This window comes from Drosophila kikkawai, chromosome X (assembly GCF_030179895.1).
Source record: "Drosophila kikkawai strain 14028-0561.14 chromosome X, DkikHiC1v2, whole genome shotgun sequence".
NCBI lineage: Eukaryota > Metazoa > Arthropoda > Insecta > Diptera > Drosophilidae > Drosophila > Drosophila kikkawai.
In genome coordinates this window covers 12,025,852-12,305,079 of record NC_091733.1, presented here as the reverse complement: position 1 = coordinate 12,305,079, position 279,228 = coordinate 12,025,852, and the positions used below count along the sequence as shown (strand labels likewise).

The 279,228-nt window shown below is 40.0% G+C and overlaps 36 protein-coding genes across 54 annotated transcripts in view; 17 read left to right on the top strand and 19 right to left on the bottom strand.

Annotated features, from left to right (window-relative positions):
* The window catches only part of Vml (Vitelline membrane-like), a 1,696-nt gene extending 1,066 nt beyond the window's left edge, over positions 1-630 (top strand). The window contains exon 1 of the mRNA XM_017166187.3: positions 1-630. This exon is cut by the window's left edge and continues 1,066 nt beyond it. Within this exon, the coding sequence (XP_017021676.2) occupies positions 1-546 (546 nt within the window). The 3' untranslated portion in view covers positions 547-630.
* A 6,153-nt stretch (positions 631-6,783) lies between these two features.
* LOC108074249 (homeotic protein ocelliless) lies at positions 6,784-22,572 on the bottom strand. Its single transcript, XM_017166215.3, has 2 exons — positions 21,216-22,572; positions 6,784-8,209 (listed from the first exon to the last, which is right to left on the bottom strand). The coding sequence occupies exons 1-2, from the start codon at positions 21,575-21,577 to the stop codon at positions 7,150-7,152; spliced, it is 1,422 nt and encodes a 473-aa protein (XP_017021704.1). The 5' UTR covers positions 21,578-22,572; the 3' UTR covers positions 6,784-7,149.
* A 34,853-nt stretch (positions 22,573-57,425) lies between these two features.
* On the top strand, positions 57,426-59,240 carry LOC108071219 (T-cell activation inhibitor, mitochondrial). Its single transcript, XM_017161902.3, has one exon. It carries the CDS (start codon positions 57,530-57,532, stop codon positions 59,153-59,155), a length of 1,626 nt encoding a protein of 541 aa, XP_017017391.1. The 5' UTR covers positions 57,426-57,529; the 3' UTR covers positions 59,156-59,240.
* Positions 59,241-62,020: 2,780 nt separating this feature from the next.
* Positions 62,021-66,079, bottom strand: Ilp6 (Insulin-like peptide 6). The gene is made up of 3 exons (XM_017161928.3): positions 64,797-66,079; positions 62,951-63,173; positions 62,021-62,883 (listed from the first exon to the last, which is right to left on the bottom strand). Exons 2-3 carry the CDS (start codon positions 63,171-63,173, stop codon positions 62,777-62,779), a joined length of 330 nt encoding a protein of 109 aa, XP_017017417.1. The 5' UTR covers positions 64,797-66,079; the 3' UTR covers positions 62,021-62,776.
* Positions 66,080-75,281: 9,202 nt separating this feature from the next.
* Positions 75,282-91,811, top strand: fzr (fizzy and cell division cycle 20 related). Of its 3 annotated transcripts, none has more exons than XM_017161923.3 (5): positions 75,282-75,543; positions 78,385-78,770; positions 81,320-81,572; positions 90,028-90,261; positions 90,336-91,811. In XM_017161923.3, exons 2-5 carry the CDS (start codon positions 78,649-78,651, stop codon positions 91,161-91,163), a joined length of 1,437 nt encoding a protein of 478 aa, XP_017017412.1. In that variant the 5' UTR covers positions 75,282-75,543; positions 78,385-78,648; the 3' UTR covers positions 91,164-91,811. The 3 variants fall into 3 exon arrangements, with proteins under 3 accessions (XP_017017412.1, XP_017017413.1, XP_070144271.1); XM_017161924.3 differs by lacking the exon at positions 75,282-75,543 and adding an exon at positions 77,447-77,630; XM_070288170.1 differs by lacking the exons at positions 75,282-75,543; positions 78,385-78,770; positions 81,320-81,572 and adding an exon at positions 89,731-89,832.
* Positions 91,812-92,954: 1,143 nt separating this feature from the next.
* On the top strand, positions 92,955-102,525 carry LOC108071235 (acidic phospholipase A2 PA4). The gene is made up of 4 exons (XM_017161918.3): positions 92,955-93,369; positions 99,841-100,009; positions 100,087-100,539; positions 102,179-102,525. Exons 2-4 carry the CDS (start codon positions 99,849-99,851, stop codon positions 102,276-102,278), a joined length of 714 nt encoding a protein of 237 aa, XP_017017407.1. The 5' UTR covers positions 92,955-93,369; positions 99,841-99,848; the 3' UTR covers positions 102,279-102,525.
* A 75-nt stretch (positions 102,526-102,600) lies between these two features.
* Cbp80 (Nuclear cap-binding protein subunit 1) lies at positions 102,601-110,109 on the bottom strand. Its single transcript, XM_017161914.3, has 7 exons — positions 109,743-110,109; positions 108,334-109,672; positions 108,162-108,265; positions 103,417-103,905; positions 103,233-103,357; positions 102,980-103,168; positions 102,601-102,917 (listed from the first exon to the last, which is right to left on the bottom strand). Exons 1-7 carry the CDS (start codon positions 109,783-109,785, stop codon positions 102,804-102,806), a joined length of 2,403 nt encoding a protein of 800 aa, XP_017017403.1. The 5' UTR covers positions 109,786-110,109; the 3' UTR covers positions 102,601-102,803.
* Positions 105,483-108,151, top strand: LOC108071233 (uncharacterized). Its single transcript, XM_017161916.3, has 3 exons — positions 105,483-105,955; positions 106,020-106,258; positions 106,318-108,151. The coding sequence occupies exons 1-3, from the start codon at positions 105,902-105,904 to the stop codon at positions 108,059-108,061; spliced, it is 2,037 nt and encodes a 678-aa protein (XP_017017405.1). The 5' UTR covers positions 105,483-105,901; the 3' UTR covers positions 108,062-108,151.
* A 304-nt stretch (positions 110,110-110,413) lies between the features above and the next one.
* Positions 110,414-111,616, top strand: Torsin (torsin family member). The gene is made up of 2 exons (XM_017161917.3): positions 110,414-110,641; positions 110,709-111,616. Exons 1-2 carry the CDS (start codon positions 110,470-110,472, stop codon positions 111,536-111,538), a joined length of 1,002 nt encoding a protein of 333 aa, XP_017017406.1. The 5' UTR covers positions 110,414-110,469; the 3' UTR covers positions 111,539-111,616.
* mRpL30 (mitochondrial ribosomal protein L30) lies at positions 111,539-112,318 on the bottom strand. The gene is made up of 2 exons (XM_017161919.3): positions 112,102-112,318; positions 111,539-112,042 (listed from the first exon to the last, which is right to left on the bottom strand). The coding sequence occupies exons 1-2, from the start codon at positions 112,227-112,229 to the stop codon at positions 111,628-111,630; spliced, it is 543 nt and encodes a 180-aa protein (XP_017017408.1). The 5' UTR covers positions 112,230-112,318; the 3' UTR covers positions 111,539-111,627.
* A 361-nt stretch (positions 112,319-112,679) lies between these two features.
* On the top strand, positions 112,680-114,514 carry HLH4C (Helix loop helix protein 4C). The gene is made up of 2 exons (XM_017161909.3): positions 112,680-112,758; positions 113,931-114,514. Exon 2 carries the CDS (start codon positions 113,964-113,966, stop codon positions 114,468-114,470), a length of 507 nt encoding a protein of 168 aa, XP_017017398.1. The 5' UTR covers positions 112,680-112,758; positions 113,931-113,963; the 3' UTR covers positions 114,471-114,514.
* A 4,199-nt stretch (positions 114,515-118,713) lies between these two features.
* LOC108071229 (uncharacterized) lies at positions 118,714-120,891 on the top strand. The gene is made up of 2 exons (XM_017161913.2): positions 118,714-118,817; positions 119,012-120,891. The coding sequence occupies exon 2, from the start codon at positions 119,042-119,044 to the stop codon at positions 120,782-120,784; it is 1,743 nt and encodes a 580-aa protein (XP_017017402.1). The 5' UTR covers positions 118,714-118,817; positions 119,012-119,041; the 3' UTR covers positions 120,785-120,891.
* Positions 120,892-122,039: 1,148 nt separating this feature from the next.
* pon (partner of numb) lies at positions 122,040-124,792 on the bottom strand. The gene is made up of 2 exons (XM_017161929.2): positions 124,232-124,792; positions 122,040-124,161 (listed from the first exon to the last, which is right to left on the bottom strand). Exons 1-2 carry the CDS (start codon positions 124,685-124,687, stop codon positions 122,599-122,601), a joined length of 2,019 nt encoding a protein of 672 aa, XP_017017418.1. The 5' UTR covers positions 124,688-124,792; the 3' UTR covers positions 122,040-122,598.
* A 279-nt stretch (positions 124,793-125,071) lies between these two features.
* Positions 125,072-129,580, top strand: Alms1a (Alstrom syndrome 1a). The gene is made up of 4 exons (XM_017161925.3): positions 125,072-127,969; positions 128,041-128,686; positions 128,754-128,902; positions 129,003-129,580. Exons 1-4 carry the CDS (start codon positions 125,225-125,227, stop codon positions 129,063-129,065), a joined length of 3,603 nt encoding a protein of 1,200 aa, XP_017017414.1. The 5' UTR covers positions 125,072-125,224; the 3' UTR covers positions 129,066-129,580.
* Positions 129,581-134,674: 5,094 nt separating this feature from the next.
* On the top strand, positions 134,675-135,343 carry LOC108071228 (loricrin). Its single transcript, XM_017161912.2, has one exon. The coding sequence runs from the start codon at positions 134,701-134,703 to the stop codon at positions 135,250-135,252; it is 552 nt and encodes a 183-aa protein (XP_017017401.1). The 5' UTR covers positions 134,675-134,700; the 3' UTR covers positions 135,253-135,343.
* Positions 135,344-137,455: 2,112 nt separating this feature from the next.
* On the bottom strand, positions 137,456-138,286 carry LOC138929229 (uncharacterized). Its single transcript, XM_070288552.1, has one exon. The coding sequence runs from the start codon at positions 138,284-138,286 to the stop codon at positions 137,456-137,458; it is 831 nt and encodes a 276-aa protein (XP_070144653.1).
* A 708-nt stretch (positions 138,287-138,994) lies between these two features.
* LOC108071226 (uncharacterized) lies at positions 138,995-139,892 on the bottom strand. Its single transcript, XM_017161910.2, has 2 exons — positions 139,478-139,892; positions 138,995-139,395 (listed from the first exon to the last, which is right to left on the bottom strand). The coding sequence occupies exons 1-2, from the start codon at positions 139,809-139,811 to the stop codon at positions 139,166-139,168; spliced, it is 564 nt and encodes a 187-aa protein (XP_017017399.1). The 5' UTR covers positions 139,812-139,892; the 3' UTR covers positions 138,995-139,165.
* Positions 139,893-142,779: 2,887 nt separating this feature from the next.
* LOC108071223 (uncharacterized transmembrane protein DDB_G0289901) lies at positions 142,780-143,325 on the bottom strand. Its single transcript, XM_017161907.2, has one exon. The coding sequence runs from the start codon at positions 143,252-143,254 to the stop codon at positions 142,856-142,858; it is 399 nt and encodes a 132-aa protein (XP_017017396.1). The 5' UTR covers positions 143,255-143,325; the 3' UTR covers positions 142,780-142,855.
* A 2,451-nt stretch (positions 143,326-145,776) lies between these two features.
* LOC108071242 (vitellogenin-1) lies at positions 145,777-147,774 on the bottom strand. The gene is made up of 3 exons (XM_017161926.3): positions 147,470-147,774; positions 147,141-147,400; positions 145,777-146,752 (listed from the first exon to the last, which is right to left on the bottom strand). Exons 1-3 carry the CDS (start codon positions 147,738-147,740, stop codon positions 146,009-146,011), a joined length of 1,275 nt encoding a protein of 424 aa, XP_017017415.1. The 5' UTR covers positions 147,741-147,774; the 3' UTR covers positions 145,777-146,008.
* Positions 147,775-152,436: 4,662 nt separating this feature from the next.
* On the bottom strand, positions 152,437-154,002 carry LOC108071220 (phospholipase A1). The gene is made up of 2 exons (XM_017161903.2): positions 153,194-154,002; positions 152,437-153,143 (listed from the first exon to the last, which is right to left on the bottom strand). Exons 1-2 carry the CDS (start codon positions 153,998-154,000, stop codon positions 152,457-152,459), a joined length of 1,494 nt encoding a protein of 497 aa, XP_017017392.1. The 5' UTR covers positions 154,001-154,002; the 3' UTR covers positions 152,437-152,456.
* Positions 154,003-157,543: 3,541 nt separating this feature from the next.
* LOC108071218 (uncharacterized) lies at positions 157,544-158,119 on the top strand. The gene has a single exon (XM_017161901.1). The coding sequence runs from the start codon at positions 157,544-157,546 to the stop codon at positions 158,117-158,119; it is 576 nt and encodes a 191-aa protein (XP_017017390.1).
* A 554-nt stretch (positions 158,120-158,673) lies between these two features.
* LOC108071216 (uncharacterized) lies at positions 158,674-159,128 on the bottom strand. Its single transcript, XM_017161900.2, has 2 exons — positions 159,043-159,128; positions 158,674-158,948 (listed from the first exon to the last, which is right to left on the bottom strand). The coding sequence occupies exons 1-2, from the start codon at positions 159,068-159,070 to the stop codon at positions 158,674-158,676; spliced, it is 303 nt and encodes a 100-aa protein (XP_017017389.1). The 5' UTR covers positions 159,071-159,128.
* Positions 159,129-160,000: 872 nt separating this feature from the next.
* LOC108071221 (pro-resilin) lies at positions 160,001-161,392 on the bottom strand. Its single transcript, XM_017161905.3, has one exon. The coding sequence runs from the start codon at positions 161,333-161,335 to the stop codon at positions 160,190-160,192; it is 1,146 nt and encodes a 381-aa protein (XP_017017394.1). The 5' UTR covers positions 161,336-161,392; the 3' UTR covers positions 160,001-160,189.
* Positions 161,393-164,680: 3,288 nt separating this feature from the next.
* On the bottom strand, positions 164,681-165,455 carry LOC108071222 (keratin-associated protein 21-1). The gene has a single exon (XM_017161906.3). It carries the CDS (start codon positions 165,411-165,413, stop codon positions 164,796-164,798), a length of 618 nt encoding a protein of 205 aa, XP_017017395.1. The 5' UTR covers positions 165,414-165,455; the 3' UTR covers positions 164,681-164,795.
* A 511-nt stretch (positions 165,456-165,966) lies between these two features.
* Positions 165,967-168,448, top strand: TTLL1A (Tubulin tyrosine ligase-like 1A). The gene is made up of 4 exons (XM_017161922.3): positions 165,967-166,385; positions 166,444-167,026; positions 167,776-168,116; positions 168,173-168,448. Exons 1-4 carry the CDS (start codon positions 166,072-166,074, stop codon positions 168,369-168,371), a joined length of 1,437 nt encoding a protein of 478 aa, XP_017017411.1. The 5' UTR covers positions 165,967-166,071; the 3' UTR covers positions 168,372-168,448.
* Positions 168,416-215,238, bottom strand: baz (par-3 family cell polarity regulator). Of its 5 annotated transcripts, none has more exons than XM_041774895.2 (9): positions 193,492-193,621; positions 177,191-177,571; positions 173,497-175,191; positions 172,791-173,425; positions 172,431-172,730; positions 171,689-172,371; positions 171,102-171,627; positions 170,500-170,604; positions 168,416-170,361 (listed from the first exon to the last, which is right to left on the bottom strand). In XM_041774895.2, the coding sequence occupies exons 2-9, from the start codon at positions 177,371-177,373 to the stop codon at positions 169,875-169,877; spliced, it is 4,614 nt and encodes a 1,537-aa protein (XP_041630829.1). In that variant the 5' UTR covers positions 177,374-177,571; positions 193,492-193,621; the 3' UTR covers positions 168,416-169,874. The 5 variants fall into 5 exon arrangements, with proteins under 5 accessions (XP_041630829.1, XP_070144786.1, XP_041630830.1 ...); XM_070288685.1 differs by having other exon boundaries at positions 193,487-193,609; XM_041774896.2 differs by lacking the exons at positions 177,191-177,571; positions 193,492-193,621 and adding an exon at positions 213,985-215,238.
* A 432-nt stretch (positions 215,239-215,670) lies between these two features.
* LOC108083597 (CXXC-type zinc finger protein 1-like) lies at positions 215,671-218,305 on the top strand. The gene is made up of 4 exons (XM_070288687.1): positions 215,671-215,829; positions 215,885-216,018; positions 216,079-216,748; positions 216,809-218,305. Exons 1-4 carry the CDS (start codon positions 215,800-215,802, stop codon positions 218,207-218,209), a joined length of 2,235 nt encoding a protein of 744 aa, XP_070144788.1. The 5' UTR covers positions 215,671-215,799; the 3' UTR covers positions 218,210-218,305.
* Positions 218,306-219,119: 814 nt separating this feature from the next.
* Erk7 (Extracellularly regulated kinase 7) lies at positions 219,120-226,723 on the top strand. The gene is made up of 9 exons (XM_017179454.3): positions 219,120-219,632; positions 219,701-219,825; positions 221,834-222,349; positions 222,553-222,743; positions 222,815-223,021; positions 223,092-223,238; positions 223,299-223,395; positions 223,457-223,938; positions 224,792-226,723. Exons 3-9 carry the CDS (start codon positions 222,038-222,040, stop codon positions 226,638-226,640), a joined length of 3,285 nt encoding a protein of 1,094 aa, XP_017034943.1. The 5' UTR covers positions 219,120-219,632; positions 219,701-219,825; positions 221,834-222,037; the 3' UTR covers positions 226,641-226,723.
* Positions 226,724-228,235: 1,512 nt separating this feature from the next.
* Positions 228,236-230,379, bottom strand: ric8a (ric8 guanine nucleotide exchange factor A). The gene is made up of 2 exons (XM_017179429.3): positions 230,194-230,379; positions 228,236-230,132 (listed from the first exon to the last, which is right to left on the bottom strand). Exons 1-2 carry the CDS (start codon positions 230,272-230,274, stop codon positions 228,492-228,494), a joined length of 1,722 nt encoding a protein of 573 aa, XP_017034918.1. The 5' UTR covers positions 230,275-230,379; the 3' UTR covers positions 228,236-228,491.
* A 792-nt stretch (positions 230,380-231,171) lies between these two features.
* LOC108083521 (kelch-like protein 5) lies at positions 231,172-236,989 on the bottom strand. 4 transcript variants are annotated; one of them, XM_017179351.3, is made up of 7 exons: positions 236,858-236,989; positions 236,059-236,749; positions 233,727-234,770; positions 233,441-233,648; positions 233,218-233,340; positions 232,927-233,163; positions 231,172-231,536 (listed from the first exon to the last, which is right to left on the bottom strand). In XM_017179351.3, the coding sequence occupies exons 2-7, from the start codon at positions 236,316-236,318 to the stop codon at positions 231,444-231,446; spliced, it is 1,965 nt and encodes a 654-aa protein (XP_017034840.1). In that variant the 5' UTR covers positions 236,319-236,749; positions 236,858-236,989; the 3' UTR covers positions 231,172-231,443. The 4 variants fall into 4 exon arrangements, with proteins under 4 accessions (XP_017034840.1, XP_070144067.1, XP_070144066.1 ...); XM_070287966.1 differs by lacking the exons at positions 236,059-236,749; positions 236,858-236,989 and adding exons at positions 234,917-235,033; positions 235,125-235,439; XM_070287965.1 differs by lacking the exons at positions 236,059-236,749; positions 236,858-236,989 and adding an exon at positions 234,888-235,439.
* A 496-nt stretch (positions 236,990-237,485) lies between these two features.
* Dsor1 (mitogen-activated protein kinase kinase 1) lies at positions 237,486-240,160 on the bottom strand. 2 transcript variants are annotated; one of them, XM_017179273.2, is made up of 4 exons: positions 239,668-240,160; positions 238,496-239,135; positions 238,093-238,422; positions 237,486-237,968 (listed from the first exon to the last, which is right to left on the bottom strand). In XM_017179273.2, exons 1-4 carry the CDS (start codon positions 239,775-239,777, stop codon positions 237,855-237,857), a joined length of 1,194 nt encoding a protein of 397 aa, XP_017034762.1. In that variant the 5' UTR covers positions 239,778-240,160; the 3' UTR covers positions 237,486-237,854. The 2 variants fall into 2 exon arrangements, with proteins under 2 accessions (XP_017034762.1, XP_017034763.1); XM_017179274.2 differs by having other exon boundaries at positions 238,496-239,126.
* A 424-nt stretch (positions 240,161-240,584) lies between these two features.
* Gss2 (Glutathione synthetase 2) lies at positions 240,585-249,098 on the top strand. 5 transcript variants are annotated; one of them, XM_017179269.3, is made up of 8 exons: positions 240,585-240,892; positions 240,970-241,176; positions 241,427-241,639; positions 242,373-242,695; positions 247,193-247,235; positions 247,489-247,727; positions 247,836-248,220; positions 248,645-249,098. In XM_017179269.3, exons 2-8 carry the CDS (start codon positions 241,018-241,020, stop codon positions 248,939-248,941), a joined length of 1,659 nt encoding a protein of 552 aa, XP_017034758.1. In that variant the 5' UTR covers positions 240,585-240,892; positions 240,970-241,017; the 3' UTR covers positions 248,942-249,098. The 5 variants fall into 5 exon arrangements, with proteins under 5 accessions (XP_017034758.1, XP_017034759.1, XP_017034757.1 ...); XM_017179270.3 differs by lacking the exon at positions 242,373-242,695 and adding an exon at positions 246,523-246,656 and having other exon boundaries at positions 240,967-241,176; XM_017179268.3 differs by having other exon boundaries at positions 240,586-240,892; positions 240,967-241,176.
* Positions 249,091-249,970, bottom strand: LOC108083481 (mitochondrial fission process protein 1). The gene is made up of 3 exons (XM_017179275.3): positions 249,743-249,970; positions 249,452-249,677; positions 249,091-249,401 (listed from the first exon to the last, which is right to left on the bottom strand). Exons 1-3 carry the CDS (start codon positions 249,843-249,845, stop codon positions 249,239-249,241), a joined length of 492 nt encoding a protein of 163 aa, XP_017034764.1. The 5' UTR covers positions 249,846-249,970; the 3' UTR covers positions 249,091-249,238.
* A 385-nt stretch (positions 249,971-250,355) lies between these two features.
* On the top strand, positions 250,356-253,045 carry Vps4 (vacuolar protein sorting 4). 2 transcript variants are annotated; one of them, XM_017179455.3, is made up of 5 exons: positions 250,356-250,516; positions 251,000-251,139; positions 251,204-252,065; positions 252,154-252,382; positions 252,449-253,045. In XM_017179455.3, the coding sequence occupies exons 2-5, from the start codon at positions 251,004-251,006 to the stop codon at positions 252,548-252,550; spliced, it is 1,329 nt and encodes a 442-aa protein (XP_017034944.1). In that variant the 5' UTR covers positions 250,356-250,516; positions 251,000-251,003; the 3' UTR covers positions 252,551-253,045. The 2 variants fall into 2 exon arrangements, with proteins under 2 accessions (XP_017034944.1, XP_070144400.1); XM_070288299.1 differs by having other exon boundaries at positions 250,360-250,516; positions 251,004-251,139.
* A 978-nt stretch (positions 253,046-254,023) lies between these two features.
* Positions 254,024-268,991, top strand: LOC108083578 (uncharacterized). 4 transcript variants are annotated; one of them, XM_070288696.1, is made up of 6 exons: positions 254,024-254,307; positions 261,904-262,520; positions 265,543-266,132; positions 266,200-266,659; positions 266,731-267,130; positions 267,192-268,991. In XM_070288696.1, exons 2-6 carry the CDS (start codon positions 262,466-262,468, stop codon positions 268,660-268,662), a joined length of 2,976 nt encoding a protein of 991 aa, XP_070144797.1. In that variant the 5' UTR covers positions 254,024-254,307; positions 261,904-262,465; the 3' UTR covers positions 268,663-268,991. The 4 variants fall into 4 exon arrangements, with proteins under 4 accessions (XP_070144797.1, XP_017034927.1, XP_017034926.1 ...); XM_017179438.3 differs by having other exon boundaries at positions 254,024-254,335; XM_017179437.3 differs by lacking the exon at positions 254,024-254,307 and adding an exon at positions 254,346-254,451.
* Positions 268,992-269,381: 390 nt separating this feature from the next.
* LOC121502132 (potassium voltage-gated channel protein Shaker-like) lies at positions 269,382-278,954 on the bottom strand. Its single transcript, XM_041775038.2, has 3 exons — positions 275,847-278,954; positions 275,337-275,681; positions 269,382-275,038 (listed from the first exon to the last, which is right to left on the bottom strand). Exons 1-2 carry the CDS (start codon positions 276,052-276,054, stop codon positions 275,344-275,346), a joined length of 546 nt encoding a protein of 181 aa, XP_041630972.2. The 5' UTR covers positions 276,055-278,954; the 3' UTR covers positions 269,382-275,038; positions 275,337-275,343.
* Positions 278,955-279,228: the final 274 nt, after the last annotated feature.

Sequence of the window (279,228 nt, the reverse complement as noted above, 5' to 3'; positions counted from 1 at the left end):
GCATCACCATCCTATTCAGCACCCGCAGCTCCATCATATTCAGCACCTGCTGCTCCTAGCTATTCTGCACCCGCTGCTCCTAGCTATTCAGCACCCGCTGCTCCCTCGTATTCAGCACCCGCTGCTCCATCGTACTCCGCACCCGCTTCCTCTGGATACTCAGCATCGCGAGCATATTCAGCGCCAGCTGCGGCACCAGCATCCTCTGGATATTCAGCACCAAAGGCTTCTCCTGCTTCCGCCTCCGGATATTCTGCGCCGGCATCTTCTTCTGCTTCCAGCTATGCAGCACCTGCCAAGGAATCCAGCGGATACTCAGCGCCCGCTGCTGCTTCGAAATCCTCCGGCTATGCCCGCACGTACATGGATGAGCTCGTTGGAATGGCCAGGACGGCTGGCGGCTATGGACCACCGGCTCCGGCTCCAGCTCCTGCATCCTATGGCGGCGCCTCAATTCCCTCGCCGCCGTGCCCCAGAAATTATGTGTTCGGTTGCCAGAGTGTTTTTACGCCAGCTCCTTGCAGCCAAGGATATTCCGGCTACTGAACCCACCACTCTCACTCCCAGCTGTGACCCGATCTTCTGCTTAATAAAAGAAAAACTAAACATAAAAATTATTCCTGTACAAAATGGTGTTTTTAAATACATACACAGGGTTTTTGTAGCTTTCTTTCCTGGTTAAATATAATTTAGGAAAAGAAAAGCAGCTCCAGACGAGCCGATCTACTGTCTCTGCTAATTGTTACACAATAAATTTGTGACAAATATTACCTACAAGGGTTCCCCGACAAAATTATCCATTTAGGTAATATTTTAAAATTATTACATGTTTGAATTTGTCAATGTTTTTTTATTACAAAAATTTGGAAATATATAAAATTATAATAAATATTAAATGCACTCTTAAGAATATTTTTTTATATTTAAGAAAAATCGCCAAAACTAAGAAAATCATTCTAAATGTAAAACAAAAGTACCTATAATACAAAAAAAGTATAACTCAAATATTTTATAAAATATTAAAAAATTGCTAAAATCCTTTTTGATCATTTTTGGGAAAAACTCAAAATTTAAAAAATCTATACCTCCGCCGAAAATTCATTAAATTCAATTAAATTTAAAAAAAACCATGTTAAGCAAGTGAGAGACTCTCTGTAAGAGTGTCAGGGTCCAAGAGAAGAGCGGCCCACGATAAAAAATCCAACAGAAACCAAACCAAGAGCGAAAAGCTAGTCTTTAAGTCCACTCTTTTATGCTTGTATGACACTGGAATTTCAAATTGAAATAGTCTTTAAGTCCACTCTTTTATGCTTGTATGACACTGGAATTTCAAATTGATTTATTTACTATATAATTATTATAAATTGAATTATTATTAGTTAATGAATAACTCATTAATTATTATTTATTTTTGTAATTAGTTAATTTTGTTCGATTTGTGTTTAAATCTTTTTTTTTAATGCGCTTTTATGGGGTTCTATTTTTATACCCTTGCAGGGTATTATAATTTCAGTCAGAAGTTTGCAACGCAGTGAAGGAGACCTTTCCGACCCCATTAAGTATATATATTCTTGATCAGCATCAACAGCCGAGTCGATCTAACCATGTCCGTCTGTCCGTCCGTCTGTCCGTTTCTACGCAAACTAGTCCCTCAGTTTTAAAGCTATCTGAATGAAACTTTGCATAGAGTCTCTTATGTGCTCTCACTGCTATATATGTCGGAACGGGCCGGATCGGACGACTATATCATATAGCTGTCATACAAATGTTCGATAAATTTTTAGAAAACAAATTATAACTTTGCTGTTTTCCAACATTTTTGCACCATTTTTTAGATATGGTCATTTTATATTATTTCAGAATTTTGGTAAAAATTTTATGAAAATCGGACGACTATATGATATAGCTGCCATTGGAACGATCGGGAAATTATTAGGAAAAAATTATTGCTTCGTTGTTTTTCAACGTATTTATATCTACTTTGAGATATAAGTTTTTTTTTATTATTCTAGAATTTTGGTATAAATTTTATAAAAATCGGACAACTATATCATATAGCTGCCATAGAAGCGATCGGTAAATGTATAAAATATGTAAAGCTGGGAATGTAAAACTGTAACTGTCAACTGTAAGCATAATAAGTATAGGTAAAATGAAATGAAACTCTGTTTTGTGAGTGTTGTCAGTATTATAATCTATGTATAATATAAACATCAAAACCATTCTGCAACGGCATGCCAAAGTTAGCTTCCTTTCTTGTTAATTTTAAAATAATGAAGAAGTTTTTTAATATAAAAAATCCGATTTTATAATACAAAATAATATTTTTCTAAGTCAAGGAATCATTTCCGACTCCATAAACCATATATATTCTTGATCAGCATTAACATGCGAATCTTTCTAGACACGTCCGGAAGAAATCGATTTTTTGGCCATTTTTGCGAAATTTGATAAGGGGTAAGTAACATCATTAAAATTAGCAAAAATTTATATTTGGTATGCAGTTTTTTAAATTAATAAAAACTAACACAAAACTGCTTTCCGAATCGAAATTAATGCATTTTTGGCTTAGTTATGATATATTTTAATTGTTACCTGCAAGGGTATACAAACTTTGGCTGGCCAAAGTTAGCTTTATTTCTTGTTTAGGTTTGCTTTAAATATTTTAAAAAATTCTTTAAAAATTTTTTTATTTGTGTAATATTTTTGTTTGTTTGTTTATTTGATATTCTATATTTTCTTTATTGATTTGTATTGTTATTATTATTATTTTTTTTTTTCTAAAAATAAACTTATTTTGTTTTAAGGTTTTTTTTCGAATAAAGTCTCCTTTTGATAACTCCAAATTTAATTAGTTATTTTATTTATAAGTTATTCGTTAGTTATTTTATTTATTTTATTTATATTATTTATAAATTAATTATTATATGAAATGTATATATTTTATATATTATTATATTAAAATTTTTGATTTAATTAATTTAATTAACAGTCCACCACACCTTGATTTAAAAAATAAAACAATCTTCTGGTTTTCTTAGAATTTATTCGCAAATTGTTCTCTTATGTTTGCTTCGCTAATGAATTATCACACTAAAAGCAACTCATAATAAATATGTACGTAATATCTATGCTCTGTATATTTAGTTCATATGTCGTTTTGTTACTTGTTACTCGCTCACATCGTGGCCTGTTATTTTCTCTGCGTTGCGGTCTTTATATATTCCATTAAAAAGCACTTATGTATCCTTAACTTCTACCCTACATGTATATACTAAATATATATATATATATATATATTATATTGTATATATATCTCTATGAAGTGAAATCATTTTTGGAACATTGAAAACAAAAACAAAAGTGGAGGCATTGGAACTTCCAACTTTAGTAACTACAAATCAAGTTTTTATATAGTTATAAATATGTATATAGTATGTATATGTATGTATGTATGTATGTATGTGAGTGTATGTGCTAGAGAGACTGGTCCATAGATTAAGAGGTATTATTCAGTTGGCAAATCATAACCTAAACCATTCGCATGTTTTACATTCTGTTTCCCCATTTATATTTCAATTAAAATCGAGTAAAGAGTTAAGAGTTTTACATTTTATTTATTACTTTCAACATTATTTAAGAATATTTAAGGCCAGCCGACTGATCATTCTAAGCTTTAATATATGCTTTATCCATAAATCTAGAACATAGGAAGGAAATAATAATAATAATGGATATCAGCGCACATTAATTTCATAAATCCATTTTGGCCAAAAAACAAAAAAAAGAGAGCACTCCAAGGCCGCAACCGAAACAAAAACTTGACGATCGAATGGGTTCAAGCCGGAGTCGTTGAACGAGTGCGACATTGGCCAAAAAAAAGCCCAGACCCATCTATGAGACGGAGAGCGTATAGCTTCGCGTCGGTCCACAAATTTGGCATTCGAAGCGAGAAGCGAGCGGACCGGAATGCAGTCAACGGAACAGTTTCGAGTGTGAGTTGCTGATCGTTTTGTGCTTTCAATAAATTTGACCCCCAAAAGAAGCAGCGTATAAACAAAACAAAAGCCAGCGGGCCTAACCCTGGGCTAGGTCAACCCACAGACAAATTTTCGTGATGATGATGATCTCACAGAGCCATCAGAGTGTTGATTCAGCAATCGTTATCGATAACCGGGGAATGGGGTCTTGGAGAAAACTCAAGGCCAAGACAAGTGGCTTAAAATCAAAACCTAAAACCATTTCAAATATAAAATATAAAAATAAAAGAATGACAAAAAGTAAGAAATCAAATAGAAATCAAATAAATAGTAGGATCGATAAATAAATTATCGACTTACGATGGCCAGAAATTCAACTATAGAAATTAGAACAGAAATCCAACCTATAGCATAGGCGACACAAATCCATATTGACGATAGGAAATCACAAGTCAGAGACAACAATTTTCAAACTTAAGAACTGAAAAGAAAGCGATAACTAAATCCCAATTGATAGCAAGATAACAATTGAATATATCCATAAACCAAAGAAAGCTAAAAATCCTTAAACTTTAAAGATTAAGAACCCAAGAACTTGCATTAACTTTCCTAAATCGAAACCAAACAATAACCAATCGATAGCACATAGCAAATATATCGAAACATATTGGCGATGGGAAATCAAACTTGTTAAAAACTAAAACAAATAAAAAAAAACAAATAAATGTTGTACTTTTTTTTTTGTATAATTTATTGTTGCCTTTGTTGTATAGCTTTTTCTTTTTTTGTTGGTTTGAATGCTTAATAGTTTCGGTCTGCGGGGCAGATCACCATACATGTACATATATTGGTTTATCTATATAATATGCATGTAAATGTAGGAATATTAACTAAAATGGAAATACAATATGCGTGTAATGTTTCGCTAAAACTTGTAAATAATTCTTCTAGTTACAAAGAAAAAAAAACACATACATATATAATAATAACTACAAAGTACTCGATAATAATAGAAATAGAAACTTAGGTATATAATTAAACAAAATGTTTGTGTGTTAATTGGAAACAGTAAATGGTAGGTAGGTTTATCGATACAGAACACTCTCGCCGCTTTGCTTCGGGTCTTTGACCTACCCGCCCCAATTTTTTAATGCTCTTCTCGCCGCAATCTTTGAGGGAACAGAGTTTGGAACAAACGAGAAAACAATAGCGAGAAACGTGTAAAAACGTGAAACGAAAACGAAAGCTTAGGCGAGGCGAGGCAGCGCGCGACTTGTAGAAAATGCGCAAAAATACAATAACAAAAAATTGAAGAGAAACAAAAAAACATATTTTCATATCTGTTAAGACATATATATATATATATATATATATATATATATATATATATATATATATATATATATATGTGTGTGTCTGTGTATATAGTTGTATGCAAGTATATAAAATCAATGAAAGCCAAAAAGCGAGCGAAAGTTGCACGCACGCGCATTGGGGAGAAGATTCTCTCTCCCTCTTTCTTTCTCCCGAAGAAAGTGCAGCTCTCGCAGTGCGCTGGCTTCTTCTACACAATTAGTTTTTGTTTTCTTCTGTTTTGTTTTGTTTCTTTTCGCTTTGTTTGGTTGTTGTTGTTGGGTTTTCCCCTTATTAATACTAAAAAATGTTTGCTTTTTACACATACATTGATCATAATAATATCCACGAGTTCTTTTTTTTTTGTTTTTGCTTTCTAAATTGTAACTTTTTGTTGTTTCTTTTCATTTTTTTTGTGTTAATTTTTTTAGCCAAAAAAAATGTATTACTTAAACTTAAAATTCTATCACAGCCATAACTTTTTTTGTTTTTCGAAGAAAAAATGTTTGTTTTTTTGTGTGTGTTATTTTTGTTGGTTTTTGCTTAAATTGTTTCTTATTAATTAACTAATTATTACTTTTATTGTAATTGGTTAATTTTGCCCGATTTCTGTTTAAATCTTTTTTCAATGCACTTTTGTTGGTTTTTTTCTTTTTGAGGCTTGCTTTCAATATTTTAAAAAATTCTAATTGCACTTTTTTTGTATAATATTTTTTGTTTGTTTTGTTGCTATTTTTATTTTTTTAAATAAAATATAATTTGCTTGAAGGTATTTTTTTTCGTGTGTTTCTTGTGCTTGAGTTTTAAATATTGATTTTTAAAGGGGTTACGCAATAATTCAAAGGAACTTATTAAAAATATGTAAACCAATAAGGTATTATTTTTTAATATAAGGTAAGATTTGAATTTAAAATTTGTATATACTTGAGAACAATATCTTTTTCAAAGTTGAATATTGTTTTTAAACACAAAATTAGTTTAATAATTCTTTTATTTTTTATAGCGCAACCTCTCTTAGGTGAATTTTTTAAAAGCAAATTTTTAATAAATGAAACCTTGTATTAAAAAGTTGCATCTTTTGTCAGTTTTCGTTCTCTTTCGTTTGTAATTGTTTCTGTTGTTGTTTTGTTTTCAGTGTTGACTAGGAGAACTTCTTGGGATTTGGTCTAAAACATATATATATTTATTTGTATAATCTTTGTGTGAGATATATAAAGCAAAAAAGAATCTCAAATGAAAAACAATTATGGGAAATTCGTTTTGAATTTTTTTGATTTCAGACATTTTTTAGAGCGAGCGAGGCCTTTGGGTAGGACCCTGGAATGTGCTGCTTGGCCTAGATTTTTGTGTGGGTTTATTTTTTGGTTTTTGAAATCGAAATCGAAACCGAAACGGAAACCAACTAAAGTTTTTTTTCTTCTTTTGCCTGGATTTTGTGTATTATAATTACATTTAACTTATAGATTTTTCTCTTTCTTTTCTTATTTTTTTTTTGACTACAAATTCTTTGATTTTTGTTTTTTTTTTCTTTTTGTATTTTGTCTTGATTTGTTGTATCCGTTTTAAATACAAATATTTTGTTGTATTTTCTTGAACCTTAAAATGAGTAATGCTTTCGATCTTCTCCTTCGGGGGTTTCATTTCTCTTTTTTCTTTACTTTTGTGGACTTAAAAGTTAGCTTAAGGCTAAGGTTGTCATAGCCTAAGTTTTGTTTTGTTTTCTTCTTTTTTCCTTTTTCCTTTGTTTTTTGTTTTTTTTTTTTTTTTGTATTTTTACTTTATAATCTTTGTCTGCTCCTGCTCCTTACTGGTACTTTCATGTCTCCAGCGACGTGACCACCAGATTGTGGAAAACGCTGGCCGATTCGCTCATCATCGCCGCCTGGCCGCACGAATCGCTGCTGGCGCCGCTCGGCGGCGTCGGCGTTCCCAGACGCAAAGCATCCATAATGACCTCAAAGTCCTTTTGATTCTGGTTCATATCAAAGTCCACCAGCTCCAGGTGGTGGTGATGATGATGATGGTGGTGGTGCAGACTGTGGTGATGATGGTGGCCAAGATGATGATGATGGTCATTCAGCTTGCTCCGCTTGCTCATGCTCATGGTGGAACCCATCTCGGCGCCAGCGCCTGATCCTCCCCCGATTCCAATTCCAATTCCCATGGTCATGCCACCGCCGCCTCCCATACCAATGCCACTGCTGCCGCCCATTCCCAGACCGACCACATCCAGTGGACAATCCTCAATGGCGGAGATAAGTCGCTGCGGCGGTATATAGAACTGGGACAGGGCCTCGCGCACCAAACGATCGCTCTCGTCCTCGCTGCCGCTATTGCTCCGCAAACGCTTGCGGCTGGCCGAGAGCGCCGCCTTCTCCAGTTGCTCGGCACCCTGGGTTATCTCCGGATCGATTAGCAGCATCGGTGCATTGATGGCGCTTAGCTCTCGGTCGAGTATCTCCAGATCGTTCACCAGATTGCTGCTGGACAGGTGACGTTTCCGTCCGATGCTGGCCGAGGCCGAGGCAGAGCCGGAAACGGATAGCGGCGCTGAGTTAGCAGCCGCCGGTGCGCCGGATGCCCCAGCCGGTGTGGTCATCAGCTGTTGGCGCGACGAGGGCGGTTGATTTTCCAAAGAGACGCAGACATTGCCACGCCCACTGGAGGAGGACATATTCAAAGAGGAGGCAGTCGAGGAGGAGCAGGAGTTGGAGGACGATGTGGAGGAGGAGGAGGAGGAGGAGTTGTATGAAGACGAGTCGCCGTAGGACAAGGACTTGCTTTGGCCATTGCTCGCCGGCTTGGCATCATCCATGTTCGGCTGGAAGAGATTCTCACGCGCCAGTTCGGTGGTGGTGGTGGCGCTGCTGTCGGTTCTGCAAAAAAATAAAAAGAGAGAGAGAAAGTGAAGGGAAAGTTAGTCAGTGGCGGTCAATGGTAACAACAGAGAAACAGAGAGAAGCGGAAAAAAGTGCGGAGTAAAACGGGGCAACGAACAAAAATATTTAACAGCCTAAAAATGTTTAATTGCGAGATCATTTTGGATCATTTTTGATATCGATAAAACCGATAACGTAGAGATCTGAATTTATTTTTGATTATGATGATTTATTTGTTATTATATAAATAAAGTGATAACTAAACGACTGTTATAATCGAGTAAATTGGAATGAAAGTATTATTTTTGTTATCGATAAAAACCGATAACTAGCAGATTTTTATTTATTTTTTTTGTAGATGTTTATACATTTTTCTCGATTAAACACATATTAATATTTACTTATTCATATAAATTAATCGATAACTAATCGAATACAATCATTTATTAATTAATACAAACAAATCGATTGCAATAATTAATGGAATGCGAGTTGAAAATAATTTATTTGTCAACTTTATAATTCTTCTATAAAATAATTTATCAATCAATCATAATGTTCATCAGTATATCGATTAAAACGATAACTAGAATGAATTGCATTACAAAGCCATACATAGGGAATTACTTAGGCATTACCAAGCATTCCTAGTATCTTGATTGCTATCTATATACTTGTATGTTCACATACATGTCCCCCCCCCCCCAATCACAAGATCCATCCCGTGTACCGTGAACAAATCCCCAAACACATCATAAACCCCTATATATCCCTTCCTTCCTGGCTTTATTCCACCTTATCGACGTCACGGACCCCACAACAAAGCTGTCTCAAATCAGTTAACGGTGTAATCTCGCCATAAACATTTCAACTCCCATCGATAATATAGCCACCCCCCATTCTCCCTACCCCACCACCCCGGAAAGTTAACTCAGCTCTGACTGTGTCATGGAAGGAATATCGGTGTGTGGGAGTTTGGTACGATGTGGGGGGTTCGTTCTCCTTTGCCAAAGGGGGTTCGCTTTTAATTAACTGTGCCAACAACTGTGCCACCGGAGCGCGGCGCTCTCTTGGCGAAGTAAATTTCAGTTAATTTCTCTTTCAATAAAGGAGGTACTACCACCATCTCCACCTTTGTATTTCTTGGAGCTTTTACAGCCAATATGGCACAGCAAAAGAAAAGGCAAATGTAATATAAATAAATTTAATAAGATGAATGAATACAAATTAAAGGAATTCCCCTTTCCAATCTTGGGTTTATAGGTACCCTTAAAAAATATAATATAATATAAGTTTTGGAACCACGAATATCTATTTTTATACCCTTGCAGGGTATTATAATTTCAGTCAGAAGTTTGCAACGCAGTGAAGGAGACGTTTCCGACCCTATAAAGTATATATATTCTTGATCAGCATCAACAGCCGAGTCGATCTAGCCATGTCCGTCTGTCCGTCTGTCCATCTGTCCGTCTGTCCGTCTGTCCGTCTGTCCGTCTGTCTGTTTCTACGCAAACTAGTCCCTCAGTTTTAAAGCTATCTGAATGAAACTTTGCATATAGTCTTCTATATGCTCTCACTGCTATATATGTCGGAACGGGCCGGATCGGACGACTATATCATATAGCTGCCATACAAATGTTCGATAAATTTTTAGAAAAAAAAATTGTAACTTAGCTGTTTTTCAACATATGTGCACTATTTTTTACATATGACCATTTTATATTATTTTTGAATTTTGGTAAAAATTTTATGAAAATCGGACGACTATATCATATAGCTGCCATAGGAACGATCAGGAAATTAATAGAAAAAAAATTATAACTTCGTTGTTTTTCAAACTATTTTTATCTACTCTGAGATATACGCTTATTTTATAAGTTCAGAATTTTTGTATAAATTTTATGAAAATCGGACAACTATATCATATAGCTGCCATATAAACCGATCGGTAGGTATAGGGAAAATGTAAAACTGGGAATGTAAAACTGTAACTGTCAAACTCTCAACATAATAAGTATAGGTAAAATGCAATAAAATAATATCTGCAAGGGTATACAAACTTCGGCGTGCCGAAGTTAGCTTCCTTTCTTGTTTCTTATTTTATAGCTCAAGTCCCATTGAAATATTAACTATCTGGGTTATATTATTAATTTGAAATGTATTAGAAATCATTAGGAATTTTAGATTGTTGTTTTCCAAATTAGAAATGTTAATCAACTAAAATCTAGCATACTTTCAGGCAGCTTTTAAAATGATTTAAAATCTTTGTTGCTTTACAAAATAATGTTAATTCCATAACAATTTTGACCACTGAAAAGCTATACATTTTAGAATGTCAAGAATTATTTGAAAATTTAATAAAAAATATAAATAAATACAAACATAATTAAAAATAATATTAATACAAGATAAAACCCTCAAATAAAAGCGAAAGTATGCAGGAATCTGTACAATAACAAAAACAAGAAAACGAAACGAAACGAAACTCAAAGAAGAGAAGCAACTAAGAGAAACAAAAAACAAAAATACAAATAAATGCCAGAAAGTGCAAAAAGAGAAGAAGACGATGAAAAAGAAGACAAAGAGAGGTGGGCTGGGGGTTGGGCAAAAAAAAGTGTGTTAGTTTCGTTGTTGCTTTTAATGCCTGTGCTGGCTCTGTTCGTACGCGCAACCGTTAACTTGAAATGATGGACGGCCAAAAACGAAATGGGAGCAGCGCAAGCAAAAGCAACGAACGGTAGAAGCAAAGGAGGAGCCGTGGAGGAGAAGCGGAGAAAAAGAAGCAGAGGAGTAACAGAGACACACCAAATGAGGTGCCAAAAGCCAAAAGCAACAGCGTTGTTGCACAAGTGGCCCACAAAAGCAGAAAACCCGAAGACAGAGTTTTAAGTTAGAAAGGGCCCAAAGCAGAGGAGAAGGGGCCAAAAGTGTTGGCCAAAATCAGCTTAGGTTAAATGCATTTATCAGAGAAAAACAAAAAAAAAGAAGGAAAATTATAAGATAAAATAAAGGGAAGCAGACCTTAAAAGCTATGCCACAGAATCATTGCTGCTTCATGCTTTAAGAATCATTTTAAAGCATTTACAAATATTTAATGTTTAAAGTTTTTTAAATAAATAAAATATCTCAATTCCATTTAAAGCTTTTCCAGCATCAAGAGGTAAAATAATTTCTTATTCGTTTGCTTTTCTGACTAACAATAAGCAGGTATTTTTCCCAAGCAAAGGTGCTTTTCTTTGAAGCGGCCACGTCAGTTCCTGCTTTAGTACGAAAAATTAATAAAATGCTAAGGTGGTTCCAGTAGTTACCCAGGTTAGTAGTGGCTATATCTTGGGTTATTTCATTTGAAAACTATGCAAGCATTTAAAGCTACAGCCTGATGAAGCTTAGATATACACATAATAAGATATACCCATTAAACCATTTCCCAGAACCTAACTTAGTCATAGTTATACTATATATTTTTAACGATTAATGCAAAACACCAATGACATGACTCTGAGAGTACTCATATCCTCTAGGATTCAGCATTTCAGATCTTAAGCCGTATTAATCATGAACCTAATAAATTCAATGAGCAATCTCAACGCTCGGAGTGAAGTGATCTGTTCGTGACGTCATTTCAGTTTCGAGGGTGACGCTTTTTTATATTCTTTCGAAACAATAAGAAGAAATCGTCGCTCTGCTTTTCAACATTGAGCCATGTGTTTCAAGTGTATAAATAGCTATATATGCATATATATTTGTGTGACCAACGTAGCTTGGTATAAAATGTGTACACTTTTATGAAGTTCCTGAGATCTAGCTATATGGTATTGCTTTGATTTTTGGTATGCAGTTATTTAATATATATTAAAACCTATTCGCATCAAAAACTTAGTTGTACCTTTTGTAGATCCTAAGTTCTGACTAGCTAGCTTTATAAAACTTTCCCAAAAAATTAACCGATTTGGTTTGCGAATAGGGAATACCTTTATAAACTTATGACAATTGAGAATTATTCATAAGCCCTTGTTCTTGGGTAATATTTATTATGTATAGAGTTTGGGGGAAACCCCTTTAGTACACCCTTACACTTTATGTGAGAAGGGGGGTCGGTCGGGGTGGGCAAGCTGTCACTTGTAGTTTTTTTTTTTTTCTTTCTTTGTCCTTCGTCTGGCTGTCTTATCTGCGTTTTCGTTTTGCGCACGTTTTCGATGGCTGGTTGGGTGTCTTTTTTTTCGTATTTTGTTGTTGTTGTTATTTTTTTTTTTTTATGTGCGTGTGGCGAAATATGCCGTTTTGTTAACCACCCCCTTGTCGCATCAGAAAACCCCACGACCGACCCACGGCCGTTCCACATTAAATATATGGCGACTTCCTCGCTGAATTCAAGCAGAAATTGGGGCACACTTATTACGCGTTAATCTTTCTTCTACCCCCGCTGCTGTTCTTACCCAAAAAGTAAACTTGGTCAACCTTTGGTTTGTTGTTGTTTATTTGCTTCCCACAAAAAACCCCTGCCTACTTATTTTGTTGTTGTTTTCTTTTTTTAGGGGTTTCCAGTTCAAGGCTCTTTAAGCAATGAGTTTATACATATATATTTGTGTATAACTTTTCAGTTTGCGGCAAGAATTACAGTTCGAATCGAAATTAATAATATTAATATTTATAAAGGTAAAACTTCATTGTCTCCTTTATCAGGTAATACATCAACTCTTAGTAAAGTAAATAAAGTATTTATTAAATTGATTTTATAAGCAAATTAAAATCTTATTAAAAATATATATACAAAATCCTAGTTTTTATGCCATTTCCACTTATCTTTCGATTTAAACCAGTTGACCTGTATTTCATCTTTGGTTAATCGAATTGAAATTTGGCTCAAACAGCAGAGGCGAGGGTAAAGGATTTTCCAGCTGCACTTGACAGGGAAATTGTGGGGGGGGGGGGGGGGGGGGGAAGGCGGGCGGGGTTTACAAACCGGGGGGGAAAAGCGATGAAAACGCGCAGCGAAAGCGGCAAAGAAAGACGAAAACGTTGTCAAACGACAAGTGCACACAAAGCAAAGCAAGGGAAAAAATATACGGCGGAAAAAAAAGCAAAAAAAAGTGAGGAAGCAATGGCAGGGAAGGGGGTGGTAAAAAGAAAAAAAAAAAAATGAGAGGAGGCACACCAAAGGGTAGCAGGGTCTGGTGATAAAGAGTGGGGCACTTTTGAGGGTGTAGCGGCAGAGGCAGTCGCGAATGTAGGACGCTGTTGGGGGTCATTGAGCGCGCTTAAAAAAAATAAGGGGTGGGGAAAGGGAAGAAGAACGCGCACAGATGGTAGGGGGGCCGCCAAGAGGGGGCGTGGCAATGCCACATGGGGCGGCGGCAGTATCGTGTCAAAGACAACTTCATTTTGCAGTCTCCGTGGGAAATATATGATTAAAAAAAAACAACAAAAAAGGACCAAAAAACCCATATACCAAATCAGAAAAGACGAAAAGACTTTCCTTTCCCCCGACCCTTTTTTTTTAAACTTAAAGCCTAGTACTCTGACGAGAAAAACCCGCTGTCTAAATTAGACAGCGGAATCGCTGTTTATCTCGCTACCGAGGTAGTGTGACCAAAAAAAATTAAGGAAAATCCTGAAATGCCATGAAAATGTACTGTTTATGGTCACACTGGACAGCTGTTTGTAAACAAATATTCAAAAAAAATATTAAAAATATTAATAAATATTGCATTAAAATGTATTTTGTGGGTTAAATTCCATATTATGGGCTTCCCCTTGACAGCCCCTATCAATGCCACCTTTTTCCTTCAACTTTCCCTCCATTAGGGGTGTCTAAATAAATCAAATGAATTATTTAGACAGCGCGATATCAGCTGTTTACTATCTTGATCTGGCAACGCCATTCAATTTTCGCAGGCTTCATTTTCGTCGTCAGAGTACCGAAAAAAACGACGTGTCTAAAAGTTCTTCTTCTTTTTTTCGACACCGTTTTTTTTATATGGAGTTTGGCCGCTGTCTAAATTTATACAGCGGTTTTTTCTCGTCAGAGTACTAGGCTTAAAAATAAAGCTTAAAAAATAAGAAACGAAACACACAGCTCAGTTAACTTGAGAGTTCGGTGCGGTTCGTTGGATTGTTCAGCGTTCCGCTTCGATTTCCAGCGCTTTCCTCAGTGTTGTAAATTCAATTACCACAACAACAATACCAACAACAACAACAACACCAACAAGGTATCAACAAAACCTTGGCACCTAGATTCAACTTTATCATCCAATCCGCATCCAAGTATCTCTATCTATCTGCCTTATCAGCTCAACGGCGATAACTCTCTCGCAAATCGCGATTCGCAGAACCCCAACCGAAACATACGGCAAATAAAATAAAATCCAATCAAATAAGAAAGGGAAATAGCCAGAGAAAAAAGGGTGAAAAGCTAAAGAAAATCGCAGCAACTAAACAGAGAAATATGTAATTAAAAATAATATGTACAAGCGGGGTAAACAATAACAATAAGCGGTGGGCGCAGCTAGTAGTTGTAGTCACCCATTTTCCCCTCTCTGACAACATATTGTATAATCGAATTTTTCTAAATATTTCTCAAAAACAATAACAAAATTTGAAGTAAGATATAATTATCGATAAATCACATTTAAAGAAATTATCAATCTTTATCGATATACTGTAGAAAATATATAGGTGCCGTAGCTCTTTTTTCTTTCACAAACAAGCTGCTCATCAAAATTAATAAAATAGCGTGAAAAAAATTAAATTAATTAAGAAAAAAAAAACAAAAAGAAAATAGTTTAATGTGTAGGATGAGAGAGGCTTGCAGGGGAAATGCTAAATAAATTGTTGGTGATGGTGCAATGCGCGCGTTACCGAATAGATGATGAGATGAAAACACACGAATCGGAATCGGAATCACAACAATAAAGAGCACACAAGAGAGCAGAGGGGGTAGGGGGGAGGGGGCACAAGATAAGAGCCCAAAACGGAAAGAAGCAGAAACAGAAAGCCAAAAAGGGGAAAGGGAAGCGAGCGAACAAAAAACTATAAAAACGTCGTCGCAGTCGCGAAATTATTACGACGACGCCACAAAATGGGGCGGCCTGAGTATCAGTTGAGTTTAGTTTAGTCGAGTCGAGTCGAGTCGAGTCGAGTCGCGTCGAGTTGAGTCGAGTGGGTTACACAAAATGTGCATAGTTTGTGTGTGTGCGAGTGGAAGAGGAAGGGAAAAAAGAAGAGCTAGGGATGGACGGTGGCTGATGGGAGCCAGGGGGGGGGGGGGTCAAATGGATAGAGCGACGGCGAGATTTTCAAGTGGAGATTTGGTAAGCGATTGAATAAAAAGCGCTTTGTAGTTGTTGTTGGTAATTATGTTTTTGGTATTTTTGATACAGTATTTGTAGTTCAGTATTTTTTAGATTAGTATTTTTATTGATTGTATTTCAATGTGGAAAATTGCATACCCTAGCCATCCAAGTTTTTATGATACTGATATTTTATCATTGTTGATATTTTTCTATATATTAAATTGTCGTTGGTGATTTTTTTCTTGTTAATGTTGTTGAAATTGTTGATGTTATTCGAAATGTTGGTATTAATTGGTTTTTGTGTTGTTGTAATTTTGTATATTTCTCGCTTGTATTACTACTCCCTGTTTAAATTGTGGTATTTGTTGATGTTTTGCTGTTGGTGGATTTTTGTTTTGTTTTATTGTTATTGTTGAAGTCTTAGAATATTAAACGCTATGACAGCATAGTTAGTTTTTAATATTCTTGCTGTATTTGCTGCCTCTGTTGTTGGGTATTGTTATAACTGTTGCCTTGCTGTAAGTTGCTGCCAGTTGTTGCTATAAGTCGTTGCTGGTTGTTGTTTTTTTTTTTTTTTTTTTTTTTTTTTTTTTTTTTTTTTTACTAGACAATTGTAGTTGCTGGTGGCGATGTTGCTGTTGTAGTTTCTCCTGTTATTGTTGCTGTTGCTTTTGCTGATGGCAGTGTGCTGGTGCTGGTTCAGAGTGAGTGGCAGCGAGTGTAGCTTTTTCGTAATGTCGAGAGTGTTTAAAATGCATAAAAAAGCAGCAGCAGCAGCAATTTGTATGGATTTCATTTCAGCGAGCGGATGCATAAGCAATGAGCAGCAGCACAACATGGATATTGTGCAGATAGATAAACTTCCAAACTACCGACGCCGCCGCCAACTTATTCAGATTCAGATACAGATTGCCATAAAAGCAAATTGAAATTTAAACAAAATTGTTGTTGTTGCTGTTGTTTTGGTTTTTGACATTATTATTTCAAAGGCATTCGCTTATTCTTTGCTTGTATCTTATATGAATTAAAATTAAAATATGTGAGAGAATGTTAGGCAAGTTAATCGAGCAATTCAATGGTCACTACAATACCTCGATAAGCGAAAAGTTATCGCTATCTGTATGCTATCGCTATATCCATATCCCCCCTCACACTTATTTCAATTTCACCGTTTAACATATTTTCGTTGTAATTAAATTATCGATTGCAACTACAGGAAAAGCCTCCGAGTAATAATAAGCATAAAGCACACCACACATACATACATACATATAGTACACAATGTCTGTATATTCCAGAGAAAACGTGTCAGACCAAAGCAAACGCAATGGAAATGGCAAACGCAGCAAAAACAAAAGGCAAAAAGCAAAGGCAAAAAGCAAAGGCAAAAGCAAAAGCAACATTGACAAACACACAAAACGGAAACCCAGAGGTAACACACAACACAACTTGGCCAAAAGGAAAATCGGCGATGAATTAACTCTTTGCAATGAACGAACATGTACAACAAAGCAAAGCGAAGCATATAACGGTATGTCGAATTGTTCGTTGTTTGTTTTCTCCATCGAAAGCCGATGAAAGCAAAGCAAAGCAAAGCTAAGAAATAAAGCAAAAGAAAGCAAAGTAAGCCCGATAGACAGATAAATAGATTATTTCATATATATACATATGGCCAAGATAGCAAGGTGGGCAAAACAAAAAATATGGAAACTGTTAAGAAAATGCACATCATATCAAAGGGGGAAAAAAAATAAATACTAGCAAAATATACATCATTTAATCCTCTTTATTTCAGCCAATTAAACACATTTGCATAATACGATTCTTAAATAAAAGCAACACACTTTAAGCCCCTCTCCTATCCCTTGGAATATGTATCTTTTGTAGGCTTAAATTATTAAAGCACTTGATGCAGATACTTTTGTATCTTGTGGATACCTCTTGACTTGAATCACAAACTATTTCTGTACTTGAATCTATGTTCTTACTATCTTAATTATGTATTCAAAAAACAGTAATTAATTTAAGGTCACACTTTTCATGCTTCCTGTGTATCCCTATGATATTTTCTTTCCAGCTAAAACGTTTAATAAAAACTAGCTTGTTATACCCTTGCAGGGTATTATAATTTCAGTCAGAAGTTTGCAACGCAGTGAAGGAGACGTTTCCGACCCTATAAAGTATATATATTCTTGATCAGCATCAACAGCCGAGTCGATCTAGCCATGTCCGTCTGTCCGTCTGTCTGTCTGTCTGTCTGTCTGTCTGTCTGTCTGTCCGTCTGTCTGTTTCTACGCAAACTAGTCCCTCAGTTTTAAAGCTATCTGAATGAAACTTTGCATATAGTCTTCTATATGCTCTCACTGCTATATATGTCGGAACGGGCCGGATCGGACGACTATATCATATAGCTCCCATACAAATGATCGATAAATTTTTAGAAAAAAAATTATAACTTGGCTGTTTTTCAACATATGTGCACTATTTTTGACATATGATCATTTTATATTATTTCTGAATTTTGGTAAAAATTTTATGAAAATCGGACGACTATATCATATAGCTGCCATAGGAACGATCAGGAAATTAATAGAAAAAAAATTATAACTTCGTTGTTTTTCAAACTATTTTTTTCTACTCTGGGATATAAGCTTATTTTATTAGTTCAGAATTTTGGTATAAATTTTATGAAAATCGGACAACTATATCATATAGCTGCCATATAAACCGATCGGTAGGTGTAGGGAAAATGTAAAACTGGGAATGTAAAACTGTAACTGTCAAACTCTCAACATAATAAGTATAGGTAAAATGCAATGAAATAATATCTGCAAGGGTATACAAACTTCGGCGTGCCGAAGTTAGCTTCCTTTCTTGTTTTTCCATGATTTTCATGTTCTTAAATGTATAACAAATGTTTCTAGAAGTTATAATATGCATTTAAAAAAAAAAAAACAACTAGAAAATGGAGCAGCAAGTAAGAAGTTAAAAAAAAGCAGCAGACGCAGCGCGAACGTGTGGAAAAGGCAGAAAATAATGATACAACACACAGATACACTGTTCATGTGTGTGTATCTGAAGGTTTAGTGCACTGATGATGTTGTTGCTGTTCTTGTTGTTGTTGCCATGTGCCTAGCCGAGGTGCACACAAGCAGCAGCAGCAGCAACAACAACAACATTGGGCTCTTTGCCTATCATCGCTTGCCGTTTGTTGTTGCTTTTTTGTTGCAAGTGGAACGTGATTATTTCAACGAGCGCTATTTTTTCTTTTTTTTTTTTAGCGCACACATACAAAAAATTAAAAAAAAAAACTTACATAAAAAAAATCAGAGACAGGCCAAAAAAAGAGAGGCGCATTTGTCTGTTTGTATAAATAAATTAAAACAAAAAAAAAGAGCTCACATATATATATAAAATTCCTATTTGCTGGCTTTGATTTCCTTTTGTTGATTTTATTCCCCATTTCCATTCCGTTTTTTGTGATTTTTGTTTTTCCTGTTCGAAGGTTGTTGTTCTTGTTGTTATTATTGTTTGTAGTTGGTGTTATTGTTGTTGTTGTTGTTGTTGTTGGTGTTGTTGTTGTTGGTGGTGGTGGTGGTGTTGTTTGTGGTGTTGTTGGTGTTGTTGTTGTTATTGTTGTTAATGCGTGTGTGCATTTTATGTTCCTGTATTGTATTGGTGTTGTTGTTGACATTTTTTTTTTGTATTGATTAAGTGGAATGTTTGCTGTTATCTTTGGGTTATCAATTAGTTATCGACAAGCTATGTATATGATGAATATATCGTATATATTAGTCAAATCAATTGGTTGGATATTTGATCAAAAAGCTTGACGTTTTCGTTGACTAATTATTCAGAATTTCATTTTGTATGTATGTCTTTATTCAGTAATTTTCTGATTACTTCCACAGCATACATTCGTTTTATAATTCATCTTAACACAATATCATAAAACTAATCTACATTTTAGTGAGGTAATGGTGATATATTCCCCAACTATACTGTATCTAACGATGTATCTTTCCATTTTGTATCTCAATCTGTAGACAATCTTTAAATATTTGTAATTACATTTGAATGGCAATTAAACAAACGCTAATTACCCATTGGATTTTTCTTGGATTTTCTGGCCCTTTTCCCAATGGCTCTTGGAAAAATCCCAACAACTGTGTGGCGCAAGGCGCACAAGTTTTCCCCATTGTTGTTGTTGTTGTTGATGATGTACCTCTCCACGCTTCCCCCACCTCCCTAGCTCCCTTCCTACCGTTTTTTTTTTTTTTATTTAGTTTGGTTTCGTGTCGTTTTTATGTCTCTGCCTATCTGCGTTTAGCTATGCTTCGTTTTGCCTTGCTTCGCTTTGCTTTGGTTTTTGGTTCGTTTGCTTTGCTTTTGGCTTGCTTTTTCTTTTGGTTTTTGGCCTGAGCTTGGCCTGAATAATGTTTTTGTTGTTGCTGCCGCCGCCGCCGCCGCTGGCTATGAAATATGCCGCTTTCCTTGTATCCGTATCTGTGTCCGTTCGCTGCTTGTAACTGCATCTGTATCTGTGGCTGTGGCTGTAGCTGTATCTGTTGGGTTGTTGCTGCAACATCGCAAAGAGGAAAAGGCAAAAGATACGACGACGACGACGACAACGACGGTTGGCAAGTCCTTATGGAAGCCATAGAAAATGCTGGTTAGCATTTGGGGGCCCCCAAACACAACAATTGCATCATCGTTGGCACTTAAAACCAAACACTTTGGACTAGTTCAAAAGGAAAACAGCACAAACAGATAGCAGATACAAAGGTGGAAGTGATCCAAGGTGTTTTGTTAATAGTATACACAAATATATTCGAATATCTCGTTAAAATCAGTTAACGGCTTAAATCAAAGTTCAATATAGTTTTACTTATTTGCATTTTTACTTGTTATATTACAAATACTTTATACTTTTTACTCTCTCTTTATCCTTTAAGCTGTCGCTTCAATATCTTAATATCAGTTAACTTATCTATTCGAAGGGTTCTTTGTACCTGGTTGGCTGCATCTCACTTGTCGGATGACACCTTGCATTAATCTCACCCAGGTTAAGCTTACTACTGTTCGGTTTTCCGATGCTCCGACTCCGACTCTGATTCGGATTCGGAATTCGGTTTTTAGCCGCCGCAAATGCCACGCAACTGGGAAAAGAGCAGAGAGTGGTTGTGTTGAGTCGACAAAGTCGCCCACTTGGTGGCACTTGGCCTTTAAGGCCCCCCGGCAGTCAACCACAACGATATACACACATACATAGATGTGTGTATTTGTATCTGTGATGTACACGCACCACGCACTTTAAAGGGCAAAAACAAATCAAGCATCCGCCGCGTGGGCGTCGCCCCCAAGTTCACAGTTCACATGACACAAGCAGAAGCACCGCCATTGTTACAATTATTATTATCATCAACCTGCTGATACGGCCAAGGAGCTTGAAATAACACTGAGAAGGATATGACTTCATTTATTTGGCCAAAATCTACATATGAAATGGTTAAATGGTAAAAAGGATGCTTTGCTTTGCAGCAAATGAAATATGAATATCTGATCATAGAAATATCTTATTTAAGGATTTATGTAAATCTGTCTAAGAATTACTATCACAAGAGTTTAGAAAAGCCTACAAAACCCTTCCTAAAACTTCGTTTGCCGCACTTTGGTTTGAAAAAGAAAATGTAAATCAAAACACAACTCACCTGGGCAGATTCTGCAGGTAACGCATTTGTTTCTCGCGCCGCAGCTCATCGGTTAGACGACAGTAGGTGTTGTTAATGCACACGCTGCGCCGCAGATTCGCTTCAGAGTCCTTGATCCGCTCCAGCTTGTGGGCGCACAGCTGCAGGATGCGCTTGCGTTCTTCGCGCTGTCGCAGCTTCGGTGAGATCATCGGGACGCGGGAGCGATGGTGGTGGTAACCAATCGGTGGTGAGCAGCGGGGCGGTCCAAAAATGTCTGAATCTTCGTCACTGCTGCTGCTGTTGCAGTTACTGTTTTGAGTATTACTGTGATTGCTGCTGTTGCCGCCGCTGCTCGCATTTGTGTTTGTTGGCAAGGTCATTGTGCGCTTTTGGAGCGTATATATATTCGCTTTGCTCCTTTGATTTTGTTCCTTTTTCTTGCTTGTACGTGTGCTTATGGCTCAGTTCCAGGTCTTTTATAATATTTTTTTTTTACTAGCTTTCAAGAGTTTTTGTGACTTTTTTCTCAAAATAAGGAAGACACACACGCTCTCCTTTGATCCGCTCTTGTTTTACAGCTCTTTCTCTCTTGCACTTGCTGCTGCTGCTTCTTCCTCTACGTCTGTCTGCCTTTGCTTTTTCAATATGTGTTTGTGTTGTTGCTTTTTTGTTTTTTCCTTTTTTTTTGCGTGAGATTTCACTTTGCTGTTTACCGTTAGCTTGGTAAAGCTGCCGCTTTTGTCTTTGTTCAATTTAAGATGTATGAAAAAAATTCAAAATAATCCAGGACTTTTGAATTTTTTATCGCTTCTTTTTAGTTGCTGTTTTCTTTGCTGTTGCTGTTTCCTTTTCTGTTTATTTTGCACTTGCGTTTTGCATTTTCTTTAACAATAAAAAAATTCAACAAAAATTGCTAGTTGTTTTCTTATTTGTTATTAATTTGGTTTTGTTTAGGCACACAAAAATTGCAGAGTTGATGTTTGATTTTGGGGGGCGGGGGTAATTATTATTAACAAATGAGGTCTCACATTTAATTGTGTTTTGCGTTTTTTTTGTTTCTATTTCTCTTTTTGAGCCGCCTGTAGAGGGTGAGAGGGGGGATGGGGCGGCGAGCGTAAGTGGAAGCGCGTGTTGCAAGTTCACCGTTAGAATATAAAAACACACGAAAACACAATGTGAAGTTCTGCTGCAGCTTGTTTTAAAAACTTGGGTGAGTTTGTAGTTTTAACACCGAACTTGCAATTTGCCAAACAACAGTTTTAGCCGGCGTTAATTAATCTGTCACTGTCTTCTTATTTTCTGGGGGGAAATCCCGGTACTCAGTTTCCAGTTACGACTTTTCCGTTTTCCGCAGCGGAGCGGTACGCGCCATTGAAAAAATAATTGAAAAAAGTGCTTCCGAAAGAGCGCGTGCACTCGTATTTATAGCCCTCGCGATAGCCGAGCCGAGCCGAGGCCTGCCGAATGGCGCTCTCTTAAGACCCGAGAGAAACGAGAGTATTGACACACTCTCTTCGATATCGTTCTCCCGCTCTCATGCGCAAACATCTGGCCTACGTGCCGAGCTCTGCCTATGTGTGTGTGTTTGTGTTTGCTTGTAGCGAAAAGATTTTGGCATTGCGGAGAGCGCCCCTCTACGCTCTTACATTTGTAACGGAAGCAAAACGCTGGTCAGTGGGTGGTGTTTTTGTTGTTTTTCTGTGTCTGTCTTGTTGTTGTTGCCTTGGATTTGTGGGCGTGCGAGCATAATTTAAATAGTTTTTGCTGCTCCCTCTTTATTATCGTAAAAACAAAAAAAAAAAAAAAAAAGCGACGGCGAAGTGGCTTTGGGCGAGATTGAAAAATGCAAAAGAGAAACCAAAACACTTCCTAGGGCAAATATCATTCACACTTGCCGCGATTTTCACTGCCATTTTAGCTTGACTAGCGAATAATCCCAGGGATAAGGTGAGGAAATCATCTCAGTGAAATAGGCGTACGTTTATTTGTACAAATCATTAATTTTAAATAAAACAAGCCCGTGGAAAATTAAAACAAAATCAAAAGCAAAGCCAAAATCAGTGTCAAAGCCGCCGTCTCTCTTTAGCCCCAAGCCCCCGCCTCCTGCAACAAGTTCAACTCAATTTACAGTTTTAGAATGTTCCAACTGTGAGGTCAGTTTTGGCAGCTCAATATTCGTCATTGAACGTGTCAGTTAGTCAGTCTGTCTGTCTGTCTGCCTTAGTTAGTCAGTCTGTCTGTCTGCCTTTAGCTGAGTGTAAATCTGTGTGTTTGAGCACAAAGAGACAATGCAAATTTGGACGCAAACAAAGAGAGCCAAACAGGGAGAAAGAGAGTGGGAAAAGAGAGGGTTCGGTGGTAGGCAATGGGCGGCAAGTGGCAGATCATTGTTTATCATTGTTATACTATTATTAAGGTGATGATGAGGATGCTGTGGATTTCTGGTGTTGTTGATAATTACGACGACGCTTCGTCCGAAAAATGGTTTGTTTGTGCAAACTGTTTAACCGAAAAAATTAAATCATTTTTATTAATTCGAACATTTTTCCCTCGAGCCCCAAAAGTTCCCCGAAAGGGAAACACTGAATCATTCACAGCAATGCTGCTGGGGAAATACCTTCTTGGGGAACAAAATGAAACTTATTTACATAAATAAATAATCATCTGGCTAATAGTTTTCTAATTCTATCTATAATTCGGTTTTAGAAATTTAAAAGAGCCTAATATTAATTTATTTTGTTTACTTTTTATTCGATAACTTCCTCCTATTTCCGCTATTGCACTCTCATTTTCTTTGCACGCTTCACCTTTTTGGCGCGCTCTTTTTTATTTCCTTACGAGCCGCTAGCAGATAAATTCGAATTACGTAATTAAGTGGCGGCAGCAACAACAATGGGAAAAACAAGAGCGCGAGCAAGAATAGCAACAACTACAACAGCACAGAAGAAGCTAACAATTAAGTATTTATTGCTTTCAATTTGCTGTCCGATAACAGAAGAACCAAAACAGCGAGAAGAAGAAAGGGAAAAAGCAGAACAAAGTAAATAAAAACCGAAGCGGACTGAAACACACATGCATAAATGTGACGCACACGTTGCTACCTGCGGCAAGCAGCGACGCCAGCAGCGAAATCAGCGCCGCGCGTTCGAGATGTTTTTTTTACCCCGTTTCGGCATGGCTTTTAATTCTTTCGCCGCCCGCGATTAGCGAAGGCACGCGCTTTTGCTGCTTTTGGCTTTTATTTCACAGGTAAACGTAAATCGCACACTCCACAAACACACATTCGCCCCTAAACTAACAGAAGCAACAACAGCAACGAGGTATTGAGTGGCGGAATCTGCTTCAGAAGTGAAAATGAAACTTCTTTGAATGCAAATTGCATTGACAGAGCGAGATGGAGCAAGTAAGATGCCGCTTTAATTATCAATAACATATTTAAGTTCCCATTTCAATCTCTACAAGACTCTTCCCCCCTCCCCCTCATCATCCATTTTACAACACTCATCTAGTGGCGCTCTTTTCCGTTCTCTCTCTTCGTCGACGCCGCTCTTTGCATTGTGCCACTTGAAGCGGAGAGCACTGTGGGCTAAAATCTATGATTACAAGATTACATTTTTATTTAAACAAATTAAACAATGTAAATTTAAATTCAACTCAAGGGTTTTCGATAAAATAACTTCTTTGAACCTGAACCTTTAAAAGAGTATTTGAAGATTACTTTTAATGGAGTGGATTTTTAGGGATTATCCAACTTAAAGGCTTGTCCTCATAAATTGGTGTATTGTCTACCTGGCGAAAGTGTTAAGCCACATGTATATAAATGTACACATATTGTAAATGTAGGACGTCTTGGAAACTAGCAACATCAATCACATTGGCCCACTGTGCCGCGTGTGAATGAACGTATAAAAAGTGAGAGCGTCGCCTGCTCTGCGGGCTTCAGCTCATAAACGAAAATCAATGACTCCCAATACACCCACCACCCCCTCGCAGTGCCCCTGTGGGCTTCCCCCCTGCTTTTTTGGAGCGATAAATGCCGCCTTAGCGTCGTCAGCAGACTCAGCCTGCGCATGTTTGTAGGTATGTTTGAATGTATATATGTATGTATGTACAAGATAAGGTTTTTAATATACCGCGGCAAGGTAGTTGCCCGCGATATTCTCTCGCCTCGGAATCCGTAGAGTGATGCCGAATGCAGATCGGGACCGGGTGGTGGCCACGATCAGTGATTACGTCACTGTTGAGATAATGCGGCAAGGTAGTTGCCCGCAATGTCCACCGCCTGCACGCTTCCTGCAGGGGGTTGTCACCGTGGCACGTGGTGCTCACGTAGTTGTTGGTTCCGGGATAGGTGTTGCGGCTAGTTGCTGCCCACAACGACCAGTCACTTGGTGCTCGCCTCGGTTGCCGTTGAGTAGTGCCGAGTGCGGATCGAGACCGGGTGGTGGCCACGACTTGTGACGTATCCCAATTGGCTTCCTTTGTTTAATCAAGATATGGCCGATAGCAGGGTCTTAGCATCGGCTGTATTAAATGATGCTTGATTAGTGAAATATGCCTTTATTGTTCGGCTGCCAGTTCAGAACTAAATTTACAGAGAAAGCTTAATCATGACCCTAGCTCGCACAGATCACCGCCGTCCACCAGCTTCTACCGTAAGCCTTCGTGTGCCGTCGCCGCTGCTGTGCTTTTTTCGCCGTTAACCTTTGTGTTGTTAACTACTCCCCTTCTTTTCAAAAATGGGCGTCCTCGGCCATGTCAATGTTAGCAAGGACTTGTGTTACCGCAATCGAAGCTCTGCTTTTACATCTTTATTATTTCGCAGGACGTAAAGCAGATTGACGCTGGTGCAGATGGCCTCTGATTGCCAGCATTTGCAACTCCGTTATATGCTGCAGGCTTTCTTTATTTAAATGGTGAAGAAAGGGCAGGCCTGGAAGCGGGTGGTATCTGGATGCGTTTCGTTGCGGTGGTCATCATGCCTGGGGGATCGTTGAAATTGGCACTAAGTAGTTGGTGCTAGGTCGCTTGGCTGAGCCGACCTATAGTCTGCAGGTAATGTGTCCTCATCAAAGCGTGGTATCAGGCCGGTGTGTGCAAATTTGTCTATCTATCATATAAACTAAAGATTTAGTAAACAAAATTTAGTGATTTCTTACTAGCTAAGTAAACCCTCGTGAAACCTTTTTCAGAATCGCCTTTGGGTTATTGGTGTAAGCTTTAATGAATGCAAATAGTTTATTCTGGCAAGAGTGATGGCATCAACTTATTGTCAATTTAAATGTTAGCGAGTTTTAATCTTCTACTGATCATGGTTGTGTGAGCAGTCAAATGAGCCTGCATCTCGGAACTGACGGAAAGACGCTCCCTTTTCAAGTTGTCAATGTACGAAGAACCAACCAACGCCTAAATACAGTAAGCTTAGGAAACAGTTTTGTAGGTGGCCCTTATCGAATATTGTCTTTGTGGACCACCCTCCCCTTAATTAGGACCGTTGTCCCCAAGTCAGCATCGACCCTATTCTCAATATACAGAGGCGTGAGTTTATCCCCCAATCTCCTATTGGTTTTTACTAACACTTTCTCACCAACCTCAAATACCCTATTCTGCCGAGCCGGATTATTTCGGTCTAACTGATCCTGCTGTGCCTTCTTAAGGTTCATAATTATATCTGAGCCAAACTCAACGTTAGCATGGAGAATCTCAGCAGGCTTCCTATTTGTGACAGAGTGAAATGACCTATTATACTCTATGGTTGCCTGAAGGAATAATTCATTAATATCGTCAATTTTCCTCTCCAATTTAAGACACCTGGCAATCTCGATAAGAGTACTGTGGAACCTTTCCACCTGACCATTCGACGAGCTGTGTAAAGGTGGGGCATTTGCTACATCAATATCATACTGATTATTTAGCATAGATCGTATCGTTTCGGAATTAAACGATGGCTCGTTATCGCAATATATTGATTTTACATTAGGGAAGAGGTTCACCAGCTGAAGAATCGGGACCTTTACATCTAATATAGCACGCGATGCTACTGGCTGAATCACTGCAAACTTGCTAAATTTATCAACAGCCGTAAGGAAGTGCTTTCCCCCAGTTGAAAAGATGTCCATATGTATCATCTCTCCTACTCGCGTTGGTATTGGGGTACTTCCTAATTCCTGCTTTAATGGATGCCTATTATATTTCGCCTTTTGGCAAATCCTGCAATTTAGAACGACTTCGGCTGCGATTTTAGCCATTTTTGGGAAATAATAGTCTAGTAGCACTTGTTTAATGTTCTCCTGAGCAGCTCTATGAGCCCTGTTATGCTCTACAACTAGAATTTCTTTCTGTTCGTCCGGTTTTATAACGTCCGCCACCCAAGACTTGCAATGCCAGAATTTCGTAGAAGGGAAAAGTCGAACCAGGCTATCCTGAATCCGGGCCAAGACTGGAAGCTTACAGTGTATGGCATTCACTACGTTGGGAGTAACCACGTCTTTTACTAACTCCAGTAATGACTCCCAATCAGTGAAATCAATTTGATGGCGAGTCTTTGTACCAAAAACTATAAATAGCCTTTTACTCGGCGTAGACGCCTCTTCCAATACAATTTGATTCTGGAAACAGTTAAGTGGCTTTTCCGTGGCCTCAATGACAAGTGTTGACGATTCTTCACTATGAATAGTGGCTTGATCTGACGCTACTGAGCTCTGCAAGGCGTTAATACTTTGGCGCGACAAAGCATCCGCCACACAGTTTTCTTTCCCTGGCTTGTACATAACTTTGGCACCGCTCTCTTCAATGCGAGCTTTCCAACGCTTAAGTTTTGAATTCGGGTTTTTGTCAGAAACAGCAAAAATAAGTGGCTGATGGTCCGTAAATATATTTATGTCACTTTTGCCATAGAGGTAGTGACGGAGACTATCCAAGGCCCATACGATTGCTAGTAACTCCCTTTCATTCGTGGCATAATTTAATTCCATATCTTTCAGTGTTCTGGATATCATGGTTATTGGTCTGTTTCCCTGAGATAAAACTGCACCTATGCCTGAGGATGATGCATCGGTTGTCAGATCAAATGGCCGCGTAAAATCCGGGTAATGAAGGATAACGTCCTCTGATGCAAGAATATTTCTAAGCTTCTCAAATGCGCTTAACTGAGGCTCATCAAAGCTTACCGAAATGCCTTTTGAACGGTGTTTGCTGACCCTGCCGCCTTCACCCTTTAGAATATTCGTCAAAGGTCTCGCTATAGATGCGAAATCTTTTACGAAACATCTATAGTAACTCGCTAAACCCAAGAACGATCTCAGCTCGAACAAATTGCTTGGCTGTTTAAATTCCTTGATGGCTTTAACCTTGTCCTGGCTTGTCCTAATACCGTCCCTTGCAACAACAAAACCAAGGAAGTTGACACTTTCCTTAAAAAATTGCGACTTTTGCCTAGACACACGCATGTTGGCATCATGAAGACTTTTTAAAACCTGCCCAATATGAACAATATGAGATTCTTCAGTCTCTGAGAAAACAATTACGTCATCCACATAGACGTAACAGATCCTTCCTATCTGATCCCGCAGAACGTCATCTATTGCCCTCTGGAAGATACTTGAGGCATTCTTCAAGCCGAATGGTAGGCGGCAGAACTCATATTTGCCTCCGTTGACCGAAAAAGAAGTTTTCTCTCGGTCCACTTCTGCAAGCTCAATCTGATGATAGCCAGACTTGAGATCGAGGGTACTGAAAAATTTGGCCCTCCCGAGATTGGCCAGTATCATACTTATACTTGGCATTGGGTATCTATCTGCAACAGTCTTCAAATTTAATTTTCTAAAATCGACTACCAAGCGTTTATTGGGCGATCCCGAATCGTCGATGCCTTTTTTACCTACAACCCATATAGGGTTGTTGTAGGGAGACCTAGATGGCCGAATAATTCCATTTTTGAGTAAGTCTTCGATCTCCCGATTGACGAAATCAGAAGCGCCCATAGGAAATGGGTAAAGCTTTGAATAAACTGGCTCATTATCCTCTGTCCGAATAGTCGCAACAACATTTGTGTTGAATGGTAACTTCTCATTGGGGTCAGCAAATGCTGCCGAGTTTTTATTCATCATCTGCTGGAAACCTTCTTTCACAGTTGGGGGAACGACAATATCCTCAATTTTTGTGAAGTTAACTTGAGCGCATTTTTCAAAGTGTAGATCCTCCTGTCCACCACTAAACCTAATAGAATGGCCCTTAAGATCAATTGTCGCGCCTACTTGCACCAACAAGTCAAGGCCGATTATGCCGTCAAACGTTTTGAGACCAGGAAGAATAAAAAAAAGGCTTTCTACACCAAAAAGATCAACCAAACATTTTCGTTCTATTGTTTCAAACCCATGAAGCGACTTGACAATAAAAGGTGAGTTGACGGGAACTGAAGTCGGCAATCCTATCTCTTTCTTGATGTAGCTTTTAGAGGCCCCCGTATCTACTAAAAACTTTCGTAGCTCCCCTGCTACTGTTCGTTGAACGAACGGAAGCAGGGATGAACCCCTAAAAAATGCACGGCATCGGTTTCATAGTCCGTTTCTTCTTCACCGTCTATATCAACTACCGCATCAGTAGCAATCTGATTATAACGCTCCTCAATTTGACCATCCTGATCTTCTTCAAATAGGTGGTTAACTCTTTGACGCCTAAAGTCCGACATTTTTTGAGAGTTAGTCGGTCTATATTGAGTACTCTGTTGCTGTGCATCAAGTGGCTGTTGCGTGGAAGAACCCTGAGGGCGCTGAAAGTTTGTCGCCTGGCGGAACTTTGACGATGTTGGATCTACGTCCATATTTTCGAACACTCTGCTGTCGACAACGGGTCGTTGCCCTTGATCCCTGGTAAAATACGGATTTTTCCACCCCTTTCTAAATGTCTGCTCATGGTTGGATTCGAATGTTTTTTGTAAATGACGACTCTGACCCTGCCTGAGGTATTTCTCTTCTATGGACTTGGCATACTGTGACGCAAAGGCATGCCTCTCGTGATTTGCCTCTATTTCCTGAGCCATTGCTAGGGCCGTAGGCAAGTCTCTAGGCTGAGCAGCAAAGAGCACATCAGTTAAGTTTCTTTTCAGTCCAGAAATAAACACACGCAGGGCATCAGCCCTATGCTTATCATTCATATACCGGGCATGGTCGGCCTCATATGTCATAGTTGTCTTATTCGTAAGGAGTGTAAGCTTCTTTTCAACCTCCTCATAAAACTGTGTAATAGACATCTGTCCCTGCCTGAGTGTTGTGAGCTCTTGCTCGAGCAAGTGTAATGGGCGCTTGTCGGAATACGTGAAATCAAGGCGGCTAATAATAGCGTCAAAATTAAGGACTGTATTAAATGACGCAAGAATAGAATCAGCGGAACCCCTTACTTTGTTCCGGATTATGAGAACTGCCTGATAATGTCTAGAGCTACCGTCATAGTTTCTGAACAATTGATATGCAGCTACCGCTGCCTGCCGCCAAGAGACATATTTTCCTTGTGACCCATCAAACTCTGGCAATGATTTTACCGCATCAAGACTTTCATCACACGTCACCTTGCCGGTTACAGCAACGGGCAAGTATATTGTAATCTCAGGAGCAGATTCTGTTGTAGCGGTAAGCTTGTCAGTGACTTCCTTTAACTTTGCCTCAAAGTCTTCTCTCTGCACCTTTAGTGCGGCCACTACAACTGCGTTTATGATTGACTGTAGTTGTTCCGGATCCATACTGTATTTTTCCTGTCTTTCAAGTTCGTCGTCCGTTAAAACGAGCTTACTCAGTTGATTAACTAAGTCTTCAGACCCTGACTCGCTCATACAACCACTTTCAAGGTATTGGGCAGTCCCGCACTGATAACGAAGCCCGAGTGCAAGCAAGCGCCGAATAAATAAGTCACAAAATATTGGATCGTCGCCAAGCTTGGCGCCGAGCGTTTATCTATTTACCGTATTCTTTCAGATTTTACTAATTATATGAACAAATCGGGGCTGAAAAATAAACATGCGATGCGGCGACTGTACTGCTTTTTATGCACAGTAAAAAAATTACTTGAACTTGAATTACTTTAAGTTAATGCCAACACGATTTCCCAAAATAAATGCTTAATGCAATATATTCTGTGTATTGCAGATTTTGATTTATATTTTCTTTTGGCGATTCATAAAAAAAATTCCACTTACATGAAGCTATGATCCGCCGGAATTCAGTTTTGTGGTCTTCTCTGCTATCCCGAACAGTCCGTTCTAGGATTCTAATTTTTGATTTATATTATTTTAACTCGAGCCTTCCAGATTCGGTTTCCTTGTCGGGGTCGTCGACTTGGTTGGGCGCCAGATAAGGTTTTTAATATACCGCGGCAAGGTAGTTGCCCGCGATATTCTCTCGCCTCGGAATCCGTAGAGTGATGCCGAATGCAGATCGGGACCGGGTGGTGGCCACGATCAGTGATTACGTCACTGTTGAGATAATGCGGCAAGGTAGTTGCCCGCAATGTCCACCGCCTGCACGCTTCCTGCAGGGGGTTGTCACCGTGGCACGTGGTGCTCACGTAGTTGTTGGTTCCGGGATAGGTGTTGCGGCTAGTTGCTGCCCACAACGACCAGTCACTTGGTGCTCGCCTCGGTTGCCGTTGAGTAGTGCCGAGTGCGGATCGAGACCGGGTGGTGGCCACGACTTGTGACGTATCCCAATTGGCTTCCTTTGTTTAATCAAGATATGGCCGATAGCAGGGTCTTAGCATCGGCTGTATTAAATGATGCTTGATTAGTGAAATATGCCTTTATTGTTCGGCTGCCAGTTCAGAACTAAATTTACAGAGAAAGCTTAATCATGACCCTAGCTCGCACAGATCACCGCCGTCCACCAGCTTCTACCGTAAGCCTTCGTGTGCCGTCGCCGCTGCTGTGCTTTTTTCGCCGTTAACCTTTGTGTTGTTAACTTACATAAATAAGTATGTTTGTGTGTATGTGTCGATTTGGCTGCATTTAAGAAATGACTTGTGCTTGGAGCATTGTTAGATTTCTTGTTCTTGCTTTCTTTTTGGACTCTACTTTCTATAGATTTTAGCATTAAAAAACGCATTATGTTTGTATGTGTGTACATACAGAATGTACATTCATATTCATCCAAACGATTGCCATTTTAGGTGGTTGTTGCGGTTCCTCTTAAATTATGACTTGTATGTACATATGTATGTACATACATACATATGTACAGTGGTGCTCATAGACTTAAGCCACAAGACTTCATCCAAGAATTTTAACGAAAATTAAGAAAAGTTTTTATTCCACAGCTCCAATTATTTGTGTCACATTAGTTCTATATATCAGTGTTCTAATAAAAGAATAACCAAGTTATAAAAATATATATTCAACGAAAAATTAAAAAAATCTGAGACCAACCCCAAAATGTCCTGCTCACATACTTAAGCCACCTGGAAGAAAATGATCCAAAAAGTTAAAATTTGCCCAATATTCCTTATAATTTTAATAAATTTAGTTTAATATTAAGTGGGATGACCTTTCTGATTAAGAACAGCGGAGCAACGCTTTGGCATTAAGCCCACAAGACGTGCGCACTGTTGAGGGGTGATTTTCTTCAACTCTTCCTGCAAAATATGCCAAAATCGTTTTTTTTTTTGCTGTTTTTTTTGGCCAACGACTTGTTTAAGAATACCCCACAAGTTCTCTATAGGGTTCAAGTCGGGGATCTGCGGTAGCCATTGCAAAACATTGATTGTCTCTTGGCTAAGCCACGACTTGACTATCTTGCTGGTGTGTTTCGGGTCGTTGTCCTGTTGAAATATCCAGGCAAGTGGCAAATTATCGGCATATTCTCCAGATAAATTGTTAATAAGGATGTCCCTGTACATTTCGCCGTTCATAATGCCTTCTATCTTCTTTTGGAGACCTACGCCCGATGCGGTGAAACAGCCCCAGACCATAATCGAAGCGCCACCATGTTTAACGGTCTTTCTCGTGTATTTGGGGTCCAATTGTTTGTTGGGAGGACGTTGTACATATGGTTTACCATCACTCCCAAAGACATTAAACTTGGATTCGTCGCTCCAAACAATCAAACATACACGAAAAAGATCGTTAAACATGGTGGCGCTTCGATTATGGTCTGGGGCTGTTTCACCGCATCGGGCGTAGGTCTCCAAAAGAAGATAGAAGGCATTATGAACGGCGAAATGTACAGGGACATCCTTATTAACAATTTATCTGGAGAATATGCCGATAATTTGCCACTTGCCTGGATATTTCAACAGGACAACGACCCGAAACACACCAGCAAGATAGTCAAGTCGTGGCTTAGCCAAGAGACAATCAATGTTTTGCAATGGCTACCGCAGATCCCCGACTTGAACCCTATAGAGAACTTGTGGGGTATTCTTAAACAAGTCGTTGGCCAAAAAAAACAGCAAAAAAAAAAACGATTTTGGCATATTTTGCAGGAAGAGTTGAAGAAAATCACCCCTCAACAGTGCGCACGTCTTGTGGGCTTAATGCCAAAGCGTTGCTCCGCTGTTCTTAATCAGAAAGGTCATCCCACTTAATATTAAACTAAATTTATTAAAATTATAAGGAATATTGGGCAAATTTTAACTTTTTGGATCATTTTCTTCCAGGTGGCTTAAGTATGTGAGCAGGACATTTTGGGGTTGGTCTCAGATTTTTTTAATTTTTCGTTGAATATATATTTTTATAACTTGGTTATTCTTTTATTAGAACACTGATATATAGAACTAATGTGACACAAATAATTGGAGCTGTGGAATAAAAACTTTTCTTAATTTTCGTTAAAATTCTTGGATGAAGTCTTGTGGCTTAAGTCTATGAGCACCACTGTACATATATTTTGTTGGTCAAACCAAAAAACAGAACAAAAACAAATTTAAGAAAGGGTAACGTCAGGCATTAACGTAAGGTCCAGGTCCTACTAACGTAACGGTAGGCATTTGCATTTCTCTCTTGTCTTCCTACTGCGCGAGACAGCAACAACACCAACAACAGCGCGGCAACAGTGACAGCGCGACTCTTTTGGGTCTCTTTGTGTTTTTATGCTTTCAACATTGATACGTGCCACTTTTCGCATACACAGACACAAAGGAGAAGCGTTGTTGGCGAGCGGGGGCAACGTGTGGGGACAGCTGGGTAAGTTTGTAATTAATTGCGGCCTTGCCTCCCCCTCTTGCCTCGCTTCGCTTCGTTACCTCTCTCGCTCTCGCTCACATAACTCGTTGCTGAAAAAGCAGCCGCCAACAGTTTGTTTTCTTTTTCTTCGTCCCCCCTATCCGTCTCTTCATGGGGATTTCCGTCACTTCGGGGTGGGGTGGTGCTGCAATGGGGAGAAGATGTTGTGGTAGAGGAGGAGGTGGGTGCACAACATTGCCTGGGCCATCGGCCTAGTCTTAGTCGAGTCGCTACCCAAAGCAATGCCTCCTCTTCTCGCGCACTCCATTCATGCCTCACACTTACTTGTACACCGTTCGCCATACAGTGCTCACTCAATACAGAGGAAAAAATGTATACGAGGACGAAAAATTTCTATTAACAATAAACGTAGATACATACATATATAAGTAAAATATATTTCCATAAAGTTGATATTTTCTTACGCTATACACTATTATATTAACTTATCCTATTATATTAATTTAATTTGACCTTCTTCCGTGTGATCACAGTGATTGTACTGTACTAGTAGTAAGTAACTCGCCCGAAAACGGACAGTGAACGAGCAGAGCAGAGCGGAGAAAGCGCGCTAGTTACAGTTACAGTTACGTTACAGAGGGCCGGCCAAAGACAATGCTAAGTTCGGTTAACGGTAATTACACTGAGCATGGCTCTGGCGCGGGCGGCAGATGAGGCAGGGGGGGGGGTCTAATTGAGTGGGATGAGCCGCATTCAAAGCGTATGTACGACGTACGACTCTGGCTAATTCCGATACCACTTGCAATATCCAATCATCCAAACGCTTTCCTTTCAATTGGCCGAACAGGCAAATGGTGGTGGTTGTAAAAAGGGAATCCGAATACTTATAGATATTTAACCCTTATCGTGGAATACAATATGTATATATACCTTTTTTTTTGTAAAACCATTGCTTTGACGTATAGGGTACAGATAATGATGTGTAATCCTTCTATAAAATGCTTGACATTTTCTTGGATGTATATAAATATGTATATGTACATTTGTATTTATATACACTAATACATTGGGTACAATTAAAAAATGTACATACATACATACTTCTATAAGATTCAAAGAGCTTTGATCCCTTAATTGTTTCAAAAACCACAAAATAACAGAAACCCTTTATTTAGATTATATTTTGTTTGAATTGCCCCTTTCGGGCATGGTTACAGTTTATTTTATAAGATACTTTTATACATACAGGCATACAATATGTAAAACATATGTATGTATGTACATATATATGTACATACGTTGCCTTAATTGTTTTTAAAGTACCGCAACTTGTTTGGAAACAAACAAGTAACCGCAAAATACATCCATATTTACCTAGTATGTATGTACGTATGTACATAAATATGTATCTATGTATGTACATTCATTTTGCGGTTAGTTTTTTGGTACATTACATATATACCAACCGTGTATCTGAACAATGAATGCATTGCAGCATTATTTAACCTCAAAAAGCCTTCAAATATTTAGCTACCAAAAAAAAAAAATAAAAAAGCAGCAGCAACTGCTGCCCCAAGGGCATTCTTCTGCCTCTTCTATGGCATCGTCTTCTTCTGTTGCTGCTGGTCGTTCGTCATCTCTTTTTGTTGTTGTTTTTGTGTGGCCTGTGATCGAGAAATACAAATACAACAACAACAAAGCTACAATCACTCGAAGTCGAAGCAAAAGAGTCGAAGTCGAACTCGAAGTTTCGTGCGCTCTCCCTCTTTTTTTTTGCTCGCTGCATCTGTCGCCCCTCTCGCTAGCACAACTTAACTTATCGCATATATAGTGTGCGTGTGTGTGTGTGTGTATATGTTGGCCCGCATTTACGTATGTAGTTTTTTTTTTGTTTTGCTCGTGTGAGTGAGTGCAGTAAATGCAATTTTCTTTGTTTTTGGGTTTGGCACGATTTGATTTTGATTTGTGTAACGTAAGGCATACTAACGTAAGGCCCTGCGGGCATATTATTTTATGGAAAATATAAGAAATATGCATTAATGAATTGTCAAAAGGTATAATAATAGTATAGCAATAGTAATACAAGAAAAAACAAATAGTACATACAAACTTGCATATGTATGTACATACATCAACTTTCACGTAAAAGAAATGTTGAGATTTTAGAACCTTCAATTAACATTATGGTCTGGAACCCGGTAAACTGTAATTATTCAATAAACTAATTTACAAACAAGGCCAAATATTTGTGTAGCGTTGCCGTTTTTTCGCCCATATTGCTTGTAAACCAAATATGGTTCAAGGCTTCGGTTTCTTTTCTTTGCCATATTTTTTTAGAAGCGCGTGGACTTTGTTTTCGCGCTGATTGTGGTTTGGTGGGGCTAATTATAGATTTAAGGGTGTACAAAATGTATTAGCAAGCGTGCTGGTTTCTTTTTTCTAGCTTTTCCTGATTTTTTTATGGTTCTAGCTCCGCCGTCGTTGTTATTGTTGTTTTCCGGAATGCTCCACTTGAGTGTCAAGTTTGTTTACGTTTGGCAATAAACGTATTAACGGAATCTACAAATCGGAATCGAAATCTTTTAGAGAGAGGGAGAGAGATACTCCACAGAGATTTCCATTTTTTCGCGTCGCTTCTATTATTTGTAGTTTTATTTTATTTTTTATTTGCTCCGCTTGCGTAGTTTAAACCTGTTGTTCGCTCGTCTCTCTCTCTCTCTTTTATTTATTTGACTTTGAAACGAAGAAAAAGCAGCTCAGCAACAACAACAAAGAGGAAGAAGCATACAAAATCACCAAAATAAAGGCGACATCTGCTTTGATTTTTCTGTTGTTCGATTTTGATATCCAGATAGCGTATAGAAACAGAACAGGCGCCAAATTGATAAGCCACTTGTGACGTCACAGCAGGTGACGTGCTTTGAAAACCAAAGACAAAGCAAAAAAAAAAAATAAAGAAGAAGAGAAGATAAGACGGGAAGCATGTTGTTCTGGCACTTTGAAGGGTTAAAGTTTAACCCTCAAAACAACTTTGCTTTCGCATTGGCTTAGCAAAAAATAGTATATACATACATACACACATACATATGTACATATGTACATACATATGTATGTATGAATGCATTTATTACGTAATTAAAATTAAAACGGCGCCCCTTAAAGCGCGCTGACCGATGGCGGCTGCTTATCTTCAGCATTTTCCATTTTCCCCCAAAGCATATTTCCCCGTCTTTCTTCTGTTCGCTTAATTGCCGACAGAAATGGAATTTCCGAAAATCATAAGCAATGGACGCTGACGCCGGCGTCGCTGTCGACGCTTACTGCGCTGCCACTGTCCGGAGCAAACGAGCGTCGACCTGTATTCGCGCGCGCTTTTTACGTTTGGTTTTTTCGTTACCTTTGCGCCCTCCGCTCGGCTTACATGTGCATGTGTTTGTGCATACCTGCGCCGATGCATGTGGCTGCGGTTTCAGGCTGGCATTCAAGCCGACGCCGACAGCGCAGCGTCTTGTAAGTGTGTAAGTCTGCGCATTTGTTGCCATTTAGACGCTACTGCTGGTGCTGCTTTTGGCCAACAACAGCTGGCGGCCAAAGCGGCTTTATGGCCATAAAAGCCATAAAAAAGCGTTGAAGATGCCAAGAAGTCAGTCACTCAAAGCCAAGCCGAGCCAAGAAAATTAAACGGCCACGAGAGCCGCGAAAAGAGCGAACGGGGAAACGCGCATAATCAGCCGAAGAGAGTGCTAAAGAGAGCAGCAGTGGCAGACAGAAAGAGAGTCTGAGCCCGAGAGCGTGTCGGCGGCTGACAATTTTATTTGATTTGCGAAGGGTTCTGCTTCTGTTCATGGGCGTACCGAGGGGATTTTTGTGTGTGTGCAATAATGACACAGAAACGCTTTCAAATTGGTTGCAAATCAATTAGGGATTATTTTTCCCGGATAATGAAACTATAGTTTTTTAGTCGCATTTTCTTAAGTTATTTTTAACATTTTCACGTCTGACTCATCTGTTTTATTTTATTAGGTACTCTAAATACGTTATATTCTTCTGAATTTAAGGTTGCTTTTTTTTTTTTTTTTTTTTTAAACTCCCCTAAGGAGTCCTTACCCAACGGCGCTCATGCAATTCAATGGAACACCAATGAAGAGAGGAGATCGGTGGGGTGAGGGCACAGGAGAGGCAAATGCCATGGAAGAGAGCGGGGCGCGGGAGTGGCTAAATTGGCATGTGGGAGTGGATTTTCGAGTAAAGTGTTGGAGCCCGAGTGACGCCGACAACGAAGTTGGCCGCGCGGCCTCTTAACGGACAAGGTTGTAAGCCGCATGTGGCGCCCGCTAACTCCACACCCCCCACATACATCACTCCCCACTTCCCCCCACCCACCGTACTTCGCCGTCACTCTCCATTTTTTCGTATTTTGTTTTATTGGCACTTGCGTGTGCTGCCATTTAGCGCATTTAATTTAATAATTAAGTTGCTGATGAAGACAACGCGAGGCGCGCTCTCTTTTGTCTGTCTGAACGAGCGAGTGTGTGTGGCTGGCCGGTGTGTGTGTGTGTTTGTTACAAAGCTGACAACAAAAATTGAACGGCAATACGTGACATTGAAAATGTATGCTACGCCGCACAAAACTGATATGTACATATGGTGCATAATTAAGAAAAAAAAAGAGAAAAAAGTGCATATAAAACAGGAACCTATTTACTTATTTACCAAATTTTTAAATCATTTTCTAATTTGACACAATTTCTTTTTTTATATATAAATCGAGGCTAAATCGATGGCACAGTATATCTACAAATACAAGCAAGTGATTGACGACCATTGTCGAACTTCTATTGCCTTGACCGTCGCTGTAGATACACAGCTACAGATACAGATACGCAGCCATGTATCCGTATCTCAGGCATTTACAGTGGCGGCAAAGACATTCATGAAATTGTTCGGTCCTCATGGAGAAGAGCACAAAGAGACGAAGAGGAAACCAAAAATCAAAAACTGAAATTGAAACTCAAACTGAGTGTTTTCCATTGTTTTTCCGTTGCATTGCCGGCGATCCGATCCGATCTGATTCAAACTGGAATACAAATTGATTGATGGTCACGTCACCATACATACATATGTACATATATCGTTCTTTTTTCTTTCGAATTCTACCGAAATCTTCCCGAGTCCAACTTAAACTTCTTGGGGTTTGAACTCAGGAGTATGTTCTTATGATAAAAAAAAAAGATTTATCAAGTGATGAGAGCATTTAATACCCTATTTCGCATAATAACATTTCTCTAGATTAAAGTCTTCAATGATTATAATGTAAAGATACAAATTCACAAGCAAACCATTTAGAAATACAGAAAACGCATCGAAGAAAGTGCCCGAATAGAGAAAGCGTCGAAAAGTTTTGGAAAAATCCATTAGTACACGAGTGTCTTCAACGAGTAGTGGTGACAAGGCTTCCGAAGCTTGTCAACATTTTGTGTCTTACGACTTAAAACGTGGCGAAATTATCTTGGAAAGATAGCGGGGAGGTCGGTCTACGATTGGGGTGGAATAGGGGGTTAAGGGGATTAACCCATCATCATGGTCGCGAGCGGACAATGCCCCAAATAATTTGCGGCCGAAATAAACACAACCTTGAATAATGCCAACCTTTAAAGCGCATATCAAACAAATATCTAGAGGCTAATGCCCCACAAAAAATATATTTATTGTTCGAGTGAACTGCGCGATGTTTGTGCGAGTTCGTGTTTCGGTTTCGGTTTCGGTTGTGCTCGCTGCTGTCTATCTCTGACATTGGGTTTAAAGTGCTGAGTCAAAATATTTTGGCCGGCGCACAGTAGCGCCTCTCGAACAAAAGCCGTTGCAAAAATCGAAAAAGTCATAATCGCAAAATCGATTTAAATCATAAGAAATCGACAGAGAATTTCCCAAGGATTCCGAATCTGTAACCAAAAAAATTTTCAGATTTTTTTTGAGGAAGATATGAGTATTCAAAGTCGAAATTGTTTTCCGTGTATGCGTCATACAACAAAAAATAGGTAAATTAGTCGACTTTCAGGTAATATTACACAAAAACTACATAACCAATGGTCTTGATTTTTTTTTAAATGACAGGTATATTCATTACCTCTTATTCAAATTAAAAGAAAGGGTAGTTTAGTGTGGGCTTGTACAGGTAAATCGCTACCTGCCAGGTGTCCATTTTTTTCACCTTTTTCTGGCTAAAGTAGTCTATAACTTCTGAAGCTGCCCAGAGCCGGCGACTACACTATGACTACGCACTGCGTGTATCTTTCCTGAATCAGAATCCGTTTAGAAAGTCTGCGTCCAGCTGCGACTCTGGCATTGCGAAGCAAAACACTGAAACAACTCAGGGTAAAATATACCAAAATACCGACACAATTTCATACAAACCAACAAAAAATACTAACTGTAGCGCTCACGGTTCTGTAGCGGTTAAACATAGAACAAAAAAAAAAATTTTTTTTCCCAGTTTTCAAATTATTTTTATTTAAGCAAATACATTAAAATAAAGATAAAAAATTAAATAAAAAATATTTTTAAAAAATTGTCTTCATTGAGAAAAAAATATTTCTTCACTTTGACACCCTTTAAAAAGGCGAATGAGTGGGCGTGGCAGATTTTCCAATACATATGTTAATTTTACAACAATTACCTATCAAATGACGTTTAAATTATTTAGTTATCTTGTTTTGTTCAAAAGTTATGATTTTTGCAACGTAAAATGAGAAAAGGCGCTACTGTGCGGCGGTTAATCGCACTGGGCACTCGCACTAACACTCACAGCGAGTCCGAACGGATCCCGGGTTTGAGTTCGAGTCCACAGGTGCGACGATGACGCTACTTTATTCGATATGAGCAACTAAAAAAGTGAGCAACTGAGGGAACAAGGAAGCAACTGGAACAACACAGTGAACAAATGAGCTTGATCACTCGGTACCCAACACTATACATTTCCAACAAGAAAGGGTTTAAAATAAAGAGATTTTAAATAAAGAAATTGATCGAAAAAGATTCACATTTTGTCAATTAAGATCTAATGGCTACCAATATCTTGATAATCTCTCTTTCCTGCTCTATTAAAACCTCTCTTTAGACGAATGCCCACTTCCACGCGGTTACATAATTACAGTTAGTTAGCTAAAGTTTAGAATGACTGCAAGTTCCTTCCACTTGCAGTTTTTCTGGTGAAATCTAATATCTGGGGTCTTTTCCAATTTCCAATTTCCAGCTTGGCCCTGTCTACAATGTGTGTCCGATAGGCGAAAGGGGGCCAAAATAAAGAGCGGGGGAGAAGCGGAGGCGCTACCGGAGAGAGGGAGAGACAGACAGAGGGCAACAATTATCTTGTCAACCATCTTATTTGGGTGGTTATTTTGCAAAGTAAATACACACGCACGCACTCGACACACACACAGATACAGACCGACTCGCACACCAGCATAACTCACTCAGCCGCCTGCCACTTCAACCCACCCTACCCCCACCCCTTACTATTTTACTCTTTTTACGGTTACACGTGCGCCGTCGTTGTTGCTTCTGCTGCTGCTGTCTTTGTTGCTTTTGCCATTTCGCCTCTGCCTCCCCCTCAGCCGGACCCACCAGGCGCTTGGCCGCATGGCGAGAGCTCGCTCTCTCCCACTCCCACTCCCCCTTTCGTCTTGCTGTGCGATGGCTTTCTGCCCTCGCTGTCGCTATCTCACTCCCGCGCACGCGACACAAGTTTGTCGGCTTCGATTTTGGGGTTCGGTGGCGGCGAGAGTTTCTCGTTTTCGCTTTACTCGCGTAACGAATGCCCTTGCCAAAGAGGATGTAGCGGACGACGAACGAAAACAGATGTTAAACTTTTATAATATCAAGATAGAAAACAAGAAATTTTAAATACGTTTAAATTAATTTTAAATTTACATTTTATGTTATTGTTCAATTAATAGCTGATCTCTTCTCCTATGTATGATGTAGAATCTGGTAAATAATATTTTGAGAGGGCATTCACTTTGAGGTTCGTTCTTTTGTTTATACAAATAAAATGCATGATTGGTTAACTTTAAGACTGTTGTTTGTTGAATAAAATTGGCTAAATACTTAAACCCGCAGAGCATTTGAGTTCTTGTTTAGTTTTTGCTTTTTTTTATTGCGGCTTTGCATTTAGAAATTGATGATGAGGGCGCTTGTGTGTGTGCGTGTGGGAAACGTTTTTCCTTTTAAATTGAAACTGTAACACGAAATGCTCAGTGTCCCCGCCCCCTTTCGCACGTTCACCCTCTCTCTCTCTCTCTCTCTCTCTCGCTCTCTCGCTGTGTTTTTAGTGCCGTGAAGAAAACATTTAATGGTCTTCTGTTTCAGCTTTTTGAGTGTCTTTAAATGCGTTATTCGACTGATTTTTATTGGTTTCCACAGCCATAGCTCCGCACCTCCTCCTCCTCCTGCTCCTCCTTACCCGTCTTCGCCCTTTTCGAGAGTTACTTCAACTCCTTCCTCCATTAGGAAAATTCTTGGCATATTTTCGTTTGATGATATCTCTGCTGGCCCAGAGTAATGAACAATTTACACAGCGAGACAACAATTTCAAATTCGAATTCCAAACCAGTTTCCGAAATTCTCCATTTAAAACACAATGCAGATTTAGATTTTTTAAGTATATATTTAATACTCAATATTTTGCAATTAAATGAATTAATTGAAGCCCAAGTTTGCACATTTCTTTGCGTGTACTCGTATGAGCAACTCTATGAGCCTTGTTTGATTAGTATTTGCCTCTAATTATGTTTCTCATTTTCCTTAATTTGCCCGACGCTTCCCCTCTCCCGCTGTGCCTCTCTGCCTTTGGTGAATTCCTAACAGGTTTTGCGCAAAACGCATTTCCAACTTTGTTGCAGTACGTGTCGTGTTAACAATAACAAAATAACAACAAACGTAGCAGCAGCAAAAGTAACAACAATTTCTGATGAGCAAGAAAATGCCGGAAGTTCAGCGAAGACAACGAAAGCGGCGTCGCTGCTGCTGCGCTGCCATAGAAGGGGCAGTGCTGCCAACTCTCGCCACAAAAAATTAAAACAAAATAAATGGCACACAATATAAAAAAAAATTAGTAAAATATATTAGTGCCTTACATCTTAAATAAAATTTGTAATTTAACTTAGTTTCAGGGTATATTTTTTATAGTTTTTGACTAAAATAAGCTAAGCTGACAGCACGGAACTGCTGATGAGCAAAGTTGTTTTATTTTCCCCTTTGTTGCTTTTGTCAATTCTGATTTCCATTTCGTTATTGCAAAAATACACAAAAACAACAACAAAATGTTGAATAAATTCCACTGTTTGTACATGTATGTACATATGTATGTATGCGTGCATTTTTGTATGTATGTACATATGTACATTGTATGTGTGTAATTGCGTTTAAACATAAACAAATTCAATTTTTCTCGCATTGAGCGAGTGTTTTTATTTTTGATTTTCTTTTTTCTTGTTTCTTTTTTTTTTTGTCTGGGATTTCTCAAGATCAGCTTAGTTAAGTTTTGGAGGTTGGAGTGAAAAAATAAAAACTGAGAAACGGGAACTGAAAATATCTTGATAATTTCAAAGGCAAACATAAATGGCATAACGCTCAATCTCACCGAAATCTTCGTTATGGGAAAGTATTATCTGCTCTTTCGCTTTCTATTGGGGGGGTTTCTTTTTCATTTAATTTTTTGTTTTGCATCTTTTGTGAGTGTTTAATAACGGTAAGCTTTCCTGTTCAAGGATCTTATTGTATTTTATTTTTCAATTTATTGCACTTGGTAATTTTCCTTTAAAAGCAAGTACGCCGAAAATTTATTGGTATATCCTATTTATGGATTATATTATCTCGTTTTGCACGTTTATTTTTTCGCATTTGGGTCAAAACCTGTTGACACACGCTTTTAAAATGGGTTAAATACAATTTCAATAAAAGCAAACAACGATAGAAAAAAAACGAAGCAAAACAAAACTAATAACATTAAGCGGCAGAAAAAAAAGCATAAAAACTATGACAACAACAACAAAGCTAACCGCTAAATTACAATAACACGGAACGTCAAAAGCAGGGGAAGTGGAAAGGAGGCAAGAGCCGAAGAAGCAGCGGTGGAAGCAGTCGAAGGGGGGGAGGAGGAGCGGGCAACTCATTCGTGTGACGATTATCTTGAAATGAGAACACACACCGGCACACAAAGTTAAACGGCCGCGCAACAATGACGACGCCGGCGTCGCAGCCAGCGTCGCTGCCCGTGTCCCACAAGTCGCACGCACAAGCATGGGGCGGAAGCCGGAGCGCCAAAGAGAGCGCGCGCCCCAAAAAGAGAGACGCGACGACGAGGTCAAACACACAGGCAAAATAAAACAAATGAGCGAACAGCATATTTTTTTTTACTCTTCCCCCCTGTTCGTGTGTGTGTATATATACATATACGTTTTTAGCTTCCCATTTGATTATTACTTTTTTGTTTGTTTATTTTGCTGGTCTGCACAAAAAATAAGTACATATAAGTATATAAAAAAATAAAACAAAAAGAGAGCGCAGCTCGCCCTTCACTCGACTCGCAATGTATTCAACTCGCCAACACCTGCGGTCAGCGTATTAATAATAATAATATAAATAAACATAATGATATTTAAACGAGGCGCCACCTAATACCATCGATTTATTTTGGGCTCAATTTCGGCGTTCTTTTGGTAGTTGTTAATTTTTGTTTTGATTAATTTGCATTGCATTTGAGCTAACTCTGCGACCTCTGTTGTGGCGTGTCGGTGTGAGCCCGACTTCTGTCCGGCGTGTGACTGTGTCTGACTGCCTATCTGTGTGTGTGTGTGGGGCCGACAATCAAAATCAAATGTTGCTTGAGCTCTCGGCGTCGTTTCTCTGACTTTTGTATTTTGCCTTTGCCTGCCTTACGTTTGTTTGTTGTCTTTGCATTGGCTTTGGTTTTTTTTATTTTTTTTTTTTTTATGTTTTCTAGCAAAGAGGAAGAGGAGAAGAAGAAGTGCAATGGGTGTTTCGCCTGCCGCCTGCCCCCCCTCAAAGAAAACGAACAAAAAACTGAAGTTGTACAACTTAAATGGATTTTGCACGCTTATTTCTTCGTTTTCTGTTTGCCGCTGCTTCCTTCTTGCATTTGTTTTTTTTTTTTTTTTTTTTTTTTTTTTTTTTTTTTCGGTGTTGGGTTACTTCTGCTAATCCAGCAGACTAAGAAATGGCCAAAACCCCCGTAAAACCCCTAAAAAAATAACTTAAAATCAAATAAAGAACTTCCTAGGGCTTCCACTTTTGAGCTTTAGTTGAAGATTTTCTTGTTTAAGGTATTTTTTAAAGAAGCACATGTTTTCTAACTGGCTAAATGGGTTAAATATATTAACTAGTTAATTAAACAAGATACTTATAAAAAATAGTGATTATAACTACAATAGTAGACATTTACCTAGTAAATATTATATTTTATTTAAATAAGACTGTAAATTATTTTACAATATAAACAATAATAGATATAAAACGATGCTCCTTGAGCTTTCAGTTAACGGATAAATGAGAAACAGCTTTAAAATAAATATATTTTGTTGTTCTTTTCCTGGGCCTCTAAAGCCTGAAAATAGTTAATAAATATTGTTGCACGGGCGGCAAAAGCGCTCTATAAACTATTGAATGGGTAATTGAAATCCATGAAGTTCAAGCCCCGAAGAACAAGATACAAACGGTGAACTACTTTTATGCGAATGCTTTTTTCCCTCCCTCCCATTTTTTCTGGGGTTGGCGGAATGGATAAATGGTGAACTAGCCCACAGTTATCGGCCTTAGCGTCTCATAATTAATAATCAACGTTTTCTGTATCTCTCGGTCGAGACAGCCGAGACTTGCCTGGCCTGGCCTGGCCTCTCTTTCGCGCGGCCCGTTCCCGTATCTTTCGGTGTCTCCATCTCTGTTTCGGCCTGTGGTGTGCGCGCGTGTGTATCTGTGTCTGTGCCCGTGTCCGTGCCTATGTAGCTGTATCTGTATCTGTATCCGTTTGGCAGCCACGACGAGAGGCAATAAAATAAAGGGCCAAAGGCTCACGGCTCACACAGGCAAACAAAACAAGCGACGACTACGACGACAGTGGCGGGGGTTGTAATGGGGAGGGAGGGAGGTGTGGGGGGTTTTGTACTAGCAGCGAATGCGTTCCCTGTGTTTGGTTTGTTGTTGCTTTTGGCAGGGTTGTCACTGGTTATGTTCCAAAAGCGGGCAGCAATTAAGCAGGGATTATATTATATGCCGAAGAGGGTTTGAGGAGGAAAAATTAAATAAATGTGGGGTTGTTCAGCAAGGAAGTGGCAAAATCGTTTAATAGCGATATGGTCGAATTTTTGGGTCTGTAAGTCAACAGGAAAGCGCCGCTTTTAATTTTTCTTATTTATTTCCCTTGTATACTCTCCGGATACAAGAACTGGAATTCATTACATACGTATATTTTTGGTATACAACTAGTTTACAATTTTAGCAATGGGTATACCAAAAGGTTCTGTTGTAGGTCTTGTGAAATTCGGGTTACGATAGTTTGTATTAAGTTAATCTTCTTCTTTTATATTTATAATATACATGGAGTCTCAAGGCCTCTTTGCTAAAACAGTAACATCTTTAAGATATTACCTATCTTAGACACATACATATGTCATAAGTGTGTGTGGGTAGCCCTAGTTTGTTGGGTGATTCATGATTTTTATCTTCATGTGGTTCTTGTTCTGGAAATCCAGTAAAAATAAATGTATTCTAATGGAAGTAGATAGCAAGCATTATAAAAATACATTTAAGAAATTAAATTATTAACATATATTAATGTAAAGCTATCAACAACGTAAGGGTTAATATAGGTTAGTTAATATCGATCAACGCTTTAGGTTAAGACGTGTGTTACGGTAAGGGTTAAAGATCACCAAACAAGGATCTTCTGGCATTGACCTCGCTCTCTATCTCTCCGCTGGTTCATTCGCCTGCTGTTCTTTTCCCTCTCCCTTCTTATCCTTGCTCTTCTCCTTGCATCTTACATGTGCAGCTGTTCCGTTCACATCAAGTCAATCACAATCACAATCACAGGTAGTCAGCCTCACACGCACACGCCCGTTTGTCAGCTGTTATCAATACAAGAACAAAAACGCTACATGACAAAGCGGGGGGCATAAAAACAAAAAAAGAAAAAAAAACACAAAGGAGGGGGGCTGAACAACTGTTCTTGTCGATCGGCTCCCCATTTATTGCCCTCTCCCGCTCACTCGGAAGTGCCAGGCGGATCGAAAAAGAGAGAACGGGAGCGAGCGGTGGAGAGTGAGAAGAAAAGAGCGAGCGCTAAGAGAGTTTAAAGAGGTTGTTTACTAACTGCATGTGTTGGTGTGTGCTCGACGTCATCATAAATTTTTATCCCATCAGCTGTTAAAAATTCATACAGCTGCTGCCGCAGCCTCTCTCCCCCACTAAAAGGAAAACAACGAAAAAAAAAAATGTCATTGGGGGTTGCTCTTCGTTGCTCCCTCCCTCCCATTGCGCTCTCCTCGAAAACCAATTAAAGTGGAAAACGCATTTTGATTCAACGCTTGCCTTATCGCCTTCTTTTTCTAGGTTTTTTTTTGATGAAATCATTTTCTCTGTGTGTGATTTGTTAATTGAAAATCACTTTCAATCGTCACAGAAACACTTCAAATGCCCAGCTCTGCCAGTTTTCTCACGAAAACAGTTCATTTTGGATTTTTAGATGAAAGCAATTACGAAATCCACTTTTTTTTTTCTCCAAGGACAACTTTAAATTTCCTGAGCGAGGGGCTTAGATGCAGGAAAAGTGAGGAAAAATTATAAATAATTAATATTAATTTTACATTTAGATGCATATATATATTTTTAATAGATCTTATAATTATTCAAAATTCTAAGATGTCAAGTCTTTGGAAAACTGCGTGTGGCTTTTTTTTTTGAGGGGGTGGTGGGGGGTATTTGACCAAGAAGTAATTACGTCGCAACTGGCGCCCAACGGAGTATGTGTTGATTCTTCGCACTCCAACGCATCATCAGGCCAAAATGAGGCGTAGCGAATCCACCACCACCCACTGGAGTATTCTCCCTTCTCCCCACCCTATCCCCTCGTCGCCTCACTCACATTCAGACTGGCAACAACTAAGGGGAAAAGTCCATGGCGTGGACATAAATCCACTTGGACGGCATACAAACCCCCCCTCTTTCTCTCTCTTTTTCGACGATTCGAATGCAAGCGACCCCCGCTGAGCGAGAACACGAGAAACGAGGAACGGAAAAGTGGAGAAAACACACAGGGGAAATTCCTATTCCCCATCGTGCAGAAAATTTGATACTCTTTTAGAAAAAAATTCAATAATTTGTATCTCAGAATGAAACTTTATGACTAAAAACTGACATACACTTTTAAATTCTGATCGTATAGAGCTTTTTTCAATACAAAATATAAATAAAATACAACTCTCTTTCGCTGCATCTTTTTCGCTTTGCTTGCAATGTACAAGGAAGGAAAAAACAACAGCTCATATGGGACTTTCAATGCTAAAGATATAAAATGTTTATCACGTTCACTCTCTCATTTTCGCTTTGCCTGCTATGTACAAGGAAAGCCATAAATAGCTCTGAGTCAGCATTAGATTTTTCTCTCAATTCAAAGTTGCACGGAATTACTTGAGATAGTATTTTTGCATTATATATGTATGTACATATGTAGATGGATCGATCCAAATATTTATGTTGTCTTATATAGAGTATTCATAACGTAGAGTCTAAAACCCGATGACGACGCTGTTCAATACGAATTGTGGCCTGCTTTCCATCCACTGATGGATTTCAATGCAGCAGCCCGCAAAATCGTTTACGGGCGACCCTTCTCCACCATTACACCCTGTACTATGCAGCTCTACGTCTAAACACGTACTCCCCTGTTGGTACTCCTCGAACTCGCTGGCCAAAGCATGCTTTTTTTTCGCTTTCTGGTTGCCTGGCAATCACGGGCTTAATTAGTTTAAGTGCGTCCCGTTGTACGGGTTCAATACTATATATATGTATATATATTGTACGTACATATGTACATATCCAGGGCTCATGCTCCGGCATGGGCGATTGTTTAAAAGCATTTTAATTGATCTAATAGAAGTGGTAACCAATATGTTTATGGATACTTTTTTTGTGGAAAATTGAATTTGGGTTGCCTGTGAGCGAGGGGCGGGTCAATACCTGTAATATATTTTCAAATAATAAGTCTTTATTTTAAATAAATTCAATTGGTCTCAAACGGTTCCTTTGCCAGAACCCATTGGGAATTATAGTGGCTTGACGTCCAATTAAAGCAAATAAACTTTTTCAAATAAAAAATATGTTAACTTAATATTCTTAAAATAATACTAATAAAAAATTAAATAATAAGTCTTTATTTTAAATAAATTCAATTGGTCTCAAACGGTTCCTTTGCCAGAACCCATTGGGAATTATAGTGGCTTAAAGTTGGATTAAAGCAAATAAACTTTTCCGAAATAACAAATTATGTATGTTAGTTAAATATTATTACAATAATAATATTCCGCAATTTTGAATTGTTTTCCGGTGGTCGAATGCTAGGTGAGAAAATTATGCATAATTAATTTTCAACCCCCCACGTTCTCTGCTTAGAGATTATTTTTACGGTTAAAGCGATTTATCCATTACGCCGGATGGCCTGTTGTTGTTGTTGGCGGGGGGTTGAAATATGTTAAACAATAATAATAATAATGAAGATTTAAGTCAACCTGAATAATTGTATTATTCAAGATATCACTTGCCTGCAGCAATGACTTTATATCGCATTGTTCTATAGCATATATGTACATATATATATATATATATATATATTTCAACAGATATATATTTAATGGGGGAATGTATAAAAATATAAAGTCTTTGTTTTACAAACGAATAATATTTCGGAACGTTTTCTTGATTAATTTGCGTCGGTTGCCAAAAGTAAACTTTAGACACGTGGCCATCTCAAGAAGTTACCCGGCGGTTTGTGATTGCTTTAGGTCTTATTTGGTAATCTCTAGAGGTCCAGGTGTTCAAATAGAGACGCGGAACAGCTTCTTTTCGCAATATATATGTGTGTGTATATATCATATCATATATACAACACACGTCGTATTCCCAGAGTTCTTCAAAATGTGTGTGTGTGTTTTATTTTTCAGGGTGATGACGATGATTGTGATGAGGTTGTTCCTTGACTGCAACAGAACAGAGCACTGAGAACGGAGGGAAACCTCCCTCTTTTTCCTGGATTTTGGATTTCCCTGCTTCTATTTTTTTTCTATTTGACTGACAGGCGGTGGCGGTGGACGTCATCGTCTCCCGTCGCTTCCATTTCCATTACCATTACCTTCGGGGGCATTGTCGTCAGCACGAGTAAGAGTCTGTTTGTGTGTGTGCGTGCGTTTGTGAGTGGGAAAAGTGGAGGAAAAACAGGAAAACTCCCTTTCGACTAGGTGCCTTTCGAGAGATGAGATGAGATGCGGTTGTCTATGTCTGCCTGAATACGGCATTGCGGGAATATATGGGTTATGTGGCAAATTGATTCGATTAGACGTCATTTGTGTCATCGATAAACGATTCCGAATCGATACCGGAAATGCGATTAGCACTCGGATTTCGAATAAGTGGGTACCAAATGAATGCAGTTTGTGTGAGCCGTGTCTTTGGAATGGGAGTTGTCTTAATCAGTTAATTACTGGGATGAGTCAGTAGAACTTATGTATCATTTATGATTAATCTGTAAAGAATGGTAAATTGATGAGAGCTTGGCATAGTTTTGATTTCGATTCCTTGGGTGACTATTTATAAATTTGAATAGATTGTGAGTTCTAATTGTTTAGATTTAGGTTAGGAATCTGGATTAGTTCTATATTATATAATGATATTAAGATTTATTTAATACAAACTGCTTAAGTACTTCTTATTCATCTATTCACTCATAATCTATCCTTATTTTTACATGATGCAAAAGTATCTGAAATACATTGTTAAATAATAAAACCTTAGATAAACCTTAAATTCCACTAACAATATTATTTTTTTCCATCCTTGAAACGATATGTAAACCAATTTTTAATAGGAACATATAAAAAAACATAATTTGTTCATAATATTGTTAAAATATGAAATTCGAATACCAATTCCGGACCCTTTTTTCACTTTCGTCTCCAGAGAGGCTTTGGGAACACCCTCGAGCCCTTCGAACAAATCCCAGGCATGCTGGGAAGAGGTATTCCTAGGAGGCAGAGCTGGGCTGGGTTGTAATGCAAACCAGTTCAGTGGTTGCTATTTTGTGGGATGTTTTTTTGTTGTATTTTTTCATTATTCACACTCCTTGTCCGGCTTTGTAACATATTAATATTTCGACTTGTGTATTTCAATGGGGTCTGTAAAAGACTGCGTTCAGTGAACTGTGCGTAAATTGAACAATTTATTTACAATACTTTTACACATTATCAAAGTAGTATTGTAAAGATAAATGTTTTTTGAAGGATCTACTAGAAACATTAAGTTTCTATAGTATTTCTTTTTCAAGTTAAACCAAGTAAAGATACTTTTTAACTCTTTAACATTTTAAGTATTAATGCAAAAATATATAAACTTAAATAGGATTTCCATGACTTGTACTTGGTTTTGTTTTGAATGTATAAATTCATTCCAAACTTTAATTTCCTTTACCTATTTGGGGGTTTTTAATACGAATATCTAGGATTCCAGGAATTAATTAAATCCATCCTAGATATGCATCTAGTTTAAATTTCAAATTTACAGAAACATCTTGGCATGGATCTTATGCAGATTTAATGATCCAGATTTCAGATTCCCAGATTTCGATTTATAGATGCATGTTTTCATTGTTTTATTTAGGAAGCAGGCGACAAATCCGTTTTAAATACATACATATTTATTCCATGGGCCTCTTTTTCCTTTCGTGCAGTTTACCATTCATTCGGTTCTCGCCCCATTTCTTTGCTTGTTCCGTTCGCTTCAGTTGTTGGCTTCCACCTCCTCTCCTTCTGCCGCTTTCTGTCCCCTCCTTTGTGGTGTGTTGTTGTTCTTCTCCTCTGTTTTTTTTTTTGTTGCCCTGGGGGGTCGTCTTCTCTTCTCTTCTCGCGCTCTCCAAACCGCGCTTGTTGCTGTTGTTGTTTTTGTTGTTGGTCGAGTGGCTCGATTTGTTTTGAAATTGAAATGGTAAAAAGATTGATGTAATTATTGCCACCCTTAAACTCTGATGGTAGCGACAAATTCGATAAGTTCAGGCTTCTCATTCGTTGTGTGTGTGTTTGTTTTACAGAATTTACAGCATTATGTAGGTTTTTCTCCACACTCTTTCTACACTTCTTTTTGGCTTGCGTGTACACAATTCGAGTTTATTTCCATTCCTGTGCCACCTCCTACTCCTTCTTGCATGGCTAGCCTGTGCTCCTCTTCCTTCCCTTTTGCCAGCATGCTCGTCTTTTTATCTTTTGTAAAACGAGTTCTTTAAACCTAAAACAGAATTCAAGACACGTCAAATTAATTTTCATCTATTTTATATACAACAACAAGAAACAAGGAGTAGAACCGAGGCCTTGGAGGAGGAGGAAAAGAGCCGAAAAGAAGGAAAGTAAAGCGAATTACGTGAAGAAGAAGAGCAGCAGCAGGAGAAATGTCAGGCAGCCTGTCTTTGCCAGCGTGTGTGTGTGTGTGTGTGCACTCCTTGTGCATCCCCTTTTATCCCGATTTGCCATCCCTATAGTGTGTGCGAGTGTGTGTCTTATATCAGTTCGTTTTGTGCCTAGTTTGCATACTACATACTGTCCACTCCCCCATTTTCCATATTCGTGGAATCAATCAGCTCCATAAAGGGGGGAGGTTAGTTCCGTTATCTTTGTGAAAACTAAAAGATTATTGGGATTAGCCTAGTCGCATATACATATGTATGTGTGTGTATGTGAGAGTTCTGCTTCTCCTTCACTTGTTTTCCTTTACTCCCGACTTGTTACCGTTTTATTTCTATTTTTTTGGCAGCTTGTTCTTTGCTTCCTTCTCCTTGCTCCTTTCTGCATTCTGCTGAACGTTTTCGCCTACAGTGGAGTCTACCCCAAAGAATCTAACCCTATATATTCCATAAAAGCCATAGAATAAGTTGTTTGATCCTCATAATTCTTATTCAAAATTAAAATTAAATTAAATTATTAAGCTGATATCTTTTAATCTGAGCCAGTTATTAATGTATTAAAAGTTATTATTTATTTTCCATAGGCGACAGTCTCCACTGTACTCCTTTTGCTGCCGCTTGGTGCCCCCCCATTACTGTTGTTTTTATAGCCATTTCTTTGGCTCCTTGTTGCGCTTCTCTGTTGCTCTGTTGTTGCTCTCGTTTTCCTCTCCTCTTTGTTGTTGTTGTTGTTTGGTTGCCGCTGTGAGTGCGAAGGAAAGATTTTTGGTGGCAACTCCCATGGCAACTTGTTGGCCTTTGTCTGCAAACATTACATTCGAATGGGCAGAAGGGAAGGGGAATGGGTGAGTAGGTTAGTAAGTGTGTGTGTGTGTGTGTATCCAATGCGAGGCTGGTGTTTTTTTGTTCTCATCTTTCAGCTGTTCAAAGATTGTTAAATATCAAAGCGAACCTCAACGGGGGAACTCTCTGTTTTCCTTGTTCTTATTGAAGATAAAGCTGAATTTGTTTACTTATCCGTCTGGCGGTCGGAGCAGCACATATCCCACATACCAAGTGATGTGCTGGAGCCGGAATTTGGTATTTGGGAAGTGTAAACAATTGGGGTTGTGGAGGTTACAATGGCAAAAGCCCTCTAATTATTTTCCTTTGCCTTTGGGGAGGTTACTCTCCATGGGGATCTTTCGTCTAATTCATGGGGAAATCCTTGAAAAAGCTCACGTAATTTAAATGTTGTCCACATGGTTTCAACCTGGTTTGATATCGGTAGGAAAAGACGCACTTAATATCATATTGAAAACATATCCCAAACTTTAATTTCTAGATTTTTTTTTAAATATCGAATATCAAAAAAAGCTAATACGTGATAAAACGAGTCATTTTCATTGCAAAATATAAGATATTTAAAAACAAAACCATAGGAATTTTATGATCATGAATTTATTGTTAATGGCTAATATTAAAAAAAAAATTCGACTTCCGGAAAACTGCGATAAAACGGAGCTCCCATCGTTTTCCTTTCCCACTTTTCACCATATGGCTGACCATAATGTTTCCTTTTTTTGTATTTTTGGTCCCTTCAGGCTCGGATTGCTTGTGTGTTTTCTTATCGTCATACAGGCATCATCATTCATCCGTTTGAAACCTCAACTTTTCCCCTGGGACTGTTAAAGGAACTGGGCTAGCGCCTTATCAGTGACACGCCCACTAGCCAGGACACAGGACATGGGACATGCGTGTGCCTGTATACTTACTTGCGAAAAGCAAACGGAAAGGAATATAGGATAAAAATTGAATTATTTTTTCTAGTTAAATCTTAAAGCCACAAAAAAGGTTGAAACTACAATAACAGCAATGGAAAACAAATGCAATACGTGTTGGTTAAATATCACTCACTGTAATGAACATGTTCATTTGTTCATTCTATTCAAAAAATTCAATTCATTCATACTGTTGCCTTGTTCATTGTTTACTGAAGTATTCACTTGTTTACTATTCTTATTCTTCTTCATTTAAAGTATTGATTATTTAAAAATTGCACTAACTTTAGTAAACAAAATTTAAGAAGTGAATTAAAAAGAACAAGGAACTTGTTCATTCGTTGGTAAGCAGCTCTTTTTTGTTTATTTAAAAAGTGACCTAACTTCAGTAGTTTCAACTTAAAATATAATAGATATGTGAGGAATCTTTCCCAATCTTAAGGTTTCAGTTAGTACCATTTTTTATGCATATGTTTTTCTCAGATCCTTTTATATTAAACTGTTTGAGAAAAAGAGGCAAAAGGTAAAGGGAAAAACTAAGGAAAAGCAATCACAGTAGAGACATACAAGAAGAGGCAGGTGTGCAACAGAGGTTCTATGCAGACTTGTCTCAATTTTCTTCTCGATTCTACTACTACTTTCCTCCTGTTTGTTTTCTCTTACTCTTAGCCATTTTTTGTGTTTGTTTTCTTGTTGTTGTGATTTAAGTATTTTCTCTGCCAAAGTTTGAAACTCGCACTTCCCTAAACTGAAATCTTTGAGTAACTTGAACATAATTGAGTGGCATTAGCGACCAAAGAAACTTCACACAAAATGTTATCCCCATAACGCGAACTTTGAACTTTCCTGACTGGAATTTTCTTTATAACTTTGGCGCCTTCAAGGGGGAGGAGCAGGAGGAAAACTTACTTGCACTGGGCACAAGGTAAATTTTTAATAGAAATTAATTGTTTTATGAGCACTGAACGGGAGATTGGATAGATAAATGAATTAGTAAATAACATAGAAGCTGTATTTAAATTATTAAAGTTTAAATATTGTAACTAAAACTTCAATTTTAAAGCTTACAAAATAAATAGTTCCAAGAATAATTGCTTCACGGGCGATAGAGCTTTGGTATTTAGTTGTGCAAGGACCTTTAATAGCACGTTAAAAGGACACCAAACGCATAACCCACACATAAATCGAATTGCTATAAAATATATAAGTATAGAGGGGGAATGCGGTGGTGGCAGATACAGATACGGAGATACAAAGATACGCAGATACGGATACGCACGCTTAGGGATGCGGGGCTTGTGGTTGAAGTACGTATACGTACGCTCTCGTGCACAGGGGCGCCCCTATACACACAGACACAGACGGTCGAGGGGCAGGTTCCCGAGCAGGACGAGATACACACAATCATATATACGTACAGACAAAGCCGGTCAGCCGGCACACTAAGAGATACAGATACAAAGATACAGAGCAACGAAGAGTTCGCGCTGCTCTTTCCCCTGGCATAAAGAGCGAAAAACGCAACATCTGCTCCTGTTCGGCGAAAAATGAGTAGCAAAAACTTTCCACAAAAAAAAAACAAAAAAAAACCGTAATCAACATTTAAGGAGCCTAAACTCACGCACTTTTCTCCCGGGGAAAAGCTGCGGCATGAGGACGCAGTTGACCCTGTGCACTGAACCCGCTTTGCCTTGACCTCGCTTGTACAGCTTGTCCCCAAAATAAAAAATATATATATATAAAGGGGCAACGATCTCGTTTCCGAGAGCAAACTCCTCGTCGGGGGCAAAAAACCCCAAGGAGGGGTTATAAGTGAACTAATTTATGGACACTAGATACCCCAGGGATTAAATATATAGGAGAAGCCTGAGATGAGACGAAAAACTTGGGGAAAACTCAATTATTATCGGAGTTTCTTGTTTTTGAAACAATCTACCTACCTATTATTCATTTGTAGAGTGTATTATAATTTCAGAAAACGCTTTATAGATATTCTTGATTAGCATCGACATGTACTTGTAGTACTCGTCGTCTTAGCTCGTTGTTTCGATATCATTCTTGTTGTTTTTAATAGTCGCTGCGGTCTTATTTTCGTTGCTTTTTTTCTCCCGTTTTTAATTGTAGATTTTTTGGTACTCTCATCGTCTTTAACCAGTTCTTTGTTCTCCTTTTATTAATTTCTGATCATTGTTTTTTCTCAATCGCCCTCAATCTCGTTGTTTTTACTCGTCAATTTGGTTTCATTCATTGTTATTTTTATTATTCACTTATTTACTCGCCTTTTCGGCAGTCTTTATTAGTCGTTTCATTCCCATTCTCGTTGTTTTTACTCGTCGTTTTACTTCAATCTGGTTGCTTTTACTCGACATTTCGCCCTCATTCTCGTTGTTTTTACTCGTCAATTTGCTTTCATACTCGTTATTTTTATTATTAGCTTCACTCTGATGCCTGCCTTTTTCACCTGTCGTTTCTCTATAATTTCCTTCGTTTTTACACGTTGTTTTGATCTTTGATTGCTCGTTCGTTTCTATTTTTTTTTTGTTCCTTTTGTATATTTTTGTGTCATTGACGCCTCAAAATTCATAGTATAATTTGTCAGCGCCTAATAAGACGCAAGCAAGCGAGCAAATTTTTGAAAATTTTCCAAAATTAAAACGATCTGGCAGCGCAGCCGATGATGGCCTCACTGAGCATCCTTATGCGACATCCTGGCCGCTTCCTCGTCGCCACCTGCTCCCGCTGCGTCCGAATGCTGAGCAGCGACCTGGTGGCCGCCCTGCGTCCCATCTATCTGGCCATTAGGCCGAATCCTCAACTGGCCGATCGGACGCCGCCGGAGGAGATGCGTGTGAACGAGAAGTCGTTGCGTCAGCTGAGTTCCCATTTGGAATCCCTGAGTGGACAGTCTGTCGATAGTTCCCTGCCAGCCGATGGAATGCTAAAGTTCTACATGTACTCCGTGCCGGACGAAGAGGGGTCAACGTTAGGTGGTGGTCACCTGGTTCGTGTGCAGGTGGACCGGAGTCTAATGGATCCCAAGGCCGTGATCAGGGGCATACTCCGGTCGTGCAAGCTGCTGCCCAAGGATCAGGAACAGGAGAGGCAGGAGAAGCAGGAGCAGGAGAGACAGCTGGAGAATGAGGAGCAAGAGTGGGAGCAAGAGCTAGCCAGAAAGCCGGTTATGAAGGATAAAAAGGCCGTGAAGGAGCTGGAGAAGGTCCTGCGGTGGCAGGAGCACATGAAGCCAGAAAGGGAACGTGTGCGACCTCCTCAACGGAAGGTTAGCCAAACGAATAACCTGGATAACACCTTGACGGAGCTTCTAAAGGATCCACCCAAAAAGGAGGACCACTCTTTGGATACCTGGATGCGTCAGGCCCTGGCCCGGGCCCAGGCCGCCGAGGCCACAGCCATTCGGGCCAAAATCGATGCCCTGGAACGCTCCCTGATCCAAAACCTTGGCATCCGCGGCACACGCTATGACTGCGGCTGCAATATGGAGCGATATCATGATTGTCTTCAGATTCTGAATGATCTGGTTACAAAGGACTCAGCGGTGGCATCGCAGCTACGTATCCTGGGCAATCGATTTGTGGTCTTTGCCCCCTACACGGGCATCAGTCTGGAGGGCGATGTGATGCTCTTCTCGGGCGATGCCCCCTCCAGTTGGTTGGGATTTCTCTTGAAGCAGATGCGTCTGCATGAGGAGCAACTGCGTCTGGTGCCGCTGTACGAGAAAGCCCTGTCCGCCGTCCTTTTGGGCATCCAAATAGAGCGTCGGCGAGCTGCTGAGCCGGGCTGTGAGGCTCGAGCCTATGCCGAGAGTCTGAGGCGTGTGATCCGTGCGGTTAGCGAGCATCTGAAGCTGGAGGAGAGTGTGCGAGAGTTGCCACCGACGCTGCAGGATCACCAGCTGGTGGTGATGCCCGATGACAGCGATGCACCGAAAGTTAGCCAGACGGGCTTGTTCCTGGCACCCGCCTCCTGTCCGGGCTCCGATCTTGTGGCGTTCATCTGCCGGAATTTGGATGTGGCCAGCGGTAGGGTCAGTCGCTATCGCCAGGATATCGAGGTGGAGCGTAAATTGTGGCAACAGTGCCAGGATGAGCTCGGCCTGCAGCGACTCAGCAAGGATGATTCGGTGACGCCGGACAAGATGGTCCTGGCCCTGCAGCATCTCCTTAAGAGTGGCGTCAAGTCCTGTCGTGGCCTCAGTCTCCATATCACCAACTATTGGTCAGTGCCCACCGATGGCATTGTGTGCATCCCCTGGAACTTTATGTCGCAGGAGCAAAAGTAGGTAGTAGTGTGGGGGGAGCAGTCCTTTTACCTAAAACAAAAAAAATTCTAAATAAATTCATGCGTTTTTTTCGGTCTTAAATTTATATTTTATTTATTTATTTTTTGTTTATATTTGTATTTGATGTCATATTAAGTTCTAATGGATTATTTTTTATTTTTTTATCCTGGGTCCTTGGCATCCTTGGCCAGCAAATAGGCGTTTCCTTGAGCCAAACTAAGGTCTGCGATGACTGGGATTTTCCTGTACTTTTCCGTTTTCGGGGTCTCCTTCGGGGGTTGAACCAAGTCCTTGTACGACTTCTGTGTTGAGACTACAACAGGCATTACACAGTGGAAAATTATAGTGATTTTGGTGCTTTAAGTAAATATTTATATTTTATTTACGAACAGATTCTACAAGATTAAATATGCGTAGTCATTAAAAAATATTCCGTTTAATATATCGAACCAATATAATCGAAAAAGGAAGAAGAATAAATTAAATACAATTTAGGGATTATTTATCGATAACATCTAAGTTTTGTTCAATATATAAAATGACTATATATTAAACTGGAAGGAATTAATAAATAATAATAATAAAATTATATATATATATATATTTAAAAAAAACCGATATTTTAAACCTAAATAAAATATTTATCGAAATCAAATATTACATTAAGGTATACGAAGTATACAATTTATTTATCAAACTTTTCCTTCCAATTTATGTACATTCCTAGGAATATATGTATATATTAATGTATTTAATTTATATTCAATGAATATATTTAATTTTATATACATATATATTAATAATATTTAACTGTGAGAATTCTGAAGATTTGTACATTTTAAAATGTTATTATGTGGCTTTAACCACCAAGGACTAATGTTTTTTGCCCCTCAAGGTCAAAAACTCCAGATTTTAAAGTGCATAAATTAAACCAGTTTATAAAATCAACCCAGATTCACTCAATAAATTTTTAAAATATTTATAATAATTGCTTGTAATGTTTTCGTCTCTGTAAGGACTGTTGCAACCCCATGAACTGGTGGATGGAGTGTCCTTGCGTTGATAGTAAGCTTCAACTTCCTCTATGTAGTGCGAAATTTTCTGTAAGATTTAGCTAATGTTCCATGGCTTCGCTCCATCAATGTCGTGGTGATGTGAAGGAGAGAGAGTGGGAGTGGGAATGGGGATGGGGATGGGGATGAGAAATGGCAACGGGGTGGAAGATGAGAATGTGGAATATGGTATGGTGAACCCGGAAACTCCAAACCCAAAGCTGTTGAAGTTTGTCTGGTGTCGTTTTTGTCCTTCCCTTCGTGTCCCTTTTCCGTTAGGGCCCAGACGTTGTCATCCACCTCCGCCTCCTTCGCCTCTTCCACACGTGTCCGTTGAGTGTCCATTCGGGGGGGCGGAGGACGATGAGGAGAAGGTGGAACAGTCGTCCTTTGCCAGTTGTCGCATATTGATCACTTGAAGTTTGCCAGCTTTCCAAGTATCCGTTGTAATTTCCAAGTATCAAATATCTGCCCCTATGTTAGTATACATCGATGGACAATGGCATTCTTTAAATATGGTTAGCTCTGAAATATTCAGACAGTTGTCTATAAAGCATATGATAAATAAATAATATTGGTAATAATAAGAAATAAATATAATAAGGTTTGATCGAAATCGTTTCAAGGCATGCATATGATATGATATATCGATAATGATATCGCGTTTAATATTTAATACATATATCGAAAATTTCGGTATTTGCTTTAATTTTATTTTGGTTAATAAAACATCTAACTGTATGGCATTTGAAAATAAAATATCGCTATTGGTCCGATATATAAAATAGAATATCGATTTATTGCACACATAAATATTTATCACACATTTATCGCACGTTTTGTATCGAAAATTGTTAAAACTTTTAGATAAAAATTTTGAATATGGCTATAATCGTATTTACTTTTAAAATATTGATTCATATTATCGAAAACAATTCGGAAAATGTTATTTTAATTATTTGCCTCTTTTACCGATTATATAATTTATATATATGTATATATCGATTTTATCACTATGGCATAGTTATAATTATGTGGAATTATCATATCAAGACCAGTTTAAGTAAGGGTAAACATTAGGGGAAATGAATGAACCTGATTAAAAGTGACCAATAGAGCCAGTTTTTCGATTTATCTCTTTTTTTTCGAAATTAAAATAAAGCAAAGTGCGTGTCTCATGGAGATTTGAAGCGTGTAAAGCGAAGGGTAAGTTGGTGGAAATGGGGTTAAGGGATACTCGAGGGATACTCCCATGTGTGGCTGATTTGCACCATCATTAAAATCATCATCGTCAGCGTTTGTAATCTAATTTGCAGTCATTTCGGCGTCATCGCTGACCCTCCCTCCAGCGTGTGTGTCCTTTTCAAAAACTTTTACGCCGGGCACTTCAATTTAAATGGGGTGGCTGCTCGGCCAGGAATGCCATGCATATTGTATGGAGAGTAACCCAAACCCTAACCCAAGTCCCTGTGACAATCTTCTTCTGTTGTGTTTGGTCATTCCGCATAGATTTCGCTTTGTGTACAATATATGTATGTATATAGTGGAGGGATCAGGGATAATGAAACGGGGTACAAGAAAACGAGAGGGTTTGTCTCGCCAGCGGAAATTGAAATGGGCTGAGCCCAGTGAAAGTTCAAGTTAATAAAATGTGAAAGCCACTGCTACAAGGCCTTATCCAATTGGGAACTCAAGTGGCCTTGCCTGATTCAACAGAATTGGGTTTCATTATTAAACTGAACACAAGGAATTAGCATTTTGCAATAGATATTTATCTAAGGGATGGCACAAAATAAGAGATATATCAAGAATGTACCGATATTTGAAGTTTAATAATTGATTATCGATATTTTAATGTTTAAAAAATCACATCAATAAAATATAATTGAGAAATCAAGTGACCTTGGTCCTCCTCCATAAATATTTTACAGATATATGGATAATGTAGCGCTATTTGCACAAAAATTAAACAATTAATTATCGATCATTTAATCGGAACAATATAATCGAAAATTGAGGCAAAAAAAAAAAAGTAGAAAACTTATTTTTCAAGTATCCAAAATATAAAAAAATAAAAGTTTACTATATGCTTATGGGTAAATCATATTTTTACTAGTACAAAAAATGATAAAACATTGAATTTTGATATTAAATTAAATTTGCTATTTTTTTTATATCAAAAATGTTGTTTATAATATTTTTGTGGGTTTATCATAACGTAGTACTCCTTCTTTTGAAATTTGTGCAACCCTAATTACAAATTTGGACTTACGTTTTAGGTATATGTACATCACTCATTTAAAATTTGTTTTTATTGTACAGAATTGAGTTAGTGCATAGTTTAAATTAGTAACATATAGTTAATATAACTCTAATGGGAGACTGCTGCTGCTGCTACGGCTTTCTGCTCTTGCTCTGGCTTTTTATATTTCTTTTTCTTAAAGGTTACGAATGATGACTGAGAGCTCGTGTGGAGTGGAATGGGTGCTGCGGAGGCTGGGGAGTTATATGAAGGCCCCATCTGAAGAATGTATGTGTATATATATATAGATCTGTATATATATATTTCCTATTGCGCACAAAATTGCAATATCTCTCTGTAATTGCAGGAACTCTTGCAGCACCGATCGGCGATTTCAAGCGATTCCCGCTTCCTGCGCTTCCCAAAACTATTGGCTGTTGGATATAAATACAGAAATAATATCAGTAATTAAGTTAAGACGAAAAAAACATCACCACTCACGATATAAATCTCTGTAGGAATTAGTTCTGCCCTCGCACATCTGCTGAATGAGGTCGCCCAAGTTGGTAGAGCATATGTGTCGTGCTTCCTGATCGTCAGCATCAGGACTGGTCACTGGAATGGCTCCCACTTGGGGTACCCAGCAGCTGCCCATCAGAGCTAAAACGGCAATGATGGTGGTCAGTAGGAGCAGGAGTCTGGACGTTGGCACCGCGGGAATCATCTAAAATTATTCAGAGAGATCAGAAAAGGATTAAACACGGATTTTATTCGAGGTATGTTTAATAATTTTTAGCTTTATAACTATTAAATTTTAACTAACATTTTAATTAATTTTTTTTTAGTTTTTTTTTCGTGAGCTTTAAGATAAAACAGCACTTCTGAGGCAAAAATATCAATATATCGATAGATATTGTATTGATAATTTATCGTTACGATAAATCTATCAACTAATGAAACAGATACACTTAAATTAAATGATATTTTCCAGTTATTTCTCGATGATATCAATTTTATAATTTATAATGCGATATTTTTAAAAATTCGATATATACAAGTTTACGATATTTTCGATATGAAATGAAGTGATATTTTTATGTATATATTACACCTACAATTAAAGATCTTACGATCGGAATTTAACTTATTTTAATTTATGTAAATGTCCCTTACAATGTTTTAAATCTCTTATAATCTTAAAACTTAATCTTAAACTTGAGTCTTAACCTTTAATCACAACCCCTGCAAAGCCTGTGACTTGTGTATATCTCACCTATGAGAATAACTTTTTAGTAAAAATTGTGTTTCTCGAAAACCTAGATGATAATAACTCCATCCCCTTTCAGTAAGACCTCTCTCTTCCGCCTTGCACACACACACTCGACTTTGTCTGGGGGGCTGTTATCAGCGTCAAATATTATTGTATTTTCCATTCCCAGATGCCATTCGATTCTGTTTTTGTTTGCGTCTGCGACTGGGCCCGGGGCTGGGCCAGGAAATATTTACATAAACTTCAGATGTGTTTAAAAATAAATCCGCTGCTTGCTGCTTGCTGCTCCGTTCTTATCATTTGGAACATGAGTTCTTTTTATACACACTCACAATCAGAAGTCGTCGGTGGAGGAGTGTGTGCCCCATGTGGCTTTGTTTTTGTTGTTATTGTTTGGCTTTATGAGTCGCCTCTTCTCGTTAGGAGACTCGGTTTCCAGCCACACTCTATATATAGTATGTGGTTCAATGTTTTTCCACTTTCGCTGACTGAGACGGGGTAAGTGTGTATATCGAATGGCTCTATTTATAGACTTTGAATACCACTGTCTATTGGAATTCAGTTAGTTTCTCTCTGGTGAATTTGATTAAAATCAAATTAAAGATCAAGCTAAGATCAAGTTAAGAGTTATAGAGTTACTTAACCCATTTTTCTGTGTCGTGAATCCTTGCATTTCGAAGGACTTTACTCTATTTACTCTTACTATAAAGATCAAATTAAAGATCGAGTCAAGACCGAGTTAAAAATATTCAAAATACTCATAAGAGGAACCTAACTCATATTCCTTACTCTTGAATCCTTGTGTTTTTTTGAGGGTTTGTTTATGCGGAAGACTTTCATAATGCGTATGGCTTTTGCTTTTATGTTTTTGTTAAATTGAAAAACAAACCTGATAAGGCATTGCTTACCATGAACTTATTTTTGAATCTTTGAGTATTTCTTGAGTTAATGTAATATTTTTGTGAGTATACTTTAAGGGGCTTTATATTAAACTTAGTTTTTCCTTTTAAAATGGAATATACGAAATACTAAATATAAGACTTAGTAAATTTAAGAATTCATAATTTAAGTACTTACATTGGCATACTGTTTTCTCTGTGCTTTTATAGAAGATAGAAGATATAGAAGTCCTCGAGGTGTGCGGGATCAAGGCTTTGATATACGTGGGTTATATAGCGTTTATAGTGCTTGTATATTTAGTTTTATGCAGTGTGTGTCTGTGTAGGATATATCTAGTTTTGTGCGCTCCTCTTTTCTAGTTTCCGTCTGTAGGGTTCTATCGGATTATCACTTGCTTAAGGAACTTTCTTTTTTAATAATTTGCAGATTTTCTTTTGCGATCACACAGTTTCAAAATCACAATCAATTGACGAAAAACAAAACAAAACGACTTAAAATACGCGGGTTTGTTTTTGGTTTAAATTATGTTTCTGTTTTTTTTTTTTTGTTTTTTGTTTTTTTTTTGTGAGTTAAGGGATAACTAGTTTCTCCTTTTTTTGTGAGTGGGATTTTCAGTTATTTATTTAAGGAAATTTAATTTTTTCGTGCACAAAAAAAAACGCAAGTCGCGATTACAGATCAATTAGAGTCCTTTCGCTATCGATAAACGATTGCTGGCGGCGAACGTCGGCTCCGTTTCCGGCTGCTGCTACTGCGTTTCCGGCTGCTGTGGCTGCTGCTGCGTTTTCTGCTGCTGCGGCCGTTGCTTGTTGGTGCATCGCGCGACGTGTTGTGGGCAGGAGCAGAGGAGTGGCCGCAGGAGGTGAGAGTCAGTGACTACGACGTGTTTCTTCTTAAATGGCGGTATTCCGCCGACGTTGCGACTGGCTTGGAATTGGAAACGCTTTTGGGCAGCTGGACGCTGGAAGCTGGAACGTAAAGCTGCCGCTTCTTTGCAGAGTCTCGATTATCTCTTGCCGAGATCTCACGCTCTCGCTGTCGCTCTCACTCTAGCTCCCCCACACACTCTCAACCCCACTCGTTTTTCTTTCACCGCTGCTGTGCTCTGCTCTCATTCCGCTGGCGCTAACGCTGCGCTTGCTCGGTTCGTCCTTGTTGTTGTTGCTGCCGCTGCGAGAGCAGATTTGCCGTTATTTGTAACGACTCTCTTCTTCAAGCCTCCCCCAACCCCACCGCGAGCCTGTGTTTGTGGGTGTGCTTATTTTTAGAAACCAGTGGGGTCTATAATTAGAAAAACGTCTGTTGCTCCCGCTGTTGCTGACGTTCTTGTTCTTGTTGTTGTTGTTGCTGTTATCTCCCCCTTTCTTGCTCTACACTTGGGGTATTAGCGAATTAAGCGATTCGCGATTTGTGAATTCTTTTTCTTCACTCGGCAGAACGTTCTTCGTTGCTTCACAGCCAAACGAAAAAAGAACCGTTGCCGCGACGCCAGCGCAACTTGAAGCCCCAAAGCGGCGCTTTAGTGTTAATGCGAGCGTGCGAGTGAGTCGGCGCCAATGCGCCCCCATGCGAGTGGAAGCGAGTGCACCAGTTCGCCTCACTGTGCCTGTGTGGGTGTATGCCACACTGCAGCTGAGTGGATGCGTGTGTGTGTGTGTGTGTGCGAGCGAGTGGCCAGCACGTGGACTGCAGGTAAAGCGAGAGCGAATGGGACGGGTACTGCCTGTGAGACAGCGGGCGAAGCAAAGTCCAGCCAGTGTCTTGCGAAAAAGGAAAACGTAAAAAACATAAACGCAAACGCAAACAAATGCTTAAAATTAAACAATTTGCCGGCCATGACACATTCAATCAACTTTGGGTCACTGTGGGGCCGAGTGTTTGCGGGTGTGTTAATACAGGCCAGCGCGTCTATAACGGCACCGTACCTCATCCTCTCTTTGCAATCATCTTTCTCACAATTCTACAACTTGAAGATCTTTAAGATCACAAAGTGATCCAAATTTAAAATCTAGATTGCATCTATCTCGTCTTGAGATATATATTTCTTAAAAGGCCACACAAAACTTAATATATTTTTAATCTTTTAGATCTATCTATCTATCTATCTATTACAATAAAAATCTATTACAAATCTATTACAATAAAATTCTTCACCAATAAAAAAAAATTTTACTTATTTTTCTATTTTTTTTTTTTTTTCGATTACAATGTTCTCAGTTAGGAAAGTCGAACTGTATAGTAAAAACCATACAATGGGAATAATCAGATTAATAAGATCGCCTTTGAGCAAAGGTACACACAAACAGCTGGTCACGTTCGTGTGTGTTAGCTGCGTGTCGCAGCACACACCAACGAAATCAATTACAATAATACCAACACCACAAACATCACCAACAACAACAACAACAACAACACTAATAATATTAATAATAATAATACTAGCAATAGCAACAAATACGAGCAGCAACTAGAGTAAATCCATCAGTGGCAAAGCGGGCATCCACGCTCTATATGCACTTGTTGATTTGTCATTTTCACATATTAACGGTAACGACAAAGTTCAGCTTTCGGATCGCTTCAAAACCCATATATGTATACTCCGTGGATTCTAGCACACATATATTTCCGTGGTCACTTGCCCTCAATTTAACAATTATAATTGATTATTGTTAAATTAATTGCAATTGTTTAATTGAAATAACCCGTTAGATCAATTTTTTTTTGTTAATTATTGGCAGACACGCAATGTGTTTCTAATGTATTGGTATTTGTTTGTTATAGTTTCATTATTATGAAAAGATATTTTTATGAATTTTTATTGTTGTCACCTATTTTTGTGCTACTACGATAATAGTAAGTTTTTACTGCGAAAATAGTAACTCTCCACCTTAATAGTAAAGCAAAAACCTGCAAGAGTATGAATGAAATACTGTACTGATTGTTGAACCACAAACACAATGATTTTAAAGTTTTTAAAAATGATGTAACAACAAAAATAAACTTATGGCTTATATGGCATTCAACTGAAATGAATAGTAAAATATTAGTATTAGTATATATAGTATATTAAGGAAATAAACTATTATAAATATGCTATCAAACTATCAGAAATTATATTACAGATGAGTATATAAATCAAGTACTTAAGCTAGCTTACTGTCACCAACAGTAAATTTCACCAACGATTAGTTGAATTTACGTGAAAATTTGTTTCTTTAAATCGATACTTCAATGAGTAATTTATTTTTGGGGTTGCATATAAATTTCGAAATGATTACTATAAGTAGGCAATGATATTTTAAGAATGAGTTAGAGATATGCCTCCTGATAAGAGGGTCTATGGAGATTTCGAATGAAGATTTCGAGGTGAGTTTTTGAAAACAAAACTGTAGCTATACATGTAGCTCATGAATTTATATGTGTATATACGCCCAGAGATATACCCTACATACGGACACGCTCCGGGGTCTTGGGCTTGGCTTACAGATAATGTCCGACGCGATAAGCTTGTTGATGTTTTTGTTGCTGCCAACGCTGGCGCTGCCGTGACTGCGACTGCGACGGCGACGACGACGGAGACGGAGACTGCAGCCGATGAAGAACGGAAGCCAATGGGACGACAGCCCAGCTGACACAGCTCCGGAGACGGGGGCGTTACGCTGTCCGTCTGTCCGTCTGTCCGTTTGTCCGTCAGTGAAAAAACCGTAAACAACGACAACGTGAATTCGACGTGATCTAGTTTCGATTCAAAATAAAAGATCCCTATTTTTAGCATTAATCTCTCTCTTTTTCTGAGGAAAACAACAGAGAGAGAGAGAGATGCAAATGTAGAGAAGGAGACAGAGATAGAGAGAGAGGGAGAGGGAGAGGCCGTGTGGGCTCTAAGTCATCGTTCGAGATAAGCCAAGGCTTGTACTGAGAATAATAATAAACAATAATAAGAGATATCTACCATAAACAAAATCTTGAATTTTGGCCTCAAGACCGACATACCCTTTAAATTTATGATATTATCCTAAATATCGATTAAGTCGATATCCATTAAATATGATAATACTTTAGAAGAACATTATAAATCTAGGCTTCAAGTTAAATTCAATATAAAATATATATTTAGAATCTAATTTTAAAGGCCTAATATTAAGCTTTTAATTTCCTTTGAATCTATGGCAAATATCGATTAAATAATACAGGATATCGATAAAATATATCCTTGATAACCACAGATACACTTATAACGAGATAAAACCCAGAAGAATCTTATATATAAAGACAAGTCTAAGGTTTAACATTATAAATCGAGGCTTAAAGTTAAATTCAATATATAATATATTCAAGAATCCGATTTTATAGCTTTTAATGGTGCAAAATAATGAATCTACTTTCTAGATGCTAGTTTTTCCCCTGTGTGCTTTTGACATCTGTTGTTTTGGGAGAGACCAAGAAGTCGAGAAGGCGAGCGCGCAGACAGGGGCAGATTGTTGTTGGTTGGATGGTTGGACAAAGTGCCTCTGGCGATAGGAGGTGATGTAGCGAAGGAAGCTCGGCGCCATGAGCAATACGCAATGCGGTCCAGAGTCCAAGGTGGGAAGTCCCACACGGGAGGCAAGCTACGTCAGGGTCAAAGAATCGAAACGAATCGAATGGGATCGATAACCGATGGATGAAGGAATCGATAGGTAAAGGCAGCTGGCAAATGTGTTATCTGATATAAACAAAAATGATATGTGATATTATAAAATTTTAAAGGAAGGTAAATATAATTAAATTTATCCATATTGAAAATAAAAAACCTACCCTTTTTTGATATATATCGATGACTAATCGATTTTTAAACAATGACAAGTCATCATCGCTTGGGAAAAACAAAAGCAGGCTCTTGGTTTTTTCCTCTAGCCAGAGCACCCAGATAAGCGGCCTGTGGGAGGCGCCACAAATCTGCCCACTTGTCGCCCCAATCCCCCCCCCCCCCACACACCCTCAAGGCGACGAGGGGGCGGCCCAGGAGCGATCGAGCGAATATTGTTTACTTGTGCTAAAATTGGATCTCCATTGATTGACATGCGCGGCAATCAACAGTCCATCTATATAGCTATATACATAGCTATGACTATAGCCCAGAACCCAGTACCCAGAACCGAACTCCACGTCGCAGCTCAGACGCAGATTATTGACCCAGAAGCTTGGAGGAGGTGCCTCTAGAGACTCGCTCTGGGTGTTTGTTGTTGATACCAAAAGCCTAGACGACAACAGTCTGCAATCGTAATTTACATGCAATAGCAAATAAAAACAACAACAACAATTCAACAATTGCCATTCTAGCGAAATTGAACTTTGCAATATGTACAATTGAAAGTTACTTGGAAGAAAAAATAATTAATAACTGTTGGTAAAATAAGAATACAACAATTTATTCAACAATTACCAGATGCTTAGAGTTATTGAAGAGATGGTAAAATTGTGTTAACTAAAAAAGCAATTATGGGAAAAGTACTTATGCAACCTTTTATAAAAAGAAGAAGGATTCCCTAAATTTTAAATTTACAACAATTCAACAACAATTCAACAACAGTTTAACAATTGCCATTTAGCGAAACTGAAATTTGCAATATGTACACTCGAAAGTTCCTTGGAAGTAACATACTTAGTAACTCTTGTTAAAATAATAATACAACAGTTTTTACATTTAATTTAATTTGCAATATCGAGTTTCAACAACAAATCACATGCGGTTTGCGACATTAGAAGCATACTAATGCAACTAAAGAAGAAATATTCCCTAAATTGTAAACATACATATATTAATAAACACTTGTATGTATATTATGTACAAAATACAAGCTTTAACACTTAAAGAAGAATAATATTTGTTTTCGTAGTAAAAGCTGATTGAAATCAGTGTTGATTCCAAGAAATTATATCAGCTAAATTCTTGTTATTCTTGGGCGAACAAAATATAAACAATAAAGTCAATTCCCATTTAAAAGTTGTGTATTTTTAAAGGGAAAAAATAATAAACATTAATGAGTGCCCATAATATTTTATTTTATTTTATTTTATTCTTTTTTTAATTAATAACAATAATGTTCTTCATTTATGGTGAAAAGATGTTAATGTAAAAATGTAATGTCTTTATTAAAGAAAAGAAACATAAAAAAGTAATATAAAAATATGTAAAAAATAGTAAAATAATAAAAAAGCAAGGTTTAATTTATAAATTTAAACAAAGCAAGTAGTAATAGCTAACTTAGTACTCCATTAAAAGAGGTTATTTCAAAATAATAAACAACTTAAGACATCAGGGGCAGGAATTAGCACCATTTTCTTCTCTAATTTAATAGAAACATTTAACTTTTAAATTATTCTATGAGCTTCCAAGTGATTTAGCAATTATTTCACTCAAGTATTCCCCCACACACTTTTTATTTTGATTTCTAATGGGATGTTGTCTCTATTTTTATGGGGAGCCCCACACCTTTGCATATTATACCCATTTCCACTCGATTTTAAATATTCAAGATTCTTTTGTATATTCCTGTTTCTTTTTTCCCATTTTTGTTGTGAAAAAAAAGAAAAAGAAAAAACAGCACATGAAATTATCGCTCGAAGTCAATAAACTGTCACCGAACGACCCCAAAAAATAAGAACAACACGTTGTTGCCGGGGGGTGTTGATTCTGGGGGTTGGGGGTGGATGTCGCTTGGGGGTGGTAGTGGTGCAAAAAAAGGCAAGAGCAAAGAGCAAGAATCGAGAGAAAAGGCAGCGGGCATAGACACATATTTTTTTCGGGGTCTCCATGCTCCTCCATGTGTGGCCTTCGGTGTTCGCTCTTCGGTGGGTGGTGGGCGGTGGACAGTCGGTGGTGCTGCCAATGAACTGCAATCGGTTAAGAGGGCCTCAAGGTCAACGTCTGGCACACAAAAAAACACCGGCGGTGCCGGTGCCAGTGCCTGAACTTGAATTGAACCTGAACCCGAATCTGAATTTGAACCTGAACCCATCTAAAAATGGACCTTGAACCAAGTTTAGTGACAGAGTGCAAGTTGATTCCTAACTAAGAATTACCCAATCAGCTAAGGGGCGAAATTCAAGCAAAAAATATATAAATACTTATTAAAGGCATTCAAATATATTGCCAGGTTGGCTATGGTTAAGGGGAATATTATATGTCATAGGGAAAATTCTGATATAATATATGAAAAATAATATTGATTTTTATATACTGAATTTCAAAATATTTGGATGTTCCAAATAAAATTTAAAAAAAAACTTGTAATATCGAAAAATATCGCATTTAATGTTGAAATATCGATATTACTTTGATAGTTTAAATATGAAGAATTATCGCATTTAATGGTAAGATATCGATATTTAATATCATATCGAAACTTTGATATACATAATTTGGAAAAATCAAAATAACTATTGTTTTTTACGTTTAAGAATCGATATTACTATATCGAATTTTAAATCCTAACCTAACCTAATGGTATTAATTTTATTGATCACTGTTTCGTTTTTTGTTAATTTTTTTTTTATCGTAATTTATTTCTATTGAATTTAAAATACATTTTTTTTTAAATTTATACATTTATATTTCCTATCATTTCTACTGCATTTCCTAAAATATTTTATACATTACTACTTTTACTATTTAATACTTAAGGTTTTTTTTAATTAATCTAATAAAATCTAATACATTCAAGTAAGTATAATAAATAAACAAGTATAAACACAACAAATTGTTGTTATTTAATCGTAATTACTTGTACTTAATAACTAAGTTTATTAATTACCATTTTTAATGGCATATATACCTATTTATTTATATATATATTTATTGTCCCAATTGATGTAACTCAAAATCCCATGATTAATACTTAGTAAAAAAAAACTATTTGTTTACGCCAACTATTTCAAGGTTCGATTGGTCAATGAAATGAGGAACCACTGACCCACAAAGCCCGGTTGCCAGTACCAAGTAAAGCCATCTCTAATCTCCCGGACCCGAACCCGTACCCCGCAGCCGCAGTCCTACCCCCTGGCCCCACCCGGACTCCTGCTCCTCCACTCCCCAGTCCGTGTGTTCGTTCGGAATCGGAATCGGAATCGTTGGTGGTCGGTGCTCGGGATTCATTATCGGGGAGTTGGGGATCCTGTCTGCACTCCGTCTGGCCGGCTGGCGACCTTGGGCAACCCCCGCTTGAGCCGGGTACATTGCACCCCCCTCCCGAAAACGTGTGAGAGAGTGTGTACCGATGACCTTTCACCCCGCGGCAAGTCGAGCTTTTCCATTTGCCATTTTCCACACTTCTCCCATGAAAACAGAGTCAGAAGCTGAAACAGAAGCCAGCAGCAGCAGTGGAATCACTTGAGCGGCGCGTGGGCCCACGACTTGTAAACAGAATCGTGTTTACTATATGCCACACTTCCACTACATATATGCAACAGCGGGGGGCAAGAAAATAGCACTGCCTTCTAAAGGCAGCTTTGTTAGAAGCAGTTGGGAATTTTATGGATGGATGGATGGATGGATAGATAGATAGATAGATAGATATTGATGATGCTATTGTTGTGACCCCAACTGTATACAAATAGGTACTAAGGGTGAGTACAACATATAGTATTTACGATTAGAATTGAGATTTCAAAATAAATCATTAACCGCATTTCAATCATTTTCATCAATTAAATCATTCACCAAAAATAAAACGAAACCGATAACGAAAATAAAACATGAGAGATTTGAATTTAAAAACAAACTAAAATAGTATAACAAAATCTAACGCTGCGATATATGTGCGATTTATCGATATCCCGTTTGATATATCGAACTAACATAATATTAAATAATAATATATAAATAAATCAATTAAAATGTTCCTATGCATGCATATTTTATATAATTAAACGCGGTGAATCTCGCTGTGATTGTAAACAATTGTACAAATAGTCGCAATAACAATTAAAATTGATTTCCTTGCGATTAGCGACCGCTCGGAGATTTCACAATTTCTGAGAGTCAATCGGTGATTGAGGAGTGGGCGGGCGGTGCGTGAGGAGCGAAGGAGCACAAGGGTATCGGTTCGGTAGATGTAGCTGCAGCTATAGCCAGAGCCGTAGGCTATATCTGATCTGGGTGACCCGCTTCCAATCCTGCAATCTGGCCGATTTCCCACGTGGCCATTATAATGCACTCTTAGAAATATTTGTTTATATTTCATTTTGGTTAATATTTCATAAAAAACTATGCCGAATTAGCTCTTAAAATCTCACGACAAATAAAAATTACACTATTGCACATATAATTCTCAACTGGTTCTAAAATATCCGGAAATAAAGGGACGGCTGCCGGTCATAGATACAAGCAGTGGTGTTTGTGTGTTTTTAAATATTGGTTATTACCATTACATATTTAAATACCCAAAAAGTAACTAAATTTGTCCTTAAATAAAGAAAAACGGCCCTTAAATTTAGAAAAAATTGTTTCATAGCTAAGAAAGTCGTTAATGTTAGGAAACGTTTGTCCCATATTTAGGACACAATTCTACATTCAAAAAAAATCTTCCTAGATTGGATATAGTTTTTTTTCAGAGGCTTTTTAAGGTAACAATTTTTATAAGTGTCTCTGCCGTGAGACCCCAAGACCCCATTTTAAATGCAAATTATATTGACAATTTTCGATTTGGCGATAGCAAAGGCCATCACAGCCGATCTGAAAGAAAATTACCCCTTTAAGAAAGCTACAAAGTGTCTAAAATGAATGTTTTTTTTTATGATTTATTTTCAAGGATTACAGTTAACATCACATTTGATATTATAAATATCCTACTTACTTAAGTATGTAAAGATGTTAAAACTGACACCTTCTTCATAGTTTTTTTTAACGATTTTAAGAAAAATATCAATTTTGTGTTTTTTTGTAATAATTTTTACTGTTAAATCATTTCTGTAATTCACTGCTGTTAATTTACAGCCTCTGTAAACTTCTGCTGCTAACTAAAAGTTGTTAGTGATAGCCGCCAGAGGGAGCTCGCTTTCAGGCAGCCAGCAGAGGGCGTCATGGTAAGAGGTTTGCGTCTGTGATAGGCCGAAACAATAACTATCGTTAGCAGTTGTTAAATTTTAAATTTTAAATGGATGAAATTATTACGCAAGGAGCAAAATTCTCGGTCATACTCTGAGTTTATTTTTAATTAAGCAACATAGATACGATTACAATCGATAGTTGAGTTTACAATATTATCGATAGTGCTATCGATACCATAGCAATCTCAGTTCATTTGTTTAAATTAACCAAATTGAAAATATAAATTGTATTTTTAACATTAAATAAACTTCTATTCAAGCAATGGAAAAAGCGAAATAAAAAAATTACACAAGGTAATCGGAATAAATTAATTTAATAAAATACACGTTGACATGGCTTTCATTAGAATATAATATATATAGAATATAGAATTGAATTGTATCTCAGAATGAAGTGAATTCATAACATTTCAATAATTCAATTCTAACGCCTTTTTTCGAAAACAATATCGATATCTTTCAGCTCGCTCTTTCTCTATCGATAGTGCCATCGATAGCAGCGAAGAGCAATCGACCATCAGCTGTTCGCGACGCGACGTCGGCAGAGAAAAACGCTTGAGAAAAAAAATCGGTGCCTTTTGTTGTAAACGACAGACTCGCGCAGTACCGCAGACGCCGAAACCGCCCGTCGAGCACCGCCGCCCACCAGCAGTCGTAGTAGCGTAACTCCAAACAACAACAGTAACCACCCCCGGAGCGGGAGTTGCCTGGTTTTCCGGAGTTTGGAGCGGCAAACCAAAGCGTCCGCGTCGCAACGCATCGTAGCATCTCGCGTCGCGTCTGTGGAATCAAAATTAACCGTTTTTCCAGTGTTTAGCGCGTAAAACTCTCCGAAGTAAGTGTGAATTGGAGAAGTATCTAAGAGTTAAAACATCTACCAAAGTGCAAGGCACCAACTAAGTGCCAGTGTATGCGTGTGTGTGTGCATGTGCGGTTTTAACAGTTACGTCTGGCACAGATAACCGTCTTGCGCTCTTCTTCTTTTTTTTTCCATTGCCACACGCTGCACTATTAGCTAGCTGTACATTGTGTGCGAGCGAGAGAGCGCGAGCATAGCGTAAGCGCGAGCGCACGGCATCGACGATCTCCCTCTCCCCTGCTCAATAGGAATAGTAAAAGCAATAACAATAAATAGTATTTGCTTTAACCGTGGCTATAATAGTGGCTGTGCCTGCAAATTGTTAAGTTAAATAAATTGAAGTCAGTGTATTTTAGCCGATTTGATGTCCTTGACATAATTTTCTTCGGCTCTAGCCATCGATTATTCTCCATGAGACACGAGCACACCCTCTCTCTCTCTCCATCCCCTCTCTCCGGCTCACAAGGGGGGTTGAAGGCTGAGACTGCTGCTGCTGCTTTTGTTGTTGTCTGTGGCCCGTTATCATGGCTCTGGCCGTGTGTGGTGTGATAAGAAGTGAAGAAAATAAAGCGAGGTAAAGAATCAACTTGCAGACCACATCCCCTTGCGGTCGGTTGACGCTTGCTTAATTTTATTTATAGCCACTGGAATTTTCTTCTCCCACAGAGCTGATTATCTTCTTGACCTTCGGCATGTGTGTTCATGGGAAATAAAAAATTCAAAGATTATCGACGAATCCCAAACTCTTGGAAGTCAGAGGCACCCTAAAAATAGTACAAGCATAACACGCAAGCACATAACTAAACAGGGTGTCGTAGATCAACGGCAGAGGGAAAGGGATGGCAGCAGGCCAAGTTCATTGTCCTTGATCAGTGCATAGAAAGGGATAGAGCGAGTGAGAGAGGGAGAGGGAGTATGTGGTAACGTGGGAGAGTTAGGCGGAGTGAGCGAGGGGACAATATGCGGGAAAGTGACTCTCCCCCGTTGACGTGTCACCGAAGGAGAGAGCAAAGTCATGAGCGTGTCAAAGGGGGTGGCACTGCACTGTTTGATCACCCTCCAAAAAAAATATACCATTTTGTTGGTATAATATAATATTTTTATTTTTTTATTGTAAAAAAGTAAAAAAAAATTGTTCTTTTTTTATACTTATATTTTTTTAAAGCTTTTTTTAAACCCTTTAATTTACTACAATGATTTCTGATTGTGTTCTTTAATTAACTACACATTTCCCGGATTCCCAGTGGAAATTCTACAATAAACAAACTGACCGCAAACACTGATCATTCATCGGTTGCCTACTCAATTTCTGCGAATGCAATTACCCTTCTGCAATTGAAAGACAAGACTGTTTATTGTAGAATATTTGAATTGAACTTGAAACCCCTGGGAGATTTATTTTTTTAACAACCGAATCGAACCCCAATCTGCGACTTTCACACGACCAAACGGGGGCTGTGATGCAACCCAACTCCAAGAACCCCTTGCCTCCCCAGAGACCCTCTGGATTATAGTATTATTTATACAACTAATATCTGAATACTCGCTCCATTTCGCGCTTATCAGCCGACTCCGACATGACCGAACAGGCTTTAATTATGTGGTGTCCCGGGGCTTGAGTCATGGATTATTCGTATGAGTTGGCTTGGGAAATGAATGTTTACTTTGTGAGCGCGGGTCTTATCAGGGTTCCCAGTACCTGCCAAACGAGGGCGGTACCTGCGAGTCAACACACACAGCTTTATCTACACCCCTACAGTAACTCCGTAAAGTCGGAAGGGAAGCCCCCGCCAACAGCCGACCGATAAGTGAATCTAGCTCTCCGGTTCAGATCAGTCCAGTAACCTGTCGTTTACCTGTTTACCGGGACTCATCATGTTCAGTCTAGTCTCGTTCTCCAAAACATTCAGACGTCAGTCATATTCACTATATATTAAATCTATATATATTTTCTATAAACAAAATCTGGCCATAGTCACGAATGAAAAATCAAGTAACCAACCAACATTGAGCGGCATTAGTAGCTTCTTCTGGCAGCCTCAATGCGGAAGTGTTTGGCCTGAGTAAGTTTTCTGGTTACGCTTTTGTGGTCAGCGGGGAAAAAACGAAATGAAAATAATGAGGAAAAGAAACACCTACCCAGAGAGAGAGAGAGAGAGAGGAAAAACAGAGAGATCTTGCACCCGCCGCAAACAAGCAACACTTAACGCCCATAAATTAATTACAGTCAGACACGAAGGGGCCATAAACTATATATTAATAGAAGTATGGAGAAATTTGGTAAAAGAATCTGCAATAGATCACTAATTAGCTGTATCTGCTGCTTTTACCAGGTTTATTTTCAACCAGAAAGTTCACAAAACTCCATACTATTGGGTTTAGCCTTGTTTTTCTATTAGATACAGTATCTTTAAGGGTATCTCTGGCTTCGATCCAGCCGTTTATTACATTCTTCCGTATGCACAGCGCAACTGAGAGAAGATACATCCAAAATACATGACAGGCAACAGTGGAGGCCCCCTAATTCTATTCTGTGATTGATACGCCCCCAAACGGAATGGGTGCGAAAAAGAGCCGAAAATAGAAAGGCAATTTCGGGGCTGATTAGCCGGGCCCAATGCCCAAAGCCCAATCCCACTACCAGACGTTGATTAATGGCCTTAAAGCCAAACTGTCGTCGTAGCAAAAAATAAAAAAAATTAAATAAGAAACACGAAAAACACCACAAATAAATTACAATTTTATTTAAATGCGAAAGGAACACCACACCATTCTAATTATTTATGTTGTATCTTCTCTCTTTTATTTTATTTGCAGCACTCGCATATATAACTATATATATATATATTTTCTACTCACATCGGAGACTTACTACGGCGCCTAAAGCAACTTGTTGGAGTTCGGACTTAAGACATTACTTAATTATTTTGTTTTTTTTTTTTTTTCGTTTTGTATTCTATATAAATTTAATTGTTTGGTGGTCTTGATACTGCCATATTTTTTTGTTTGGTTTTGTGTGTGTTATTTTTCTGAGTGTAATTAAAACACCAGACACGCGGCTAGCGTTACGCAGCCGGTAAAATGTTTAGTCCCGAATATGAGAAACGCATCCTGAAGCACTGCAGTCCCGTGGCCCGGAATCTGTTTGATAATTTAGAATCTTCCACCACGCCCACATCCCTGGATCGCTTTATACCTTGCAGGTGAGTTTTTTAAAGGATTTTTAAAGAAATTAAGGGATATTATGATTGTATTTAAATATGTCCAAGGCTTTATTTCTATAAAAAAAAGTTTATGTGATTTTTTATTATTATTTTTAAATTTAAAAATTAAATTATTATTAAATTATTTATTTAATCAGTTATTCAATTTAAAAATGTGTGTATTAAAGTTAATATATGACTTAAAACTATAATAATATATAACATAAATCGACTATAAATAATAATTTTTAAAAACTAATGAGCATTTGCTTTAGTAAATACTTTTGTAATAATATATAATTTTTTTTTTAAATATATTATATATAACGACTTTAAATAATATTGCTTAAATCTTAACAAGCATTTTATTCAGTAAATAATGTAACTGTACAAATTTCAACTAAATACTCAATTCAAAACCAAGTGTATCTCATGGATACTTTATCTATAATACCTTTATAATATTTTCGTAATTTCTTTAGAAAATTTTGGCCAAAGTTCATTAACCTTTGCCCGCAAGCTTTTTCATTCTGCTACGTCATCTTTTCCGTTTACAAGGCAAAAAGTACAACAAAGAATAAACAGCAGCGGATACAAAACAAAAAGAAAAAAATTATGAATTTCCCGCCTGGCTGGGCCTCGTTTAGCTAACGGTAATAGCAGTAAAAGACAATAAATAGCAACAAAAAGCCAACAAACATGAAACACAACATAATTTTAGACTTTTAGATTTTAGAAAGGAACTACTACACATATATTTTTTTTTTTTTTTTAATAAGTTTAAATGATAAAGACAGATTTTATAAAGTTATCTAAGTAATTTTTAAGTTTTTAAGATTGATTTATCGAAGCCTAAATGTTTAGGGAAAGAAACTAATATAATTTTTAAAGTTTAAATGTTATTTTTGAAAGGAGATTGTATATATTTTATAGCAAAGATAATATAAGTAACTCTGAACTCTATAAATATATATAAATTATATACTTTACCCCAAAATTATATCTCCTTGATTCGCTAATGAGTTCACAAGAAGACAAGCACAGAGACTTTGTGTTACTAACGACAACTTCATGGGAAAACCCGGAAATTTGAACTTTTGGGTCAACTCTTTGGGGTTCAAGAATGAGCCGAAAGACACACTCACGACAGGTTCAGTGGAAGTTAAAGAAGAGATAAATAACGAAACATTTTTTAATTTGCGTAGAAACGTAATTATACTTCCGGTTACACAGAGCGCAGTTTCCTGTCAACCTGAGCCTTCTTTTTAATTGAATTGTCGTACAAAATATGCTTTTATATTTGTATATATTTTTTGTTTCCGAGCCCCCCCCCCCAGAGGCCTCCAGCTTGTGAAATTTTGATTTATTCGAGGTGGAAGTGAGCACTTCAAATGCGTTTGTCAGATAATCAAAAAGGGGTGAGAGGTGGAGAGGGTTTACCGCAACGCTTATTGCATTCCTAAGCAGTTGCACTGCAGTGGGGTGGGGTGGGGAAGTTATAACCCAAAAAAAAACCTGACAAATGCCACACAAAAATTCTCTCACACTTGGACAAATTTCATGGCAAAATGATTATTATTTGTATGACTTTGTCACCTTTTGTTTTTTTGTGCAAATTTTGCACAATTCGACCGTCAATAATATATATATTTTTTTGCACGTTGCACACGTTTTTTATGTTTAATGGGGTAGAAATAATAACAATTGTATTGTATGAGGCTAAGGGGGGCTGCCAGCCAGCCAGCCAGCCAGACTATATGGCTAAATTGAATTTGAACGTTATTGCATAAATTTATTTAGTCTGCGCTTCTATCACGCTTCCACTGTGGATTGTCTTTCTTTTTATATATATTTATATAAATTATTAATGTAAGGCCAAAGCATTTTTTGATGTTCTTTAGTTTCTCAGTGCTGCAACAAGGCAAAGTCATGGGCATAGGCGTCGCTGAAAAGGGTTTAGTGAAAACGCTTTTTAATAAAAAAAAGTGATAACTATCGATAGAAAATAGAAATTATATCGAAAGTTTTATTAACTTTAATAAATTTGAAATTTTTTAAATAGAAAGTAAGCAGGATTAATATTAAATCGATTTTAATGTTTACGTATAAATATTATAAATAGTTAGATAAAAAAATATTATTGATTTTTTATATTTACCTTTTTTTTGATCCGATATATTAAGCTCCCGATAAAATATTAATTTATATATCGATTTTCTTTTAAAATATCGATAAAGTATCGATATATCAATATTTTCTGGTTTTTCTTTTACAAAAAAAAGAAAAAAACAAAAATTAAATTCTCTTTCTTTAAAAACTCTCACTTTTAGTATATAATATTCTTTCATTTCTAAAAAAAATATTTTTAAATAATAAAAACTCTCCAAGAAACCCCCCCCCCATTGGCTAAGCCCTTGTCTGGTAGCTAGAGTTTTCTCTGGTTCTGGCCATAATTAATGGCATTTTCATTTCGCATTTGCATTAACATTTTCGTGTTTTTCCTTTTCCTACTATAATATGTATAAATGCTATCTTTTATTTTACCGCAGAGCGAACAACAACTGGCAGACGAACTTCGCCTCGATCAACAAATCCAATGACAACTCACCGCAGACGAGCAAGAAGCAGCGGGACTGTGGGGAGACGGCACGCGATAGTCTTGCCTACTCCTGCCTTCTCAAGAACGAGCTCCTCGGAACGGCCATTGACGATGTGAAGACCGCCGGCGAGGAGCGCAATGAGAACGCCTACACACCGGCGGCCAAGCGGAGTCTCTTCAAGTATCAGTCACCCACCAAACAGGTGAGTTTGGTTTCCAGTTTCCTCAACTTCTTTTTTTTTTTTTTTTACTTCCACTCACTTGACTAAACTGAAACTGAACTAAGAAATATAGTAGAGGCTACGAGTGATACCAAGCTCCTAAAACTCAAAAAGACTCTTACAGGTCAAGTCAAGTCTACCTCAAGGAGAGAATTTCCGTTGCTTCGGTCTCTAAGTTCTCCTCTAAGGTCACCGCATTTGACTTTTGATTGAAGTTCCTTGGGTTCTCTCTATTGTGTGCTGCAGAATGCATTTAATTGAATTTGCAGTCGGTGCTAATTGAGGTTTTCTTGTACGTTTCTTGATTGCAAAAAAGATCACAACAGGCGGGGAGGTTGAATGAACCATTGGGATCGTGGGATATCTCTTTTGATTTCTTCCAAAGGCCAAATCTTTAAATTTGAAATGCTTTTGAAGATGTGGTGATTACACTAAAAAATACAAGTTACATAAAGGAAATATAACAATATAAAGGAATAAAATATATATTTAGATAAAGGATCTATGTTATAATAGATCTTTGATTCTTAGATCTTGATCTTAGATCTACAAATTCTTCTGTTAAGCTTGAACTCCAATCTAAAGGCATTTTTCCGGCTGGAAAAACTCTTTTCACCAGCATTCAGATCTCATCTTTTTCCACCTCTCCCCTCTCTCTCTCTCTCTCTCTCTCTCTCTCTCTCTCTGTGTCTCTGTCTCTCCAACCATCCATCTATTGATCTAACCAAGAAAGATAGAAGAAGTAAACCGGTTTGGTTTCTGTGAAAAACTCATTGCCTTTTTCGGCCTAGGCTAGAGAAAACTACTGGCGGAGGCCATGAGGTTAACACACTCTATTTTCGATTCCCAATGAGCGCGAGATGATGATGATCGCCAACGTGTTTCCAGATCTTTATATACAAAGTACATATATAAACAATGGATCACCAGCCTCAAATGGTCCAAATGTGCTATGTATATGGTTTGATTGTTCAAGTGTCGCTCCAAAAAAGATCTCGGGCAGCAATGAAATGTGAGGAAAGGTAACCATAAAGACAACTATTGCCACTTGTCATTAGATTTGTGGCTTCGCCGGTGATCTCTCCCATCAATGTTGCTGCTATACCCCCATCATCATCATCATCATAATTATTATTACTGCTGCTCACCTGACATATTTGCTTGCTTATCAGATTTATGTTGCCTCAATTGGCGGCTCAAAAATAAATTTTTTTTTAAAGAAATATAAGCAAGCATATATATTTGTGTAAACGTGTGGGTCACGTCCGTCCGTTCGTCTCTTGTGGCCCTTCTATTTTTTTTGCTTTGACTGATTTTTGACAGTTGACACGTTGCCAGCCAGCCAGCCAGCCGCAGAAGCCAAAGAAGCCAACAGCAAATCACAATAATAACAAAAATAACAATGCCAGAGTCAAATTCCGTCAGTTTTGGAAACAAATAAGTGAGCAATGCCGAAAGACACACACAACCAAGCAAACACACTTCAAATCGAGTCTTTTAATCATAAATCAGGCCAGGTGACAACGAAACATCCAATACTCTTTATATAACGAATAGATATGTATCTTGAAAAAGAAATAAAAATACAATTAATTGAATACCTCATTTATTTATTTACTGAAAACTGAATAGGGTTACAAACTTTTCCTGGAATTCTTTTTATACTTTAAAGCAAATATCTCCAAGCGTTTATTTTGTATTGAAGTTTCAACAAGAAGGGAATTTATATCAACATTAATTGTAAAAGACGTATAGATATTTAAGGTTCAAAAAAAAAAAATGGTAAAGCATCGATCTTTACCTATAAAATATTGTTTCTACTAATTTATTGTAATATCACGTTTACATTAAGAATGACAGAAAACATCCATAAATCGATTATTAATCGAAATCTCGATACATAAATCAAAAGGTCGATAACATAAAACGATATTTTAAAGCTGCTATATAAGTGCAATAGGTCTTTATTCTGTTTACTATATCAGAACAGTAAAAAATATATATATATTTAGAGAATATCGATAGTTGAACAACATTTTAAATTTCGATATATCAAAATAAACGATAATTTTCGATTAAATATTGAAAGCGTTATAAAATATCGAGCTTTTCCTCTCGAAATACATCCCTAATTCAAATGTAACACATCAATTTCCATATAACAATACTTTTCAAAAGAATTATTGCTTTTATTAATGCAAAAATGGTAATTTTTCATGCATAAGGTGTAAAAACCTGTGATCGCTGCCCATAAAAAAAAGGGTATAACATGATATAAATTATGGAAAGCAAGAAAAGCAACTTGAAGTGGTTAGACCGGACCGTACGTTCATCTTCAACTACTACTTCAGTGGTCTAAAACGACACTTGAGTCAATAGCTGGGATCTCTCTCTATCTCTAACCCAAAAGTTTATACATATATATATTCTCCGCTGCTCTGTGGTGATTAATTGCGATCGCAGCTTGGTCGACTTGGTTTTTGGGCCTAATGGTGGCTTGCCAATTGGCCAAGTGCTTCGATTTTGTGTCCCCCCGGCAATTACTCACCCACAAATCGGAGGTAATTCATCTACATCACGCCCACACAATTAACACGCAAACATATTGGGCCACTCCCCTCGACTCCCTGACTTTTTAGGTTTTTTTTTTTTTAATATTTTGTTTTTTTTGTGGTCACAACAAACAATATGTAATTCAATTATGTGCGGTCGCAAAGTTATTGTCATAAATTATGTGGATTGTGCTGTGCGGGGGCCCGAGCCCAACCCCCTATTATTTTCTTTCCAGTAGTTCAGGCGGAGGAAGTGGCCCAAAATATATGGTCTCAACACTTTTGTAGACGTTTTTGGGGATTGGTTTCTCGGTTTTTTCGAGTTTCGGTTTATTTGGGTTCATTGACGAGTCAACGCGAGTGTCTAAAAGAATTGTTTCTTTTCTTCAAGTTTTTCAATGAATAGCTGACCATTGTGTGCGGGGAATTTGTTGAAGAAGTTATACAAAAAATGTTTTTACTAAAAAAAAAAAAAAAATTAATAACGAGAACATTCCACTTATAACTGCACCCACAAATTAATTTTAATTTTATATTTTAAATAAAATTAAAGATAGAAATTAAAGAACTTGCTCAAATATTATTTATATAAATTAAAAAGCATTTTCTAACTTTAACTAACCCTTGGTTTTTATGTGTTCTTCGAGTTATAATAAAATCTATAAATTTAGCTTGAGAAAATGTTGCTAAGCAGTTAGATATCAAAAGTAAATAAAAAATTTACATAACAAGTATTGAAAATTATGACTTAAATTTATTTATTTAATTGTACAATGATTGGAACCTAACAATTACATCTTTAAAAAGTAAGAAAGTTAAAAAACTAAAAATGTTTTCAGGGACATGTTGCTAAGCAGTTATGTATATAAATATAAAAGTTACAAGTTCAGTTTTGTATTAAAAATAATTAATTTTGTGGGTTTTTTTAAGTTGTTAAATGATTAAGAATTAAAAAAGACACCTTACAACTAAGAAAGCTAAAAAATAAACTTAAATCAAACATGTTGCTAAGTAAATGTTTTTAGCAACATGTTGAGCATAGCCTATTATAGATTAGTTTTGCAAGAAAATAAATTTAAATAAAACATAGCTCTTTCTATTTGATATTTTCTAGTAATTTAATATAATAATTAATTGCTAGTTGCAAAATAAATGTATTTTCTTAGCTTATTTTCTGCTCGTTTCTTCTAGTTAAGATATTCGTGCTAGTTAATTTTTGGTTTTTAATTACAAAACTCTCAGGATTCACCTGCTTGATACCTGTGCCTGGCCATTTCGAATAGCCATTAAGTGGAATTATAGAAGACCACCGACTCTTTGCCCATTTGGTATGGTTCGTTTTATTGTTATTATAATTATTAATTTATGCAGCAGACATTTGCATTAGCATCACATTAGCAGCAGCGGAGTGGCGATGACTATTTTCGTGGCAGCAAAGTGATTAAGTTGGTCCCAACCGATCGCAGCGACAGGTTCATGGCTTAACCCTTTTCCTCACTCTCTTAGCATCGGGCTTTTTTATTTTGTTTTTTTGTTTTTCTCTGCCGTTCTCGCTGCTGGTTGGTTGTTTATTTGTTTAATTTATAAGCTTGCCTCCAAGCGCCGCCCACAAGCCACAAAAAAATAAAGCAAAAAAGAGAGTAAATATAAAAAAAATCTGAGATGAAAACAACAAATGCCGGCCGGCAAGTTTTATTTATACATATACATCTTATATATAAATATATATATATTTTTTTATTGTTGGCATTTTTAAGCTGCTCACATTTTTGTCTTTTGTTTGGTGTTTGCTGTTGGAAATGAATGAATGAGCCATACTGTTTTGCCTCATACTGTACTATAGTGTGCTGGCTTCTGGTTATTTAACAAGTCATTGTTAATTAAATAAATAAATAGGTTGACAGTAAACATAAAAAATTTCTATTATATCGAAATTGATTAATAGAGACAAAAAAAGGGAATAAATATTTTTATAAGTAACATATTTATTTATTAACCTTATAAATGAAATGAATATTTCTCTAAAAAATATGTATACATATATGATTACTTTGTTAAAATAATTAACAATTTTAAATGTATAAAAAATATTTAATTAAACATTATTTAAATATTTTTTGTTATCTTTGGACTTAAAATTAAAAGAAACAAGACTGAATAGTACGAAAAACTAAAATTTAACCTGACGAAAGGCATAAGAAAATGTTGCTAAAAAGCAACATATTTCCTGCAACATGTCACTAGCAACATGTTCTTAAGCCTATAATTTACACCTAAGTTGAGTAGCTTTTTAAAACAAGGCTTAAACTCTTTAAAAATTAAAAAAAAAACAGTTTTAAATGTAAAAAGCAAAATGTTAACCCAAAACAGGGCAATCTTTTTTTTTTTTTTTAATAAAAAAGTACCGCCCGTGTGCGATTTTAATCAGTTTACAAGCTGACGGATTTCCTCTTGTCATTTGTCAGCGTTTGTTGTTGGTTGTTTTAAGCGTTTTAACAATTGAATTTCTAATAGGCTTAAGCCTTAACTTTTTGTTCATTTTTTTCTTTTCTATTTTTTCCTTTGCATCGAAAAACATTTAAATTTAATGTCCAGACCACGCAGCTATTTTAACTGCCTTTTATAAGTGTTTCCATTCCCAGAAAAATGGAAGCAAAGACCCCGAGAGCCATTAAATTGTTGGCTTGTGATTTCTTTTATAATTTTATTTCCTTTGTCTTGGAGAAGGAGAGCCAAAAGTGTTAAGCGATCATTAAGGGCTCCACACACGCACACGCTTCTCTTTCGAGTCTTCTATTAAAATACGAAAAAGTAATACCCAAAAATCCCCATGCCGCCTCTCAGTTTGTAATTAAGTTCTGTTTGTGCCTTCTGTTAATTGAATTAAATTTTAATTTGCTAAACGAATTAAGAGGGGGCTGACGTCAAGTGCTTTTTCGAATGCAGGAATATGACCCCCCTTTTCAGGCGGGTCAAAGCACACCCTCGGTCCACTTCAGTGGGGGGGAAAAGCTGTATATACAAGCTATATATACGTAAATATATATATATAAAGTTAACTTTTAACCGAGAGAGATAGCTACGTGTACATATTCACCCCTTTTTATCTTTCAACGGCCTGTGTTTACCGGGATGTTTGCTTGCTTTATCGCAATTGATACCAACGAACCTGACCAACCCAGAATGACAAATGCTAATCCCAAAAATTTTCGACACTTTTGAGTTAAGTTTAGCTAATTTTAAAAAATAAAAGCTGAACACAGTTATTAGTTTTATATATTATAATATTAAAAATATTATTAGTTTTATATATTAAAATATTAAAAATATTAAAATTAAATATAAAAGTGAGTCTAAGCTTGATACAGGCATTAGTTTTATATATTAATTCTTGAACATTTAAAAAGAAATGGTTAAATATTCGAAAATTTTAAATCAATAGACTCATTGTTCTCTACATTCACTACAAAGGCTTCTTGATTATTATTATTATTAATTAAATGATTATTAAACAAGAAAGGAAGCTAACTTCGGCACGCCGAAGTTTGTATACCCTTGCAGATTGGTTTTGATGTTTATATTATAGATATAAATGTTGAAAACACTCACAAAACAGAGTTTCATTACAGTTTACCTATACTTATTATGTTTACAGTTTGACAGTTACAGTTTTACATTCCCAGCTTTACATATTTTATACATTTACCGATCGCTTCTATGGCAGCTATAAGATATAGTTGTCCGATTTTTATGAAATTTATACCAAAATTCTGGAATAATAAAAAAAGCTTATATCTCAGAGTAGATAAAAATACGTGGAAAAACTACGAAGCTATAACTTTATTCCTATTAATTTCCCGATCGTTCCTATGGCAGCTATATCATATAATCGTCTGATTTTCATAAAATTTTTACCAAAATTCAGAAATAATATAAAATGGGCATATCTAAAAAATGGTGCAAAAATATTGAAAAACAACAAAGTTATAATTTGTTTTCTAAAAATTTATCGAACATTTGTATGGCAGCTATATGATATAGTCGTCCGATCCGGCCCGTTCCGACATATATAGCAGTGAGAGTATATAGAAGACTATATGCAAAGTTTCATTCAGATAGCTTTAAAACTGAGGGACTAGTTTGCGTAGAAACGGACAGGTGGACAGACGGACATGGCTAGATCGACTCGGCTGTTGATGCTGATGAAGAATATATATACTTTATAGGGTCGGAAACGTCTCCTTCACTGCGTTGCAAACTTATGACTGAAATTATAATACCCTGCAAGGGTATAATAATATAATGATATAATAATGCTAAATACATTTAAATTTTAATATAATCCATAAATTAAAACCCGAAATAGAGCAACAAATTCGATTCAAGCAATAAGAGTTCACTTTTTGAATATATTTACATCGCTTGAATGCATTTAGAATGTTCTTATTTTCTTTGGCATTGTATTCCAGCGAAAGCTATTCTTCCGATTTTTGAGCACACTTCTCCAGCCATTTGATTTGCATTTTCCAACTCTTTCCCCAAATGGTTTCTCGGCAGCAACTTCCCAATTTCCACATTGCATTTCGTTGGCACGCACAATTTCGCTCGTTGGACTCACGCATTTTTAATGTAATTTCTTGCGTAAGAAAAAAATACAATAAAAAAAAACTAAAAAAAAAGGGGGGTGAAAAGGTGTGAAGCTGAATTTTTGTTGTTGCTAAATTACTGGACTGGCCTCTCATGGAATACTATAAGCATACGCTTAACACACTTCCCTGCCCGCATTTTCTATGGCAAACTAGAGGCCCAGAGCTACCAGTGAGGCGAAATGCGTGCCAAATGCGAATTACAAGGTCTACACTCGACGAAAAATGGGTGCCTGTCTTTACAGCATGCAAAATAAGCAATTCTAGGGCTTTGTTTGCCGCAGCCGTATGAATGCTTATAGGGTTTCTGTTGTGTTTTAAAAAATTTCCCATATAAAAATGATTTTTTCTATTATATTTAACGAATTTTTATTAAATTTAGGGTTAGGTTTTAGATTGGGTTATTACAAATATCTACAATCGCATATTTAATATATCTTAAATTTAAATATAGAAAAATATCACATTAAAATATTGATTTTATCGATAAATATCGAAAATATTATATTCTGTACAATTTTGATAAACTAAAATTTTTCAAAAAGAAAGTAGAAAAATTTCACATAAAAAATCAATAAAAAAAATTTTTTTTTTTTAGCAATATGAAATATAACATATTGTAAAAATGTATATTGAAATTTTATGTATAAAAAATATAGATTTTTAACATTAAATTAACAATATTATCCATTTTACTTTAATTTTTCTACCTTTTCCGATTATATGGTTTTAAACACTATATTTATATTTATTTGTCGCACATATATCCCAACGATAAAATATCGATATAAAATCGATAGATTTTCAACGATGAGGATTAACTTGAGATATCATTTATTTTGGTTTCTTAAGTAACTCGATTCTTCTTCATTCAGAAATTTAGGATTAAATACCAATACAAGCTTCCAATTTTTGTTGTCAGTGCCGAAAGAGAAGGGTTAGAGATTGGAGACGCATATGAAGACCCAGGGAACGGGGCGGACATGGGAGACTTTGACGCGGTCGCAGCGTTTTAGCACCGCGACGTTAATTGCCGAACGCCAAGTACGCGGCTCGCAAACAAAAAACAAACTCCCTTTACTTTTTTCCCATCGAGGGGGGAGGGAGGAGGAGGCGGAGCACTTGGCAATTTCTTGGTTGGCTGCAGCGACAACCGGAACGGCCAGCTAATTGAATCGAGCCAAAGTAATAACTTACCCCCAACTTATCTTATATTTTTGCCTCTCTCTCTTCCTGCAGGATTACAATGGCGAGTGCCCCTACTCACTGTCCCCAGTCAGCGCCAAGAGCCAGAAGCTGCTACGTTCGCCCCGCAAGGCCACCAGAAAGATCTCCCGAATACCCTTCAAGGTCCTCGATGCGCCCGAGCTGCAAGATGACTTCTATTTGAACCTGGTTGATTGGTCCTCGCAGAATGTATTGGCCGTGGGTCTGGGTAGCTGTGTCTACCTTTGGAGTGCCTGCACCAGCCAGGTTAGTGTCCCAGCTCTCTCTCTCTCTCTTTCTCTGCCACCATCATCCTAATGAATCCTTTTACTCTTTGATAGGTAACCCGCCTGTGTGATCTCAGTCCGGATGCAAACACGGTGACGTCGGTATCGTGGAACGAGCGCGGCAATACCGTGGCGGTGGGCACTCATCACGGCTACGTGACCGTCTGGGATGTGGCGGCCAACAAGCAGATCAATAAGCTAAATGGCCATTCGGCGCGTGTGGGTGCCCTGGCCTGGAATAGTGACATCCTGTCCAGTGGTTCGCGGGATCGTTGGATTATACAGCGGGATACAAGAACGCCGCAATTGCAATCGGAACGCCGCTTGGCTGGCCATCGTCAGGAGGTTTGCGGCCTGAAATGGTCGCCAGATAATCAATATTTGGCCAGCGGCGGCAACGACAATCGTTTGTACGTATGGAATCAGCATTCGGTGAATCCGGTGCAATCGTATACAGAACATATGGCGGCGGTGAAGGCTATTGCCTGGTCACCGCACCACCATGGACTGTTGGCCAGCGGCGGCGGTACAGCGGATCGATGCATCCGCTTCTGGAACACTCTAACCGGCCAGCCCATGCAGTGCGTGGACACTGGATCGCAGGTGTGCAATCTGGCCTGGTCTAAGCACTCATCGGAGCTGGTCTCCACGCACGGTTACTCGCAGAATCAGATTTTGGTATGGAAGTACCCATCGCTGACACAGGTGGCCAAGCTGACGGGCCATTCGTACAGGGTCCTCTATTTGGCTCTAAGTCCCGATGGCGAGGCCATTGTCACTGGCGCCGGGGATGAGACATTGCGCTTTTGGAATGTGTTTAGCAAGGCGCGTAGCCAGAAGGAGAACAAATCGGTGCTGAATCTGTTTGCCAACATCAGATAGAAGAAGGACAATATAATAGCAAGGACGCGAAGACTGAAGCGAGGCAAAAGGCAAAAAGGCCAAAGGCAACACACAACACAACCGCAACAGCAACCCAATACACACACATGCAAATCGAAGCAAGCAACTAAAACCAATCAGCAAACCAACTAATCCCAACTAATCAAGCTCTTTTATCTATGGTAAAACGATCATCCGCACGGCGCTCGTTTAGTACATTTTGCAGGCAGTCGCAGCAGCAATAGTTTAAACAAATTTAAGTTAAGTCTAGCAGGTTATGTAGTAACATTTTAAATAGGAAACCAGAGCAACAGCAGAACTGAAGGAATGAATCCGGAACTAAGTCTACATTAAGCCTAAATTCTAGCTTGTAATAACTTTACACACACACACACACACACTCACTTAGTAGTGTTCAACTAAATTGTATTGTTTTATATATACCTATATATATATATATATATATTATACATAAATTTTTTTTGGTACACCTAATTAGAGCTACTTTCACACAAATATCTCTATTTTTTTTGCTTAGGACATAGGAGAAATTTGAATTATTCACTCACTCACTCACATTCATTCATCCCAAAAGATACACAAAAAAATATGTATATTTAAATAAATTTATACAAGTTAAAAAAGGTGCCCACAAAAACGTTGTTTTAATTTTTTTTTTATTTAAAAATTAAGTCTAGCTTGGTTGTATTCACAACTAAGCGGAGACCTGAACCACCACAAACAAGGGGTTTCACAGCAGCGAGCTTTTGCCTGCCCTTAAGCTTTTGTCGATTTCCTTCTGCACTTTTTTTACTGCTGCGGACGCTGCGCTTCATCTGTGACTCCGCAGGGGCGTTGGCCAACCCCCTAAAATTTGGGGATAAAAAAAAGGATTTTATTGAGGTTTGAAATCGACCAAAATTTATCAAAAAATGCATTAAATTTCATCAGAAATGCATTTTTCTGTTTGTTTCTTTTAGGTTAACAAACCAACATATAGAGTTTAAAATTAAAAAAAATATATTTTAGAAAAAATTGTGATTAATGTTAAAATTCTAAAAAAAATTACCTTTGTTTTAATTTTTCAAATATATATTGTTTTTATTAATTTCAATTAAAATATATTGGACTTTTGTACATCATTCCCTTTTTGGCATTAATAAACCACCTAGAAAACGTAAAATATATAAAGTATCTTTGTTTTAATTTTAAAAAATAATTATTTGTAATTAATTAAGATTGAAATATATCAGACCTTAATAAACCACCAAGACGACGTAATTAATTAATTTTTTTTAAGTCTATATATATTATTTTTGAAAATCAAAGGCCTTAAATATAATAATTGGGTAAAAAAGTGTTAATTTAAATTTGTTAAGCTTTTCAGTGTTTGTTTTTATAAGCTTAATACTTTTAAATATCACATTTTAATTTATTAAAAATTAAAATTTTGGCTGTTGTAACCCCTTATACAAATTTGAAAAAAATTGTTTTCTTCCGGACTTGGCCAGATTAACTCGGCTGTTGATTTTGATTAAGAATATATTTAATTATATTTTAATTATTTATATTTACAGTTCATTTTATTCGTTTTATGTGATTCAAAAGTAATGGTTATGCTAAATAATATTCATCTGCTTTTCCTAAAGGACTCAAAAGCCCCCCTTGACTCCCTTTTGCACTAAGCCCCTGGACAGGGGGCTGCAGCTTCCGTTGACAGCGACGCTGGCTGAGCTTCAGCTTCTAGTCCGGCGGCCGCCGCCGCTTCGCCTGTGTTGTTGTAATTCGGTTTCTTGGCCTGGCCAGCAGCAGCAGCAGCAACAGCAGACTGAATTTTCAATTGTTGTTGGTTTTGGGTTTTGTGTCTTTTGCCTGCTTTTTTTTCTTTCGTTTCGTTTCTTTTTTTTTTTTTGTTTTTGTTTTTGGCCAAGTCCAAGTTTAACAGCGCTCGACGCGCCAGAATCAAGTTCAGTTGCGCCGCATACGCGTCGCGGAAATGTTTCGCTGCTGCCACCGTCCCAAAATTACAGATATCGTCAGAAATCGAGCATAAATAAAACCGACAAAATAATCGAACGCGCCGCTGCCGTCCTGCATCCGAATCCGTATCCAAATCCAGAGTCCTTGTGTTTTTAGCTCTCAAAATAACAAGTTAATAAATAAAGGAACCCATATCCGTTTGTTAATTGACCGTTACCTTTTCCAGGTAATTGCAGGATAAAAGTTCTACCTGTTTTTTGTCCTTTATTTTCATGTATTTTTTTTGTTGTTGTTAATGTGAAGTGCAGACACCTGTCCTTGCAGTTGTTGTTGTTATTTGTATATATATATTTTTTTGTTGCGGCTGCTGTGTTGCCTTTTGAAGGTCATTTCACGCACGAAGGCCGCGCCGAGGGTGTGTTCCCCCAAGTGGGCGGCGAGTGTCGGGTGTGGGCGGTGGTCCGCAGTGGGCCAAATGTCAAAAGGTGAAGGCAGCCAGGCGGCCTTGCGTTTAAAGCGCAGCCTTCCCTTCAAACATCCTTCATCCGCGCAGGATTCTCAAGTGCCAGAGAAGTGAAGGTTGCAACGAAATCGAAATCGATATTAAGGATATGTAAATCGATTAAGTAACGATCCCTGATTTAGGTACTATTTTGGGTTTAAAGACGCATAAATTCACGGCTTTAGAGTTCTTTAAATTAAATAAAGGCAATGTTCAAGAAAACATGAATTTTTTAGAGAATAATAAGTGAAAGTTTTACGATTTCAGGAATCTTAATGATACGAGGATAAGAAATCGATTATTTTGAAATATCTTTAGAATTCTTGAAAGGAGCATAAATTATTTATTTTGTAATAAAGTATCTAGGAAGTCGCTTTGTATATAACAAACAAAATTAAGAAATTATCAAAAAGTAAAGCCTAAAAATGTAGAAATTCTTAAGAAATACTAAGCATTGAAAATTACATTAAATATTATTTAGGGTTTCCTTTAAAACGTGCTAAATGTTGTTAGAATACGAATATATGTGAAATATATGTATGTGGAATAAATAAGGATTATATGTGGAATATCTAAAGGAAATATGAAGAAGATATAAGAAATATTTGAGGAATACATGAGGAATATATTACGAATATACAACATAAAATTGAAGGAAAATAAATATAAATATATATTCTTATTCATACTTAATTTTATAATGGAATAAGTAAGATATGAGATATAGCTCTGAAACATTTTTCAAAATTATTTAGCTCCCCAATAAGATCAAAGATCAATATTGAAAACCTCATAAGATCCTGTTTAATGTCACTCAAATATTGAAAATGTTCATATTTATTTAGCTCCTGGCAGAGATCAAAGATCAGTATTGAAAACCCGATGACATCCAAATATGTATATAGTAAATAGAGAACCCTGACAACATCGAATAGTAATAGTACTTAGACCCCACCCAATGGCCCACAAAGTGGTCTCTTGACCAGAACTTAGCCCCATGACATTTTGGTTAGCATTTGCATGTCCAAACACTGATCTCCTCGGACACTCACGCTGTGGACATATCCATCTAGCAACATGGCTAAGTACAATATTTGAGTGGTCGATAAGCAAGATTCCGTCGTCAGGCCGTCAGCACTTTTTCGCACATTCATCTGCGAGAAGACATTACCTCGACAAGCCGCGAAATTTGCTCAGCGATTAGCACACGTAGATCAACTGGGCAGGGTGTAACCCAAGGTCACGCCTCGTTTTGCTTGGTTGGTGCTTGGGTGTTTGGTGTTCGATTCTAGTAAATTGCGAAAGTCAACAATAGGTATGCCTATGTTCTTCACATGGCCAACTTCCGATCGGTTTTCCCCGAAGCCACAATCCTCGGGAGCTACAGAGAGTCGCTTCCTCTATATCGGGCAATTAACGCATTCGTTTTGGCTTTTTTTTTTGGTTTTGACTTTAGTTTCCGCTGATACTATACCCATATACTATGTGGATATTTTTGGTTTTCTTTGTTTTCTTTTTTCGGAGCCGGTACGACCTTGGTAGGGGCGTTCAATGACCGCCACTGTCCAGTTAGATTTATGTATATTGATCCGCCTTTCGATCGATTTGCGGCCAGAGACAATGACAGGCCTCTGTTTGTTATTCGATTGGCCCTAATTCGATCGTCTCCAGATGGCACCACTTTATGATCCCCGTTTTATTTGGGGAAACTGAAAGGGAGGTCTATAGCTTTCTAAAATATCTAAAGATATCCGTAATATCATTTGGGAGAACTGGGAACATATAACATCTTTGTCGCAACCTAAACTAAAGATATGAGCTTATGGTATTTCCAACTATATATTATAATTCTTAAGTTGAGATTCTTATATTAAGATTATCCTTGTCTTAAAAACGACAAGGGGAGTAGGTTTACAAAATATAGTAGAAATTGTACATAGATTCTAAAAGGCTATGATATAAGATTATATATTATGATATACTATTGTATTGTATTGTATTGTAGGATATACTTTGATATATTATGATATACTAAGTTATACCATGATTTACTATGATAAACTAGTGATATTATATGATATATCAAGATATACAATTATGTATATACTGAAGAGTAATGTGATAATTGTCTATTAACTATGATATATTATGATTATGGTTCTATTATTTCGAACAAACAACTTTATTTAATTCCTATTCCGATTTCAAAAACAAATAATATGAAGCAAATATAAGAAAATGTAGAAGGAAATTTATTAACTAAAAGAAATACAAGAGACTGAATGATTAGATATTCCCATGACTTATAATAACATTTTTCATTCCCTAAAATGCATACTATATAATTCCAAAGTACTGTATCATAATTACTTTTCTAAGGTCATGGTAACCTTATCAATCTCTATAGAATGCCGGGCTTTAAAAAGGCCACAATATGTTCCGTATTCCGTTTGCTCTTAAACTTGACCCCATTCAGCAAAGGGACAAGGACGGTGCTTCCTTTATGAACGGGGCACGTCGGAATCGGAAGGTCTGCGGCAATTATAGCGATTATCGGGCCGGCGGTACACTTGCACGGCGACAGTCCAGCAATTACCACGTCTCAAGTTAACCCCCCAAATGGCCGGGGATTGGGGGCTTGGGGGATTACAACTTGTTATTGCTGGGGGTCGCCTCTCAGAACCAGCATCTGCGTCTGGTCTGCAGCGTGACATTCAAAATGCAAACGAACTGCCAAACCAGTTTCGGATGCGTCCGGCCAAGTGAAGGGCCCCCCAACATATATATACATTCATATGTACATAAAAAAGACTGAAAAAAATCTACATAAACAGGAGATCGTTGATTGATGATCGGATCTTGGATCTGATGATCCAAGACACGCCTGTCCACGATTAAGATTTCTTTTTTTTTTTTAGTATACCGTTCAAAGTTCGGGCAGCAGCGACCAAGGTACAGAAACATTCCCCGGGGTTTAATGCCTTTGGTACAGTAAAACGTCCATAAACTGTCTAGGGGCGGGTCAATAGCATTGCCTAAATAAAAAAATTACATGCGTTTTAGTCATAAAAAGTGTTTATTGTCACAATTTTATAGAACCGAAAAAAAAGGGTTAAAGGTACTAAAACGCAATTCGGGCTTTAAGCTTGTTTCTATGCACTGAAATAAAATATTGCTCGTTAGGTGATACCTGAAAATTTGGGCAGTTAAAATGTTGGATTAAAAGTTACAACATTTTTGGCTTAGTTATGAAAAATGTCCTATTCCCATAATAAAAATATATTAAGTCTTGGTGGTATTGGTTTTAAGGCAAAAAATCATATTTATTTAGACTTGCTATTAATAACTTAATTAATAATATATTAAATATTGAAACAAAAAACTCTAACAAAAAATATATATAATTATGAACTTCTATATCTTCTATATTTTTAAATGTAATTAAGCAATTGCAAAGAGTTTTTTTTCAAAGAGTTAAGACTCCAAGTATGTTCATGTCGTGGAAGCTCGACTGTAATCTCATATGATTTGATCCGATGTTGTTGATCTCCTTCTGCTGAGTGACAGTTTAGAGCTAAAGTTATAATAGTCAAAAGATCTATAAACGGTTTAAGTATTTCTTGAATTATTTTTTATACAAATATAGTTGTTGGGGCTTTATTTTTTTTTTTGGGAGTTGGGTCATTGTACTTGAGGTGCACACACACAGCCGTAAACGAACTTTTGATTTTGACTTTGTTTTCGTTTTCTTTTGCACTGATCAAAAGGCAGAAAGAGGTAGAGAGGTGAGGGAGGAAGACTGGCTTAAAAAGCAAAAAAAAAAAAAACAAAAGCATTGACATTGAAAATTATGCGAACAAGACAGAGATCGCTAGATAATCCACAAGAAGAAGAAGAAGCAGCGCAGCAGATGCTTTGATTAAGCTATGCATATGTGTGTGTTTGTGTGTTACGTTCACCGCTAGAATAATGGCCCATAGGTAATTGATTATCAATTGTTGTCACTTGTCGTGTCGGTGCGAATTATTAATGCGAATTGGGATTGATCGGTCCGTTGTGCGGCCATAAATAAACCGCAATTGATCTGCGCAAAATGAAACAATATTCGCCGACTGAGTGACAGGCAAGTTCACTCGCTGACAGAAGAGCAAGGCTCTCTAGACAGGACAGGGGCGCAGGTGGGCATAAATCGGGATATTTTTAAGAGGGGTCTTATTCAAATCAATAATAATCTTAATACAAATAAAGGTATCCTTATTGTAACAAAAAACATTGATTTAACAAATTTAATACAAGTTCTAAATGTCTATGTAAATATTATTTATTTAAAATGGGACTCTGCAGACCCCTTTGCAATGCCCATGTCGCTGCGCTGGCTCCTTGCATCAGGTACTCTCACTCTCTGACAAATTGACTCCTCTAGCTCACTCGCACACTCACCTTGAACCAAGGTCTGGCGTTCTCACGCTCATCCCCTCCCACTCCCACTCCCACTCTTGTTGCCGCTCCAGTTACATGAAGAGTGACAGTTGGCGAGCTGCCCTGTCCCCCTCACACACTCCCGCACAAACAACGAACAATTGGGCAAACAACATAAATAATACTTATATTAAGCGGGTAATAGAGTGTCATCATTAATTATTTTTACGCTTTACAACCTGAGTGGAACGTGATGAGTAAAATTGTTCCTTGGCCTGACATTAAAAGTAACCAAATAATAACGTAAAGTAAACACACACACACATACAGGTGCACCTCTAGAGAAGAATCAAGCGAACGTCATCTCTTAAGTTTTTGACTAATTAACAGAGTTGGCTGAGCGGTGACCTTCACCTTTTGCGCGTTGGCCAAAAACAAGAAAAAGGCACAAAGATGAGAAGCCAAAGAATTGGTAACACGCCGACGCCTCCACCTTCAACTGACCCACAAAAAACGGCGCCGCTCTTCCTGACTCCGTTGTGTCTTTGTTTTGTTTTTGCTTGGGGTAGGTCGCTGGCGCGCTCTCCCTTTCTCACAGCCATGCCGCTGTCCCACTCCCACCTGAATACCGTTCATCAAAAGCCCTCGCCTTTTATTTTGCAAATTGTTTTCGCCTTTTTTTTTTTTTTTTGTTTTTTGTCCTCTTGTCTATCCGCGATCATTTGTTTTGTGCTGCCTTTTGTTTTGATCGTTGGCTTTACAGTGGGTCTTGCTCTGTACCCGCCAGCGAAAGAGAGAACTGAGAAAAATGATATTGGATTTTATTTTAAAACAAAATCATTTCAGAATTTTTGATAAAATACGAGTTTTATTTATTAAAATTTTTTTTATTAATATTTTTTAATTTTTTTTTCTATTCATAAAATTGGAAATTAGATTATTAAAACGATTTTAATAATATTTCCAATATATAGGATAAATTTTGCAATTCCAAATTGGATATTAAATATATATAATATAAAAAAAGTTTTAATATAAAAATGATTTAAGTGATAATAAATTGAATAAGTTTTTGTAAAATGATCTGCTATATAATATAATGATAATGACAAAATAATAAAATTAACATGATTTTGTTGATCTCAATAATACAATTTAAATACAATTTTAAATAAAATGAAATTAATTTAAGAGACCGTAAATAGTTATTTGATAATAATTGATAATATTTGTAAAGTTAGCCCCATAGGTTTTACACTAAAAATGAATATATATTAAATCAATACTTTCAATGGATATATAAATACGATCGTATTTAATTTCTTTCTCTGTATCTGTAGCATAACAAGATAGCCCAAAAGTGATAATTTACACATATTAAAATGATAATTTTCATAACAAAATGTCAAGTTTTTATGCTACTATATATGCGTAAATTGATATGAATTTGGATTAAAGAAGGGTCCTATGACTGAGATGGTTTCCGATGTGACAGTATTGACACGACGCCAGTGAATATGTTTTCGAAATTAATTATACGATGCGTTGACCACTGTGCACAGTTATGGATATTTGATTCTGTCTGTGGCCAGAGGTCACGGAGTGGTCCATAGAAATGCAAAATGCGAGTGGCTCTCGGGGGCTAATGATGGCCCACATATCATACCATATCGCATTGGCTCATTAACGCGCCGGCAGCTAATCGGAGCGGATCTCCTTCTCCTCTTCCTTCGTCACTATCTGATTCTCATACGTAATCGATCTTCTCCCTCCTAGTTGGAGCCATGAGGGAACCGCCCATGGCGGTGGTGCTGGTCCTGTGGCTCCTTGGCTCGGCAATGCCACCCGCCGCCTCCGGATCGGCGGTACTCATCTCGGACATGACCATGACCGTAATGGTGGAGCTGTCCTCGCGGCATCCCTTCTGCAAGATGCACACAGACCGGTGAGCAAAATAAAATAAATATGGGAAATTATAGTCTAGAGTAATGGTGATCTCTGATCTCTTTTAATCCCCGTCAGCGGCGATATTCAGCGCATGCTGCTGCAGTCGGATCCACGTCGCATCCGCCAGGTGCCGCGGGAATCCGTGATGGAGCTGGAGGAGGTGTGCCGCCGCCAGGGCTCCTATGGCCACGAGTTTCGCGGAGGCCTAGGGTTCATCTATCCGGGAACGAAATGGTGCGGCCCGGGTACGGCGGCCACCAGCTACGATGATCTGGGACCGCATGCCCGCGAGGATCGATGCTGTCGGGAGCACGACATGTGTCCGGATGTCCTCAATGTCGGCGAATGCCGGCGAGGGCTATGCAATCGCGGTACCTTCACGCGTAGCCACTGCGACTGCGATGCCCGATTCCGGCGATGTTTACAGGCGGCAAATACGGAGACGGCCAACACCCTCGGAGCGATCTTCTACAATGTTGTGCAGGTGACATGCTTCCAGGAGCGAAGTCCCTGCTCGGCACACCAGAGGTTCGAGGACTACTACTATCGCACCGATCACTGTCCGGCTGAGTACCGCCAGGCGGATCTCTATGTGCCGCCGCATGGCGACAATCTGATAGCCAAGATCCTGGCCCATCCGCAGGGACGCTCCTTGGCCGCCATTGCGCCTGCCAAGGTCACTGCTCGCCGTTGGGGCGTCAAATTGGCCAGCGTTGGCCTGGCGGCAGTCAATATATTACGCGAGGTGGTCCAGCGGCCGCGACTCCTTTGGGACAGCCTGCAGTCACCCGTCAGCAGGGAGCTCCCTCCGCAGTCATCGACGCGCCCAGGTGGAGCCGCAGCCGTTGGCTATCACTACGAGCGGCCGGGAGCGTCATCGTCCTACGGCTATGGCTATGGCAATCGTGGCTATGGATACGGAGCACCCGACTTTCGCTGGAGCTGAGAGCAGCGAGAGCCGAGAGACCCGGCAGACTATTGTTTACAGTTGATAGCGGAGGGGAAGTAATCTTTGGGGAATAATTTAGAGCGACTATTTGAGGATTTTTTTTAGCCAAACAAACGTCCTATCCATTCCATATTTAAAGCACAAACTTCATAAAATTATGAGCATTAGTCCGTTTATAAAAGAAGATAAACATCTCTGATTTAGATAGGAAACTAGATTTAGGAAATGGATTGTCTTCCATTTGTTCAAAGTATTAATATTTTGCTAAGTTTTTTGCATACTATCATCATGGATCTGTAAGTATAACCAGTGGACCGCAAAACTAAATTGAAATCAAACAGTTATAAATAAAAAAAAAAAACAGATTAATTAACGATAGTTGGAAAACGGATCGTTTGCGAGCCTTTGCTGATATCTTATATTAAGAATATAATTATCACAACATTAATATAGATGTTTACTAAACGTTTTTTTGTGAGTCCGCTAGAAAGACTTCAGTTTATTATATAGTCATTTTAAGTGCTTGTACAAACAGATATTTTAAACTGTCGTCTTTTGGTCCACTGGGTAATTATTATTGTTATAGTTTTGCTATGTTTCCCCTTAAAATATCTAGTCGCGTTGTTTTTATTTTTTTAATACTTAAAAAACAAAAAAAAAAAGAACTCGAAGAACTTAATTCTCGATGGCTTTTAGTCAGCTCAGTGAACGTGATGTTAATTTTAATGATCTTGACTTTATCCTGTTTCGTTATTTATTGCACAAAAGTTACTTAATATTCTGTAAAAGCCATATAGTTATCTTGGCTTAGTCATCTTGGCTTGAGAGCAGCAGAATGGAATTGTTAATGAACAATTAAATACTTTAAATGGTTTTTTTTTTAATTTTTTGTGCAGTAAGTGTTTTAATAAATTCCTGTTTTTACTTTGGGGAAATCTATAAATAAAACTATAAAGATTAAGAACTTTATTCCAAGATTGCTTGGAACCCCTTACCCAAAGATTACTTTCCGGAGCACTTGAACTAGAGATCGGGACACTACCTACCACTGTTTTCGTTTAGTATTAGTAGTCCATAGGTCCTACATTTACTTACCTGCATGTCCTGCATGTGTCCTTGCGTTGCGTAGCTTGTAGCCCCAAATGCCATTGAAAAATAAACACATTAAGAACCATGCATGCCGTTCCTCTTTCGAACCTCCCGGTTGGATTGTTTCAGGGCCGGATATAACCAAACGGAACAGGAGGCCATCTGCGCTCAGTGGCAATACCAGCCATCGGAGAAGTATGTGCCCAGTCAGCCGAGAACGTCCTCGTAAGGAGCGGAGTGGATCAGCCCAGATAAAGACAAAGACGACGACGACGATAACACTTCAACCTGATGACGAACCTGAGAACCTGAACATGAACCTGAAAGCCAATGATAAAACATAAAACAGAAGCTCAGAAACTAGCAAATGGAAAATATATACATCTATATTTTCATATATTGAACGCATACAAAACAGATCTATATATAATTATGAAAGTGCATACATATAAATAAATATATTTACCAAATCGAGAGCAATCCAAAATGTCTTCATTTCGGGAGAAACCCAAGTGCACCCCAAAACCATTAAACCAACTGTCAGCTTTGTACTTTCGTGTCCTTCTTGCTCTTCACTTTATTTGTGTTTTGTTTTTTGTATACAAAAAAAGTATCGCTAGGTGTGTTGTAGGGGACTCTACTTTACACATTCAAAAATCATTACGGTAAAAGAGGTACAAAAAAAGAAAGGGAAAAATGGAACAGACTAAAGAGAGGTGTTTTTTCTTTTTTCAGGTGAGCAGTGAGGGCTCCTTCAGGCACGCAGGGCCACAAACTGTTGGAAAACCTCCAATATATGCGTGTCCAGGTCGGATGTGAAGAGCAGAGTCTCCAGAGTGCTGCTGTATTTCTGAACTTGTTCATGATGCTGCCAAGAGAGAGAGACATAACAATTAAAGGTTCTTTCACAACAAAAAGATGACTTCTTACCATGAGGAAGACCTGTTGCAGTCGCCCGATTGTCCAGCGATACCAGTCTGTGTCCGGATCACGGCCATCTGTGTCAGAGCGCAGCAGATGCTCCGATAGGATCATTATGAAGCGCTGGAAGACGATGAGGAACAGGCGTTTCTGGTTGACATTCGCCGCCTCCAGCTTCTCCTCCATGCGCTCAACAACCTGGGAAAATCATGTAGCATTCAGTTAGTTTATAGTAAATAAAGGAAAAGTGTTGTACACTCACCTCCTCGGATGGCTTGTCGGCATGCGTGATGGGCTTCTTCCTTTTGTGCGAAGAATCCTCCTCTGAATCGCTGGACGAGGAGTCCGCCTTCGATAGCTTGTCCTTTGCCTCGCTCAGTTCAGTGTCTGCAAAATGGTTGGTTGGAGTTCAAATAAGAGTCCGTGAGGGTTTTCTTAGTACTCACTCAGTTTGATCACATGCTTGTTCATCTTCTTGATGGTCAAGTGAAGGATCTCCCACAGATACATCTTAGTGAATTCACCGGTCATCTCCTTGGAAAAGATCCATGTGGCCACCGCCGAACAGTCAACGATCTGCAGCTTAAGCAGTTTGTCAATCAGCACGACCATCATTTGGGGATGCGATGACCACAGCTCGTAGATGTTGTGCAGAATACAAATCTGGGCCTCCTCCGTTTCGGCCAGGGCACGGAATACCGTGTGGAATTTGGAAATTGCCGCAAAGCTGTGCGAAAACGATTTCGAGCCCAAATTCAGTAGTGTCTGTACGAAAACATCAATTTTCAAGGCATTAAAGCTGCCATCGGACATCTCCTCGCCGCTGTACCCGCTGCTGGGTATCTCCTTCAATATGTTGACCACCTCCTCGGGTGTGCACTTCTGGCGGATGGCCACCACCAGTTGATGGGCCACCGTTGTTCCCGGCAAATTGGCTGGCGGGAGAAACGAGGAGGAGAAACGATGTGGCATTCAGTGAGGTGTGTACTATGTATTTGGGGTTTAACTTTAAAAATCTATAGCTAAGCCAAAAATGCATTCATTTCCATGTAAATTTAATGTTTGCCTAAAACACCCACTTATTTTATGGTTTTTCTCAAATGAAAAGCAATGAGGAGCACTGCCTTGTGTGACACTTTCGTTGCAATTCGCATTTCATTGCTTGCTCTGGCATTTGCTTTTGGTTATGTGCGGTTCATGGCGTGGAACCAAGCGGCACCGCCAGGTAGCTTTGCGTGGCGCTGCTGCGTTACTAATGATGGGCTGTGCTTTAGCTCAGACCTTAACTCGGTTTCTGGCCAAAAGCCAACTCCTTTCGCCTGCCCCTCCAACCGCCAGTTACATTACATTACATGCAGTTTATTGGCACTTGCGTCAATTATGTCAATTGTGCGGATCGAAAAGGGTGGCTTTTGGAGGAGAGCTACTAATTATGCGGCCATTTGGCAAGCATTTTGCATTGCCAAATGCGGAATTGGGAATTCAGGTGCAAATTTAAAGATAATTAACAAGTTTGAAACTGTTTTAAGAGAGCTTAAGATGGAAAGAGTAGGGTTTTAGGATTAAAGTGAAGAGGTAGTCATATCTTTGAATTAATTAATCAGTAAATAAAGTACTAAAATAACAATAAATTATTTGAACACAGTTTTATACAGTTAACTTTGCCAAAGAATCCCTCAAACTCGATAACATTCTTTGGAAACAAAACCTTCTATATGATCATCAAGCATTAACCTTTAGGCAAATCTCAAAGAGACTCTACACTCTAGACAATGTCAATGGTTTGGGAGTTTTGTTATTCTTTTTTTTTTTTTGCATGTGTCAAGATCATCATAGCAGTCTTTTTTGTGTGGAAAAAAAGTTCGCACATAATATTTAATAACAGAGAGTGTGCATTGTCTCTTCCCTGCCACCGTCCATCGCCTCTTGAAATGGCTGGCAGTTAAAAGCCAGAATTAAAGATGTTTTCACGGGAGTCTGGTTTCTGGTTTCCCGCTCAAATTGAGCGTGTCCAGGGAGTAGGTACTCGGGGAAGTACTCGTACTACCCCACGCCATGTAGTTCAATGTTATCGAAAGCGCTGCCGTTCCGTTCCGTTCCGTTACGGGGGGGGTTATCTGCGATGGGTCATCTGCCAAGTCTGGAAGGGAGTGGGGGCAGAAAAGAACCTCGCCGACGGTAACCCCAACCAGAAGGGAACATGGCTTAAACGGAGGCGGGCGCCCTGAGAGGGAAACTCCAGCGAAGCGAGCCACGATAGAAATCTAAGGCAACGTTTGAAAATTTTTTTTTTTGGGCCTAAATGGAGGCTATATAGCCAAAACACAAATGAAATCAGATTCAAGAAGCGACCGCAGAGAGTTATGAGCCAGGGGAATATACCCTACAATGGTAATATAATAGATAAATATAAATAAAAAAATATTCATCTACATTAAAAATTCCCAAGTGGTTCTAACTACTTGCTACTTAAGTACTAATGACAAGTGACATGAACTATGTCTAGAAACAACAACCCAAAAAGAGTATTCAGCTGTGCTCCACATCCAACCTAGAGCGTTGCATAAATGACTCCGACTCCGACTTTGGGGGGCTATGCAAAAAGCCAAAGAAAATGAAAAGCACACACGTTGTGGACTGCAGATTGCGCAAAAGACCTCCGCCGCCGCTGGCGACGCATCGCTTGGCTGCCTCAACGAAAGCAGCGGGCCACAGAAGCAACAGAAGCCACACGGCTCCGGATGCCAGCCAGTGCGGATTATTAGCGAGCGCCAGTCGCGGGCGCGTCTCAGTCGTTGTTACAAGCGCGCGCAGCTCAAACGCTTCCCAACGCATCCAACTTGGTGGTGATTCCTCATTATTTATCGAATTTTTGTTGTTGTTGTTGTTTGTGGTGCCGATGAGTGAGTGAGTGAATCCAGAGACAAGACAATGAGGAAACGGAATCTGTGCCTTTGCAGGCTATTGCCTGTACTCATGGCAATCGTAAGTCGTGCTTCGGATATCTAACATCTTCCGTTATTTTTCATCTTCTTTAATCCCTCGCCAGTTGCCCTTGGGCGGGGCCATTGTGGGGGCTGGACGGGATCTGCTGCTGACGCCCAGGCGGGGCCATCAGCTGAATGGCAAACGCATTTTCTACGAGGAGGAAAAGGAGCAGGAGGACCTCTTGCGGCGGCGAAATCCCTCGGAGCTGCGCCAGCGACCCTGGGAGCGAACGCTAAAGCATGTGACCTATGTGACACTCTTTACGGATGCCGCTGTGAACGCAGCTTCGGGAAATGTAAGGTAGGTCATCTTCTAACCACCATTTTTATCCCTTGACTCAAAGCCAGATGCTCGGGCAGCCAGCTGCATGAGTATCACGATTTCTTGCAGACTCCCTACCTGCCGGCGAATCCTCAAAGCGACGCCCTGGCGGGTTCGCCGTCCTCGCGTTTCGGTGACATTATTACCCTGGCCAAGGGCTATCTGGAGCAGCTGGGAACGGGACAGAGCAATGCCACCACCTATCGGTTTGTGGAGGGCGGCACTTGCTTCCAGTTGAAGTGCCAGGCTACTTCCAACCAGCGGCGGCGGGCTCTGTGGCAGGTCCAGCGGATTCGGCATCGGGATGGTGACAGCGGCGGTCGTCCCTTTCACTACGAGATGAAGTTCAGTGTGACGCCGCTGGAGAGTCAGGCCTGGCAGCCGCACCAGCCGATGAGTTATATTCAAAAGGAATCCGACTATCCGGGCAGCTTTGGGCGATTCACCCGCGAGCCAAGTTTTGCCCAAAGGCGACAGGATCGCCCGGCGGCGGCGGCGGAGCAGTCGCAGGCCACCTTTGTCCATGGCATTTTCCAGCCTGCACCGTCGCTGCCTTTGCCGCCAGCAGTGCCGCCCAAGCTCAATATCGGTGAGTATCTCAAGGGCAGTCCCAAGATTGAGCTATTCCCGGGACTTTTTAATCTGGGGCTGCGTCCGAATTATGTGGCGCCCACCACCTATCGTCCCAATTATCCGGCGGTAGAGAGGTTTCCCCACAACAATGAGTTGTCTGGCGGCAATGATGCCACTCCGGGCGGCGTGACTCATCATTTCCATCACCATTTTTATGTGGCCCCCGGAACAGGGGATTCCGAGCTGACCTACCGCCTGCCCTCGTCACCTAGTTCCGATCCCAGCGATCTAACCACTCCGAAAAGTCATCCTTTAGCCGGCTTTTATCCGCCACACCAGACAGTGCAGTTTCCCAACTCGCATTCAGGTTCCTCGGAGTCTGTCGAGGATCAGCGGGAGCAGGATCACGATCAGGCTGTACACCTACGAACACCACAGATCTACGGCCAGGCCTCTAAGTATCAGACGGCCAAGCTGCCGCCGCTCTTGATCTATGCGGGGGCCAACGACGAGGACAAGTCCTTTGTGCAGAGCGAACCTCTCGAGGAGACGGTGTATCGTTACTCGGAACCGGATCCGCTCTATGTGCACCAGAATCCCATAGATGTGCTGCCAGATAAGCAGCAGGAGCAGCAGCCGGAAATTGAGTTAGTAATTGGAGAGCAGGAGAGGAAGGGTAGCAGCCTGGAGCAACCGGAGTTGGTTACCACAGCAGCGCCTTCTACTACCACAGAAGCTATTGAAGCCTCTTCCAGCTCAACAACAACAACATCAGCAATCACACCCCATGTCAACCCCACAACCAGCAGCACCAACTTTGTGTCCACCTCCACGCACTTTAGTCCGCTGCGCTCCCTTAGTCGCTATCGAACCACCCCGCGGATAACAGCTGGCAAGTCCACCACCACCACGACTTCCACGACCACAGAGCCGCCTATTAGTAAGTGGGCCAAGCGCCGCAAGGAGGAGGACAGCAAGGCCAAGAGCAGTCTGCGCCACGAGGCCTTTATAGCCGCCAGCAGCACAACGACAACGACAACGGAGGCGGCAGCCACTCCTCCGCCCAGGCCAGTAGTCGAGGTGCTCACCCAGAAGTCAGTCAGCCGATCGGTGAGCATCAAGGTGGGCGAGAATGGCGAGGAGATACCTATACTCGTGGACGACGAGGAGAACGAGGTGAAGCCAGTAGTGGTTACCCCCAAACTATGATATTTTCCCAACTACAATCATAATCCTAGCCAAGTAAGCTCTAGCCCCCCAAATACATACATATATAACCTTTAGCTTGTGTTATGAGCTAGCGACTCACCTGCCTCCTCGTTGGCATACTTGTAGTTGGGCACGGGCGTGGGCGGGATGAGCTTGGCGTATGTGGTGGGCATCATCTCGGTGATGCGCTGATGATACGAGAGCCTGTCGGAGAAGGAGGAAGATGTTAGGGTCAATAAAAAGGGCAGCAAAGTAAGTGGGATAACACCTACCTTAGGCACTTGTGCAGCACCTCTTGGATGAACTTGGGACGCGGATGCTCGGCATCCAGCAGCAGGCAGCTGTCCCACTCGTCCCAAGACCAAGTGAACTTGAAGTTGCTCAAATGGTACGAGAACCAGTTGACGAAGCGATCAAAACAGGAGGTGTTCATCGAGTCGATACGCATGAACAGGATCTCAGTGGCCTGAGCCAGCACCTGGGGCAGTGTGGCCGGCTGCAGCTTGCACAGCTCGATCAGGATGGAGCCATAGCAAATGTCCAGGTAGCGAGGAGTTGGCATGTGAAAAAGCTCGGCGAATATCACCTCCACGATGCAGTACTCCAGGGGTATCTTGTGCTTGAACGGAAAGCTAAGCAGCTGGGCGGCACAGTCCTTGCGCTCGTGGTGATACGTCTCGATGATGTGGTGCAGATGCTCCTCGATCAGGAAACGCTCAATCGAATGGGCACCGGGCAGATTGGGCCCATCGGGGCAGTCGGTGTAGTCAAACATGCGGTAGACAACCCAGGGCATGGGATACTCGAAGGCATCGTGGTGCGGCGGCGGCACAATTTGCGGCAGATTATGCTGCAGTGCCTCGCACAAAACCGTGTCAAAGGTTAGGTACGGTCGCGGTATGTGTTTCTCCGCCCAGTTGTCCTGGCGCAGCTTGCGTATCTGGGCCCACAGGCAATCCAGGTACTCCTCCTGCGGATGCGGTGCATCCGATGACCACACCCGCAATGCATTGTGGTGCTTCTTGGAGCGCTTGTTCAAATATACCTCGATGCGCAGGAGGAGCGACTCCAGCGCCGACTCCTTCTTCTCGTACAGATCACGGCCAACCCAGGGCAGCGTGGAGAGGACGGCAAAGACGAACCAATCGCGACGCACCTGCGGCACTGTATCTTCGTTGGACACATCGATCATTGTGTCCAGCAGCTGCAGCAGACTGGTGGCCGAGATCACGTGGCAGTTGACCAAATCGGCGAGAAAGCGCAGCGAGTAGCGGGCCGCGTCCCAGCGGCACATCTTCAGCGACTCCTTGAACGTTTTCACCATGTGATCGACGAACTCGCCGCCGAACTTGTAGTTCTTGGCGTTCAGCAGACCCACCAGCGTCGTGTACACTGTGCACTTCTCTGGCATGCGCACGGCACAGTCGGACAGAATGCGCAAAATCTTCAGGCGAAAGGTGCCCAGATCGGCCTCCAGCACGGACACAAGTCCCTCGAGATTCGACTCCACCGACGAGGTGCTGCGCTCTCCCACGCGCAGAATCAGCGACTCCAGGCGGTCCTCGATCTCCTGGTTCTCCGACACTCGGCGGCGCTTGTTGCGACGATGATCTGCATTTGGAAATTGGGAATCCTCCAGTTACCGACTTTCAGAGGCCAAGTTAGATTTCAACCCACTCACCATAGCTTTCGTCCTCCGTGTCGTGGGCCCGTCTGCGACTCATCTTTCCGCACTAATGGACCTCTTACTCTGGGACTTTCACTTCGCTGGCGCTTCCTTTGCTAAAATGCCAAAATGCGCTTGTTGCCTCGTTCCACCGGCACGCTTTGTTGGGTTACCTCCTGGCTGGGAGGCGGCGCCTGTCTTTGCTGCTGCTCCTGGCTAGGAGTTCGGGAGTTGCTGATGGTCAGCGTCAGCTACGTGTCGTCTCTGTTGGAGGCGAGCTCTCTTGACCCGTGTCAACTCTTGAATGGCTTTTTGGAACAATTTTCCAGCGGATGCGGCGCTTCGTTCTTTTTTTTGCCAGCGACTAGAGGTGCGCAGACCGCGATTACCGGCAGTATCGATAACGGCGGATGGCGGCGTGTCGGCTTCACGCATGCACGAGAAACTCACGAAAAGAACCGGCAAATGGACCATAACAATGCATGAAAATTTATTAAAAGTTTTGAATTGGGAACAAAACAAAAGAGAAACAAGAAAGAAAGCTGCATAACTGCATTGCACCGCAGTTTGTAGTCCCTTGCACTTGTCAAGGGTATGAAAAGGAAAATGGTATAACAGTTGCCTGCAAATCGAACATCGACTTGTTTCCAGCTCTAGCGATACAGGGTAATCGATCGATAACACCAATCGTGCTTCCAGTCATTAGCTTTTGTCGTCCCGGCCTGGTAATTTGTAGACCAAAATGAAGTTACTTCTGGCGCTATCCCTCAGCATCCTGCTGATTCTGCCGGCCGAGTCCTTTGAGCCCTTAACCATGACCGCCATAGGCGTCGGCCTCGCCGGCTCTGCTGCGTACCTCAGGTGCAAGTTTACCGAGTGCTGCGATGACCGCAACATACCCGGCAACATACATGGTGAGTGTTTTGTGCATCTTTGTTATCGTTTTTTTTTTTTTTTTAATTCAGAGGATTCCCCGCTTAGCACTCCAAAACTCGTTACAACAAACGCTCTTTGGGCAACACATTGTGATGCAGCACATTGTGCCCGCCCTGAAGGCTCACTTCAGCTCACACAGTACGTCGCGAAAGCCACTGGTGATCAGCTTTCACGGGCAGCCGGGAACGGGCAAGAACTTTGTGGCGGATCAGATTGCCGAGGCGCTGTACCTTAAGGGCTCCAAGTCCGGCTACGTATCCAAGTATCTGGGCCAAGCCGACTTTCCGAACGAGAATGACGTAGCAATTTACAAGGCGCGAATCAACCGGGAGGTACGAAGGCAGTTAAGCGACTGCCCGCGGTCGCTGTTTATCTTCGACGAGGTGGACAAGATGCCCAGCGGCGTCTTTGACACGCTCGCCTCGCTGGTCGACTATAACGCCTTCGCCGATGGCACGGACAACACGAAGGCGATCTTTATCTTTCTATCGAACACGGCCGGCAAGCACATAGCCGACCATCTGGGCGAACTGATGAACGCCGGAAAGATGCGCGAGGACACCCGGCTGAGCGACTTTGAAGGACTTTTGCAGAAGGCCGCCTACAACTTGGACGGTGGCCTGAAGAAGACCGCCCTGATAGAGGCGCACGTGATCGACCACTTTATACCCTTTCTGCCGATGGAGCAGAGTCATGTGGTCAAGTGCCTGGAGGCGGAGTTCTGGCGTTGGGATAGAAGGCCCAATCAGAAAGTAATCGAAGACATTCTCAAAACCTCGATCGTATATGATCGCACACACCTTAAGTTCGCCATCTCCGGGTGCAAGACCCTGGAGAAGAAGGTGGCCATGGCCATTGCACCAAACACTTATTAGTCCCGGTTCAACATTCGTTTGTTTTCTGCGTATTTTGCAAAACAATTTTTAAGGAATAAAGTTAACAGGTTATTATTACGTTTGCACGACTACCACGGATTCAGCCACTTGAGGCGGGCATCCTTGCGCAGCAGATCGGTGTCCAGTCGGCGAGGCTGCTGGTCGAATTGATCGCGTGCCTCCAGGCGGACCTCCACTGGTCCAAGATCCTTGGTAACCAGACACTCGCCATTCTCCTTGAGTATCGTGTGCCGCACATCCTGGGCCGTTGGTTCGCCGTAGGGAAACGTTATCGGGGTGACCTTCACCAGGTGCTTGATCTTCCACAGACGCGCATTGTTCTCTGGTATATTTTTAACCACCGTAAAGTCGCTCTGCTTGCCGTCCAGCCCCAGATCCTTGAGTATGCGCTTCTCCCAGTAGGGATTGCCCTTCACCGGCTTGATGCGCTGCACCCGGAACAGCTTGGCCGGCTCCACTGGTGGGTCCTGATGGTCTGCTGTCCTGCGAATACCGGAAAATGGTGTTAAAGTGCGGCACTTTTCACCGTGCAACCACTCCACCTGGGGTAGTATGTAATGCCCTCGAATTTCTGGCCATCCTTGTATAGGAACTTCTTGTTGTGTTTGCCGTAGGTGCGCACTGGGCATGTGCTGCTCCGCAGGGGTGCCAGTAGTCGCGACAGGTTCATTTTATTTGATTATTTTAGCGAAAAGCAATTGACAACAAGAATTTGTGTTATGAAATGCAATGTGTGCTACCGATATAATGACAATTTATCGATACTTAGAGGTGGAACCTAGTTTTGTTCGAAAATGTGCCAGCAGTGTTGGTAAATGAGCTGGCCTTAAAATCGATACTTGTAATCGATTATTGCATTCCCGCGCGTATTAAAATTTGAAATCTCACCCAGCATCCCAGCATAGAGGGTGGTTTTCCCTCAAAAAGGGGCGGTCCACCGCCATTTTGTTCTTCTTGAAGGGAGCGCTTTAATTGGCGCTAGATGATGAGGGTAGTAAACCTGCCATTGGCTGTTGTTTTTCTCACCCAAGGGTAGTTCCGGTTTTCGCAATAAAGGAAGCTGCAGCCTCGCGACCGGAAGTCAGTTCGACGCTTGTCTCCTTTAGGCGAGCACCAGCAGCAGAGCCCCAGTGGATTTTTAAAAACAGCTTCTACTAGGTAGAAAAAGGATCAAGGAATAATTTGCACCTGTGTCTTCTGTGAGTTTAGGCTTTGTAAAATTAAATGATTTAAAAGTGGGATAAAAGTGATTCAGGATTATGCAGCAAATTAAAAAAAAAAAACTAAAAACCGTTTTTAAATTAGTTTTCGGTCGAAAAAATGTTTTTTTTAATGTACAAATAAAAATGAGATAGTTGAAATAATTTTTTTGTGATGTAAAAAAGTGCTTGAATTATATAAACTTAATCAATAAGTTAGTAACAGTTTTAAGTTAAGTTACATATTTTTAATCCTTAAAAATGAAAATTTATTTATTTAAAAGAATTACGAATTTGATAAGCTTATATAATACAATTTCGAAATAATTAATAATACTTTAAAATTGAAAGCTTATTTTATTTATTTACATCATTTTAATCCTAAAAAAAATTAAGCCTTAAGGCTGTTTAAAAATATTCCGCAAATGTGGTTAATTTTTATTCATGGCAGATACCAAAATTGTCACAAATCTCTAGAGACTTGGGCCTCATCGAACTAGATCCTATTTCACTTAATCCCATTTGGCGGATACCCAAGAGGGCAACAATAGTCGCGACCACGTCCACGACCACGTCCACATCCATGTCCTTGTCCTGGTGCAATTTGTGTGTGACTTTTCAGAAAAGCCCATTAAATAAATGCGAATAAAATAATATGTAAACCACAAAAGGGTCTCGGTTTGCCTCGATCCAAAAGGGGTTGAGGTCTGAGGTCCTTTTCTTGAGATGGAACCCAACTCCCGCGGGCAAATAAACGTGCCGATTGTTCCGGCTATTTGTGTAGGTGTGAAAATATGTTGCGAATAAACAATAAACACAATAAGTACAATAAAAATAAATGAAAATAATAGAAAAGGCAAACACAACACAAAAAGGGGTGTAAAGGGTGTACAGGAGTGTGCTGCCGCACACACCCTCCACAACAAATGCACACAAATGAACCATAAATAATGCAAGTGTTTGATTTGTGGGGTTACGCTACCCGGGATTTAATGCGGAAGGATTAGACAGCAAGTGTCCTTCTTGGGCATTATTCTAGGCACACAATATAGACATACTTTAAGTCAGATAATAATTCTGAATAAGTTATTAATATATTTTAAATAAGACTTTAACTTTTCTATGCCACAATTACTCACTTTTCCGAATCATTTATAACTCCTTCCTCACAGCTGCAGGTCCAAGTTTAAGCTCCCGAGAAGAAGATGGTCTACGACATGACGCACATGGCGGCGGGTCCGCCGCAGAGCATCGCCCTGAGTCGCTACTACCTGCCCGAGGAGGATGAGATGGTCGTTGGAGCCAACAATCCGCATTTGGTTAGCGACGACTATGCAGCCAGCACCACGCTGGATATCGACAAGCGCTTCCAGGCGCGTATGGCCTGCGAGACGGCTGCCCAGCCGGCTCCGCCGCCGCCTCCCACACCGGCACCGCGTCGCCGGACCACTCCCATTGCCCACCTGGATCCTTCGGAGCTGGTGGGTTTGTCGCGCGAGGAGCGTCGTCGCCGACGCCGGGCCACGCTCAAGTATCGGACGGCACATGCCACGCGAGAACGCATCCGGGTGGAGGCCTTTAACGTGTCCTTCGCTGAGCTGCGCAAGCTGCTGCCCACTTTGCCGCCGGACAAGAAGCTGTCCAAGATCGAGATCCTCAAGCTGGCCATCTGCTATATTGCCTATCTAAATCATGTGCTGGAGACGCCCTGAGACAGCGCCGGCGCCTCCAGCTTCGCCACCAGCTGCCTCTTCAACGAGGCCAACTTCTTTGCCCCCCCGTAGGAGGTGGGGGGGCGGCAGCTGTGTCACCAGGATCCGTGGGCGTGGTCCGAATAGAGGGTCATTTCTGTTCTGGCGGAAGAGAAGGGAGGAAAGCCCGCGGAACCATCTGGTGCTCCATCGTTCACTTATATTTGTGGTAATATTTCTTAACCAGAGGTTACCCAGGCAAACGGCTTCTTGACAAACGGATAAGCTTGAGAAATTCTACAATTGTCTTCAGGGGTTTGCTGATTAAATATTTAACCGGAAGCCGTCTTGGACACGGATTTAAGTCTTACCTTATGGTTATAATATTTAACCAGAAGTTAACCTAACAAGTATTTCCGAGCCACCTGGATAGCTCTTTGCCCATCAATCCTGGTACAGCAACATGCAATTCTGTTTGAGGTTACCTATAATTATATTATTTAACCGGATGTTTGCCGTCTAGCTAAACTATGATTATAGTTAACTAGAAGTTTTCCACATATCTAGGTGATTTGACCATAAATATTACGGTTATTCAGATATATAGTAACTTTGACTATTAATTTATATTAATTATTTGAAATTGTTTTGAAGGAATTTCCCGTCTGTTTTTCTTAACCTTATGTTAAATTTATTAATCCCCAATGTCTCGCTTTCTTTCTCTGGTTATAGTGGTTAAAGCATTGAGAAAATGACTTAAAAATTTGTTTATATACTGTTTAACATATTTATTTTTGTTTTTGTTTAAATGAAAATTTGAGTTAATTTAACCCAAGGTTAAAATTCTAAAAATGATATTTTACAAAAGAGCGTTTATAATTTATATATTTTAAGCACTTAACCAGAGGTTAAACAGCGAGCAAAGATGTCATGTAAACAGTTAAGCTGTCCATTAGAGAGTTCATTTATTTAAAATTTATATAATATTTGCATTTAACCAGAGGTTAAAGCGCGAGTAAAAATGTAATGTAAACAGTTAAAGTGTCCAAGGATTAAATTTGAATATTTAATTTGTGTAACAATATTTATTTTAAATACTACTAAGTAATTTAATCTCCAAAAAAACCATAGATCATAGAAGAATCCTAGGCATAATCAATACATTTTTTTGTGTAGCTTGTAAGTTGTGATATTTCTTTATACTACAAATATGATGTGTATGCGTGTGTGTGAATAAAACAGTCAAACAATAAATATATTTAAATACAAGCATATTTTACAAAATTTCATGTGACGAGACCGGTTTTCCCGAGTGTTTCCCCAGCCTCCATTTTGGCTTTGCCACCTCCTCTCTTCGAGTCTCATCTGCTGTGGCTGTGTTTTTCATTTGTTTGGACAATTTCCCTGGGAAAGCCAGCTGCTAACCGACCCCGAGAAAACCCCATGCCGCCAACTTCCTTTTATTCCCACCGCCGCCCACTTGGAACAAAAAGGTAAACGCCCCTTTTCGAAAAACAGGGTCACTGGTGGGTAGTAAAAATGTATGCCCTAAAAAATGAATTACATTCAAAGTGAGATTTTATTTATTTTATTTAAATTGTATTTAATTTTAATCCATTTTTTTTATAATTTAAAGAAAAATGTTCATTTAAGTTTTGCTTTTTGAAGGAACTTCGACTTTGAAAATGAAAATTCGATGATGGCCCCTTTTGCATGAAACACCCTGTAACCGGGCGTGGGAGGCTGTCGGCCAGAAGAGAGTTTGTCAACTTTTTGAAATTTCTCTCTGCATTCTTTTAAAAACGGCCCAATTTCCGCCAGGGGAAGGAGGGGGCGTGGCAACCCAAGATACAGGTGTATGTATATCAATTTTGCAACAATAACAACGTGGCAATGGCAACCACTTGGACTCTCTGTCTCTTCACCTGTCTCCCTCTCGCTTCCCCGTAGGGGGCCTGCCTGCATTCCGACAGTCTGAAGCCTGTCTTGTCCTGAGAGTGCAAGGGAGAGGGAAGTATAAACATAAACAAACTGCAGGCGACAAAAATGTCATTTTTTTTTAGTAAACTTTACCTTGAAATTCGATTTAATGTTTAAGGGTTTATTAATTTTATTTTATTTTAGAAAGTATTCATTATTGTTTGTTGATTTAAATTTAATTCTTGGGAATATATAATTTGTATTTAAATATGATAATAATATAAATAATATTTTAATTTGTATTATTTGGAATTAATTTTTATGAATATAATATAATTTGATATATATTTTTAAGCGAAATAATTGTAACCTGTGCCAGACAGGCTTTTCTTTTCGAGTGACGTATATACGCATATCGTAAATGTATCCTTTACCGTTATGGCTACCACCTCCCACTACCCCCCCACCGCCTCCCTCGATTTGCACATTTGCAAATAGCGACAGTTAAGTTTATTTACTTGGTAACGGTAACTTTGGACCAGAATTGCCACGCAACTGGATTCGGAGCACTGGAGTTATTTATATTTCCGTATTCCATTCCCAATATACACACACAATCGGTTGGCTGAAGGAATTTCCGCGAGGGAAAATTGTGGATTTGATTGTTTTTTTTTCGAATCTGCCAGGATCTAGAATGGTTTTCCAATTGGCCAGGACGACGACAGCTACTGGTAAATTGATGAAAGGAGCAGAGCAAGTGCACAGCGGCAGAGCGTGAAATTAGCTTAAGTGTTTGTCGCCTCGACCAGGACAAAAGGAGGAGGAGAAGGAGCAGTAGCAGGAGGAGGAGGAGTAGTAGAAGGAGCAGGAGCAGCAGCAGCAGCAGCAGCAGGAGCAGTACCAGCCGTAAGTCCTTGGGCTACAAGTGCAAGGGCCACAACACCACATCCTTGCACGTGTGCCCAACTAGCTTTTTGACTGTCTCGGTCCCGTAATCCAACGGACGCGGATGCGGACTGCACCATGTGATAAATTGCACCCCAGAGGGTTGCCATAAAAATCATCGCTTCCAAGGGGTGACGGTGTGCTGTTGATGATAGTATATCCCTGCCCGAGGGTGGGCTGTATTTGTATCTATTCCGGAATAGAAGCACACAATGCCTGCGCCCATCCATCTGGGCCCATCCAAGTGTCGTAATCCGGATGGCATTGTGTAGTTTCGGTGTCCGCTTAAACGCCTCCACTTTTGTTGCTAATTGAGTTTAAAATCAATTTGTATTTTACGCCGGAATCTGTGGCAATAGCAGTGGGATGCCCACCCGGAAAATGATGTTGTGTAATTGCCGTGCAAATTTAATTACACTGCCAACACCATCTCCATCTCATCTCATCTCATCTCATCTCATCTCATGTCATCCATTGTGGTGACCAGACACGCGTTGCGAACGTGTGCCGAGTGCAACACGCCCACACCAGAGGCCTGGTAGCCAGGCCACCCACTCCCCCTGATCGATCAAGGTCTCAATCAAGTGCTGACATCCCGGCCAGCGTCGGAGGGTATCGAGTTACCCAAACGCTCTGCGTCTGCCCATTTGCATTTGTTGATTGAAATCCCGCGTCCGCGTGGGAACCCAAGAGTTCTGGGATTTTGTTTTTCGAAAGTTAAGTTAAGTTAAGAAAGACAGCCTCCTTTAGAAACTTTAAAATTTAAATTTAATAGTCGTTTTAAATTATTTAGAAATTTCTAAATATTCCCAACATTCATTCATAACGAGAGAAAATAATTTCCAACAATTGAAGACATATTGCTTGGCTACCTGCCCGCTCTGTGGGCTAAGTCCCCCTGATAAATGATAACCAGGGATTGTCCAGTTTTTTAACGCGCCTCCTCTGGCTTTGACTTTCGAAGGGCAAACACAGACTGAAGCACAAACAAGGCATTAAGTGGCATTAGACAAATGCGTTTCTACACATGTTCCGGCACAGAGATTACGCCGTGTAATTGGCTCCCTTACCGGGGTTGTTCCGTCCCAGGGTGGGCTTTTTTTTTATCAATTGGTTTGTTTGCCCGGGGACCATAAATAAGGGAATTACTCGAAAGGCGCCGGGGGGGAGGGAGGGTTTTCCTAACAGGTGTCTATCGAGTCTCCTGGCTAAGCTCTTAACCCGCGTTAACCCCTCGACTTTGTTGCAGTTTGAGGGCACCCCAAGCGATTGGCAGTTGCTCCCCACAAGAGCGTTCAAGGTCGTTTCCCAGCCAAGAATGGACACCTGCTGCCCCGAGTGCTTGTTGTTTCAAATTTATTTGGTTTTCTTTGGGTTTTCGGTTTAAATTTGAGATATTGTTAAATTATTCTTAAAAATAATATGTATTTTAATTCCTAGGGATGCCGGCCTGTGCTGGAACTATTAGCTAAATCTCGATCTCTGCAGAGACCCAGCATTGAGGTGAGTCAATGGTTTCAATTGTCAAATTTCATTAAGTCATCCCCTTAATCATGTTTCACCTAAACGCATATTATTCATTTATCTGTAAATAAAGTCAACTCATTCTCATCGGCATCTCCATTTCCATCTCCATTTCCATCTCCATCTCCATCTTGATCCCTGCTCCTTGCCTGCACCCTCCTGTTAATGTAAAGTGAAAGCCAACATCCCAAACCCATTGAACCATGTCGCAAGCAGCCATTCCGGACTTCACCTACACCCCAGGCGACCTGACGGAGCCCCAATTCCGGCTGCCCACGCACCAGCAGTTGCTGGACCTCAACCGGAATCCGCCGGAGCCAGTGCCCCTCAGTCGCCTCACCTTGGACACCAGGGAGACCCAGCCGATCAAGTACCGAGAGCAGCTTGGCTCGGCGGCAGGCCGCCAGTTTCCTGCCTTGGCAGCGGCCCAAAATCGCTACTCGGATCACCTGGAGCGGAGCAGTGAACTCAGCCTGACGGCCTTCGATCCCGGCAAGGATCTCATCTCTCTGCCTACGGTGGCTGCCACCCCCAGCGGCCGCAACTACGACCCGGATCCGGATCTTATCAAGAAGATGCCGTTGCACTCGATCACGGAGAAGCCCAACGAGCGCTGCCCATCGCCGGTGGTCCCGGCCTACGCCAACTTCGAGCTGGCCAAGCGGATGCATCAGGACAATTTGGACCACCAACCGCTGCCGGACTGCGTGGCCGATCTGGCCTTTCGGCGGGCGCAAATCTCCGGCGGCCATGCCGGCCTCTCGCTGGAAATTGATCCCATTGCCACGGGCGTGGGCGTAAAGACGCACAATGCCGGCCCGACGCACTGCACCAAGATGAAGGTGTTCCGCCCGAAGACCGGTGGCGGCATAGTTCCCAAGGCTCTGGGCGGCGGTGATCCGTTCCGGGGTGTTGGCTCGGCGCCGGCCAAAAAAATGGGTCCCATGGACCTGGCCATTTGCTGGGACTTTAAGCCGGCGAATCCGTCAGATGAACCGCGTCTGGCCCGGCACATTGATGGCTCCAATGACTCCGCCGGCCCCGCGGTCTTCACCTGTGTGAAGACACCGCGCGAGGAGCAGTCCGCGGATCTGGGCAGATCGGCCGGCGTCTTCACCAGCACGCTGGGCGAGGCGGACTTTTTCGACAAGGATATACTGCGGCGACGAACGGACTTCGGAGGAGCCCGGCTGGACCGGGAGGATCCCTGTGCCTGCGATTACTCGCCGCCCGCCCGCCAAAGGGCGCGCAGTGTGTCCCGGGACTCGAGTGCCTCGCAATGCCGCCGCCCAGGATTGGGTTCCGGCGGTGGCGGCGGCGGAGTGAGCTTTGGAAATCTGGCGGAGCTGCCCGGACGGGGCATGCCCGATCGCCTGGCCAAGCAGTATCAGTCGTCGCCTCTGCTGGGCGACAAGACTTACCAAGCGCTAAGGGAGAAGTACTTGGGTCCGGACTCGGCCCAGGAGTGCCAGCCGATGGACTGCAGGCCCTCGGGCGGACCGGCCTGCAAGCGTGACGTCCTGCTCCGACGTCCGGCCCGCCGTCTCTGCCACAAGGTAGGTCCCGCTCCGCGCTGCTGTCCCCCGGCCTTTGGCCACGGACACGGACACGGACATGGCCATGGACATGGACACTGCCTGACCAGCAAGGCAGCCTTTCGGGCCGGCGTGCCCAAGCACAATGCCTCTGGGGATTTTGTGGGTGTGGAGCCGCCCTGCGGCGGTGGCGGCGGGGGTGCTAGGGTCTTGGTGGTGCCACGCCCCCGACAGCCGTACTCCAAGAAGAACTATGACATTGATACACTGGTGCCGCCGTTCCAGAGCCAGGCCGGCGGAGCGGGTCAGGGCGGCTATCCGGAGCACTGGCGGCTGGCCAGTGTCTACCAACATGCCTACAAGCCGTTGGACCAGCGAAGGCGACCCCTCCTCCAAACTGTCTACAAGTAGTTTCCCCTGATACCAAATCCTTGCACCTTGCAGAAGGAACATCCAAGTTTTAGGGGGAAAAGCCAGTTAAGTTACAGTTGTCCGTGAATATTTAGCGACATTCTTGTTTGGTTTCTCTTTAAATTGGAATGTTTAGCTAATGGTTAGGCTGTCCGCTAAAAAAAAGCGATGTCCGTCCAAGAGAATTTTGCCTTAGCTGTAGACTAAAAAATGTTTTGTCCAAGGGAAACGATTGAAAATAAATGAAATAATATTAAAAACCAAATAAAATTAAAAAGAATAGAAATAAATAATACAAAAATTATATAAATACAAATAAAAATTTAAATAAAAATAAATAAATAAAAATAAAAAAGTAAATCAATTAAAAGTAAATAAAAATAAAATAAAAAGTAAATTAAGAAAAAAAAAATTAAATAAATTAATTTTAAAAAAATATAAATAAATTAAAAAAAATAATAAATGCAAATATAAAAATAAATAAATTAATATTAAATAAAGAAAAATACAAATTAATAAATAATGAAAAAAATTAATAAATAAATATTAAAAACCTAATAAATAAATATACAAATAATTATGACTTGTCCGTCAAAAAGATACCATTGTCCGCTATTTTAGCCTAGATTTCATTTAGGATTATCGGTTGGTGAAATAAATAAAGAAAAAATCAGCTATTCTTGAATATTGTTTAACTTTTTAATTTCTTGCATATTCTTAAAAAAATAATGTTTTTTTATGCGTTTAGTGGCTTTTTTTTGCATTCTAGAATTTGGTTTAAGTAAGAAAAGTCTTAAAAATGATCTGTAATACCCATAAGCTACACAATAAACGATCACCCAGCATAACGTGTTAAAAATATTACCAAAATGGTCCAACAATTAGATTTAAGAAATGCACTTAGTATTTGATGTTAAAAAACAAAAAGAATTTAGATTTGATAGGATTTTTAAATACGAAATTCAAGGGATACGCCCACAAATAATAATTCTTATTGAATTTCGTATTTAAAAATAATAAAAATTATAAATTAAAACTATACACATTCCCCCCTCCTCCCCTGGAGTACACACTCAAAATCCATATACAAATTGTATGTAAAAAAACAAATGTTATATTCAAAAGGACATAGACAAAACATATATAAAGATATATAGAAAAACATATATTTAAATATATATTAATAAACGTGCAAACATCAAGTTCTTAACATCATAAAACATTGTGTGTGATGTAAATGTGTAAAAAGTTCTTCTGAAAAAAAATCTCTTACAGCTAGATTTTTATCCATGGAATCCTTCGATGGCTTCCTTTCGTGCGCTGGTTTTTGTGTGACAATCTTTGGGTGAATTTTTTTTTTGTGGTGCTTGTTGTAAAACTTATCTAGGTGCTAAAATATGGGTTAAAAAGTAGCGAACAAAAAGTGGGAGTAGACTATGGTTTACTTCTTAATATGTAAGAGTTACCCTAGAAATCTCAATGATCTTTAGAGAGCCGCCTCATCGAGAGTGAGTTTACAAATCCAATTCATGGGTGCTTTTTTAGGAGAGAAACCCAGACTTTGTAGCTTAAAATTTGCTGCTCAACCCTGCTAATAGATCAACTTTAAGCCAGGGATATACCAAAGACATTAAAATTATTAAGATGAACTAAATTTAAGAAAGCCTGAAGCCAGTTCAAAAGCGTTACTCATCTTAGTAATTTTAATGTCTTTGGATATATGTGCCTACAGAGAGATTTCGGTGGCACTTCCACATAAGAAATCAAGTTAAAACGAAGTATAATGGACCATAGATTACTCCCCCCTTCAACCTTCACTTGGCGGTGGCATAGGCATCGTGACTCTTGTGGAACACATGACGCAGCACGTCGCGCGTGGACCGACGGATGCTGTTTCTCAGCGTGTGCTTCTTCTCGTTGGTCAGCTGATCGATGGTCATGTACTCCGTTTGGGCAACACTCGAGCGCAGCTTCATCGTACGCTCGCTGCTATCAATGATGGATATATCGGGCAGTCCGGGCTCCATCTCCGCCTCTGAGACTGTTGTTGTCTTTTGAGGTCTGCGGCGGAGGCTGTGCCTTATGCTGGTCAGTATATTGTGATGCTCTCGGATTTCCTCTGGCTTCTCGGGCGAGGTGTGTTGGGTGGGATGCATCAGTCGTCGTATGGACTTTCTTATCATGCCCTTCATGCCACCACCGGCGGAGGTCTTCACCTCACCGGACTTGCCAGACTTACTGGATCCGATGGAGTGGAGGGACTCCTTGCTGGCTGCAGCAGGTCTGTAGGCCCTAACGAAGCGTGCGGGTGCCTTGAAGTCCACGAGGTCATCGGGCTCTTCGTCGGACTCGGAGGCATAGGCAACATCGGCCTGACCTTTATCCTCTTCTTGCAGGAGGTTCTCCTCCTGCTCTAGGAGGTTTTCCCTCTCCTGGAGTTCTTCCTGCTGCTTCTCTCGCTCCATGAGCTTAACCCTCTCCTGGAGCTTCTCCCGGAGTTGTTCGTGCAGGTTCTCCCGGAGTTGTTCGTGCTGCTTCTCCTGCAGCTTTTCCCGGAGTTGTTCGTGCAGCTTCTCCCGGAGTTGTTCGTGCTGCTTCTCGCGCTCCAAATGCTTCTCCCTCTCCAATAGCGTCTCCCTCTCCAATAGCGTCTCCTTCTCCACCTGCCTCTCCCGCACCCGCTCTGTCTCTTCCTCCCGCAACATCCTCACCCGCTCCACATCCTTCTGCTCTTCGCCCTGCCCATGTTGATCCACCTCTGGCGCCTCGCTTATCTCGGTGAGAGTGCGTCGCCGAGTGCAGATCAGACGCCTCTCCGTGCCTAGCTGCTGCATCATTACATCCTGGGATTCTGTCTCCATCACCAGCGACACCTTGGGCGACGCCATGTTCTCCAGACTCTTCCTGGCCACCTCCCTCTCCAGCACCACACCGTTCTTCCGCAGCTTGGCTTCGTTGATGCTGTTCTCCAGCTCCAGCTGATAGCGATCCAGCTCCTTGCCAATGTCCATGGTGGACTCCTCGCTGATGGCACCCAGCGATCGCTTGGGCGCTGGAACTGGCGAGAAGACTAGCTTCTCGGCCAGCAGCTTGCTGGGCGTCAGCTGGGCCAGGGAGAGGCCATGGAAATCAATGCGACAGCCCACATTGGGAGCAAAGGGCAGGCCGATCTTCAAGCTGGTTGGCAGAGGCTCCTCCTCGGTATCCCGCTCGGCCAGAGCGGGATTGCTTACGCCTGCTGGATTGCAGGCGGCGGTCGAGGCCTCACTTGGCCGGTGAATCTCGAAGGGATTGAGCGAAGCCGGAGCATCGCTTCCGCGCAAATTCAAAGCCGGATTCACGAAGCCCTTGGAGGGCGTGGTGGCCAAACGGATGACCTGGAAAGCGTTGAAAATGGGTTAATTTACTTTTACATTATTCTTATTAATTAAAAAATTTATAAATTACCTCGTACGGATTAAACTGCTTTTCCGGCAGCTCCAAATTCAGGCCAGGATTCTCAAAGCAGGCTGGCTGCTGTTCGCGCTTCTTTTTCTTTGGAGGCTGACGCAGCACCTCAAAGGGATTTGTGGGCAGCTGTACCTGCTGCTGTTGCTGCTGCTGCTTGTCGGCCAGATCCGATATGGACTTGACCTCCAGGCCGGGAAAGGGATTGCTATTCTCCTTGGCCAGGCGTCGGCGGCCAATCAACTTTTTCGGCGTTGAACTGAAGGCGGCGTTGGTGAAGCAGGACTCTGACGCCGCAACAGCGGCAGCTGCATCCTGTCGCACCTGGACGCCCCTTTCCGGGGGTAGTTGTGGCGTCGGGGGCGGGGGAGCATGGCTATGAACGGCCGTTTCCCTTTTGCGCTTGCGCGGCGTCTCCGTGAACACTAATTCAGCTATGCTCTTGGTCTCCAACATGGTCAAAGCAGAGCTTTGTTTCTTTTTCGTAAAATTAATTAAACACTGGATTCAAACAACGCAGCAGGACACATAAATAAAAAAACGAAAAACTCGATTTGTTTGGCTGCGCGTCTATTTGAAAATTCAGCTTTAGCGGTTAACCAACACTGCAGGCGTACTAGTTGGGCCGATGGTTATCGATATCGATAGGTACGGCAATTTAATTATTCTGCTAAATAAATTAAGGACATTATTATGTTTATATATTTTACTTTAAATCATTTAATAAATTGAATTGTTTTTTGAGAACCGTATTAATTTTAAAGCACAACATATAACATATAACAGTTTTTGTTGAGTTGCTCTTTGGCCATCTCTAAGTCCAGCGCCTCCAGGCTGCATTTACCAACACTGACGCGACCGCTGCCTAAATTTCAACATTTGAAAAACACAGAAATAAAACGCAGCTGCTGCACGTAAAACTGAGCTAAAACCTCAATATAATTAGAAAATCCTCGGGAACTGTGAGTGGCGTAGCCTCCTAAATTCGACCAGATGTCCAGCTGCGGGTCCAGGCAACGAAAAACGGCGAAATCCTCGCGTATTCCTCCACAGGCCAGGGAATACATTTCGGAAATGGCCGAGGATCGGGAACTGGAGCGATTCATGGCCTTGTCATCGACTGCCAGCAGCGGAGCGAGTGGCAGCATCCACACCTGTGCCGTGCGTGTGAGCTTAGCAACGGAGACTGCTGCAATCTCCCGACCTGGAGCCCGCCGCCCCAGGAGCAAGGACTGCCAAACGGTGGCTAAACAGGCAGATGGAGCAGCTGAAGAGGCTCTCTTGCAGCTGCCAGCATCTCCCACGGACCAACAACAGCCGGCAAAGCCAGCAAAAAGCCAAGAGAGTTCACCCGCAGCAGATAGCTATCGCATCATTCCGATTGTAATGGTCGACGATCAGAGCAAGTCTCGTCCAGCTGCTGCCACCCAAACCATGTCCCTTTCCGTGGAGGACCTGCGCACACCCACCAAACAGCCCACGGAGATGCACACGAAGAAGACACAGACGCCGGAATCGGCACTCAAGTCGCACAAGCGTCTGGAATGGGATCCGGCCGCCGACGTTGGTTACTACAAGCGTGCAGTGTCCACGAGTAATATCAGCACGCTGGAGCGCTCCGTGCTGGAGGAGTGCGGTTGGCGCCAACCGATGCGGTCCGAGACAGACTTGGACAGATTGCAGCGTCGGGAGAGCGATGAAAAGGCAGGCACTCCCATAGAGGAGAAGACAACTGTACCGCTGGCATCCAGTACTATGGTAGGGCGCCAGGTGGCATCGGCAGGCGTCTCCCGAAAGGCGGATTCGTACAGTAGCTCCCGGGGCGAGGTATCTAATGGTAGCTCCAGAGGAGAGCCATTTAACAGCAGCTCCAAGGGAGAGATTCTCCCAAGCAGCTCTAAAGAAGGAGAAGTTCTTCCAAGCAGCTCCAGGCGGAAGGCTCCGCCCGGCAGCTACAAGAGCGTGGCTTCCAAGAACAGCTTCAATCGAAAGGACTCCCATAGCAGCTCTAGGAAGGAAACAACATCCCTGGGCAGCTCCTCCAAAAAGGAGACTCCCTGCAGCAACTCCAGCAAGAAGGAACTAAGGACTAGTTCCAGTCTAGAAGCTCTGCAGGCGCAGGTCAGCTCCCGAAGGGAATCGCTAGTTAGCAATCCCCAGGCAGCCTCAAGGCTCAGTTCCAGAGCAGAAAACTCGCAGAGCAGCTCCAGGCTAGGCTCTGAAATGAGTTCTAGGCGCGAGTCGCAGGGCACCTCGCTATATGGCAGTTCGGCGGCCAGTAGCTTCGATTACCACATCAACATGGAGCAGGAACAGGAGTGGCTCAAGTCATTGCAGAAGCAGCAGCAGGAGGAGCAGCAAAAGGAGCCGCACAAGGAGGCTAAAGGTGGTGAAAAGGATCAAAGGCAGGCGGAGCCCAAGAACAGAGATCAGAAGAAAGCGGAACAGCGGGAGAAGCAGCGCCAGCAGGAGCGCCAATTTACAGCCGCTCAATTCGAACGAATCCTAGGTAGTCGGCGGCTTGAAAACAAGGAGAACCATCGTCCAGAATCCACCTCCACGTCCGTGTCCTCACAGCACGCTGCCGCTGGTCATAAGAGAGATCTCGACCTGGGCATTGATCTGCTCTGCTCACTGGTGGAGGCGCGCAGCCTCAGTCAGGGGCAGAAGAAGTCACTGGTGCGGGACATAGCCAGGCGGATTGCCTGCCTCGACCTGGCGGAGTCCAGCAGCACGGCAAGCAGTCGCAGGGAGCGGGCTACAAAGCCTGTTACCGTGACTGCTTCTCTCCAGCGTCAGGATGTGGCCACGAATACATCGCTGGCGGGATCACTAAGCTCCTCCTCGCCCCAAGTGGTGACCCTGCCCGTTCCAGCTCCGCGAAAACGCAACGTCGATGGTACACCTTCACCGCTGCACAGCAGCTCCATGTCAGCCTCCACCAGTGCCTCCAACGAGGTCATAACCCAGAAAACAAACATACCCACACGTGATGCCGCCTCCACGGATGCGGATGTGGATGTGGATGCAGATGCGGCCATACGGGATGCCCTGACTCCGATGACGCAGAGCGAAATCGAGTACGAGGAGCGCATGAAAGCGGGCATGGACCCCGAGCGGAGGAGTCAGCTCAACTGGATCGAGGCGGAGATTGAGCGCTTGCAGTCGCTGAAGGTGTTTTTGGAGGAAGTCGAGGAAAATCAGCCCAAGGCAGCGGACGAGGAATTAATTGAGGCAGAGCCACAGGAACCGGAGGAAAAGGAGCAGGAGCAGGAGCGGGAGCCCAAGGAAGGAAGTGGGTGCAAGGCCAGGCAACTGGCTAAGGCTGTGCAAACGGAGGAGTTACAGGAAGATGCCACTCCCAAGCCCCCAGTGCGTCTTGAATCGGTGCGCGTGCCACCGAGGATAGCCGGTGACGTGCAGGCACCTCAGCCGCCGCCTCATCGCTATCCCCGCACCAAAATGGCCACGCCTGTCCTGGCCTCACACAGCTCCTCCAGCGGACGCAGCGAAAGCGTTAGCTCCTTTGTCCAGCAAAGACACCGACGCTTCCGCGAGCATTATCAGAACCAGCAGCAGCAGCAGTTGCTTCTACTCAAGCAGCAGCAAATGCAAAGCCTGCAGCAGCAGTACAAGCAGCAGCAGCAGCAGCAGCAGCAACTGTGCCAGCTTAAGCACCAACCTCGAGTGGTGATTGTCCACGAGGAGCAGCACATCGTTTGCGAGTCCCACCGGCCGGTAAGTTTAGCTTAGCTTCTGCTATACCCTTCTCTTTCGCCACTCTCAAGCCCTCTCTTTCATTTTCGCAGCAACGCCAACAGCAGGAATACATTCAGATGATGCAGTACGACCAGACGGTGGCTTCAGGCAGTGCCTATGCCACACCCCACTCGAGTGCCAGCGGTGCAGACAACGAGCGCGAGAGAGCCATCTACTACCAAGTGGTGAACTCACCGGGAGCCAGCGGCAGCTACGTCCAAGCAGAACCAGTGGCGGCCACCACCTCGTCGGGCTCCTCGATGATGTGCCTCAGCTCAGAGATGTCCATACCCATGGGCAGGGTTAATACCTGCGAGACGACCACGACGACCACCACCACGCATCAGTATGACGATGTGGCCTGTCAGCGGAGGAAGCGACGTGGCGGTGGTGAGGAGCGAATGCAGCGCCAGACTCTCCAAGTGCGTCCCAGCGGCATTGCCTATGTCATTCAGTTCAGCGCCTCGGACAGCGGTGGTGAAGTGATGCCGGAAACGCGCTCCCTGCAGGACCAACTGCAGCTGGCCCGTCCCGAGTTCTGTGCCAAGTCCAAGCAACGCAAGGCCATCCTGAATCAAATGCAAATGATGCGAAATTTGCGCAGGCGGGAAATGGACGAACTGGTGGCGGAGAATAACTTTAGTCTAGAGACGCTGGACAGGCGGCTGCGAATGCAGCTGCCGCCGCCGGCCACTTGTGAGTGTGTTTATCAGCTTCTGCCATAGGCAATCCCTAACAGATTTCTTCTCAAATAACTTTGCAGCGCGTCTGCGAGTCTTTACCACCAAGGAAATGAAGGCCATGACCAGCAGGAAGTGCCAAAGATTGCCAGAAGTATTGGATGCTGCAAATCGCGAGCTGGAGATGCGTAGGCGTCGCAACAACCGCCTGATGCGGGATATATTTAACAAGGTAAGACACCGTCTTTATGTCCTATAATTTAAGTCAGGGGTATACAAGTTGGTTTTCCTTTCCTAATTCCATGAAAATGTATTCTTATATATTCTTGCAGCGCATGCGAAATCGTGTGTCCAATGGACAAGTCTCGCTGAATCACAGCAGGACAATCATCTAGGCAGGATGCCATTACAGCACAAGGACACTCCCAGTACAAAGATTTAAGAAATTTCGAATTTAGAAATTAAGTTCCTGTTTTTTTTTACACTAAATGTTACCTGGAAATTGAAATGATCTGGCGGCAATGGCTTAAAGTTCAAACTGAAAGGTTTTAAGGGAACCATAGGATAGCTTATAAATCTATATTAATTTATGTTTTTTTTCTTTTTTAACAGGACTAAGTTAACATAAAGAAATATGTTTTCAAGTCTTACAAAAATAAATTTAAAAAATTAAATTAAGTAACGTTTTTATTGAAATAAGTTTGAACTGTAACGAGTGGAGATCATTATCTTTTAAATGTTAAATTGTTTATTGATATTCAAGTCTATTCTTGTTTAAAAATAACATCAATTTATATCAAGAGCTTACAGAACTGGCATTTAATTAGTGTTTTTATAATGTTTGTTATACAAAAAATTCAGCAAATGAACAACAACTTAGGGGGCTTATTATTAAAAACAAAAAATAATACAAATAAATATATTTAAAGGAAAATTATTATAATCAAATGTTTTGTAACATAATAAAATGTAATAAAATTTTAAAAATTAAATAAAATAAAATTTTTTTAAATTTAAAATTAAATTTAAAATAAACTTGAATAAATACAAATAATTTTTTTAAATTAATATTAGAATATTTAAACAAATTGCAGAGAGCTTTGTCAAAAACCAAGCTTTCACATTATCAGCGCCAGGTGTCGCCGTCGGCAAGTTCGTTGCCTAAGTCTTTCGTTTGGCGGAAACCTGTTTACAACTGTGCGAGGGAATTAATGAAGTTCAAGGTCATTGAAAGCGAAAGTTAAAGTGCATTTCTAGGGTAAACAAAAAGTGAGAGCAACAAGAATATATTCAGTGGGAATCGGGAGCTAAAGGAGGGCCAATCCGGGCTTGGCTACCGCCTTTCATTAAGGTGAAGTGTGTGTGTGTGTGTGTTGATGGGTTGTCATTGATTTGTATGAAAATTGGTTTCTTTGCTTTTTGTTCAGTTTTTGTTTTGTTTCGCCGATTGTCCATATATTGATTTTAGCTGGGCTTTGCTTTGCTTTGCTTTGCTTTGCCTGACTTCCGCCGATTTTCTTTGTCTCTGGCGCATTTCTCATTATGAAGTTGCGGCGACGACGAGTCTCGGCCGAGTCTCGACCGGAGCCGAGAGCCATGTGCGTTTGGGTTTTCGGTTACCAGGGTTTTTGCCTTGGGCCAACGGAATTACGATTCGCATGTTTGTTTATAAACAAATGGGGGGAAATATATATATGTTTTATTTACACAATTATCGTACGTGTGCTTTAACCTGTTTAAGTTTAAGTTTTATTTTGCATTTGTCCAAAACTCAAACTAGTTTTAAGCCGCATTTTGGTCTTAAGTCTTTACCAAACACTTGCAGGCACATCTCAGATCAGAGATTATCTCGCAGCGGAATGCCTTTGATTTGGAAATTTATTGGAAATTAATTTTGTCAATGAAGCATAGAGAGAGAGAAGCTTGCAGAAGGCGCTCAAAAATGATTGCAACACTTTTTATATTCTCTCAACACCTTGGACATGTTTTACGCCAAGCCGAGCACTAAAATGCTTTTTAATGGCACTTGGTAGAAGGTAGTGCATGCTAAGTACTTCCTCGAGTAGAATCAGGGACAAGAGTTATGGAATATATTGTGTGGGAAATCGAGTTTACATATATTAGGAAGTAAGCGTCACTTTAAAAGTCATTATAATGGTGATTAAACCATCAGGACTTACGGTCAGGCAACATTAAGAGATATTTATGATACTTTTCCATTTTTTATACAATTCTCCCGACAGATATTCCCATGGATGGGTTGGTACCGTTGGATCCTCACGATTACCAAGACGATTTCTGTGATTGATGGACGAATGCAATCGATTACCCTGCAATTAAGTATCGATGTTTTACGACTATCGGGCCGAGGCAGTGTAATTAGCTTATATTTATATGAGCCAGTCTGCCATCAATTAGCCTTTTGCATATGTACGAGCATCTAAGCTGTGTAAATCTTGGATATATACTATATATCCACTGCATGACACCCATAAAAAAAGGTGAATGGAGATTGCAGCCGCAAATCTTCTTGCTAATTCGCGGGGATTTGAATTAATGCCGGACCAGTGCGATATTAGTTATTAGCCAGAGCCATGCATATGGCCAACTAATTTATGAGTGTCATCAATTTCAGCCTTAATGCCCTCCCAGCTGGGATGACTCCACCCTTTCTGGGGGTTCTGGCCCCCAACCCTTGAATTATGCATTTCCCTTCACTTTTCAGCCGAGTTTCGGCTTCTATTTACTAACAACTCCGGCAATTGTGCTTACTTATTATTGCACTGGTAATTCCGTTTGGGTACATAGCTCGCAATTAAATATGTTAATTCTGTTGTTTTTTTAATGGAAGCCTTCAGCCGTCCGAAGGCGAGGCGATGGGAAATACTTGCAGTTTGGCGGCGCCCATTGTAAGTTGGATATATATTCTATATCTCTGCTTCTATTTAGGCATCAGGTGGGAGTTAGTTTTGACGATCTTCCGAAATCTGAAATCAGCCAGCCGACACTAAACGGAACTGACCTGGTCTCGGAGTGGGTTAACCAGCGAACCAGAAGTTTTCAGCTAAATTAATTCGGGCGCCTTAACAATGGGCAGCTAAATGAAGTTGGAATTCATTAATTAAGTAACTAAGAAGGGAAAATTTAAAATCATAACTAAACAAGTATCATTAATGAGGGTTGTCTTTATTGTTTGGTTATGGGTTTCGCCTGAAACTTGTAATACTTCCTTAGTTAACATCATTCAAAATTGAATAAGACAAAAAGTTATTACAAAAAAGTAAATAAAAAGCTTGTAAATCAATTATTATCATATAAAATTAATTCAATCAAACTGTGTAGAACATTTCAAGAAGCTTTCAATCGTAAATTAAATAATAAAAATAATATAAAAATGATGAACCCCTCTTGAAAGAGCTTTGATGGCCAAGATCTCACTTAACCTACCAAACAACCTTCCTTCAATTTTGATTTAAAACTGATAATTAGCAACGAGGAAATCAACTTGTGGCCAGAGTCTCAGTTTGGTCTTAGATCTCCGCTGCCTCGAGTGGCACTCATACAGCTTAAAGCTGTCTTTAGGACCCAGAAACGCACTGTATCCATTCTCAGTGTTGTTTTCCCAAGCCAATTGATAAATATCCACATCAACAACTGTCGATCGGTAGCTTACAGCTTGAAATACTGAACGAACCATAATCGAATAATGCGATTATGAATATTCATGGGCCGGGGAACGAGTATGTAAATGCCAAAAACTGAGAAGAGGCCGAGAAACAGTCTTCTTTTTTTTTGGTTTTTTCTGTCGCATAAATTCACCTCAAATGTCTCGGGCGTGTGTCGTCCAAGGAGCGAGTGCATTGAACCCATCGTTGGCGTTGGCGGAGTTTTGGTGGGAGAGTTAGTACCACGACTAGTAACTAAAGGCAAATTCCCAGGCAATCTACCATATCCGCCGTGGCAGACGGCTATGCAAATATATGCCAAACTGAAGCATAGAAATAGAATCACAGCCAGAGTTCCAACCAGTTTTCAGGTATTAATAAGCGATGATGTGGGATATTCCGCAGAGTATACACAGTGGATATGGAATAAACTATATTATCAAACAAAGTCTGATAAGTAACGTGTTTAAATAACGATTAACTCGTTACTTGTGAGAACTTTGTAAAGAACAGCAACATTTCCTAACTAAAGAATTTAAAAATCTCCTGTAAATACAGTAAATTATACTTAAATATAATATATTATAAACTTGAATCTATTACAAATAACTAACTAACTAACTAATATATATTATGATTAATATTTTCATAAACTAAACACTTTCGTTTGTTGTCAAAATTGTTTAATAAACTCTTCACTTTCAAGAGCTTCACTTTAAAAAGAAGAACATTTCCTATTGCCTCTGGGTTTTATTTAAACATTATTCACTGTATTTGAATAGGCTTGAGAGACACTTGTCAATGGTTCTTGACTCGACATCGGCATCTTCCTGCTTTAGTTCTCCCCGACCCTGGGCCTGTGGAGGCAAAGCTCACGACTCTTGAGCCTGGGGCCCATTAATCAGTTTGGCACTTTGGGCTGCTGCTGCTTCTGCTGCTGAATTTGGCTAAGAGCCTCCTGTCTCTGTCTCTACCTCTGTCTCTGTCTCTGCTGACCAACTGCCAAAACATTGATATAAATGTTGATTGCTGGGCCATTGTGGCCCGCCGCTAGCCGCGGTGATTAAATGCTGATAATTTGTTTGACTTTCGGCTATGCGCACAGTGGGCAAGCAGCTTGAAGCCTTTCAAATTTACAAACAAATCAATTAAAATTGATATAGAAATATATTTAAGTAAATTAAATTTAGATATCACCAAAATTGAAACATCTATTGTTTCTTTTAATATTGTAGAAAAATACAAGTCTTTTAGGGACATGTCATGACCTTTTGTTCTTAAGAAGTCTATATAAATTTATATTTTATAATATTTATTATCATTATTTAGAAATTAAAGCGTAATTTACTACAAAATATATTTGTGGACTATGTATTTTGGTACTTGAAATCCCTGTATCATTTTCATTCACCGGCACTATCGTTACTACATGTGTACATATTAGACATAAACATTACATGTATACATACATATATTACCCAATCCAATTTGCCTTGATATAATTTAGCACCTTAACCCATCCCACTGTGCGGACTTGAGAAGCCCCAAACATGAGGAGTCGACGACGAGCCGGGTTTTTGGAAGTAAGCCGCGCATGCGCACAGATTAGCATAGGCAAACAAAAGAACCGCCGCACCGGCGAGCATAACCGAATGTGGGTTATTATGAAATAGCAGACAGCTAGTACACTGTCAGCGAAAATAACTAGGGAATAGTATATTATTTCGAAAATAATTACAGAAATACCCAAGATCCTAGGCAAAATAACAAAGAAACCTTGAAAATATCAACAAAATCGATATGATATATCCAAAGAATATTTAAAAATATACATATACATATGTATATACGTAAAACATATTTATTGATCTAAAATATCATAACAAACCGAGCCTAAAACCCATCTTATCAACTTAGTTAGGTAAAAAAAAAAAAGGAAAATCGGAAATTTCGATAAAATCGATAAGTCAATAATGTAAATTAAAAAACAAGCTAAAATGAATAACAATAAATATTTACATTTAGTAAACTCTAAATAAACAAGATTGATATCTTAAAAATCGATACTTCTTCCATAAATCGTTTCTTATATATTGGTTCTGCCATTCCCATTTCGATTTTCATTCAAACTCTGCATTTTTTCCCAGTGTTTATGATATGAGCTGCTATGCTGCTTCATCTGCTATCAATGGCTTCTAATTGGGCAACGCGCTCGACCCAACATCAAACCGATCATCGCCCCATCTCGCTCCGCAGAGCCACCAATAATCGATCCATCGATTTCGGGGGTATAAAGGTGCGTGCTGCGGAACTGCTGGAATTAGTTTTGGTCAGCTGTTTGACACCGATCCACTTAGCACTCGAGATGAAGCCCTTTGCCTGCATTCTGGTGATCCTCGCCTCCGTTTTGGCCGTTGGCCACGCCTCCCTGGGCGGTCTCCTTGGCGGCGGCGGCGGTGGTGGTGGTGGTGGCTCCATTGGAGGAGGTGCCGGTGGCATTGGCCAGCTGCTGCAGAGCAAGCTGGGAAGTCTCGGCGGTCTTGGCGGTGGCCTGGGCGGTGGTCTAGGCGGCGGCTTGGGCGGCAAGCTCGGAGGCGGCGGCGGTGGAGGATACTCTGGTGGCCAGTCTGGAGGCTGGTCAAACGGTGGTGGATACTCCGGCGGCGGTGGATACTCCGGCGGCGGTGGATACTCCGGCGGCGGTGGATACTCCGGCGGCGGTGGATACTCTGCTCCTAGGCCCGTCGAGAAGGTGGTCATCGTGAAGGTCATCAGTGAGGGTCAGTCCGGCGGCTACTCCAACGGCGGTGGCTACTCCGGCGGCTACTCCGGCGCCCAGTCTGGTGGCTGGTCCTCTGGCGGCGGTGGTGGCTACTCCGGTGGCGCCCAGTCCGGAGGCTGGAACAAGGGCTGGTAAGCCAGACGCAGGTTTGGCCCGAAGACCAACCGCAAATAGAGTTCAAACTGCCAACCAAAAAGCTATGCCGAGAGGGAGGCCTCCAGAGATTAAAAGGGAGATGAGATCCTGCCTCCCGCTAGCTTTAAGTTTTAATATAAATTTTTTTTTTATTATTTTTTAGAGGTATTTTGTTTGTTTAGAATTTATGCAAAAATCACAAAAAAAAAAAGAGAAGAATTTCCATTTTTAATTTGAGTCTATTTTTGGTGCCAACTGGTTTTGCGGCAGTTTACGGATCGCTGCTTTCTGCTCTGACCCAATGGCCAAGTTGAGGTCATCACCTGCCACCTAATGCCACATAATGGGACAGGCAAATCGGTCTTGGAACTTGGTTTTTTGGTTTTTTGGATCTCAGATCTTGCGCAAGCAAAGTGCATTTTGCATTGTCTACCATCGATCTTGGGGTTTTTGAAGCCGCCCATGAATTAAAATGAGCTCGAAACGTGCCAAAGCCAAAAGGTTCAAGCGGTTCTAGAGCGAAACAATTACCAAAAATGCCAGTTGGAAATTTACAAAAATGTTGTATATATATAATATACGATATAGATATTCTATAGGCCCAAGAAGAGCTGCAACTCCAATTCTAAATGGTGTTAATGCATCTGCATTTTTGAGTCTCTTTTATTTCTTTTGTGGAGGCGACACCTTTGTGCTTCGATCCGTCGACTCATAAGCTGCTGCACCCGAACAATCGGTGCCTGATTGATTGATTGATCGCCGGGCGACCCGATTTCTTAGAGACAGCACGAATTATGTGCAACCGCACGGTAGCACTTTTGGCCAAGACAAACACGCAGCAGCAACAGCAGCTGCGAAATCTCCAATTCCAATTCGAGATCGAGATCGAGGCACAGTTCCTATTCCAACGCCAGCTATATCAGCTATATCAGCTGCCTGGCATTCTGAATAATGGGCAGACATAAAGAACCGATGGCTAAGACCGATCCCCTGGCGGGCTCTTAAGCCGCCGGCACTTGAACTCAATTAAGTAGTTTTGCGGTTGCTTCATAAAAAAAAATAATAATAAAAAATGGCTGGCTAATAAATCGATGATCATGAGACGGTATCAGCTCTGGGCTACACTAGTCAACAAAAACAAAATTGAATTAGAGATAACAGAAGAATTTAGAAAGTTTAGTAAACCTTATAAACCTTAAGGGGTTTCATTTAAGTTAATTAAAATAAATATTATTATTTGTTCTATTCTTTCGAGAATAATGTAAGTTTTTATTAATTTTCAAATTTAAATTATGTTCAAAGTTATAGAATTTTAAAGTAAACGCTTTTTTACTAAGGTACTCTGCCATTCTTCTTACTTTTTTATTTATTTCAAAAAATGTTTTAGAACTCACACTGTTTTTAAAATATATATGTATATTTTTTTTGAAATGTTTACCAACTCTTAAGCTAAAGTGTATGACTTAATGAGTATGTATATATATTTTAGAAGCTTTTAAAAATAAAGCTCATAAACCCCTAAGATTGATATGGAAAGTTGTGGGATAAGAAACCTTTTTATTGCCAGTTAAGTTTACCAAACTCTTTATATTTAATTAATTTTTATTTAGTAATTAAATTTATAAATATAAAATACCCAAAGCTAAATATTTAATACCCATTAAATTCTTGTTTAAAATGTCTCCTTGGCTTTAATTTTTTCTTCTCAAAATATTTGCATTTGAAAGTAAGTTACATACTATACCTTGCTTTATTCCAAAGGGCTTTCCCACTCACTGCTGTCCAGTGTCTTCCACTTATTAAGTGCCGACGCAGGTGCTCCACCTGGAGGCGTTCTCTGGGGCGGCCTACGTGGGGCCAAGCTGAGCGTAAGAAATCGAAAGTTGGCAGTGGCGCTGAAGCTAAAGCTGAGACTGAGACTGGGACGCTGGCATAATGAGGCCCATCAAGTGGCGTTGCTCCAACCGAGCAGATCCGAGCCAGCCGAAGCGCCTTGTGCCCGTCCCCTTCCGTTTCCAGCCCGCCCCGAGCTTCGTCGAGTGGAGCGTTGGCTATTGTAAGCGATCGCTGTGGCAGTTTTGGCAATTACATCTGATTATACGAGGCACCCGACTCAGACACAGACTCAGACTCTGCTTAGAGCTTAGAATCTTGGGATCTTCGGGGGTATAAATAGCCGAGAGTCGCTGCAGTGGGGAACTAGTTAGTGCACGGCAGCGGCGGAGATGCAATCCACAGCAACGACCACGATGACACGACGACTTGGCCGGCTTGGCTTGATGGTGCTACTGGGCCTGATAGCTGTCCAGGGGAAACCCCATGGCTGGAGCAGCGGCGGTGGCTCCGGCAGCGGTTGGTCCTCTGGAGGAGGAGGCGGTTGGTCAGGAGGCGGAGGCGGCGGCGGCAGCAAGGTTATCATCAGTGCCTGGCCTTCATCGGGCGGTGGTGGAGGCTGGAAGAGCGGCGGCGGCGGAGGAGGTGGCTGGTCCTCTGGAGGCGGCGGCTGGAAGAGCGGCGGCGGCAGCAGTGGCTGGTCCTCTGGAGGCATCTCCTCCGGCTGGCCCAGTTCCGGCGGCAGCTCAGGCTGGAAATCAAGCTCTGGCGGCGGCTCCGGCTGGTCCAGCGCCTTGTCTAGCCTCTCCGGCTGGAAATCGCAGGCCTTGTCCAGTTTGAGCGGCGGCGGCGGTGGCTGGTCCTCTGGAGGAGGAGGAGGCGGCTGGTCCTTGGGCGGCAGCGGCGGTGGCTGGAAGAGCGGCGGCGGTGGTGGTGGCGGCTGGAAGAGCGGCGGTGGCGGCGGAGGCGGAGGCTGGAAGAGTGGCGGCTCAGGATGGTCATCGGGCGGCAGCTCCTCCTCGGCCTGGCCCAGCAAGATCAGCAGTGGTTGGTCCTCCGGCGGCGGCGGTGGCGGCTGGAAGAGCGGCGGAGGAGGCAGTGGCTGGTCGTCCTGGTAGATACTGGACGCCACACCTGACCACATCTGGCAAACCGGCAACGAGGCGACACTAGATCCCACTGCACAGCTTGTACATAACATTTCTCTGCCCTAAGCTTAACCAATCCTCTATTTTTTTTCTTTGTTGTATGTCCAAAAAAAAAAAAACAAAAATATATGTGAATAAATATTACGAGAATGTAATTCTGATGGGTTTTTAGTGGCTTATAAGGAACAAGTGGAGGAAAGTGGAGGACAGTGAAGAGAAGTGAAGCAAAGTGCTTAATATGAACAGGAAATTCGGTGCTAAATGGGCCACTTTTCAAAAAATAAATGTGGCAAAAGGGCTAAAGTTAGCTTCGTAAATTAAATTCTATATAATACCACAACATTTGAACAATTTTTGATCAATTTTGTATTGCAAAACATTTAGAGGTATAGGAGTTATAGGAAATCTTTCGATTTGCCTCCGAAAAAAGTTGTTTTGTGGTGTGCTATCCACAGAATCATCCGATCTAAAAAAATTATAGCTCATTCGTTAAAGGATAAGTGTCCCGAGGTACTTACGTGGCGTTTCTATTTTTAAACATTTTCCCCGATTTTTTATAATAATTGGAAGTCAAAACACCGATTTTTGATTAAAAATGAACTTAATTTGTTAAATTTAAAATAAATAATTAAAAAAATAATTTTTGTGTTATAAAAGAGTCGTTTTGGTTTTTTATTTATATAAATAACCCCCCCCCCCTACAAGCTAATAACACTGCAACATTTTTAAAAAATTCATAAAAATTGTTTTATTAGTGCACAAAAAAAAGGGAGAAATAGCAGGAATAGAAGGTCATAAGCTTTGGATTTACAAAAAAAGAGGAAAGGGAGAATCCAGGTGTTGTCTCTATCTCTATGCTTGGGAACACATGTCAGCATCCGCCGGAGAATAAGCTGCTCTTATTGCGGATGGGCTTGGGGTCGAGAAGTTATTTACCAGCCGCCGCCGCCGTGGTGGCCACCACCTCCTCCGCTGCCGCCGCCGGGGCCATACTTGCCGCCGCCACCACCACCGCCGCCGCCGCCATGCTTGCCACCGCCGCTATTACCACCCTGCCAGGAAATGGAGCTGCCACGATTACCGGCCAGGGACTTGCTGCCACCTCCATGGCCACCTTGGCCGCCGCCATAGCCTCCCTGTCCACCACCGCCTCCATGGCCACCTAAGAAAATTATATGAAAAATTATGAATAAATTGTTAATAAATTATTAATAATTTAATAAAATTTCTGAGCTTCTGCATACCTTGGTTGCCGCCTCCGTATCCACCTTGCCCACCGCCTCCTCCGCCTCCATTCTTCTGCCAGCCTCCTTGGCCGCCGCCTCCTTGGCCACCACCTCCGTTTTGCCAGCCTCCTTGGCCGCCGCCGCCGCCGTTCTTCTTCTGTCCATGGCCACCGCCTCCGCCATAGCCACCACCATTACCACCTCCGCCGTTTTGCCAGCCTCCTTGGCCACCACCACCACCACCTCCGTAGCCACTACCGCCGCCACTGCCGCCGCCTCCGCCCAGCAATCCGGCCGAGGCAAAGGCGATCAGCAGACCGCACACAAACACAAGGATCAGAGCGTGACGCATCTTGGGCACTCAAAAAAAAAAAAATTGATATATATTAAATATTATTCGATTGGAAGCCGCTGTGCAACTGCTGTTGGAGAAGGCTCGATGCCACTGATGAGTTGGCCCAGAAGCAGGCCAGGCTTTTATAGCTCCCGCCGCGGAACTGATTGAACGCTTCGGCTGAGTCATCCGCCGCCTAAACATCCCTGGCTCCCAAAGGAAGGTTGAGAACTGCACTCCATGGCGAGACAATGCGCTCGATTCTCGATTCTCGAGTCTCAAGTATCAAGTACGATGGCGCACTCGGCGTATACGCAATGAGCCGGCGATGGGAATATCGCGTATACGCCACCGCGCCACTTGCAAACTGCTGAGCCATGGCTGCATCATTAATTGCTAGCCAACACATGGACTTGGCCACTTGGAACGCCTCTAGTAATTTGTCTTACATGCGAAATTCTGAACATATTTAATTTGCTTGTTTTTTTTTTTTGTTTTTTGAGTCTTCTATGGCAGCTCAATTTTGCTGTAGAATTTTGTAGAATTTTCTTAATTATTATTTTAAAGAATTTTAAAGTCTGGCTTTAGGGGTGGTAAATAAAGTAGGCAAAATTATGGTTTACACTGGGAAAAATTGTTATAATAAAAAATTCTATTACAAAATATTAAATAATAATAAACTTTAGTAAGAAATATGTTTAAAATATAAAGAATTTAATAGATTTTAAGTAGAAAATTTTAAAAAATAAAATAAAAAAGAGAAAGACCTTTTTTTTTAACTTAAGTAATCGTAACCATAATTCTAAAAATAATATAAATTTAAAAAATAATACAAAACACAAAACAGAGTATTCAAAATGAATATTCGACTTTTTTTCATTTAATAAACTATAGTTATTCATAAACAATGAATTAATTGGGGTTATAAGCCCCTTTTTAGTTAACTATAATAAAAAAAGAAGGCCTTTTAAATTAAAGGTCTTGCTATCTAATCTATTATTATATTTAATAAATTAAACAACATAAGATCTTTAATTTATTACCTATAAAAAATCGTAGAGTAGAGCATTCAAATTAGTTTTATTAACAAAATGATTTTCCAATCATTTTCATTTCATATTTTTATGCTCATTTTTCGGTTTCGTTTCTCGCTTTATTGCCATGCAATATTTGCGGCAATTAATCTTCATTTATACAGCAGCCGCCGAGCTGAAATTGAAAATTGGTAAATGCTTGAGACACGACTTGGCTGCACACACAGCACACACACACACCATACACACTCACTTACAGCCAGGCAAACACTAGTTCAATGTCAATTACCATGCAAACATGGCTATATTCATGCTCAAGTGCATTACTTACCATAAATTTCATCAATTCTGCTGCCACCAGCGATGGCGGGGTGTCTGATGTGTCTGCCAGTATACATATATGCAGACATATGTATATCTTTATATATGCATCTTCTTCAGAGCCAAGACCACAGGCTGACCTCTGCAAATAAACCAGAGGAAAACCAGGCGGAAAACAGTGGAAAAGCTGCACGTTTTTCAATGTTCAATTGAGGTTTTGAAAATGTGACTTTAGCTTAAAGAAAATATTAAAATATAAGGTAATTGTTAAGAATTTAATTTAAGGGGGTTTCCTGAATTAGGAGGCAAAAAAAATCGATTTTTTTTTTATTACTTAAATCGATAGATAAACTATCTAAGAATATACCACAAAAATTTCAGAAAATTTCAGCCAATTCGAAGTATTTTCGAAGATACAGAGATGAACCGCTTTTTATATTTTTTACAGCATGTTAAAGTCAATATTTTATCCCGAAAAATGCAATATTGACTTTAACATGCTGTAAAAAATATAAAAAGCGGTTTTCAACAACCGGTTCAAATAGAAGAGAATTTAATTCTAAACAGAATAAGCCTTTATTCGTTTCAATCGGTCAATAAGTTTTTTTGTTATCTTTCCCGCCAATTCGAAAGAATCGTAAAAATTAAAAGTGGAGAAAACGCGCTTCAAAGTTCGCCAAGCGCCTGCAAACCTGCTCGGCGCTCCTTTGCTTTCATCTCTGTATCTTCGAAAATACTTCGAATTGGCTTCTGAAATTTTTGTGGTATATTCTTACATAGTTTATCTATCGATTTAAACAATAAAAAAAAACCGATTTTTTTGGCCTCCTAATTCAGGAAACCCCGTTAAGAAATTTAAGATTTAAATTTGGAGAATATTAAAAAGTATTTAATATGTATATTATTTTTTAAAACATCTTAGTTTTTGGACTTTTCAAGCAGTAATTTTTGTTTTATATTTTTAATAAAGAAAAGTAGCTATATTTTATAGTTTAAGTTAAGAAAAACCTGGCTTAAAATTGAATTATATTCTTTTAAGCTATACAAATTCAGTTCCTGTTCAAGTTCAAACCTTTCTCCATATCTTTAAAGATTCGTCCACAGTGCCTCTGTTACACAGTCCATGATGATCTCTGTTGAACTCCAGCCGCTTTGGCACCTTGGCCACATCTTGATCATGATCATGATCATCATCATCAGCACGCTGTTCCACAATCATTTGCAAAATCCATAAAATAATAATAATTGCTCAGTGCTTAGAATGTTAATTGCTAACGATCTATAAATGCAAAAGATCATCCACACAAAAAGCTCAATTATGCGGCAGTCGGATCGTAATAAAATGGAAAATAAATGCAGGCCTAATTTATGCGTCCTAAAAATAAAATCTAAAAAAAATTTAATAAACAAACAAAGTTAACCAAGCCCAAATATTAACATAAAGCACTTCAATTTGTGCATTTTTTTTATTTTTTTTTTGTGTACAAAAAAATGAGTATTTTAACCAAAAAAAAAAAAAAGATATATATAAACTATATATTTTTAATATTTATATTACAAAATATATCGTGTGAACCAGAGGGGGAGTAAGGGATTAAGATGGGGACTGGGACTTGGACCGGGTTTTGGGGGGGGGGGGGGGGTCTTGGTTTCCAGAGATGGCCAGGATTCCAGGGATTGTTATTCCTTCCACAATGTCAGGCTCCTTTACCACCAGCCGCTGTTGGAGCCGGAACTGGCCCAGCCTGAGTTGCCACTGGTCCAGCCAGAGTTGCCACCTCCCCAGCCTGAGTTGCCACTGGTCCAACCCGAGTTGCCACCTCCCCAGCCTGAGTTGCCACTGGTCCAACCTGAGCTGCCACCTCCCCAGCCGGAGTTACCACCCCATCCCGAGTTGCCACCGCTCCATCCTCCACCTCCGCCGCCAATCTTGATGACCTTGATCACCTGCGGCTGCGAGGACCAGCCGCTGTTCCATCCTCCGCCGCTATTCCAGCCGCTGCTACTGCTCCCACCCCAAGGACTCGATCCCCAGCCAGAGGAGCTGCGGACGACGCCGGCCGAGACACAGGCCACCAGGGCGCAGAGTACCAGGAACACCTTCATCTTGCTGTAGCCTTTTGGTTGGATTTGAGTTGTGCGTCTCGAAGTGTGGCACTCGAATGCTGTCCACTGGATCGCCGCTCGCTATTTATGGCAAAAAATTGAAACTGAAACAGAAACAAACTAAACTGCGTGGCCCAGACGGATCTCGTCTCCGGGGCGAGGCAAGTCGAGAATCCACAAAATAAATCTCACCCCAGCGGCGGGTGGCTGGGCCAGGTAATTGCAGTTTATTAAACCACTTTGAGCGTCCGATTCTTGACCAGGGTCAACCGCTTTACAGGCCGCAAGATGCCAAGAAGCAGCAGAAGCCGCACTCCCAGTCAACTTGGTTAGCCGGCGCGAGTCAGCCAACCATGTGGCCAAGTTGCAAAATTCGTACATAACTCACACGCTTGATGGATCATTTCCTCGCCAGGCAGCTGCTGCGGAAACTGCAGCAGAAGTGCACTGGGAAAAAAAGGGGAAATCCAAGGAAATTGAAATAAATTAATTTTAGCTTAAGGTTCCTTAAGAACCATTTTTTTTAGAAACTATTAAAAATAAATTTCAAGCAAAAAACCATCATTTATATTTTATTTATTTAGTTATTTATAACTATGCTCTCTTTTTCTTCCAGTGCTGTTGTCACTAAGCCACAAATTTGCTGAAGCGACCTAGGCTGGGAATTATGGCCCGTGAGTCATTTGTCAAACTGGCAGCTTAAGCTGTAAACGGAGACACTTGCAGATGCAAAAGCCTATTGAGATGGAGGAGGAGGAGAAGATGCAGCTGGAGGTGTGGATGTGGATTTCAGGTGAAGGGGTCCATGAGCGGAGGCTGTGGCACAGTGGAGAGATCAGGTCCAAAAGGTAACTGGATCCCGACAATGGCATTTCCTGAACGTGTCAAGTCAAACTGAAAGGACAAGGCTAGACCCTGACAGTTCAGCTTGATGGCTGCATAATTAACACAATAATAAAAGCATTTATATATGAAATTATATACTTAAAATGTAATATTCCAACTGCTAAACTATTTTTACTTTCCCGGCAAATAGTAAACCCAATTCAATAAATGTCAGTTAACCTCCATAAATCACCCCATCATCCCATACCAATTAGCTTCGATATTGAAATCAACTTTCCAGCCATAAAGATGCAAGTCCACCTAGGACATCTGGTACATTAAAAGAGTGTAATCTATATGTTTATAGCTGATCTGATCCCATGAAATCATCATTCATTCTACCCTGACAACATTCTCCGCCTCGTGCGGCTGACCTTAGTCCCCGTGTAAAGCTCATCTGGATGAAAACCAGCTGACATCCAGTCCAATTTCAATTTCCAGTTGATACCCGGCACAGGTCCCACTGTACCTGGGCGCCAGTCAGATAATTGTCATAAGAAAAAATAAAAATAAAAATAAAAATAAATAAATAAAGCCACATCTCTGAGCTTGTTGTGGCGACATCGCGGCCTCTTTTCCACAGGTTATTTATCTTTCGTTGCGGGTCCAAGTGGTGGTATCCTATCTCTCTGGTGAGAAGGTAATCCCAGGGATTAGAATGCTTAGTTAGAGAGCGTAAATTAAAGGTAAATTAAAAACTATTAAATCTCTTAATAAAATATTATGAAAGAAGTCCTAATACAATAACTATGGAAACGAATTTCTCTTCCTTGAAAGTAATTAATTTGTTAATTTATTTACCCCTAAAATATCAATTTTAATCGATTTGAATACGTTTTTTTCAGGTAAGAATCTAGTAATAAATAAATCAAAAAACATAGAGAAACTCCTAGCAACTACCAGGCATTGAACCCTTTTCCGTAACAATCAGTCCATAAAGTGCTGTGTCCTTACAACTCAGGCCACTTCAGTTTCATGAAATCCTTAGGTTACGAGAGTGCTAAATACTCTAAGGGAAAATCATGGCTAGCTAGGATAGAAATATACTTACAAGTAGCTGAAATACAATTAAAATATAACCCAAAATACACCTTCCAGCCCAGACTTTGGATAATAACAGAGACAGAGAGAAACAGGCAATCGATTATTGCTATATTTTAGGATATACATACATATTTCCCAGAAATCAATAATAAAATCAACCAAAAATATTCAGTAACACTTAAGAGTTAAGAAGATGCCGCCAAGAGAAAGCCAGGCAAATACCTTGATCTTCAAGGACCTCGAAACACGGACAACTAAAGATCAGTTTAACCTTACCCAACCTAAGAACAAACCTCATAGACCATATAAAGAATATTTTGGGCAAGTAAATCGATCTAAAAAAAAAAAGAAAATTCGATCAAAATGCTGAAAGCGCCGTACGGGCACTGGAAACACCAGGTTCGGAACCATCCTAGAATGTTCGCTGGTGTTTACGCAGTACACATACACCTCAGACCACTCCAGCTACATGAAATCCTAGGGTAAAATGTTCAATTTAAGTTACAGAATTGCCATAAAGAAAAATCAAGGCCAACTGGGTGCTAAAAGTAGAGAGTTTTATGTTTACTGATAATAAGGAACCAAGGTTTGAATACAATTTAATTTATAAGTTTATTGTTATTTTCTTTGAAGTTAATAAGTAAATGTGTGTGTGCCAGCCTTTCCTAACTCTTTAAATCCCTCAGTATCACATTCTAGGGTCTCCCTTATCAGAGGCGTCTTCCTATCGCTGGAGCTAATGGAGAGCCTTAAACACGGATTTTAGGTATATAAATATATATAAATCGGGGGAAAGAAAAACAAATAATAAGAAACAGCCATACTCTAGCCAAGACCAAACAGGGACAATGACTTGCGCGTGGTCGAGGTGATCGGTTGGGCGGTGGTGCTGGAGCTGCCGGTGGTACAGGCGCCGCAGTCCTCCAGGCGGGACGAACGCACAATGGAGGCATGGATGCCAAAGGGCGAGGTGGCACTAACCTCCAGGAAAAAGTTGCCCTTGATGTTATTTGGCACGGCATAGCCCATGGGCACCTCATTGCCGGAACAGCGGAAGTCCCGCAGGCGGCTCAGAGAGCTGCAGCGGGTGGCCAGGAAATTGCGCTCATTGCCCGGATACACGGTCTCTGCGTAGTACTGCCAGGACCTGGCATGGGCACAGACCACCGATAAGCAGCCCGTTGGCAGTGGATCCAATCCGCCCGGATAGAAGTCCACATCGCCGAGGGGATCCCGCTTGCCCAGCACTCCGGGATTGCTGTGGATTACATCGATAAACTCGGCATCGCCGCGCAGCAATCCAGATAGGACTTCGCCTTCGTTGAAGCACGGCTTGGCGGGATCCAGGCCAGTGATTCGGGGTATCGTTTTGCCAGTGAGACGATGCAGATGTCGGCCGGCGGAGCCCACGATATGAGCGCCCAGACTATGGCCAATCAGATGGATATTTGACACGGGCACAAGGTCCAGCAGCTTCACCAGGCCCCGGGCTATGTTCTCGCCAATTTCCTCCGTGTTGAAGGCGGACCAGGTGTACAGGGTATCCACAAAGCGGGCAGCATCCACGGCCTGTAAGGGGAAAATATTTAAAACAAGAATGAAAGCTAGCTTTGACACGAAGTATGTATACCCTTCAAGGTGGCAATTGAAATCTATTAAAACTAAGCCGAAAAGCGGTTCTGTGTTAGTTTTTATTTATTTAAAAATTTCTTACCTAAATTTAAATTTTAAGAAATCAATATTAGTTGCAGTTTTTTGTTATTTCTTGAAGCCATGACTCTTACTTTTCGTTTCCTATTTCTAGTTAATTATAAACTTAAGCTGCTTAAGTTTTTTAAGCTACAAAAACCCCCTGATCTTTATAGATTATTTACTCTATCTACACCTTATATATTCACAAACCTTATTAGATCGGAATATATATTTCAAATAGCTTTGAATAAGCCTTATTACTCACCACAAAGTTGACATCGCCGCGACAGTTGTAGGCCTTTGAGAAGACATCGATGGTATCGGAGCCATTCACTGTGGTGGTCCAACCCGTGGCCAGGATGACCACCTTCTTCTTGGGATCAAACAGGGGACTCCTCCACATGGCCTCCGGATTGGTCAGAGGGAAATTGACTTTGGTGCAGGCCGTTTGCAGTTGGAAGTTCATCAGCTTGATGTCTGGGGTAAACTTCGATTTGATCTTGTTGGAGGCCAAGGCCTGAGAGCCTTAAGAATAAATTAGAAGAATTAATTACATTATTTTTATATAAACATAATTAAATATTCAACACTCACAAATCACACTCAGCGAACTGGAGACAAACTCAAAGGGATAGCCGGCAATGAGCTGCTTGGATCCATCCAGGAGTCCCTGGGGCGTGGGCAGCATACTGGGATCCACAATGGTGGCGCCCACATTGCCAATGGAATCAATCACATCCGGCAGTGTCCACTCAATGGCCTTCAGTGGCGAGAGGACCTGCAGCAGGAGGACCAAATGGAGCTGGATTGACAGCATTTTCTTCCCTCTGGAGTTACCACTACCACCACCACCACCACCATTCATTCTGGACAAGATCTCAACGCTAACTGAGTGCCGGAAGCCCGTTGACAAGGCTATTTATAGCCTCCAGAGGGAGGGGGACAGCAGCAAACGCCTTATATAAACTTACGATTCCGCTCGGCTGTGACCATATCGATTGCTTCCGATCAGATAAGGTGCACTTGTCACTTAATTAGTTTCTATACGGATTGCGGCGCCTCTCGTCTCTCTCGGAATGGGAATCAGATTCGGGCGTCAATGCGATGCTAGCTGAGATTCTAAATGGGATTCTAGGGGGGATTCTAGGGGGGATTTTAGGGGGGATTCTAGGTGGGATTCTGGTTGAGATTCTGGTTGAGATTTTAGCTGAGATTCCGCTTAAGATTCCGAGACCCCAGCAAAGTGCAGTCGCATGTCGCGGGCTCATCTGCATATATTTCAATTCTAATCGAAACGCATTAAATCTGAGGTCGTAAAAATCCATAATGCCCTGTTATATAGTCCATAGTGAGTCGAAGGGAATTATACTCTAATATTTATATTTATATTTATTTATCATAAGATATACCATCTAAGAAATCAAGGAACACTTCGATCTAGACATCAAAGAATCATCAAATATATATAAATCAATTTATGTGTATATTTATTTATATATTAAATCATATATATTTATTTATACATATTTATTATACATAGCTCTTACTGCCCAAAATAGACCCGTTTTAATCGCTCGCCAAACACGAGAAATCCCTGACATTGTGATCTTGGAATTCCCGCTGCTGGCTGGTTCTCCTAATCTCTCCAAGGGGTCGTCTCTAACTGATTATAGAACGCTGGACGACACATTTTATATATTATTTTATTTGGCTTTGTTTTGTTTAGGTTTGTAAACAAACTTCCTCAGTTTATCGGCAAGGCCCCTGGGTCGTCTCACCGGAGGTAGTGTATCATGGAAGTACACTGAAAAACTATACTAGATTTATTATTTTTAAGCTTTAAAAAATATTTTTTAATATGTATTTAAGACTGTGACTGTTGAAAAACATTTGTTTTATTAATAATTACGTCAGACATTAAACAAATTACATTATAAATTACAAAAAATAAACTAATTTAAGTTGTTATATAAAATAATTAGTACACTTTTATTTTTCAAACCTTTTTCTTTTAATTTGAAAATAATAATAATAATACTTTTTAAATAAAACTACTTAATGCTTAGCAAATTTTAAAATTTAATTAAGTGTTTATTTAGTTTTAGGGAATTTAAATCAAAAACAATAAAAAAGACAGCTCACATTCGCAAATATATTAAAACCATAACCTTTAAAAATAGTACAAGAAATTCTTTTCGTTTTTTAATATTTGATTTCTTGAAAAATTCAATTTTTGTTTACTTTTGGGTAATTAACATATATATAAACAAACAAAATATAGACAAAAAGTTTCCGTTTTTTATTAAATTTATATTTATTTATAAAACTAAATAATATATCATTTTTCTAGTTAATTTTTTCTCTCAGTGCTGGGCCAAATCGCACGTAAATAACATCAAATGGCTGCTGCTGGTTACGACAACCGAGCCATATTAATGCGGAATCACTACTCATTGCTCATTCTGTATTCCCCGATCCCGGCCAGAAATCTCCCATCTCCGATCTCGGATCTTCAAGCCATTGTCATTCCATCGACGTGCTCTGGACTATTTTTTTGTGCGCCCAAAGACGTCACAAAAGAGTTAACACTGGGTTCGTGATTTCTCACACAAATCACGATTTTTGGTCACCGGAAAATTGTTTACATTTTTTAAAAATATTTTTTTTAAGTTTTGTCATATTTTTTACATTTCAGCTGCTTGCTGAAGTTTTGGTGGGATATAAGTTTTTTATAAAAATTATCACAGCAAATTGTGAATAAATATTTATTATTACTTTTTTAAAACTTAAATTTTAGTAAATTCATAACTCTGCCAAAAAAGCAACAATTTTAATTTATTAAATTAAATGAAGGTTAAAAAAATATGCAGATTTGTTAACCTAACTCCGCTTTCCGAATGAAAATCTCAGGCCAAGTCCCAGCGATTTGGCCAGAGTTTTCCATGCAATGATTCTAGTACCCTTAAACCCTTGCAGGGTATTTTATTTCCAGTCCGAAGCTCATTACGCATTGAAGGAGTCATTTCCGACCCCATAAACCATATATATTCTTGATCAGCATTAACAGGCGCATCTTTCTGGCCATGTCCGGCAAAAAAAATTTGTTGATCAATTTTTTCAAAATTTCATTAAAATTCTCAAAATTTGATAAAATTTTAATTTTCTAACTAAGTATGCAGATTTGTTAACCTTATAAAAACTAACATAACACCGCTTTCCGAATGCAAATTAAGGCACTTTTGATAGAGTTATGTCTATTTTAGTTTTTAATTTTCTGTTTTACTCATTTCAATTACAGACTTTCCATCGTCATTGCCATCGCCATCGCTCCTAGTCATCAATATCAGTAGACCTGAATTTTTAAATTTTTTTTTCTAAATTTTTAAAATTTTTTTTCTCAATTAAAAAATTTTTTTTTCTGAACTTTTAACATTTTTTCAGGTTTTTTTTTTAATTTTTTTAGAATTTTTTACATTTTTTTTTAATATTTTAACTGCCAAATTTGAATTTGAATTTAACTGCCAAATTTGATTTTGAATTTAACGACGATCAGTTTCAGTGTGCCCAGGTACAGTTGTAAAATAACACCTAAATTTTGATTCAAAAGGTTTGAGTCTCCGCTTACTTGCGCCGGCTCCTAAATGGTTCGAAACTTTGACTTTTTATAACAGTTTATACCAGTTTTCAGTTGCTTGCTGCTGGTTTCTGTTCACCTGTTACCCCAATTTGGCAAACGGTCAATTTGCATGGAAATGTTTGGAAATTTAGATGGGCTGCTGTAGGGATGTTGTTGTAAAAAGGTTGTTGCTGCCATCAAGCTGTTGTTGTTGGCAACAAATAGGTATAAATGCTTAAAATGAAATATAACAGTTTATACCAATTATTATTTTTTGCCCAGAAGTTTTTATAACAGTTTATACCAGTTTTCAGTTGCTTGCTGCTGGTTTCTGTTCGCCTGTTACCCCAGTTTGTGAAACGGCCAAATTGAATGGAAATTTTTGCTCACTTACATCAGTGATGCTCATCTGCATCAGTGATACTCATCTGCATCAGTGATGCTCATCTGCATCAGTGATGCTCATCTAGCTATTTTTTTTTCAGTTTCAGTGTGCCCAGGTGCAGTTGTAAAATAACACCTAAATTTGGATTCAAAAGGTTTGAGTCTCCGCTAACTCGCGCCGGCTCCTAAATGGTTTGAAACTTGGACTTTTTATAACAGTTTCTACCAGTTTTCAAGTGCTTGCTGCTGATTTCTGTTCGCCTGTTACCCCAATTTGGGAAATGGGCAATTTGCATGGGTATGTTCGGAAATTTGGATTGTCTGCTGTGGGGATGTTGTTGTAAAAAGGTTGTTGTTGCCATCAAGCTGTTGTTGTCGGCAACAAATAGGAATGAATGCATAAAATGAAATATATCAGTTTATACCAATTATAATTTTTGGCCAAAAGTTTTTATAACAGTTTATACCAGTTTTCAGTTGCTTGCTGCTGGTTTCTGTTCGCCTGTTACCCCAGTTTGGAAAGCGGCCAAATTGAATGAAAAATTTTGCTAACTTCCATCAGTGATGCTCATCTGCATCAGTGATGCTCATCTACATCAGTGATGCTAATCTGGCTATATTTCAATATTGGGGGGCAATAAAATCGGGCTTAATGGCAGTGATGCTCATCTAGCTATTTATTTTGCATTATTGGTAGAAAATGGCATCTGACTAACTGCCAGTGATGCTCATTTGGCTAGGATGCTCCTACCTAAAATAAAAACCCCCATCCCCCTAAAAACTCAAAAATAAATAATTTTTTAAGGTTCTTTATTTAATTTCGGTTTAATAAATAAAAGAAAAACGGTGATGCGTGTGCCACAGGCGGAGGTCGTCTTCAACGGTTCCAGCCCGGTCTTGGTGACACCCTCGTTTTGCTGCCCCGGCTCCTAGTCCTGCTCCTGCTCCTCCTCGTCCTGATCTTCCTCGCCAACGCTTTGTGTATCTCCTTCAGTAACCGCTTCCAGTTCCTGGCTGTTCCTCTCAATGTGGAAGAACTAACATAACTAAGTCAATAGTTTATGACACTCAATTCGGAAAGCTGTTCTAAGCAAGAAACTAATTTTCAAAGGTCCATACCTCGGCCAAAAATGCATACAATTCAATTCGTTCAATTCAAGCTGTTCTGAGTTGCCTTTTCTAAGCCTAACAAAACTGCATAGTACGTTTAGGGTACTTTTCAATTTCATTTTTTCTAAATTTTTTAGAATTTTAATGATGGTACCCCTTACATATTTTTGCAAAAATTGAGCGATTTATTTTGGTAATTTTTGGGGAAAAAAAAAACAATTTTCAAAGGTTCATAACTCAGCCATTGCATGAAATTCAATTCTGAAAGTTGTTCTGAGTTCGTTTTTCTAAGCTGAACAAAACTGCTTACTCAGTTTTACTGAAATACTTTACGCCTTGACCTTGAAATTATCGGGGAAATACCCATCGAAATAGGATTTGTATAAAAAGCGAAGCATTTGTCATCAAAAGATACAATTTAATATTTTAAAATTAATTAATTATATATATACCTCGAGAAATTCGCCTTAATCACTCGCAGGTGCCGCATTCACTGGTAGATTGCGTATATGTCTCAGGGTTATAATTCTCACCGTACGGCTCCTGGCCTTTTGCCCCCACATAGTACAGACCCAGCTCTGTGGGCCTGGCGGCGTAGCCCATCACTGTCCTCGTGTCCTGGCAGTATCTACCAACGAGCAGGTCAGCATAACGATCACAGCGTCGGCCCAGGAAGTCCCACTCATTCGAGGGATACACACTCTCCGCATAATAGTCCACGGCTCGCTGGTGGGAGCACGCGATGGTCTCCAGCCCAGTGCAGCCATCCTTGAAGGGAATTCTTCCTTGGACAAAGAAATCCGCGTCGCCAGCTCGCTTCGGGGAGCCCAGCATGCCAGGATTGGAGTGGATAATGTCAACAAATCTGGCATCGCCACTTCTCAAGCCTTCGAGGTCATTGCCATCGTAGAAGCAGGGATTTGCTGGATCCAATCCGGTCAGGCGCTTTAGAATTCTTCCCTGCGACAACTGCCTGTAGTTCCTGCCCGTCGAGCCCGCAATCTGGGCGCCCAAACTATGGCCCACTATGTGCAGCTGCTGGGTCACATAGGTGGCATTCAGACGGAGCAGAGCCTTGGCCACATAAAGGCCAATGACCTCCGTGTTTAGGGCCGACCAGGAGTACAGAGTGTCCACGAAGTTGGCGGCATCCAGGACCTGTCAAGATCAATCAGTTAAGTCCAATCTTTGGCGCCATTAAGACTCACCAGAATATTGGTATCGTTGCGACAGGCATAGGCCTTGGCCACGGGTCCACTGTTGGAGCTGTTGATGCTCGTCCTCCAGCCGGTGATGAACAGCACTGTGGACAGATTCGCATTAAAGCCGGGTGTTTTAAACAAATCCTCAGCTCGATCCAGGCGAATACTGGTATTCCCGCAATCGTTTTCGGTGCGCAGGAGAAAGGACATCTGCGACATGTCCGGCACCAGTTTGGACCTCACCACACCGAGATCCACAATGGTGCTGCAGATGTAGTTGAGCGTGGAGAAGGCTATGTCCAGGGGCAAGCCAATGGCAAGCTGCCGGAGTTGATCCTGGAGGCGATCGGTGAGTTCCGATCGGATTTGCATATCATTAAGGATGGCGCTCTCCAGCGAGGTGGAGATTTCGCTTAGAAAAGGTTGGGATTTCAAATTTACAGAGGGTGTCCAACGAGTTGAGGGGCTTTTGCAATCACAGGATGTGTCAGAAGTGGCTTGGCTTGGCTTACATGGCGAGGAAGTGTTTCCAAGTTTAGGTTTTAAGTAGGTTTCCGAAAGAATCCCAGTCTCAGAATGTTTTTTATTGGAATTTGTGGTACCTTCCGTGTTTTGTTTACTCAAGTAACTTTCATTATTGGCACTTAAAATATTAAAAATTGATAAACTCAAGTCGTTTAGGTTTCTAGATTCAGGATCCCCTAGATGACCTAGATCCCCTAGAGTTTCAGTTCCATTTTGGTAGCCACATTCCACAATTACAGCCAGGAGTAGCACTGCCAGAAGCTCTTCTATGAGCCCCATTGAACCCATTATAATCCGCGTCTCACACTGAAAAAAAACCATCACCTTGGAGCTCTTTTATATGGGAAAGAATTCAGACAATTTCAATTTCGAAACAATATTTATGACCTCTTGAAAGATATAGACACCATTGTGTTCTAGGGCACGACGCCACGATATCTCCCGATTTCGTGATTTCCCGACCGGCACGAACTATAGTATATATCGCTTGCAAAATTCCAGGTAGCTTCAGCTATAGCTTCACCTGAAATCCAGCGATCCAGTAATCTGGACTGCGGTGGGCGGCAGACATTGGCAATCGCATAATTTCCAAGCGAAAATATTTTTGCGTTAGGAAATGCTGCTTTCTGCTACACTAAGAAAAATAAGTTAAAGGGAAGGATATTAAAATATTAAAAATAAATGAAATATTTAAATAATATATTTGATTTAATCATATACATTAAGGCATTAGTCACATTAAATTAGTGTTTAAATACAAAGATTGATTACCTAAAATATTGATATGTTTTTTTATATATCACAGAGTGGTTTAACTTATTTTTAAATATTTAATAAATGCTAGAACTTCAATGTATTAACGTTGATCAACGTTTATTATTCCCAATTATTTTTTTTAAGATTTATTAAATCTCCTGAATAATAAATTATTGATTTCCTTAGTTATTCTCTTTGATATTTTTAAATATATATTTTTTAACCAAAAAAATATATCGTTTTTTTGGAGAAGTGTTCTTTTTCGCTGTGTGTTTTAATCCCAAAAAACCCAAAAATGCCAAAATGCGAATCGCCTAATAACTACTTTGCTTCGCTTCCAATTACCCATTCTGCAACTCACCGCCCCCGCCATCAAGAAAGGCAAAAACTCAGCGGGAAATGAGTCCAACTTCAACAGTTGGACATATGTATACTCTTTCCTAACACTATCAGATGGATGAATATAATAAGAATGAAGAATATTCTAAATAAAAATAAAAATATTGAAAAGTTAGATGTAACATTTATGGTATAAGTTGATATATTTATTTAAATATTTTTTAATATATATTTGATATATTTATTTAAGCGTAAGTTACTTAATTTAAACCATATTTAATACATCTTCTGTGTTTATAGAAAGGGGAGTACCCCCTGGAAAGGGTATACAAGACACAAAACAAAACAATACAAAACAAACGACGCTATTACATTGGCAATTTGTGTGCCCCACTGCCCGGGCTGAATTGCTGCTGTTGTTGATCGCCGATGTTGCTGTGAATGATGGGTTGCGTGCCGACAACATGAAGAACTGGGCAACTGAGCAACTGAGCAACCAAACGGCAGCAATACCGGCAATTTACCTCAATTTACCTGGGCGAAAAGTGTAAGTGCGAGTGCCGGCAGTTGGGCTGGATTCGCAAATTAATAGCCAGCCACCTAATTATATCTACTTATCGTACAAGTTGCCCTCAAAAACAGGTGGGGGGTTTACTATGTGAAATAAGAGATTATAAGATATACAACTCACTTGCTGGCTCTTAAGTTTAATTTAATTTTCTAAAATTTAGAATTTTAGTTTAATGAAAGCACAAGGCAGGTGAGCCTTTGTTTTTAGAGACACACTGACTTTAAGCCATTCAAATGTTTAAACTATAAGAAATTCTTGGTAATTATAAAGCATTTACTAAGTTACCATTCAAATTTAACTACATAAAAGAGTTCAAATGAGTTTAAAATAAAAATAAATCTCTATTTTCTGACTATTTCTCAACTAACTAAGTTATAGTTAATGTTTTTACTATAAGAAATTCTTGGTAATTATAAAGCATTTACTTAGAGTGTGTTTTCAATAATAATAAAAAATAATATATTCCTTAACACATTCACAAATATTAAATTCTCTCTTTAACCATTTACATTGTTTAATATTTAAATATATAAAAGTGTTGAAATTAATTTATAATAATAATAAAAATCAATTTTGCAACTCTTTTTAATTTTCTAACACCTCCTATAGAGCATTTCGTATTCGCAATAACCCATTTTTATTTCCAATTTTTTTTTGGCAAATTATTTAAACATTTCACGCTATACTGATGGCGTACACTGTCGACAATCAGCAAGTGTTTATACGTACATGCTTGCACACAGCGTTTGCTGTTTTGTTTCGCTTTTCCAATCTCTCTGCCGTGCTCCATATTTCTGGACAGGAGTAGACACACGCGCAGCCTTTGCTTTGGAATGGAGAGTATACAGATAGAGTATATATACCACAATATATATTTACTGTAATATATACTCGGCTATATATGCCGGCGATCAAGCGCAGAGTCTTTGCGGACGGACTGTTCGCTCTGATGGCTTTTGAGCTTTTTAATTGCCGAGAGTCTCATGAAATCGAAAATCACTCAGATTGCTTTATATATTACAGAGATATACCCAGATAATGGGTCTTGTGTAATAAAGATAAAGTTTAGAGCAATTTGGGAATATATATTGATAGTTAAGGAATTGAAATATTAAGTTAACATCATATTCAGTTGAATTGGAATTTTATGGGGAAAATTACAAGATAAGAATTTCCTGTAATTCAAGAATTTAATAAAATATATATTCAAGTCATTTTAGGTTTATATTAATATTAAATTTATATTTTATTTAAAAAATTAAATAACTACTTACTAATTTACATATCAAGGCTTAGATAGAGCTACGATTTTTTGGGGAAAAGTAAAAGATAAGAATTTTCAGTAATTTAAGAATTAAAAAAAAAAATATATTATATATTTTTTTATTTTAAAAATATTTTTAATATATTTAACTTTAATATTTTATATATTTTATTTTAAAACTTCAATTGCTACTTATTTATTTAAAATATTAATGCTAGATTATGTGCCTCTCTATTGGCCTTATGACTTCTCCCCTGCATTTTTCAAACCTCTGTTTTCTTGTCACAATGAGCCTCCTCTCACTGCATTGTTTGGGCCAAGAGCAACTCGTATGTGCACAGGTGGGCTGTGTGGGTAGGTAAGTATATTTGCCATTCTATTTCCAATCTTTGCTGTTGATAAACCCAATTAGTTGGTCTGTGCCAAACGTGTTTTTGGCTTCCGCATGGGCTGCTCCCCCTTCACCTCCGGTGGGGTTAGGGCCCACAGGGTTGCCAAAAAAATGTAAAAAACAAAAATTACGCAATGGGTTAAACGGCCAGCGAGAACTGGCCAAAGAAATATCGCAAAATTGTCTGGGGAGAAGACGAAAATTATTACGTATACGCACCGTTGCCAAGACGTCGACGTAATGCGGAGTAAGTGCAGCAAATTATCAGCTGCAAGAGGGGGGCGGCAGATGTCCGTTGCAACATTTTCCTTTTCTATTTGTTGTTGTCTTTTTGGTTTTTGTTTTTTGCGAAAAGCACCAAAGTGTGGCTGGAAAATGCAGGAAAATGCAGCTGGAAATGAGCGAACGGGTAGCATATAAAACGAAACGGAGCTGGGAGAAGTAAATTAGTTGACTCGAAACATTTCGCCGCGACGGTCAGGAAGAAAGGAAAATTCCCCGTGAAAAACCATGTTCAATAGCCGCCACCTCAAAATGTTGATCCTGCTGAGCGCTGAGCTGCTGCTGCTACTGGGCGCAGGCATCCAGGGCTATCCCTTGGACGAGAAGGACCTCTCCTCGGGCATCGTTCACTCGGCCGGGTTGCTGGGCCACTATGCCGGCGGCCTGACCGGCGGCGAGGCCTTGTCCAAGCTGGACTTTAGCTCATCGTCCTCGCATGAGTTGGGTGGCGAGCAGGATCACCTGGGCTCGCTGGGCGACCACCTCAGCGAGGAGGGTTTCCCCTCGGACTTCGGCAGCAGCGATGCCGGCGAGGAGTATGCGGAGGCCAGCGAGCTGCACTCGCACTACGAGGATGCCGGCGACCATGACGAGCACAAGGCAGTGCCTGGCATTGATCACGGCAAGGGTGCCTTTAGCTACAGCACTCTGTATGAGTTCAAGGATCGCGATGAGCACGAGCTGCAGCACATCCAGCACCAGGCCCTGGAGCAGCAGGTGGAGCACCAGGTGGAGCATCAGATACTGGAGCATCAGCACCATGACCACCACCACGAGCTGAGCCAACTGGAGCACCTCTACTAAGACTGTGATTGTCGCCAAAACCTAGCAAAATGCTCAAAGATTATACTTAATGAGAGAGATTCTGTTTGTTTTTGTTTTTTTTTTGTAATTTGTTGTTACATAACGTTTATCTAAATAAATAACTAAGTTAAATCGAATTTAATCAAAAAGTTTGAGTAGGATGGGTGGAAGGGCAGGAGAGTTATGGTAAAATAAAGCTGAGGAGCCAATGCAACATGGCGGTGTTGCCAGGCTCTTGAGGGTGTTGCTAAACATGTTTCTGGCAACATTTTCCAAGCAACATGTTGCCTAAGCAATGTTATATTAAATTTAGGTTTTTATAAACAAAAACTCTCAGATTAAAGCTTAAAAATATTACTTGTACATTTATTTCTGTTTTTTATTTTTTGAATAGTAAGAAAAGGCTTTTTATTAAGCAAGTTAAATATAAAAACCCAAATTCAGGACAATAAAAATATAAAAAATACAAACATATATTTTAGATAATAAACAAAATATAAAACAGCTTAAAAACGGCTATAAAAACATATAATTTTATGAATATGATCCATGGCCTAGCGTCCATGGGAGTGAATCACCTTAGGCTGGGCCAATTTGGGCTGCGAAAAGTCCACATTATCGTTGACCGCGATGCGTGGTTCATGGATTGAGTCAGGTGTGATCGAGGAGTGCGGCAGGTGCGAAGCGGTCAAGGTGTCCACATAGAAATGCGGCCAGGGATTGCCCAACGAAGGGGACTGGACATGGGGCACCAACAGCAGTTGGGGCTGTTCGGAATCGGGAGCCAGTTGTAGAATTCCCGAGCTGATGTGTATGGCGGGGCCATAGGCTGAAATAGGAATTAAATATATTTAAATATATATTTATAATACATACTATATTGTATATATTTTGTGATAATAATAAATATTACTCATACGCACCGTGAGCAGGCAAGGCCGAGGGAATCATCTCCTGTTCCACTGCATGGCTACATACAAGAGCCACCAAAGCCACTGTTAGAGTAACTAACCTGAGTCCAAGCCACTGCATTTTGTCTTGGATAACTCCCCCAGGGCTGAGACTATATATAGTAACCTGCAACCGGAAGCTGCGGGTCTTGGATGAATGCCCAATGGTGACACTGGGACTGGGAACACTGTGACTGCCCCTCGGAACGCACACGCATTGCATGCGGCGATTGATTGAGATCAGAGGGTTTATATTTAATTGCAGAATAATAAATAATTTTAACATTTTTTTTTATAGATTTCAATTAAAGATAATATGAATATTCTGTAACCTTATATATTCTTATAAATTCTTGAGTTTATATTTAGTTTTTCTCTTTTAAAACAAATGCCTAAAAGAAGACACAAAATATCTTTAAAAGCATAAAGTAAGGCCATTAAAACACTGTATTCCGTATAATAAATTCTATATAAAAACTTTTAATTATTAATTATAGAATATATCCTTAAAAAAAAAACCCAAAGAACACATTTCATCTCTCTCTTTCTCTTTGTACCTTCATCCAAGTAACCTCTCAGGGCCAGCTTCTTCTCTTCTGAGCCGGAATCGGAATATATTGGAATTGCCACCGATTCGTTGGGAGTTAGCACACGGATGCTAATTTTTTATAGAATCAATAACACAATGAACCCCGGTAGAAAGCCATGAAAAAAAAACCCCGAAAACTGTGACAAACGAAGTCGTTTGAGGTTCTCAAGATTACATAAGGTGGCCACAATGTTTGTTGGATTTTTATCACCAAAAATATATTTAAGAGATTTATTATATATTATATTAATTAAATTGGTAAAATAGATTTTGTTATATTTTATATATATATATATATAAAATCTATTTTACCAATTTAATTAATCAGATAGCTCAGATATATAGTATATATGTAAGCTCAGTTTCGGTTATGTTGATTTATTTTTGTATATACACATTCGATCGTTTCGGTTTCTTTACACAACAAAAAAATACAATTATTCGATTTAGAACTAGAAAAAAAATTGCTGAGTACGGTTAGGTTTGGATTAGGTTAGGTTAGACTTCTGGTTGAGGGTTCATCACGAAGCCCTAGCAGCCCACCAGCTTCTCGAAGATGCCACCGCGCTTCCAGCCGGAGAAGCCACCATTAGAGCCGGCATTATAGCCGCCATTATAGCCACCATTGTAGCCTCCATTGTAGCCACCATTGTAGCCACCATTGTAGCCACCTTCGTATCCACCGCTGGAGGATGAGGCGGAGGCGGAGGAGGAGGCAGCGGCACTGGAGTAGCTTGAGCCCACAGCTGGAGGCCCATAAACCTGCGCGGGTGCATGGCTAGCCACATCCTCGTCCACGATCAGCTTGATGGTCTTCACCACCTGCTGGCTCTGCGGCTGCGGGGCATAGGAGATGGGTGCGGGGGCCACGGGGGCGTACGAAATGGGTGCAGGCGCCACGGGGGCAGGAGCCGCATAGCGGATCACCGGAGCGGGGGCAGGAGCAGTGTAGGTAACAGCCGGAGCAGCCTGAACACGCACCACCTGAGGCTGGGGAGCTGGCACCGAGTAGGTGACTGGAGCAGGAGCTGGTGCAGGAGCGGAGTAGGTCACAGCAGGAGCAGGAGCGGAGTAGGTAACAGCGGGAGCTGGAGCGGAGTAGGTAACAGCGGGAGCAGGAGCTGGGGCGGAGTATGTGACAGCAGGAGCAGGAGCTGGGGCGGAATAGCTCACAGCGGGAGCTGGGGCAGAGTAGCTGGAGGCACTGGCACTGGAGGAGGCACTCGAGGAGGAGTAACCACCGCCGTAGCTGCCGCCATAGTTGCCACCATAGCCGCCCGACGAGCGTCCATAGTTGTACGTGGGCTGCTCCACTACCTTGATGACCTTGATCACCTGCTCGCCGCCGCCATAGCCGCCGCCATAACCGCCGCTATAACCACCTCCATAACCCCCGCCATAGGACGATGCTGAAGATGCAGACGAGGCCGAGGAGCTGCCATAGCCGGAGCTGTAGACTGGACGGCTGGGCTGACTGTAATATCCTTGGTTATAGCCACCGGAGTAGCCTCCGCTACCGTAGCCACCGCCTCCATAACCACCACCGCCGGATGAGCCACCGCCCAGGCCGCCGCCACTGGTAATGGCCTTGAGCAGGGCCAACTTGGCGCCCAACAGGGCATTCGAGGGGGCCACGAGGGCCAGCAGGGCGATGACTACGCAGACGTACAGCCTCATGGTGGTGCCAAAGCTAATGATGATGATGCTGCTGCCGGGAATCCAAACGAAACTCAACTGATGGCCCAAATCGAGACGGGGCACTAATTTATAGTCGGCTCGCTCCCTAAGCGGCATCTCTGCCTCCCAAAATGGTACCTTACCTGTGGATGTACCTGTGCCCGCCTCTACCTGTGTGCCCGTGTATTCGTGTAGTTCTAATCTCATCCAGCGCCGAGCTGAGCTTCCCCCAAAAGCTGTTTGCTTAATTCATAAATAGTTACTTATGAGCCCAGCCACAAGATGAGCCACAAAATGGAACTACAGGGGAGACTCTGAAATATAGAGTTTTCTTGTAAGGGATTTTTATATTTTTTTTTACACCAGTATTGTATATTTTTAAAATATTTTTAAATGTTAAAAGAAAATATCATCTTTTATAGATAAATTAAAAATATTGTAAGCATTTTATTTATATTTAAATTATTTTTTTAAAATAAACTCAAGCATAAAACCTTGGTTTCTACCTATATTTGATATTTGTATAAAATCGAACCTAATTTATTAGTTTAAAATCCCTTTTTAATACTCAAAATCTTTAAATTAAATTGAATTAAAGTAAAGTATTTAATTTAAGCTAAAACTCCCTTCAAGTTCGCCTTGTCTAGGCTTCACTGTAACTTAAATCTAGGCGGGGCAGTGGCTGTCTGTCACCTCAACTACTTAACCATCAAGTGAGATATTTTCTCGCATCTCCCTCATCGAAAAATGAAAAAAAAAGCTAAAAAAAAACAAATAAATCTTTTTGAAAACTACATTTTGTTGGCGAACCAAGAGCGTTACGGATTCGCAAGAAGCACAGGTAATTCCCCAAAAATCACACAATTAGCACTGAGGGAAATGTTTGATTTAATATAGACTATAATTCTGTCCAAGGATGGCCCTGAAAAGCATTATAAAGAAGCGACTTTGTTTGCTTGTAAAAATAAATTAGTTATTATAAAAATTAAATAAAATATATATTTACAAATAAGAAATGTTTAAGAGGTATTTAACATTAAAGTTATTGAAAAATATTGTTAGTTGTTATAGAAAATATTGAATAAAATATATTAAACAAAGAAAACTGTTTAATTTAGCTTTTGTTTTAATTTAAAGGTTCTTGAAAGCCTTTCTAAAACAAACATAAATTTAATAAAGAAAATAAACAAGCATTTAGACTCGGTTTTTAAATTAGTTCTATATTTCTTTTTAGAACTTTTCTTGAAAAAAAGACAAATAAATAAATAAAAATAATAACATTTTTTCTTTCAGTGCACACTGGCCCATGTGCGTAGCCAGCTTATTGGCATTGTCACTCATTCCGCCACCGAAATCTTGTGCATGGCTTCACGTAGCCAAAAACCAAATATCCAAATGGCCAAATGGCTGAATGGCCAAGTATCCGAAGCACGCCCAGATCGTGGCTCATCTGGGATTTTAGATTTCGGTTGTTGTTTCGCCTCATCTGAATCGCTTCTCGAAAACTCGTCCCGAGAAGCCACGTTGCCCCGTTGTCTGACGCAGAGACCTCTCCTCCACCTCCTCCGCCAAATATTACATTTATGTAAATGCCAGTGCGGCTCTTTGTTTTCCTATTGATCTGGTCTACTATGCAAATTAGGTCAAAACAAAAAGACTAAACATATATGTATAGGCAGAACGCACAAAAGATTTTCCATCTGGCGAAATGTTGTATGACAACAGGTTTCTTAGCCACACGAGATTCTCGTAAAATCCCTTTTTTTGGAATACAAATTTGCAGCATAAATAATTTTAAAAGCCTATGTTAGGTGAACTTTTTTGTGATCTACCATAGACAGCGCATCACAAAACTATATGGCGTTAAAAATGGACTTAAACTTGAACTTAACACTATTATTGTTTATTAATATTTCGGTTATAAAAAAGAGAAGCTTACAAAGCTTCTTTTTATTACCAATTTTCTTTAGCTTTTATAGTTAAATTCTCCTTTAATTCCTTAAACTTTTGTGACGCACTGTATTCTCCATAATCTGTATTTTTGTTTTCTTCTATTATCTTTCTCCCTAAAACCCCTCCCTCTTTTATTGACTGAACATGGCAAATATTAAATCATAGCCAATTTACACATTCCCATTTACAGATTTTTGGTACTTATACCCAAGGAAGTATATATTTATTTTTAATATATAGTATGCAGATTTATTAACCTTAAAAAGACTAAAACAGACTTTAATTTAATTCATTTTTTGATAAAAAACAAAAAATTTGTAATAAGCCGAAATTCAGTATTGCATCTTTTGCTAAGCTATATATATTCTATATTTTGATTTTAAATTAAGAAAAATATTTTTAAAAAATCTCTTTCTTTTCTTACAGTACATTTCCAGTATAATGAAGAAGTATCTGTACATATCTGTAGTAGGATGTCTGGAGCTGGACCAGCTCTGGCAATTTGCACCCACTTGGACGCACAGCATTCTCGGGCGAACGTTTTGGGCTTGGCTCTTGTGACTTTGACTTTGGCTTTGCTTTTGGCTTTTGGCACTTGATTACCATTAACAGCATTGTTAGGGCCGGCTAGCTTGCCCCACGATCTGCAGTTGGGCTAACTGAATGCGTAAACAGGTGACTGCCGGAGCTACCAACTCTCGGTTGGTACTCTCGGTTTCATTCACGACCAATTCCAAGGCCGTCGCTCGGGTTGAATGGGCTGGGCATCTCTTCTTTTGTGGCGACTTTTTCAATTAGGTGCGAAATTTCATTTTGTAATTGTGAAGCGAGGAATTGCCACAGTCGCCACAGTATGTAACCTGTTCAATGGTTAGAAATTCGGACTTTAAAAATAAGATTTTTATATACCGATTTTATTGAGTGTGAAAAGAATTTTGTGTAGAGTCTTATTTGTGGCTAGCAGACTTTTGGGCTTGCATTCATTCATTGCTTCTTTAAATACAGTTTTAAAACTAAAATAAGAACAAAATATAAAAATTATAATTAATTTAAGTAATTAATTAATATTTAATTACTAAAAGTTTAGCTAAAAACTTTACATTCCAGATTTGCTTACCTTTTCCTCTTTTTAAATTTCAATTAAACACTTTTTAGTCTATATTTGTTGTTTGCAATTTTAATAAATAAATAATTTAAATAATAAATTAATATTTTATTACTTACCTTTTCCTTTTATATTTTGTAAAATTTATATACATATATATTTTTTATTATGACTATTACTATCATTTAAGTGAAAATAACATTAGGAAAAATTTTATTTACTCTTAAATTTAATTTAAATTTTAAATTGAATCTAACTTTTTATTTAATCAATTTAAAAACACCTTCTTTTTGTCGTTAATTTATTTTTTCAAGTCGTTTCTTTAAACATTTTATTAGTTTATTTTTTAAAACAAAATCGTTGTTTAAAATTATAAAAAAAAAATTATACAAATTTCGTTTTTCAACACAGTCCCGAAGCCAAGCCCAGGGGCGGCGGTGGTGCTCCAAATCCTAGGCCAAAGCCACCTCCAGCGCCATAGCCAGCTCCAAAGCCATACGAGGCGGGCAGGGCAGCTCCACCTCCAAAGCCACCGATTCCTCCCAGTCCTCCGCCGAGACCACCACCAAAACCACTCACATAGCCAGCCCCTCCAGCCAGGACAGGTGATGCCACCGGGGTAGACACCGAGGTAACCACTGGAGTGACCACAGCCGAGGTAGATATGGCCGGAGCAGCGCCCACAAAGCCGCCAGAGTAGCCGCCTCCATAGCCAGCTCCATAGCCTCCTCCATAGCCTGCTCCATAGCCTCCAGAGTAACCGCCGCCTCCTGGCACCACCGACACCTTGATCACCTTCACCACGTTCTCGGGAGCATATCCATAGCCACCGCCATAGCCATAGCCGGAGCCGTAGCCCTGACCATAGCCATAACCTTGGCCATAACCATAACCAGAGCCATAGCCAGAGGCAGCTCCTCCGCCGAGCAGCAGGTTCAGCTTGCCAAAGGTGGCCTCTCCAGGCTGAGCCAAAGCCAGCACCAAAATCCAGGCCGTTGCCAGTGCCATGTAGAACTTCATGATGATATTAAGAGCTTTTCCAAAGATGTCCCAGCAAATCCACTGCAAGTCGTCGACTGATGAACTCCGATGACCGCAGGTCCGACTTTATACCCCATCAACTGGCCAGGGGCGACAATACCCAGCGATTGTTCTGTCCCCAAAAAAGATGTGTGTGTGTGTGTCCCGATGTGTGAAATTACTCAAGGGGCTACGAGAGGGCTCCGTCACAAACTATTTCTGTGTCAAAGTCAATTCTTCACTTATTTTACCAACCGCAAAAGGTTCAAGTTTGCTTAGAACCCGAAAAACCCCAAGTGAAGGCATTAAAATGCGAGGAAAAACGGTTATAATTGTGTAAATATTGCAGCTTAAAGGGAATTAACACTTTCGTTTTCAGGCGGCGGATTATGCAAGCGGATCTGTGGGTTAGCTCACGGGGTATTAATCGGTTCTGGGTAACAGTGAGACGAGCTTATTGAGAGCAAAAAGAAGGTTAAGAGTACCACCCTCTCTCCTTCTGAAAAACTTACCTCTAGATGGATATGTCCCAAGGATCACAAGGTCAGCCAGGCAGCAGCTAGTTTGTCAAATCACATAAAATAGCCCAAAATTGGGGAGAAAAATTCAGAGTATTTGGAGCGTTTAGGTGTACCTTTGACCCCCCGGTTTTCCGGTCATGAAGAAGCAAACCCGCACGCTGAGGAATCTCCGCCAGAGGCAGGGCGGCAGCAGCAGCAGCGAGGATGACTCGGCCAACATCAAGCTATTAACCTCGCCCCTTATAAGGAGGCGCACCAAGACCGACAAAACGCCAAAGGGAATGTTCTACAGCACGGACTGGGCCAAGACGGCGCTGGTGACCAACTTCCACAAGCGGGGCTGGCAGGAGGTGCCGGCTTTTGGCGGCGACTGGAACTTTTACTGGGCCGGCACCCAGAACTGTCGCTATATCTTTGGCATCGATCATCCCTATCGCATGCGATCCGATCAGTGGGTAGCCCCAGATCCACCTCACTTCCAGGTCATCTTTCATCAATTTCACCCACAGAATCATCAACCACTTTCCCAACTCCATTGAGCTCTCACGCAAGGATCTGCTCATCAAGAACATCAAGCGCTATCGCAAGGATCTGGAGCGTAGAGGGGATCCCCTGGCACAGACTCTGTCGCCGGACACCAAGCTGGGCATTGGCGGCACACGGTATAAACATCTGGATATTATACCCATGACCTTTGTCCTGCCCGCCGACTATCAACTGTTTGTGGAGGAATTCCATCAGAGTCCAGCCAGCACGTGGATCGTCAAGCCCTGCAGCAAGTCACAGGGCGTGGGCATCTTTCTGGTGAACAAGCTCTCCAAGCTGAAGAAGTACGCCTGCGAGGCCCGCACCTTCTGTCCGCAAATGAGCCGCGGTACCTGCGTGGTGGTATCCAAATACATAAAGAATCCGTTGCTTATCGGCGGCAAAAAGTTCGACCTGCGGCTCTTTGTCCTGGTGACCGCATTCGCCCCGCTGAAGGCGTATCTCTACAAGGAGGGCTTCTGTCGCTTCTGCACCGAGAAGTACGACCAGGCCGAGATCGACAATGTCTTTATGCATCTCACCAATGTCAGCATACAGAAGACCAATGTGAGTTGCAGGCCCGTAAATATATGTATATTTATACCCTTGCAGGGTATTATAATTTCAGTCAGAAGTTTGCAACGCAGTGAAGGAGACGTTTCCGACCCTATAAAGTATATATATTCTTGATCAGCATCAACAGGGGAATCTTTCTAGATATGTCAGGAAGAAATCGGAAATTTGGATTTTGATAAAAAATTGAATTTTCAAAATTTTTAAATGAATTTAAAATTTAAATTTATTAACTGTAGAAAATCTTGCACAGAACAGTTTTCCGATTTAAAATTAATGCTCTTTTGGCCAAGTTATGATATTTTAAATTTAAAAAAAAATCAAGAAGATTTTTTAATATAAAAAATCCGATTTTATAATACAAAATAATATTTTTCTGAGTCAAGGAATCATTTCCGACCCCATAAACCATATATATTCTTGATCAGCATTAACATGCGAATCTTTCTAGACACGTCCGGAAGGAATCGATTTTTTGGCCATTTTTGCGAAATTTGATAAGGGGTTACATCATTAAAATTAGCAAAAATGGCCAAAAATTTTGATTTCTTAAAATTTTAAATTTGGTATGCAGTTTTTTTAAATTAATAAAAACTAACACAAAACTGCTTTCCGAATCGAAATTAATGCATTTTTGGCCTAGTTATGATATATTTTAATTGTTACCTGCAAGGGTATACAAACTTTGGCTGGCCAAAGTTAGCTTTCTTTCTTGTTTGTTATTCGTTTTATAATCTTTTTAGCAAGAGTACAACTCCATACATGGCGGCAAGTGGCCCCTGCAGAACCTCTGGCTCTATCTGGACAGCCTTCGCGGCGAGGGCATCTCCCACCTGCTGTGGCACCGCATCTCGGAGACCATCCGCCACTCCCTGGACGCCGTGGCCCCGGTAATGGCCAACGATAGGCACTGCTTTGAGGTTTATGGCTACGACATCATCATCGATGACAACCTAAAGCCTTGGCTGATCGAGATCAATACGTCGCCATCCATGCACTCGACCACCGCCAATGATCGCATGCTCAAGTCGCGGCTAATAGACAATGTCCTGGATGTGGTGGTGCCGCCCAATAGCATGCCAGAGTGAGTAACTAAGGGATTAGGTTGAACTAATCCTTATTTGTGCCTTGTGTAACCAGCGAGCATTGGGACAAGACGCCGCGTCCAGAGCTGCTAAAGAACTTTACCGTGCTAATGCCCATTCCGCTGGCCAAGAAGCTGCCGGCGGTGGTGGTCAGGTCACCGAAGAAGCGGCCAGCCCGCCGAAGGAGAGCCGGCTCCAGGGTCCAGCCGGCTCAGGAAGATTCCTCCTCGGCTGTGAGTCAAAGGAAGAAGTGAGGCTGTGTTTTTTTTGTGTTTATGGAAATGTTTAGCTTTTAATTCGCACAAATTACTCTTAAGGATTATACAAAATTATAGTATATCGTATATATATATATAGATATATATTCGCTATACATATAGGCTTAGGCGCTAGCTATGTGGGTAATCGAATGGTTCGTATAACTAAGTTAAGCCTGTCTTTTTAGGGACCTCCGGAAGCCTAGAGGTCGGCTGCACAAATTCACCAATCACTAAACTTGCTTTTCTATATTTATATATATATATATATTTATAGTTATGTATGGATAGAAAAAAAATAGATAATTCACTCTACATTCATATAGCCTACATGTATATGATGCGGGTGGCTCCAAGTTTTACTTTCCTCACTGTTTGCACACAAAATGGCGTCCGCCTTAAAGCTAACACAAAAAAAAAGAAGAAAAACAAACAAACAAGTTTCTATGTACAAATTAAAAGAGAAACATAAAAAAAATGAATACAGAATATATATCGAGGGAGAGAATCATTCTCAAATCATTCATTCTTTTGTGTATAATTTTGAATGTGGTTTCTGGCTTTTGCGTTACTTATTATGCTATTTACAAAGGCGGTTTGACTTAGACTTAGACTTTAAGATGATTAACGGATTGCATTTCCATTATGAACAATTAAATCTAAGCTAAGCAGACGGACACTGGATGGGTCGTCGCGCTTTACAAGGGAATACTATCAATGTTACTCGTTACTTGCTACTCGTTACTCGTTACTCTCTTGGCTTCGGCTTCGGGTGCTCCTTCGAAATTATTTACGTTGTGATTTATGGGTCGTCGCACTTTACAAGGGAATACTATCAATGTTACTTGCTACTCGTTACTCGTTACTCTCTTGGCTTCCTTCTACATTATATTTATCTTGTGATTTATGTTTAACTTAGCCTAGATGCGTCAGGGTGGATGTGAAATTGTTTTGAATTCGTGTTCAGATCTAAAAACAAATTACTCGCTGATTATTTACTCTCTTTCTGTCGATAATCAAGTGTATAAAGTATATATAATGTTTCGTGGCTTAGAAAAATATCACGAATTACATATAGTGATGGTTTATATTCCAGTAGATACAATTAAATATTTGCCATTTGGTTCTCGAGAGGTTCACAAAAATGTACATATATTGCACCTCGAAACTATCGACTTACAAAATGATATATCTAGGGATTTATAATCGACAATAAACCACAATTTCACATATATTATTCGGATTATTCTGATGATTTTAACCCACCCCTGGGGGTGTTTACAAATGTGTGTGTGTGTGTGTGTGTACAATAGTTTTTCTTAAATATATTTAGATGAAAGCTCAGCACTCGGTGGCGTAGTAGAAGACCTCCACCTCCTCGGTAACCTCGCTGAGAATGGCCCCTTGGTCACCAGATTCCGATCTCGATCCCGAGCCAGAACCTGGTCCGCTTTTAGCGAGCACATCGCGTGTGGCGCGCGCATGCGCCAGCACCTATAGTCACACCTTCGAGGCGTGCGGCTGAGAGCCAGCGGTGCTGCCGTACTGAGCCTGTCCGGACATCTTTTGCACGGTCTGGTAGGTGGGCTGCTGCTGTGACTGCTGCTGCTGCTGCTGCTGGAGAAGCAAGTGCGCCGGTATGCCGCTCTGCTCGCGTATAGTCACCTGGGTAACAAAGGGTCCCCGACTGCGGGCGCTGCTATTCAAGCTAGCCGGCGAGTAGCCATTCATGGCCGCCGCCTTCCAATGCGGCACATTGATGGGCGACGAGGACGAGGAGGCTGCACTGCTGCTGTGACTGTGCTTGATGCTACCCACCCGCTGCTGCTGCACTGTCTCGTACTCGTAGTAGCTGCTCATGGGACGCATGCCGTTGGCCTGCGACTGCGGCTGGGCGGAGGATGGCTGGGAGCCAGAGCTGGTCGAATGCATGCTAATGTCCTGGGAGCGGGCGCTGCGCTGCGAATGGTAATGCTGATGTCGGCGACTGTGAAGAGTAGAGGGAAACACATTTTAGTTGTTTTTATTTATTTTATTTTTTAGTTTAAAGTTTCTTTTCTTTTCCACAAAAAAAAAACCCAACAATTATTTATTAAGGAAGGTGTTTCCTGGCCAGGACTGTTACCTTTCTGCCTCCACCTTGATGCGCTGCCGGATCACCTGCTGTCGCATGCATTCGAGCGTTGACTCCGAAAGCGTTTCCGAAATGGATGTGATGGAATCGCCTCGACTGTCAGGTATTTTATATACATATTTTTTTTTTTACCAGTGTAGATGTTAGGGTAGTCGTATGTGTATGTGTGTGTGTGTGTGTGTGTGTGTGTGAGGGTGTGCGTGTGTGGTGAGTTACACAAAAACAACAACAACAAACATAGACAAAGAGCCACGGATTAGACAGAGAAAGAAAGAGAGAGATTCAACACAAACAATGTTAAGGTTAAATGGTATAAAAAATATATTAAAAAATATTTAAAAACACATTTATTAATTGTTAATTAAATATTAAGGTTGAATGGTTTTAAAAATGTTTAATAGCATGTTTTAAAAATGTTTAAAAATATGTTTAATATTTATTAGTTCGATTTTAAAGTAAAATGGTTTCAAAAATGTTGAAAAATATTTTTTAAAATGTTGAAAAACACATTTATTAATTGTTAATATATATAAGACATTCCCTCACCCTTAATAAAAAGCTTAAGAAATCGACAAAGAATAGAGATGGCTCACCTTATCTGATGAAGCTGCTGCTGCTGCTGCTCCTGGTGCTGCAGATCCTCGTAGTTGGCATAATGCTGATAGCGATGGTTGAAGATGTCGTTCTGGTGGATGCCACCATTTAGCTGCGATGAAGCACCGATCACCCCATTGGGAGCTGGTAGAGGTGGCGGCGGCTGATACGCCGGCGGCTTGCCATTACGCTCCAGAGCGGCCAAAGCAGCAGTGGGTACTTGCATCATTTTGGGCACATGTTGATGCTGCTGCTGCTGCTGCTGCGGGGAGGTGGCTGATGAAACCACCGAACTGGGCGGCGATATGGCCACCGAATAGGTATCCACTGGCACCACGCCATCCTTGCGATTCTTGCCAAAGCGGAACATGTGCCCAATGCCGCGCAATATGCTCGGCTTCTTGGCCCGCGACGATTTGCTGCCATGCTTGCCATCGTTCAGGGAACTCTGGAAGGGTCCATTGCGCTGCGAGGCAAAGCCACCTTCGTGGTCGCCCTCCTCCAGCAGCCAGGTCTTGCGGGGCTCTGCAAGATTTTCAATCAATTGAAAACCCATCGATTTATGGCTTCCATTTATAATACTCACTGTTGGCATCTGGCTCACTGACCACCGCCGCTCGCAGGCTATCCTCCCGCCCGCGACCACGCGGTGCCCGCAGAGCATGATGTCCCCGCGGCTCATCCGACATCTGCAGCTCCTGCACCATCGTCTGCAGCGACTCCAGCGACGAGGACTTCTTCATGCCAAGTGATGGACCCAAATCACCCAGCTGATCGCGGGCCTCCGCCTCCGCAGCAGCCAACTGCTGCTGCGACTCCCTTTGCTCAATGCTGGACGCAGTCTTGGCATGCTTATAGCCGGAATTAAACTGGGCATTCGCACTGGCAATACGAGCCGTTAGCGACTCAATGGAGCCGCCGTATACAGCCGACTTGGTCAGCTGAATGCGACGCTCGCGGTCCCGCTCCTCGCGCAACTTCTTGTTCCGCTGATACGTGCCCGTCTCCCGGGCATCCAGCGCTGCATGATGCTTCTCCGAGATGCTGCGGCGTCCCAGGGCATCGCGCGAGAAGTGCTCCACCCCCGAGTTGGTCTCCAAGCTGAGCTGCGACGAATAGGTGGCATCAAAGTTGCTGGACGATGAAGGAGTGCCCGGGACAATGGCCGACGGTCCACCTTGATTGCCGGCGGTGGTCGTCATCGGTTGCGATGAGTTGGCGCTGCTCGCGTTGCAGTGCTGTCCATCGTGCGAACGCGCCGGCAGGGTTCTAGGACATGGGAATTAATTATTACTGAATTCTCTGGGGGGAAAGTGACTTCAACTTACGGTGACATGGGCTCGGCATCGTCCTCGATGAGCAGCGCCGTATTGCCATGGCCCGTGAGCAGATGCAGCTGTGCCGGCGACCAGTTATCGTTGGTGGCCATGTAGTAGCTCTCGTTCCGCAGCGCTGCATTGTTGCTTAAGGGAGCCGGCGGCAGGCGACGCTGCTGATGCGAAGACTGTGCCTGCTGTTGCGAGGGATGGTGCGGCTGCTGCTGCTGCTGGAGCTTCTGCTGGGATGGCTGAGCTGAGTTGGAGGAGCAAATGCCACCGGTTAGACGATCCAAAACGGGATTGCTCCATCTGTTAAAGGGAAAACTTTTTAAAATATAGTTCAAGTCAAGGAAAGTAGCTCCTACTCACCTGTTCATCTCATTGCCAGCCCCGCCTCCACTTCCACCGCCATTGCAGCGCTGCTCCCGCTTCTCCGGACTCAAATAGATGACCGTGGCTCCTGAATTATCGCTGGCATTGGAGCTGCTATTATTGTTATTGCTATTTCCATTGGAGTTGGAATTACTGCCACCGCTACTGCTATTACTATGGCTGTGACTGTGACTGTGATCTAGTATGTCACTGGAGCTGGCCGAGCGCAGAATTTTGCGACCCACCAGCAGGGTAATGGTGCCCGGATGCTTGCCCGGCGTATTCACCATTGCCCGACGCAGCGTCTCCATGGCCTCGGCATTGTTCTGGCCACGCAGCGATACTCCATTCACGCTCAGCAGCTGATCGTTCATACGCAGGCGTCCATCCCGAGAGGCAGCACCGCCATGGATCACATTTTTTACGAATATGCCCAGGTCGCCGTCGTGCTTCATCAGCTGCTGGCCATTGCTGCCGCCGGAGGTGGCACTCGAGACGGAGGCATTCAAATTCGAGCAAGTCTTGCCCTTGACACTGACACCCAGGCCGGCCTTTTCCGTATCATGGACGGGAATGTGGAGGGTCAGCTCCTCGCGGGAGTTCCAGCTATTGCTGCTGGGCGGAAGGCTGTCCTGTGGGTGGGTAAAAGAGGAATCTTTAGGTTTGATCGGTTCTTAAAAGGGTTTTCGAGCTGTAAACTTACATTGGAAGCTGCTGACTCACTGCCCGCATCGATAAAGTGCTGAGATTCGTTGAGCAGCTGCTGCTGCTGCTGCTGCTGTTGGTGCTGGGTAAACAGGGACCTGGCACTGCTTGATTTCTGCACAGGAACAGGAGCAGGATTAACCTGTGCCGGCACAGAGGAGGTACTTTTCTCCGTGGATTGTTCACCACCCGCCGCTGGCTCGGCCAACTCCTGCTGCCGAGAGACCACAATTCGCACAGTGGCACCTGCTGGCATGCCCCTTAAAATAGCCACCACATCCGTTTGGGTCTTGCCCGTCATGGGAGTGCCATCCACTTCCAGCAGGCGATCTCCGGGCTTAAGACGTCCATCCTCAATGGCAGCGCCACGCGGCAGTATGTTCTTAATGTAGATGGGACAATGGCCACCGGCGGGATTGTCACGCGTTGTCACCGAGAAGCCCAGGCCATTGGGGCCCTTCTTGAGCAGAATCTCAATCTTGCGGCCCAGCTTACGGGTGTTGGCCACCTGCAGCGAGGTGCCCACGGGAGCGGCATGAGGCTTGCGGGTTGGAGATACCGTGGCCACCTCCACCATTTCGGCCACCTTGGAGTCGCGCTGCTGGCGACGATTGCCTCGGTCGCCTCGGAGCACCCTCACCCTTAGCTCGGAGCTCTCCAGGGCGCGTCGCAGTTGCTCCTGCACCTGAGATTCGGTGAGTCCAATCAGTTTGATCCCATTGATCTCCAGAATGCGATCATCGCGACGCAGCCGGCCTCGTTCCGCACGACTCCCGGGCTCTACATGCTGCACCAGCAGACCGCCGCCATGCTCCTTGTCCGGCAGAGCAGTGAGTCCCAGCGGACTACCGTACTCGTTGATGATCAGCAGCATCTCGCCATCCTTCTCCCTGATCGACTCATAGGCCTGGCCCAGCGGCTCCTTCCTCTTAGTCTCCCTGGGCAGGGACTTGCTGGAGTAAGCACCGAGCATGCCCGACGACGAGGATGACGACTGCTGGTAGGCCTGCTGGTGGGCCGGCTGTTGGGTCTGCAGCTTCTCGGCCGCCTCCATCCACTTGTAGCCGTTGCCATCGCCCAAAAACTGCATGGACAGGCGACCGGAACGGGCGAATGGCTGATGATTACCCGCTGCTGTCCCATTTACATTCGCGGCATGCTGCGGCTGCTGGTGTAGCAACTGCTCCTTTAGCTGCTGACTGGGATCGTCCTCTTCCTCCCACTGCGGCGACAACTGCCCACCGGCCTTGTCCAGCAGCAAGCGCTCGGGTGAATCACCGCCGCCGGCATAGTGAGGTGCCGCCGCCGACCAACGCTTGTTGCTGCCCTCCGCCTTGAGGGAGGCCAGCAGGTTGGGATCACTGCTGCGACGTACCATTAGGCCCACGCCCAGGCCAGCCATTGGACCAGAGGTGGTACTTGTCACCTCGATGTGCGGTGTGGACAGGTCACGGGGACAGGTGGGCGCCTCGGTGTTGGTGGGATCACGGAAAATGTCCGGTGAACCAGTGCCCACAGATGAGCTGCCAGAGGCTCCGTCACCGCCGCCCTGGGCAACGCCCGGATCCGGTCCAGGGTCTTCAAAGTGAGCGAGTATCTGCTCCCGGTCATCGGCCACATCCCGCACACAGTCATCCGGATCGAGGATGCCTGACTGGGTTTGCAGATGTGTCACTGTCACCCAGGAATCGGGCTGAAAATAGGGGGAGAAAAATGGGGAAATTAATTTGTGAAATTTTGGGAAATTATATTATATATTATATAATAATTATATATATATTATAATTTCAATTATTATAAAATTAAAAACAGGGGATTAAAAATCAACTAATCCCTATAAATAATCCCTTCTTCTTGTCTTCCTATAAAGATAAAGCCATCTCCATTAGTTTGAGACCATGTGGCGCGGAAGTCTTTTTCAACGAGCAACAAAGGCCCTACTACTACTACTCCTCCTCCTCCATCACATCTGCAATCTTGGCTCAGTCTGGGCAATAGCATCTTGGAGTCGCATCGTCTTTCGGAGCCACTTCTCACAGGCCATCATCTTGCCATCTGCAGCAGCATCTGTGTGCTGCTTCCGCATAGAGCAGCCACTCTACGTGTTGAGTCACTACGGTGTCCGAATCAACGAATCTATGAATCTACGAATCCAAGTCCCTCCATCTCTCGCCTCACGTGGGCTCAACTTGAACTCCCTGGGCGAGTTCCCAAAAAAAGACAGACCGCATCGACCTCCAGCGCCCCAAATTGCAGTATTTTCGAGGCAAGGAGCTAGCGTTGCTTTTGGCATTCCGATGGATTCCACAACCAAATGCCAAATGCCGGCCACAAGCAACTGAGTATGCACAGAGGAAAATGGTATAGGAACTAAGGGAAACTAGCAAGGTATTTTATATTATATAATTATAATAAAATGTATATTAAAATAGGAAGAAGATATATTAAAAATAAAGAAGTGTAGCAGCCACTGAAATCCTTTAAATTGTACTATATACAAATTGAGTTTTTTGTGCAGTGTATAGAAACAAAACAATTGCATCATGGCTATAGAAAAATAAAGCCCAAAAAAAAAACCAGTCAAAAGCGTTGGAGGTTCAACGACTGAGACGAAGAGCTGCAGAACTGGAACGTCTCGAACGTCAACTTGGCGCAATAATTTCGGCTATTTTTTGCTTCTCCTTCGTTTACCTAAACTCTGTTTTTTATTTTTGGTTTGTTTCTTCACATGGTTTGTTCGCTGATGTGTTTGTTGTTGTTGTTGTTTGCCGCTTTTTGTGGGTCAAAGAGCGCCTATTCATTCAGGCATTCTATCGCTTTTGCAGCGTCCAAATCGCGATTTGCCGCAAAGAATGCAGTTTGGGCAGCACAGTGGGTTAAAAACGGTAAAAAATGTTCAAAAATCTGCCAATTTTTTTTTTTTTTTATTTTCATAGTTAATATACCATAAATAGAAATTTTGTAGCACCTTTTTAAAACAATAATTATTTCTGTAAAATTCACGTATGAAAAATGTGTGTCTCACTTGATTCGAAAGGCAAATTTTTATCATTCTATATTCATCTTCTGTATTTATTTTTTCTGTATTCATTCCATTGTATTCATTTTCCCGTATGTATTTATATGTATCCTTTCTTCTGTATGTAATATCATTCTGTATTTAGATTTGTATTTGTAATTTTTCTGTATTCATTTAAATATTTCCCCTTAAAATAATAATAATAATACGAAATAATTCCCCTTAAAAAAATCCCTTTGGCCCCACTGTGCCTCTTTGATTATATTTCTTTATGGTCATTTGTCAATGGAAATTATGCGGCAACGATCCGACAACGATCTCGTTCTCATATATCATATATAAAAAAAACTATGGAAAATGTGGGCGTGGCGGCTGAACAACTAACAAGTGTCGTCGTCGTCGTCATCGTTGTCGTGTGGGACTTGGCAACGAACCGGAGGAATGCCAAAAGAGATTGTGATTGGATTTGTCATGTGTATATATCAATGCACGTTGTTTATCAATAATAAAAAAATGTTTAAGGTATATACAAGAATTTCCAACTCTGCTTAAGAATTTTTTGTATCTGAGAGATAAATGTTTATTAAGTATTGATGAGGCCTTGAATTTTCTCCCAGTGATTCTATCTTTTGGGCATCTTTTATGGATGCATCTTTGTATGATATATCTTTACCTTTACACACGAATAGGCCGAGGGCGAGGGCGGCCTCTTGGGCAGCGTGAGGGAGTAGGACTTGTGGAGCTGGCCATGGGGAATCCCCTCATGCTTGGCGGCCACCTTGTAGGTGTGTCGCCACCCAAAGAGGCCGCCCAGCTTGGTGGCCAGCGCCGGGCACTTGGGCGGCACATCGAACATTTTCGTTTCGGAATCCAATCTTTGGTCTTTGCTGTTTTAGCTCTGGAAGCCCACTTGCTTCACTGCTTATTATTTGTTATTTATTACGTATTTGTTTTGTTAGTTTTTTATTATTGTTGTGTTTGCCTTTTCGTTTACGTTTTTGCACTGTTCACAGTTTTTAACGATTAATCGTAATTTGAGGAACATATCACCGCTCTATAAACACACACAAAAAAATATATATATCTTCGTTATGATTCAACGCACTTAGTCACACGGTCTTTAGTCTTTTGTCAATATTATTATTATTCTTGATTTATTCTGGCTTCTTATCGATGATGCAATGCGACAGTCTTATCAGAGGAACACTATCAAAATGCAGTGGGAATTGGCTGTCTTATCAGAGGCATACGGAAATACTATCTCCGGAATAGTATATGCGACGACATTGGAAGGCAAGATAGTAGTTTTGAAATCAGGTTGTATTATCTCTATTTAAATTTAAGAAGGAACAAGCTAAATATGCCTAATAGTATGATATGGAGTCTTAAAGGCAACGAGGTCAGTGTGAATTCTTATTAAAAGATTTTGAAAACCCTATTGATTTCTGTAATATTCCCCACTTTTTGAGTAATAAAACTCCTTTTCAGCAGTCCTTTATTTATAAGCTAACTAAACATAAACAAAAAGAACTTCAAGCCAGACAAAACACAATAAACACAATCAATAATAAACAAATTTTCTTATCGAAACTATAAACAAATGGAAGAAGATATACATAAATAAATAGATAAACAAGAAAGGAATTTTAAGAAAAACAAGTTTAAGAAACTTTAAGCAAAGCTAAGAGCTTGAGGCGATAATTTAAACATTTTGTGGTATTTAATTATTAAATTAAAATGTGTCTAACTGTGTCTTAATTTAAGCCAAATAAAATTTTAAAGCCTTATTTAAACATATCCTAACTTTAGACCAAACTTTCCTGTTTTCCATTCTCCGTTTTCACCCAAATGTAACCCCATTCTTCATGTAGGTTTATAATTATTTTACATTTTGTGGTTAGAAGCAAACGTGTTTGAGGCTCTAAGAGAGTCAGCACACAAACAAAGCATTTTCGCATTTTCCATGCAGTAATTTTCCCGCTTGCCTCTCGGCAGTCGGAAAAACGGCAACAAGTTGCACGGCTGGCATTATTTTATTTCCATGTTCGTGCTCAGGCATTTTGCCTATAATATATATATTTGTATATACATATGTACATACAGCTGTGTTCACTGAAATAGCAGTGCGACAGAAAAACAACTTCAAAACGTTTTTTTGTACATATTCCTTTTTGCCAGCTGATATATTGCACATTGTTTTTGTAAAATGGAACATAAAGATAAGAATCGAGAAAAAATTCCGTTAGATTTGCTCTATTTTTATGTTTTATTGATATTTTTTCACATATGCAGCTCGTTTTGGCCGATCACTGAAATAGCAGTTTTTAATTTTATTTCGCAAAAAGTGCCGAAATTTCTTTTAATTTTGTAAAAAATGAGTTTAATTACGGTCATTATTATAGTTTATACTATAATACACCTTTACAACGCAAAAAAAATTATTTTTGTGGGCGCAGGACCTCACTGCTCCATGAGAGAAAGGTATCAGATAACTTAGCCTAGAAAGAAGGCAAAACATGTAAAGAGTCTCTAAATCTTTCAAATTGTTCTTTTAAAATAGTTTATAAATCATAAAATATGAACCGAACCCAAAAAAACCGAGGTATGATTCGCAAAAACCACAGTTGTACAGGCTCGACGCGTACTTTGCTTCAGCAAAGCTCGTCCTTTTGCATCCTCTAGGGATATATGAGCGGGAATTGGCATGGGAATCAGTCATGGGACCATTCGCCGGGGACTTATTGAATAAATTCTAGATTCGCGAAGACCATGGAAAATGTCACTGCTTGGTTAAAGGCATATCAAGGCCAGATTGGAGTTCGCCAATAGCCACTTGAACTGCCACTATTCAAATGGCGTTATATCCGTTGGACAAATGACTCCAAATTGGTTTTATTTGGTGGAATAGGACAAGATAATATGTCCGTCGACCTCCAAATACATAGTACCCCCAAAACCATACGCTGAAGACAGTAAAATACGGTGGCCTAAAAGTCATGGTATCGGTATACTTTTCATACAACGTTGTAGGTCCTGTATATATGATCTGCGGGATCAAAGACCATTATGTTTATGTCTAAATATTAAAAACTGTCTAGCAGCCGTATCCTGAGGAAAATATGCCATTAATTTGGACATTTCAGCAGTACAGTGACCCTAATCATACCAGCAAGGTAGCCAAAGAGTGGGTTCTTAATGAAAAAGTGGATGCAATGCCATGTCCTGCACAGTCCCCGGATATAAATCCGATCGAAAACTTATGGGGGACATCAAGGGCTACGTATTAAAGAAGTTTCCGACTTCTAAGATGTAGCTTTGGCAATTTGTGCAGGAGGAATGAGGCCATATTCCCCTCAAGCGTTGCTAAGACTTGGTGGACTCCTTGCCACCCATGTATGAGGCTATAATAGCTTCTAAAGGCTATTTAACAAAATATTAGATCATAGTCAATTAGAATTTAAGAAGAAATAGGTTTCTTATACGATATTTTTAAATTTATGAAGAATTTTAGTTTTTCACTGCTATTTCAATGATCGGCATAATATAGACCTTTTTTGTTGTTATTAGCTATATCTTCTAAAGGGTTTATGTTACCTAAATTAAATGATTGTGGTATTGTTAATAATTAAATACACTAAGCCTTTATGAAAAAAAATTTGATGAAAATAGTGTTTGTAATAGTATTTTCCAATCTTAAACGTGCAGGTCGTGTGGCACTGCTATTTCCGTGAACACAGCTGTATATAATGCATTAATATATAGATAAATCAACTGAAAGCGGACAGTGGCAGTTGCAACAGTTGCACTCATTTCGCACACAAATTCGCAGTGATTATGCACCTGAGCAGGCAGAGCGAAGAGGGGGGGGCCAGCGGGGGGATAGGCTTGGGACACACCTGTAATAAATGCGACGCTACAACAATGGCGCTGGCCTGCCTTCCATTTTCGAAGCGCCAGCAACGCGCTGAAGCATGAACAGAAAAATAATAGAAATAACTGAAAAAAAGAGAGATGCCAGGCATCGGGTTTGCTGGAAACCTCCTACACCCACTCCCCCATCCTGCTCCTCTCTCAACCCAAATGCGATTTATTTGCTTACTAGAAATTTTAGACACAGCAAAAAGTGACTGTAAGCACAGACACCAAGAGCACGCACACACACAAACACACAGTAAACACAGCTGGTCATAATAGTAGAGTATCAAAAGGTTTTTAATTTGGAATAAACAAAATACTAAGAACATAACCTTAAAATACTGGCAATACTAAAAAACTACTATATAAAGTACTATAAAATTTACCAAAAGAATCATCAAATACCAAAAGTATCATAAAAATTAAAAATAACATTCATGGTAAAAATATCTTAGCATATCAAAAATATAATATTATAAAATAATAATAAAAAAAAAATAAAAATAAGATGAAATACCTAACTTATTATTAAATACCAAACAAAGAAACTTAAATAAAGTATAAGACCTAGATACATTTAATAAGAATTTGCAGTGTTTTTTCATTCTCGAAGTCAAGAACAAAAGGGTAAATCAACAATTATTAAAAATAACAAAATCTACTTATAATTTGCAAAAAGGAAAATTTAAATTTTATAAAAAATAAAAAAACTAAAAGAGAGCTACCATTTTGACCGCAGCTGCGCCGCCTCCCCCAAAGCCACGCATAAATATTTTTTTGGGCCGAGCCAATATTTGGTTTGAGCTCAACAAAAAAAAAATAAAACTCAAGTCGAGTGCAGAAATTAAACGAATTTATTTTGTGGCTGGAATAAGAATATACATATACATAAATGCGAAAATGTGGAATAATTCGAATATCCATCCATGAATGAGTTAGTTATTCACACACTCGCTGGAAGGTCAGAGGCCAATAGAAATACAGTTGGGAGGGGAATCCATCCCACCTGCCTGTCTCGCGTTCATTAACATTTTCATTCAAGCGTGGCCCATTGTAAAAAACGAGTTGACTCACTCACTACTCATTCAGTCATTCATTCATAACAGTCTTGCATTTATTGATTGATTTAACCATTCGTTTTGCTAATTAAAACTATCGATTTTTAGTGATTTAAACTAATTATAACCAAACTTTAACTGATTTGAACTATTTTTAACTTATTCTGACTAAATTTAACAAACTTTAAATTACTTTAATTGCTTTTAACAGCAGTTTCTTGACTACAAACGCTACAAACATTATCTTCTTATCTTTGAAAATTAATTTAATATTCATTTTGTATTTACTATTAAAGAATTCCATTGCCAAAGGCATAGTCATATGTTTATTCACATGCTCGCCACGCACTCATTTGAATTATCAATTAGCAAATCCCTTCTTGAGAGTAAATAAATACTTCCAACTATAGATATATCTATATCTATCTATATATATATTTATACAGTATATGTACATATATGCATATGCATATTATAATGGAATCAGCTGCCACTCCCTCCCCTGGTGGGGAAATTAATTGAAAAGAGAAAAATACTCGTAAATTAGTGTAACAATGCCCGTTTCCCCAAGTCCTAATAACAAGGCACACGTGTGATCTTCGATTCGCTATTTTATTAGCACCGGCACTGCCAGCGTTGTCAGGTCAACTAACATAATCTATTTGCGTTGCGTGTACAGTAATGCATTTCTCTACTTCTTGTGAGAGAGCGCGTCGCTCTCATCTCTGCCATCGCTCTCCGCTGCCGATACAGATCTCCACACCCCTTCTTTTTTCTCTAGACGGAGCTTCAGGTTGTCCTTCGGGTCATGGTGGTCCTTTGTTGCCGGAGTTTCCTGTGGCGTCAGAGTTTCGGCAACCGACTGTAACGAAATAGGTGAAGGAGGTATCCCAACATTGGGGCTCACCGAATCAGACGACTTCGATGAGTCTGCCCCGATGATCTTTTTCAAATGGCTTACATTCCTGGTGTACGACTTGCCACCACCAGAAATTTGAACAACATTTCCCTCTCGGTTAGTTACTTCATATGTGGTCGTATCGAATGTTGGCGTCAGCTTATGCGGGAATACCACGTTTTTAAGGAGAACTTTGTCACCCACTTTTATATCGATCGCTCCCGCTTTCCTAGCGCTGTCTGCTAACTCTCTCCCTTTCTCTTTCTTCCAGACGTCCCTGTCTTTCTCTTCTGAATCAGCCGTTTCGCCAACAAGATCCTGTATGCCAGGAATTTTGTCCCTTATCACCCTGTTGAACATTAGCTCTGTTGGTGGTGCGCCCGTGGTCCCGTGTGGAGTGACGTTATACATTAATACAAATTTTTGGATCTCTTTCTTGTAATTGTCGTTATTGGCATGAGCTATCTTTAGGCGTTTCACCAGAGACCTGTTCATGTTTTCGACTTCGCCGTTGGCCTGCGGCCAGTATGGCGGTGTAGGCATTAGCCGAATGCCGCTGGTTTCACAAAAACTCTTAAACTCGCTGCTGACAAATTGCCTCCCATTATCAGTTGTTAAGGTCTCCGGGAACCCCAATCTGGAAAAGATCTCTTCCATCTCCTCAATAATGGTTTTCGATGATATCGACTTGATGAGTTTGAACTCTATATATCGGGAGTAATAGTCGATTAGTACAAGTATATTCTCACCATTTGGTAAAGGGCCCAAAAGATCGGTAGCTAAGCATCTCCAGGGTCCATTCGGGAACGGATGCCTTTTCATTGGGGCCGGATGCGATGGCATTGATACCAAAAGGCAATCGCGGCACTCCTTAACATACTGTTCTGCGTCTTTGTCCATACACGGCCACCAAACTTTGGAACGAAGCCTCCGTTTCATGGCGCTTATCCCGGGATGCCCTTCATGGGCGAGGTCCAGTACTGGTTCACGTAACTTCTGGGGAATTACTAGTCTTGTGCCTCGCAATAGGATATTTCCCACAATCGAGAGTTCCAAACGAAATGGATAGTACGGGCTAGACATATTTGAGTTCCATGAATCCTGGCCAAGGCATGTCATCACGTCTATTATTTCCTCATCCTGTATGCTCATCTCCGTGACCTTCGATATGGAGAGCGATTTAGGAACTGAGGTTGACACCACGCGAAATATGTGTTCCTCACCAGCCCAGTCGTAAGGGTCGGTATCGGTTACTTCGCAAAGTCTTGATAGTGAGTCGGCAATATTTTCCTTTCCTGCCTTATATACTACGCGGAACCGGTAAGATTGTAATCGCAACAACCACCTTTCAATCCTGGCCGGAGGTCGCGAAGTTGGTTTAAAGATCGTTTCCAGTGGCTTGTGGTCAGTTATAAGGTCAAACTGTAGTCCCGCTAAATAATAATAAAATTTCTCCACAGCCCACACCAATGCCAGGCTTTCTTTTTCCGTTTGTGAATATTTTCTTTCCACCGATGACAAACTCTTGCTGGCAAACGATATTATGCGTGCAGTATTCGATTTATCAAATTGCACCAACACTGCTCCCAAGGCCACTGGGCTGGCATCTGCGATCAAACACGTTTTATCCTGCAGGTTAAAGTATGACAGCATTGGAACTGCCGAAATCTTAACTTTGAGATTCTGGAATGCTTCTTCCTGTGGTTGGCCCCAACAGAACGTTTCATGGCTTTTCAGTAATTTTCTCAGAGGCTCTGTGTTATCCGCCAGATCAGATACAAATTTGCCAATATATGTTACTAAGCCGAGAAAGCTGCGTACCTCTTCTTTATTTTTGGGCGCTCTGAATGATGTAATCACCTTCACTTTCTCGGGGTCAACTTCGATCCCCTTGTCCGAGAGGATGTGGCCTAGAAATTTCAATTTCTGTACTCGAAATGCGCATTTCTTCTCATTTAGTGCTACGTTATTGGCTTGAAATATTTCCTTAACCTTTGCGAGTGATTTGTCATGTTCCTCAATATTGCTGCCAAATATTATCACGTCATCGATGTAATTTAAAGAATTCTGACAAGGAGCCAACATTTCCTCCATTAGCCGTTGAAATATTTCTGGAGCTGAGTTCACGCCAAACATCAGCCGCTTATATCGAAATAGGCCGCGGTGTGTTATGAAGGTAGTAATTTCTCGGCTGGATTCGGTCAGCTCCAGTTGATGGTAAGCGCTTTTTAGATCGAGTCGCGAAAAATATTTGGCACCTTTCAGCTTGGTCATAAACGTTTCGAACGTTGGCAACGGGTAGTTCTCTCGTTGTATTGCTTTGTTTGCGCGTCTCATGTCCAGACATACCCGGATATCCCCGTCGTCCTTAAATGCAATCACAATTGGCGATATCCAAGCGCTCGGGCCCAATACTGGTTCGATGATATCCAAACTTAAGGCTTCCTCCAATTTATCGGTGATTTTACTTTCCAACGCTGTTGGCACTCGTCTCATTGGTTGCTTCACTGGGACTATTGACTTGTCAATGGACAGCTTGACCGACACATTATGCCATTTGGGAAAAGGCTCGGCTTTTTCAACTCGATGTACGTCTAAGCCCAGTCTTAGAACCTTGAGTTTGGTTGCTGTGTCACGTCCCAACAGCGATTGTCTACTATTTTCAATGACGTAAAAAGTAGCAATCAGTTCAGGGTCTTTTAGCACCGAAATCGGGGCTTCAAAAACTTGTAGTACTTTAAGCAGATGATCAGAAGCATATGCGCGAAACTGGTTGGCTGATTCTGCGCGCGAGTTAAACATCACTGCCCTTTTCTCACACAATTGTCGCCAATCCGACTGACTTATCAGATTGTACTTCGATCCCGAATCAATTATCATAGTGATTGTATCGCCACCTATTTTACATGGAAGTTCTTCTTCTCGTGATGATCCATGGTCGACTCTGAATAGATCCGCGTCTTTTGGGCTATCTGGGTAATTTTTAGAACCACTGGATATGGACTTGATTGTAGAATGATCATATTGTCGTCGCTTTCTATCGGGTCCTTCCCATTTATCATATGGTTTCCGTTTCCTTGTACGGCATTTCCGATAAAAATGTCCAAACCTTTCGCACTTCCTGCATTTCGCGTTTCTGGCTGGGCAGTCCAAGCTATTCTCTTGGTGCCCTTTTTGACCACATCTGCCACATTCGGAACCCGCGCTACGCTGAACTATTTTGTTGATGCTATTTGCATTCGCCTGCGGGATCATCGACTGCGTTTGTTTATTAACTTGTTCGTCGACACTACATGCTTTTATGACCTCCTCCAAAGTAAGTTCATTTTCCAGTAGTTTCTTTTTTAGCTCCAACGGAGCCCAGACATCCATGATCCTATCTTTTAGGCAGATATCCTCTATCTGTTCTTTAGTCTCTCCAAACGAACATTTTACTATTTGGCGGCGAAGCCTCATCAAAAACTCTGTGAAACATTCTCCCTCTATTGGGGTCATCGACCGAAACAAATGTCTCTCAAAAGACGAGTTGCGCTGTGGTGAAAAATACTCGTTCAATTTGGTAATGAGAGGTGTTAAGACATCATTTTTCTCATTCTCGTCAAAAGGAATTAATGCTCCCGGAATGCTGTAGACTACGGCCTGGAGTTGTGGTCCGCCCAGGTGGAGAAGCTTATTTCTTTTCTTGCATACGGATGTGATCTCCTCCGTGTCAATATATATATTAAACGCGCGCAACCACGCCTCCCATTCTGTTCGCCATAGCGCTTTATCCATTCCCTGGCACAGGAATGGTTTTAACTCGGTCATGTTTAGTTTAAACTGAAAGATAATTAAAATAAAATGGCCATTAACAATCTCCCAGTTTGTTTTTTTTTTTTTATTTATTATTATTATTTTTTTTTTATTATTATTTTTTTATTTTATTTTATTTTATCGATCTTTGGAACCGACTCTTTAAATGCAACAGCCGGAATTAAATCAGCTACCGCTGTTCTTTTTCTTCGGATCGCATTCCCTTTGGAACCGACTCCCTTAATGCAGCAGCCGGAATTTAATCAGCTAACACTGCTCTTTTTCTTTGGATCGCATTCCCTTTGGAACCGACTCCCTTAATGCAGCAGCCGGAATTTAATCAGCTGACACTGCTTAATCTCATTCCATTTGGAACAGATTCTCTTAATGCAAAAGTTACACTTTGCCTTCACGTTTATTTCGATCTCGTTCTCTTAGGAACAGATTCTCTTAGTGCAGCCGCCGGAATTTAATCGGCTTGTGCTGTCCACCTTTTTCTCTCTTTACCTCTTACACGCATATGTATGTATGTCCGTTCCTACGTATGCGAGTATAACGGCGCTTTATTGTCGACTTGCGAAAACGGCGAGACACGCGTTAGTTTTTCGTTATTTCTTTACTTCTTTTTTTTCGATTGGGCTGGTAGTATTTATACAATACTTGGTAAATATTTAAGGTCCAGTTTTTCTCCTCGTCGCCAGTGTAACAATGCCCGTTTCCCCAAGTCCTAATAACAAGGCACACGTGTGATCTTCGATTCGCTATTTTATTAGCACCGGCACTGCCAGCGTTGTCAGGTCAACTAACATAATCTATTTGCGTTGCGTGTACAGTAATGCATTTCTCTACTTCTTGTGAGAGAGCGCGTCGCTCTCATCTCTGCCATCGCTCTCCGCTGCCGATACAGATCTCCACAATTAGCATAAAATGTGATCATATAAAGGTTTTGTGAAGCAGCCGCACCACGCCTTCTCAGGGTTCCTTTGTGCCATTTGCCTTATGCCTGCCTGGGTCTGACTTTTCGCCCGAGCTTTTCAGTTTTCAGCAATAATTTGCAATCAGGCCTTTAACAACCCACGAGATGCCGTGAGGTTCCAATCAAAAAGGGGAAAATAGAGGTGAAAAATGGTGGAAAAAAAACAGAAAAATAAGGTATATGTGCAAGAAATATGCAGGGGAAGAAAAGAAAGGCCAAATTACACGTTGTCATTATGCATGCCATGCAGCAAAGGGCGGGCGGAGAGCTCCATAATGAAGTGTAGCCAATGGGGGGGGGGGTTAAAATATATGAAAAAAAAAAGGTGGAAAAAATCTGAAATAAGCTAAGTGCAGTCACAAAGAGACCTAGGAGGAGGCGTGGCCAGTCATTTTTGATTTGCAAAAATATTATTTTTACTGAGGATGGAGGAGAGATGCCGTCAACTAACGGGGAAAACTCAGAGAAATAATTCCTAAATAAAAAGAGGTAATTAAAATTGTAGTAAGTATTTTATTGAGTCAAGTTTTTGTCTAGTCGATAGGCTAGTTCCCCCTTTTTTTAAATGCTAACTAGAGTTCTTTACAGTTGCTAGCAAAAAGTAAACTAGGCCACCTCAAAAACAAGTAAAAAAAAGCTACAGTCAAGTAAGACCGACTTTCAGATACCCGGTATCCAAAGCAATATTGGTGAAAATATGGAAAACATGAACGAAAAACTTAATTTAAACACTTGGAAAGGCAGAAGAAATGAAGGCACATGTTGAGAGTTGCTAGAAACATATTGCATACAACCAAAAGAAAGGCACATGTTGAGCAACATCTATTTGTGAATGTTGCAGCAGAAGAAAAACATTCAATAACTCTCATGTTTCTATACGATTTTACTTAAATTTGTTTAGAATACCTTCGCACAGATCTGATCCTTTTCGATATCAAATTACTTTAAATCGAAATACCAGTTATAAACAGTACAGTAATGGTTTTCCCTCAAGCAAACCATCCAAATAAACAATTACACATTTTTCTGGGCAAAACTCGAGCAAAACTCAAACTCGATCTGAATCTTTCAAGTGAAAGGCGGCTCGGCGGCACCTTTCTCAGCTGCTTTTGCATATGATTAGCAGAAAGAGCGGAAAATAAAAGGCTGGCAAATAGTTTGCACAAATAATTAGCAGCCAATAACAAGTGAGAATGTCTGTTTGCGATCTCGTATCCAGCTGAAAACATATTTGTGGGGAAAATGAGACTGACACAAGGGCAGCTGAGGGTCACCATGAACAGCAGATGCTCCTCTTGGCAGGAGGAAAAGCCGGCCTGGGGGAAAACCAAGCCGCCATTTAAGGCTATTAATGTCAACGCTGCTTTCCAATTGTGCTTTCTATCTCTCTGGGCCTTTCGGCTTTCCCAATCACATTAAGCACTCTAATTATTATCAATAGAGGCAATGAGATATGATATGACATCGAGTGGCTCTCATTTATATATATGTGTATATTTCCCATGCCGAGGTCGCTGGCACCCGGGAAATGTTTCACAATGAGGAGGAAAAAAGAAAAGCCAGCCAGCCTAAGCACCACTCAAACTCAACTCTACTCTACTCATTCCAGGCTGTTGGCCAAAGAAAGCCTTCCGTAATTACTCGAAAGAAAGGTACAAAAAATATAAGGCCATTTCCCTGAACCTTTAACACCCATCATGCGTGATATAAAAAAGAGGTACAAGAAAAACCTTAAAGAGCAGGGGAAATGAAACCAACTATATTGCGGCTCATCAACTTTTGCTTTTGATTTTTCTCCACTTCTATGCTCTCTTTTTTTTTCTCTTCTTCTTTTAGCCATGGCTTAATTGCTGCCTGGGTAATTATGTGACACTTTGGTCAAGATCAAGCAAACTGTAGTTGTATCTATGAGATCCATTTTATACGAAGAGATATCAAAGAGGGGTTTAAAGGGGAATAACTGGAGTATATGAGAGACATGGAAAGATTTATATTATATATATATAATACTATATATATTTCATATATAATACTATATATATTTTATATATATATATTTTATATTTTTTTATATTTTTTATTTTATACATTTTTAAGGTTTTTATACCCCAAGTGCACTATTTAATTTGGATATCTAAATAAAAAATAAAAAAAATGGTAACTAAAAATTTGTACTGCATATTGAAAAGGGGTTTATAACTATACTATTCAAATCCAGATATATAAAATAATAAGGTAAAAAATCAATATTCCGAGTTCTTTTCAACCGCAAAGCCTGTCTCCAAATAACAAATTGACACTGCTAATTTCGGTGTGAAAATTAACCATTTCCCCCCCTCTTTGTACATAAATTTTCCGCGAACTTGAATCGCAAATCGTATTTCGCAAGCAATGCTATTGGGTCACATTTCCGCTGAAAGGGGTAAACAAAAACTGTGGTGATATTACCCCACCCTTTGTGAGTCAGGGCCTTGAGATATATACACATAGATATATTAGAGTCGCATAGCTCAAGACCCTTGTTTTTTTATTTGGCCACCTTTCCCGTTTGACATCTTGACAAATTGAAAAGTATTTGGAGGGAGAAAACATAAAGCCTTATGCACTCTTTGAAATTGTTTACTTAATGTGACTCTGTGTGTCTGTTTGTATGTTTGTTACGTTATAATATTAATTGCTGTTGAGTGGGCTTGGAAAAACTTTCATCTTTTCCTAGCCAAAGCCATTTATAAAGTGGAGCGTCGTCGTCGTCATTAACTGCACTCGCACAAACAAATGTTGGAACAACAAAAGCCGCTTACCGCTTACCTCAAACCCTAACTCGTAATTGCCATTGCCGAAAAGTAAGTAAGTGTATTCCAGCAGCACACAACTGGTTCCATAAAGTTGATTGAACCTTTTTGGGGGGAAAGAGGGGTTACTACTTGGGCGAAATACACTCATTCGCTGTGATTGAGTAACACAGATTTTTAATTGATTTAAACGGCTGCGAGAGCTGCGACTTTTGCTTAATTGCACGTGAAAAGGTAGAGGAAGTGCGGAAGTTTTTTTTTTTTTTTTGGGAGAAAAGTAAAAGCTAAGCATGCACTGGGAAAAATAAAATATACATCCATATACATGTTTTATCCTTAATTAATATATATAAATAATGTTCTGTTATTTAAAGTCGCAATCATGAAAGGAACAGAATGAGAGAGTTGGGTTGTATGCCTTTGAAAACTTTTAAAAATATATTTTTTTATTCTTATTAATTAATTTTTAAACAACTTTTATTTTTTTTTGGATAAATACAGAAACATTTATTCAAAAGTATTTTTCTATAATATATATATTTTTTTTTTGTGTAGAAAACCCGTAAAAAAAAAAGAAGAGTTGGTTTTATGCCTTTGGAAACCTTGATGTGTGTGCTCCGCCAGCTCTCATTATGCAAGCATTATTAAGTAGTTTGGTTATACGCGCTTTTATCTACCATAAATGTTGGTGATAAGGCTCAGCGAGAGAGAGAGTGAGGCGGGGGAAGGCCAGGGAAAGGCAAGGAGACTGAGCCAGCCACGTGCTCCGTCGGAATTCGCATTCGTTTCAGGTCAATTGAGTTCACTGTCACTTTCACTCACTGTCTGTGGTCACTTCTCTCGCTATCTCTCTCTCTCTCTCTATATATATATATATCTATGATTCCCAACAAGTTTTCGTTTATTTAGTTTAATTTTTTGTTGTATTTACATTGTTGTAAGCCACTTTGGTGACAACACACTCGTCGGCAAACAGTTAATCAAGCAGAGCGATGGGAATCGAAGCCGGCTTTTAACTGTGCATTTTCGATTGTTTTGATTCGTTTTGTTTGATGGCCAACAATCATTGATTTATTGGTATTTATGCTTTGTTTAGCTTTCGGCACTTTTGCGGCTTTTCAGCTGGTTTCGTTGTATTTTTAAAGGAAAATAATGTTTTGAAGTGGGAGTGAACTTTTTTGGTAAGAAATTGAAAATACCTTTCGATTTATTTTATCTGGGTAGATATATTTATATATTTAATTAACAGAAAATATTTTCTTTATCAATAAGACCCTTTAAACTTAAAAATTGAATAAATAAGAACCTTACCAACCTTGGGGATTATTTCCTCATCAATTATATATATTTTTTAGGGCAACTTAAATGAGTTAAAGACCCGGGAAAGGCCTTTGGAAAACTCAAATATAAACCCTAAAGGATGATTAAGGCATCAATAGACCCCACCCAAAGAGAACACCCAACTAGTTTTTGACTACCTTTCTTTTCGCTTTCGATTCTTGATTAGGAAAATCCCCTCTGGGCTACACAATCTTCTTCTGACTGATGGCGCAAATATTTTATCAAATCGAAAACGAAAACAAAACCGAAAGCCATAACCCAGAAGTTATTTTATCTGGGCAGGACGATAAGATTAACGCCCGGGGTGCTGATATACTTGCAAGAATCGAAAGCCAAACCGACTATGTATACATATAGATACTATTCTAATGGTATTATGGTATTATTGTATTATAGTGGTATCTGTGGCATCCAATCCAGCCAAGGTGGAACCACTCCAGTGGGCCAAACCCACCCAATCGATGCCAAAGCCAGTGAAGGCCGACCGCAGAGTACTAAAAAAAAAAAATTATAAAACAACACTAAAAAAAATAAAACAAAACTAAAAAAAAATAAAAGCACAACTCAAGCGGCAACTCCAACTGGTGGAACCAACGCCACCCCACCGCTGGCCACGCCCCTGGGCTGCGAACCTGCTCCACGATTGAGTTTTCAGTGTTTGAGTTTGAGTTTGGTTCTTGTTCTCATTCGAATACGGATTCTTGTTCAAGTTGCATTCCTGCCAAGTGAAAGTCGTTGGAATCAAGGCTATAATCAAGTCATATCTATCAGGTTGTAGTTATCACAAGGATTTTTCAAGCTTTAAACTCATTTAACTATAATAAGGAAAACATCGTTAATATTAAAAAATTTAAGAACCACAAATAAAAGAACCAAAACAAAGCTCCTAACTACTTCAATTATTCAACTCTAAATTAATTTGAAGAAAATATTATTAACTTTTGTACATCAGTTCATTTACAAATTTTTAAATCTGTTTTTTAGGGATTAATAATTTTTAAGATTTTTTTTTTTTTTTAAAGCAAATGAATAAAACCACAAATTAACTCAAGAAAGAGTATAAAATAAGCCTTATACAAAGCTATGGAAATTCCAGAAGGTATTACACCTTCCACAGAATGGGATTAATCCTATACTCTCACACACATTTTGAATAAAAAAAATACATCATTCAATAAACATTAAAGACCTTAAGCCGGAATGTAACTGCATACCTCAATGGCATCCTCTCTCTTCCATTTACACCCTTAAAAATGTGGGAACAATGTCTGCTTCTAATTAGCTGTCGTGGAAATCAACTGAAATTGGAAACCCAAAATGGATTTATTAGGCGTCCAAAGTTAATTGACAAAGAAGGAAACGGCAAAAGAAAAAGGTCAAAGGATCCGAACCGATCCTAACCGAAGGGAAGCCCCCAAAGAAGTCACAAAAATAAATTCAGCCAAGGGAATATACAATTTCTTCGTAATGCCATATGGTATTTTGGATATTGTGGGAATAATTCTCACTCTTGAGTTACCTTGTACAAACAGGTGTGATGGAGGGAGGGTTGTTAAGAAGTCTAGAATGGATCTTAGAATTGATGTTACTATAGGTTTCTTAATGTCCCAGAAACTGGCTAATCTTTTGTATTACTTTTGTATTACAAATTTGTAAAATTCTGGTTGAAATTATATCAAAACCCTGTAAAATTTCCTACAGTGCACCTTTTGCATGTCAAGACGTTTCCTGCATTTCCTTGATCGTCATGGGAAGCTAAGCAGCAACAGAAAAACCATTATAAAAAAAAGAAAAAAGAAAAAGAATGGAAAAACCCAAGTAGAGAGGAAACAACCCTAAGAAACAACAAGTGTTTGCGCTTCTCACATATTTATACGAAACAGAAAATCGCGTTATCTTCAAATTATCTGCAATCTCAACTGTTTCTTTGCGTGTTTGCCAGTTCAGAAACATATACATATATATATTTCTCCTCTTTTCAGATAGTACAGCCAACTTTAGATAAACCTAAAATTCTTTAACAAACACACACACACATATATATAGTGGCCTTAAAACTGTGGCATTGCAACAATGCCAAATTCTTGCACATTTTTGGCACTTGAACACAGAACACAAGAAAATAATAATGAGACTCGGACTCGTTAGCTTTGTATTTTGTTTTGTTAAATATTTTATTTATTTTGCAAATTAATACCGAACCGTTAAAACAATTGCGTTAAATATTTAAGCATTTAAACAGCAAAAAACAGCAACCACAACAAGTACCGACGACAGCCAGCGGCTGCGACGTCCGACGTCGACGCATTTCGGAACCGAAGTGATGTGAGAAAAATGAAGTGGGAACACGCTCTCGGAGAGAGAGAGAAAGAGCGATCGCAGGTGAGTACACTGCAAGACAAGAACTAGTTTTTTTTTACATGAATTAATGGCGAATTATTATCTATTTTTTTTTTTTAACATTTTAATCAACTTGTAAAATTTATTGAATTTATTAAAACAAAAAAAACACCACTTTAAAGATTTTTTTATAATAAAATGTATTTAATATTTACAATTTAAAATTAAATCAATTCTGTAAAGAAATTTAATGTAAACAATAAAAATAATTTTAATAAAACAAGCTGCCCGTCAGGTACACACCAATACCTACAAATTACTGATAAATATTTCTCCCAGTATTATGAGAGAGTCAGTTATACCGCTCTCTCTCTCTCACCTGCTATCTCACCTTCTCTCTGTTTGGTTCGCAAATGACCACCGGCCAGAAAGATAGCAACAACAAACACGGCAAGGAAGAACTTTGTCAAGCGGAACGCAAACTAAAATGCGCAAAAACAACAATAGCAAAAGCTACTACTGCTAGAGGAAAAAAAAACTACAGGAAGAGGGGATGCAACTAGCAATTGCAACAACAAGAACAACCAGAAGAAGCCCAAGTAGAAGCAGCAACAAGTGCAACACAATTTTTGGGCAACGAATATTCAATACCCTAGAGTCACTATTAATTGTTATTGAATTTTTAATACAAATTAAAGCTTGAAGGAAATGATAACCAACTTTGTGTTTTAGAAAATATAAATCCCTTTTTCATTTGTATCAAGAATATCAACAAATTTTTAATACCCTAGAATCTGTGTAAGTTTTTAAATATAATTTAAAAATAAATGAAAATATTAAGAACGTTTACTTAATTTTTGTTTAATCATAATGGTTTTAATAATAAACTTTTTGTATTAACTTTTTGGCTGATTAATTTATAATTATTTTATTTATTAATTAAACTACTTTTAAACCTTCTTCTTCAGTTAATTTTGTGATATTTTAGTTTAGAGATGTTTTCACTTTTTATATTTTTTATAAAAAAAAAATAGTAAACAAATAATTATAATTATATTAATTTTCTAAGTGATTATGAAACCCATATACCCCCCGCTAGATCATCTTCCTGGGCGGCGCAGAATGCAAATTTATGGGAGAGGAAAAACAAAAGGAACAGGCAAAGGAAGCATGGCACCGAGGAGGAATTTTGAGGCGACGCCAGGACGTTGTCGTTGGCATTGTTAGTCCCCGTTGATCTTCTCTTCGGGCGGTAACAATTCCTAGAGAACACCGATTGACGACGCCTGAGATAATGAGGATGAGGTTGCCCGGGATGGTAATCATCGTCATTAACAGTTTCCTTTTTCCCCCTCCTCCTCCTTGTGTATTCTGCGACCAAAATTAATAAATAACAACAATAGCTTGGCCTTCGAGGTGCAACGTTGCTGCTGCAGTTGTTTTAGTTGTTGTTGTTGGGCATTTTCCATTGGAAAATTCTCGCGCAATGAAAACCAAACGAACTGGAAAGCTTCCTTTTTTTTAAATGCACGGAGGAAAACTGCACAAACGTTGGCATAATTAATGAGAGAAACCAAACAGCAAGGCAAAAAAAAATAAATAAATAAAAGAAAAACTAAATAAGTGAATACATAAATACAATTTGTTTTTACAGTCTGGCTTATATAATAAGCAATTATATAAGAGAAGAACAGGGAAATAGCATATCTCTGAATATATTTCTATATTTTACTTTAACTTTTTCTTAAAACCTTAAACCTTAAAATATCCCTATTAAGTTAATATTTCAATAATTAAGCCTCATTTGCCAGTCATTACTGTACTCTCAGCTAACTTGTTACCTATTAATACGCTTTTTTCTTGGCAAAACGAAAGGAGAGAAAGAGTGGCTCATCAAGTTCTGATTGCATTTAATTCGAATGAAAGCCGCTCAATCACTCAGGTGAGTCATCAATCAAGGCGGAAGTCTAATTGAGCCATCAGTAGTAGTGCCTGCTATTCTTCCCTTCTTTTGCAATTAACTGAGTCTTTGTGAAAAGAAAACTTACCATTGTTTTTGGCTTAAACTCTTCACCAGTAACTCTCCTTAAAAACTGTAGCCAACCAAAACTTCCGTTTGACTTAATAAAAAATAAAAAACAAAGAAAATATGGCTTTGTCATCGGTTAAAATGCGAGCACACAAAACTAATGAGCAATAAGTCAGAAATACACCTGATACACCGAAAGAATATGTGTATCAAATATATTTTATTTACATATATTATAAATGTAACAGTATATTAAGTAATTGAAATCAAATTAAAAGCGTCATATTTACACTTTAAAAAGTTCTTAAAACTACAAACATATATAAGAAAACTTTATAAACAATGACTTTTTTCATAGAGATTTTTAACATATATTTTTTTTAAGCCACAATATGAATATCCTTAAATATATTTCTCTAAGATTTTTATTTAATAATATTTTGTATATATAATAAATATTATTAAGTTAAAATCTTCAAGACTTTCTTATTTTATACATTTTAACAATTTAATTTTAGCTTCCAGTTAAAATGCATGTATTTTTCTCTGTGTAACCAAAAAGTGTGTATGGTTTTCATTATAGAAAACTTCCCAGCTGTTGGTCTCGTTTTTTCCCCCCGTCTTTTTTTTTTCATAGTTTTGCAAAGTTGCTCGACTGGTCCATTGTCCCAGCATCTGTGTATTTATTTATTGGAATGTATGTGTGTGTGTGTGTTTGGTAAAACAATGGACACAAACAAATAGATTTAAAACAAAACACAAAAATACTAGAAGCCAAGTTCGTTCACCATTTCACCCAATTTTTTATTTGTATTCCGTTTTGTTTCGTTTTCTTTAGCTGTTGTTTTGGATTCCTTTAATTAAAATGTCGGTCACTAATTAGACAACGTAAGGTGCTTTGTTGACCTTGGGCTTACTTTTTTAATTATGTTTTTAATTTAATAAAAACAATATTTTATACACTTTGAAAAGCAAATTTACGCAAAGTACACCTGCGACATCTAGCGCTGGGCGCTAGAAACTCTAATGAGAAAAGCGGCCTCTATGAGTAATGGTTATGCCGTGGCTTCCAAACTGTATTACAACTTGTGTTTTATTATAGATCTGGCACTTTTGGTCGCTGGGACCGAAAAGTCTGGCAACGCCGCGGCACGAGCGACCAGCGTTGCCAGACTTTTCGGTCCCGGCTAACAGTGCTGCCAGACTTTTCGGTCCCAGCGACCAAAAGTGCCAGATCGTGGGTATTTTTTAACCCTTGGTGGCGCCATCTACACTCTTGGCAATTGAACTACAATAAAATCAAGCAGCCGCTGCAGGCTTATGGCGTCTTGGTTAAATATGTAGAATAATGTGTAGAAAACAGCAAATAGTAATCTACATGCACTGCAATTTTTTGTATTTCTTTAAAATAAGTAACTTAATATTATTCCTAAATTAATAAAAAAGAAAAATAATACAAATAAAATTACATACAATTTTTTTGTAAAACAATTTGGTAGTCTAAAAAATCACTCTTCTATTTTTTTTAAATAAGCAAAAATTTTTTTATGCTGTATTTTTTAAGCATTAGCTCTTGTTTTTATTTTTCCTACAACTTTGGTACTTTTAACTAAATTATTAGTGCTGTAAGCATTTCTTTGGTTTCCCATATATTCTTTTTCCTGCATTTTTAGGTTCCTTTTTTTTGGGGTTGCAACGATTGCCTTCGCCTGTAAAAAGGTATCGAAGGATCTGCTTTACATGCCTCGCACTCTGAATACTCCTACTATAAAGATATATATCAATTTTCGTAGACTGGAATCTCGGCATTCTGCATTCTCAACTTGCGACTCACTGCACCCATGGCATGTGTCAGTTCGGTGCCTGCATTTCATTTGTCAGCTGGAAAAAGGCCCGTCCAACTGGGTCATCATCTACTACACGACACATACCTGTTGTTGTGTTACCTGTTAATGCCCCGCCTCTACTTCTCTATCTTATTTTTCAATTAACTAGCTGTTATCTCACCTGCAAGTAAACAGAATGGAAAAGAAAAATTAGTTTTCGATTATTTTTATTTGGGGTAGGCGCACAGACATAAAATGGAACAAAGATAAAAGAAATGTAGAACAGGTTGATATGTTATACAAAAAAAAAAAAAAAAAAACTACATAGGTGTAAGAGGGAGAAAAGGTTAACAAAATATTATAAATATATACCTTAAAATTTTAATTTACTTATTAATTATTGTATTTTATTTATTTATTGTTTAATTTTAGTTTATTTATTTAATTTTAGATCAAAGTTTGGTATTATTGAAGAACATTAATTAAAGAATAAGAAAGCTTTTTCATAGCACCTTTTCAGCTTTTAAATTCGAAAGGAAATTAGTAACATTTCGCTTACCATTTTTCTCACCTCCCACACACTATAACCCCCCCCCCCCCCCCTCTTGATTTTCCACTATTTTTCCACCATTTCCCCCATGTTTGCCTGTTGCTTCGGCCACGTCTCATTTCATTTGACACTCTCTGAATCTCGGGGATGTCTTGGACCATTTGTGGGGCTTCCTCCTCCTCTCCCTGCTACTCCTCCACCACCCAACACCCACTACTGTGCCGCTAAGTGGATTTTCTATCGCTGCGTGCGCTTTATTTCTCATTTTATTAGCCACCGTGCACCAGTTGGCCGTGCTGCGTTACATTTTCATGCAACAAGCAACAGACGACAACAAACAGAAAAAAAAAATAAAGAAAGAAAATATGTAGAGGGGAGGGAAACTGTAGGGACGCCGAAAGAAAAATGTTTTTCTAATGTCAAAGACACGATCAATTACAAGCGGCTTAAAGTCGGCGGCTCGTGACTCGCTCTTGTTGTTGCGGTCGTTGTGCGGTTGCTGTTGTACAGTAAGCACTGCCTAAAGTCACACCTTCGAACTTGAGCTTTAATAATATAATTTATCAAACGCTTTTATTTTTTATTTTATTATTTAATTGTTTTTATTAATAAAAAAAAGTTATCAGACAATAAAGTTTCTGTTTATGTTACATCTCTGCAACATCTTTCTATGCGTTGGCAGCATCAATAGGTGTTGCTCAACATATTTATAGCAACATTTGCGTTTATTTGGGTTTCGGACAGCACGTGTCTAGCAACATTTTATCTGCCTTTAACGCTTTTTTCTACTTCTCGAGTACTTTTTATGGGTTTTTAAATGGTCAAAATAATGTAATTCTTTTCAATTTAAAAACCAAATTAATTACAATTTGATTAAACATGAACACAAGTTAAGATATTATAATTATTTTGTAATTTCATAAAGGTTAGCATATTTTTAAATGAAAATATAAATTTTAACCAAGTTGATAAATATCCAATATTACAATATAATAATTTTATATGATATAAAATAAATTTAACTCTTTTTTGTTTTATTTACGTTTTATTAATTTATCAACAGTTTAACGAAAGCAAGTCCCACTGTACCTGTACCTATGTTGTGTGTGGTTTTTCTGTTGTTGTGTCGTGTGTTGGAGGTGGGGCCCAGGTGGGGAAAATCTTAGGGTAGCCGCACTCGAGTCGCACTTTGATTTGACACGCAGTAAGCGAGGGAAACGTGAGAGGAATCGCAGCGTCGGAGGAGAGATACACGAGGGAGGACTCCTCCGAAACTAAGCCCCGAACCCAAGACAAACCCATTTTTGAATGACGTCCGCCTGACGTTTATTTATGCATCTGCTTGCTCTGAATTTTAAAATTTGTGAGACAACCAGACAAGGATCTCTTTCTTGGCATGTGAAGGCGGATTCCGATTCCAGACCCTAGGACTGCAGCAAAGCACCATTTACCTAATGGATGGGATGTGTCAAATGGGGAATGTAAGCAGGCTAATTCTGGGAAATGCCACAGAAATTAAGTAATAGACAAGCAACTCAATCTGAATGCGGAATACAAAAGCTATTTGAAATGTTTACAATTAGATTAGAGTTGTGGTAAGGTGTGGCTATGATTTAGAGGGTTTCATTCTTTTTTTTTTCGCTCTATATATTTTTTAATACAAGTTTATGCTTATGATATAAAATTCAATATCAATTCTGTCCTAAAAACATTCATCGGCACAAATTTCGCTGAATTTGTATTTGGGAACTTTATATTTTGTATATTGTAAATGCGTTTCAAAAACAAGAAAGGAAGCGTACTTTGGCAAGATCATAATTAAAAAAAATATGGGAAAAGTAAAAAAGAATATATATGAATTCCGAACTTCTCACTAAAAAAAAAAAAAGAAAAAAAAAAAAATGGGATACTGTAATATGATGTTTTAAATTATTCATCATTTCTAAGAAAACCTTAAACAATATTAAAATAACTTTACTTCCAATTATAAATTCTCACAATATATATGCCAACAAAAAATCCTATTAGCAATATGATGTAGTGAATCATCATTATTTGTACCATTTAGAGAACTTATCTTGTGTTTTTTTCTGTTTTTCCAAGTCATTTAGCGCCAACGGAACAGATTGAAGAAGTAAAGAAAAACAAAAACCTGACCCAGAGACAACCAAAGAAGATATATGTATATATATTTGTAGGTAAGTATATATAGTAAATACAAGACACGCTTCCAATTGTAATTATCTAAGAGGCTTGGGTCACCTCTTCTTTTTTTGTTGTTCAAAGAAAAACGAAAACTAAAGCAACAACAATAAACCAATCGGATATTGCGCAAGCTTTAAATTGTTGTCTTTTCTTTCCTTTTTTTTTTTTTTGTTGTCTATTTTTTAATGTGTGTGAATTTCCGCAATGCCATCGGGCCATCAACAAGTTAAAAGGTGTAACAGGCCCGGCAATGAAAGGAGGTGGCGAAGGGGGTCGCAAAGGGGAGGCACATGGGCGGCTAAAGGGTCAAAGTTCACACACATACACACATTCAGAAAAAATAGAGAAGTTATGCAAAACCCAAGTCAGAAAGAGAGGGTCGATCGCTTCAAGTGAAAGTGAGACAGCAACTTGTTGGTGAAGAAGACAAGAAAAAGAGACAACAGGCAACGACGGAAACGCATTTATTGCGTTTGCTTTTCAAGGCAAACCAGCTGAAGATAAAAGCTGCAGATTTAGCTGCAACTCCACTCAATCGATCAATCAATCAATCATCCAATCAATCAGGCTCCCTTATTGCTGTGTGGGCTCTCTTTTGTAACCGCAAACGGGAAAATGCCAAGACAATAAGTGCCAAGAAAAGTGATCAGTAAAACAGTCTTGGCCGGCTTTTTGTATTTTCTTTCTTTCCATTGTTTAAAATATTTAAAAATACATATATTCTTAAAAAAAAAATAAAATAAATAAAAATATATATATATATATAACATAATAAACCTTAAAAATCCCAAATGTGAAATTCTAAAATCTTAAAATAATATGTACATATACTAACAAGAATTTTAAATATTCAATTCAATAATTGAAATTCCTTAAATTGATCTTGGTACAAGCTTTTAGTGCTCACTGTAGTATTTGGTAACTGGATTCCACTTTGGGGCTTGTCTTCTGACTGTTCTTATTATCATCATTCTCTGCTGAACAAAAGCAACCATCGAGAGAGGAGAAATGCAAGATGAAGAAAGGCTTCTTATTCTTATTTCTGGGGTATCCAAAAACCATATAATTTATTGTTTGCGGAATTGAAAACAGAGACGAAGACGACGACCAACGCACAAAGGAAAGGAGTAAGCCGAGATTTACATTTATGTGTGTCGCATGACACAGAACGGAGAATTACACTGAAAAACCGGCCCAAGGTATTTTGAAGTAAAGGTTTTTTTTAATGATTAATTTTATTTGAAATAAATATTTACTATAATTATTATTGAGGTTAAAACATGAAACTTTATAATAAATATTCAATTATTCTTCCCAAACCCCATCTAGCAAATAAAAGATCGATACCACTGTAATGCCGCAGAAAGCGTTAAATGAAAGCTTCCTTTTTTTTCCTCGACCACAAAGCAAACCCAAGACAAAGGCCAACATACAAAAGGATCGCAATTTCATGCTAAATGCCACTTAAATATGTACTTCAAATAGAACAACAACAGAAGATCCCTTTCTACTACGAATGAGTGTATATTATTTCCCTCTGGCCAGGCCTCTCGCCTATCTCGCCCCTAAAGAGAGATACCTGCATTGTAATGGCTGAGAGAACTCAGAGTCTCAGGTCAAACAATACGAAATTCTAGGAAATTCACCGAATGACAGGCGACAAAAACATTAAAATGAAATTAGAAGAGAAATTTATGGGCTTGGTTCCTGTGCCAGTGAATCGTAAACATTAAAATGTCTGTTTATTTGCTGCTCAAAATGCCAATGAAGGCAATGTATGTATTTTTTTGGAAACTCTTATAAGAATTTGATTTTATTTCCTGACAAACACAGCCCTGAACCGACACAACCCTGTGCAAAAGTTCACATTACTTCATAAGTCAACACACACGTAAACACACATTTCAACACAATTAACAATTATCAAAAAGAAACAACAGTCCAGCAAAAACTATAAACTATGATTATTATAAAAGCAACTATAAAGCGATGACAAATCTTTATAATGCTTCTTTTTTTTGTTTGTTTATTTTTAGGTTACAGAAGTAACAAAAAATCATTTCTATATAGAAATTAATTTTACTTTTTTTCTGGCATTTGGTTTTATTGTTCATGGAAGTGAAATGAAAGAAATGCCCAAAAATGTTCACAAGAGGGGAGAGCCAAGCTCAGGTCGGCATTCCCCAAAAAAAAAAAAAAAAAATAAATGGAAAGTGTTTGGGTGACGACTTCCACTCTTGTTTTGGTCCATAAATAATGTCCAATGAAATGAAAGTAAGAAAAATTGTGTTGACACAAGACACAGAAAAGCACAGCTAATAGGAAGCATAAAAAGGGGTACTACTAGATTTGTTTATTGAAATAAAATAATATACGAAAAAAAAAAAAAAAAAAAGAACATGGTCTTGACTCAGTTATATTTTCTAGCTTTATTCTATTTCTTAAATCTAAACCATTTATATTTATTTATTTTTTTTTTTTTTTATTTATATCTTAAATATTTCGTTCGGCCAGAATTTATTCCTTAATCTTAATCCCTTATTTATTTTTTTCTGCAATTTAAAAATTCAAGGCGTTCAAAATAGTTGTGATTTTTTCTTCTGTTGTTTATTGTTGTGGCTTTTATTATTGCTGCTAAGCAATTTCAAGGCCAGGTCATAGTTGTTGTTTTTGTTGTGGCATGTGGGTGCATTATACACACACACACACCTATATGTATGTATATAGCCTGCTCAATTGGAACGACTTTAGGCGCTCTCTTCTCATCCGCCATTTGCCGTTTGTCGTCTCAGTCTTTTGTTTTGTGCGCAAAAAGAAAGAGAGAGAGAGGGAGAGAGGAAAAGAGCGGCGAGCGCCAAAGAGCAAGTGTTCCAGTGAGCAAATGAGAGAGCAGGGCATGCAAAAGATCGCTAACCAACAAGAGCATCGCCCCCGCTCAAATTACAGTGGAGCTTCTCTTATAAACAACGAGCAGTGGCCAATCAACCATACATTTCTTTAATTAAAAAAGACTTTAAATTAATTAAATTAATATATTCAAATATAATTGAATAATTTTAATTGCAAAAGAAGTAGAATAAGCCATTCTAATCATTAAAACGCGCGGGAGAAAATGCGCATAGGGGGCCTTCGGGGGGGATTATCTATCGCTGTATGCCTTTTGCGGTGCTATTCTCCTTCGTGCCTTCTTGGCCATTTTATTCATTTATTTAATTCATTCAAGCATTTTGCACGTGCAGCGCCTACAAAAGTCAAGACTGAAGAGCCTACAGCCAGCTCCCCGGCTTTTTATGGTAACAACTATCTTTTGCAATGGCCTTCATCAGCATACTTTGGCACTATTTCTCTCTCTATATCTCTCTTTCTCTGTTTGTCTCCCTTAAGCCAGAGATGATTCATTTATAAATATTTCATTTCGCTGTTTTTTTTTTTGGAGAAAACACCTGGATAAATACAAATAGAAATAAGAAAATAGTCCAAGCATTTAGATTTTATTTGGGGGAAACGTGACTCATTTTGGGATGCTGACTCATGTTAAAAAAAAAGACCTTTACAGCTGTGACAAAACATTCCCGGAAATAGCTATATTTATAGATCAATTAATTCCTTGATTAATTATTAATATTTGATGTATTTAATTTTCATAGAAAAACAAATATTATTTGACATACATCTACTACCACTCAATACGTTCACAATTTTTCCTTAAATTAAATACTTAAAAATCAGAACGTAATCTTTTTTATATTAAAACTAAAACTATTGTTGGTGTTTATATTTATTACCATTATTTGAGTAAACACCTCTTCACATAATTTATTTAGAGCAAACAATAGCTACTCGAAATTAATGGCTTTGCTTTATTTGTTTCGGTTTTTCCTACTTTCCTACGTTCCTACTTAGAAGTATCGCCTTTCATTGGCCGCCTAACTGACCTAACCCAAAATAAAATAATAAAATAAGCAGAGAATTTAAAGCTTATTGCCTTTTTTGAACTGAATAACCGTTGGCTGGTGATGCCAATTCACTCGACATTCCACCAAGCCGTTTTTTGCTTTTTGCCTCATCGAAAGAAAAATGTGTTTATTTTTTTTTTTTTTTTGTGGATTTCTACTGCCTGCTGATTTTTGTTTTTATCACCGAAACGTGAGCGAGGTTCTGCTCTGAGTCTTACGTTTTTAGTCGTATTTTTTTATTTGTGGTTATTACACAAATTGAAAATGAAGTAAAAACGTTAAAAAAACAAACAAGAAGCAAGGGTTTAACGAATACGGATTTACTCTTTTTCAAATGGCAATAATTAAATATTATTTTAAATTCCTAAGTGTGTTCTGAAACGAAGAAAAATATTCAAAGATATATTTATCTTCTGTATTAAATAAAATATTTTTGTATCAAAATATAAGATATTTATTTTGGGGTCTTTGAACCAAAAAAATATACCTCCTCATAACCCCAGTGTAATAAAGAATTAAGAAATGCAACAGGGGTTTGTTTGGGTTTGGGTTTTCGGTTACCTTGCTGGCTGAGAATTCAGCGGAATGAAAGCAAAGGGAGAATGGAAGAACCCAGGGAATGATGTGCCAAAGCTGACCAACCAAACAACCGTTTTGCCAACGTGTGTGAGTGAGTGTGTAGTTTATGACGATGAATGACTGGCGATGGCATCGTTGGTACGGGTATGGATACGGGCACGAGTATGTTGACCCAAGCCAACCCTTTTGGCAAACAGTCGCCAAAAAAAAAAAAAAAAAACACGGAGATATAAATGTATATATGCTACATTCCGATACGTGCCTATATATCAAGCATGTACGATCGGCATCGTTTGAGCCAGACGACAAACATGCCATATTTACACGGAAATAAAAGACAGTAACATTTAGTATTATTTAAAAACAATCATTTAAATATTGGAAACCAAAGAGTCATTATTCAACTTGAATTATTCAAGGTAAATATAAATCGTTTTTAAAATACCTCTTGTCTTTTTTTACAAGTTCAATCAAAATTTTATAAAGTGTTTTTTCATATTTTAGGCAAATAATTTGATGATAAGCATAGAGCTGCCGTTTTTTGTGACTTTTCTATTCTACATATTGCCGATTATTTATGTTATCTCTGCCAAATACTTTTTTATATATACAAACACATTTTTATCAGTGTTTTTTTTTTTAGGAGAAGGAGAGACAGAGAGAAAAAAGAGAGACCGTGCCTATTTGGCGCTTACTCATTACCCGAAAACGTCACGTTGTTGCACAGAGAATGCTTTTGTGCAGCGAATAATAAAAAAAAAACAGGTAGTAGGGGGCGGCGGCGGGGTTGCCACGCCCACCTACTAACTGCAGATCGTTGCATTGTTAACCGTTGTCGGTTTATTTGTTTCCGATGTATTTCTTTGTTCTTTTTTTTTAGATAAATAAACCAAACAAAACTAGTTTCAAAAACAAAAAGACCAATTAAAAGCAAAAAAAAAAAAATTTTTTTAAATAAAGAACAAATTAAATGTGCCATGTGGTTTGTGGAGCGAACGAGTGAGTTTGGGAAGAGATTTTATTGAAAAGATTAGGCGGCATCCTCAACAGCACGAAACAGGAACAAGTTATAATTAAAAAATAATAATAACATAATAATGCGGTTGGAAAACCGATTTTCCTGATACCTAAGAGACACAGAAAGTTTCAAGTTAATTAAATTAAATATAATTAAGTTAATTGAGTATTTGAAAATGTTTCTAAATATTTAGAAGAATTAAATAAGGTTCTTTAAAGATTTGCCCCTCTAATTTTCAACTGATTCTAGCCTCAAATAAATGATAAGTTTTTCAAGAAATTTATTAAAGCTTCAAGTTCCCTTTCTAACTATTTTGTTTCTATAAATCTTGCTATGTTATAAGAAATATGTAAACAAATATCAATTTAAATAAGCAACTTAAATGCATTTAAATCATTTGTAAAAATAAATTTCATAAAAAATCGTTTATCAGTTGAAAAATCCTTCAACAAATTTTTTTTTTTAAATACACATTGAATAGAAGAAAGACCTCCATCACATATCGCTGTTGGATTGAACTTGAACTAGAGCATTTGGTAACTCTGCACTTGACCCTTGGGGTTCCCCTTCAATGGAGCTTGTCGACGACGACACACAAGCACCCACACTTGCCACGCCCCCTGATGCCACCTCTAACCTATTTCAGAGCCACCTTGGCGACCTAACCAAGCATGAATCTGAAGTACAGACAGGGCTTTTCCACCTTGAACTCGCCTCGCGTCTCATTAAAAAGCCAAAAAAAAGTTAATAATTGCAGTGGGTGGAGAAGGTGTGTTGTTCGTGTCATAAAATTGTCAAATAACAATATTAACAAATTAATTTGCTTGGGTTGTTGCCTTGCTGTTAATGGCAACCAACGTTGCAACTCAAATAGCAGCTGCTAACAGACACTCCCCTTTATTTGCAATTAACCCTCGGATCCTGGAATGCATCCCGAACTTGGTACTGGTGTACTGGTAAGTAAGTATATATAAAAACGGAAGCAAAATTGAACCAAACCCATCCGAAAAAACCACCCAAAAAACCCCGGTGTCAGAGGGGATGTGGGCGACAGGGATTGGTGTGTGTGCACACCACACACACGTGCGTGACCAAAAATAGATACTCAATTAGTGTGGCAATAAAATGTTTGTAATTCTAGACGATAACGAAGTGCACTTCGGGCTGGAGTTGAGAGTTGGGACCTTATGGTGCTGCAAGTCGAAATGGGGTTACACATGAAAGTTAAATAATAATAATCAAAAATGGAGGTCTATAGACTGACTTGTGGGTTCTAAAGGTTGAAGCTTGATAATTTAATAAGCAGTTACCAGGAAAGTTTATAAGTCATTTAATTTCATTTAATTAAGGTGGGTTCAAGTGGTGAGATTGACATCCTTAGTAACCTTTAAATAGAGCTGAGCTCCGTTTAATCAGTATTGAAAGGAAGACTAGTTATAGTACAAAAAATATATACATATATTTAAAATGTTATAATTGTATACATTTAATTACCAAATTCTAATCCAATGAAAGATCAACCTACATAGAACCCGACCTGTCGCCTTTACTATTATAAGTCTGGTTCTATACATTTATTATATTTTAATTATTTTTTTAAGTGTTAAAAAACAGTGGAGAGGAACAGTGAAATGCACCGACAAATCCACTTGGAGAGTTGCATAGAGAATTGCATAGAGAATGAACCGAAAGGCAGCAGCAGCAACAACAATCATGCCATCGTGCTAGGCATGCAAATGGTAGACAAATATGTCCATTTACCCCTTCCCCCTCCTCCCTTCTTTTAGCTCCCAGATACATACATATATATTACACATGCTTCTCCCCTGTAACCAACTTTTGCAACACACACGAAACGACGACTGTATCGAAACCAATTTGGAGTTTTATACCCATAAATGGGGGAAAAACAAACAATTAAAGAGAGGAAAAATGCAGCCAATAAATACAAATAAATATTGAATTAAATTCTGGTTATATTGGGTAATACTTATAAAAACACCTACAAAACCTCCTAAATATCAGAAAACGCTGAAACAAATATCATTAATTAATACCAACTCTTTTTTGAACCATCAGAATGAAACGAGATCGGGATTGGATTCACAGGAACCGTCTTTGCAATCGAACCTTTTCCAGCTTTTTTTTTCTTGGAAACCAAACACAACAACTGCCATGGGGCATACAACATTCCATTCGATCGATCGCTGCAGTTTATAGAATATAATTAATCGAAGGGCCGTAGGCGATCGATCGAGCACGCAAGTGGGTGTCACTTGAAATTATTTTTAATTTCAAAGCTAGAAATAAAATGAAACGAGGAGAAACGATAATTCAATTGAATTTCTCGCTCCTAATTTGGCGGTAGCAGCCAAGTGCTGGCCAAGTGAATCAGCCCACAATGCACTGCAATAATAATATCTATGGTTATATACATTATATTGAAAATGACGCAGTCTACTGCTATTTTTTGCTGTTTTTGTTGTTATATTTTTGCTGTATTTAGTTATATCTGTGTAGATTTATACACACACACAATGGATATATATGTATGTATATACAGACGTGTAATCAGGTTGTTGTCATGGAAACCGACAAAACAGAAACTATTATAGGCTGCAGTCAAGTCACAACCCCCAAGAGTAGTCGGGTTTTCAGAGTTTGAGTTCGAGCACGAGAGTGTGTATATATGTATATAGTACAGTGCTACCTGACGCCCGATGACAGCGGTAGAGAGACTAGAGGTGGTAGAGGGAACCCAGACTGAGCTATGCTATCGTTAAAGGCCGTTTTAATATAGAAGTCTAGCCTTAGATTGAAGTTTGATTTAGGCACTGAAACTTTGTCAACTCCCATTAACATTGATAATTGCCATGCCGAGCTATGTAACTTGATTGGAATACTTTCAGTAACTCTGAAATAATACCTTTGCTTAATACTCTATTTTTTTGGATTTTCTCATCTTGCATAATTGGCTTGTCTTTAATTTTCCATCTACTAACAATTGATTTTCACTCTCTCCTTGTCTCTTTCTGTCGGCCATCCTTCGTTTGGAGGTAAAATAATAGGAAATGCAGATGTTAAAGGAGATTAGTTCAAGCGGGGTGGGGATGAGGTGTGTGGTGTGTGGTGTGCGCTTGTGGTAGGTCCAGCTTAAATGTTGTGTTTTCCGCTCTTTTTTGGTCATAATTGGCTTGTATTTTCTCGTTTTTCTCTTTCCGACAACGACAACAGCTGCAAATATACTTTTTTATCTGTTTTGTTCAAGGGAAGGAATTCAAAGATCGCGGGTGGCAGTCCAAGAGATAAAAATAAAGGAAAGTATAAAAAAAGTATGAAAAAACTATGTAGAACTTTATATAAATAATAAATGTATAATTTTTGTATGTATATTTTGTAATTATGAAATATTTATTTATATCCGAAATATATATTTTTTTTAATTTTAGAATTTTATTAAGATTTTGTAGTATTTGTGTTATACTGTCCTTTGTGGTATGATTTTATTATATTTTTTAAATTATTACAAAAACTGTTTACATTTTTTTAGATTTTATAAACATTTTAGGTAATAGTTTTTTTTTTAAGAGTTTCGTAGTATTCTGAAGTATTTTGTGTAGTTGATCTTTAAGTAGTATTTTGATTATTTTTTGTGGTTATATTTTGTTTTAAAATGTCCAATTATTTAAATATTTCTTTATTCAAACGTTTAGCGTATTTTGAAGCATTTTTTGACCCCATTAAAGCCGCCACTTTTGTGTCAAAATTCTAACAAAACTTCGGGAAAACTGTAAAAAATTGGTCAAGGTGTTTTGCTGGTCTCGGCTTTATCGATTATTTCCCAGTGCCAAAGCATGACACCAACATTCCAATAAATTCCAATGCTTTTGCAATCTCCAGACACACGACCAGCCATGGTGTGCTAGCCATGTTTTCATTGTAATTATTGACTTAAACCAATTAGAGCTCACTTAAAAATAACAAAAATAATGCTAACAATTAGCGTGAGTAGAAAAATCAAAAATTTAACAGCAAAAGAAAGAGAGGCAGAGAAACAGGGAGAGAGAGAGAGAAAACAGCAAGGCGAGAATGCCACCGAGAAAGAGGAAGATATGTAGAGAGAAGCAAGCTGGATATTTCTTTTTATGACTAAATAATTTACAAATTGTGCAAAACTGGTTTCTCCGTCTGAGTTTTTTTTTTCAGCCGCCGCATTTTGTGGCTCTGTTGTTGTTTGCCAACTTAATGCCAAGAATTCAGCAGCAGCGAGAAGAAAAATGCTCAATGAATTTTTTTGTTCAGCTCGGCTTCGTTTTATATCCATACATACATACAAATATATTTATATATATATATTTTTTTACCCCATATCTCCCTGGTTTCCCAGGCATACAATAAATAAACAAATGAGCAAAGACAAGTCATACCCCTCGCCATAATTTTCGCTTTATTTGATAAGACGTAACGCCCACTAAAGTCGAGTTTGAACAAAGGAAAGCGGTTAACGCATGGCTTTTACCACGAAACCGAAACGTAAAACTATTTCTTTATGAGAGTAGTATTTCATAATTTAACACATAGAACCTCTTTAACTTTACCATATTCACCATATGGTTGCACTTCTGGCACTGCAAAAATAATACTCTTATATAAAAGCTATGATTAAATATTTTTCCAGTTACTCAAGGTTATTGAGACCTTTCCCCCTATATAATGTTTGTTTAACACCAGATACTCTTCAAGTTACTGGATGTTTTTGAACTCCTCCTTTTCAATAGCAAGCTTTATTTGCAATACCAAACTTTAACAGCAAAGGAATCGTATTGCCTTAAAGTTTAAACTGAAGTTAACACCAAATGCGAGTTTGTTTATTCTTTATTTTTTGCCACATGAGAAAAGAATCAAGTTCTCGGAATAGGGCTGGTTCCGAAAAACGCCAACAAGTTCAGGTGTGCCACCGCGCACAGCACTTGTAAACAAACAAGTCTTTAGTTTTAATTTTGTTCTTTTCTAGTAATATTTTGCAGCTGTTTGTAGGCTTGCAAAGTTTCAAGTTAATAACTTGAACAATTTTAGAGTTTCTGAGCAACTTTTGTGCTTTGCAAAGACAAATGTTGAAATTTATGTACATCAAAGTTTATACCTAAGTGGTTTTTTATTTATTCTTCAAAAATTAACGTTGAAAACATTTGTTATACATTTTAAGCTACTGTCTTTTTGTATAATCTAGTTTTGCTTATGTTATTAGTTAAATTTATCAAATTTCTCTTGATTCCCTTTGGAAGAACCCGAGTTACAAGAGAACATTGTAGCAGTTTTGCGATTATCACACTTTTAAAATGTTAAACTTGACAGGATAATACATATTTCCTTTTTTAATTTTAACATTTATTCACCCATATGGTCTAGATATTTTTAATATTTTTTCCTCATATCTTTTACGTAGAAAAATTTGTATTAAATTTTGTACTGATGTAAAAGGGATTATTGTTATTTAATATGGTTTTTCTCAGTTTATTAGCTACCAATACCAATTTTTTTTTTAATCCCTCTAAAAGAAGCAGAGTTAGAGAAGAACATTGGGACTGAAGTGCGATTATCTCACATGGCAAATATTTCAATGTTATAAAGTACATTTACATATCTTCGAATTGCACTAGGTCACTTGGTAACAGACTATATTTTCACCTCTTCTTCCTATTCTCGTTCTCCTCTGCACTTCACACAGTTGAGCTTGCACATGTTGGTCCCAAAAAGATAAAGAACCTAAAAGCGAAAATGCGAAAAGAAAAAAAAACCGAAAACAAAACAAAGCAACGATCGCACAGCTGCAAATGGAAACGGAATCGTGGAAATTAATAAAAAATACAATTTTATTTCATGTGCCAGAAGAATTCAAAGTGCAGCTTCATAGTATATATGCAAGTGTCATTTGATTTCGCTGATCTTGCAAAAATATACTTGAGAAAATAACAATAGAAGTGTGAACATGGAGAAGTTTTTAAAATTTTAAACTTCAAGACATTCCTGAAGGGATAAAAGGACTTCCTGTAATGCCATTCCTTTTAAAATAGATATGCTTAAGGTTGCTTTTTGCCAACTTCTTGGCCCTAATTATATTCGTATAAGAAAGCCTTAAATTGCATAATTAGCAAGTTGGATCGTTCGGGGTTTTGGGGTCTGGAATCGACCGGCGCACGTGATCGCGAAATGGAAAGCGTCTTATCTTGGCCGCTTCTTAACCCCTCTGATCTGCTTTTCCACCTTTTTCTTTCTTTTTTTTTTTGCATTTAATTGCATCTGACACAGTTTCGTCTTTTGGCCAGACAATGAAAGCAAACGAAAATTCACACACGTTGCAACAGATCAGGCACCACAGGCCCCTTCTACCATATTCAAGCCGCGATCTCCTCCTCTGGGGATACCAAGAGCCACACCGGAAATTCAAGACCACTGTGGCAATTTTTCAGGTGAGAGGAACAGCCTGCTGTTTTGGACTTTTTACGGTTTGGGAAAACTCCTAATTAGTGCAGCATTTTCTTTCATTAAACACTACAATAAGGCACTTAAATGCCTGGAAAATTGGCAGGCGGATTTGATTATTCATCATAGTTCTTAGTTAATATATATATTTTAATATTATTAATATTATATATGCACTTTTAAAAGATGGATTATATCTTTTATTAAACAGAAAATTATTTAGAGTATTTTATTCAAGTTCTTAATATTAGTTATGTTATATTATATTTCACTTTCAAGTTTTTTAAATGCTAGTTTTAAGGAGTTTCTCTAAAGGGAAATACTTGTAGTTATTGCATAACTTTCGGTGGGAATTTTTTAAGCACTTCACACCAAAGAGAAGTTCTTTCAAAGTTCTAATAGGAAGTTCCAATATTCCCGGGCACTCTACAGTCTACATAATGACTTAATCGCCCCAAAGACCCAATGAAAAACACACAACTCATAATCATTACCAAAAAAACAAGATTCCCCTTGCACCGAAATTGATTTCGAATCAGAATTTTCTCCGGAAAATCTCTGGAAGTCGGCGATTATCGCGGTGGAACCTTTGTCTTGCCCTTTTGATTAATTATATAGGGGAGCCAAGCCCGAGACCCCAACGAATTTCAGATGTTATTTCTGATTAATTAAGGTCTCTCTGTAAAGTGCATTTCTCGCTTTTCTCCCTTTTTTTGGTTACCTGTCGCCCTCTATTTGTCTCTTTCCCCCCCTTTCTCTCTGAAATCGGGTTCAAGCGAGTTCAAAAAGAAATAAAAATGTTCTTTTGATTCTCGGCTGACTTTTATTATAATTCTTCGAGTCGAGTCTTCTTGAATTCTCTTATTTCTTCTTCGATTTGTTTGTTGTTGTTATCATCTTGGCTCGATGGTTGTTTTCTTTTTTCCTCCGTCATTTGTATACTGTTTTTATTCGATTTTTTTTTTACCGAAAATAATTATATAAAAAGACAAGAATTACTTGACAATTTTAAACATTATTCATACATTTTTTCGATGAAATTAAAACACTTTTAGCCGCACACTCTACCTTTTTATAATAAGTTTTTGGTGTACAGGGTATGCTAGTTTCGACTCTTTTATTTGTTAACATTTTTTTTAGCTTTTGGCTTATCATTATTCAAATATTTTACCTAGACATATGTACATAACATACACACATGTGTCTGTTTTTCCTCATCTCCGCTTTATCTGTATCCCCCGACTTGTTCCCATTCCTATTCCCCCTTCCCATTCAACCGATAAGCGCCGCTGAAGAACCTTTTTTCGGTTTAATTCTGGGTTTTCGGGTTCGTTTTTTTTTTTTTAATTTTTCCTGTGTAATTACATCACTCTCAAGTGCAGCATTTCCGCCCTTAAGACGAATTGTTTACGGAACTGCCTGAGAAATGGGCTGGAGTTGAGTTTTTGGTCTACCGCTTCCAGTGGAAAGATCTTTTCTTGAGAAGAGACTAAATATACAGAAAGAGAATGTTACAAAAAATTTATACATATATGAAATATTAATAAAAAGTATTAGGGAAAACCCCTAAAACTTCAATATCGTATTATACAACAGCTACTACTTCGGTTTTCAAATGTCAAATTTTAAGGACCAAGGATTTTTTTTAAAAGTATATATTTTTGAATTAAATATCTTCACACAATCAAGGATCAAGGGTTATATCTTACCTTTCCTGCTGCCTTGATGTAGCGACGCGTTGCCTCCTTGACCAAATCGCTGACCAAGAGGTCGCCGGAACCGCAGGGAACCAGAATGCGAACGTCGCCGAAACAAACAGTGACCTTCATGGTTGGCCTTTTTGTTAATTTGTATTTTTTAATTAATGATTTTTACTTAAATTTTCGTTAAAGATTTATCGCTGCAATGCACTTTCTATTTTGCACATAACTAACACACGCGATTAAATTATATTACGTTTATTGCTCGATTTATTTTGATTTTCTTTGAAATTTTCGAATTTTCCAACTATTTTTTTATGCTCGCCTGCCTACAGCCGTAAGCTGTGTTTGTTGTTGTTGTTGTTGCGACCGCAACATGATGCTGCATCTCCTTTGCCTCCTCTGCTTCTTCTTTAGCTCCCTCTCTCGCGCTCGCTCGCTCTCCCGCTTTGTGTTTTTGTAGTCTTCCGTTTGTTAGGCAGCTGCATCCAAAGTTGGTCTAGGGTGGCGGCATGAGTGCGAGCAGGATGGCTGCGTGCCTGCGGAAAGGATCGCCGCACTTGACAGCTGTACGTGCGCGGCGCTCTTGCTGTCCCCCTCTGGCGCACAGTGCTCTAGTATGTGTGCTGTGCTGCTCTGTTGGGCTCTATCAAAAATTCCAGGATGCCTCTATTTCGTAACTCTCTTTTTGGTTTTCCTTGTTATTTATTTTGCGTTTTGCTATCTAGATTGCTTTTTGTTTTAGCATATTTCACCGTCACCGCCGCGTTGTTATTGTTTTTGCCTGTGTTTGTGTGATTCATACACGCGCGCTCACACAAAAACGAGTTACAACAACGCGAAAAAGGTAAAAACAACAACGGGCCAAGATCAGCGGAAACGCCGTAACAAAAGGAAAAACGAAATGCCAAGCTCAAACACAAGCAAAACACCATTTATTCGGCATATTTTATTCAGCTGAATGTCTGATTTTCATTTTCTGCTGCCACCTTCTCGAATTTGTTTTGATCCTACCAACAAATCGGCATATATTACGGCTGTACGATCATTTTTCAGCGTTGCTTTGTCGTGTCTTTCGTGTCGGTTATCTCCTTCGTTTGTTTTTCGAGTCGCTTATTTGTTAACACTTTTAATCAATATTTCTGCACTTATTCGCCGTACGTATTATTTGAACTTAAAAAAAATAAACAAAAACTGCACGAGCCGCCAGTCAAACATCGCGCTGCGACTTTTTTTTCGTTGAATTTTTTTTCGAATGCGCTTTGCACTCGTATTTATAAACGTCCACACAAAAATTTGGGCCTAAAAAATCTGAAAAAATGGAAATCCCTAAAAAATCCACATCTGACACTCGAACCACACCCGATACCACAACCTCTGGTCACCCAGATGAGAGTAATAGAGTTTAACAGAATTTTCTGTTAAAATAAGAGCCCAACAGAATTTTGCTTATGGAATTCCCAAATTGAGAGGGATTTTAACAGAAATTTCTGTTCAAATGAGAGGAAAGAAGAAGAGAGAATAACAGAGAGAGCGAAAAAAGCTCAAATCTAGCTAAATAGCTAGACGGGTTAGCTATAAAATTTGGCCCTAAAAAATCTCAAAAAGATGAAATTTCCCCCTAAAAAAAATCCACACCCGATACTCGAACCACATCTGCTATTCGTTACTAAAATATACCAAAAATTCGTTTTTCGCGTCTCTAAATACGGTCACATTCCATCCCCAATTTTTTTTTTTTGTTATTTTGCTGGGATTTGGACGTGTGTATTAATTAGTTTAAAATAATTAAGCAAGTAGGAGCTCCTACCCCACTGGCGCGGCATGGCGGACAAGAAGAAGTACAAGAAAACCGTAAGCTATCCAGAAACGCACTCGCCACGCATGTAACTTTAATGTCCAACCGCAGAAAGAGGAGATCCGGCGGGAAATCGCTCGCGAGTTTGATCTGCCGGAGCGCAAGTCCAAGATAGCCACGATACTCAAGCAGGAGGACCAGGCCTACTGCATCTGCCGCACCTCAGACTGTTCCCGGTTTATGATGTGAGCATGGCCCGGAGGCACCCCATCTCCCTCGTTACTCACTTTCTTGTGCGCTTCCAGAGGCTGTGATGGCTGCGAGGAGTGGTATCATGGCGACTGCATTGGCATCACCGAGAAGGAGGCCAAGCACATCAAGCAGTACTACTGCCGGCGCTGCAAGAGGGAGAATCCCGAGCTGCAGACCATCTTTCGCTTGGTGGCCACCGAACGGGCTGCCGCCTCGAATGCCGCTTCAACCAGCCTGAGTGCCTCGGGCTCGGGTCCGCCTGGGGCGCCGCCCGGTGGCGGAGGACCTCCGTTGCCACCGCCATCGGCGCCGCTCAAGCGCAAGAGCAGCAGCGCCCGGGAGGCCAAGGCCGGCAGGCGCTGCGGCACCTGCGAGGGATGCCGGCGTCCCAACTGCAACCAGTGCGATGCCTGCCGGGTTCGCGCTGGCCACAAGCCGCGCTGCATCTACCGCACCTGCGTCAACCAGCCGGCCGCCGCCGCCGAGCCTGCCCCCTCTCAGTCGGGGACAGGGGGAAGGAAGCGCGAAAAGGCGTCCGCCGCCAAGGCTCGCAAGGCGAAGGTCGGCACAAAGCGGGCCGCCAGTCCAGAGGTGTACCTCAATCCCGAGCTGGAGGGCACGCGTCAGTGCCACGGTCCCGGCTGCTGCTGCCAGGCGCGGCCGCAGAGCAAGTACTGCAGCGACAAGTGCGGCTTGAACTTGGCCACCAATCGCATCTTCCAGGTAGATCGATCCGCTTGAGAACTGAATAGGACTTTGCTCTCAATCATTCGCCTATTCCAGGTTCTGCCGCAGCGCCTGCAGGAATGGAATCTGACGCCGTGCCATGCCGCCGAGGAGACCCGCAAGCAGCTGGAGAGCATCCGTCAGAAGCAGGCACTGGTGCGCTTCGCCCTCGCCGAGCTGGAAAAGCGCTGCGACGAGCTAAACATGGTAGTGGAACGAGCCAAGCGTAGCTCCATCGACACGCCGGGACCTCATGACACCGGCGATGCGGAGGATGAGCAGAGCATGTACTGCATCACCTGCGGCCACGAGATCCACTCGCGCACTGCCATCAAGCACATGGAGAAGTGCTTCAACAAGTACGAGTCGCAGGCCAGCTTTGGCAGCATCTTCCAGACCCGCATGGAGGGCAACAATATGTTCTGTGACTTTTACAATCCGGCCAGCAAGACCTATTGCAAGCGTCTGCGCGTGCTCTGTCCGGAGCACAGCAAGGATCCGAAGGTGAGCGACACCGATGTCTGCGGCGCCCCCCTGGTGAACAATGTCTTCAATCCGACGGGTCAGTTCTGTCGGGCGCCCAAGAAGAACTGCTTCAAGCACTATGCCTGGGAGAAGATCCGACGGGCAGAGATTGATCTGGAGCGTGTCCGCCAGTGGCTCAAGATGGATGATTTGATGGAGCAGGAGCGCATGCTGCGACAGCAGTTAACATCCCGGGCGAATCTATTGGGACTAATGCTGCACTCCACCTACAATCATGAGGTGATGGATGAGCTGGTGCGCAAGCAGCAAGAGCATTTGGCGGAGTTTGAAAAGCAGAAGCGCCGTCGGCAGCAGCTCCAGGCGAACCAGAAACTGATGCAGGAGAAGCAACAGCAATTCCAGCAGCAGCCGGCTGACCAGCTGCAGCAGCCTGTCCAGCCGCAGCAGCAGCCTATCCAGGTGCAGCAGCAGCCTGTCCAGCCGCAGCAGCAGCCTATCCAGGTGCAGCAGCAGCCTATCCAGGTGCAGCAGCAGCCTGTCCAGCCGCAGCACCAGCGTATCCAGCAGCCACTCCAACAGCAACAACAGCAACTTCAGCAGCAGCAGCAGCAACTTTATAAGCAGCAACAGCAACTTCAACAGCAGCAAATGCAGCAAGTTCAGCAGCAGCAACTTCATCAGCAGCAACAGCAACTTCAGCAGCATCAACTTCAACAGCTGCAGCTACTCCAGAAGCAGCAGCAACTGCAACAGCCACAGCACCTGCAACAGCCACAACAGCAGCAACAGAAACTCCAACAGGAACTACAGCAGCAGAAACAGAAACTCCATCATCAGCAGTTACTCCAGCAGCAGAATCTGAAACAGCAGCAGGAGGTCCAGCAGATGCATCAGCAACTCAAGCTGGAGCAGATCCAGAAGCAACAGCAGCAGCTCCAGCAGAAGCTCTTCTATCAGCAGCACAAGTCCTAGAGTTTCAAATCCTTTTAAGAGTGTAGACAAAAAAAAGCAAACAAAAACAAAACCAATAAATTGACATGCAAGAAATCCCCTTTTTGTACAAGAGAATCCCACAGTGTTTTTATTTCTCCGACTCCGACTCCTGCTCCTTGCTCCTTGCTCGGGTGTCCTGTTCCCACGGGCAACCTGATAACACATTCCGGCCAAGGAAGAGGTTGGGTTGCTATGCGCCGGCTTCACGGTTGGGTACGCCCATGTTTGTTATTGAAAACTAAGCATCAAATATGCATTTATTGATAGCAACCCGGCCCATAAAAGGGAAACTCCATAATGGGCCAGCCAGGCGCAGGGATATCATTTACACTTGAAAGGGAATGGATAACTAACCAGTGTTTCTTGAATAAACAAATGTATACCCTTGCTGGGTATTATCTTAGTCAGTTTAGTTTAGTTTTAGTATATATATTCTTGATCAGTATCAACAGCCAAGTCGATCTGGCCATGTCAGTCCATCAGGTATAAGGTAATTGTAATGAAATTTATTATTATATTTTCTTCAGCCTTTATATTTATAATGTTTATTATATTTGATATTTCAAATCTAAAATATAGTTCCTTTATACGACTCGACATTTTATTTGAATTGAATTTAACCCTAAGAAATTCAGGACACTACCCAAGTTGATTGTGAATCCAAACGAGGGTGAATGATCCCATACAAGTCCTGTAGGAACTCTATAAACTTGGAAACGATGGAAACTATCGAACACAAGGGCATTTTAGACGGGGGAGAGCCCTAGAGTCCTGGTGCAGTGCAGTTTCGATCGAAACGGAACGGAAACGTAGTAGTAGCTCCAAAAACCAGAAAATAAAAAAAATAAAGAAAACATAGTTGCCGTGGCCTTTACTGGACTGGACGCGTCAGTCAAACAATGCCTTATGGCAGTTCTAGTCCGAAATTTTTCACCTTCACACACGATCTGATGATTCCAAAATATTATTAAAAAAAAAAGGACACAAACACATTTTCCCGTATACCGTTCGATATTTATTCCAAAAACGTTTTTGCAAAATCGGAGCCAAAGCCGAAGTCCAAGTTGGAGACGAAGAAAGCGTCGGCTAACTGCCACTCAAAAGGAACGCATCCAATGTCGTTATATTCATCAATTCAAGTCAAATCGGTGCAAAAATTTGTCGCGCGCCTTGTCCGCGAGTGAAATATTCAAATTTTCCTGTCACAGCAGGTGATCGGTTATCTCCGGTGTTATCTCTTCATGATCCAAAAATCGTGAGTGAGTGTGCGGATAGAACGGAGATATATCGAAGTTAAATAGTTGGGAGTGCATAGCAGTGAGGGATTTCGTTTTGGTTGTTTTAAGTTCTTGTTCAGTTTTTGTGGAGTGTTTCGTGGAACAACTCAAATCAAGTTTTTCAGGTTAGTCCTACTAATTAATATAGCATTTGATCTTTTTATACATAATCCTTAATTCTTAATCCTTACAGTTCATGTTGTTGCGTTACCTATTCTATGCATATATTTTTTAGTTTATATTTTAAGCAAAAGACCAAACAGAGAGCCGGTGTACCATCCGGCACTCCATCCATCATCCTTTCGCCTTCCCTTCCAGGTAAGTGACGTGTGCTGCTCCACTTGAAAACTTTTGGGCCAAATTCAATCGGTCTACTGCTGTTGTTGCTCTGGGTTTACACTGGCTAACATCAAGTAAGTGTGGGTATTCAAATAAGATAAATATGTACCATTTTTTGTACATATATTCAAACCATAAGCATTCATTTATTTTCCAATTTATGGAAGACTTTCAGGTACAAATGAACCTTGTCTTTCTTTCCATGAGCTGATTTTTCCTTTCCAATTCATGGAAGACTTCCAGGTATAAATGAATACTGTCTTCCTTTCCATGCACTTTTAAATGAGTCCTATAATTTTAGGAACTCTGAAACTATGTGAAGATCATTTACATCATCCTTAAAAGTTGAAATATCGAAATCTACGAAAGTTTAGGGGCTTTTTTTTAATCAATTTTTTTGTTTGTTGTCCTGTGTGCTTCGTGCATACGTACACACATACAAACACATGTAGAAGTACTTGTGCCTATTTATTTGTTAAACAAATTCATTTGCCATTGTTTTGCTGGCGATTCTTGGATTGCATGCCGCCTACTTTGATTTGATTGTTTTGCGGGCAATATGTAGGCACAGTTGAGGTCAAAATACTAGCACTTTTGTTGACAGTTTAGCCTAGTTTAAATATTTATAATAAATAAATTAAATATATATGTATATAATATTTATATAAATATATAAAATGTATAACAGATTTATGTGTAAGTCCTGTTTTTTTGTTAGAGAAATATTCACTTACACAATTATTTTCTTAAATTTTTTTTTATATTAATAAAAACTACAAATTATTATTTATTATTAATAATTATACAAAAAAAAAACAAATTTTTTAAACTAAAATAAATAATTTTTTGTAAACTTTTAAAGTAAATTGTTTATTAATTGAAAAGCTCAGATTTTTATTATTAATTTAGGTAAATTCATATTTTCTTCCTTATTTAAAATTAAAATTAGTACATTTCCACAATGCACTTTTTCTAAACATTGAGATTTTTTAGTTATTAATTGTTCGTTGCTATAATTACGACCGCCACTGTTTGTGGGAGGCACGGCACATGACGTTGCCCTGGGCACTTGAGGGTCGGTCCATTGTAGGTATTCGTAGGCCAATTGGATTTGGGGTTTTCGTTTTCGCTTTCGGTAGCTCTCTCCCCGATCGATCTAACAATAATTCGGTTTCAATCAAGCCTCGCCTCGCGATTTATTTATTCGTTTGGTTTTATTTACCGATTTCACGATTTTTATTTGTGCGCTCTCGTTACGGCTGTTGTTCCGTTTCCGTTATTTTTTGCACATACACAGAGAAAAAAATCTAATGGAGTTTACGAGTTCGGTTTTAATTTTTGTTCTCTTGGGGAAGAGGGGGTTTATAATGTATATATTGTATATAAGATGTTGGTAGACAATTGTAGCTATTTAAAGTAATTACTTAAATTTCTAAACAACATTATCAGACGAGTCGATCTAGACATAACCTTCTTTGTTTTAAGAATATTACTGCATATATGTATACATCGCTAGGAAATATTAAGAAATTATTAAAAACTAATGAAAACTTTTCTAAATTTATACATAACTTCAGGTTTCAGATTTTAAAATTACTAAATCATTTATAAAAAATGTTTAACTAAACCGAAATCTGGATATGAGCGTTTCTAAAGATTTCAAATCAAGTAAAAACTTTCCAAAAGTAGGCTATAAAATCTTTTGTGATATATTTTCTCTGCAATCCTTTCGCTTTTCAATTCAGTACTAGTTTTCTTTTCGGTGTACCCCAACCCAGTTGCCGCTTAATTTTATTTTACATACTTGATGCCGTTTGCATATGAGAGCTGGCACGCGAGGAGCCAGTTGCTCCTCCATTTGGAGCCACAAAACCACTCGGGGCAGCAACAGCAGCAGCTGCTCGGTTTGGCTTGGCTCTTGCCGCGCCACAGTGATCACCCGCTAAGGAGTTACTAACCAGCTTGTCCCCTTTCCATTCAATTACAGTGAGGCGACACGGAGACTGAATTAAGGGCCTAGGTCGGGCGGAAGAGTCCCATATCCATCAAATTGGCGCCGGTCCAGGAAACCGGTGATGTCTTCGCCGGTGATGGCGTCGCCCATTTCGGCAAGTCCTCCTCCGCGGTAGGCAATCGTGGTCTGTCCGTTAAGCAGGTGATCGAGAAGGTATTCCACAAGCATAAGCAGCAGATGCAACGGAAGCTGGAGCCGAATCACAACAACAACAACAAGCACAAGGAGCGAGACAACGCGAGCCAGGACAAAGATAAGGACAAAGACAAAGACAAGGATAAGGATAAGGACAAGAATAGAGACAAGGATAAGGACAAGCATAGACCCAAGGATAAGGACAAGACTAGAGACAAGACTAAGGACAAGGATCGGCTGAAGCTAGGTCTGGCGATTGGAAAAATAATGACCTCGCAACCGGTGATCACTGCCGAGGAGCAACGCATACATGAGCTGGATCAGGATGTGGAGCGGATATTTGATGTGAGAAAGGTGAGTACAGAATTACAGGGAATCTTTTTGTATACAAAAATCTATCAAATTAATTTCAAATCACTTGTAATCAAGTCTTTAATTAGGCTACAAATTGTTGCTTTTGAGGGGAAAGACCTAACATAGTTGCATACTTTTAGGCACATTGTGAAAGGGATTTTAATTCAGCAATTTATTTTTACAAGAGTTTTTATATATTTTAGCGCCTGGGCAAAGGAGCCTATGGCATCGTTTGGAAGGCCATCGAACGGGAAAAGAAGAGCACGGTGGCCCTCAAGAAAATCTTCGATGCCTTCCGTGATGAAACGGATGCCCAGCGCACCTATCGCGAGGTGGTCTTCCTGCGCGCCTTTCGCCACCATCCGAATATAATCCGTCTGATGAATGTATATAAGTGGGTCCTTGTGACTTTCAAATTATTTTCCTGGTGACTTCATCTATGACTCTGCTCCTATCTATTTTCAGGGCCGGCAATAATTTAGACTTTTATTTGGTTTTTGAATTCATGGAAAGCGACCTGCACAATGTCATTAAGCGGGGCGATATCCTGAAGGACATACACAAGCAGTTCATTATGTACCAGCTGGTCAATGCCATCAAGTACATGCACTCGGGCAATGTCGTCCACAGGGACCTGAAGCCGAGCAACATCCTGATAGACAGCAAGTGCAGGTGAGCTCTCTCAGATTCCATCGAAATTATGTATGTCTCTGTAGACTCAAGGATTCTTTTGCAATCCTAGACTTAAGGTGGCCGATTTCGGCCTGGCCCGTACACTGTACAAAAAGCGTAACACCGATTTTGATGACCTGGAGCATGGAGCCATGTTGACGGACTATGTGGCCACGCGTTGGTATCGCGCTCCCGAAATCCTGGTGGCCAGTCGCACGTGAGTCTTGGCCTTGGAATACTCTCTGGGAGCTTTGTAACTCTACCAGCACTCTACTAGGTATACCAAGGCCATCGATATGTGGAGTCTGGGCTGCATTCTGGGCGAGATGATCAGACAAAAGCCGCTATTCCAGGGCACCAGTACCATCAACCAAGTGAGACTCCAACCAACTGCCTCTGGGGAAAACCCTCAACCTAAACCTAAACCCCTTACAGATAGAGAAGATCGTGTCTGCTCTGCCGGATGTGACCCAGCAGGACATTGATTCCATTGGTGCCAGCTTTGGGACGGTTTTGCTCAGCAAAAAGATCAATCGGGATCGTCGCCACTCCTTGGAGGACATGCTGCGCCACTGCAGCGATGAAGCCATGTCCCTGTTAAAATCCCTCCTGGTACTGGACCCGCATCGACGGCTCACGGCCAAGGCGGCCATGCTGCATCCGTATGTGACGCGCTTTCGTACCGCCTCCGCGGACATGGAGCTCCGATCGGATGTGCATCCGCCGCTAAGGGACGAAGTGCGCTACAACATCAACGAGTACCGGTCGAATCTGTACGATACCATTTGCCACGAGTCATGGAGCAGTGGACGTTCGGAGAGGACCACCTCGTCATCAAGCAATCGAGATACGGCAACAACGACAACGACGACGACTACGACGACAAAGAAGCCCTCGCGATCCGTCTCGCGGACCAGGTGAGTGCGAGAGTGTGGCTTGGGTAAGAGATATAGGGTTCGCCATTCGCTGGGTTCGGGGCTGGTGGAGCTTCTCTAGCCGCTCGTCCCCTCTTCTAGGTACCGCCGTCCCTAGCATCGGCGTGCCACATCCACTGCCAACCCCATAAAAGTCCCAGTTGCCAGAGCAGCGAGCAGCACCAAGCAGCTGGAGGGCAACTCCTGCGCATCTGCCTCCACCTCCACAGACTCAGCTGTAGTGGCACAGGCACAGTCCAAGGAGCGCCAGCATCGCTCCAGACATCGGACATTGCCGCATCCGCGTCGCCCCAATCAGCGCCAGAGCCAATAGGATGAGATTTAATAGTATTTAAGATACGAGATTATCAAGAATATTTTTTAGGAAGAAGCTTAGTTAGAGGTGTCTTATGGGTTTAAAATATAAGTAGGTTACTGCTTATAATTTTCAAACCAAACCAAACCAAAACTTAATTATAGTTGTAATAACTTAAAGTAATCTTATAGTTTTTATTATAAAATTACAACTAATTATGAATTTGAATAGTTAAGATTAAGTACTTATATGCCCTATATGATTATAATCATATTTATGTGGATACAAAAGATCATTCAGATATCTTTTCTCTTATGCTGTATCACCTCTATCTTCTATTTAATATTTTAACATTTAAAACTACAAAATTACCTCAAAAAGAATATATAGATATTTAATCATATCAATTTTAAAGTTCATTAAAACTTTATTGAAAACCAAATCTCATATATCCCCATCACTCTCCCATTGACACCTTTCGCTCCTCTGATGAAACACTTGTACAACTCATCCCAATCCACATCCCCCCGCCTCCCTTAGGACACTTAGTGCCAACCAGACGACAAGCAAACTGGCAACGGTGGCGACAATGGCGGCAGCCGCAGTGGCGGCGGTCAGGAAGACGGATCTCAATCTGGGCGTGAGCACAGTGCAGCGCAACATAACCCAAAACTGGGCAGGGGCAGGGAGCGAGCAGAAGAGGACCTCATCCTCGCCGAAGCAGTCGGCGCCTGAACAGACGCATGTCAAGGATGTGCCACAAAATGGACGCACCAGCCACAATCATCAATCATCGTCAGCGCATCCCAAGCGGCCAGTAGCCGCCGTGCCAGCAAGAACGGCTTCTCCGTTGGACGCCAAACTAAAACTCACTGCCGAGGCTGCGATGGCTATGCGCCGGGAACTGGACGGTATGGCGGCCACGGCGCCACGCTCAAAGATTCCCATATGGCATTCGCAGAAGGTAACACACAACCAGTTCCATGATAAGGCCGAGGCGCAGGTAAAGGCGCTGCTCAACACCAGACTGCCCCCCTACACCGACCAGTTGGAGAAGGTGAAGTGGGGCGATAAGCTGGCGGGTGGTGGTGATCTAGCCTCACCTAAAGATCTTCAGGGGATGTTGGCGCGGACGCGAATTCTCCGCAAGATGGAGAAGGAGAGGGAGAAGAAGCCGCAGGATAAGACGGAAGAGACGCAGTTGGAGCAGAAGAGGGAGAAGGAGAAGAAGGACAAGAGGGATATGGATCGGGAGAGGGAACGGCATCGAGACAGAGGCAGGGACAGGGAAAAGTATACCCAAGAGCCTTCACAGTGCCATCATCTGAGCAAGAACACCAGGCCAGCTTTAGAGCCACGTCAGCATAGGGTCGTTGAGGTCCAGCGGCAGGAGTCGACAGTCGAGGAGATGAAGCGCCGCCGGCACAAAGAGGAGAAGCAGCTGGCGCGGCTTAAAACAGAGCCAGAGGAGCTGCGGGTAAGAATGGAGGCCACCAAAAAGGACAAGGAGCGAAGGCGGCATATGGGCACCCATATGGGGGCACGGTGCCAGCGTCTCATACAGCTTTCCAACAAGGGCACCACGGACATGGTCCTGCAGCTGATGACCCGCAAGCTGCAGAGGCTCAGCGAGCAGAAGGAGCTGGTGCAGGCGGAAAAAAAGCAAAACTCCTGCAGATCAGACACACTCCAGCAGCTGGAAAACGGCACAGTTTGGTGCTATCGCACACGTATCGCCAACCTGGAGGCCGAGATGGCCAAGTGCAAGGAGCAGTTGTTGAAATTTCTCGTTGAGAATCAGGACATGCTTACCCATCGCCGGCTGCGCCATCACTTTAATCTGCTGAAGCCCAAGAAGGAGGAGCTGGCGGCGGCGGCGGCCCAAGGCGACGGAGCCAGCGGCGATGCGGGTGCAACAGTTCTGATCCCGGATCCCGAACAGAGCTACGAGTCCTTTCGCCGGGAGCAGGACAAGCTGAGGCACTTGCAGCTCCAGGAGTTTCTGGCCCGCGACGAAAGCAATGACTACGAGCTGCCCAATCTGGGCAATGTATACAAGGCCAAGAGCTATCACTCCTTTACCCAGTCTTTTTTCAGAGGATCGCCGGTATCATCGCCGGATTCCGGCTTGTCAAATTCCCAGGAGGCGGAGTACACCGGCACCCATGCTGATCCCAGCATTCACAAGTGTGACAAGCTATATCCCAGCCACTCCATGATCAGACTGCTGGCCATGAACAAGGGACAAGGCGATGGGCCGAAACAGGAGCATCATCATCATCGCCAGCACAAGTACCATAAGCACCAGCAGCAGTCGAACGACCAAAAGCGGATGCGTCCACAGGATATACAGGAGGCTCAGTTCCTGCCCCGTAGGAACCACTTATGAAGACCAGGGATTCGATCTCTTACTTAACGGGACGTAATATACTATGTATACATATATGAAATGTGCATTACCCAAGTCTTGGATATTTGTTGCGAGTTTGTTATTCCCTTTCATATATATATTGGTAATGGGAAATTATAGATTAACTTAAGTGTGACGCTATTGTTCACTTCACCCCGAGAGTTAAGTATCTTTTTGTAGGAGAACTTTAAAATTTAAGATCTTAATTTTAAATGCATTTTTTTTTTGTAACTAAAAGTAGGCTAGGAATTCCACAGAGGTTAGTTCCCTATTAAAGTTGTTTTTATTTATTTAGGGGTTGGTTTTTAGAGGCTATTTAATTATTAACTTTATATATAGACGCTATATTAAAAATATCCCATAAGATCATAATATATATATATATATTTCTTATCCTAAGCTCACTTGGATAACTCATTTACAAAACACAGATTTCAAGATTTATCGAAGAGCGGAAATCCTGTTTTCAAAATTATAACATTTGATTGATAAAAAAAACCCCTATAATCATAAAAAATGTGTTTAGATTTTCGATAATCTGATCTAGTTAAATATTAATATAATGTATTCGAGGGCTGAAATCTCTTTAAAAGGCATCTAAAAGTAGGCTATAAAAACATTAAGATGCCAAATTCAATGCAGAAACATTTTATAGCATACTTTTGGGTCACTTTTTAAAAGAGATTTCAAAACGCATAGGATTTTTGGTATGTCAAGAAAAAAGCATTTTCAGTATTTCGACCCTTTAAAACAATTAAATTTGATTTGCAAGACATTGATTGATTTATTGTTAAGCTTAGGATAGTCACACTTAAGTATTAGCATACACACACACACACACGCACACACAACGGCAACAATTATAATGATGTATTGTTGTACATACATAACACATATATATGTATGTATGTATATATATATATAGTGGATCTTCTACCGCTATAGCAAATTGAACACAATAAAGCTCTATATAGGTAATATTTCCTGTATATAGATCTTAAAACAGCTCTGGAATGGGTTCTACTTTTCTCAGCGGAACTTACAAGATCGATTATTTATGGGGTGTTATGGGGTTTACCCTCCATAACTCTCGTTCGTTTTGTAGATCTAAGAGTTACATGATTAGCTTAGGGAGTTGAGAGTGAAGTGGATCGTTTTTAATATGTGTATATATATATATATATATATATATATATATCTCATTCCTCGGAACTCGCCATGGTAAGTGTATAATTGGAGTTTATATAAATATAGAGACATGCACTTAGCTAAGTATTAGTACGAGGATTAGTCAAAATTGTTCTATATAAAAGAATTCAGTTTTGGTTTCCTTCCCTTCGCACTGCCCAAAGTCGGAAGACGATCCAAACGATTGTTTTGCATTTTTGTATTGTTTGTTATCCGAGTCTGCGAGCGGTACGTTATCTATGGGATGCTATGATATCGGCTCCAAATGGCAACGAAATGCTAAGAAATACTATAGTATACATTTCACTAGCAATGCTCGAATAGGTTTTATAAAAATACGTTAAGAGGGCCGATAAGTAAATCATCGATTAATAATGCAATAATAATGCTGTGGCTGTGAAACAATCTCGAGAATATATATCCCCTTTTGGAATAGGATCAAAGGATACAATACAATGCGAGGTTATTGAAAGCAAACTGTCTTGACCCTGTTCCCCGTTTTGGAACACATTTAAAGCTACAAAATCTATGGCCTTGCTGTGAATTAAATGCTTACGTTGATTATTTGGTAGCTCTGTGTTTTGGAAGCGTTGCCATAGCATGGCCCTCTAGATATCCTCTGTCACCCCAGCAAACTTCAGCTTAGGTCTTACGCTTCTGATCGAGCTGCTGCTGCGGCAGCTCCTCCTGCAGCTGAAGGATATGCTCCAGCGGCTGCGGTCGCCCATCCTTGTCGATCAGCGCCGGCTTAACGATGCCGCCCTGACGCAACTGCTCAATGAGATTGACCAGCTGCATGGCCTCGTACTCCTTCTGCTCCTCGCTCATCTCGTCCAGCGGATTGGGCTTGCTGCGCGGCTCCACACAGCCCAGGACTGGATTGATGCCCTGCTGCTGTTGCTTGTACTCCTCGGTGTCGCTGTCCTCGCTGTCCGACGAGTAGTCGGCGCCCTCCACTCGCCGGCAATCGAGTATGCCCCGCTTGGCAAACAGTCCGGCGGCATTGCCGTAACCCGTATACTTGATCATGCGGCCCACATCCTCCTTGCAGAGGACAAACAGCAGCTCGGCGGATAGATCGCGCAGGATCATGGCGGGCAGTGTGAGGAAGCGGCACAGATGATTGCGCAACTCTTGGCCAATCTCCGGGCGCTGGCTCACGTCCCGCAGCGGCGGCAGGATCTCCTGTCGCAGATAGTGACGCATCACACGATCGCTGCGGGCACACTTCACCAGCACCGTGAGCACCGGCGACAGCAGCTCGTGGGAACTGGCCTCGGCCTCCTGTTGGGCCAGCGACTGGCGGAGATAGCGTAGCAGCACGGCCAAACTGCGGACATTCCGTTTCTCGTAGCACTGCGAGCAGCACTGGGGAGCCTTGGCCCGGGCACCCGTCTCCTTATCCGTCTCCGCCTGCGTTTCCTTCTCCTGCTCCCGTGACTGCTCTTCCGCATTCGAACAGCGCAGGGTGAGCTCGGTGAGGCAGCTGCCCGAGATATTGGTTAGCAGATTAATGGCATGCGTGACCACGGCTCGCTCCTTGTCGGTGGCCATGTCGCCGAAACGGAGGAGCAGCTCCCTTAGCACGCCCGTCAAATGCAAGCTCTGGATCTCGTACTCGTTGGGACTCTTGTCCGGAGCACTTGTCACATTGAACATCACCTTAAGCAGCTCACAGATGATGTTCAGCTGCTCCTCGCCGGCGACCTCCTCGCCCAGCTTGTCGTCCAGCCACTTGGTCATGTAGGTGAGGCCATTGAGATCGATCTGGAGGCGAGAGCGTGCCGCCGGCTCCAGGGCAGTGAGCAGGAAGAGCAGCTTCATGTCATAGTATTCCAGGGCGCAGGGATGCCGCATTGAGCTGGCCACACGCTTGAGGATGGCGTCCAGACAGTGCTGCCTGAGGCACTGGCGCCGGCAGTCGGAGCTTTGGTAGACCAGATTGCAGAGGCACTTCAGAGCCTCGGCTATAACCTCCGATTGGGCCTTGCTTGGCTCCAGTTGCGGCTCCTCGCGCTCCTGCTGCTTCAGCTCGTCCGGCGTGGCCGGCAGCTTCAAGGAGCTGGCCTCTATCCTGGCCAGCCTCAGCAGGGTGTTCACCTCCTGTTCAATATAGTTCGTCTGCAGGCTGAACTCGTCCCGCGTCAGGATCCGCACTGTGTTCAGGCACTGGGTGTGCAGGTGGCTCAGCCGCTGCTCCTCCAGGATCCCGAAGATGGCCAGCCACAGCTCGTGCCACTGGTTGTCCGTGCGGAAGCTGTCGAAGACCAGCAGATCCGCATTCTGCCGCAACAAAATCCGGTAATTACAGGGTAGAAAATCCGGGAGCTTTGTGCTCTCTCACCTTGGTGTTGAACTCGTCGAGGATGGCCGGGATGTGGTCCGCCTCCTTGGCCTCCAGGCGCTTCAGTTGCTCCGCTTCCATGTCGCCAGCTCCGCGTCTTTTGTTGGCGGATCTTTCGATTTCGGACACGGGAAAAATCTGCGATCTGCTAATTATAATTAGCAACAAATATCAGTGTGACCAGGTGAAAATTTGGATTTTCCCTAAATAATCTGGCAGCACTGGTGCGTTGCCAGACTTCCGCCATAAACTGCTTTGTCCAAACAAGGAACTGCTTGCCGGGTAAGTTTTAGCCGGTAGCGTTGCCGCCTTTTCTGCGCGGCGTTGCCAGATTGTTTGCTAGCTCGCTCTGCTATCGATAACTGTCCGATAACGGTCATCTAAATTTATCAAATTAAAGATGTTTGAAACTAACATAAATCAAATTATTGTTTATTTTTAGACTGCCTTTGAAGTATTTAAAATAAAATAAAGAAATAGAAAATACAAACTTACATAGGCCTTATTGAATTTTTAATATATATAAAAATATATTTTTTAATATTGTTTTTTTATTTATATTTAAAAATATATTCCAATGTGGAATCAAAAATTTTAAAAATGAACATGAGAAGAACTGTTCTCTGGTCTATCAATATGAAGCGTACTAGGACGCGCACCAAAAATTCCCAAGTACGAATTTAACGCCTTAATACAAGTGACTTAATGAATTATTTTTAATGCTAAAAAATTAAAATAAAAAATGTAAATGAAATGTAAAATTAGAATAAATTGTTAACTTAAACTGAAAGATTACAAAATATTTTAACAAATTACTTATTGTATTAAAATATTAAAACTAGAATGAATTGTTGAGTGAAACGGAATAAGCAAAAATATTTCATTAAATTCCTTTCATTAGTTTTATATAGCAATATAAATACCCAATAAAAAATGTCCTTTACTTTCGATGTTCACCTATCCAAAATTCTGGAGAAATAACCGATTTATTTATCGCTTTATTGTACAAAAAATACATTTATGCATAGTGTATGTTTTGTGTAAAAATATATATATATATGTATTTGTATATATTATGTATGTATATGCGTGTAAATATAAAATAATACGTAATATTTGAAATTCTCATCCATATTTTGTATTTTTCTTGTCTGTTGTTTTTGTGTTTTTTTTTCGTAGCTTTGCTTAAAGTTTTATATAGTTTGTTTATCTTGCTTGTTGTTCTGTCTGGTTTTTTTTTTTTTTTGCAATTACATGTGATAGTAGTCGACAAACTCGACAGATCTTGGACGCCTATTTAAGCAGATTGGATCCAATCTCACTGGCTTCCACTTCTTCTTTTTCTACGGAACACACGCGCGCGCGTTTAAATGCAATCAATCGGAAAGGAGGAATCGAGTTTGGAAAAAAGAAAGAAATAAAAAAACATAATAAACAATTAGAAATAAATGCTCGTTTTCTGTACGCACACACACACAGATACTTCAAATACTTACTGGCTAATATATTGAATACAAAAATGACGAAAAATGATGCAATTTGATATCGAAATCATTTGGATAATGCCATACGTTAACATACACATGTATTTACTAACTAAAACTAAGCGCATTCGCAGCTATGTATGTCTTCGTTTTTGATTGTTTTCGTTTTTTTGTTTTTGTTTTTAATGTAGTAGAAATGAACACTTTACATGCAATGTATTATCATTATTTTTCTTTTCTAGTTTTTGAATTTTGGCTTGGCGCAGTCTTATATAGTCTAGGATTTATAGTATAGTATAGTATTCAGACCAGAGCTCGCCACTTAAAAGTTCTTAAGTTCTCTCTCTTTCATTTTCTTACGTTTACTTAAATTGCGAGAGCGAACTTTGTTCTCTTGAGAGAGTTTTTGAATGTTTTCTCTCTACAGAGAGAAACCGCTCTTCTAAGTTTCTGATCGAAAGAAGGTTCTTAAGTTCTCTCTTTCATTTTCTTACGTTTAAATTGCGAGAGCGAAATTCGTTCTCCTGAGAGAGTTTCTGATCGAAAGAAGTTAAACGATCCCTTTACGAGCTCTGATCTTTTATGATGATATCGATGGAGATTTTGGAATGCATTTGGTGTGCCCGTCACCGCATGCGGTGTGTAATGCAAAGCATGGAGTGAGTGCTGGCGATGGGACATATAACTACAAGTTATAAACATTTGTTTACACGTTCGGTTAATTACAGGTAAGTAAGTAAGTAGGTAGGGAGGAGAACGATTTTAGCTTGGAAGCCTCACAGTAGCTGCATGCATTTCTTATATATTTTATGAGATTTCACTGGTTCGTTATAAATGTCTTTGCTTGCTTGAACTTTTTGGAATGGTTACGGGAATGAGTGAGTGAGGCCATATCCGGAGGCTGGGTAGAGTGTCATATACAATAGCAAAAGGGTTTGAAATGTCAGAGAACACAGAGACGAGAGCGAGGCGGCGGCAAATGGTGCTGCTAGCTGCGTTCAGCCGGGTTAAAAGAACACACGAGCAGCGAGCAGCTCACAGCAACAACAGTAACAACAACTACTAAAGAATATTCCGGTTTCAGTGTGAATTTTCGCCAAGTGCATTGACCAATAAAAATTTTGAAAAGTATTCAAAAAAAAAAAAAAGGTTCTCACAAATTTGATATCAATGGTCTTAAACCCTTTGTGGCAATGCATTGGACGAGAGACTACACTGCAACCAAAAGTGGAGTGGGTTTAGACTAAACTGTAGCACTGGGCGGCGGCTGCTGGGCCGCTGGCGGTATAACATTGGGAATGGCCACCACACAGGCACCGGCCCTGGCAAAGGCCATCGGCGCCAGCTCGTTCCATCCATTTCGCACCGGGTCGTACTCCTCCACGTTCCTGAGCGCATGATTGCCATCGTAGCCGCCGACCACAATGAGGCGATCGCCGAGCAGGGCGCAGCCAATAGCATCTCGTCCCAAGGCCAGTGAGCAGATCTGTGTAAGAGCAAACATGTTTAAGATGGACAGCGAGAGGGATAAAGGACTCACCAGTGTCCACGTATCGGTGGCCGGGTCATAGCGCTCCACTGTCTCCGTACGACACACCATAGGATTGCTGGCGGGGCAGTCGTGGCCACCCAGAGCATACAGGAAGCCATTGGCCACCGTCACCTGGCGAATTAATGTTTGTATTAATGTGAAAACCCAAAATATTGTCCCAAAAGAACATCTTAAATTCTATTTAGCTGTAATAACCCCCATTTTTACTTACGCCCACACCTCCGCGTCGTCTGTTCATGGGCGCCAGGAGGCTCCACTTGTTGGTGTGCGGATCGTAGCATTCGATGGAGCGATGACAAACAGAACCATCGCGTCCGCCCACAGCATAAAGGCGGCCGCCTAGCACAGCCACGCCGGCGGTGGAACGCATCGAGGACATGGGTGCCACATAGCTCCAAGTGCGTGCAATGGGATCCCACCTGAAAGGCCATAAAACAAACATATTACAATAGATTCTTTTCATTTCCTGCAGGGCCATTCGCTTCCCCCACACTCACCTCTCCACAGTGTTCAGGTAACTCCAGCCATCGTGACCACCCACCGCATATAGCGGTCCTTCCAGCACCGCCACGCCCAGGCCATGACGTGGCGTGGCCATCGCATTGAGCGGCGCCCAGGCCATCGTATTCAAGTCGAGACTCTCCACGGTATTTAGGGTCTTCAGTCCATCGCGTCCGCCCACCAAGATCAGCTTGTCCTCCATTACAGCGGCGCCGAATTGCAGCCGACGACCGGTCATGTGCTTCCACGATGTCCACTTATCTAGACGCGGACAATAGCTTTCGATGCTAATGGCACCCTTGTGGGCATCCATTCCACCAACGGCCAGGAGACGACCTACTGTGGACTTGCGGGGCGTAGTTCGTTCGGTGGCGATGCGGGACCTACGCTCCGGCATTAGGTGCCACTTGAAGGCCTCCATTACCAACTGCTGGCAGGCATTGGCATTGCACACGTTCTCCACGTGATCCATGATGAAGGTAGGCTGTAGAAGCGGCAGACGCACCAGGGCCAGCAGCTCCGGTATGTGCTGTTCGCGGACAGTGGAGTCGTGGCGAACCCACGACATTAAACTGTGAAAGACATCCTGTTCCGAGGGCACATTGAGATCATCGCTGCACAGCAGCTTGCCCAGTTGATCGGCGTTGAGCTGGAAGAATTCCTGGTTCTGGCACACCTGCATGAAGTACTGGCAGGTGTAGGCCTGCGCCAGTCGGAGCAGCGTGGTGCAGCTTTGCTGCTCCGCAAAGAAGGCGAATCCAAGGCAGTTGGATGGATGAAGCTGGCGGGCTAGGAAATTACAGCAGGCGGTGACCACGTCGTTTAGCTGGAGCAAACAGGCGGTGGCCAGGAGCGTTTCCACGGTATCCTCGCGCATCTCAATGAATCCGGTGTAGCAGTATTGCACCAGCATATGCAGGGCATCGCCATGCACCTCGCCCAGTGTCACCTCCTGCTCATGGGTCTCGCGCAGCGATCCCGTGAACATGGCCGAGAAATAGGCGCTGGATGCCGATAGCACCAAACGATGGGCGGGTACTCTGTGAAATATTCAAATGTTTAAATTTGTAATTAATAAATGTTATGTTTTTATCAAAATTGTAACAAAAATGTTACCATTTCAAAGAACATTACTCAGGAAAATAATATATAACTACCCTATTATTTTGACCCTAGCTGTACGTACAACTCTGTTAGTTTCGAAACGCACTGTAAGTGCACATACTATAGCGTTCTTGCGTCTTTGTTTACCATGGCACAGATCAGCAGGTTTTCACGATCCGCAAAACCGGTTGAGTGCAGGCTGAGGAAATAAAATAATGTTAATGCCGCAACTGCACTGGGGATCGCGGCACAAATCTCAATCGGAAATCGTTGGATCTATGTATCTTTGCCTTTGCTTTTCTTCTTTTTCTCTTGCTTCATGCTGCAGTTGTTTTTGCCCCTCTTCCCTGCCGGCGTCTTCGTCGCTGTCTTTGTTTTGAGATTGATCTTTCGCTGCTGCTGCTGCTGCTGCGTTGCATTGCCATTGTTCTCAAAACAAAAACAAAGCTTTCTCTCTCTCAGCCGCTCAGCCTCTCTCCTCTCTCAAGCTCTTCTGTGCACTCCATTCCGCTCTCTCTCTCTGCACTTTTGCAGCAGTCACAATTAGTGCGACGCGTTCACAGTGACGGCCAAAAGAGTAGCACTTCCCAGGAAGGTATGGCAGCAGGTATTGCTTCAGCGCCATTCAATATTTTTTCTAGTTACCATTAATTTATGAGTTCAATAAACTGGCAAACTTTGCTTGGATCGAATGTACATGTGTGTATTGTGATTGCGATAAACAACTACGTTTTCTTATCTTGTTGATGAGTAAAGAATGTATAATCGGACATGATCAACAATAATGTAATTACAATTTGTTCATGAATATGGTAATATCTGATCAGTTTAAGCCTCTTTTTTCCCTTAAAATCGCTCCCTACTAACCTTTTCTGCGTAAATTAGAAAAACTCTTAGTTAAGGCTTAGTGCGTGTCGCTCCTCCGTGCTATTAACTTGACCACGATTGTCTCTCCCTGCGTGCGTATGTGTCTGTGTTTACTGTTGGAATTGCGTTGGGGACAGCAGCACAGAGAACAGAAACGGAAAACAGACAAAGAACCCAAGTGAATTGCGCCGAAGTAAAGGTCAGCAGAGGAGCGGCAGGGGGCGGTGGAGGCATCACTGGGTAAATGGATGGGGGAGCGGGAGCGAATCGCTAATGAACTTTCCAATTCCAATTCCCATGTCCATTACCATTCCTTTGTCTCGATTAGAGATTCCGGACTTCCCGATCCCAACTCACCGCTTGCCATCGATACCAGCGATGAGGACCACGTCGCAGAGCTGTTGGCTGTCCACGTAAAGCTGCATTCGCTTGAGGATGGTGTCGGCGTGATCGCGGCACCGGAAGACCTCGTCCTGGCTGCCGGCCGAAGTGAGGCTGCCCAGGCTGTAGTCCCTGGAGAGTGACTCCAATGTGTTGTCCCCCAGCATGGAGATGTGGCCGGACGTCGAGGCCGTTGAGTCCCGACTGGGACTCTCCTTTTGATTAACCGCCGACATGGCTCCGCTTCCGCTTCCACTACCACTTCCTCTTCCACTAGCACTTGCACTTGCACTCCTTCCAATTGGCAGTCGGCGAGAGCGGCGAGTTGTTCAGCGCGAGAGAGAGAGGGACGTCTGCATTGGAGCTCCGTCTTGAACGTACTGTCGCACTGCAGATCCCAGATCGGCCGGGAAGCGTATGCTTTGGCGCGGCGCTGGAACTGGGAAGGGGCCAGTGGCGAGGGGGAGCGGTGGTAGGTGGGCCCCACTATAATTTGCAACAAAGAACACAGTGCCTTTGCCTCAATTTGCGCCTGTTTGTGTTTGTGTCGCCCTCTCTCTCTCTCTCTCTCGCTCTCCTTAGCTAGGCCTCTCTTCCTCCGTTGCTCTTTGATTTCTTTTAATTGGTTGGACGCCCCCGCGGAATTGCGTGCTGCGGATCTCTGCAACTGTAAATCGCTTATCAAAACGCTGCGCCACGAGTCTGTCTGTGTTTATATACAACTAACTACAGCTGTTTTAGTGCACTTGTTTTTTTTGTTTTCATTTTTGCTTACTTATTTATTTTGACACACGCGCTAGAGATGGAAGCCATTGGCGTCCCGTGGCGACAAGTCGATAACAATACCGTTAATGGCGTTGCCAGTTAACTGACTTTGGGCTTGATTTAATAATAATATTTATAATAAACCTTAAATTAGGTAGCCTTCTGGTTGGTAGGTCATTTAAAATAGAAACCAACTAATTTTGCAAGGAATTTTACTTGTGGAGTTATTTGTATAAAATTTGCGTATTAATTCTAAGCAAATCGATAATAGTGTTGCCACATAACTGTAATTTTTTTGGGGGGTTAGGCGCGAAGTTGTAAAAATTCAAATTAAAAGACTTATATATAAATTTTATTACAATAAAAAATAGAAGTCCTAAATCATACAGCTACCATAGGAACGATCGAGATAATATAATAAAACTTTAGCTTTCACTAATTTCAAGCATTTCCTTTAATTTTATAATTTTGATTTTATTTTTATGAAAATCGGATGACTATATCATCTATCCTTCCTATGAAGGACAGGATATTTCCTCAATAAACTCAATACTATATTAATTTTCTGTGTGGCTTCCCCTGCAGTAACAAAGGCTGCCTTAGGAACTCTCCGCCGACTAACACAAAAAAGGCATATGTACATGGTATGACTTCGATTTCTTTATTTTCGATTTAATTGCAAGGTCTTTTATTCAGTTGTTTTTGCTCGGCTCCAACGCAAAGTTGGACAAAGAGCCGATGGGGGGTGGGGCGGGGGGAGAGGAAGCACCACACACGCAGAGACATCGGAAGGAATCGAAAGAACTGGATATATATAACATGCATATACACCTAAAACGTATATATATATATATCCGGCTACATATGATACAACAGTACATGGGCTACATTCAAATAAATAACGTGTATGCGTGAGCGGATATACATAGGAAAACGGGGGAGGGGGGAGACTGAAAATCGGGAATCCGGGGGGGATTGGAGGATCGGGAGATCCATTGCGGCCACATCTAGTTGGGCGACGTATTCCGCTTCGGCGTCGACGGCGGCAGATCCATTGTCTTGCACACCCAGCCCGATATATCCACCTCCTCCACCTCCGCCTTGCGTATCCAGGGATGACTCTGCAAGGGAACAACAGATGCAAATCGTTAGTACATTAACCCGCTAGGAAACTATCTCTAAAAGCCAGACAACGACAATGGGTTAAATTGCGCCGCAAAGTAGAGAAAGACTGGGAGCATTTACCAGCAGGGTCTTGAGATCGGCCCGCTCGTCGGGCTGCTTCTTCAGGCAGATGTCCACAAAGTCCTTGAACTCGTTGGAGAATATCTTGTGCTCCAGCTTTGGCGGTGGCTCGTTCACAATGTAGTCCAGCAACTCGAAGATGGCCATTGCCCGCGGCTCGTCCACCGGCTGGCCGCCATCATTGTCCGCATTGTCAGCAAATATGGACTCCAAAGTGGCGGTGTTCGGCGGTGGGATGGGGTACATGCCGATGGCCATCTCTACCAGCGACAGGCCCAGCGACCAGATGTCCGACTGCACCGAATAGTGTGTGCCCTGCAATCGCTCAGGCTGCAAGTGAATCGATTGGAAGAAGGATAATTAGAAAGGTCTCCAGATAGGAGGTTACAACAGGACAACTTACCGACATGTAGCTGCGGGTGCCCACAAAGGAGTTGGCCATCGAGTCTATCAGTTGGCCGGAAACGCCGAAATCACAGATCTTTATCTCGCCGCTGCTGTTGACAAGAATGTTGCTCGGCTTGACGTCCCGATGGATGATGGCATGCTTGTCGCGCAGATAGCTTAGGCCCTTGAGCACCGCCAGAGTGATCCGGCCTAGGATGGACTCTGGTATCCGGCCCGCCCGCTTGAGGATTAGGTCCAGTGATCCGCCGTCCATGTATTCCATGCAAATGCTTATCTCACCGTCACTGTAGAAGGCCCCATAGAAGCCGACAATGTGTGGGAAGTTGCATTCGTGGAGGACTTTAAGTTCGCGCAGAATCTGTTTCTTGATCGCCGGCTTGACCTCCAGATGGATCAGTTTCCTGGCCATAATTAAGTGTGTGTGCGTGTGGCGGACCTTCATCACAACGCCGCCGTTGCCAGAGCCCAGCTCGCCAAGCTTCTCAAGATCTTCGTCAGAGAGCTCGCCGATCTTCTCCTTTTGGCTGAGGAACACCTTGATCCGCTTCCGCTCAGTGTCGTCCATGTCCAGGCCCTCCAGCGTTTCCGTTAGCGCATCGATGCTCGTCTTCGGCTTGCCCAGCAAACTGTGTGTGCTTTAATTTAACCTCTTAATGAATTTTTGCGAGTCAAAACGAAAATGTAAAACTGTGGAGGAGGCATTAGGATGTAGATGGAATGGGATTTTGAGGATGGTATATATCTATTTTTTTTTTTAATTATATTTTTCCATTTCTTCCTAAATTAAAATAAAGCCAAAGTCAAAATATTGCAATTATAACAGTTACAGTTATACTGTAGTGTATCTATTATTGTGCCCCCCACTGTGGACAGGTGTGGGTGTGTTCGTGCGTCATGTCAGAAAAGAACGGTCCAAAAACACCCACACTAACGGCTCTCTCTCTTCCTCTCTCTCTCACGCGATGTACCTCGCTCTCCTTGTCCTTTTTGGGGATTGAATTTCGTCGAATCAATCAATCGGAGAAAATTAATTGCAGGTAAATAGAAAATCTAATCAGGGGAAATGAAAAATGTGCGGCGCAGTGGGTTAATAGGACGTGGAAGAGGATTGGGTTAGGGGAATTGAAAAAAAAAAAAAACGCAAGTGCAGGAGAATGTCATATTTACTCTGTGCCCGAGGGGGTTTTGAACGGCGGTGTCGGCGCCACTTGGGCGGCGGCAACAGTTGCTTCCGTATTCACCGGCGGCAGCACCAGATTCAGCTTGTTTTTCGACATAGCTTAGCAATACTGTTTAATATTATTCCACCTAAAAACACGGAGCCGCAAACCGAACCGAAAAGAGAGCAACAAACACGCAAAAAAAAAAAAACGAGTGCAATCCAGCTAAACGGAAACAACAACAATGCACGCACAGCGACGCGTCCGAGGGGGATGGGGGCTAAGGGGCGTCGGCGGGAGGGGGCCGGCCAGCAGCAAGAGTTTTCGTTTTCTTTCACTGCCGCGTAAGATCGTCGGCTTTAAGTTTGTTTATCTTGCACAAAGCCACATTAAGAGTCACAACAAAAACAATCAATTGGTTTATATTCCGTTCTTTTGCAAAAAAATTCGCCGACTTGGTTTTTTTTTTTGCTGCACGAGTTAGTGTTGCCACACGCAAATTTGGCTTTCTACCTAAAAAATCCCAAAAAGTAGAAACCCCTGATGGGTGTATGACATGAAAATGACAACTATATGTGTAATTTTTCTTGGATTATTTTGGTTTTTGGAAAAAGTTAAACAATAAAAACGGCCACAGTTCGCAGCGTTTTAATATGAATTTCTGTATTCCTCCTTTAAAATGATGTTTTTAAGTTATAATGCCTACAGTTTAAGAAACCAGCAATGTGAAATTCTCATTGCATTAGTCATCTCGCTCGCACTTGTGTAAAACCCCATGGAGCTGTCAAACCTTTACTGAAATCTCTAATGAATGCGGCAGTGTCATAACACTATAAAGAGAGCTTCCTGAAACGGCGCTGCCAGACTTTCATGTCCGATAGGTCCCGTGACTCACGACTCCTCACAGCTGGACGCTGCCGCCCATCTCTAATAGATTTTGGCTTGTCGAGAGATTTATTTTTATTTTCCTTTCGTGTCACTTTTCGGTTGCCTTGGCGGTATCCAAATTAAAACCTCTTTGGAAATTTAAACCGGTATCCAAATTCCCAGCGCACCCATCCAATCCAGGACGCATATCACCACGGAAACCGAGAGCGGAAGGCCACCACAACAGTCGCCATCGTTGGAGCGCGTGTGAGCATTTTTACAGCCGCTGACGAAATAGAGATTGTTCCAGCACACAGAAAAGAGCAAGTCGCTTTAGACACCTCAGTGCCCAGCGAGCAGTCCCGGTGAGCAGTCATACCAGTGCTTGAGATTACCCTGGAGCTGCGGGACTTATTTACGCTTTCGTTTCGTCTTGTAGCAGCAGCAGCAGTCCAGTGATCCTCCACCGTTCTCGATCATCATCATCATCATGTCCAGCGAGGCCAATACACCCGTTTTGCCCAACTGCATCCGGCTGCCACTGCCGGAGGACGAGCTGATGGAGGTGGTGGCCAAGGCCAAGGACTATGCCATCATGCACGGCGCCGCCATGCGTTCCAAGACCGCCTTTAGTCCAGATTCACTTAACGTAAGACAAGCCACGAGTATAGAAACTTTAAGGAAAGCAGGAGTTTTGTATTATATTGATTTTTTTTTTTGGTAGGTTTCTATGAGCTTTTATATTTTATTTTGGGTTTTATAAATAGTTTTCAAAGCTTTTAAAGTGATTCGAATGTAAATTATACTTTTTAGTAGCTAGGTCTTAGGTACAACAATTTCTTGTAAAGAAACTTGAGCGATTTAAGCAGTATTTCTTTTCTCCCTGATCATTTGTTTAGTTCGCGCCCTTTGTGCTAGTTCCATCGTCATTTCCCCGCAAGGAGTTTGAAAAGGCAGTGGCCCTGCAGCCAATTATTAACCGATTAATGCACAATGTGGCCCACGACGAGGAGTTCATCACCACAACCCTGGCGGAGACAATCAAGGTGGACGAGTTTACGGCCAATCTGTTTAACATATATCGCAAGGTTCTGGCTCACGGCTTTACCCAGGTGAGATTCAATCCGAAAAACAATCCATCGATCATCAACGACCCTCCCTTTGCCCCTATTCGCATAACCGACATCTGAGTCAATCATCCATCCATCGGGAGCACATCAACACAGAGGGCAGCCAGTGTGGGTTTCTTGCCAGAGAACTCTTTTTTTATTTATTAGGACCCCGCAATCTTATCGTCATGCCCTGCACCGATCCGCCCGGTCCTCCCATAAATCGCCCGGCCAATAGTCATAGCTAAACTCCGGCTCCGTCTTCGTCTTCGTCTCCGTCTCCGGTTATATAGTCGCTAATCTAGCGTGATTTATGCGAGCATCCTGGACACTAGCAGCTCCTTATCTTGCTGTTTCGCTCGGGAGAGGTTAGGGCAGCATAGCACAGACACATATATATATATATATATATAAATATATATAACCCTGACCTCGAAAAGGCCTAGCCCTCTATCTCTCTTGCTATCCTCTCACCTCGCACCTTGTACCTTTTTTTTATTTTTTATTTTTCATTTTTAATTTAACATTAAATAATTAGTGCGCACAGAAAAAAAGTTTTTTTTTCGCTTTTTTCGTCCCCGTCCCCAAAAAATCCCAAATCCTAACCACGCAATTTTGTAAAAAAAAACTCTTGAAATATCGAAATCTCAATCACAAAATCTGTTGCTCCCATTATTAAACGTCACTCATTGCGCATCGCTATATCTGCTACCATGAAATATAAAACGAATCGAAGAAAATATCGCTGGGAATGCTGCGCAGCGACCTAATGCTGGAGTCTTGCTGTCCGGAGCTATCAACGCAGGCCCAGCGTCCGGCAGCTGGCGAGGATACCGCTGTGGATGGTATGGATGTGGCTCTGGCTGTGAATTCTGTGGGAACTGCTGCAGCTGGCACTGGGAGGAAGGCAGCAGCAGCAGCGACGGAGCAGGAGGAGCAACTGAAACGAAAAGCGGCCAATCCCATTCAGTCCGCTTACTGCTGCTGGAAACAAGTCGAGATCAATACAATAGCTTCGGGCTTTGGCCATTTGGGACCAGCAAGTAAAATCATACAAAGGTGCTGTGTCCACCACTGCCACTGTCACCACCTCTTGGCTCCCATCTCTCAAATAGAGCTTGAAAAATATCAAAGTTTTTAAGGTTTTAATATATAGAAAAACATTTTATTTTTTAATCGATAAATGTTGATGTTTTAAATTTTTTATTGCAAATTTAATTTAATCTTAATTTTTAATGTTTTTGTGTGCAAAAATGTATCATAAAGCGATAAACCGAAGCTTACTTATGTTTTTATACATAAGAAAAATCTTTTTAAAATCGATAAACCTCGATATTTTTTATTATCACTATGATAATTGAAGCTTGTAATGTTCTGGTGTAGATAAAATTTGTTTTTAGTGGAAAAACTTTTTTTTTGTAATTATAAACAAAATAATAAATATATTTTTTTTTTTAATGAAAAAAAAAGTTCTCAATGTTTTTGTATTAGAACATATCGTTTTTCCTTCGATAAACATTGATACTTTTCAAACTCTACTTCCAAATATATCATCATCCTATGACCCAATCTCAACCAATATCATAGCATATATATCTGCATCGCTTTTATCCTCCGCCTAACCACACACACACACGACTAACACTTAGATCCAGAGACGATCCTTTACATTGTTTTTGAGATGAGTTTTAAAAGATTTTAATTAAGAAAAATCAAGTTTTTTATTGATAAATTGCTAAAGTTGAAATCTCTTAATTGAATAATTAGGTTAAAAGTGAAACAGAAATATTTTTAATTATTAAATTCAACTATATATATTATCATCTTGTGTTATTGTGTGTGTGCGAGTGCTGTAGTGCTGCTTGTAGTGTCCTTGTATCTTAATTGCTGTGTTGATGAGTTCTTTCCAATTTTATATATACAGCTGTGTTCACTGAAATAGCAGTGCGACAAAGGAACAACTTCAAAACGTTTTTTTGTACATATTCCTTTTTGCAAGCTGATCTATTGCACATTGTTTTTGTAAAATGGAACCTAAAGATAAGAATCGAGAAAAACTTCCGTTAGATTTGCTCTATTTTTATGTTTTATTGATATTTTTTCACATATGCAGCTCTTTTTAGCCGATCACTGAAAAAGCAGTATTTAATTTTCTTTCGCAAAAAGTGCCGAAATTTCTTTTAATTTTGTAAAAAATGAGTTTAATTACGGTCGTTATTATAGTTTATACTATAATACACCTTTACAACGCAAAAAAAAATATTTTTGTGGGCGCAGGACCTCACTGCTCCATGAGAGAAAGGTATCAGATTACTTAGCCTAGAAAGAAGGGCAAAACATGTAAAGAGTCTCTAAATCTTTCAAATTGTTCTTTTAAAATAGTTTATAAGTCATGAAATATGAACCGAACCCAAAAAAACCGAGGTACGATTCGCAAAACCACAATTGTACAGGCTCGACGCGTACTTCGCTTCAGCAAAGCTCGTCCTTTTGCATCCTCTAGGGATATACGAGCGGGAATTGGCATAGGAATCAGTCATGGGACCATTCGCCGGGGACTTATTGAATAAATTTTAGATTCGCGAAGTCCATGAAAAATGTCACTGCTTGGTTAAAGGCATATCAAGGCCAGATCCGAGTTCGCCAATAGCCACTTGAACTGCCACTATGTTATGTTTATGTCTAAATATTAAAAACTGTCTTGCAGTCGTATCCTGATGAAAATATGCCATTAATTTGGACATTTCAGCAGCACAGTGACCCTAATCATACCATCAAGGTGGCCAAGGAGTGGGTTCTTAATGAAAAAGTGGATGCAATGCCATGGCCTGCACAGTCCCCGGATATAAATCCGATCGAAAACTTATGGGGGACATCAAGGGCTACGTATTAAAGAAGTTTCCGACTTCTAAGCCGCAGCTTTGGCAATTTGTGCAAGAGAAATGAGGCCATATTCCCCTCAAGCGTTGCTAAGACTTGGTGGACTCCATGCCACCCAGGTATGAGGCTATGATAGCTTCTAAATGCTATTTAACAAAATATTAGATCATAGTCAATTAGAATTTAAGAAGAAATAGGTTTCTTATACGATATTTTTAAATTTATGAAGAATTTTAGTTTTTCACTGCTATTTCAATGATCGGCATAATATAGACCTTGTTTGTTGTTATTAGCTATATCTTCTATAAGGTTTATGTTACCTAAATTAAATGATTGTGGTATTGTTAATAATTAAATACACTAAGCCTTTATGAAAAAAAAATTTTATGAAAATAGTGTTTGTAATAGTATTTTCCAATCTTAAACGTGCAGGTCGTGGGGCACTGCTATTTCAGTGAACACAGCTGTATATATATATATAAATTATATATATTTGTATGTATGTAGCTGCTGAAAATATGCCTGAATGCTTTTTATAATCCTTGAGAATGTTGCGTAGTTTTTATTGTGAATTCTTTTAAACCGCCGCCGCCTGTTGCCTGTTGCCTTCCGTCTCCTGACCTTTGATCCGCTGACTTGTGCTTTTTCTGCCTTCTGCCACCTGCTATGTACTTGCTCCTCCCGATCTAACCCAAGCAGGTAACAACCAATCCACAAAGCCACCCTCTCCCCCCCCAGTGATTGTCTCCTAGTTGGGTACCCTTTGACCAAGAGAACAGATTTATTAGTAAGATTCCAAGGCTCTAAAAAGAGAAATACCAAAAGAAGGTGTCTGAAAGTATTTATAAATAAAACTAAAAATGCTTTTGAGTTCAAGAATAATCTAGTAATAAATCTATTTAAGTGTTTTAGTATTTTGTATTTATTATTCCGATTGTTATAAATGCTTTTAGGACTTGCCTTAGATTAGATTTCCTGTTTAATCAATCAATCAAAGCTTTTTTCTATGCAGATAGCATAAATTAAATTCCAAAAAAGTTGTCCTCCCCAGGAAACTAAATATTATTTTTTTTACACACTTTTAAAGGGCAAATTTTGGACCCCCCCCCCTGACAGCAGTACTACCGAGAGATAGGGATATGGGTCTGATATAGATACGTTTAGGCCAGCTAATTGTTTGGTTAGAGCGGAGCCGGGCGATGATAACACGGGTGTGCACCTTTCAGGTGCAAAACTACACGCATACATTCACATATATTTGTTTAGTTTTTAATTACAAACTCTGGGAAGTCAGGAAACTGATCTCTGTCATCTTAATTCCACCTGCTTAGCTGGAAATTCCTATAAAATATAAAAAATATCTGGTTTTAACAATTTGTTTGTCAATTTGTTTATACAATTGCTGGGCTGCCATGACGTAAACATAATTTTGAACAGATTAGAGCCACCGAGTGTGGGCCATCTGCTGTTAATGATGACGGGATAAAAAAGCGAAAAATAAAAGCTCGTTACTCATAATTACATTGTGAAATAGCAATGTAGCAGATAAGGTTTTAAATTAACTTGAAATCAAAATTATTTGTATCTTTTTAAAGCTTTGCCTGAATAATTCTTAATTAACTTGAAATCAAAATTATTTGTATCTTTTTAAAGCTTTGCCTGAAGAATTCTTATTGTAATATAAGAATTCTCTTTGTAATAGTAGTTTTTTGTGTGCAAAATCTATTTTAAATCAATAAACATAGATATTAAACCTTATTAACGAAATAATCGAGACTTTTCATCGATTTTTCATTTCAAAAATTAAAGTTTTCTGTTTTTATATCGATAAGCTTCGATCGAACCCTTCCCTGCCCTACACCTTACCTTACCTTACCTTATTATATATATTATATATATAATTTTTTTTTGATAACCAAACCGCTTGTATTATGTAGTTACGTTTAAGGGTTTTGCTGCTGTGACGCACCTAATGTATATATAATGTATAATGATCATAATTGCAGGCTTATAGCATCGGTCTGTTGCGATCCGACTATATGGCACACGTGTACGAGGGCTGTGCGATAAAGCAGGTCGAGATCAACACGGTGGCCTCCAGTTTCGCTGGCATTGCCACCCAATTGGTGCCGCAGCAGAAGTATTAAGCGCTCTTCTCTCTCTCTCTCTCTCACACACTAACTCACTCTCTCTATCAAACGCACGAATGCACAAACACAAAACACACTTAAGAACATTCCTTCCCCTCACCTACGCACGCACTGGATCAGTTTTTATTGATCACTGATCACTGATCGCACTTGCAGATCATGTTTTAAAAAATATATCTCTCTATCTCTTTCTATTGGTTGTTGTCTTTGATTTGCATGCGGTTTATAATTGGTTTTAAACTAGAATCTCTCTCAATATATCGCTCTGTCTCTGTCTCTATCCGCATTGCTGTAGCTTTAACATATTCATGTAACTCCCCAGTAATTCTACTATAACCCCCCCCTCTCATTGTCACCCGTGGGTGTTTTTACCTCCATTCTGCTCCATACACCGAAACATTTGTTGTTGTTTGTTGCTGTTGTTTTGTTGTTGTTGTTTGGGTAAGAAGGTAATAACGGAATTTTGCTAACCTGTCTCTCTCTGTTCCGGCTGCTCCTCCTCGTCGTCGTGGTCTCCCACTTGCAGATTTGTACTTAGTGAGCTGGGACATGCGGATAAGTTGCATAATGTAAGTATTTTTCATCTTTAATTATTAATTATTTAAGATTTTTTGTTGTAATGCTAGAATTGTAAGCCAAAGTACTTGAAAAGGTCTTTGTTCGAAGAGAAGAAGCAAGACAATAATATCTATAAGATGTGTAACGCTATGCAATTTTGTTTGTATTGTCTTTGTTAGCAATTCTTTAAAAAAATCTTTGAAAAAATGATATTCCTTAAGATTTATAATTGCTTTACTAATATTAATCTATATTTTCCAACAGATGCCTAGCAACAATGCCCTTGCTGGACTCTGCGATGGCATGGTCAAGGCCTGGGACATTTATGCCAAGCCCAAGGCTGTCATCTTGTTCATCATCGAGGATGTGTCCTATAACATTTGCGATCAGCGTTTCCATGAGTTCTACATCCGGGAAACCTATCCGCACATCAAGGTGCTGCGCCGCACCCTCACTGAAGTCCACAAGGAGGGCAAGCTGGGCCAGTCCAAGGAGTTGCTACTGTAAGAGTGAGATAGATTTCTTTAGCATTAACTCTACAAGATGCGTAGCGTCAGATGATTTTTCTTTGTATTGTCTTTGCAATTATTTCATCTCCCTTTTTTTTGTAGTGGCAATCAAGAGGTGGCCGTCATCTATTTCCGTGCTGGCTACGAGCCCGGACACTATCACTCGCAGGCTGAGTGGGATGCCCGCTATCTGATGGAGACATCGCTGGCCATCAAGTGTCCATCGATTCATTACCATTTGGCCGGTACCAAGAAGGTGCAACAGGCTCTGGCCCAGCCGGCCGTTCTAGAGCGTTTCATCAATGATCCGGATGAGATTAAAGCCGTGGGTAAGATATTTACGGGTCTGTATTCCCTGGACGACAATGAGGCGGGCAATGCCACCTACGAGATGGCTTTGCGTACTCCTGAAAAGTTTGTGCTGAAGCCACAGCGCGAAGGTGGCGGCAATAATGTCTACGGCGTGGATATTCCGGATGCACTCAAGGTGAGTTAAGCCGGGAATTTATATTTGAAAGTTGATTTATTTATATATAATTTATTTAATACTATAGTTTCATGGCAATAATTGACAGCTAAGCTTTATTATCTTTAGGAATTTTGAGTAAGAGTATGAGATATACCTCCTAAACCTCTTATTAAATATTTTTAAGTAAAGCTTTTGCGTTAAAAATTGTTTTTATATCTTATTTGTTTACAAAATGTTAACATTTTCTAGGATAATAGAAATAAACCTTGTATAAATACAATTATAATTCCATATTTAAATTGTATATATTGTATTGTATATTTAAATTGTATATTTTATAATTATATTATTTATCATATTTTTAAGTTTATTATTAATAATTTTTAGGAATGTCCAAAGTTTGTGGAATATAATATTATTTTTAATCTTCTTGTTTTTATAGCGCATGTCGCGCGTGGAGCGCTCCGCCTGGATCCTGATGGACCTCATCCACCCACCGCTAACCAGGGGCTATATGGTGCGACCTGGCGGCGATATGCCGCCCCAGATCGTTGAAATGGTCTCCGAGCTGGGCATCTTTGGAGTGGTGATCGGGGATGCCGAGCATATTGTCCACAACTATCAGGCGGGACATATGCTGCGCACAAAGCTCTCAACAGCCAATGAGGGCGGTGTGGCCGCTGGCCTTGGCGCCCTCGACAGTCCCTATTTGATCGATACCGATGAGGAGCAGAACTAGAGAGAGAGGGAGGTCTCTCTCTCTGGGATCGCATGGCATTCCACCCTGTTGCCTCAATATTATTATTATATATATTATGTATAAAGGATTATTTTTGTAATTGTTTTTCCCCCGCACCGCGCCCCCAAAAAAGTGCAATAAACAAAATGTAAAGATAGCTGGATTCTTGCGTTAAAGCTTAGCTTTTCTACGGTTAATACAAACGGTTTAGAACCTGGAAAAAGGAAACATCTATCACCGGGAGAGTAGAATAGGGGCTGGCGGGTCCTCATTGATGATCCTCCAAGGAGTTGTCGACTATCTCACCACCTTGCGGTAGGTGGCATCCATAACACGATCCACCAAATTGTCAATGGGATGGATGATCAACGGAATGCTGGCCAGACCCACCAGCGTGGGCACGGTCTTGAGCACGGCCACGGGGGCCCGGGTTAGCAGAGAACGTGTGGCCCAGGTGATTCTGTGAAATTATAAATAATAAATAATAATAATTATAAACATAAACCTCACCTATTAATGACCAATCCCGGTATGGCCACAGAGGCCATCATTTGCCAGGCAAAGACATCGCCGCCCCTGATGACCACCTCTTTGGTGGATGCCCCCTCCATTTGTAGGCGCAGCGCCTTGTCGAAGGTATCTGTGCAGACGTAACCAATGGCCATGCCGTAGGTGGCTGCCACCAAAGATTTGGGAACCAGCGGGCGAAAGGCTTCGCCAATCTCGTTGCTATAACCTATGGAACCCGGTACCATCGTCAGTCATCGGTGAATCGGTGAATTCTTGCCGCGTTTCTCTCACCCATGTAGCGGATGAAGGTGTCCCGGTAGATGTCCACCTCCTGGTTCTTGTGGGTGGCCTCCTTGTTGTCGTCGCGCCTTATGAATATCTTGTCGTCCGACATGGCCACTGTTTAGTATTATTCGTGGATGTTGTTAGTGGCTTAAATTAATTTTTATATTTGATATTATTATAGTTTGTGTTATGTGTTGTTTGTGCTGAGCTTTTTGATTCTGCTGTCGGCGCTGGCTGCGCTGCTTTCCGGTCAGCTGTTGTCGGATCAGCGCTGCCAACTTGTTATAATTTAAAAAAATAGCTGTTTTTAAAGGTGCAAATTTGGAATAAACTAAATACCCCTTACAAATATATTTAAAATAATGCAAAATACAAAAATTTTTAAACTTTCATATAAAAACAATAGCAAAATAAATTAATAATGTAAATATCAGGCTTCTAGAGCAACTAAAAATCTTTGCTTAAGTAAAATTCACACTAACACTTATTAACTAGCACTTCAATTTTAAAATTGAACAAAGGTTAAGGCAAAAAACAATCATTTTTAAATATTAAAAAATCATAAATCGAAAAGTCCTGGCGCTTGCGCAAATTGTGGCATTTTGGCCAAACCTGCAACGGTCACACTTGCAAATAAAAAAAAAAACAAGACGTCGTCATTCGCGTTGGAATTCCACCAAAATAGTTAAGTTTTCGTTTTGTTTAACACCTGTCGAACCTGCCAGCCAGATAGCCAGCGACAGATTGCCTGGATTTCGGAGCAAGTCAGCCAGCATAAATGTGAGTAATCCGGGCAAGAAGCGCATCGCAGCAGCAGCGTCACCGCCTTGGCAATTTGTTTTTGTCAATGCCGCCGCCGCCGCCGCCGCCGCTGGACAGAGCAGAGCAGCGAGTATTAGTCATGCACAGAAATTCGATTTTGCTATGCGAACTGCGTCACCGCAGGACCCTGCCTCCGGGATGTTGGAGGATTCTTTCAGGGGATTGGATAACCAATATCCGAAGAGCTCCAAGCCCGCTGCCAGGGGGCTGGTGAGCCTGGGAGGCGGAGACTGAAGTCGAGGTTTTTCTTAGGGGATTAATTAGATGCTTCAAGATTAAAGGGGAGGCGCCTGTTCCCCTAAAAGTATATAATAAATATATATACATATATATATAAACCCAAGGTGACGTCACTCTGCTGGAATTAACTTAAAACTCTTTCTTAACATTCATTTTATCCACCCTAACCGTATGTCTTCCCTGTTTTATCTACTCCTCCAGCAAGATGGCAGCCGGAACCACTCTACAGAAGGCCATTGATCTGGTGACCAAGGCCACCGAAGAGGATCGCAACAAGAACTATGCGGAGGCACTGCGTCTGTACGAGCACGGCGTGGAGTACTTCTTGCACACCATTAAATGTGAGTGATCATACCGAGATTCTTTCCTTACAACCTTTACAAATTCTCACCCAATACCCCACAGATGAGGCTCAGGGCGAGAAGGCCAAGGACTCGATACGGGCCAAGTGCCTGCAGTATCTGGATCGGGCCGAGAAGCTCAAGGAGTACTTGAAGAAGGGCAAGAAGAAACCAATCAAGGAGGGTGGCGAGTCCAGTGCCAAGGATGACAAGGACAAGAAGAGCGATAGCGATGACGAGGATGGCGATGATCCCGAAAAGAAAAAGTTGCAGAGCAAACTGGAGGGTGCCATTGTCATTGAGAAACCGGAGGTTAAATGGTCCGATGTCGCTGGCCTAGATGCCGCCAAGGAGGCACTAAAGGAGGCCGTCATATTGCCCATCAAATTCCCGCAACTCTTCACCGGCAAGCGTATACCGTGGAAGGGTATCCTGCTGTTTGGACCACCCGGTACGGGTAAATCCTATCTGGCCAAGGCCGTCGCCACCGAGGCCAATCGTTCCACATTCTTCTCGGTATCCAGCTCGGATCTAATGTCCAAGTGGCTGGGCGAGTCCGAGAAGCTGGTCAAGAATCTCTTCGAGCTGGCACGCCAGCACAAGCCCTCGATCATTTTCATCGATGAAATCGATTCAATGTGCTCGGCGAGATCGGACAATGAGAACGATAGTGTGCGTCGCATCAAGACCGAGTTTTTGGTCCAAATGCAGGGCGTTGGCAATGATACCGATGGCATTCTCGTGCTGGGCGCCACCAATATACCCTGGGTGTTGGACTCGGCCATCCGGCGACGTTTCGAGAAGCGCATCTACATTCCCCTGCCGGAGGCACATGCCCGCCTTGTCATGTTCAAGATCCATTTGGGCAACACCACACACGTCCTGACCGAACAGGATCTCAAGGAATTGGCCGGCAAGACCGATGGGTATGGTTATTCCAATGGAGAAGAGGCTTCTTTTGGCTTTCTTTCGTTCTTTAATTCAAACTAAACGATCTTTTTTTCTTACCTGTAGCTACTCTGGCGCGGATATATCCATTGTGGTGCGCGATGCCCTGATGGAACCAGTGCGTAAAGTGCAAACGGCCACGCATTTCAAGAAGGTAACTGGCCCCAGCCCCACCAACAAGGATGAGATTGTCAATGATCTGCTGGTTCCCTGCTCGCCCGGCGACGAGGGAGCCGTTGAAATGAATTGGATGGATGTGCCCAGCGATAAGCTCTTTGAACCGCCCGTAACCATGGTAGTTTCCTTTGATTTCTTCATTTATTTTCCCCTTAAATAATAATTATTTCTTTTGCGCTTGCAGCGTGACATGCTAAAGTCCTTGTCGCGCACGAAACCCACGGTGAACGATGATGATTTGAAGAAGCTGCGCAAATTCACAGAGGACTTTGGCCAGGAGGGTTAGATGCAAAGATAGGGAGACGACATAGAGAGATCACCGCCGCCAGAAGGGGGGGAGGCGTTAGCACCACCAGCTCTAATTGTAATTGTTGCCTATTGCATAAATTTTACTTCTGGATCCTTCTTAAAATATTTCCCGTTTTAATCATTATTTTTTTTATGATTTTTAATTTTTATTTTAATATAAACAATATGTAAGCGCCTGCGAGACATGGCTAAAAATGTAACCCAACAGAGACAGGGAGATGCGGAGAGAGAGAGAGAAACAGTATGGGAAGGGGATTGTTGTAATCACAAAGTCAATGTATTTTTGTACTCTTAAATGTTAAGCGAGCAAAAAAGAAGAGAAGCCCTCAGTCCGCATTGACTTGCCACTGGATCGACAGCAGGGAGCAGAGGCAGCAGCAGGAGCAGCAGGAGTTAGTGCAGCGCCCAGCAAAAACCTATTTGAAATTGTAACGTACCAGAAATAAAAAAAAAAAACTATTGTACACACACACACTGACGAGAGTAAGCCTCAGAATGCCAATTTGGCAGTGCTTGGCGGGGAATACCCTCCGGCACAGCTGACCCAGTTTTAATATAAGCCACACCAGGTGGGTGGGAAGCGGAGTGGCACCAGAGAGGGAGAGAGAGCTATATGGAGGGAGCCTGAAGAATGCCATGCCCCACATGCCATATGATAAGATCTTTATGTGCCGCCAATACTCTCGTTTCTGGCCGATCGGCCAGATATTATAGCGGGCCACTGCACAGTGGGGCAAGTATTATAATAAGAGCAACAAAAACAGCATAAATCCACAGAACTTGAAGCGGGTACATTGTATACAATTGGCTATGTCTTGTTTTTTTATCGGATAACTATATATTTTTATATACGGAGGCCTCTTAAATATATAGATTATAAAATTATATTCTTCATTTATAGTTAAAACAGTTTCGTAGATTTAAATAAATAAATAAAAAAAACAAAATATACATTTTGGTTTAATGTTTTTTTCTGTCAGTTTTCTTTTTTGTGGCCCGATAAAAAAAAAAAAACGTTATGAATTAAGATAAATATTTTATATAAGTAAATTTAGGTATTAATATATTGTATAAATTTATGTATTTATATTTTTTTTTGTATATAATTTTTTTTATATTGAAAACGACGACAATTAAAGCTTGAAAATACCTGAAAAATTTTCAAAACTTAAGTTTATTCTTAAATTTATGTTAAACAAATTATAAATTAAGATACATATTTGATATACGTAAAAAGATAACTAAAATCAAGCTAATTTCTAACTTAAATATAATTGATAAAATCCAAAAACTCGATTAAATATTATATTATAAATTTTATTAAATTTTCTTTGGTTTACGTTTAAATCTGCTTCACTGTGCAATCGTGGGTGATCGGGTTCGGCTTCGGCTTCTGCTGGGACTTCGGCTGGCCTCGCTTGAGCCGGGCTTTTGGCCTGAAGTTTTCTTCAGTTGATCTTCAGCCGCAACGGCTCGAGGTTCGCAGTTCTGGAATCGATCCGTAATATATTCAGCCCCCGTTTTTCGCCCGCACACTTGCAGTTCCGTTACGTGAGTGCAGCAGTCGTGAGCCGCCGCCGTCGACGTCGTCGTCTGCATTGCACAAAATAAAGATAGAAAAAAAGATACAAAAAACAAAAAAAAAAATTAAAATTAAGAGATACAAATACACGGCAACAACATTTCTCGGTTCGCTTTGCTTTGCGCAACAGTTTTATTTGTGTTTTTGTTTTGGTGAGAGAAAAAAAATACACGAAAAAAAGTGCGTATTTGTTGTGATTTGTTTTTTGTTTCGGTGTGCCAGTGTGGTTTTCCATTGGTTTTTCCTTAGTTTTTTTTCGAGTTGCATTAATTACCTGGCCTTTTGGGCCTGGCCCTGTGAGTGGACAGCTTTTTGTCACACCTTTTTTTTATAAATTTTTTATAAAAATGTTTTTGTCATTTAAAACTATGAGATTTATTATATATTTTTTTAACTAGGATATTTGGCTATAATTTTTTACACAAGAAAGTATTAAATATTAAAAAAATATATAACATTTATTCTGTATGCCTAATTGTAAAATATTAAATATATAAAATTAGGATAAGGCTTTATATCCGTAGAAGCTCAAAGGGTTAATCTGTGATTTTTAACTCTCTTTTATTGTAATTTGGGAAGATCTTAGTTAGCATTTTTTAAAAACATAAATTACTTACAAAATATATAATATAAATTAAATTTTTTTGTTATTCCCAAAATCCATCAACCGAGCTCATAAAATTTAAACTATAATAAAACAGAGTCGTAGGTCTTAGTCACATAAAAACCTATAAAATTAAAATAAAAAATAAATCAATTAAATTTTTAACTGTTTTCTAGAAACTAGTTACCTTCTGAAAGTATCTTAAAGTTTTTCTTTTTTTACTCGAATAGTTTTTGGGTTGTATTTAAATTCTTTATTATATTTTATGTTGTTTATTTAAATTATTTAAATGTTAAAGGTTCTATATAAATAAATTAAATTAACTATTTCTTAAAAAACAGTTAACTACTGAAAGTATCTTTAATTTATTTTGCTTGAAAAGTCTGTGGTTTGCATTAAATTCTTTAATAAAATATATAACAATTTATTTTGTAAACATTTATATTTTTTATATTAAAATTTAAGACTTTTCTATGGAAATCAGTTTGAGAAATAAACTATAAAAAATTTAAGACTATATTAGGTATAGTATTTGTAATCCGCATGATGTTTGCCGCTTTTTCTTTATTATTTAAATGAAAATGGCCTTCAAAATTTATTTTGTAAAGTTTTGTTTTTTTATTATATTTATATTATATTTAAGAATTTAAGTTAAAGGTTCTATGGAAATTTGGTCAAGAAATAAATTATAAACAATTTTAAACTATATAAATGTAATTTGCATGATGTTTGGCGCTTTGTTTTTATATTTTTTAAACTAAAAAAAGACCTTTAAAAAAGGTTTATAATATTTTTCCCTGTGTGATGCGGCTGCTGTCGCCGTGGTGAAGCGCAACTTTCACGCGCTTCAAGTGAAAACCGTGAGCCGGGTCCGAAATAAGCGAAATGAAGAAGAAGCGGCAACACACACAACACACAGCAGCCACAACACACAGCTCCAGCTGGAGGTGACTCTACTTACCTCAAGTCTCTGTTTTTTTCCCCACATTCGCATTGTTTTTTATGATTTTTTTCTGCTGTTCATGCTGTGCTTTTCGGCTACTGTTTACTTTTTGTTGAATTTATTTTTTTCTGTGTCAGCCTTAGTGCTTTGCGAAACTATTTCAAAAATGCATATTTCTGCGGCTCAAAAATGTGTCCAACTGACTGAGTTATGAGCACTAATTAAGGCTGCAATTCCCACACGATTTTTCTTCAAGTGTGCGTCGCTGCATCCAGTTTCTTAGCATTTTCGGTGCGTGTATTATGCATGTTTCGATTAAACTCGTTTGCCGAGGCATTAACACCTGTCTACCCTTCGCCTCCCCCCGTAGCAAGAGCAGATCAGAAAAACTAAAATCATGCTGACATTGACACGAATTGTCGGGGCAACACCACACAACACAACACACACGGCAAACAAAAGTCAAATCATACAGTTTAGAGTTTAAGTCCAACTCCAAAAATGTATGACTAAGACTCTACAATTAAAGTGCATAAAATTCCACCAATGCCAGGCGCCAAATAGCAATGGAAATATATTTAAATTTTGCTAAAAAATTTGGTTTTTTTTTGCACTAAAAGAAATATATATATATGTATACATATATATTTGATATTAGGATATATTTATATAATATATATTTTATTTCTTTAAATAAAAAAAAACTGCTGAGGATTTTAAGGATAGTTATTTTAATGATAGAAGAAATGTAAAAAAAAAATTCATAAAATATTTCAAAAAATATGTATAGTCTCAGATTTTTTAAAAAATATTTTATTTGTTTTTTTCTTTTATATTTTTAAACAGCTTGTATAATTTTTTTTTGTAATGAAATTAAACTATTTAAAGATTTGCTGAGGATTTAAATCATAAAAAAATGAATAAAATATTTTTAAAAATATGTGAAAAGTCTTCGATGTTTTAAAAATATTTTATTTATTTTTTTTAGATTTTTAAAACAGCGGGTATAATTTTTTTTTAATGAAATGAAAACATTAAAAGATTTGTAAAGATAGAAGAAATGTAAGAAAAATAAATTTTATTAATATTTATTTTTAGGTTTTTAGTTATATTAAATATTTAAGTTAATTTTTTCCGTTTGTGCCTTTAATTTAAAATTCCATTTGATTTTAAAATTTAAATCAAGCAATTGAAGAGCCAGCAAACAATCAACTCTCGTTGGTTGTTGATTGTTGACTTGTTGCTTGATGGCTGTTGATGATTGGTGGAGGAACAAGGTCGTTTACCACAACGCATATTATCAAATGCAAATGGGCATTATGTCTGCTAAATGCTGGAAAATTTTCCATGAATTATTTAAGCGTAATTTGTTTTCGCTGCCTCTCAATGCCATTCCAATGCACTCTCTTTATTTACACAATTATTTTATTTGATATATGAATATTTTCTTAGCTGGAGAGTTCACCATAAAGAAATTATAATTACCTGGAAAAGAGACCATAAAAACGAGCTCAAACTAATTAAATTTCCTTTTGTTCTTGACATTCTATTACTCGCGAGACGGCATGACGACAATTAAAAAGGGGGAATTACTTTTAATCTTCTTGGTTAATTGTACCCCGTGCCATTAAGCGTGGAAAGCTCAGATGGAGATGGTCTCCGAGTTCTAGATTCTTGGGAAATTCATTCAAGAGAAATATATATAGGTCTGCAGAAAATGCTGAGGAAATCATATATATTCTGTGTGCTCTTCATCACTGAGTAACTGGGTTAGACCAGAAGGTTTCATAAGCTCACAAATGATATATAGATAGTATATAGTATGTTGTTGTCCCCGTATCGGATTGGGTCAGCGTCTGGCGTTCCATGAACCATAACTGGCAACTTGATGCTGTCGCCGGTTAGTCCGGAAAAATGACAAAAGAGCTGGAGTTTTCGGATTTGGAGTTTGCTGTTACTGCTGCTCCCGAAAACTGTGTCATGCATGCCGCTTGTAGTTGTTTTTATTTTGTATTTATTTTATTATTATTTTTATTATTATTTCTAGTTGATTTCTGTTGCACTTTACCGTTGGGTTCCAGACAGTATTTCCCGTCTGTTGAATTTATGGCCATTGTTGGCCCTGTTCTGCATCAGCAATGAGGATTGCATGGCTCCACGAAAAGTTCTTTGAAAAGAAAACGATCATAAATAGTTGCCACTAATTACATGCAGCAGGGCACTGAGAGCAAATTTAGGGGTAAACTTTCAAAATGTGAAAAGTTAAAGAGAAGATATTAAAAATTCATAAGTTATAATTAACTTTTAATGTGTATTTATATGTAGTTTTCTAATTTATAGAGTTTATTTCTTTATTTTTATTTTTAGAATCATTTAAAACGAATAATTCAGAATAGTAAACTACCGGAAAAAAATTTATTTAATATTGATTTATTTTTAATTCTTAATTTAATTAATTCTTAATTTTTTTATGTATTTTATTTGGTTATTTTAACGTTTAAAATGTTTAAAAGTTAAGAAAAAATACTATGAAGCTCTATTTACTTTTTACATAAGAATTTGTTTTTTTTTTTGTTAAGTTACTTATAATTTTCTCACTGTGCACCGGACAACATTAGGCTGAAAATGCCCCCACAGAAGAGAGCGGAAATTTTATGCGCTGCTGGTTTTTGTTGTATTTTCTTGCCCCAGCTTTAATTTTTTTTTTTTTCGGCTTGAATCGGATCGGCTTCCTCCCTTTTTTCTTTTTTGTAAGTTAAGTTGCTGGGTCCGTCGTAACAAACAGGAAACTATTTTATGCTGCCATGCGAAAATTGGCTAAGGAAATTTATATACACATTTTCGGTGTGCCTGCAATCGCACATTAGCCATCGGTGGCAAGTTTGTTGCCTAAGTCTTTCGTTTGGCAAGTGGCATTTCGACCGATAAATTGAAGTAAGTGGAGCTAATTTCGGTGATCCTGTATGAGATCTTTATTAAAATAAAATAAGTAAGAAAATTAATATAGTTTATTATAATAATTCATCATAATTACACAGAATTTCCCAAACTGATTTAATTAAAGCCAAAAGAGAAGGCACAAATTAAATGAAAAATCCATATACATGTACATATATTCAAAATGATTTTCACATCAAATTTTGAAATAAAAGTTTTTTTTTCGCGAAATCAAACCTATAAATTTGGGATTTCCTCACTGCCCGTTTCGATTTCTTGGCGAAATGAATTCTCTATAGCAAAACAGTAATAATAATAAAAAAGTTTAACTATTGCTTTGTATTTCTCACACATCACCTGGCTTGACAAATCAATCAAATCGCTTCATGCGAATTTCGATTGCACAAAGACAAAAGGCAAAGACAATGCATTGGAATTGTGAATTATTAGTGCTTTTTGTTGCTTGTTGTTGTTTTTTTTTTGCCATTTGGCAATGCCAATTCGGAGTGACCACTTCCATTGTCCGCCATTCGCTTGGCTCACGTCCAGAGCTAAATGAGACATTCGTAGACAGAAGGTAGAAATAAAGGAAAATATCCACAGACAAGCTGCTGCACTTTTCTTTGGCATGGTTCGGTTTTCCCCAATCGATTCGCCGACTTTCCCAGCCAGTTCTCAGTTGGTCTCGGTCTTGTCTCAGTCTCGTCTCGCTTTTCCCATTCAAATGGGATCTAGACACTTGCAGAAAAATTCATTTACAATTGAATATAATTATTCTAATAGGGAAAAGCATGTATGTTTAACCTGGAAGGAGGTTTTTATCAATCTAAAGTTTATTATTTATGATTTATTATTATTATGTTTATTAGTTTTATGCAAATTTTATGATTCCATAAAACTAATAGTTAGTCAGTACTAATAGTCATTTTTTAACTTTTATGTATAATATTTTAAAAAATTTTCAGGGAAACATTCTCAATAAATAATATTAAAAAAAAGTAATATTTTAAATAAAATTAAAATAAATAACATTGAAAATGTAATTAATTATTTTAAAACATAATTAAAATAAATAATATTTAAAATTTATAAAATATAAATAATATTTAAAATGTAATTCAAATAAATAACATTTAAAATATATATAAAATAAAAAATATTTAAAATATATATAAACTAAATATTAAAAAAAAAAATTTAAAATTTAATTAAATTAAATAATTTTTAAAATATAATTAAATCTCATACAGAAACAGTTATCTAAAATTTTAAACAATATTTATTACCGATTTGTAAACTATAATGAGCTTTAATTTTTTAGCTAAAGTTCCAAGTAAATTGTATTAAAATTTCCCCTGAATATTGCCCCAATTTAAGGCCAGATTTTTCTCCTATTTTTCACTTTGGATTCAGAGTTTCTTATTTCCAAGTACTTCCATTTTTTTCAGTATTATATTTTTTGTTTTTTTTTTACCATGCTGAAGAGATCACAGACACTGGTTCCTCGTAATGAGCTGAATTAGCCGGCAAACGCGAAAATGAGCAACGGAAAGCCGCCTCAGAGCCGCCAAATTGGGTTAATCTATTTGAAAGTGGAAGCGCTAGCCACAAATATATATATATATGTATATACAATATAGAAACAGCACCGATACATATAGAGCCCATGCGAAAGTCACCTAAGAAGCATTATTTAGTGCGTTACTTTCCATTTTGATGGAGCTCTTTGTTCAGCTTGATGATGCTGACGACTCTGAGGTCCAAAGCTTGACTTGGCTCTTGGCTTTCTTCAGTGACATCTTCATCACCACCGGCATGTCAACCTGTCTTCATTTCTTCTTTTTTTTATTCTTTAACGGTACTCGCAGCTTTTTAATTTCGCTTTTCATCACAGGTAGCTAGAGTCTATGGAATGTTCACACGATGTGCCGGCTTGATAATGATGTACATAAAGTTGTATCTACAACAATATATGTATATGTATATGATTAATATAAGGGCGAATTTTACTAGTTTTAATGGTAAATTTTTCATAAAAACCAAGGCGAATTCGACCAAAAGATCCCATTAAGAGAGGTGTCAACATATAATTCCCAACTGGTTCTGACATATAACATATATAATTGCATAATGTCATCCCTAAGTCTTGTATATTCTGTACTTCAAATTATTCCTAAACAACTAGCAAATGTCTCAAAATATTAAAGAATATTAGTAAGCAAGTTTTTTTTTATATTTATTTTTGCACTTAAAACAGGCAAGAAAAGTAACTAAGAGCAAAGTGTCGCTAGTTTATCCATGCTAACAGATGTATGTTTGTATCTCGGTATCTCTTGTGTTGCACAATCCGCTAATGTCTTAAGCAGTTAGGCGCTAATTGGTAGATCACGGCCCCACGCCGCCAACGAAAGTGAAATGAAGTGTTGATTGAACACCAAAAAGCTTTGTTAATCAATAGTGGAAACATCGGTGCAACTTCCATGCCGAGTTACAGTTCCAGTTTTTTTGTGAGGTTTTCACTTTCGTTTGTCACATCTCCGCCTGAGTCACACCTCTTTAGTGACTCCTCCTATCCTCCTCCCCTTCCAAAATTGGCAAAAATATACAAAAAAAAAAAAAATGTCAACAAACGGCTTGCTCGCTCTTGGCTTTGTCTCTGCCTGTTGACCCAAATGCGAGGCGGTCCAAAAAGTGGTCGGGCTGGATTTTAGTGTGGCCAGAATGCTCTCCGCCGACAAGTGTAAGGTCAATGGACTAAATGCCGCAGATGCACAGATACTACAAGATGCACAGATACTACGAGCTGCACAGATACAAGGCTGCAAGTCACGACGCGTTCGCCGGCAGACGCACATGCGCAACATCCTGTTCGGGTGCCAGTGCAACCGGCCTATTATACAATGGCAACACGACTACACTGGGCAAAAAGAATGCCTTTTTTGATTTGAATCAAACATTTATTGAGGTTCGAGTGTATTGGCCTTTTGAAAAATGTTTTAAATATTAAAATCAAGTTTTACTGTTGTGATTGTTTTATAATTTCTAATAAGACTTTCTTTTTTCTAAGGTATTTCTATTTCCTCCTTAAATAGAAGAGCAAATTTCTTTTGTTTATTTTCTGTTATTTAATTTTAGCATTTTTAATTAATTTATAATAAAAATATTTAAGCTTTAGCTTAAGCTTAGCTTGTTATTACTATTAATTTTTCACAGTGTCCAGCGAAACCGTTTAAACATATATGACTTTGTCTCTTCTGATTGCAGACGACTGATCGCCAAGCCATCAATCAGGCCATCAATCAGTCAGTACCGCTTGTCGCAAATTGGAGCTGGAGACGAGAGACAGAGAGCCGCTCTCCCTTCTTGGAGAAAGCCGAGACCCGATTGGAGATTCCAGAGTAAAGATTGGAGATCCCAGATCCGGAGATTCCAGCGGAGGTTTTTTTGGCGACACTCGTAATTGGTTGACTGTCTGCCTTGTGGCTAAGTCAGTCAGTGAGTCAGAGACGCTCTCAAAGACTTGCAGTCATAGTTATAGTCACGACTTTGGAGGCAGAGACACAACCACAGCATATAGACGACGGTCTTCGCTACGCTTTGGCTTCACTCTGGCTTCGGTTTGGCTTTGGTTGTCGCCCCGGCAGGTTCACAAATAAGTGAAAGTGAATTTGTTTATTGTATATTTTGCTATTACCAAAGCGAAAAGAGACGCATAACACACATCTTTGCGGCGAGCAATGTTCAGTTTCAGCAACTAAAATATATATATTTAATATATTCAGAGAATATATATATATATAACCGATATTGGTAGAATCTGGTAATCATGCTAATTGCCAGCTGCCTTCTCTTCGTGCTGCTCAAGTGCCACACGGCCCCTGGTAAGTATACGCCCCGTGGGCCCCATTAACTAATTGCCGCGAAACATTAACTAATTTACTTAGCGCTCGACTTGTGTTTGCTTTTAACGAGTCTGTTGGGTTGTGTTGTGCTTTATTTAATTTTGTTATCTGAGGGGGTGTTAGTTGCGGCGATTGTGTCAATTAAGAAGACGTTCAACGGCACCACTCCAGTGCCTCCGCGTTGATTGCACAATGGGTCTCAGGGAGGCGACAAATAATGGCCAAATGTGGGTTACATTTTAGCTTTAAGGGGGGATAACACTGGTTCAAGATTTCCTAGTAATTTTTAAAAATATTATCAATAGTTTTTATAACTAAAAAACTTGTTTGTTTATAGAAAAATATAGAAATATGTGTTTTTTAGCTATGTTATTTTTTATTCTTTTATTAAATATTCATATATGTTTTCCCATGAAATATATAATTTTTTTTCTGTGTACATTTGCATAAAAACTCAAGTGAAAGAGATGAGATATTGTCTGTATTGTGAAGGTAAAACCAATAAAGCCCAGAGTAACCGAGATTAATTTACCCTTGAGCTGGGCCATGGATTGAAGAGCATAGAGGATCTGAGTGGAATTTATTTATAAAAAATAAATGCAAATTAAAATTAAATTATTTATATAAATAAAATTCGGTAAGCTGCCTTGGAAGATGCCAAAATGTTTCACAAACAAGTAAAACTATAATTTAAATATAAAATAACTGAGTTATAAAGTAATAATACATATATAATTCTATATATTATATAATTTAATAATATTTATAATTTATATAATTTAATTTAAAGATCACTTAAAGAATTTCGTTTAATAAAACCAAGAAAATGCTAAGCTCTTCAATCAAAGTTCACCTTGATTTGTATTTCAAAGCTTAAATTGAGCACTTTATTTAAGGGTTTTCGGTAGCTGGAGTGGCCTGTGGTGTACGGGCACAGCAAAAAGGGGACTCACACAGCATAAACATCAGCGGTCATTTTAGGATGATTCCATTCCTGGTGATTGCAACTTGCAATGCCTGTATGGTGCTTCAGCATTTTGCCAGGAGTTTCTTTATTTTTTTTTATTAATTTATTACTAATCAAATCAAACTTTAAACTTTATAAATTGAAACAAGAAGGGAAGCTAACTTCGGCACACCGAAGTTTGTATACCCTTGCAGATTGGTTTTGATGTTTATATTATAAATTTAAATGCTGAAAACACTCACAAAACAGAGTTTCATTACATTTTACCTATACTTATTATGTTTACAGTTTGACAGTTACAGTTTTACATTCCCAGATTTATATTTTCTCTACATTTACCGATCGTTTATATGGCAGCTATATGATATAGTTGACCGATTTTCATAAAATTTTTACCAAAATTCTGAAATAATAAAAGAAGCTATCTAAAAGTAGATAAGAATATGTTGAAAAACAACAAAGTTATAATTTTTTTCCTATTCTTTTTCCGATCGTTCCTATGGCAGCTATAAGATATAGTCGTCCGATTTTCATAAAATTTTTACCAAAATTCTGTAATAATATAAAATGGCTATATCTCAAAAATGATGCAAAAATATTGAAAAACAGCCAAGTTATAATTTTTTTTCTACAAATTTATCGAACATTTGTATGACAGCTATATGATATAGTCGTCCGATCCGGCCCGTTCCGACATATATAGCAGTGAGAGTATATAGAAGACTATATGCAAAGTTTCATTCAGATAGCTTTAAAACTGAGGGACTAGTTTGCGTAGAAACAGACAGACGGACAGACGGACAGACGGACAGATGGACAGACGGACAGACGGACATGGCTAGATCGACTCGGCTGTTGATGCTGATCAAGAATATATATACTTTATAGGGTCGGAAACGTCTCCTTCACTGCGTTGCAAACTTCTGACTGAAATTATAATACCCTGCAAGGGTATAAAAAGGTTAAGAGTTGAAGTAAATCTTGATCTTTTTGAATCTAGTTAGCCTTGATTTTTCCTTAATTTGTACCCTTTAACTTGAAAGGAACACTTGATCCTACGATTTCTAGTAGATGGGTTGGCCTGAGGTGTTAGGGGGAAATCCGTTTACCGGTGGCAGTACGAGCCCTGTTCGGGCCCTTGGCATTTTGCAGGAATTTCTATTCCTATTCTTAGAGGGATATATCCCTATACACATATATATATGTTATATATATTCTATTTTATATTATTTTATCATGTTACTTTTATTTTCATATATATATATTTCTTTTAATTTTGTTTTATATTATATTCTTTTTATATAGATTTTCCTTTGCTGTTTTTTTTTTTTTATTGATTTCTACTTTGTTTTGGAATTTCTAGGAACATCACACTATTTCCCCATTGCCTTTCTTGGGGCTCATTGCGCGTGCGGACAGTTTTGGGTTGGGTTATTGTCTTTGGTTTTGGTTTTGGTTTCAGTTCCTCGGCTTTTGGGCTTTTGGTTGTTTTAAAAACGCAATCACGCTCCGGCGATCCATCATACACACTTGCGCACACGAATGTCGGCGTTATGTCATCCGCGTGGCGTGCGTTTCAAATCCGTTGGATGGGCGGGAAATCGGAACCAAAGAGATTCATTGCGTTGCCATTGAAAATAGGGAAATTCGATCGAATGAGCTTTATATTAACGATGTCCATCTTGATTAAATGTCTCATATAAGTGCTGTTTTTTAATGAAATTTAAAATTTTTTTCTAAATTCTGATTAGCTTTATTTAGTTCCTTTTCTAATTCAAAAGCGAATTGCATTTGTTTTGCTGTTAGACTTTTTATAAAATCTCACACGTGTGCACATACGATTCCCAACTGGTTCTAACATCTCTCTCGAGTGTAGGGGTAGAGGGGGGTACAAATTCCAAACGGAAATTCGTATAAAATCTATTTCTGACGGTGGAGAACGTGCTCGCAATGCACAGAACCGCATTTATTTGCCCGCTGACTCGCCTCTTTATTATTGTGAATATTTATATTCATTTTGTATATTTTTTATAGCTTTGGCCCAGGAGGAAGTGACCTCAGCGCGGCAGTATGTTAACTTCACGGAACTATCGCTGGCGGTGCAAGAGTCACTGGTGGCCCACGAAGAGCGCCAGCAGGAGCGAGCCCGTCATCAGGGTCATCGCTCCCGCAGGGCCGTAAAACGGGTTTGCTATGGAGAGTTGGGCTGCTTCGAGGACTCCGGACCATTTGCCTATCTGGAGATGCTGCCCTCACCACCAGAGGAGATCAATACCAAGTTCTATTTTTATTCCACGCGGCAGAGATCTGACAGGCCGCTAATGGAGTTGTCTTTTCTGAACATGACAAATGCCTTTCGCGGCAAGCGGGAGACGGAGACCAGCACTAGTGCTCCTCCAGTTGAGGGCAGTGCCAGGTCATCATCATCTAGCTCCAGTTCCACATCATCATCATCATTATCATCCCCCGGCAACCTGACCTTAAGTGGCCAAAAGAAGATCACACCCACGATCGATGATCTCGAGGGCTTCGACGAGCTGTCCGTGCGGGTCATAGTCCATGGCTTTGGCTCTGCCTGTCCTCATGTCTGGATCTATGAGATGAAAACGGCCCTCATGGCGGTGGTGAGTATAAAGAGTAATCTTTGGAAGATACTATTTATACCGCTCATTAACCTCTTTCTATTTCCAGGAGGACTGCATTGTCATCTGCGTGGACTGGGAGAATGGAGCCACCTTTCCCAACTATGTCCGGGCGGCAGCCAATACCCGTCTGGTGGGCAAGCAGCTGGCCATGCTCCTTCGCAACTTGCAGCAGCACAAGGGTTTGGATCTGATGCGCACCCATGTCATTGGGTTCAGTTTGGGTGCCCATGTCTCTGGCTTTGCGGGCGCGGAGCTGCCTGGACTATCCCGAATTACGGGCTTAGATCCGGCTGGCCCACTCTTTGAGGCCCAGCATCCCAAAGTGCGTTTGGATAGCAGCGATGCCGAGTTTGTGGATGTGATCCATTCGAATGGAGAGAACCTGATACTGGGTGGCTTGGGCTCCTGGCAGCCCATGGGGCATGTGGATTATTATCCCAACGGGGGACGTGTCCAGACGGGTTGTTCCAATCTTTTTGTGGGAGCTGTGACTGATTTTATATGGTGTAAGTTCTTGGGAATAATTATTTATTATTAAATAATTAATTAAATAATTAATTTAATATTTTTTGTACAGCTGCCCAGGCCGCCGAGGACGAGGAGGGACGTTCCCTGTGCAACCATCGTCGCGCCTACAAGTTCTTTATTGACTCTGTGGCTCCACGCTGCCTGTTCCCCGCCTTTCCCTGTGCCAGCTATGATGACTTCCTCAAGGGCAGATGCTTCCCCTGCGCCCAGGATGACGAGGATCTGGCTGAAGGAGTACCCCGATGCGGCAATATGGGCTACTATGCTGATCGTTCCACGGGCCGTGGGCAGCTTTATCTACTCACCCGCGAGGAGGAGCCCTTCTGTGCCCACCAATTTCAGCTGCAAATCTTCAATTCCTTCAACGATCTGCCCCTGCGTACCATTGGCCGCCTGGAGGCCATACTCGAGGGCGATGGCGGTCTCAACGAGACCTTTGAGATATCCGAGTGAGTAACTGGGAGCCCAAGTCGTGCTCTCACAATAAATATAAACGAATTTATTTTACAGGAAAGACGATGCCGAGTTCTTTGCCGGCGACATTGTGTCCAAGATTATTGTCCCACATCCGGCTTTGGGCTTCCCCACCACCTTGAGTCTGCACTACAAGTCCTACAGCGGCTGGCTGAGCAAGGGGTTGCCCCACTGGGACATTGACAAGGTTGTGCTCACGGATAGCTTTGGGCGTAGTCACTCCCTGTGCCGGCCAAGCACCAAGCTGAGCAGCGGCAATCCGGTTCGTTTGCGTCTCCATTCGGGCAATTGTGAGCTGGACAACCAGGAGGATTATGGTGCCTACACCACCCATCCGTCCGGTAGCGCTAATCCCACCCTGTCGCCCACCGATGTGCCCGACTCCAGTGTCCAGGAAACGGCAGTAGATGGCGTGGAGAGCGCCAAGCAGAGGAAGGATATCTTCAATCTGGGCACCAGCTTCAAGTTGGCCAGTAATCAGAGCTATCATCCCCTTGGCCAGGATGATGAGTTGCCCTGGCAACCCATTTTGGTGGGCAACTCCCTGGACAATGAGACGGCAGCGGCGGCTGCAACTGCGGAATCGAGTCGCAGTCTGTCCTCGGAACCTGCCAGTGAGATCTTTGAGCCAGTGCTCAAGGATCGTCGGCTGGCGGTTAATCGGGGACGCAATCTGCAGGATTATGGCACCACCAATGGTCCTGAGATTGTGGAGCCCGTGCTGAAGGCCACCACGCCGCGTGTAAAGCAGGGCAAGGATTTAGACTTGTCCGGTGACATCGAACAGGATCAGACGTCATCGTCGATGAACTCTAGTTCCAGTTCAGTTCCTCCGCCGCCTACTCCACCCAAAATGATGGCCCAAATGGGAACGGATGAACCGCAGACTGTTCAGCTTTTGCCTTTCCGACTAGGCGAGCTACTGCAGCGGGCGGAGCGCTACGCCAGGGAGACGCTGTTGCCCCTGATCTCGGTGCAGGCGCCTCGATTCTTTGGCTTCAATGTGACGCCCCATGATCGTGACGCAGTGCGTCCATCGGAGTCACGCAAGCCGCGGTACATACCACGCTATGAGGAGTCCGCCTTTTTGAATGCCACCTCCACTCTGAAGCGGCGCTCCCAGAAGGCAAACCGTCGCTCATCGTCTTCGCCCTCCCTGGTGCAGCAAAGGAATCTTTTCCGGTTGATGCGAGCCCGCTCCCGTAAGCAGAACGCGGAGGGAGAGGAGTGGCAGGACCAGGAGGAGCCGCAGCAGCAAAAGCAGGGCAAGCCGGTTGAGGCGGGAAACGAGGTCAATTACTACACGAATATGCTGCAGTCAGAGTCGCGATCCATGCGGCCAGAGGTGCCGGAATATAGGGCCGTATTTATAGATCTGCCCACTTATAGGCCACCTGTAAGTCAGGCTGGAACTGCTGCTTCCGCTTCCGCTTCGGCTTCCGTTTCCGTTTCCGCTACCATTTCCAGAGGTCGAAGACGCAGCAGATCCTCATCAGCGCTTCCCTGATATCCAACAACCGCGACATCTCAGCTGTCCCGCCATCGGTAGGGGATGAACACTTTGTGATATGCACACCAGATCGTGGCTCCAAAAAAAAAAAAAGAAATCAAAAATACCCCAATTCCCACATAACCAAACACCACCCACATCATCATCTCCCACACTGTAAATATATATCAGCAAAAAGAAAATCAAGAGAAATAAATACGAAACGAGAGCTAAATGGAATTTGAAATGGAATTTCAAGCTTAGGTTAGTCCTTCGAATGTAAGATTATAAATGTATGAATTTAAGTGATTACTCCTAAGATAAACAATAAACCTTAAGATATCAGATTTCTTTTTTTTTTTTTATTTGAATGGATATGAATTGGAGGTATTATAATTATTTTTGGGTGAAATGGTTTATTGAAAACATTAAACATACAGAATTTGTGACTGAAGATTGGTTATATAAACATATATCGATTTTTTGGTTATCGGTCAGTTTTTAGATTTAATTAAAAAAATCAAAAATCTATTATTAAAATTATATGCCTTTTCAAATTTATTTATTAATATTATAAAGTATTTCCTGTAAAAAATAGTTCTCGAAATACTCACCGGAAGTAAAACCACAAATTTCAAGATTTCCCAACACTGTCTTTAGTGTTTTTTTTCTCGTTATCTTGCACTGCTTCCAAGCGAAAGTGTCTTGGCACTGCTTGCTCAATTAAAAAATTTCCGTTGATATTTTGAATTTTTCCTTTTAGCATAATTTATTTTATATACTTTCCATTTAATTTGTTTTATGTTCATAAAGTAACGTGTGTCTGCCTCTGTCTGTGTGGGTGTGTGTTGGTGTTTGTGTTGAGCATGTGTGTGTGTATATGTCTGGATGTGTTGGTGTTTTGTGTTGATTTTGTTTTCTTGTTTAGCTGGCTGACATTTCCCATACATAATTATTAGTTTTTTGTTTTTGTTCTTGACTTTTTTTATATTCATTTTGTAAGCTGCTTTGATTTGAAGTCCAATCTGGTTTGGTTTTTAATTTACAATGATTGTAAAAATTGTATTTTGGTTTGCATTTTGTTTTGTCTTTGTTTTTACTTTTTTTTTAAATGATCGAAAGTCAAACGGTAAATTTTGTGCTTGCTCGCCTTGGTTTTGGTTTGTTCTTTGTTTTGTTTTGTTGCTTATTGTAGTTTTGGTGTTGTTTCTTGTTGTTGTTGTTGTGTTACCTTCTATTTGTGTGTGTGTGTGTGTTGTGTGTGTATGTGTCTGTTTTGGTTTTCGCTTTCTCCCGTATTTAATATATAATAATCTTTGTTTTCTTGCCTTTGCTTTCTTCCTTTCTTCTCGTTTTTGGTTTTTTTTTTTTGTTGGTTTAACTATTTATAAAACATTTCATTTTTAGAATCTTAACAACATATACATATACATATATATATACTATATACATATATTGTATACATATATATTTTATAATTGCTGCGGCGCCTTTATTTCTGTTATAATTTGATTTACTTAAGTGTTATCCTTTTATGTATACGTTTAATATGTAAATTTGTTTAGCATTAATTCATAAGTAGTGTTTTTTCTCTTCTTTTTTTTCCATATGCCCATCTTCTGTTTTGTTCCTTTGCTATTTTCTTATTTTGTTGTTGTTGTTGCTGTTGTTCTTCTTGTTTTTAGTTTTTTTGTTTTTAATTTTTGTTCTGTTATTGTTGTACGCATAATTTACATGGAGTGACCACCGCCTTTTGCTAAGCTTTCCCTCCTTCATCCTTTTCCTGTCCCACTCTCTGTTTCCGCTGTATCCTTCATCCTGCTTCTTTACTTGATCTGGACCTAATACTCTGGGTGTAGGATGTGTGAGAGTGTGTGTGTGTATTATCTAGGCTTTATTAGGTATTATATTTTACTCTTAATTGTTGTATTTCGCATGCTTGAGCTAAGTATTATTATTGATTTTTGTTTTTTGTTTTTGTTTTTTATTTTTTTTTTCATTTTTGAATAGAAATGAAGACTTGGAATGGAGTCGAAGTTGCGAGTGAAGACTGAGCTGAGGAAAATTGCCTTGAAGAACTGCCCAAAAGTAGGCCATGAAATTAGGGATCTAAAACCGTTGCCTGCTTTTAGGCACAGCATTAAATGTTTATGGTTAATTTTTGCTATTACAAAATTGAAAAGAACTAAATAATGGTATGTGTTTCAGCTATGGTTCTTTGTATATATATTATATATATTTTTTCCATTTTCATTTGGTTTTTTGTTTGTGTTTTGTATTTATTCCAGTCTTTGTTTTTATTCATTTTATTCGATCAGCGATTCCTGGACTTGAGATCACGGGAAATGGGAGCATTGGAACATGGGGGAGGCTCCACTGGAAGGCGGCTGGTAAAGTAGCTTTGACTCTGCAGACTGTACTTGATCCTAGGCATTACTTTAGCATAGTATTCTACTCGCTCGTTCGTTCTCGCACTCGCACTCGCTCTTCTCTACTCGCTCGCTTTCTGATTCCCTCTCACTAGTACACTTAATTATTTTGGCAAGTTATCTTTATTTTGTTAATTCTTTTTTTTTTAGGTTTTTTTTCTTTTGCGTTTTTGTGACTTGTTTTTGGTTTATATCACTTTTAGTTGTAGTCTGGCCAAGTTGGTTCCTTTTCTGCTAATGCCTTTGCTCTTACTTTCTGTCTTCCTCACTTTGCTTTCTTCAGCGGCCTATCCTTCTTTCTATTTATCTTTCTTTTTTTGTTTGTTTGGTTTAATAGTAAGCTTTTTTTTTAGCGATTTCTCTTTGTTTAATATTAATTTGTAAATTACGCTTATAAAAAAAAAAAATATTTAATTGGTTTTCCGTTTTGCATGACTTGAAGACGATATGTTTTTTTTTTAGTTTTAAGTTTATTATTATTATTATTTGTTATGTCTATATAGAGATTATTGTATAATTACCATAGTTAATATTAAGAATATCTGTTGTATTATGCAATCTAGCGGTATTCTTGTTATTGCTCATTTTTGTTTGTATCTAATCGATTGGCCGACCGAGAACTTTTCAACGAATCGAACGAACTAAAAACTAAAATCGATAAATCCATACATAAATCCATAAATCCGTAAATCCGCTAATGATATATGTATGTATGTAAGGCTAATGGATATGGCCGGGACATATTGGCATTGACATTGACATTGACTTGAGTGCGGCGCACGTACAAAAACATGGTACTTTTCGGATCTCTAAACTTTAACTTTTGCTAATAGCCTATATGTACACGCCATATATATTGAGATGTATATATATTCTAGATCCAAATGAATATACATTTAAATATATATGCCCGTCTGTGTGTCTTGTGCTAAGCTGGTGTGTCTTTAAGGCCAAATCAAGTATACGTAAGAATGTCTTTCGGTTCTAGTTGATTCTCCCACTCGCTATCTCTCTTACCCTCATTATCCCTATGTCTCTTATTCTCATTCTCCTCCTTCCCTTTTCGCTCGATATTTCTTTCCTTTTCTTTTTCGTTTTCGTTTGCTGTGTGCGTGTGGACGGTTTTCAAAGCTGTAAATTGATTCGATTTATATTTTTATGTTTTTATTAATTATCTTTTATATTTTGCCTTCGCTTTTTTTTTTTTTCGTTTCCTGTTGTTTCTCCCTTTTTTTTTTTGGTTGGTTTTCCGCTTTTTTTGGTTTTACATTTTTTTGTTTTTACATATTTACAGATTGCTTCGGTATAAATATTATCGTTTTGTTTAAATTCTTCTTAATTACAACAAGCAGCAAATCAATAAAAACAATTGTTATTCAGTCGCATATCTAACAAAAACATATATTTATATACTTGTATATATATAAATATCCATATATGTATTGTATGTATATATGCATGCGCGTTAGCTTAGTTCTCGGCTTGGAATTCTTTCGTCTTCTTCCTTCGTTCTTCTCCCACACACATTCGTAACTGGGCGTCTTGTGAGATGTTTCTTCTGTGGTCCAAAGTAATTTTTGTGGCTCCTCGTCTTCCTTTTTCCGTTCCGTTCTATTCTTTTTTTTTTTGCTTTTTTTATGGGGTTAGCAGGAGAGCAGTAGAAGCAAAGCTTTGTAGGTAGGATTCTAGGTATAGAGAAATTTAGATATGGCTTCGATCGATCGATTTGCACGCTAACACTCGGCACTATGCTGTGGAAGCAGTTCGTATCTTAAATTTTATAGAATTGATATATCGAATGCGCATGCAAATTGAAATTGATAATTTTGGTTTATCCTCTAACGATTTTCCTATCTCCCTTCTTTCTTATATTTTTTTCTTTAGTTTTGTTTCTTTTTGTTTTTGGAATTTGTTGACAAAAGTTAAAGTGGCTAGAGATTGAGAAGAGTTCGATTGGTTTTAAAATCACAAAAATCAGGAAGACAGCGAATTAAGTTACAACTCATGAATATGTTTGTGTGTGAGTGCCTTTAGATCCTAAAAATCGATCTGTATCTGTCTGTATCTGTATCTGTGTGATGCATGGAGACAAAAGATTGACACCTACAGTTACCTATATGTCTGCAACAGATCAGAGGGATATATATCTGGCTATATCTTTCAAGGAAGACAAAACTAAATTAAACAGAAAATCAAGCGGAAACTACTATATCTGGACTAAACAGAACGAAAGCGGGTCCAAAAGGTCTCTATAAGAGATTCACATAGCTAGTATTGAGATTCTTCTACGGCTCTCTCTCTCTCATATAATATTCTCTTCTAATTCTTGAATTCTTCCTGTTGACCTTGGGCTTCTTCTTGTTATTGCTGTGGTTGTTCTGTTTTGTGGCTCTTGGTTGTGTGTCTGTATTTGCTAAGTTTAATTATTGTTTTTGTATCGTTAGCAGCTTTCCTTATGTTGGTTTTCTTGGTTTAAGGTTCTCTTTTTTTTCTCGTATTCTCTCTAGTTTTCTTTGGGTCTTCCTTGTTGTTGTTTGCTCTTCAATTTATTTTTATTTATTTTTATTTTTTTGTGTGTTTAATATTTAATTTTTGTTGTATTTCTATGTCTATTTGTTCAGCTTCAGCTCTGACTTAATTATTTACAAAATAGCAGTTTTAGTTTAGTTTATGTATATTTAATTATATATGTAAATGTATGTATATATTTAATATATATATTTTTATTTATATATAATCTTTGTATTACTCATTCTTTAAACTTAACGGCAGTTTTGATGTTTTTAGCATTATCATGTGTGTGTGTGTCTATGTGTATGTCGTGTGTCTGTTGTGTGTTGTGTCAACGAAATATAGAAACAGTGCTCTGGTCCTAGTCAGGTTATCTTTCTAGAGGATTAAATATAATTGTGATCAAAAAATCAATTAAATCGTAAATTGGACAAACAAGAAGTAAGAAATGATTTCCTATTACAAAAATGTGAAAAATATTCGAAAATAGGAATTGCAATCATCAACCATGACATGACCAACAATTGAAATTAAATAGTATAGATATTTATCGATCTATTCATTGTTCCAAAAGATATACCCAATGCCCAGAGCACTGTTTTGAACGACGATTGGCCGGCGTTGTTACATCTTCTCCCTAGCTTTGCCTTTAGTTATTATTTAGCTTGTTTCTGCTTTTTATTTGTTACTGTTGTTCAGTTTTTTCTTTTTCTTTTTTTTATAGTTTTTTGTTTTTTTTTTTTTTTTTTGTTGTTGTTTAGTTTGGTTTACTAATATTCTGACTAATATTTAATTAATAGAGCATAATTTAAAGTTGAAAACAAAATTAGCAGATATTGTATGTTGTTTGTTTTGTTTGTTTTTGTCTGGCTGTTTTTGTTCTTTGTTTTCATTTTGCTAGCGTCTAAAGAAAGGAAGAAACTCCAATTAGATTAGTCTACTAAGATAATTCGATTTTTGTTTTCTTTTCATTTTTTCTTGTTGTTTTGTTTGTTTTGTGTGTGTGTTATCTGTTTGGTTTTGTTGTTGTTAACGATTGTTAGTTGTTAATTGCTAAATTTGAACATAGGTATCAAGTAGAGTTTTGTTTTTTTCTTCGAGTGTATGTGTGTGTCTTCGTTGAGGAGATTACCAGAAGGAAAATGAAAGTAGAAACAAGGAAAAATTCCATATTTGACTTTTTTTTTTTTTTTTTTTTAGTATCTACGAATACTCTAATTCAAGCTGAGTGAACTGGCACTGTGTGCGTGTGTGTGTGTGTGTTCTTGTGTGTGTTCCGTGTCTGTGTACATTTGCTGTTTAATTTACAACTACGCTGCTTACTGATTATTATTATTATTATTATTTAATTGTATTTATTAATAAAATTCTAAATTAGACTGCTTTTGATGACGTTTCTGGCATCCAACGTAGCATTTCACTGCGCAAATTTCGTCCATTTTCCATTTGTTTGACTGTAAAATAAAGTTTCAAACGAATTATATAGAGAGTAGTTTTCGATGTGGAAATGTTGCCTAACAATACAATTACTATTTTAGGTGGAGAAGAAGTAAATAAACTAAGTAAATATTTATCGAAAGTTTAAAAATAATTTTAAAAATAGGTTTTCCTTTTGAATTTTTTTATTAATTTATTTATACTTTTTGTTTTTGTTTTAGGAACTCAAACCAGTGCTTAGCTAAACCACAATATAGGACAAAGTGGTGGCGATATAGTGCTCCCTAGATACTCACACTGGCAATGCATACTCACCTAGTAGTCAGACGTCGGTCTCAATACTGACGGCCATCGCGTTATTGTGCCTTAACTGTAAACTATTTGTGCTGCGCAGGCCATTTTGGCCCAGCTGCTGCTGCTGCATCATCTGCTGGCCGTGCGGCGACTGCGATTGCTGCTGCTGCTGCTGCTGCTGCTGCTGCTGCAGTTGGAGCTGAAGCTGGAGCTGCTGCTTCTCAAAGGACTGCTGCGTCCTGAGAAACGGCACCATGTGGCGGCCGGTGTGATCAGTCAGACCTGGCGTGGTTGCATCAATGCCATCATCCAAATCCATGATGTCCGACGACGACTCGGAGAGTGAGGATTTCTTCAAATGTTGACCTAGATTCGGGTTCGTGGATCAGCAGATAAATCGATTAGAGAAACGGATGCTAAGGGGGGACGTTTCTAAGAGATTGGGGTGGGGAAACAGGGTTGTGGGTATTTTTCATTTTTTTTTTTTTTTTTCGGGATATTTTCTTAACCGCTAGTAGTAGTAGTAAGTACCTAGTGCACCAGGTAAATATGAACAACTTGTAACGTGGTTGAAATTTTGGCTCTGCATCTCCTCCTGATCCGTTTCGCGGTGATAGAAGTAATTGAAATTACTGACGATAACCGGTACCGGCAGTGCGATTGTCAGCACACCAGCGATCACGCACAAAGAGCCGACAATTTTGCCCCAGAAGCCGACGGGCCTGGATGCATTTTGCATTTTGTTGAATGCATTCGTTTGTTCAATGGCAATATTTGTGGATTCGATTCATGTTTGTCAATAATGGTCATTGTTGGTTGTTGTCGTTGGGTGTGTTCGAGAGTTCGAATTGGTTTGTATATTTAAATCGATTCGATCCGATCCGTTTTTAAATATGCAAATTCGTGTGTTGTTTTTTTGTAGGTTTTCATTTATTATATTTTTATTTTTTGTTTGTTTTTTTTGTTTTTTTTTTGGTATTTGGTATGAAGAAGAACGTAGAAGAAGAACGCAGTATGTAAATCAGGTGGTATAAAAAAACAAACAAGTAGAAACAAGTTATAAGTTTTGATATATTCGATTATACTATTCTAGATAGCGGGTTAGATTTTGGGTCCCCGGAGCCCTAGGCTTCCGGGAACCCAACTAAAAGTGTTAAAAACTTGGTAAACAAACATAAAATAAAACTAAAAAATAACGCAAAAAATAGAAGAAGAACGTGTCACAACAGATACATATGGGCTACACAAACGAAGCAACGTTGGTTATTTAATAAGTAAAGTGGATGGCTTGAGGCGTTCGAGTAAGTATTCGTGGGGTTTTTTGGCGGGTGGTAAAAGCATTTATCGTAACGGAACTTATTCGAAAGCAAAAACCAAAACTAAAGCTCAACAGGGTAAAAGGTATATAGGGTATAGGTACAGGTATAGTAATAAGTATTAGTATGGGTATTTGTTATTGTTATTTGTATTGTTATTAAGTAGTATTTGGTATTTGGTATTTGGTATTCGTATTAGTATTCGTATGCAAACATCGAAAGCAACTTTTGTTGGCGGTAACCAGAAAGGCGGTTACTGAAAAACCAACTGTAAGGTAGGTAACTTGGTGGTTAAAACTAAACTCAAAACAAAAAACCAATGACAGAACCGTAAATCATGGTCAAAAAAACAAGAGACGAAACGAAATCATCATCGTGGTATACTTATACAATATATAGTAGTTAATATATAGGTAGATAGAGATGGGGCTGGTTTTGGCTAACAAAAAACCGAAGCGTACTTATTGCCAAATGGAATAAACAAAATGTGCCGGCGTTTGGCGTCGTCGCTGTTAAACTTGACACGAAATGAATATACATATATATATATAGAGAGATGTGTTTTCTTTTTTCTTGAAAAACCAAAGCAAATCGAGACGAGCTGAACCGATGCGAGGCCGATGCCGGCGCCGGTGTTGGTTAACGGTTAACAGTTATTGGTTATCGGTAATCGGTCATCGGCCATCGTTCATCGGGTTGCAAAGCCATCCGCTTCGAATGCTGCTTCGGCACACACACAACACTGGCACAGCGGTTGGGCGCGGAGGTTGGAGGGAGACACATAGCAAGGACCATAAGCTTCGTCTTCTTTGGATTCTTCGGCCTCTTTTGATGCTGCTGATTCTTCCAAATCTTCAATCTTTGGCTTCAGTTTACTGCTCTTTCTTCTTTAGGGCTTGCAGTTCCTCATCGCTGGGTCTTCTCTGTTCTGGATCTTTGGTGCCTGACTGACTGACTGCCTTTTGAACTGACTGTACTTTGGATGCATGTCTGATCATGACTGTTCTTTGTTTATGGTTGTGTGTGTGTTTGTTCTTGTGTGTGTGTGTGTGTGTGTTTTCCTTTCTTTTTCTTTAACTCTTCTTTTATTTTTATTTTTGAGGTGCTAGGATGATAATGGTGGATGGTGGATAATGAATGCGATTTGACTGACAAAACTGCTGGGCAATATTCGTTCTCAAAGTTGCCTTACAGAGTTGTATTTTCGTTCGTTGTGTGTGTGTATATATATGTGTTCATAATATAGAGATTAGGTATAGTTAAGCGATCGTAATTAGGCAAAGAGTAGTTGCTGATATAATGCTCATTCGAGTACTCGAGTCAAGGAACGAAATCAAAATCAAAGCGAGAGAAAAAACGTGTTCAAAGTGAGTAGAAAAGCCAAAAAACGTTTCGATTTAACTCTTGGTTTGTGTTCAGCATTCCTTAGAGTGTGTTTATGTTGTATGTTTGTGTGTGTGTGTGTGTGTGTGAGGGGGTGGGGCAGTTTTCTCTTTTTTTTTTGGGTGAGGTGTTAAGTTATAGTATATAGTATAGGTAGCAAGTAAGAGTTGTATTTATGCAAATGTGCTAAGCGTGCGCCCTTGTGTTTTTTTTTTTGCTTTTGCGTTTTGTTTTTCTTTGCTTTTGATTGGGGATTGCTTTGCGTTTGCGTTTGCTTTGTTTTGTTTGCTTTGCTTTTGCTTAGATTTGGTTTTATTTTTTTTCTTGTTTAATTTGTTTTTGTATGCTTAAATTTGCTGGCAGATTGCGCTTGACGCGATCTGATTCTGGTACTGTCGCGATCTCAATATCAAATATCGTTTTTGGTTCGATTTCGATTGGATACAGCAACTGATTGCACATGCACCGGAATCGGGAAGCACAGGGAAACGGGACTTAGGAGCAGAAGCAGGAGCCGCGCAGCCTCAGGCATACTGAGAGCTGCTATAGTTCTTCCTAGTTGTTCTTGTTCTTGTTGTTCTAGTTCATGTTCTCTGGTCGCAGATGTTGCAGATGTTGCCGCTGCTGCTGCTGCTGCATAGCTTATTGTTATTATTATTATACTTTCTTTTTCTTTTTTTTTTTCTATTTTTCTTTTCGTTTCGATTAGCAGTAATGATATAGCGATACAGGTAACGATAACGATATATATAGCAGGATAGCGCAGGAGCGTCGGCTCAGCAGGCGAAGCGTTTCTTACAGTTTACATTCGGCGCAGGGGGAAGGGAGAACGTAAGCAAAAAGTTTACAAAATATTCCATGTACGATTATCAATATTATTATATATATACGTAAATCGAGAGAGAGAGAGAGAGAGATAGGACATATACGCATATATATATATATATATATATAAGTATTTATATATATGTTTATATTAGAGCTGGAAATAAATCGATTTTCAGTGAATTTATTTTATTATAAAAATTCTAAAAAAAAAAAAAAAACGATTTAATCGATCACTCATCATTGGAATTCCCGAAATTCAGCATTCCTTAAGAGCAAAAATTTTAAAAATGTTTAACTTTGTTCTTAATATTTCCACGGTGTTCATTTACGCTTAGAACTTTTTCGATGAAATCAATTCTTAAAATTAATATTGATGTATCGTAATA

Coding starts and splice junctions, on each gene's coding strand:
- LOC108074249 (XM_017166215.3), bottom strand. CDS start 21,577: ATGACCTTGCCAACAAACACAAATGCGAGCAGCGGCGGCAACAGCAGC. Junction 8,210..21,215: donor TACCTGCAGAATCTGCCCAG/GTGAGTTGTGTT, acceptor ATTTTTTTGCAG/AACCGACAGCAGCGCCACCA.
- LOC108071219 (XM_017161902.3), top strand. CDS start 57,530: ATGATGGCCTCACTGAGCATCCTTATGCGACATCCTGGCCGCTTCCTC.
- Ilp6 (XM_017161928.3), bottom strand. CDS start 63,173: ATGATTCCCGCGGTGCCAACGTCCAGACTCCTGCTCCTACTGACCACC. Junction 62,884..62,950: donor TTCCTACAGAGATTTATATC/GTGAGTGGTGAT, acceptor TATATCCAACAG/CCAATAGTTTTGGGAAGCGC.
- fzr (XM_017161923.3), top strand. CDS start 78,649: ATGTTTAGTCCCGAATATGAGAAACGCATCCTGAAGCACTGCAGTCCC. Junction 78,771..81,319: donor GATCGCTTTATACCTTGCAG/GTGAGTTTTTTA, acceptor ATTTTACCGCAG/AGCGAACAACAACTGGCAGA. Junction 81,573..90,027: donor ATCAGTCACCCACCAAACAG/GTGAGTTTGGTT, acceptor CTCTTCCTGCAG/GATTACAATGGCGAGTGCCC.
- LOC108071235 (XM_017161918.3), top strand. CDS start 99,849: ATGAGGGAACCGCCCATGGCGGTGGTGCTGGTCCTGTGGCTCCTTGGC. Junction 100,010..100,086: donor TGCAAGATGCACACAGACCG/GTGAGCAAAATA, acceptor AATCCCCGTCAG/CGGCGATATTCAGCGCATGC. Junction 100,540..102,178: donor CCCTGCTCGGCACACCAGAG/GTTCGAGGACTA, acceptor GGATTGTTTCAG/GGCCGGATATAACCAAACGG.
- LOC108071233 (XM_017161916.3), top strand. CDS start 105,902: ATGAGGAAACGGAATCTGTGCCTTTGCAGGCTATTGCCTGTACTCATG. Junction 105,956..106,019: donor TGCCTGTACTCATGGCAATC/GTAAGTCGTGCT, acceptor ATCCCTCGCCAG/TTGCCCTTGGGCGGGGCCAT. Junction 106,259..106,317: donor GCAGCTTCGGGAAATGTAAG/GTAGGTCATCTT, acceptor ATGCTCGGGCAG/CCAGCTGCATGAGTATCACG.
- Cbp80 (XM_017161914.3), bottom strand. CDS start 109,785: ATGAGTCGCAGACGGGCCCACGACACGGAGGACGAAAGCTATG. Junction 109,673..109,742: donor CACGGAGGACGAAAGCTATG/GTGAGTGGGTTG, acceptor TTCCAAATGCAG/ATCATCGTCGCAACAAGCGC. Junction 102,918..102,979: donor TGCAACAGGTCTTCCTCATG/GTAAGAAGTCAT, acceptor CTCTCTTGGCAG/CATCATGAACAAGTTCAGAA.
- Torsin (XM_017161917.3), top strand. CDS start 110,470: ATGAAGTTACTTCTGGCGCTATCCCTCAGCATCCTGCTGATTCTGCCG. Junction 110,642..110,708: donor CATACCCGGCAACATACATG/GTGAGTGTTTTG, acceptor TTCCCCGCTTAG/CACTCCAAAACTCGTTACAA.
- mRpL30 (XM_017161919.3), bottom strand. CDS start 112,229: ATGAACCTGTCGCGACTACTGGCACCCCTGCGGAGCAGCACATGCCCA. Junction 112,043..112,101: donor GGCATTACATACTACCCCAG/GTGGAGTGGTTG, acceptor CGGTATTCGCAG/GACAGCAGACCATCAGGACC.
- HLH4C (XM_017161909.3), top strand. CDS start 113,964: ATGGTCTACGACATGACGCACATGGCGGCGGGTCCGCCGCAGAGCATC.
- LOC108071229 (XM_017161913.2), top strand. CDS start 119,042: ATGTCGCAAGCAGCCATTCCGGACTTCACCTACACCCCAGGCGACCTG.
- pon (XM_017161929.2), bottom strand. CDS start 124,687: ATGTTGGAGACCAAGAGCATAGCTGAATTAGTGTTCACGGAGACGCCG. Junction 124,162..124,231: donor AGCAGTTTAATCCGTACGAG/GTAATTTATAAA, acceptor AACGCTTTCCAG/GTCATCCGTTTGGCCACCAC.
- Alms1a (XM_017161925.3), top strand. CDS start 125,225: ATGTCCAGCTGCGGGTCCAGGCAACGAAAAACGGCGAAATCCTCGCGT. Junction 128,687..128,753: donor GCTGCCGCCGCCGGCCACTT/GTGAGTGTGTTT, acceptor ATAACTTTGCAG/CGCGTCTGCGAGTCTTTACC. Junction 128,903..129,002: donor TGCGGGATATATTTAACAAG/GTAAGACACCGT, acceptor ATATTCTTGCAG/CGCATGCGAAATCGTGTGTC.
- LOC108071228 (XM_017161912.2), top strand. CDS start 134,701: ATGAAGCCCTTTGCCTGCATTCTGGTGATCCTCGCCTCCGTTTTGGCC.
- LOC138929229 (XM_070288552.1), bottom strand. CDS start 138,286: ATGTTATGTACAAGCTGTGCAGTGGGATCTAGTGTCGCCTCGTTGCCG.
- LOC108071226 (XM_017161910.2), bottom strand. CDS start 139,811: ATGCGTCACGCTCTGATCCTTGTGTTTGTGTGCGGTCTGCTGATCGCC. Junction 139,396..139,477: donor ATACGGAGGCGGCAACCAAG/GTATGCAGAAGC, acceptor TAATTTTCTTAG/GTGGCCATGGAGGCGGTGGT.
- LOC108071223 (XM_017161907.2), bottom strand. CDS start 143,254: ATGAAGGTGTTCCTGGTACTCTGCGCCCTGGTGGCCTGTGTCTCGGCC.
- LOC108071242 (XM_017161926.3), bottom strand. CDS start 147,740: ATGAATGGTGGTGGTGGTGGTGGTAGTGGTAACTCCAGAGGGAAGAAA. Junction 147,401..147,469: donor CAGTTCGCTGAGTGTGATTT/GTGAGTGTTGAA, acceptor TTTATTCTTAAG/GCTCTCAGGCCTTGGCCTCC. Junction 146,753..147,140: donor GCGGCGATGTCAACTTTGTG/GTGAGTAATAAG, acceptor TTCCCCTTACAG/GCCGTGGATGCTGCCCGCTT.
- LOC108071220 (XM_017161903.2), bottom strand. CDS start 154,000: ATGGGTTCAATGGGGCTCATAGAAGAGCTTCTGGCAGTGCTACTCCTG. Junction 153,144..153,193: donor GCAACGATACCAATATTCTG/GTGAGTCTTAAT, acceptor TGATCTTGACAG/GTCCTGGATGCCGCCAACTT.
- LOC108071218 (XM_017161901.1), top strand. CDS start 157,544: ATGTTCAATAGCCGCCACCTCAAAATGTTGATCCTGCTGAGCGCTGAG.
- LOC108071216 (XM_017161900.2), bottom strand. CDS start 159,070: ATGATTCCCTCGGCCTTGCCTGCTCACG. Junction 158,949..159,042: donor CTCGGCCTTGCCTGCTCACG/GTGCGTATGAGT, acceptor TTCCTATTTCAG/CCTATGGCCCCGCCATACAC.
- LOC108071221 (XM_017161905.3), bottom strand. CDS start 161,335: ATGAGGCTGTACGTCTGCGTAGTCATCGCCCTGCTGGCCCTCGTGGCC.
- LOC108071222 (XM_017161906.3), bottom strand. CDS start 165,413: ATGAAGTTCTACATGGCACTGGCAACGGCCTGGATTTTGGTGCTGGCT.
- TTLL1A (XM_017161922.3), top strand. CDS start 166,072: ATGAAGAAGCAAACCCGCACGCTGAGGAATCTCCGCCAGAGGCAGGGC. Junction 166,386..166,443: donor TATCGCATGCGATCCGATCA/GTGGGTAGCCCC, acceptor TTTCACCCACAG/AATCATCAACCACTTTCCCA. Junction 167,027..167,775: donor TCAGCATACAGAAGACCAAT/GTGAGTTGCAGG, acceptor TAATCTTTTTAG/CAAGAGTACAACTCCATACA.
- baz (XM_041774895.2), bottom strand. CDS start 177,373: ATGTTCGATGTGCCGCCCAAGTGCCCGGCGCTGGCCACCAAGCTGGGC. Junction 172,372..172,430: donor GATGCCGAGCCCATGTCACC/GTAAGTTGAAGT, acceptor CCCATGTCCTAG/AACCCTGCCGGCGCGTTCGC. Junction 170,362..170,499: donor ATCAAGGTGGAGGCAGAAAG/GTAACAGTCCTG, acceptor TACTCTTCACAG/TCGCCGACATCAGCATTACC.
- LOC108083597 (XM_070288687.1), top strand. CDS start 215,800: ATGGCGGACAAGAAGAAGTACAAGAAAACC. Junction 216,019..216,078: donor GACTGTTCCCGGTTTATGAT/GTGAGCATGGCC, acceptor GTGCGCTTCCAG/AGGCTGTGATGGCTGCGAGG. Junction 216,749..216,808: donor CCACCAATCGCATCTTCCAG/GTAGATCGATCC, acceptor CGCCTATTCCAG/GTTCTGCCGCAGCGCCTGCA.
- Erk7 (XM_017179454.3), top strand. CDS start 222,038: ATGCAACGGAAGCTGGAGCCGAATCACAACAACAACAACAAGCACAAG. Junction 223,239..223,298: donor ATCCTGGTGGCCAGTCGCAC/GTGAGTCTTGGC, acceptor GCACTCTACTAG/GTATACCAAGGCCATCGATA. Junction 223,396..223,456: donor GCACCAGTACCATCAACCAA/GTGAGACTCCAA, acceptor AACCCCTTACAG/ATAGAGAAGATCGTGTCTGC.
- ric8a (XM_017179429.3), bottom strand. CDS start 230,274: ATGGAAGCGGAGCAACTGAAGCGCCTGGAGGCCAAGGAGGCGGACCAC. Junction 230,133..230,193: donor TCGACGAGTTCAACACCAAG/GTGAGAGAGCAC, acceptor TTGTTGCGGCAG/AATGCGGATCTGCTGGTCTT.
- LOC108083521 (XM_017179351.3), bottom strand. CDS start 236,318: ATGTCGGCGGTTAATCAAAAGGAGAGTCCCAGTCGGGACTCAACGGCC. Junction 233,341..233,440: donor GACGACGCGGAGGTGTGGGC/GTAAGTAAAAAT, acceptor TTAATTCGCCAG/GTGACGGTGGCCAATGGCTT. Junction 233,164..233,217: donor CCACCGATACGTGGACACTG/GTGAGTCCTTTA, acceptor GCTCTTACACAG/ATCTGCTCACTGGCCTTGGG.
- Dsor1 (XM_017179273.2), bottom strand. CDS start 239,777: ATGTCGAAAAACAAGCTGAATCTGGTGCTGCCGCCGGTGAATACGGAA. Junction 239,136..239,667: donor AAAACCCCCTCGGGCACAGA/GTAAATATGACA, acceptor GTTAAATTAAAG/CACACACAGTTTGCTGGGCA. Junction 238,423..238,495: donor GCACCCGCAGCTACATGTCG/GTAAGTTGTCCT, acceptor ATTCACTTGCAG/CCTGAGCGATTGCAGGGCAC.
- Gss2 (XM_017179269.3), top strand. CDS start 241,018: ATGTCCAGCGAGGCCAATACACCCGTTTTGCCCAACTGCATCCGGCTG. Junction 242,696..247,192: donor GCAAGTAAAATCATACAAAG/GTGCTGTGTCCA, acceptor TCCCACTTGCAG/ATTTGTACTTAGTGAGCTGG. Junction 247,728..247,835: donor CAGTCCAAGGAGTTGCTACT/GTAAGAGTGAGA, acceptor TTTTTTTTGTAG/TGGCAATCAAGAGGTGGCCG.
- LOC108083481 (XM_017179275.3), bottom strand. CDS start 249,845: ATGTCGGACGACAAGATATTCATAAGGCGCGACGACAACAAGGAGGCC. Junction 249,678..249,742: donor CACCTTCATCCGCTACATGG/GTGAGAGAAACG, acceptor CGGGTTCCATAG/GTTATAGCAACGAGATTGGC. Junction 249,402..249,451: donor CCGGGATTGGTCATTAATAG/GTGAGGTTTATG, acceptor ATAATTTCACAG/AATCACCTGGGCCACACGTT.
- Vps4 (XM_017179455.3), top strand. CDS start 251,004: ATGGCAGCCGGAACCACTCTACAGAAGGCCATTGATCTGGTGACCAAG. Junction 251,140..251,203: donor CTTCTTGCACACCATTAAAT/GTGAGTGATCAT, acceptor AATACCCCACAG/ATGAGGCTCAGGGCGAGAAG. Junction 252,066..252,153: donor TTGGCCGGCAAGACCGATGG/GTATGGTTATTC, acceptor TCTTACCTGTAG/CTACTCTGGCGCGGATATAT.
- LOC108083578 (XM_070288696.1), top strand. CDS start 262,466: ATGCTAATTGCCAGCTGCCTTCTCTTCGTGCTGCTCAAGTGCCACACG. Junction 262,521..265,542: donor CAAGTGCCACACGGCCCCTG/GTAAGTATACGC, acceptor TATTTTTTATAG/CTTTGGCCCAGGAGGAAGTG. Junction 266,133..266,199: donor AAACGGCCCTCATGGCGGTG/GTGAGTATAAAG, acceptor TTCTATTTCCAG/GAGGACTGCATTGTCATCTG.
- LOC121502132 (XM_041775038.2), bottom strand. CDS start 276,054: ATGCAAAATGCATCCAGGCCCGTCGGCTTCTGGGGCAAAATTGTCGGC. Junction 275,682..275,846: donor ATATTTACCTGGTGCACTAG/GTACTTACTACT, acceptor ACCCGAATCTAG/GTCAACATTTGAAGAAATCC.